Here is a 223,672-nt window from a genome sequence, read left to right on the forward strand (position 1 = left end):
GTAAATAGCATAATTAGTTAAGTAAATATTATTATTCTTAAGTTTATAAAGAAAATAATAAAACGCTAAAATATAAATAATAATTTACTTTAATGCTTTATAAAAGACTTTGCTTTTTAAAATATAATAATATTTAAAAAGTTAATTATTATTTAAAACTTTAAGAAATTCCTTTAAGAAAAAGAAGTTAATATTAAAGGAAGCGTTAATAAGCAATATACTAACTTAAAAGTATTACTTATATATAATAAGTATTCTTTATAGTAGGAAAAGGAATTATATAAGGTGGCTAATATATATAAACTCTTTAGGTTTTATACTTAATGGTTTTAATTTTAAAAGCTAAAGATAATAAATACTTAAGAAATACCTATTATTTAAGAAATTTAAGAAATCTTAGTTATTAATATAATTCCGCTATTTATAGCTTTTACTTTTTTTTATTAAAACTTAAAGTAATTAATTTCCTTTATTAAAAATAATAAAGAATCTTAAAAATTATAACTTCCTTATTCTTAATTATTTATGAAATTAAGATAAAATACTATTTAATTAACTTCCTTATGGCAAGTATTATAATTATTATTATATAAAAAGAAAACCCTTAATTAATTAAATATAAGGGCTTTCCTAAGATATTAGGAAATATTATCTTAATAAAGATTAAGTTTATTAAAATACTTAAAAACTTTATAACTTAGGAAATAATTTATAAGCATTTCCCTTAAAAAGTTAATAAAGACTTTATACTTAGCGCTATTATTTATTGCAGCATTAAAACCTTTATAAGCATATAATTTATATTAAAACTTACCCCCTTAGGAAATAGTAAATAATCTTTTTAATGCTAATAATAATGTATAATTTAGCAAAATATAGAATAAAAATAAGAATTAAGGCAGTAAATTATATAATTTGCTAAATAATAAAATAAGGATCTTCCTTAATATTTATTAAATAGCAAATATTAAACTTAAATAATTTTATATAGTATTTCCCTTAATTCTTAAAGATTATATTAAGATTTATTATATTTATTATATTAATATAGGGTTCTTTATTTATAATATATACTTAAAGCTTAAAGCTTACTTTAATATAAAGATTAACTATTAATAATACTTTTATAATTAAACCTTAATTATATTTAATAAAATGCATATTAACTTAAAATCTTAATAAGCACCTTTAAAAGGTTCTTATTATAATATTTAATAAATTATAATTATATTAATAAGTACTTAGCGCATTTTATTAAGAGAATAACTTCTTATGAATAATAGTTATTCGCGTTTATATAGGCGTATTAAAACTATAGCATGTACTTTTTAATCCTAAGTATTTATATAAAGCGTTATTCTTAAGATTAAGATCTTTTTTTAAACTTAGTCTTTAATATAATGCTAATTAATATTATAATAAAGATAATTAAAGTATTAATAATAAGGAAAACAAAGCATACTATATTAACCGCTAATACTAAGATAATAAACCGTTAAGCTATAATAAATATAGCTAAGGAGGCTTTAGCTATAATAACTTTAATTAAGGTAACTTTAATTAAGGTAACTTTAGTAATAATAGCTTTTATCTTTAATATAATTCTTATTATAATAATTAATAAAACATTTTAAGAAATAAAAAGTATTATATTTATAATAAGATTAGTTATTAATTTTTAAACTACTTATTAATAAAGCGTTAGCAATGTTATAATTAATATCTTATATAAGCAAAGTATGCTAACTATAAGGCTATTAATATTAATTATATTGCATTCTTTATTAAGTATAAGGAACTTAATATAGAAATATCTTTAATAAGGAAGAGAATAATTATAAGGATAATATAGTATATTATTAAATTATTATAAATAATGCCTTTTTTTATAATTTCTTTTTAAAAAATATAATTATTAAGGAGAATAATGTTAATAAAGATAAAGAGGATATAATATTTATTTTTATTTCTTAATTTACCTTAACTAAGAGATATACCTATATTTAATTTTAGGGCATTATCCTTAATATAAGTGCTGCAATCTTTTCTATAGCAAAATATAAATAATACCTTGCTTTTTAATGCAAAAACCCTTTTATTTAATTTAATACCTTATAAATAAGAAAAGTATTTATTAAATTTAGTAAGGAATTATAGGCTTTATCTTTGGAAATAGTAATAATAAAGGCTATAATTAGTTTAATTACCTTTTATATTATTAGAAAATATACCTCTTTTTTGCTTTATATAAGCGATATGGATAAGCTATATATTTATTTGCAAAATATAATAAATAAACTAATTTAATAATAGTTAAATAGCTTTAAAAAGATATTTTTAATTATTTAAAAGTAGGGATATTTATGGTATTTTCTATATATCCTTACTATGTTCTTTATAAAAAAGGAATTACGTTAACTGCATTAATGTTTTAAATACTTATTAGTTAAACGTTTTAACTACTTATTAAAAAATGCTAAATATAATATAAAGGCAGAAATTTTAAAGATTATTATAAAGTTTTGCTATTATTATTAGCTTTATAGTTTTACTTTATAAAGATTTAAGTTTACTTTAAAAGATAATTATAACTTTAATTATAAGATTATTATTAATATTATATATTTTCTTAAAAATAAGCTTATTCTTTATATTATTAATTTAGTAATAATGTTTTAAGTAATTTAATTTCTTAAATTACTTTTAACTAAAGATATATAAAAGGCATTTCATAAGTATTAAATTAATACTTATCTTATCCCCCTTAACTAAATTCTTTATAATGCTAATATAAACTTTATATTTATTAAGTTTTAAAGGATAATATAAGTAATGGGAATTGCTTATAAATAAGTTTTAATAAAAGCTTATTAATTCATTAGCAAGGTTAAATATTATTATGCTTTTTTTTAATAAGCATTTAATATTTTATATGCTAAGTTAATTATTACTTATATAAAAAAGTTTATTCTTTAAATAATAATAAAAGCCGTTAATAATACTTATAGCCCTTAAGGCATTATACTTATATTACTTATCTTTAGGGTTTATTTATATCTTATAAAAAACTTAGCTTTAACTTTTTTAATATAAAAGCAAGCTAAAGTCATTAAAATAGCTATAAAGTTTTTAAAAAAAATAAATGCTAAATAATAAGTAAATATAGCTTTTAATACTTATAATAAACTTAATATTATAGAAATTCTTAGTTTATTATTATAAAGTAATGTAAGAATATAGTAAGAAAAGGATAAATAATAAGGCTTATATAAACTTCTTATTATTAATAATTACAACCTTACTTTAAATCTTTTAAATAACCTAACGGTTTTTTAATTTATAATAATATAATTATATTATTATAATAAGATAAAGAATGCCGTAATTTAAACTTTATAGCTAAATAATAGTTTACAATATATTATATACTTTAAGCTAAATCCTTTAAATATATACTTAAATCCTTTAAAATTAAAATAATAAGAATAACCTTTAAAAGCAAAAAACAAGCTAAAGATTCCTGTTAAGGCATTTTTAATATAAATATTTATTATTTAAGCATTTCTTAATTAAATATTTATTATTTAATGCAAGAAAGATAATTATAAACTTATATTAAAGCTTTAATAAAATAATATAATTACTATATTTAAAGATTTATTTAAGAAATTTAATTATAAGGAAGTATTAAACTTAATTAAACATAATGTCTTTAAGTTTATACTTTATAATAAAAAGATATATAGCAATATATAACTTTTTAAATTTTAAATAATATACAAGATTAAGAGTAAAATTAAGAAGCTTTATAAAAAGTTATGCCTTATAATAGCTAATTATAGTAATCATAGCAAGAAAGAGATTCTTACTTAATTCCTTATTATTTAGCGGTTAAGCTAACAACTTTTAATTATTTTAATACCATTCCTTTTTTAATAAGGAATGCATATTAAGCTTTAAGATATTACTTAAGCTTATTTATAATTAAAGTTAAAGCTTAAATATATAATACTTATAAGATTACCGCTAAAGATTTATAATAAATATCCTCTTAGCATTATTATGCATATTATTAAACCTTTATATAGCATTACTAAGTTTAATATATATTAATAAATAATGTATTATAAATATTATTATAAGAAACTAGGCATAATTATCTTTATTTATAACCTATGCTTCCTTATCTTAAATAATAATGTAAATAACTTTGGCATTATGGCTATATAAATAAATAATACTTTCTTTATTATTACTTTAGCATTCTTAATAATAAAGGAAGAAAAGATTAAAAAGGTGGATATTTAATGCAAGCTAAAGATAATACTTACTTTTAAAATAGTGCTTAACTTTAATGATATAAAGATTATTATTATAAAGAATGGTATTATTAATATATATTAAAAGAGCTAAAGTATAAAGATTGCCCTTATTTAAATTACCTTTCTTAATTAAGGATAATAATATATTAATTAATAAGCTTATAATGCCTATTTAGCTTTTATTTATTAATTAAAAGCTGCGTTTAACTTATTTATAGCTACTTAAATTATTAATTTAAGTAAAGAAAACTATGCTTAGCTTAATAAAAGGCTTTAATAGCAAGCTAATTATCTTAAATATAATATATAATATATGCTACTTAACTTAATTATAGCTAAACTATTTATCTTTATTAATAATTCTTTTGCTAATAATCAAGATCTTAGCTCTTAAATAGGCTTTATTATTACTCTTATTAATAAAACTTAAAGCAATAGCTTTATAAAATTAAATATTTATGATAACATTATTTATTAATCCTTTATTAAATGCAAGAAAGTTATTAAAAGCATTTTAGCTTTTAAGATTTATAGTATGGTTTATGGATTTAATATAAATATTATTTTAGCAATTACTTTATGTTAAATTATTACTTATCTTAGCATTAATATTATTCCTTTTATAATTTATATAAATTTATACTTTTTATATAAGTGCTTAGTTAAGCTTAGCATAATTAAAGAGAAATGCCTTATAATTAACTTAATAATACTTTAATAATTATATAAAAAACGCGAAATCTTTAAGATTTAATAAATTATTAGTAATTATAACTTAATAAATGCCTTTATAAAGGGTATGCTAAATAAAACTTTTAAATAGCTTATAAGTATTAATAAAATTATGATTAAGGTATAGGGATATATTAATTAAGGATAATTATTTACTTAAGCAAGAAGAAAAGGTATATTAAGGCTTAACGTATTGCTTATTATTAAGAAAGACATTTAAATAAAAGTTAATAAAAGTTAATAAGTTAAGTTAATTATAAATAAGGTTGTAAAAGAAAAGATTATTAAAGCAATTTAGTTTTTACTTTTATTTAGCAAAAATATATAAAATTAGCAAAAGTTTAAATCTTTCTTTTATTGGTTAATTGCAAATTACCTTAAGGAATAATATAATATAGCTTATGTTTAAAATTACTTCCCTTTTAAAGGCAAACCTTATAGCTAAGATTTTTATAATAATGCTTATGCATTAAGAGTTTAAGTAATAAGGGTTATTATTATTTTATAAGTACTTAAGTTGCTAGCTTATGTTTAATAAGCATCTTTAGTTAAATTTTGCAATTTAACACTTATATATTAATTTTATATATATTTTTATTTATTAATTTAATTAATATTAAATAATCTCTTAATACTTAATTTTTCTCTTTTATTTAAATACCTTATTTGCCAACCCCTTATAACTTATCCTACTTATCCTTCCTTTATAATTAATTAATCTTTATTTAATTATAAAGATTAAGCATAATTAAGCTTAAGCTAAATTAAATTAAGATATATTATAAGCTAAAGATTAAATAATAATATTATTAATTTAGGGGTTTAATTTAATTTTTATTTAACTTAGGCACTATAAGCAGTAAAAGCATAAGTTTATAAAATGCATTGTAAATAAAATATTTATATAGTAAAAGTAATGATTTGCGCTTTATTAATTAACGTAATTAAAATAATTTACTATGCATAACTATTAAAATAACCTTTATTTATTAATTATGCATTTTAATGAAATAATTAACCTTTAACCCTTTAATAACAATCCAGGCCCTTTTATATACTTGCCTTTTATAAGTACTTAATATAATTAAATAAATGCATATCTTTAATTAAATTAATTAATTAATAAATTTAAACTTAGCAATTTTAAGTTTAATTTAACTTCTTTTTCTTATATATTTTTTAAAGACATGCATTAACTACTTAATTAAAGATTACTAATATAGTTATAAACATGCCATAAAGGGATAGCAGCACTAGGCATAATAGGCATTATAGGCAATAGGTATTATAGGTAATTAGCACTAAAGCATTGGTAGGCAAGGGTTATATGCGGCAGTATGTAACCACCCCTAGATAGTTTATAGCCAAAGGGAGGTTTTACAGCTTATAGCTGCAACCCTCCTTCCTTTTATATAACCGATTTAAATACAACCAGTCTGCTATCAACCAACGTACGTTAACCCAACCAACATTATTATTAATATTCTTTATTATAATAAAAAGAAAAAGATTTTATAGGAATTTAATAATTAAAATAAATATTTATAATATAAAACTTTATAATTATTATGCAATAATTATTAATTTATTCTTTAATTATAAAAGAAGTTAATAAATTATAAATAAATTTAATAAAAGTTAGTTTTAATATTATTATTAATAAATAGCAATAAAAAATAATAATAATAATAAAGTTAATTATAAAATAATAATTATTAATAATATTAATAATTATAAGGTTATCTTTATATATAATGTAATATTAAGAAGGTTTTAATTAAAATATAAAAAGTTAAAGTTTATATTAAGGGTTTAAGTTTAAAAGGTATAAAGTTTTATAGCTAATAATAATAAGGTTAAAAGGAAAAGATGCTAATAATAAGTTGCTCTTTCTTTAATAAAAAAAGGCTACTTTAGGTTTTTTAATTAACTTATTTACTTATATATAAAGCTTATTATTATTAATAAGCTTTTATAATGTAATATTTAAAGTTAATTTTATTATTACATTAATAAAATTATCCTTTTTATTTATTTACCTTATTTTAACAATCTTTCTTATTTTATATAATTTTTATAATAATATAATATTTATTATAAAGCGTTTTTCTTTTATTATTTTTAATTTTATAAGGTATTTATATAAATTATATAAGTTTATATAAATAATTAAAGGTATATTTAATAATAAAAGTTATTTTATAACTATTTTAATTATTATAATTAAAGAGATTTTAATATTTACTTTATTTATTATATTATAAAGTTTACTTATTAATATGCTTTAAGTAATATATTTATACTTTATTAATAATTAATAAAGAATATTACTTATTATTATAAATCCCTTAATTTCCTTATAAGTTTTATTTATAAAGATAATAATATATTTAAGTTAAGATATTAAGTTTTAATTATATATAAATAATTTATTTATAAATATAAAAAGTTTTATTATTTTAAGATTTAAAGGCATATATTTAATTCCTTATATAATATTATTTATTTATTATAATAATTATATATTTAAGCTTTTATAATCTCTTATCTTTAAGTTTTGCATTTATATAGCTATTAAAAGATTATATAAAGCTTTTAATTAATAAATTAAAGCTATATATATTTTATAAGCTCTTTATTTAAGGTATTTTTAAGAAGCATCTTTAATTATTATATTAATAAAGGTAAGTTTATTAACTTATTCCTTTTATTAAGTAGTAATTAAGTTAATAATATTTATAATTATATAAGCCTTATTATAATTTATTAAGTTTTTAAGTATTAGCTTTTATTTTAATTTTCCTTATAATTTTATAGCTTTTATTTTAATTTCCTCTTTATTTTAAAATTTTAATATAAATAAAATTAATATATTATTTATTTATATACTTATTATTTTAAAGGGTTATATAAGCTTTATAATTATTAAGCAAGGATTATATATAAAGTAATTTATTTTAAGTTTTTATTAATAATGTTTTTAATATATATTAAATTAATAAATACTAAATTTTATTATGCTATATAAGAGTTAAATAATATAAATAATTATGCTTAAAAAGTATTTATTCTTTAATTTCTTTAATAGCTTTATAAGGATTATTTTATATAGTTTTAACTTTGCTTAAGAATAAGCTTAAATAATATTTTAAAGTATAAAAACTATATCTTTTGCTTAAATTAATAAAAAAGTAAGTATAAGAATTATTTATTAACTTATTCTTTAAATAATTAAGCTTTATATTAAAATTAATCCCTTTTTATTATTATTATAACCTTAAATAATAAATTAAGATTTCTTATATAATTTTATAATTTTACCTTTTACCTTTTATATTATATAAAATTTAAAAAAATAATATTTATTATATTATTTTGCTAACTATTTCTTAATTTAAAAGATATCTTTAATAATAAAGTTATTAATTTTTATTTTATTAAACTTTTTAAATAATAAGCTTAATATTATAATAATTTTATTTTATCTTAATTTAATTACTAAGTTATAATTTTTATTTTTTTTCTTTAAAATATATAATATAATAATATAATCTTTTATTTTTAATAATGATAGTTATATAATAGGTTATATTTAAAGTTTTATAGTTAAGTTTTTTACTTATAAGGATTATATTTCCTTATTATTATTTTAATAATATAGTTAAATAATTATTAATTTAAATATTATAATTCCATTTAGCATATTTAAGATTATATTATAACTATTTATAATAATAACTTTATATAAACCCTTTTATCCTTTTCTTTCTCTTTATATGCAAACTTTATATTATAATAAATATTTTATATTAAAAATAGGTTTAACTTTAATATTTAATGCATTTTATACTTATTATTTAGCTATAGTTTTTTATAATATCTTTATAACCTTTAAAATAGCTTTTGCTTACTTTTATATTAATAATAATAATAATAATTTATATAATACTTATAAGTAAGCATTAAAAATTAAAAGCATAGAAATTAATTTATTTAATTTAGCAATATTATTAATAGCTTTTATAATTATTTATAAAATAGCATTATTATTTATATTATTATATAATTTAATATATAGGATTTTATATATTTATTTAAGGGCTTAATAATATTTCTTAACTTTTTTAATAAATTAATATGCCTTTATAAGGATTTATTTGCATTTAATTCCCATTATCCATGCCTTTAAATGGAATTTTAAGGATATAAAGTTTATTTTTACATTATATTTAATAATATTTAATAATTCTTAATATATATTAATTTAAAGCATTTATAATATTTATTATGCAGTTTTTATAAGTATAAATTTTAAGAATTTCGCTCCTTAAAAAGCAATGGCTTAATTTATAATATAAAGAACTAAGCGTTTACTTAAGTATATTATATTAATTAAGATTTTATAGTTAAATTTATAATTATTATATAGCGTAAACTTAAAATGCCTAGGTATGGGTTTATTTATTTAATAATAATAATATATCTTTTTAATCTTTATTATTACTTATTTATTAATATTTAAATTACCAGCTTTTTTAAGTATTTAGTATAATTAATTTATTAATAAATATTTAAAGTAATAATAAAATCTCTTTATTTCTATTTTTAAAAGGAAATATATAATATTAATAATTTAATTTAAGAAAAACCATAAGTAATCCTATTTTTTAAGTATTAATATAATAATTGCATTATTAAAGAAAATTATTTTATTTATAATGTTATTATAATATATTTAAAGCTTATTTATATTTATTAAGTAAAGCAAGAATAGGGTTTATATTTAAATAATATAAAAATTAATATAATTAACTAAGATAAAAACTTTAATTATATTAAGTAAATTAATAATTATTATATTATTAAATTTAACTTTAGCTTTTTTTATAATAATTATATTAATTTAATACTTTAAGTTTTCTTATTATAATATAAAGAATTGCTTATATTTAGCTATAAATATTAATAATGCTTTTATATTTAACAAGATTCCTTAAAAATAAGTTTAATTATATTTATTCTTTAAAATAAATTAACTAGCTATAATAATTATTTTTATTTAAAAGATATTATTTCTTATAATTTAATATATAAATACTTTATTAGCTATGAAATTAATATTTATATAATAAACTTTCTTATTTAATTCTACCTTTATAATATAAATATTGCTATTATAATTATTATTTTAATCCTATTTATCTTTATATTTATAAAATTTATCTTTATTATTTATTTTATATCCCTTAAACTTACTTAAAAAAGTATTAAAGTTATTATTATAACCTTTATATTTATATTATATTAAGTAGCTTTTTCTTGCTAAACATTGCTTATTAATTAAATATTTAGTTAATTAATACCTTTTTTTTTTATAAATATAATATTTTTTCTTTTAAAGTTATCCTTCTTTTCCTTCTTTATAAGCATTATTACTTTAAGCTTTATAATTAATATTATAAGATCTTAGCTGCTTAAAGCTTAAATAACTTAAGTTTAATTAATTAAATTTTTAATTTCCTTAAAATATTTAAAATTATAATTATCATTCTCTTCTTAGCTTTTAATTATTATACTTATAATTAATATAATATTAATTTAAGACTTTATTTATAATATAAATTATAATTATGTAATTAAGTTATATTTTTATTATAAATCTTAAATTTAAAAATAATTCTTTATATAATTAAGTTAACTTAAAAAGAGCTATTTTTAGCTTAAGCATTTCTTTATAAGTTTTAATTATTATTATTTTTAAGTTATTTTTCTTAATATAATTTTAGCTTAATGCTTATTAATAAAGTTATAGCTTATTAAGCATTAAATATAAAACTTTATATAAAGTTTTATTTAAGTTTTATATATTCTTGTTTTTATAAATATTATTATTATTTAATTTATATAATAATGCTAATAATTAAGGTTTATATTAAAATATATTTTAATTTTAAGGTATATTATTATAAATATATTAATTTAATTTATAAAATAAAGGTAATAAGCTTTAACTTGATTTTTAAGCATTTAAGGAAAAATTATATAAAATTAACTTAGCTAAATTTTAATATAATAATAAATATTAAAAAATATCTTTATTTTATTATTTAGCAAATTATATAAGTTTTTAATATACTTATAAAAGTTATTAAAAGTTTTTATAAATTATATTAACTTTATTAAATTTAAGTATTTATTAAAAATATATTATAAGGAAAAAGTTTTATATAAGTTATACTTTTTATTTAATAAAGATATTTTTAAAATAACCTAAGATTATGTTAAATATAATATATATTTTTAATATAAGCTTTATTTTTATCTTTTTATTAATAATAATAAGCTTTGCTAATTATATTAGTTTTTAATAAATTGCATTATTAAGTTTAAGTTTTATAATTATATGCTTAAAGTTAATAGCAATAATAAAAATTATTTTAAGGATTGCCTTTTTAATAATTATTATTATTTAAAGCTTATTTATAGTTTTTATAAGGGCTATGCTTATAATTATTATTTTTAAAGTTATATATAATATTTATTTATGCTTAATTTTAAGGCTAATAAGGTATTATAAAGCTTATTATTAATTTATTTTAATCTTTTCTTTGCTTAAGTTATAATAATTAATTATAATGCTATAAGTTAATTATTATATTTTATATAAATATTTTATATTTAAAGGAAAACTTTTAAGCATTATTAGTAAGGATTTAGCAATACTTTAAATATTACCTATATTTATATTATATAGTTTTTATAATAAATAATGAAAAGGTTGTTATTATAAAGGTTTTATTATATATAGCTTATTAAAGTATTTGCTAAATAAATAATTAAGTATTTTATTAATGCTTTTTATATAGGGGTTATAAATTATAATTTTAAATTAATATATTTATAATAAGCTAAGTTAATTAAAGTTTAAGTAAGCATTTTATTAATTATATACTTTTTGTTACGGTTTGGGCTTTGCTTATTGTAATTAATTAGTGGGCTTTAGTCTTATAAGAATAGGCTTTAGCGCGGGTATAAACGGGGAGTAAACCTTCTCCTTTATACTTTAAATAAAAACCCTATTTAAATACCTTATGGCAAATAACCTAAGGCTAGCTTATAATATATATTTAAAGTCTTTTTGCATTATAGGCTTATAATACAACTATATAAAACCTGGTATAGCGAAACTTAAAAAGAATGATAATAGCTTATTAAGCCCTTCCCTATTTAAAGGAACTTTTATCTTAAGAATACTTAGTAACTTAGCTAGTAAAAATAAGGGCTAAATTTATAATAAATAGGAAGGTAATTAATATTAAAGGGGCTTAATTTCTTTATATATTTAATTAGCTAAGAACTTTTTATAATTAATTTTTACCTTATATTAATTTTATAAAAATATTTAAGAAATAGCTAAAAAGCTTTTTAAAGAAGGTTTGCTTTGCGCTTAGGGACCTTTTTAAGCAAAGGTATATTAAGCTTAGCTTGGTTGCATTATAGCAGCATTATAAGGAGGGAATGGTAAAATTTCTTACTTAATTTAATTAATTAGCTTATATAATAAAGGCTTAAAGTTAGCTAAATAAATATAAAATATTATTAATAATTAATGGCTTAACTTTTATAATAAAAGCTTAACTTAATTATAAGGAATAGCTAAATATATTTAAAGCTTTTTGCTTTGCCTTATAGTAATATAAGGGCGTTTTTAACGCTATAGCAAGAAAGAATAATACTTAACCCTAAAATGGCGAAGTAATGAATATTAATATTATAGCGGTTTTAATAAGTAAAGTTAAGTATTTTATATATAGTTAACTTAGTTATTATAAGTATAACTATCTTAATTACTATAAGAAAATAAGGGTATAGCTTTTATTAATTAAGGCTAGCAAGGAAAAGAAGTTTATTTAAAGGGGTATAAAATTTTTTTTAATAAGGTAGGGCTTAGAAGCGATATTAGCTTAGCGCTGGCTTAGGCTTAAAGTAGATTAGCTGCATATTAGCTAGTTTAGCGTTATGGAAACGCTTAAAACTTAGGAAATTCCTGCTAATAAAGCAAATTACTTATAATTAAGTGCTAATTAATTGCGAATTATATAATAAATCTATGGTTTTAAGGTTTTAGGTAAGGAAGCTTATATAAAAGGCTTATATTAAAGGATTATAAAAATGCTGTTAATTTAGCCATTAGCTTATGCTTAAATAATTATCTCTTATTAGCTTACTTTAGCTAATATATTGAATTATAAGAGCTAAGGCGTATTAATTATAAATAATGGGCTAGGCCTTTGGCATAATTAAGAGGCATTAAGATGTAATTAAATGGCTAAATAAAGAGTAATGTTTAATTTGCAATTAAATTATAGTATCCTTTATTTTTTTATTATATAGCTGCTCTTTAAGGCTTGCTATAAAAACTTAGAGAAGAAAGATATATTATGGTTTAGGCTTTGCTTATTATAATTAATTAGTGGGCTTTGGCCCTATAAGAATAGGCTCCGGCGCGGGTGTAGATGGGGAGTGAACCTTCTTCTCTGTACTTTAAATAGAAACTTTATTTGAACACCTTACGGCAAACGACCCAAGGCTAGCCCATAACACTTTTTAATAAAAGCTAATAGCTTTTTAGCATTATTAGCTATGCTTATAAATTTTTATAGCAAATATTATAAGGAATAAGATTAATAAAATAAAGAAATATTAATAAAATAGGTAATGTTTAAAAGTAAGTTAATAATAATAATTTAATAATAAGCAAGTTATAATTATTAAGAGGAAGAAGTTATTAATTCCTTTAGGCTTTAAAAGCTAGGGCTTTTTCTTATTATTAAATCCTTTTATATTAGCTAAAAGCGTAATGCATAACTTGCATTTACTTATAATATAGCATTACATTAATTCCAGCATTTATAATAATTGCAAGCTTTATTTATTAATAAAACAAAGCTTTATTAAGTTTTGCTAAGTTTTAAAAAAAAGTTAAAAATAAGTTTATTTTTAATAAAGTCTTATATATAATAAATATATATTTCCTAAATAGCGATAAATATATATATAAATATTATAAGAAATATTACTTAATTTATTTAATCTTTATAATATTTATTTAGGAAGTTTAATAATATAAAAAGGCTTAAAGAAGCAGTTATTACTATATAGCGCTTATTAATAAAGAGGATATAATTTTTAAGTTAAGGAAATCCTTATAAGGTTGCCTCTTTTATCTTATTAATTTATAATGCTTATAATTACTAATTAATATTAGTAGGTTTCTTATATATATAATAATTATATGGGAAGCAATTATGTATTGGTATTGTTCTGTTTAAGTTCTGAGAGGCTACGTGCTCCGGAGGGGATAACTAAAGTAGCCTTCTAAGTGCGAGGGTCGTACTTGCCAACAGTGCTAAACAAACACCAGGTCGTCGATGGTGTTCCTGCATATTCAATAATTTTCGACAAGCATGACTTCGATGCTACAAAACGATACTTGGATACAATCACAGATATGCGGTGTAGGTTTGGGAGATAATGAGCTGTGCTCGATGCAGCTAGCACAACTACGCTGACGGGAGCAGTCCAACCAGGTGATCTTGTTCAGCTGAGCTTGACGATCAGTCTTGATGGTACTGAGGGCACCATGTTCGTGAAAACCCCCCTTCCCATGGGTAATGCACTATATTCGTGTCGCTGTTGGGAACACACCAAGTGCTATGTACCTCCGGACGACTGACTGGATTACTGCACGCAAAGGACCGCACGGAACTTGAACAACGGCCAATCAAAGACCGCCACTCTGTCGAACAACAGCTTCACCTGTCGCTCATTTGCCGCATGGATGTTTGACGCTTGGTCGCAGGCAGACCTCACTGGCCTGGAGATGCAATTTGACAGCTGCGTGTACTCGCGGAACGGAGGCGCACCGATTGCAGGCATCAGCAGCTCCACTTTGGTTAATGAGAGCTGTACTGTTAAGAGAGAGGGAAATGACGGTCTCTTTATCAGCAATTGATGCTGAGGCTCAGCATCCCCTTGAAGAGACATCGGGGGCGAAGAAGTGATAATGTATTGTTAGTCGGCTCACTCTGAGGAAAGAGTTGTAATACATTTGATAACATGCATTATGACTCTCGGATATAAGTCGTATCACAGAGGCTAGGACACAGAATGCAATACAGCACATATAATGATTGAGTTGATACTCAATTATTAATCCCTCTCGTGCCAGCCCCTGCTACTTTACCTAGGTATTTAGTCACGCAGGGAGAGATCCCGCTTCCCCCAGAACAGGAAACAAGGAGAGAGAAAGTCAGGAACTCAATCGAGGAATCGAGAGGCTTAAAGAGAGTGTTCGAGACAAATCCTGTTGACAGCAAGGAGACACAGCCAACAAACAAATTACGGCGTAAACCCTGACATGGGCCCCAGGCAAGAAACAGTATCCCTCGGGGGCATTGCGTTGTTACCACCATCGCTGTTTTGACCACAACTAAGCCTGGAACAGTGATGCAAAAAGGATCGACGCCGGCATGATTCGAACATGCGCCTCCGAAGAGAATAGATGGCCAGAAGTACCGGGAGTATTTCTAGTCTATCGCATTAGACCACTCTGCCACGGCGCCTAGTGATGAAGAGTGGCTTACCGGGGAATTCAAGATTGTGTGCGCAGAAAGGCGGTGTGGATGGAGACCAATTTAGACTGGTTGTGGATGGGCAAATTGCTGTCATGCAGATGACTACACTGATTGGTTCAGTAGTGCATGAAATGGGGGTGGGTGGAGCTTACTTGGTTCCCGGCGGGGGGGGGGGGGGGGGGGGCGGCCAGCAGGTTAACGAGGCAATGGTGGATGTCGTGACTGCAGCTGTGAACGGCTTGTAACAAACCTACGAAACAGAAATATATCGTTGGGGGTTGGGGGAGGGGGGTCATGCAAAAGCTTCTGGTTACATGTCCAACAACAATGGCCGCATCTTTGGAGTTGTTTGCCAGCCCAACTTCAGTACACAACACATGCGCGCCCCGTCATGCTAGTACGAGGGCAGCCTCCATGTGAGAACCGGGTACTCGTTACAGAGAGACCAGTATCATTAGCGAGTTGAAATTGTAAAATTTTTTATGTGAGGTTTAAAGCTGATAGATGGAAAGCGATAGGAATTCCAGTGATAGTGTTTTGGGCATGATTGAAAAAGAGGCCTTTGGTGAGATTAAACTATTGTTCGCGGCCGGGACTCTCGAGACGAGAGGAAATGCTACCATCTACACCAATAACTAGCAGCGGTCTGTCTCGGAATTATTTTGTATTACTCAGAACTGAATTTGGGCCGTATTGAGTTCAAATGGTTATACACGTATTGAATGCATCACTCACTGAGCGGAGAGCCGAAGTTCCGAGATTGTAAACTTTATACGAAAGCTTCCAACCCTCATGTAACACGCATGATAACCCTGACAAGCCGGATTGGTCTCCTGTCCAATTAACTTGGGATTACCCTTGACGAAGCCTAATACTGTCGGTAACTTTCGTCAGCTGTATGACAGCATCCAACAGATTTGGTTCCCGATGGAGCATGAAATCTCATAATTCGGAATTAAAACGCCCCGATGTCGAAGTCGGGGAGACTACCATATATCCGAGGTATCAAGTATAAAGTTAAGAGCAGCTGCATCCTAATCTCAAGCTACAGCATGATCTCACCAAGTCCGTGGCAAGTCACATCCGCTGCTCACCATGGAGCCCCATTCGCCGTCAGATGTCGTCACCGTCGACGTCTTGCTTCGACGATTGGCGAAGACTGTCCCAGAGAAGGTGATGATCTCCTACCCAGAACACGAGCTCGATTTCATAGACTACACAGCCAAGGACTTGGATCGCCTGACGAGGAGTGCAATAAGCACGTACCCGAAGTCTCTCAGAGAGTCTGCACAGAATGCAAAGCCCGGCGAAGCGCCCGCAGTCGCCATCGTCGGAGTCTCCAGCCTCGAATACTACATCCATCTCTTTGCGCTCAGTCGGATGGGCCTGACAACTGTGGTCTTGTCACCACGGCTGTCCGACGAAGCTTTAGCACACCTCATCCGGCTTCAACGTTGTATGGCAGTGTTCGCATCTGGCCCTTCCATGCGAGCCATAGGGAGAGTGCAAGCTACCAGTGAAGACCCGCTGGAATTCGATCTCCTTCCCATGGCACAAATGGCGGACCTCGAAGCTATTTCACGTCGTGGAGCCCCCATCGACCTCCCCGCGGTTGAATACAAGGACGAAGCCGACACGCCCTTGTTCGTTATCCACAGCGGAGGCACAACAGGCCTGCCAAAGCCTGTCGTCCGCCGCGTGGGTCAGGTGCTCAGGCATATGGGAAGACACATTTCCGAGACCGTTCCAGATATACTGGCGACGCTTCCCGTTTTCCATAGTTTCGGCTTCGGCCACTTCATTGCCACACTCTGGGGGACGTTCAGGATGAGCCTTCTCAACGCCTCCCGCCCTATGACCGCGTCAGTCATCCTGAAAGCACTAGACATCACGAGTTGCAAGGCTCTCGCGACGGTACCGCACCTGCTCAAGTTCATCAATGAGACTCCAGGGGGTGCAGAGAGGCTTGCTCAGCTGCAGCGCGTCTCCGCAGCGGGCGCAGCCACGCCCGAGGTGCTGGGAAACGAGTTGGTTGAGAAGGGTGTGAACCTGATCTCTCCATACGGGCAATCAGAGAGCGGTCCTCTGATGGCTAATTGCCCGGGGAGGGACTGGATCTGGCTTGCGGCCACGCCGATTGCAGAGCCCTATCTGAAATTCGAACCATACGGAGAAGATGATCAAGGTCTGCTGCACCTGATTGTGCTCCCTGGATTGCCGAGCTTGGTGGCGTCCAACAGACCTGATGGATCGTACGCAACCAAGGATCTCTTTGTGCGCCACCCTACAGATCCCAAGAAGTGGAAGTTTTCCCACAGAGCCGACGACATAATCGTGCTGGTGAATGGCCTGAAAGCGGATCCACATCTACTAGAGGAAGCCGTGGAGAAGAACCGCTACGTGGATACCGCAATGGCCTTTGGTGCAGGGCGGGACTCCCTCGGCTTGATAGTGGTTCCGTCGGCCAGCTCAGCAGGGTTGTCCGAGGAAGAGCTGTCTGCTCGCATTGCTCCTGACCTCGAACTGGGCAACTCCAGAGTCTCTGCCTATGCGCGAGTCTCCCTCGATTCCGTCATCTTCAGGGAAGCCGGCAGTGGAGTCCCGAGAACGGCCAAGGACACCTTGATACGCTCGAGATTTCTCGAACTGTGCAAAGAGGACATCGACGCCCATTACGCCGCAAGGGAGGCGCAAAGCAACGCACAGATATCTGTCGCAGATGACGAGGTCGAGGGCATCGTGCGCGAAGTCGTGAGCTCGGTGATGTCAGCTGGAGACGTCGAACTGGGCCCCGACACCGACTTCTTCGGCCTGGGCATGGACTCGTTGCAGGCCTCGTACGTGCGCTCGCGGCTACTCAGGCGTGTGAACGTTGGCGGACGTCCCCTGCCGACCAATGTCGTCTTTGAGAATCCCACCGTGGGCCAGCTCACCGAATACCTACTCGCGGTGAGAAACGGACAAGATTCTAAAGATGCTAAGGATTCTGAAAAATCCATCGCGCATGAACTTGTGCAGAAATACACCCATTTCCACCGCTTCGAAGATCGAACCATTCAGGCTGGCTCTGGGCGCGTTGTTGTAAGTTGCCACAATTGGAAGTTTTCTCTGTGGCATCAATGCTGAAACCTCTAGCTGCTCACCGGGGCGACCGGTGTCATTGGCCGCCATGTGGTCCATCGTCTCATGTCATGGCCCAACGTGGATCGAGTCTACTGCCTTGTCCGAGCGGACTCGGATGAGGCGGCAGGCTTGCGCATCACTGAGTCCCTTGGCGCGGCTCGTCTGGAATTGGCAGATGTCGAAACAAGATTGAAAATTGTCGCCCTTGCCTCTGACCTGGGAAAGCCTCGTCTCGGTCTCAACGACCAACAGTACGAAGCATTGCGCACCTCGGTCACAGACATCATTCATGGTGCATGGGCTGTGAACTTCAACCTGTCGTTGTCATCATTCGAGGACCCATGCATTGCCTCGGTCTCGCACCTGTTGGACCTGGCGATTTGCTCCCCCCTGTGTCCGAAGCCAAGGTTCTCATTCATCTCCAGCATGGCCACTGTCTTCTTCGCTGCGGCCCAAGATGGAGTCAAGGAGGTCAGGTACGGACGAGAAGCCGCAGTCCAAATGGGTTACGGACAGTCGAAATGGGTCGCAGAAGAGATCTGCTCCGCAGCGGCCAAGTATGCTGAGCAGAAGGGCGTGGATTTCCCAGTCCAGATACTCCGCGTGGGCCAGGTTGTCGGTGATACGAAACACGGCATATGGAACCCCAAAGAGGCAATTCCATTGACCGTACAGACCGCCTTGAGCACCGGCGCGCTTCCCGTCAGGGATGGAGGCGACGAGAATTTCTGGCTGCCGGTTGACATAGCTGCGGCTGCCATCGTCGAGCTTGCCTTCCGCAGTCGATCCGACGACGAGGGTGGAGAAGCCCGAGTGTTCCATGTTTCGAACACGACTCCGGTACGCTGGGCCGCGGACTTCCTACCTGCCCTAGCCAGCAGCAATCTCTATTTCGAGGCCGTCCCACCGCAGGAGTGGTTGCAACGACTGGAAAGCGCAGTCCCAGACCATCGACTGCTTCAGTTCTTCAAGAGGACGTACGCTGCCGCTCGTGACGAACAGGCGCCCAAACGTGCAGAAGGCGCAGTGGATATGTCTGAAGCCCGGAAGTATTCTAGCGCTTTGAGGAATGTTACGAAAATTGACGAGGAGCTGGTTGGCAAATTCTTGAATTACTGGCTAGGGCTGGAGGCGTGGAAGTCCATCCAGAAAACCCCAGACACCGGTCAAGCCAGTGCACTGCTGGGAGGACGGAAAGATAGTGGGGTTGGCATGGGCAAGATTTAGTTATTCACTTCAATGCTGAGAAGGAGGAGGAAGTTGTATGTCTCACTGCTGCAGATATCGGAAGAGCTCTATTAGAGTTTCGTTACAGTTTTATCATACAAAGTGGTGCGACTTGTCTTCACCTGAGGACCGACCTGTTCCAGACCCCGAACAAATATGGTACAGAGTATTAATACGCAACAAAGTGTAGCGAAGGCAGGAAGTCATGTCCACCCGTCGCGGGGTCGTTCACAGACCGAAATGTCCACTCAAGCAAAAGCCAATCATCCTCAAACGGCAACTGAGTAATTACCTTCTAGGTCCAGCAAATCACCTCCAATCAGGTGACTACAGCAATATCAGCCGTCGCGAGCCAGGCAAGTGTACTCATACCAGCACCTGATTACTTCTCGGCCTTCAACTCTGATAAAACCAAGGGCATGGCCTCAGGCAATGATTGGTTTTCTTTTCCTCTGGTCGCAGTAGTTCTCTCCGGGGTCTCCCGGCCATCTCTGTCTTCCATGCAGCTCGGCTCTTGACGAGCGTCCTGCTGCTCGAAAATGAGGCTGTCCTTGGTAGGGCCAACTCCGTCGCCGATATGATTCTGGTGCTCGGAAGACCGGTCCCGCTTGCTCTCCCGCATCTTCGCCTGGATGCTAGCTCTGAGCGGCTCCCGGATGCTCTGCATCATCCATTCGACTCCCCCGCAGCCGTTGGTGCTCCCCGGTGTCTTATCATCCCCGACGTATCTGTGGATCTCATCCGCTGCGATCCAAAGCTTGTCAGAGTGTCCGGCGAGAAGGTGGAGTGCTACGATTCCAAAGCCGGGAGGCATGTCCTCGCCGTCGAGCAACTCGCGATGTGTGGACCGCAATTCCATTTCTAGCTTCAAGAGGACGCTTGTACACTCAATGTTGAGGCAGATGTATGGGAACGAAATCAGGAGCACTTCCTGGTCAAGTCCCAAGCTGAGGTCAGCAAGCAGCTGGGCGACCGACTTGGGCCTTCCGGCGCCGGGGCGAGATGTCTTTGAGTGTGCGGTCCTGCTGTACTTGTCCGTCCCACCACCCTTGTAGGCTGCCGCACGCTCCGTGATGGCTTGCAGATCTTCCTCGTTCAGTTCGTACCGGTCACCAGCTCTGCAGAACCTGTCTTCAAACATCAACGAGACCGGGCCAAGTTTCCGCAAGACCTTGCCTTGGCTGTTCTTACGGGACTTGAGCTGTTCTTCGGCCAATTTTCGACCCCGTCTCCCCTTTCGGTCCCGACAATCCGGCGCAGTGTAAGCTAATGACATTGCTCCGACTGCAAACAAGAACGCCTTGCCGAAGCCGTTCTCCGTTTCCTTCCCTGGTGGTTTTCCTGACATGAAGAGGTTGGGGCCCTGCAGTTCTGTCATGCAGTGTTCCAAGTCAAACCAGCTACCCTTGATGAGGTTGTGGCTGGAACAGGCATTATGGAAATGCGCCATCTTCATTATGGATCGAGTACAAGTCTCGACAGCAATCCCGTATTCTTGCATCATCAACCGCGCCGTGTGCAGTAGGATACCGCAGAGGATGGGATGCTGGCTCATCAGGTAGCACTTGTTCAGGTTTGGGTAGCCAGTGTGCCCCATCTCCTGCATCTCCTCGTCCAGTCGCTCGGGGAGCAAGCATGTGAGCACAGTGTATCCCTGTTGGGCTGCCTTCACAGGATCGTCGATCTTACCGCCGACATCTTGTCTTGATTTCACGCCCAAAGCAGTCGTGTAAAGATCTTCGGCCTTCTGAAAAAGCCCGAGTCCGCCGCCGAGGAAATATTTCAGAGCCTGAAGCGGCCGTGACTTGGTGCTTTCTCCAAGCATCTCCTTTACTTCCCAGAATATCTGGACACCGAATACGGCCCAGAGCTTGATGTCGACGTCTTCGTTCACTATAGAGCCCGGAGTCAGCTCTCAAAGAACCAAAGAAGGCGCTTCATTTGAGTCAACGGTAAACAAATCCAGCCACGCGCGAGCTGTGCTTGACCACATTATTGACACAAGGCTGGAATTTGGAAGTTCAATGCCAAATCTTTTTCCCAGGGCGAGACTTACTGATGCGAAAGCCTCGAGAAACTTCGTCGAGGAAAGGAAATACGGGACCGACGCCGTAGTTGCCCACGAAGGAGAGTTCATACAGCCACTGAATATCCTTGCCGCGGCAAGTCCGCACTTGTTCGAGCAATTTGGCGTCATCCGGGCGCGCGCCGTGACCCAAACGCACTGGCTCATGACCAGGAGGTCTCGTGTATGCTGGATTTGTCTTGGTAAAGAACTCCATGCAGTACAATTGCACCAGTGTGTAAGCCCATCGAAAGCTCTGAGAGTCAGAAAGCCATTCTTCCATTTTTTGGTCATCCACTTTGGCGGCGCCGCGTGCATCGAAGTCCGGAGGGTGGCTTGCTTGGCTGTCGGTGTCTGTTCCTAGGAGCGGTGCGTAGATGTTTGTTCCGCGAGTCTTGCCGTTGATGTCCTTGACCCAGGTGCCCAAAGAGTACCAGTAAACTGGCAGTCGAGTCTCCTTGGCGTCGAGACTCTTGGTATAGGACTCGATGACGGGTCTAGCTTGGTTCTCAAGAGAACGGACAAGGTCGATGGCAGTGTTGGTGGTAATCGCGGCAGCTGCCAGGTCGACAGTCCCATTTCTCCAGCCGGCCCATTGTTCCAACACCGCCCGTCTTATCGACATCATGTCATCTCGCAGAGACCCAAGTGCAAGCCAGGCTTCGTCACGAGAGGCTTCAGGGTAAGCTGCAAACACCTGAGAAGAAGCTACATTTGTTGCTCGATGGTCAGCAATTTACCATACCAGAGCCTTGATCAGACCAGATGTCAAGGACTCTGAACGTTCTAGTACTTACCAAGAGAAGTTCTCCAGGCATCAGCCTTCTCCACATCATCGGCTTCAATCGCAGGGCTTGATTCGCCAGCATCGCCATTCGAGCAAGGGGAGCCCTCGGGAGTCTTCATCCTCAGCTCAGCAAAAATGTTGGCCGCGTTTATGGCGTTGACATTGCCAGAGATCTCACCAAGTACTTTCTTGCTGGGTGTCTTGGGTTGGGCCCCGCTCTGAGTGGTCGCCATTTGTGCCGTGTACTTTGGGAGCAAGATGGAGCGTACACGCCCTAGCACATTGATTGGGTGAATGTGACCGTCCTGCTGGCCCTTGGCAAGGAAAGTCCTCACGTCCTCGCCGTTTATGTGCCGAAAACAGTCCTCGCGATCGCTAATGATTTTGTCGATGACCGTGACAATCCATTTGGGAATCCTTCCGTGCACACTGTGTGACTTGGCAATGATTTCGGCCAGGGGGATGTAACTGCTCAGTGCGAGCTTGGGGGTTCTCTGGCGCGTCGACTCGTCGATCATGGGACCAGCAGCGCGCTGCTTGGCTAACTTGCGATCTTTGCCCTTGAGCCGGGTCGATTTGGCGTCTGCGGAAGATGCGTTTCCTGGCCTGGTGAGGGTAGTTGGGGCACCACAAAGGTTCCCTGTGACGGCAAGGAAGGTGGCGAGGTCATCTTGATTCGTCTTATACCGACCATATTTGGTCGACAGGATCGTGGGCAACATGGCCGGGCATATCAACGCGAGACAGTGTTGTTGCGAAACGGAGCCTGGAATTATGGCTCAAGGATGTAAGGGTTAATCTGTCGGTGGAGAAAGTGATTGGATGTGACAGACTGCAGTAACAAACAGTGCAAGATCGTGTAGAAGCGAATGGGAAAAGTAAATGATGATCGGGAGGCTAATAACATCAACGCGTTGCGTGTTGCATGTGGCTCCAGAGATTGGCACATAAATCCAACACGGATGGAATAGGGAGAGCAAAGGCTAGGGTGGATTTGGTGGAAATGACGGATGCCCCGAGGCGTGTCGCTGTCTTGTTTTGATGTCAAATGGCGCGCGTCTGGATGCACCAAAAGCGTGTCCTAGGAGTGCAGTCTGATTCTTATCACGCAAGATGAAGAGATGCACCAGCCTACTTCTTCAGATCAAACGTCACCGCAATTTTCCAGATTCCTCAATCTATTCTAGCTAGCGTTACTCCGTATTATTCTCCTCACAGCACTGAGGGGAGGTTTCAAGGAAACTGTGCTGGCACAAAAATGCTACTCAATTTCGAAGCATTGGCAAGGTTGTCATCCAACATCGACCTCTCCGATCTGTTATACCCAAAGCCACAGGCCAACAACTTCTGGAATTAAAAAACTGCCAGGGAGCTCTCAGCTTCAGACCGAAAATCACCGTTTCAGCCGCACAATGGCCATTATTCACCGTCTTGATGCATCAGTCTAGACCGGCCCCGCGTTTCCCTCCTCGATGTCGGCAAGATCGTCCCTGTACTCCTCGTTGAGAGGCGTATATTCAGCCGCCAGTGACTGGAACGGGCTCCGATTCGTGGTGATAATGTGTAAAGCCTCGGCGGCTGCGAAGTAGAAATGTATGCCCCTACATACACTCGAGGTTAACAAAGAGAGCTAGAGGAGACGGCAATAGATCAGGGAGACGAACAAGTTCACCATGAGGAATACCGAGCCATACGTGCCCAGAATAATCAACTCTTCATCCGAAGGCCTGCCCAGGAACACCCAGGTCGGAATCAGGAAAGCAAAATACCAAACAGCAAGGGTTGTATCAGCATAGAAAATGTTTTCTGGCGACAATGCCTGGATTGGTGACCCGAGAGCTGCCACGCGGTCACGATGGAGAAGCAAGGCGCCCAACACGGCCGAGACCGCGAGCGGTAATATTCCAAGGGCCGGAAATGCCCAGCTGCTGCTAACTCCGTGGATGAGAAGGATTAAGAAAGCCGGTACAAACGACAGTATCGTGATACGGCGCAAGAAAACGGTCGAGCTCATGGTGCTGTCGTTCGGATAGGTGGGCATCTTGCTGAAGGCTGAAGAATTATAATTGTTTGATGTCTATGATAAACCTCGATTCTCTGTCACGAAAGTTTCGAGACAGCACAACATTTTAAACGTCTTGGAGTCGAGCGGGAAATGTAATTGTTAATCAAGCTTGGTAGAAGATCGAGCATTGTTTGGATCGGCAGTTGCCTTGTGTAAGTCTGCCTGGAGGATCCGTGACACAGGCTACAGCCACATCGGGATCAGCGAGTTCGTCCCGGTGCTGGAGCACGGGAATCCTTCGTGGCATAGCGGCTGAGTATGGGGGCTTGGCATAGTAAGCACTCAGCCTGCCATGTCTGCATCGGGACGCGCATCCTTGATGGACCCACGTGTGGGGTTTGCGTATTGGGTTCTTAGGGTCGAGAAGCAAACATACCAGTATTTGACACGACCATCTTGAAACAAGAGGAGGCTGAGGTTCGATACTTGTTTGTCTCACTGTTCTGGGAAGGATCACGGCGCCACGATCGGGACAGTATTACAGGAGGCAGATTTGAGACCCCTGTTCCACTCTGACTACGCATTTCACACAGTAAGCAACCAGACAAATAAGACACGTTCAGCTCATAGTACGGGATGAGTATCGATCGTCGGCGGTTGGTCATATTTCACGCAAGCCTTGAACTTGCGCAATAGTAAATATCTCAACGTTGTTTGTTTTCACCTTGGCAGACATGATACGGTAGCAGTTTGTCAGGAGATGATGGGGCTAAAACAAGACCGAGCAGCATGGTCTCAGAGAACGTGGAAGACATTGGTCCTGCGTGGTGTTTCAACCGGCTCTTAGGCACCCTAGCATAATTCCGTACGAACCACTCACCACTCACCACGTGGCCGGTCCAAACGTCTGCCCCTCGTCAACTGTCTTGAGGATAGCAGTGTATTCCGCGTCCTAAAGCAAGATGAATCAGGATAAGGTCTTCATGGGATATAGTGAGAGGAGCTGTGACATACCATCGTGTTATAGACACCAACGTTGCCCCACCACTGGGGGATTGTTGCTCCAGGGAAAGTCTGCAGCAGGCCATGTTAGTTATGAACTTGATATCGCAAGTCGAGTCGACCGACGCCTGGGAGTTGGTGCTTACAATGGCAAAGAAGATGACAATTGTTGAGATGATAAGCCCAGCGTCAAGAGCAGCTGCAGTGACATAGTTGTACTGGCGCCACCAGCCGTGGAATCGTTTCTTGATGAAGTGGTTGAAAATCAACGCGACGATTCCCCAGGTCGAGAAAGACAACGGCGTCGCCGGCGGCAACCAGCCCATCGCTCCTAGCATGACTGGCGCATGGAGGGTGCGGCCGATCCAACTCAGACGGCCGCCATATTTGACAAGGGCGTAGAGAATGCAGGGAAGGATCCCTCCGATCACCCAAAAGACGTTGAAATACTGGTATATGGATCCAGTCCCAAACATCCTGTAAGGGCCGATGACTCCCCAGACGATCGATGATGAGAAGAAGGCACGACCGTTTGGGCAGGAGAATTTGGCTGGTTGGTCACTAGCGAGACGAGTCAGTATGGGGACCCGGGAGTATTATCAGCAAGAGTGGTCCCCTGCCTTGGAGGCAACTCACATATCGCAGACACCTTCGATATTCCCGAGTGTCCAGTTCATGACAGCAATCTGCACAAACGTAGCCCAGGCAGTCGCTACCACTTGACACCAGAAGGTTATCCTGGGCGGGATCTTCATGTAGTGTCCCAGCTTCAAGTCACCGGCGTATGTCTGAGCCTGACCGAGTACGATAGTACTGTAAACCTTGAAGATCATCACGCCAATAGGCTGGCCTGGTATCATAAACCCGGCCAAGAATGGAGACAGAACATTTAGAGCCAGCGCGAGATTCGAAATAGCCAAAATTGTTGTAGACGGGATCATGAAGACGATAGCAAGGATAATGGCCACGAAGAACGCCCACCAGGGCAGCTGAGAGTCGTATCCCAAGGCGGTGGCGAGACCGAGGCCCATCGAGATGGCAAACAGCGCGAGATACCACCAATCAGGGGCGTCCTGGTATTTCTTCATTAGCTTCATGTGGATGTCCGGTTCTTGATTCCTCGCTGCCTTGAGCCGGTACAAGATTTCCTTTCCGTGGAACAGACCGCAGTGCACCAGTGCCGCCGTCAGGGCAGCAAAGGATAAACCATAATTCAGGGCGAACGTGGGTGGGAGGAAGAGTGGTGAGTATTCCTGATACTTCTTCAGGTCGAAAGTGAAGTTGTCTCCCAATATCCTGCTCACGCTGTATTTACTCTGTGTGTTGTCGTAGGTCTGGGATGTGTTGATCGGCAAGTACTGGCTGTAGATAGCACCAGAATACGTGATGCCGATCGTTGCGAGAATGACGAACACGAAGAGCCCCGTGAGCTCAGATATGGCGGTATGCACTGGAGCAAGCAGAGGGTCGCCTAAATATGCGGTAACATATGTCCAGTCGAAGGTGATTGGGATCAAAGAGAGGCCAGTATAGCCACCGAATAATTGGTTAACGACGACATTGTCGGGCTTAACCCAGGTGATGAAGGCAAAGACCGAGAGTCCCTGCCACAACACGGCCGGAATCCACTTGCAAGCCTCCAGTCAGCAACTTCCAAAGGGATTGGGTGGACCAGAGTCTGGGTCTTGGGTCATTGCTTACGTAGTAGCAGAACATGGCGATAAGGACATAGAAAAAGTATCTATAGCGGCTGATGGTCCAACCGTTGCTTTCGGATCCGTCACTTTTGCTCTTGTCGTGCAATGCAAAGAAAAGAGATGTGCTACTGAACTGGTTGGGCCCTGTCTTACTGTCAGAATTGGTGGCGAAGGGTTGCCAGCTCATCAATTAAGACGTAGTTGCGATTCTCAGGAGAAATTTCAGTCTTACATATCATCGCAGCCGGCCAGACGAGGAATCTCCTGGATAATCCTGCCAGACCAATGCCAATGAGCTGAGAGCTTAGTGTGAAAAGAAGCTGGAATCCCCATCCAAGATTGACATCGTAGAATGGCTTGCCCTGAAGTGCCAGCAGAGCATCGGTGCTGTAAGCGTAGCCAATCGAGACGTTTGACATTAGCGTGACAACGACATGTTCCTTGATTGTGAACGGCCCAGTGTTGAAGGTCCACTTCACACCGAATGTGTTGAAGACTCTGGTGGGCACAACCTTCGCCCAGAAACAGCCAAGGGGGTAAGCCAGCAGCTGGACGACCAGGGCCGGAAAGTTGATCGCTGGGCTCCTCATGCTCAAGAACATGTTCAGGCCGCTTCCAATACTGACGAAGAAGAGGCCTAGCACCCAGGCTCGGACTGTGTTAGCGACTCCTCCGGAATCCGTGGGCCGCACCGCTGCTCGGACCTCGTCGTACGGAGAGTCCTCAGTGAAAAGGGCGTCGGCCTCAATGATTTCTCCTGCGTCGCCATCGTGTAGCGCCTTGTTGATGAAGTCGAGTTTCTCCTGCGGCAGGTTTGGGTCGAATTGATGTGCGTGCTTGATCTTCTCGAGATCGGATGTTGCTTGGCTCACGTCGACCGCAGTGGACAAGGCGCCTTCCTTCTCTGGGACAGGAGAGCCAGTTGATTTTGTCGACTCAATGTCAGCCATTCTCACAACTTGAATTGCGACTCGAAATCAGAATTGATAAAGGCCAATGCCAAAGCTAGAAGGTTGTAGACAAAGGACGTCTAGGAACGCTCATATTACCAGCTCGGTGAGATGGGCAGTATAACTTTTGCAGAGGGTTGACGGGAGGTGCTGTTTGTCTTTGGGGCCAGCCGGCGGTTTGTTTGCTTCGATGCGACGTAACATTGTACCCCAACAGATACCTTCTCCTCTTCAAGTTATGACCCGATCTGGCCATGTTGGAGTTGGTAACCGGCGACTTATCTGGATTATACCTCCCATTTCCGGCCATGCCACCCATGGCAAGATAAGGCCACGAGGCACGACTCCACTTTCGGATCGGCAACAGTTGTGCTAAGTTCTTAAGAGCTCCAATGGGCAGACTGCGTTTAAAGGGTGCAATTCTGACCCTCAGCAGATATCAAAACGTAGAGAATCAGAACAAATCAATTATGAACCCCAAAACCCTGGAGCTACACGGCTGTGTTCTTGTGAGAAAGGTCCTGGCTGGTCTACAGTGGGTCGAATCCAACAGTGCGGACCCAGAGCCCTGTGATGCTGGCTTGGCGAATCCGGGGTAATACGCACTACCTTTTCCCGGGTCATGTCTTGGAATGAACAAGTATTGGGGGCTGGATAAGAAGAATTGGCAACGAGTCACTTATTCCATCAGCCACGTCCCCAGGCAAATTCCCTTCACAGGTCCAGCATTCTTGACGCATTACGCGATGGTGTAGGTCGGCTGGAGGCGGCTAATTATTCCAGAGTGACATCCCGGATCCCGGGACAATCGGAGCCGAGTACCAGCAGAGTGAGACCTCGCTTCCCCGAGCCATGACTTTGGAGGCTATACACACTACTTGTCTGATTATGGCAGACTCGTCAGTGCTTACAAGTAAGGCCGTCCCTCTGCCCAGTAGAAAAGGGTTCCACCAGGCGCACAGCAGACTGACCACGTTCCAGTCAGCCGATACTGTTAGCAACACCGCTTTGCCAAGTTCAATGTGATGCACTTAGGCGTCCCCCAAGCCCGAGTTGCTCAGAGCTTCACCCTGGGCAGTCTGTTTCAGTCATTGAATCATCGGGCGGACCCGACCTGGCTTGAGTTTTAGACGCCCTGGATATCCATTGGAACAAGTTCTAAGGGGACTCCTTTCTTTTCTACCAAGTGCCTTCGGTTTTTGTTCCTCACGAATGCAGTCTCCAGAGGAGACTGCTCAAGTGGGTCACGACACGCGGTCACACGAAAGCATCAGTTTGAACGTCACGGCAGTTACTTTTATTCGGCTCCTTGCGCCTCGGCCGGCCCAGAAATACCACGCTAGAAATGATCGATCAATTATCGCCTGGACCTTGACCCACTTGTGCATACTATGAGCAGACCGATCGAGAATTCGTGGAAAGTTTCACCCTGAAATTATCACCCCTCTGTACTGCCTGCAAGTCCTGATTCGCATGCGCTCAGGTGGGTATTTCTCGAAAACTGGACAGGCCTTCGCAAAGCACTCTTACCGGCGTAGACTGCACAGTTCCGTGTGGTAGGAGATCATCATGGCGCCGGATCCAGCAACGATCAAATGGGATTTTGGCCCCCAATAATGCTGTGGCGTAATTCCTGGGTGGCCACACTTCCAAGTATTCACGACGGATTTAGCTGCGCCTTTCTGCAGCATTGCGGCGCTGACCATGTGCGTGACTAGCCCTATTGAGGACCCCGGTCTCGCGACAGGCTGATTGATTGGGTATCAATGAGCAAAAGCAGGCATTTCCATCCTTCAAGATGACTCTCCAAAACATAAAGTCATCGGCACTTCCGTAGGGTCCTTGCGAATTCAGCTCTCATATGCATTTGAGGCGCTCTCCCCAGCAAGCCATAAGGCCAACTGGTCTTTTGAGCCATTGCATCGTCAACCTCAAGAATGTCACTTTGTCTTTGCAAAAGCTCGCTGAAAGATGGCCAAGGGGGAGAAGGGTTCGCATTTCATCCTCTGTATTTCTTCCTTTCCTGCCCGCTTCATCCAACCTCTAGTGAGCGGCTCCAGCAATCCGATATTCGTGGAATAGATTTCGCACCACCTCTTATTCGAGTCTGGTCACTAGATGACTACTTTGACGATGCGATTGATGATACCGACCACGAGCTCTCAGAGCCGCCTTTCGCATCGGATGCAAGCTCAAGCCCCGAGCAGTACGGAAGTCAACCAAAGACACCGGAACCTCTCCTGACCCATCCGGTGAAAGTGGAGGAAACGCCGGTTGATGTTGGATTTGTGAAGGAACGAGAGAGCAATAGCCCAGAAACAGGCTTAACTGAAAAAGCGTCTCATCCGTACTATGCGATGGGTTCACATCCAACAACAGCAACTGACCAGCGGATCATCCCGGATCAGGACGACTGGGAACGATACAAGAGCGTAATTGAGGATCTTTACATGCGACAAAACCTTAACTTGGCCCAGGTCCGGAACGTGATGGAAAGCAATTATGGAATCAGAGCAACGTAAGTCAATGCGGGAAATTCTCCTTTCATTTCTACGTCTAAAACAGAATGCTATGCTAGATCCAAAATGTATAAATACCGCTTCAAGAAATGGAACTGGGCGAAGTACAGTTCAAAAGGACACAGAGCAGCTATCGAGGCTGGCCAGGTTGTCATCCAGCGCGCTGGAAAGTCACGAACCAAGCCTTCCGAGCTCGACAACTTTAGACTGCAAGCTGCGAGAGAGTTACGGAGGGCGCGTCGGCAAGAGCGTGCCCTCGTCTACCCGCTACTGCACCAAAACGACCAGGCGCGTGATTTCAACACGATCCTCCTGATGACAAAGCAGTTCATCGTGGGCGAGACTGAAACGAGCATCGTCTACACTCCGAGCCACCCGACTCTGGACACCACCAGGCGCTTTTCCAGTGGCAGCGGGAGGGATATGTATCAGACGTTTGTGAGCGCTCTGGCAGCCTTCAGCCTTGACGACTTCATGCTTGGCGGCAGGCTGCTGCGCCGGGCCTTCCGCGCGCTCGACAGCGAGATAGGCCATCTCGGACTCATCCGATCCGTCGAGTATTGTTTCAGTATCCCCTACCTCTTCGTATCGTACGGGCGCAACGACCTGGCCACGCTGCTGCTCAAGTACATGGCGCCAAGGCTGCAGATGATCCCGAAGAGGCACCCGCTGGCGATTATCTGTGGGCCCCTGCTGAGCGTCATCCAGACCTCGAGGGAGCCCAGCCGGGACTCCCTGGATCGTGTGCTGCAGCTCGGCGCCGACACATTTGCCGAGGCGCACTCAGACGACCCCCGCGCCGTGCTTTACTTTCGGGCCAGGTTCTGCGCCATCGACGCCCAGCCCGCCGAGGATATATTCGTGGACTACCAGGGCCTCGTGGCGGAGTACGCGGCGCGGTTCGGCGGGATGCACCCCGGGACGCTCAGCACCGAGCGGGAGATGTTGGATTTCGGGGCAAGATACAGGATTAAGCCGGCAGTGACAAAGGAGCTGTGCGAGCTCGCGATCTCCAAAATCGAGGACTACTATGCAGAACGCAATCTAGCTACCCAGAGGTGGAGCCATTCCCACCAGAAGCTCTGGATGGACCTCGAGTGTCTGCTGACCGAGGTCGTTGCGACGGGTGGCGACCTCCCGCAGGCTATCAAGATGTCTCGTGATATATACGACTTTGTGGCCAACACGAGCGGCTGCTTGCCCTCGAATAGATGGTATGCAATTAATTCTTTCCAAATATGGCTCGAGATGATGCTGTATTCCATTGGGCAGGTGGAGGTCGGCGACGAAATGAAAAGTAGTCGCCTGAGTTCGGAGCAGTATCTTGTGCTAGACAAGGAATCTATCGACGAAGAGGAAGATTTCTTGAATAGTCATAATTGAGCCTACTAAGCAGTAGAAGCCACTGGGGCGGTCTAAATGTGTTTAACTGGAAACCGAATCGTAGTTGTGCCGTGGCTGGGCTTGTGTGATAGTCTCAGAACGCCCTGCATGTCATGATAAAACTCAGCCCAGCTCTTCTTGACCCGCTTGACCCTGAACACCCTACTTCTTGAAATGAATGCAATCTTGAAAAGAGCTGGCAAACAGTCGATTTCAAGCGGCCACTGTGGGGGCCTGGTTGGATATGAACTGTGTCATATCGTCAGCGCGCTGAGCCTCTCAAATTGCCACGAGAAATTAAAAGATGGATGGTGTTTACCTTGGAGAAGACCTCGGCCTGTTTGATCCCCATAGCTTCCGACATGCCCATCAACCGGCCGCAAAGCCACTTCTTCTGCCTCGGCGTCACGAACTCGCTCAGCCCAGTGCAGAGCAGCGGGTACAAGGCTGTCACGCCGCTATATGCCTTGGGACTGGTTGGTGCGCCGCACGGGAAAAATGGAGTGGTCGTGCGGTCACCCTGCCAGGTGACAAAGTACGGCACGCTGGCGATCACGTTGGTGACCTCCTCGTAGCCGATGCGCATGGCATCGGTATAGTCGTCGGTCTTGGTGTGGTCGGATGGCGCGCATATCCACCGCACACAGCGGACGATGATCCCGGCGAGCAGAATCCTCGAGGCATTGGTGTTGAGGTGCTTCCCTGCCACCCAGACGTTGGGAAACGTATACAAGGGCCCGGGGAAGGTGGCGGCCTTGTCGAGCCTGTCGTCGGAGACCTCCTTGGCCCACCCTGAGACAAACTTTGGCCAGGTCGGGTGGCAGTTCTCAAGCCAGCGGCCGAGCTCGGTTACTATCTCCCGGGCTCGGCGGAGGAGGTCCAGGGCCTTGTCGATCTTCCCCGCCGTCTTAGGACCGGGCGTGAGGAGAGCGTCGGCTTCCGCCCGGATGAGCGTTGTCTTCATGTTGAGGATGAGATGTGGCCGGACTTGTCGGAGACGACATGTTGGCCCCACCACTCCACGTCGCTAACCGAAGGGTTGGAGACGAAGCCAAACATATTTTGTCGAATCTGTTCACAGGATTAGGTCTCCGACATTCACACAATTATTCGCGAAACTCGTGGTTTTTATGAACCGCCAAGAGCTGAGCGCTGGTACTACAATACATACCGACATTGACCGCACGAGTTGAAACATTTCAAGTCCCTCCGGGGTTGACTCCGTAATAACATCTTTTCCGCGAAGGCGGATGAGCGCTTTTGCACCGTCCAGGTGATTTGACCACCCGGCCATACTCTCGTTGTCACTCGCCAAACCCTTGGTCGCTGTCAGTACATATTATACATGCCGTGTATGTTGAGTAGCAATCCTACCTCATAAAAAGACATCAGAATCGCCGTGGCCAGCGTCGTATCATCCGTGGCGCGTTTCTTGTCTTGTAGTACTTCCTTGAGCTGCACCAGAGCTGTGCTATAGTAGATTTGAGATTTTGGTAGCAGGTGTCTCGAATTCGGCCTTCCGGCCAAAGCCGCCAGTGAGACGGCGGTGAATGCCATCGGGAAAGGTGTTTCCTTGATTCCAGGTGCTTGCAGGATCTTAAGCACGAAGCTGAACAGGCCGGGGTTCTGGCCGGTCGAGAGAGTCAGGACAAAATTCGACAGGAAAAAACACGTGGCTTGCTCGTCGAGTGGCGTTTGCAGTCCCGGACAGACCGGGGCGACGCTTGTCCCCACAGCATTGAAGCTGTCACTGCATCCCCAACTTGAAGTCGTGCCGTCGAAGGAGCGGCTGAAGTCCCAGGACCCAAGAGCCTCGGCAACTCGTTTGATGGGGATCGAGTAGCCTGCTGCCGGCAACGACCATGCCGAGTTGAAGTCGAACGAATTATCCTGGGTCGGCGACGAGTAAGTAAAGTCGAATACTCCGAAGCCGTTACTGAAAGTCGGGGACCTGGAGGACCTGTTTATGCTGGCCACCTGTGAGGACGGCGAGGACCAGGCTGACTGGGTGAGCGTTTCCCACGAGCCGTCGGAGGCGTGCGGCGATCCTCTGCCCCGTGCGAAGCTGCCGCTCGCGGAATGCGTCGACTTGGTCGGGGACTCATCCGACGACGTCTCTCTGTCATCCTGCCGGCTTGTCCTCCTCTGCGCTGCAGCCGCCTTTGCCTTCCTGATGGTCGACTGGGTCTCATCACGCAGGTTGATCTCGAAGGGGTCTCTGTACCCAGGGCACTGCCGTTTGGATTTCCTGCACTTGATGCAGTGTGGCCTTGTCTCGTCACACTTAATTCTGCGGGCCCGGCAAAGCTTGCAGGCCCTGCTCGGATGTCCGGTGTTCACCATGGTGGCCGGAAGTTGGGAAAGAGGGACTCGTAGGAGCGGCTGGACGACAGACGTCGCAAACGCTGTAGGTCAGGTAGGATATATCGGGCAGACCTGCGATCACGAGTCCGATTGAAACTAGATCCTCGCAACCAGCTCCGCGGGCTCGGTTTCTACCTCGTTGAGGATCCTCGGCCCAGAACTGTCTATCGCAAGGCCAATCGGCGCTGCGCGGTGGTGCCAACGTGTCAGACTAAATTTAGGGCGCTGAGCTAGAACGCATGAAACTTCCAGAGAGCTTACGCCAGGCTGATCGGTTTTTTTTTTTTTTTTTTTTTTTGGCACGTCGTGGCAAAGCGCGTACAAGGGCGAAGGGAAAAGACGATTGCAGTAGGTGATGGTGTTCTTCGTGACAGGCCCCGCCAAGCAAAGTGCTCCCTAGTTCCGCCCTGCTCTCGCTCTGGCCGATGCGCTTTGGGTTCCAGGATGGCGGTGGTTCGGGTGGTGGGAAAGTTGTAACCCCAACATCGGTTGAAACAGTCTCAGAGATCCCTCCGCCGCATGTCCTCTCTTGCGTCCGCACCCTTTTGCCTGTGATTCGTCCTGTGTCGTTTCTAGCCGTTGGGAGTCCACCCTAGAAACACGACAGGGTCTGGCAGTTGCGACTAATGAGACCCAGCATTGAATTGCAGACCTGTCAATAAGTCAGCTGGCATGTCTAAGCGGCGGCCAACACGGACGGGGTCCTGAGCCCTGAGCAGAAAACTTCCGCCGATGGCGTTCCCCTACCCGCGCGTAGTGCATCATGCCCAGTCGTCGCCGTTGCAGAATTAAGTTCCATCCAGGAGGCTGCAGAATAGGTCTGCTTTCTACTAGTGCATAGCAAAAGTGTAACACGTTGAATCGTGGAGTGCGAGGCGCAATGAGGCGTCTTCCGAGCCTCTTCCGAACTTCTAATGAGCACTTAAAGGCCTATCCGAGGCAACTCGTGTCAATGACTGCGGCTCTGACGAAGATAATAACCATCTAATAGCTTTCCGTGTCCGCAAGGTCAGGCTTCAAGAGGTTAGCCATCGTCCGTTCTCCGCGGGCTTCGAAGGGCGTAGAATCGGACTGATCTTGATATCGGCCGATCCCGCGCGCCTCTGCCGTAGTTAAAGCGGCCTTGCGAGCTTCTGGAGCGCAAGAAAGGATGACGTTGATGTGCATTGCATTGGCGAGATCCGAGATCGCATTTTGACAACCTGTCGTGACGGCTTGACATGATGCCAGGCTCGAGCTACTTGTGTGCCCGGCGTCAAAGCAACGGCAGGCTGCGTCTAAGAGGCAGAAAATGAGTGGGGGACGTCGGAGCGTTGCCATCTCTGCGATATGGGCGTGTACGGCCAAAGTCTTGTGTGGGCAGGGCTTCTCGCGTGAGATGACCGAAAAGGGGAAAAGTCTTGCGAGAGTGCGCCCACTTCCAAGGCTGGGGCCGTTTGGAGTGAGAGCCGGCCGGACGGAAAACAACCTTGCGCTAACCGTTGCCCGCCCCCAGGGCTGTTGTACTCGCTGGGGCTAAGCTGTTTCGCGCAATTTTCATGCGACTCGTTGGGTTTTACCGTGTGGACGGGAGGAGCCCCGGATGGCTAAGGGACGAGCGAAACATGTTTCTCTGGAGCTTGCAGGCCGCAGCAATAGTGGTCAGCGCAAGCGCTTGTAGACCAACTATCGTCCATCTCGACAGCCAGACATGACGGAGCAGATCGATAAGGTTTGCACTATGATTCTGGGCACCGCCCTTCCTCAGTCCTGACACACGAGGGACACGGAATAGTCGACTGACACAACCCAATTCCGAGTTTGTATGCATTTGTATGCCATGCCATCGGGATTGATATGAGGGCAGCCAAATCCGACGGCCCTTGCTGGCCCGCCATCCAACTCCACCGTTGAGCAGGTGTGGGCTGGGCAAGTCAAGGTAGAACTCCACCGGCGGGCAAGGTGGTGGAAAGTTGGGGTGAATAGCTACGAATTTTACTCCACAAATTTAGGCTTATGTGCCGCGGTATGATCATGATGACCAAGGAAGGCAGGCGGATAAACCGTAAGCCGGCCTGTTGTGGCATTGTGTGGCCACGCTCGGTCAGGACGCGTGGACGGACTTGCGGATTCCTTTGCAATCCCGCAGGATTTGTTGCGACGATAACGTCACATACACGATTCGTATAAATATTCATCGAGTTGGGTGGATGAGATTGGTGGCAGCCGGGAGGCCCCCTCTTTAATAGCGTAGGCTTCGACGGGTGTCCGCCCAAGGCTCACACCGGAGCACTGAGTTACAGGGTCGTCTCCTCGGACTCCTCCACCACCCCACCGGTCGATTGAAACAGGAATGCAGTCACTACATGTTCCGTCTTATCTTCACAGCCCATGGCAACTGGAGTATGCTCGAGAATTCCTTGTCTCGTCCATGTGCCTTCCCTTCTCAGACGTAGGCCCGTCTAATCTATTGATGTGGCTGGACCAGTTGACAGCCGTCGAGAATTTTGGATGGTATGAGTGAGTCAAAGACTTCCTTTCTTGGCAACTTGATTCCGGGAGAGCCGTCTCAGCCTCGCGTCTGTCCTGTCCACCGTAGGCAATGTTGTATGCAAGTGGTCTTGCCTGCGGTGTCCTTTGTAGGTATCATGCCGCATGTAGTCCGCATGTAGGAAAGCATGCGCAAAACTCGAACATAACTGTCCCAGAGGCACTTGGGATGACCTCAGAACCTCCCGTGGATCCGGGAACGTGGAAATATGGTCCTTTGATCTTGGTTAATTGAATACTATAACCCATGCCGAGTATTGCAGCCGCTCCAAAGTTGCAGGAGTTTGTTCCAGAGACTTGATATCTACCGTCACCCGGCTCGGGCTTTCTCACCAGCATCTATCGGCCCATGGAATATTGATCGACGTTAGGATTTGGCTCTTTAATATGAGGCTGGTAACTCTATACCGCGTTATAGCCACAGTGTGCGTCCTGGTGGCGGATCACGGTGTGCGAGGTGACGACGACGACGACGACGACAAGACAGTCACAGTCACGACAACAAGAGCACAGACTCTTAACACCACTTCAGTACGTGTTGAAGCGACGCCTGTTGCCGTTCCGAATATCCCCCCAGCCGCACCGCCACCAGCGATACCAACACCAACACCGTCCACCGGGCCGTCCACTCAACAGAGCACACCCGACTCCAACGATGGCAACTCCACAATGCAGGCGGCTGGTCCGCCAGCGGCGGCCGAGAATCCAGCATCCGGGGGGAGACATGACCCCGGCAATGAACACAGGCGCATCGGCTTCAGAGCCGGGTAACAACTCAGCCCAGCCCGGCTCACCATCCGCGGCGGCCCAGATGGAAGCGCCCAGTGCCAATCAGGCCCCGAGCCGAGCCCCAAATGTCGCGGCAGTGCAGGCTCAGGGCATGAAAATGGAGATAGATCCAGCGGCTGGAGACCTGCTTGGCGGCAACCCGCCCAACAAGAGTGTCGACTTGCCCGTCACGGTCTTCTTCCTACTTCTCTTCCTCCTAGGGGCATTCACACACATCTCAATCTACAGGGCAAACGCGAAACGCGGGCACAAGTTCTTGCTGTCGGATCTCATGTTCGACTTCTGTATGATTCGATCAGTCACATGTATATTCCGGATTGCATGGGTCTTCAGTCAGCTCCGAGGAATCGTTCTAGCGGCTCAGATATTCTTCAATGGAGGGTAAGCTTTTATCCATTACTACCGAACTCTATAAGATTTGGTTTGCTAACTGTCAACCAAACAGAGCGGCTGTCATCTTTGTGGTGAACATATTTTTCGCCCAGCGCATTGTCCGCTCGATGCATCCCGGCGTCGGCTGGTCTGTCCCCTTCAGCCTGGGCACAGTAATCCTTGCCATTTCCGTCCCGCCAGTTATCATCCTGCAGATCACGTCAATCAGTGTGTTCTTCCTCTCCACGGACAACCCGGACCGCGCCGACGCTGCCGTGGCCCTCCTGAAGACCGGCTCATCATGGAACATCTGGCTTGTCTCCTTCCCCTTCCTGGTCACCTTCTTAGCATGCTCCATCCCGGGACCGAAGCCAGAAAAATTCGGAAGTGGCAACCTGAGGGTTAAGACATCGCTGGCCATGCTCGGCGCCGCGCTGCTGGCCACGGGCGCGACCGTGCGGACATATGCCACCTTCAACCCACGCCCTCCAAACAGCGGCGACGTGCTGTACAGCAAGCCGGTCTTCTACATCACGCAGTTCTCGTTTGAGATAATCGTCGTCGCGCTGTACGCGTTTGCCCGGATCGACCTGCTCTTCCACGTCCCCAACGGGTCGTCACAGCCGGGCGACTACTCGGCGAACAGGGCCGCCGACACAGAGAAGGCCGTGGTGCTGTCCCGCGGCCTGATCCGCGACAAGATAGAGGAGACCGGCCTCCACCACCAGATCCTCAAGCCTTTGTACACCTCATCATTCATGCAGACCGGCGCGGAGCCCGTCTTCGCCGTGTTCTACCCGTCAGCCACTGACGCTGCGTCGCTGGTGGGGATGGCGCAGGACATGGCGAACGAGGGCAAGCTGCCCCCGAGGCCGGCGGACAGGGTCAGCCGGCGGCAGTCTGTCGAGGAAGTGTTCAGGTCCACGTCGAGCGCGTCGAGACGGCCTCTGCAGGGTAACTTTGGGCTTCCGGCTCAGCCTCGACCGCCCCGGCCCCCGAGGACGACACAGTCAATGTACCGCACATCTGACGACACGAGCGATTCTCCAACGCCTCCTGCGTATCAAAATTGAACCGTCGGAACTCGGTAATAAACAGGCTGGGGATGCTTCATTGTCCATACTTGTAATATCACAATCACGACAGACCGGTTCTGGTGTTTTGTGCGTTGAGGTTGATCCTTGTAACAATACTGGTGGAGCATAAGCCGCGAGGTCTCTGGAATTCAGCGGCATCTACAGTGCCTGATTATTTAGAATGTACAATCTAGGTATTGATATGTATATCTGTGTATAGTCTATAGTAACTTTCCTCCTCTCATTTACGGATATACACTCGTGATTGGCATAATCTGTGGCATCTACACGCAAGTGAGGACCAGAAGAAGTAGTTGTCCATCCACTCGTCCCGGAGGAGATGGCTTCCACGTCGATACCTAGGTATTGACCTTGTTCGGCGATATGAGCACCCAGAATCACCGAAATTCCGTCTTAAATCCTGAAACGACGTCTTCGTGGCTCAGTTGGTTAGAGCGTTGGTCTCATACTCTGTATGATTCTCTAGAGTACTAGAGAAAGATCCAATCCAAAGGTCGTGAGTTCGAGTCTCACCGAGGACACTACATTTTGCTGTCTCATCGTGGCGATGGCGGCGTTCGGCTGCACCGGATGCACGGGCCACCGGGTCCGCACCCATATTTTGCCCCGAGACCGTCCACCCTCTGTTTTGCTGCAATAATAGACTTTGATTTCATCTGGTGATTGACAATGTTGCTAACTTTTGTGTTTGATGTACCGGTAACTTCATAGTGAAGTGTGATGCAGCCAAGCTTGGCATGGGCCGGCCATGGGGCCGGCGCCTCATGAACACCCTGGTGTGCCCTACCATGACCTGTGGCGTGCAACAGGTCTGCGCTTAACTGGCGGGGAGACTAAGCAATGCCTCATTTATGATGCGAGATTGTGCTGACCTACGCATCTACTCACATGGCAGAATCCAATCAACATGACTTGCTACAGCTTCTTGTTTCCTTATATGGACACGAAAGCTAACGAGTACGTATCATGCGCTCTTTTGGAATACACATACAACCAATGTCCCGGAGATACAGTCTAAAACATGGCTGATCTGGAGCAGCTATCAGCCCCCCCAAACCCTTCAGAACTTTGTAAACATTCTCGCACGCAATGCTCAGCTGCTCACACCCAGAAATCGACCGCGAGACAATCTTAACTCGTTTGAATTCCCAACACCTCCTGCTGCATCCCACTGCCCCTCGCACCCAGCTCACCTCCAGTCATCCTCGTCATACTGGTCCCTCCAGAAGCCCCGGAAGTGCTTCTTAAGTCCCAGGTCCGAGATCTCCTTCACCTCCTTAGACGTGAGCTCGAACGCGGGCAGCTTGCCCACGTATTCCTTGAGCCTATCCTCCCGCGAGCTTGTCGTGATGGCCACGACGCCCTGGTCCAGCGTCCACCGCAGGGCCACATCACCCTCGGTGACGTTGTACTTCTCCGCCAGCCTGGCATACGCGCCATCAACAGGGCCGGGAGCCGCCTTCGTGATAGCAGTGAGCCCGGCGTACCCGCTGACGGCGATGCCCTTCTCGCGGTGGTAGTCGAGCAGCTTCGTCTTGCCGCCGTCGGTGATGTGCTGCAGGTACGGGTGGAACTCGATCTGGTTGATGGCCGGCTTGACCGTCGCCGTCTCCAGCACCGCGTCGAGGTCCTCCTGGATGTAGTTGGATACACCAATCGATTTGGCGCGCCCCGATGCCTGGATCGCCTCCACCTCGGCCCACTTGGCCTGGAGGACTTTGGCGTCGCCGCCTGCAAAGAAGGGCGAGTGGATCAGGTACAGGTCGACGTAGTCCAGGCCCAGCTTCTTGAGCGACGCGGAGAAGTTCTCCTCGATCGGCTTGTCCGCCTTGACGGTCGCCTTGGTGGTGACGAAGAGCTTCTCGCGGGCGATCCCGGATGACTTGATCGCGGCGCCGAGTTCCTCCTCGTTGTTGTAAGCTGGCTCATATAATTAGTTTCTCCGTCTGAAAATGACAGCGGTGTGGGGTGCAGCTTGCCCTCGGCCCCGTCCAGGTGTGTGAAGCCAGCTGACAGCGCCTTCAATGTCACGTCAACAATGCCCTGGTCGAAGTCATCGCCGTTCTTATAATTCTTGGTGCCCAGGCCGTAGGCGATCTATTGTCCGTTGCATTAGTACATGACATGGTCTTGCTGGAGAGCTATGAGCAATGTACCGTGGGAATCTCGTGCCCGTCGTTGAGCTTCAGGCTGGGCAACTTGTGGGCTGAAGATTCTTCATCGTCCTGAAGAGGCCGCTGCAGACCGTCCAGGTTCTGACTGGTCTGTTCCCAGATCGATGCAGCAGCAGCACAGAGTGCTGGGAAAGCCAGCAGGGACAGACGAGGCATTGTCTGAGGCCCGAAGAGCTGCGTACAGATAAATCAAGGCGCCTTGTGCTTCTGGTGGCGAGACTTGGATGACTTCGGCTTATGTTGAGATTTGGGTGCAATTCTGGATTTGTTTATCGAACACCTGCCGAATTATTGATTCTGCTCACGAGCATCATGTCCTAGAAAGATTCTCACGATCTGAAATTGACATCCCTCGGTTTCGTGGTCTGCGGGGCTGGTGACGTGATCGATCTCTGTGGCCGCCCGCATGGTTCAGCGCCCGGGGTTTGTAACCTTCCGTGCTTGTCGGAGAGGATGGCACAACGAACCTTAGAAGTGGGAGCTTGCCCGCTATCATCATGCCTTCACACCAAAGAAGCAGTCGATCCTATAGAAACATGGCTCAATGGGTACCAAACTCCTGATGCCGTCAACTCGGCACCTCCTTTGGCCTCTGTTCTATTTATCGCAGTGGGTACTACCAAGAAAGTCTATGGTCAATTTTTACAGGGGAATAGGACCCTCCCTTGGAACATTGAAGTGGCCCAGGGACCTCGACTTAGCGCCGCCAGGGCCGCCTGTACGACGGAACCCCTCCCCAAGGTTATTTGACATCGCCAGTGCGGCTAGTTTGATCTCCTCCACATCATCAACCCTCAATGCGTGGTGTCAGGCCATAAAACCTCCTCACATTCTCCCTGTTCTTCAATCCATCGCTGAATCTTCTCAACGGGCCATCCACTGGTCATGCGCTCTTTGTCGTCCTGTGGTCTTTTCACCGGCCTGCCTAGCTGGAAGCTCGTTTTCATGCCGCAGCATTCGTTCGCGTGAGTCCATTGGAAGCAATCTACGTGTTCGTCGCATGCCCTGGCGCAGTCGTCGGGACTTAGATGGGCCAGCTTTTGTAACTCGGACTTGTTCTCCTCATTGGTCGATCTGCTGATCCGCCAGTCCTCCCATCGGTGGCCTGAATCCAAGTCGATGTAGTACCAGCCGTCGGAATAGTTGTCCCAGTCCTCGCGCACCGGTATTAGCTTCGGCTCAAAGTACTCGTGGTAGACTTCCTTGAGCAGCAAGGGCTCTTGGGTCTCGGTGTATCGTTTGCGCTCGAACTCCCAAAATTCCGAGACCTCCTCGCTGCTCATATGGTGCATCGTCCCAACGGCGTGGCACCACTGCCTGTTCCCGAAAGGAAACATGGATGGTTTCTCGCCATTGGTTATAGGCCACTGCTCGGAAGATGTCAGTCATAAGAAGCCTGTCAGACAACATCGCATCACAGTAAATTAGGCCACAGCGGGAGCTGAGCTCTCGTCACTTACAAGGCTCTCCACCGTGATACCGATGGTGTCGTTGAGAGAAACCGCCAACATGTAGTCCCCGCAGCACACGTCCCTGACCTTCTGGTCGTATTTGTTCGCGACCCCAGGGTTCTGCCCTACAAATTCCATCATTGCTGCAGTAGAGAGCACATACCCACTGCCGCCATGGGCGAAAGGGTACCCTCCGATTATGGTTGGGCTGCCTAAGTAGCGCGGCTTGGAGGGATCGAGCTTGCGAAGCACCTGGACAAGGTTGGGCCAGCAAACATACGTGTCGGCATCGACGAAGAAGTACCAGTCGTACCCAGGTCGTAGCCTGTGGGCCTTTTCGGCCATGTGAATGTTCTTGTACTTGTCCAGATTCCAACCCGCGTCTTGGGCCCCTTCTAGAGTCTTGGAACACATGTCCTGGTCAATAACACAGTCCCTCTGTTGGCGGTAGAGATCGAAGTCGGAATTGTCGTCCTTGACGGTGTTGAGAACCGTCTCGAGGGTGTCACGGACATGATATCCGGCAATGTGCTGGTCCAGATCAGAGAAGAGGAGGAAATCAGGGAGACATCGGAGGATGGTGATCAACTGAGTGGGCAGTTTGTCGAACGCCTCGGTGGCGCCAGTCTTCATGACCAGAAGGATGCCAGAGGTGTCTGGGAAGCCGTCGCAAATGGGATCGTGATCAGGGCGCAGTGACTGCAGTCCTTGACTGGTGGTTGGTATCGCTACTGGGGTTGGACCGACGCTGGCGCTCTCGGGCGACGCTGTGGCTGTCCCGTTCGAGTTGACATCAACATGTGGGCTGAACTCGCCCGTGTGGTAATGGCCACCTTCACGCTCCCATTGAGGGAGGCGCTTGGCCGTGATGAGGAGAACGACTATGGAGATAAAGCTCAAGAATATGAGGTTGAGAGTCCTATTGAATATCATGGTGAATGGCGGCTGCGATGCGATGGGACGCGACGCGCCAACGAGATATGGCTCGAACCCTTCAGCAGAGGAGGTTCAGGATTCTGGATCCTGAGGTCGCATCTCAGCGACGATCACCTGCACATAGGTTGGCTAGGATTTGGTGTTGACGAGCTGATCAGTGGCAAAAAGACAGAGGAGAAGTGACAGGAGTGACGGGCAGACTGGCCAGGTGGGAAGGGGAGAAGGGGGAGCAACGCGTCGGAGATGGTCAGAGGGATTGACGAAAGCCGTGCTATGACAGACGGCTTGGCTAGCCCCCCGCCTAGATATCTACCCAGGAACGCCGGGCACCTGGCCCAGGTCTTTTAGTATGGCAATCTGTCAGGTTTGCCTGGCATATGGAAGGCGCGTGTCGGGAAAATAGCCCAAGTGCCTCCGTGTCGGAATTAATTGCGGCGTGGCGCGTGGCCACAGTAGGACAGGACAGGACGTGAGGCAAGACACTCGAATATGCCCATGTCCGTGTGTGCATCAAAGTGGCTGAGACCTTAAAAAAGGCCCGGTTCGACCACAATCAGAGTCCTGGGATGGAGAGATGCTGAGGTGGCAGGAACCAGCAAGGTAGGAGGTGGCCGGGGCAATCAACACTGGGTTTGATTACTGGCAGGTGCTCGTGAACCGACACCTGCCACTTTCCATTGCCAGTTTTACCAGCCGATGACCTGCAGCTCATGCATCTTATATGATTTACTAGGCTCCCTGGTTTATTTCTGACAGATCTAGTTTGGCTGTCAAGCAGGTCAAGTAGTCAGCCTCTTGCAAGCCAGACACCGGTTCCTCCCTTGGCTGGATGGCGATCGCCAGCCAAGGGCACAAGGGTGAGACACAGTAAGGGATCACCCAGGCATGCTCGCTACAAGCCTGATGTACCCTCCCCCGTATCTAGTCACCACGTTCCCATCATGTCTTTGCTATCTTGTACCTTGCCTCGCTTGCCAGGGCATCCAGTCCGACTGTGGTGCTCGTTCGCCTCGAATGCCCCCACTCTTCGACAAACTATCGCCAATGCTGTTCCATATCCGTCTTTCCGACTGAATAAATGCCTTAGACATATTAGCAATTGAATGAGAACAAGAGTGGTGTGCGGCAGAGACCAACCAGACTCAACAAGGCAGAGCCATCCCGGCTTTCGCAAGCCGTGGCCCCAGAACTTCCATGAAGACCTTCACTGGGCAGGGCTTTCCACTTGCATCGAGTCGTTTCTACTCACATGTGTGGCAGCACAAGTCTGTTGCGAAAAAAAAAAAAAAAAATCAAAGACTATAAAAGATTAAAGAATTGATCATTCTTCGCTTGTTACAAGAAGATAGTACTAACAGGCTGCGGTTCATCTCCAACATTCTCCCAACGTCAGATCAAGTCCAATATGTGATATGCTGCACTAAGTTCCTTTCTCGAATCTGAGACCGGAATCTCCAATCTCCATGGTATCTGTTCTGTCGTGCCTTGTTCTTTGCCGCTGGCGTGAGCAAGAAAATATTTGCTGCCGGATCTACTTTGCCTTTGAAGCTGTGACAACTTCTACGGTAGGCTCCTCCACGCAATCCTTCCATAACTCCGGATCCTCTTGAATGATTTCTGTCTTCTCAATGGGCACAACTGTGACGTCAACCAGCCCGAACTTCTTGTACATCTGCAGAGACCCAGAGTAAAGAACCTCGAGCGATGTTCCTCCGAACTTGACCGGTGGATCGGTTGCCCACAATGTCACCCAGTACTTTAGTCCTCCAGGAATCTCCTCGAGTCCGGTATAAGAAACCCCGTACTTTTTCCCTTTGAGGGACCCCTTCGGGTTGACGGCATGGACGCAGATAAACTGGCCTCCGGGCTTCAAATGAGCCACCGCAGTCGTAAACATCTTCTCCAAGGTCTCGATGTCCTTGGCATGGTCGAACACCCAATTGGCTTGCACGATGTCATAAGACTCCCTTAGACCCAGATTGGTCAAGTTCTGCGACACATCCGCCTCGAACCACCGGATGCGCTCGCCAAGCCCCTTCTTCGCGGCCTCCTTCTCGCCAACATGGAGCATCTCGGCGGAGATGTCGACCACGTCCACCGAGGCCGCGCCTCGCTCAACGGCCTGCCGGGCCCTGAGGCCAGTCCCACCGCCGAGATCAAGGACGGTGAGACCGGTTGGGTCGCCGAGCGCGGTCAGGTAGAGCTCGGACTCGAGGCGGCCGATCGGCGTGGTGACTGTGAAGGCCTCATCTGCGAACATTTATCATGTCAGAAGGGACTCAGCGCGATGGCATTGCCTCCATGACTTGCCAAAGGCATTATATCAGGGATGCAGCTGTACGTACAATCCGAAGCTACTGTCCTATACTCCTCTACAACATTTGGTCTGGCCATCTTGAGCAAATTGAGTTGAAAAGCGCAGTGCTCGAGTTTCTCGGATTCAAATTGAAATGATATGAACAAGTTCACGACGCGATTTTCTCATCTCAGCAATGATGCGGGGTTGCCTCGACCTCATATACCCGTGTTCGATTAAGTTTGAGAATGCTGACTGCATGTTCAACACCAAGATGATTGGGACGACTATCTTGGTTGTAACGTTTCACACGCGCTTGCTGTTGGCCCCCACAGGTCTGAGCTCTCGGGTTGGTTCATTGTGCCATCAATCGACCAAGAAGACTAGGACATAATACGAACGCTGGTATCACGTGTGCAGCTTGGTATAACATTGCCATTCGGGATTCGGAATTATCACTGCTCAGACTGTCCCATCGAACGTATTCAATAATGGAGAATGGAACTTTTTATGATCTACTGTCTCAGAGCTATTCCTCATCGGCTCATTGATCTGCTGGGAATTTGTCCCAAGCAGGTCATCCACGGCAGCACAGGTTTGGGTGGTGAGGTGTTCGGTACCTTTCATGTATCACAGTATAGAACAGTAATAGTATAGTGAGGACTTGTGGTCCTGTGTCGATTCGTTGAACCTCAACCATGCTGTGGAGAAGCGGCGTTGATACATATGCATGTAACTTCATCCCCTCGATTTTGTGTAACAATCGCAATCTTAGTCTCACGAGCTGATTTATAATCTCGATTGGACCTTGATATTCATTGGCTCGATCCAGGATTGCAATTTGGGAGCACTCCTTCGAGTATTTTGGTCAAGGCGCCATCATGCCGGATACCGGAGTGTGAGAGTGCTCGTCGTCAAGGTACGACCACGCGAATATAGACTGGTCCCCCGTCCTCTGCATGATTGCTTTTTGCAGAAGCGAAAACGCTTTGGTGTCTCCACCAAATACTGACATCAAACAACTCCATAAGGCGGTAAGCCGCATCCTCCAGCCGCGTGGTCTGGCAGGAAGCGGCTCAATACACCTGCACAACACAGTGCTCGCCCCCGAGACACCCTTGTAACATCTTCTCCCTGATACGAGTGACACGAGACACAACTATCCGCAGCGAGTTCTTTGTACCGATCTCCGACCAGTCTGAGACAAGAAAAACGACCTCGGATGCTACCAAGAGCTCTTGCATAAACGTCATGTCCAGCACAAGTTTTGGTTGCAATACGGCATTGTGCAATATCGAGAGGAAGCAGCCCCAGGGAAGGCCTAACGGTAATGAAACGGGCGAAGCAGGCCTAGTGGCCTGGTTGATAGACCACAAACATACGTTGTATTATCAACTAATGAAACCCAACAAATAGGAAACAGGAAATAAGAATTAGGGAATACGGAACACGAAGCACAAAATAGGAAACAGCAAAAGCCTTTCAGTTCTCCATTATCAGTGTGTTTTAATCCAATCAATCAATTAAAGGACTCGGAGTACTTTCACACGTTTGGTTTCTGATATTTGTCAAACCTTGTTAGAGACTGTCCAAACCCTGGATAGACCCTCCGTATTCGTATTTGTACAGTGCCTACCGGAATGATCTTCCGGGGCAACGGGTTTGATAACCTGCTGGTCGTTTTGGTCGAGCCCACATGGATGGCCCTCAAACCCGGTCAACACCACGGAGTTAGTGGTAAGGAAGTTCCGACACATAGGGGTTGTTCACATGCTCCTGGGCCATGCAAACTCACAAAGGACCCAGAGTCGTACCAGATCGATTTAATCCCGTGGTATTAAAATAAGAAGTCTTCTACCATGACTTCTGTCGATGATTCATCGCACGACGCGGACTTAGTTCAAGCCCTCACTCCGTAGTAGATAGTAAAGATAAACAGCTGGATGTGCCGAGTGAAATGCTGGATGGGCCAAGTACGGCGGCGTTACAACTGCGAAATGCCAATTCTTGGTTTTTGGGCGTCGAACAGGCAGTGACAAATCCGGGTAGCATTGTATATAAAATAATAATCGCATCCTTCTGCCGTAACAGGAATGCCAAGTTTGCTCACCGGGAGGAAATAACGAAGACAACCTACGACATCAAGCCGAGGAGGCTGGGCAGTCTCGCCAGTCAGAGCAAGTAAGCCGCTCATGGGATGCGTGGCTCCATGGAGACGGGGTTGGCGACGCAGGATCAGGGGAAGAGGTGTGGAGTGCACACCCCGCGACGCTCGAGCCGGAGAGAAAGAGGGGTCCGCCCCATGCGTTCATCACGAAGGAAAAAGGCGCCGGAGAAGATGGTGCAAGATTAAGATTAAGCTTAATACCTGTTGTGGGCCGATGCTAGCACCTTGGCTGACCGGGTCTTCTTCGCCGCCCCTGTGCCAGCAAACATGGAGGCAGAGGGACCCCATCCGGCTCAAGTCATGTCTTGACCAACATTGGGTTTCGATTTGGGATGTAATTGCGAACACTAACTTCTTCTGAGGAAATTCCCGTCATACCATACTCGGGGGTACACGGCTGCATACCTCTAATCCCGACCCCCCAGGGCACATGCTCAGTCGGAGGCAACTTCGTCGCCTCTTTTCCTTTTGACAAACGTAGAATCTTCGAAAAATGCAAACCATGATCAGGAATCCAGACTTGTGTTCCCCAGTCCAATCGGAGATTTCTTGGGGGGGGGGGAGGTAAAAAGCAAGAAAGGCGAGTAAAAGTACAATACTGGCTTGGCGTGTGAATCCATCTCTTGGCTTTGGCACCGCAGTGTGCTAACGTCTTGCAAAATGTACTTCCGAGGACGTTGAACATACGTCTCCCTCTCTTTCTCTCTCTGGAACGTCGCTGTTGTCATCGCTGTCGCGGGCACCGTCGTGCGGTCGCGATTGGGTGTGTATCGTAATCTCAGTCGTCTTCGTGGGATAAGCGTTCGGCGCAGGCGCGACATGATTGATCTCTCCTTTCCCAATGCGAATCTCATACTCGGGCTCATCAGCTACTGTGAAGTGCCTCGAGCGCTCGCCGTTGAACGTCTCCAGCGCGACGCCGTTCCCGTACCCGCGCCTTTGGCTGCGCGTGTAGACGCTGCTGTTCGAGGTGCCGCGCGTGAGGTTGACGAGTTGGTTGAGGATGCTGAACTCGAGCTTGAGCTTGATGCTGTACACCAGCGGCTTCCAGGCTGTCTGGATCTCGAAGAGGTTGGTGAACTCGAGGGCCAGGATTGACACGTCGAGCAAGACGACCAGGACATTTACCCAGATCAGGTGGTTCATGATCTTCCGGGTGCGCGTGTCGCCGATGCTTTTCTCGAGGCGAAGACGTTTTGTTGTTTCCCAGACGTAGACGGAAGAAATTATGAGTTCTTGCACAAAGAAGACGCTGAGTTGGACTTTTTCAAAGATAACGTAGGGGTTGCGGAACGGCTCCGGATTTGCAGAATTAACTCCATAAACCAGGATGATGATGGGGAGATGGAGCCAAGTTGCGTTGGCGATGATCATGTACAGCACCAGTCGCAGGCGCTTCTGGTGACGCATAACGATATGCAAACGGGAGTATAAAACAACCGACTGGCCCGTGACCATGGAGCACCAGCCGATCAGAATGATCGTGGCATAAATAAGCGCCTCCGTTGTTAATGATAGGTGCATCAAGAGGTATCCCGTGCCATTGAATGCGATGCCCCACGTCGCGATGAGGATGCTCCAAAAGTATAAACCCGAGCGCGTTTTGAACGAAGTGAAGATTGAGACAGTGAGCTCAAGAACGTTATAGAAAGCGATACTAATGAAGACGCAGATGACGATTGCGACAACGATCCTGTCGGGGTCGGGGCCGATCTGTGCCATGGTTGCTGGCTGTCTATGACAAGACGATGGGATGGCGCAACGTGTCTAGCAGGACGCAGGTTGACCAGAGATAGAGGCGGTAGATTTGGAAAACCAAAAGTGGCGAAGAATCGATCTTTGAAGAGGAGCTGGCATTCAAATGTCTTCGTTCAGTCCGTGTGGTCGTTCAGGTTGCGTTTCATGGCGTCCCTACCGACACATCCTGAAGCCGCAGGACTTACAGGAGATACGAAGCCGCAGTCCCGGGACCTCCGTCACTACCATGTCGCGAAGTAACATCTTGGCATATACCCTCGCTTTATGAATGCCGTGGCCAGTATTAAGTGCATCAAACCCGGAAGACGGACAAGTTGCCAGAAGCAGCCAAATCTGCGAGTGCCAAGGGGAAGTCGCCGGCATAGGAACACAACCTCACAGTAGCCAAGATCCGGACTGTAGTTTCTCGATAAGCCTCATTAGTATTCTATCTCTTCCTCCTTAAGCCGCATTGATCGATGGTTCATCCCATTAATTTTAACATGCCGACCGCCGCGGCTTTATAATTTCAATGCAGCAAGGATTCGGGACCCGGCGGATCTTGGCTGTGGCATACAAAGCCCTCCGCACCCAACTTTTCTAGAATTTTGCCTTCGCCTCGTCCCATCAAACACACTCCTAGAAATTCCAAAATGTCGTTCGCTCTAACTTTGCTATCTGCGGGGTGTCTTATGCCCTTCGGAATTAGCCGTGCTGCCGGGGTGCCTCCTGCCAAAGTGCCTGCTGCAGCTCAGCTCGTTGACTGGAGGAGCTTCAATGTCCTTGCGACCGTGCCCCCTCCAGCGGAGGCGGACGATTCGACGGTATGTCACTCCCATTCCCATGTGACTGGCTGTTGCTTGCTCATATGTAGATATTTCTTTGGCCTGGTGTGACTCTAGAATCCCTCCAAGCCAGGCCCTTCCACATCTACGACAACGAGTTCTACGATGTCATTGGACGGGATCCTTCCCTGACACTCATTGCTACTTCCGATACTGACCCTATCTTCCACGAGGCTGTTGTGTGGCACCCTCCTAAAGACGAGGTTTTTTCGTCCAGAATGCTGGTGCTCCTGCAGCAGGCACTGGTTTGAACAAGTCCTCCATCATCCAGAAGATCTCACTTGCAGAGGCCGAGGCTGTACGCAAGGGTGAAAGGGACAACGCGACCGTTACGGTAGTGCCTTCTCATCCCCAGGTCATCAACCCCAACGGTATGTCACTTCATCTTATACTTGGAAACATCAGCTCACGGCCTACTAGGTGGCACGAATTACAAGGGAAACATTGTCTTTGCTGGAGAGGGTCAGGGTGACGACATCACCTCCACGATGTTTCTCATGAACCCCGAGGCTCCATTTAACACCACAGGTGAGTTCGGCTAATCTAGAGAATTGTCCTTGTAGCTCACATGCATGCTTCAAGTCCTCTTCAACAACTATTTCGGTCGCCAATTCAACTCGCTAAACGACGTGGTCATCAACCCCCGGAATGGGGAACTGTATTTCACCGATACCCTATACGGCTTCCTGCAGGACTTTCGCCCTCCTCCCGGCCTGCGCAACCAAGTCTACCGCTACAACTTCGAGACCGGGGCCATCGCAGTCGTCGCTGATGACTTCACTCTACCCAATGGTGAGACTGGTGCTCACTCGCTCCCTGTGGAACTGGCTGACAACTGAGGTCTCACCTTCTCACCCGATGGCAAGAAGGCCTACGTCACCGACACCGGCATTGCTCTAGGATTCTATGGCCGCAACCTCTCGTCTCCCGCCTCTGTCTACTCTTTCGACGTGAACGAAGACGGCACTTGGGAGAACCGCAAGACTTTCGCCTACACTGCTTCTTTCATCCCCGATGGTACCTTCTCTGCCCATTCTTGCTCTTCACAAGCTAACTCTTCATAGGTGTTCACACTGACTCTGCTGGCCGCGTCTACTCTGGTTGTGGCGACGGCGTTCATGTCTGGAACCCCTCCGGCAAGCTTATCGGCAAGATTTACACCGGCGCTGTTGCTGCCAATTTTCAGTTCGCTGGAAATGGCCGGATGATCATTACTGGGCAGACAAAGCTGTTTTACGTTACTCTCGCTGCTTCCGGCGTGGGGATACAGTAGCTGCAGGATACATCACTGCCTTGTTGGAATATTCCAGGCTAGGAGCTGATCATAAACACGGGACATCTTGAATTCTACGGGATGCATACTTTGCTTTAGAATTTATTTAATAGAGGGCTCCCGCCCGCTCACAGCCATGGTTAGCCTAATAGACAAAGCATTCTTCACCACGAATCCAAGATTTCTCGAGTAAGCTTGGCTTCTCGTGTCGATTGACCAACCACCGGCGGAACATTAATCAATGAGTTCGTCTTCTCACACGCGTTTGTGCTACATGCGATCCACAAGCCGCTGCCCAGTCCAACGTTCTGCAAGATTCTTTCTAATCTACCGCCTTTACGCCCTCGGTACTCGGAGGGATAAAAACGAAAGCACATCTAGGTAATTTAAATATGATGTGCTAGCAAGCAGGATCATGGAAGCCCATTCATCCCACTCGAACTTCGTCCAGGACAGAGATGCTCGCCCATGTAAATCACACCACCTTCGCTCTGACATTGCTGGTGCTCTTAGGGAACGCCCCGAAAGTCGTAGTAGAAGGCGACGTCGCGCTCATACAGTGTATCATGCAGCTCCATATCGAAGCCAGCCGACGGAGCAAACAGGCGTCCCAGGGTCAGGTAAATCTCCATGTTTGCCACGTCCACCCCGATGCAAGAGCGTGGCCCGCGCCCGAAGTTGTTGACGTACTTGCGCAACCGCCTCCGGTCATCCTGGTCAAGCCAACGCTCCGGCTCGAATGCTTGAGGATTGGGAAATATGTCCGGGTTGAGGTAGATGTCATACAAGGAAATAGAGACGTGAACGCCCCTTGGGATGACAGTGTCTCCGTACCTCATGTCGTTGTTAGGGTCGTATCTGGGCAGACGACTCGATACGGGGTGATTCAGTCGAAACGCCTCCAGAATAACGCCAGTCAGATACGGGAGTTCGCGCAGCTCCTGAAAGCTGGGAAGCCTTCCGAGCCTCTTCTCACACTCTGCCAGTTCTCCCCTGAGCCGAGCGAGCTTTTCCGGGTATTTCAGCAACATGAATGTCGCGAAGGTCATGAAAACACCTTCTGTCTCGATGCCCGCGTTGATGATGAGCCAGACCTCATCTATCACACGCCTCATCGTCTTCTCATCTGGAGGCAGGTTCGAGTTCAGAACATGCTGAACTGCATTTGTAAATGCAGCTGGCGATTCTTCCCCCGTCATCTTGTCGTCACGTATGCCGGCCTTCTTTTCGCCCGCGGTTGCAGTTGCTGCGAAGTAGTCGTCTGTGATGGCCTGCATAATCATCTACTCGCAGGGCACACGATCAATTCAAGATTCTAGCCGCGACACAAGTCGGATTCAGGATTTGAGGGCCGTGAATACTTACGTTCCTAAAATGCAGAATGCGTATGGTGCCAGGACTTGCAGACTCCACACCTTTGGCCCAGCGTGCGGGTGCCCGCAATACCTCGAAAAGCCAATGACCTACTTGGCGTGTGATCATGTTCATACGCCCGAAGGGCCGTCCGACCATGAACATTTCATTCTCGAAGTCACCGACGTCCACGAAGCCAAAGTCACGGCCTAGACTTGTGGTACACGTCACATCGATGGCTAGGCAGCGAAATGCATCTCCTACTGTAATGGTTCAAAATTGTCATAATTTAGCAACTGGAACTGACTGTTTGATGGTAATAGAGTGGGGGGGGGGGGGGGGGGGGGGTGAGGGCTATCTTACAAGTCACAACAGCGTCGGTACCCTTGAAGCCTCTGAATCTACTAATCAACTTGTGCACCAACTCCTCGTATACCTTTTCACGAGACATGACGATAGGAGTCGCGAAAACAGGCAGCAACGCTTCGCGACGCATGCGATGGAGCTCGTGGGGACTATCCCAAGCAACGAGAACAAGAGTCAGCCATTGTTGGGAATGAGCGAAGGCTCTTGCTGCCCTGTTTGCTTACCCAGCCTGTAAGACAGTGCCTGGTGGGCCTTGAGACCGGTAGAACCAAGCCGGCTTGGACGCTTTCGCCTTCATCTTGTATGCTTCGCTCCATTCCGGGTCCCTGATGTGTACTTCCCATGGATTAATACGCACGATGGGTCCTGATACGTTGATTAGTGTGCTTCTCCCCATCACAAGGCCATGCGCCTGGAGCTTGTGCTTACCCAGAGCATCATGAATGCGGTTTATCTCAACCCAGTATCGACCGCCACCTTCTTTGAAAATGTCGAAATAGGCCTCATAGGCAAAGGTGAGGGCAGCGAGAGTCGGGCCTGGAAAGCGAGCAATCGGACTTAGGAACAAGCGATAGACGGCAGCACCAACTACAAAAATGGTGGCCGACAGAAGCACCGCACTTGACCAAGAGAGGCCCGACAGTGAACTGATGATCTGTCTGAAATCCATATCTCTTGTCATGCCGGGGCTTCTGGCTGCTCTCGATCTCTCTTCCTACTTCATCTTGCTTACCATGAAAAGCTGGTTGAAGAGAGGGGCCTTGTGTAATAAAACAGGCCAGTGATGAGGCCCAGAATAAGCTACCCACATATCTTTTTTTTGGGTCTTACCACTTACCTTTACTCGGCTGTCTAGCTGTTGATTCCTTTACATACTGATAACCCATGACCTGTCCAGCGAGTCGTGCTGCAAATAATGGCCCCCTCATGACCTGCTTGGCGGCTCTATCACGGCGGACGAAACGGGCGCATAAAAGCACAGAAATAGTCTCCTTGTGGAATTAACGCACCCCGCCGGAGGAAGAATGCACTGAGGGTCTCCTATCCCGGGCTCAAAGTTGAGGCCGAGAACAAGGAATTGGGAGACTTTGGCTGCGGATCACAATGAGAAAGAAGACTCATGTTGTTACACCGCCATGAAAAAAGAGTCAGTTTCTGATCTGGTTTCAAATACGGATGCCATCAAGGGATAAGTTGGACAAAGTTTAAATCTGTTCTTAAGCTTTTGGGCCAGGGGCTACAAGTGGAGCGGGCCGGCGACCACGATTAATACTCGTTTATACTCTCATATGCAATCAATCGTTCCATTTTAGCGCTAACAACCTGCATTTAACACCTTACACCTTTTTTATATGCACTTTTCAATTTAGCTTTAATTAATTTAAAACATATGCCATTCTTTTAGAATGGTTTTGTATCCCGTCCGAGGAATAAGCTTTAATAATCATCTCCCATTAAAAAATATTACTTTTTTCTTATAGAAAACTAACTATATGAGAATATTCTTTAAGTTTTTCTCTATATAATGGTTCTGGTTGCATAATTTAAAACCTTAATTTGTTAGAGAAATAAATAGAAATATAAAGGTTAAATGTTAAGAATTAAGATAGCTTTTTATATAAACTCTTAACAATGCTTAAATCTTTAAATTTAATGCTTTTAATTGGCTTTTTTTCCCCGTATGCAGGGTAAGCTAAGATAATGATAAGCGATAAGCGATAAGCGATAAGCAATAAGCAATAAGTAATAAGTAATAAGTGATAAGCGATAAGCGATAAGCAATAAGTGATAAGCGATAAGCGATAAGCGATAAGCGATAAGCGATAAGCGATAAGCGATAAGTGATAAGTGATAAGCGATAAGCGATAAGCGATAAGTAATAAGTAATAAGGAAAAAAGGGAGGGAAATAAAGGGAGGGAGAAAGGGAAATAAATAAAGAAATAAATAAATAAAGAAATAAATAAAGAAATAAATAAGAAAGTAAATAAATAAATAAATAAAGAAAGAAAGAAAGAAAGAAAGAAATAAAGAAATAAAGAAATAAAGAAATAAAGAAATAAAGAAATAAAGAAATAAAGAAATAAAGAAATAAAGAAATAAATAAAGAAATAAAGAAATAAAGAAAGAAATAAAGAAAGAAATAAAGAAAGAAATAAATAAAGAAATAAATAAAGAAAAAGAAAAGAAAGAAAGAGAAGAAAGAAAGAAAAAGAAAGAAAGAAATAAAAGAAAGAAAAAAGAAATAAAAGAAATAAAAGAAATAAAAGAAATAAAAGAAATAAAATAAATAAAATAAATAAAAATAAAAAAAAATAAATAAAATAAATAAAATAAATAAAATAAAAAATAAATAAAATAAATAAAATAAATAAAAAATAAATAAAATAAATAAAATAAATAAAATAAATAAAATAAATAAAATAAATAAAATAAATAAAATAAATAAAATAAATAAAATAAATAAAATAAATAAAATAAATAAAATAAATAAAATAAATAAAATAAATAAAATAAATAAAATAAATAAAATAAATAAAATAAATAAAATAAATAAAATAAATAAAATAAATAAAATAAATAAAATAAATAAAATAAATAAAATAAATAAAATAAATAAATAAAAAATAAATAAAATAAATAAAATAAATAAAATAAATAAAATAAATAAAAAAAAAATAAAAAGAAATAAAAGAAATAAAATAAATAAAATAAATAAAATAAATAAAAGAAATAAAAGAAATAAAAGAAATAAAAGAAATAAAAGAAATAAAAGAAATAAAAGAAATAAAAGAAATAAAAGAAATAAAAGAAATAAAAGAAATAAAAGAAATAAAAGAAATAAAAGAAATAAAAGAAATAAAAGAAATAAAAGAAATAAAAGAAATAAAAGAAATAAAAGAAATAAAAGAAATAAAAGAAATAAAAGAATTAAAAGAATTAAAAGAATTAAAAGAATTAAAAGAATTAAAAGAATTAAAAGAATTAAAAGAATTAAAAGAATTAAAAGAATTAAAAGAATTAAAAGAATTAAAAGAATTAAAAGAATTAAAAGAATTAAGAAATTAAATAAATTAAAATAAAAAAAGAAATACTTTAATTTATAATATCTTTTTAAATAAAGAAATAAAAATATATAAAAGTAAATAAGATTAATAAGATTTAAATTTAAAACTTTAAATATTAATATTATTAATATTTAAATTTTATTATTAAATTATAATTCTTATAACTTAATATATTTTATTTTATAAATTAACTTAATTTTTATTATAAAAATAAAGCTTATAATAAATAAAATAAATAAAAGCAATATAATAATATATATAATATATATATATATAAAATATAATATATAATATTTATAAAATATAATATATAATATTTATAAAATATATATAATATATTATATAAATATCTTTATATAAATATTTTTATATAAATATGTTTATATAAAGTTTTATTTAAAAAAGGTTTAAATTATTATAATTAAAAACCTTTTTTATATATTTTTATAAAAATATAATAAAATATTATATATATATATATATTATATTACTTACTTTATAAAATAATAAATTTAATATTTAAATTTAATTTTTAAATAAAAGTAAATAATTTAATAATTAAATTATTAAATAATTAAATAATTAAATAATAAATAATTAAATAATTAAATAATTAATTATTAAATAATTAAATAATTAATAATTAAATAATTAAATAATTAAATAATTAAATAATTAAATAATTAAATAATTAAATAATTAAATAATTAAATAATTAAATAATTAAATAATTAAATAATTAAATAATTAAATAATTAAATAATTAAATAATAATAAATAATTAAATAATTAAATAATTAAATAATTAAATAATTAAATAATTAATTAAATAATTAAATAATTAAATAATTAAATAATTAAATAATAATAAATAATTAAATAATTAAATAATTAAATAATTAAATAATTAAATAATTAAATAATTAAATAATTAAATAATTAAATAATTAAATAATTAAATAATTAAATAATTAAATAATTAAATAATTAAATAATTAAATAATTAAATAATTAAAATAATTAAATAATTAAATAATTAAATAATTAAATAATTAAATAATTAAATAAAAATAATTAAATAATTAAATAATTAAATAATTAAATAATTAAATAATTAAATAATTAAATAATTTTTAAAAAACTTTTAATTAATAAAAGATTTAATATTTAATTTCTTTTTTATACTTTTATATATATATAAAACTTTATAATTAAGTAAATATATTTTTATATTAAAAAGATAAAATAATTATAATTAATATTTAATATTATTAATTTAGCTTTTATATAATTAATAATAAATAAATAAAGTATATAATTAATTTAGCTATAATATAAAAGTTAAATTATAATAAAGTTATAACCTTTCCTTATTTAATTATAAGTTAATTATAATAATCCATATATAAAATATATAATTATTAATTAATAACTAGCTAGCATTAATTAATAGTTATTATTAATAAAATTAATTTAAACTTTATATCTTTAAATTTATATATTACTTATAATATACTTATTATATAAGCATGCTATATATAATACTTATATATATTATTTTTATATTAATAATCTTTTATATATATATATATATATATTTTAAAATTATGCTTTTCCTTTAAATTATTATTTAATTAATTAAATTACTTAATTAATATAAATATTTTATTTTTTAAGGGGTTATAAAGAGCTAAGTACTTTATAATTATTACTTTAAAAGTTTAAGTATAAGTATTTAAGTATAAATATTTAAATATAAGTATATTTAAATGCTTTAAATACTTAAATTGCTTAAATTATTTAATTATTAATACTTTAAAGCTTTAAAGTATTTAAATATTATTTTTTAATTAATTAATTATTACTTTAATAGCTTTTTTCTTTTTATTATTAAGTTAATTAAAGTATTTAAGAAATAAATTAAGTTTAAGTTAATAATTATTATTATTATTATATTTCTTAATAAAGAAAAGGTTATTATTATTATAAGGCTTATATTAAAAGCATTATTAATTAATAAAAAGATTATAATTAATAAAAATAAAAAAGTATTAACTTTTTAATAATTAGCTTTATAATAATTAACTTTATTTTAATTAATTTAAGCTTTTTTTTCCTTAAAAAGCTTTTATTAATATTTATATATTTTTAATTATAAGTAAAAAGTTATTATTATAAACTTTTTTTAAGATTATTAAAGCAATTCTTAATTATTTAATTAAGCTAAAATAATTAATACCTTTATTATTAATATATAATTATATTTTATATATACTTTATAATAATAAAATATTTATTTAAGCTTATAAAAAAGCTTTTAATTAATCTTTTAAAAGTATTTCTTTATTTATTTATAAAACTTATATTAAAATTTATTAAAAAGATCTTTATTATAATTTAAATAATTTTTAAAGCTTTTAATTATATTAATAACCTTTTCTTTATTAAAGAAAGGGGTTATTATTAATATAAATGTTATTATTATTAAGTAAATTTTATAATAATTAATTATAAAATAAAAGGAAAGAAAAGAATATTTTTATATTATATTTATAAATTAATAATTAGCTTTTAAATTATTTACTTATAAGTAATAATGCTTAAATATTATTATTACTTAATAAATTAACTTTTATTAGTTTTAAGGTAATTTATACTTAAAATCTTATTAAAAGGTATTAATAAATAAGGCATTAAAAAAAGAAAAAGTTATACTTATTAATTAAATATTAATTATTATTAAAAGGTAAATATTTTAAAGGTTTAATTAAGTTATTTATATAATTAAACTTATAATAAATCTTAATTATTCCTTTTAATAATTTTAAGCTAATTAAGTAAATAAAATAATTATATTAATTACTTACTTTTATTAATACTCTTTAAAGTATTTAATTAAATATATTAATTAAGTATAAAATTAATTAAAAGAAATATTATTTATTAATACTTTAAAATATTTAAAATGCTTTATATATTATTAAGTACTTAAAGGGTTTTTAAAGGGTTATAAGCCTTAAGAATATTATATAAATACCTTAAAGGGTATTAATTATAAATAAAGGCTTTTTAAAGATATTAATTAAAAGCTTTTTATAATAATTATAAGTAAAGATATTAATAATTAAAAATATTTTATAAAGGGTTTTTAAAGATATTATAAGAAGAGCTAAAAGTATAAAAATAATATAATTAAAAGTTAAGCATTTATTATAAATTAATTAATTTTACTTAAAAACTAAGTATTTATTATAAATTAAATAAAATTAAATAAAGCTTATTATTAATTTAGCTAATAATTAAAAGTATTATAAAAAGGCTTTTAATAATTAAAAAAAGTTATAATTATTTAAGAGTATATTAAGAAAGGCTTTTTAATTAAAACTTATTATAAATATTATTATTAATAATATATATTAATAAATATAATTAAAAATTAAATATTATTATTATTATAAATTAATTTTTAATGCTTAATTAAGCTTTTTAACAGCTTATAATATTATTATTAATATAAAGTCCTTTAATAAAATTATTATAAGTAAATAAGTTTTTAAAAAATAAAATATGTTTTTTTAATATTTAATTATTTATACTTATTAAATAAATATAAATTAATATTAATTTAACTTTAATATAATTAATAATAAAGAAATAAAGTATATAATTAATTTAATTATAATATAAAGGTTAAGTTATAATAAAGCTATAACCTTTTTTTATTTAATTATAAGCTAATTATAATAATTTATATATAAAGTATATAATTATTAATTAATAATTAATTAATATTAATTAATAATTATTATTAATAAAATTAATTTAAACTTTATACCTTTAAATTTATATATTACTTATAATATATTTATTATATAAGTATGCTATATATAATGCTTATATATATTATTTTTATAAATATAATAACTTAAAATTAATTATTTAATTTAATATTTAAAAAAATAATTTTATTTAATAATATTATAATAATAAATTTTAAATTTTTTTAATTAATATTAAAAATATTAATATTATACAAAAAAAGAAAAGAAAATAATTTTAAAAAAATAATTTTATAAATTATATATTTTTAAACTTTTATTTAAAGATTTAATATATTAAAAATATTATTAATATTAAGAATTATAAATAAGTTTTTTAGCTTTATATTTAATTATTATATAATTTATATAATATTTATATATATTTATATAATTATTTTTAATAATAAAAAAAGAAAACTTTTAATAATAAAAAATATATTTATAAGAAAATATATATATATAAATATTTTTAATAATTAAAATATATAATAAATATATATAATTATATTATTAATTAAATATTTATATTAAAGAAATATATATATTTATATAATTACTTTAAATAATAAAAAAAGAATATAAATTTAATTATTTTTAATAATAAAAAATATATATATATAATAAATTTTTAATAATTAAAACATATTAATATAAATATTTATTATATTTTTTTTTAATAATTATATAAAATATAAATTAATAATATTATAATATAATTAAAATATAATAATCTTTATTAAATAAATTTAAATTTATTTATTAAGTTTCTTTATAATAAAGTTTAAAAATTATTTTAATATATTATTAAATATATATTTATTATATATTAAAATTATATATTATATTTAAATATAAAATTTAATTAATAATTACTTTTTAACTTATATTATAAAAAAATAAATAAAAAATATTATATAAATAAATTTAATTATATTATATATTAAATATATTAATATAAAGTTAATTTCTTTATATTTATATTTAAAGTTTATAATAACTTTTTAAACTTTTTTATATAAATAAAAATCTTAATAAAAGTTTTTTATAAATAATTAATAATAATAAATATTTATTTATTAAGTTATTTAAAAATAAAGTTTAATATTTTATTTTATTATAACTTACTTATATATATATATATATTATATATATATAATATAAATATTATTATAATATTTATTTTAAGCTTTATTTTAAAATTAATTAAAACTTATATTTTTTAATTTCTTTATATAAAAATATAATTAATATATTTTTATTATTATTTTTTCTTTTTTTTTCTTTTTTATAATTATTTATTATTAATTTTATTATTTAATTTTTAAATAATAAATAATTAATATATAATAAAATAAAATTAAAAAATAAATAAAAAGTTAATTTCTTTTTAATTAAATTTAATTTTCTTTTAATTATTTATTTTTTTTATAAATTAAAAAATACTTTTTTATTATTATAAATCTTAATAATTAATACTTTAATATAATAAAATTTATATTAAAAGCTTTATAATTATAAATAAAATATAAATAGCTTTTAATTTAATATTTCTTTTTATTAATAAAATTTATAATTTCTTTATTAAAGCTATTAATTAATAAATATATTTTTTAATAAAGCTTTTTTATTTTTATTTAATAAAATATTTTATAAAATAAATTCTTTTTTCTTTTTTTAAAAATATATAAAATAAATAAATTCTTTTTTATTTTTTTAAATTAACTTTAATTTATTTAAAAAATTTTTATAATTTTATTTAATAAAATTAAAATTAATATTATTATTTATTAAAAAAAAGTAATAATAATTATTTTTTTTATTTTTTTTTTATAAATATTATTTTTATTTATTTAAAATTATTCTAATTTTTAATAAAAATATTAATATATTAAAATTAAAATAAAGAAAAAAATAAAATAAAAATTTTATAAAAAGAAATTTTATTATTATTAAATATAAAGAAATATTTAAAAATAAATATAAAAAAGCTATTTATAAAAAGAAAATAATATAAAATTTATAAAGATTTATAAAATATTTTTAAGTTAAGGTTTTTTTTTATTTAACTTTAAAATAAATACTTAAGCTTTTTTAATAATAAAACTCTTTAATTATTAAATATAATATATATATATATATTTTTTATTTTTAAAAGTATTTATTATATATATAATTTTATTTTTAAAAGTAATTTTATATAATATAATTCATTAAGTAATAGCTAATATTAAATAATAATTAATCTTTTTTTATATATAAAACAATTTATATATATTTTTTTATATTTTAATAATATCTTTAAATTAAACTTAATTAAGATATAAATTTAATTTTATATTTATAATTTTAAAATTAAATTAAGTATTTATTTTTAAGCTTATCTTTAAATTTCTTTTAAAAATATTTTTATATAAAGAAATATTATTAAATAATAATATAGCTTTTAATATTTATTAATATATCTTTTTTAATATATTTCTTATAAAAAGATATTTAATTAATTATTATTTAATATTAATTATTACTTAATATTAAAATAATATTAAAGCTAATTATATAAAAATATATTAATAAATAAAAATAATTAATTTTACTATAAAATATTATATAATATTTCTTTATATAATACTTATTTACTTTCTTATTTTATAATTTAAATAAAATAATAAAAATAAAACTTAATTAAATAAATATATATATATATATAAATATAGCTATATAATAAAGGCTATTTAATATTAATTAATAATTATTTAATATAATTATAAATTAATAAAAATTAAAAAAATAAATACTTTATATAAATCTTTAAAGGCTTTATTTAATAAAATTTAAATAATAAAGATAATTAAATTTATATACTTATATTAAAAGCTTAAAAATCCTTTTTTTAAGCTATAATATAATAAAAAATAAAAAATTATTTAAAAAATAAAGTTTATTTTATTTATATAAATTAAATTTATATTATTTAATAAAAATTAAAAAATAATTATAAATAAAAGTATATATAATTAAAATAAATAAAGTATATATTATTATATAATAATTAATAATTAATATAAAATAATATAAAGATTTTATAAAATATTATTTAATGCAAACACTTTTAAAATATTTATTAAATAATAATAAATTATAATTATATATAAAGAAATAATATAAAGAAATATAATTTTAATAGCTAAATAATAATAATTTATTAATTTTAAGTTTTAAAATAAAAAAGAAATTAATTTTATAATATTATTATTATTTATATAATTTATAATATATTTTATATAAATAATAATTAAAATAATTTAACTTTAATTTTAAAATAATATATTATTAATATTATTAATATTAAACTTTAGTAAATAAATTATATATTAATTAAAATAAATTTTATATTTTTTTAAAAATAAATTATTAAATATAATTAAAATTAAAGGAATATTAATTATGGAAATAAAAATTAATAAATAAATACTTTTAATTTTAAAGTATGTATAAATAATACTTATATAACTTACTTTTTAATAATTATAATAATAATTTTTAAATCCTTATATATAAATAAAATAATAAAATATATAATAATTATAAGTTAAAAAAATAATTAAAAAACCTTAAAAATATTATTAAAACTTAATATAAGAAAATATATAATAATTTTAAGTATAAATAATTAATTTTATTTTTATATAACAAATATTATAAAAAATAAAATATATATAAAAAGTAAATAGCTTTTTATAATAATTAAATATTATGCTTATAATATATTTAATTTATATAAATAATTTATAATAAATTAATTAACTTATAATTAATTTTAAGCTTTTAAAAAAAGTAAAAAAAGGATTAAAATTATATAAAGAAATTATATAATTTATTTTATAATAAGGTATAAATATTTATTAATTATTATTAAAGGTTAGAAATTATAAAAAATTAATATTATATTATATTTTTAAATATTTTCTTAAGTTATATAAAAAACTTTTATTTATATTATATTAACTTAAATAAATATTAAAAAGAATAACTTATTAAATATATATTTTAATATTAATATTAATTATAATTAATATTAAGTAAATTAAATAATAATTTTATTTATATAAATTAAAAAAAAATTTAAATAAAATATTATTAAAAACCTTAAAAATACTTTTAAATAAATTATAACTTATATAATATATATTAAAAGAAAAATATTAAAGAAAAATTACCTTTTATATAATTATTTCTTAAGCTTATTAAGCTATATTAAAGTTAAAATATACTTTAATAAATTAAAAATTAATTTATAAAGTATTATTTATAACTCTTTATATAATAATTTAAATTATTATAAAAAGAAATTTAACTTATTAATTCTTTATATATAATAAAATAAATATTAACTTTATAAATAAATAATACATATTAAATTTAAATAATTATTAAAAAAAATATATTTATTTTAAGTTTTATTAAATATTATATAATTATCTTTATTTTAATAAAAAAAATTTTATATAATAAAAATTTATATAGTTTATATTATTTATAAGTTAAACCTTTAAATAATTATTTATATAATTTATATAATATAATATATTAAAAAAAGCTTTAAAATATAAAAATAATAAATATATTTATAATTAAAAAGCTTTAAATTATAATATATATTATAAAAACCCTTATATAAAAATATTATAAAATAAAGATATAATAAAAGTTAAGTTTAAATTAAGTAAGGTAATTTCCTTTATAAAAATAATAAAAATACTTAATTAACTTAAGGAAATTACTTATTATATTTTAAAAATATTAGTATTATTTTTCTTTTTATTATATAATATTAATAAACTTAAAATATATTTTAATAATATAATAAATATAATTATATAAAATAAAATAAAAATCTTTATTATATAAAAATAAGAATATATATTTTTTAATTTAAGCTATATAAAAGATAAGATTTTCTTTATAAAATTAAAGCTTAGGAAATTATATAAATACTTTAATTATCTTTAAATAAAAAATGTTTATAAGCTTTTTAAAAATATTAAATATAATAATATAAAAGAATTAATTTTAAAAAAAATTTAAATATTTTATTATTATTATTAATTATATACTTTTATTTTAAAGAAATTTAAACTTTTAATTAAAAATAATAATTAATATTATATAATTAAATAAAAAGAATACTTTATATATAATTAACTTAAATATTAATTTTTAAGTAATTATATTTTTAACTTTTTTATTTATAAAAAATACTTAACATATATTATATAAGTATTAAATTTATATATATATTAATTCCTTTTATTATATTATATATAATTTAAATATAAACTTTATATTTAAGAAATTTAAAAATAATATAAAAATTATAAGCATTTTATATAAAGTAATATTTATTAAAGCTTATTAAGCTATTAATAAGATTAAATAATTATATAAATTCTTAAAAAAATATATAATATTTTTAAAATAAAAATTAAATATTATATAAATAATAAAATTATTTTTTAAATAATTATTAAGGCTTTAAATAATATAATTAAGTTAAATAATTTTATACTTACCCTTTTAATATTTAATATATACCCTTAAGTTTTATATAACTTATTATTATTATTAAAAATTATATAAAAAGTATTAATAATTTAAAAAATAATAAAAATATTTTATATAATTAAAATAAAAATAAAAGTTAATTATATATTAAATATAAGAAAGAAATTAAATATTAAAGCTATATTATCTTTATTTCTTTAAAGTAAAGTCCTTATATAAAAAGTAAATAAAAAATAAAAAAGATTATATAAAGTTAAGGCTATTAAAAGCTATATAATAATAATTAAAATAATAAATAAATTAATTTAATTTAATTTAAGGTAACTTATATTAAATTATATCTTTATATAATAAATTTAATATTATATAATAACTTAAATACCTTTATATTTAAAGCTATATAAAAGCAAAAAATACTGAAAAAATAAATTAAATTAAAAAAAGCTATTATATAAGTATTATTTAAAAAATATAAATAATTAAAAAAGGTAGTTATATAAATATATATAATTTAATAATTAAATTAAAAAAATAATAATATAATTATAATTTTTAAAAAATTATTTAAAAATTTTAATATCCTTAAATTTAATATATTTATAATTAAAAATATATTTAAATATATATTATATAATAAAAATCTTTATAAGTATTTTTTTATATCTTTAAAATAAAAATAATATAAAAGATAAAGAATAAATTAATAAAATTAATTAAAAAATTTAAGATAATAATTTAAAGTTTTAATAATAAGGAAAAGTATATAATATTAATATAAGCTTTAATAATTTAAAAAATAAGCTAATAAATTTTATTTATATTAAGATTAATATATATTTATTATTTTAAATATTATATAAAATTATAAAATATTATTTAAGCTTATATTTAAGTAAAAAATAAGCTTACTTATATAATTATTATATACTTATTATTAAAGCTTAAAGATAAGTTTTCTTTAAGTATAATTTTAATTATATATAAGCTATTATATAAACTTATAAAATTAAAGTTATATTAATATAAAATATATTATATATATTATATAAAAATATTAAAGATAAAGATATTAATATATAATTTATACTTTTTATATATAATAAGTAAATTATATAATTTTAAAATTATAAAAGTTAAAATAATTAATTAAGAAAAAAAGAAAATTATAAGAGCTAAATAAAAAAATTAAATAATTAAAAAAATTAAATAAAGAAAAGCTATAATTAAATATTATATAATTAATTAATTAATTAATTATATATATTATAAAAAAGGGATTATATAATATAAAGAAAAATATTAAATAAAAAGGAAAAGAAAATATTATATAATAAAAAAGAAAAAGAAAAGAAAAGAAAGTAAAATAAAAAAAGGAATAATTTAAATATTAGCATTAAAAGTTATTATATATAACTTCCTTTTTAAATAGCTAATTAATTATAAAAGCTAATAATTTATTAAAAATAGCTTTTTTTTATTTTTTCTTTATATTTATATAATTAAGTTTATAATTAAAAAGAATAATAAAAAAATTAAATAAAATAATATAATAAAATTTTAAATATATAATATTAATTATTATTTAAAAAGTATTAATTAAATAATTAATTTTATTTATATTATATAAATAAAAAGTAATAATATAATTTATAAAAATAAAAAAATACTTTTCTTTAATAAATAAAAGAAAATATATAAATAATATAATTTATTTAATATTATTAAGATATTATATAATTAAAAAATAAAAAACCTTTAATATTAAAATAATATTAAAAGTAATTATATATAAAATATATATTAATAAGTAAAAAAATAATTAATTTTTTTAAAAAATATTATATAATACTTTCTTATATAATACTTATTTACTTTTTTATTTTATAATTTAAATAAAATAATAAAAATAAAACTTAATTAAATAAATATATATATATATATATATAAATATAATTATATAATAAAATTTATTTAATACTTAATAAATTAAATTGTTTAAATATTATTATTAAAAATAATTATATATATATTTTTTATTATTAAATAAATATTTAAGCTTTTTTATAATAAAACTTTTTTAATATTAAAAGTAATTATATATATATTTTTTATTATTAAAAATAATTAATATATATATATAATATAATTAAAAGCTATTAAAATTTATTTAAAAAACCCTTTTTTAATATTAATTATATTTTAATTTTTTATTTTAATATTACTTTAATTTATTTATTTAAATAATAAGTATATTAAAATTTAATAATATATTATATATCTTTTATTAAAAAAGATAAAGTTTTTTTAATTATTTAAGTAATTAATAAATTTAAAAAAATAATATAAAATCTTAAAATATTCTTTAAATAATAAAAATTTCTTATATCTTAAAATAAACTTTATATTATAAAATAAAATAATACTTATTTTATTAAAAATTATATATTAATAAATATAAACTTAATTAAATTAAAAAATAAATATATATTTAATAAATTATTAAGTAAAATATTTAAGAATTTTCTTTATAAATTTTTAATATAAAAGATATAGCTAATTTATTATTAATATTATATAATATTAAACTTATTAATAAATATTAAATTTAATATTTTATAAATATATAATTAATTTTAAAAATTAAATTTAATTATTTTTATAATTATTAAAAAGCTTTTTATAAAGATTTAAAAATTATTAAAATTTAATTTTAATTTCTTTATAATATAAAAGCTAAATATAAAATTATTAATAATAATTTATAAAACTTTAATAAAATTAACTTTATAATAAATATAATAATTATATTAATATATATAAAAAGGTTAATATAATTTATTATTAAGTAATTTATATTAATAAATACTTTAATTTTATAATATTTATTAACTTATATTAATCTTAGCATTTACTTAATATATTTAATTTAATAAAAGTTAATATTAATTAATATTAATTATTTTTAATTCTTTATTTTTAATTAATTTTATTAATTTAAAAAAGTTAATATAAGTATAATATAATTAATAATTATTAAGGTTTTAATAAAAGGGCTTTTTTTTAATATTAATTATATCTTAATTTTTTATATTAATCTTACTTTAATTCTTTTACTTTAATATTTAATATATTAAAAATTAATAAATATAGTATATATTCTTTATTAAAAAAAGATAAAGGCTTTTTAATTATTTAAATTATTAAAAGATTTAAAAATAATTATATAAAACCCCTTAATATAGCTTAAAATATATAAATTTTTAATATCTTTAAAATTACTTTACTTTATAAAATAAAATAATAATAATATTATAAAGATATATATATTAATTAATATAAATTTAATTAAATTAAAAAGTAAATGCTTATTTAATATATTATTAAATAAAATGCTTAAAAATTCTTACTATATTTTTTTAATATAAAAAATATAATTAACTTATTATTAATATTATAAAATGCTAAATTTATTAATAAATATTAAGCTTAATATTTTATAAATTAATAATTTAGCCTTAAAATTAAGTTTAATTATCTTTATAATTATTAAAAAGCCCTTTATAAAGATTTAAAAGTTATTAAAAATTAATTTAAGCTATTTTATAATATAATAATTAAATATTAAATTATTAATAATAATCTTTATAATTTTAATAAAATTAACTTTATAATAAATATAATTATCTTAATAATAATTATTATATATATTAATAAATATAAAAAAGCTAAATTAATTTAATTTAAGAATTAAAAATAAGTAATAATTATTAAATATATTAATATAAATAAGTTATAAATTCTTTTATTTATAATTATTTAAGGCGCTTATTTTTAATAAATAAATAAATAATAAAATTAATTTAAAATAAATTTAATATTTTAATAAATATATTAAGTTAAAGAAAAATGCTAATTATTAAATATTAATTATAAATAGCTATAAAAGCTATATATTAATTAAATTTAATTAATATTATAAGAATAATAAAATTATTATTATTAATATATTATTATATTTATTTTATTTACTTTAATTATTAAATATTATATTATATTTATTTTTAAAGTATATATATAATAATAAAATTAATCTTTTTATTTAAGTTTTTATTAATTATATTATTAAGTTTAAGTTTATTTTTATATTTAAAGTAGTTTATAATAAAACTTTTATAATAAAAAATATTAAATTTATATTTAAAAAACTTAAAATTTCTTTTTTAAACCTTATTTTTATAATTTTTAAGCTTAATATATACCTATAAACTTTAATATAATTCTTTTTTATTTCTTTTTAAAAATAAGAATTTTAAATATTATTAAATACGTAATATGTTGGCTGGGTTATGTATTGCAATATAACGTTTAATTAATATAATGATTAATTATTATTAACTATAAAAGGAAAGAAGGTAAAAGGCTTAACTATGCTAGCTATTTTATATATAGCATTAAAGTTATTGCTTATTAAGCATTTTAATAAGCTAAAGCTATTTAACCTTAAACAATCCTTTATATAAATAATACCCATTATTCCTATATTAATAATCTTTATTTTATAAGTATATATTACTTTTAAAAAGTATAAAAAAAAGGAAGATATTAAATTAAATTAAACTTAAGGTTAAGAGGCATTTAATTAATTATATATATAAATTAAATTATAAATATGCTATTATTTTACTATGCTATATTATTATAAAAAATAAGTATATATAAAGGCTTAAGGTATTATTAAAAAGTTAAAAATTAATTAATTTATTAAAATATATAATTAATAAAAAGAGATTAATTAAGTATATATATATATTAAAATATTTTAATTATATAAAGTTAAAAAGCTTAAAAAATTATAATTATTATATAAATATTTTATTTATAATGCATTTTATAAACTTATGCTTTTATTACTTATAATGCTTAAATTAAATAAGAATTAAATTAAATTCTTAAATTATTAATATAATTATTTAAATTTTAAATAATTAAAATTTCTTAATTTAGCTTAACTTAAGCTTTGCTATATTTAATATTGCTTATTAAATAAAGAAATTAAAAAGTATAATTAAAGAATAAATTATTAAAATAAAAGTTAAATAAATAAAGTTAATAAGTTATAAAGATTAATAAATAAAGTATTTAAATAAAGAAAAAGTAAAGTATAAAATAAAAATTATTAATTAAATTAATAAATAATAATATTTTTAATTTTAATATATAAATATTAAATTATAAAATTTAATTAAAAACGCTTATTAAATATAAGCTAATAACTTAAATACTTATAAAATAATAATAACCCTTATTACTTAAACCTTTAATATATAAGCATTATTATAAAAATCTTAAATATAAGGTTTGCCCTTAAAAAGAATATAATTTAAAGTTAGTTAATTATATTGCATTATAAGGTAATTTATAAGTAATTAATAAATATAAACTAAATTTTTATACTTTTATTATATATTACCTTTAATTAAAAAAGTTATTTTATTATTTTTTATTAAAAACCTTTAATAATCTTTTTATCTTTATAATTATATAATATATATACTTAAGTTAATTATATTAATATTAATATAATAACCTTATAATATATAATATAATAATAATATTTAAAATTATATTAATGTAATTTATTAATAAGTTATTAAATTATACTTTAATAATTTAAGTTTAAGTTTTAATATATTATAATTTTCCTAACTTTTTATTATATTTAAATAATTACTTTATCTTTTTAGCTATAATTTATATAATTTTATATTTTAATTATAATATTATTTATATTTATAAAGTATTAAAAAGTATTATTAAAGGTACTTTTTATAAAGGCATTAGCTAAATTGCAATTTTTAATAATTTAATAAATTTTAAAAATTTTATGCTTTTTATATAATTATTAAAAAGCTATAATATTAATTATAAAGCGCTTTTTTTTATTATATTAAGCTTAATTAAGCACTTATATAAAAAGTATAAATTAATATATATTATAAAAGGAATTATTATAATGCTTAAATATATAATAATTTAATATAAAGTAACCGCTAGCATTATAGCTATATTAAAGCTATTAATTATATTATAAAGTTTTAAAATTAAAATGCTTTAAGTTACTTTTTAATATTTAATTAAAGATTAATAAATAATATTACCTTTAATATTTTATTTAAAAGCTTATTAAGTTTATATTTTATTTATAAATATAATAATAACGCTAATTTATAAGCTAAGGTTTTTATTATTAATAAATAAGTTATTAATAAAAATTATTAATTTAACTTAAAATAAATTTAAAGGTATATATTAAAATTTAAATTTTAAGTTATTAACTTATTATTATAGCTAATATTTTAACTTATTATAATTCTTATAAAAAGGCTTTTAAATTTAAGTTACTATTAATAAGTTAAACGCTACCTTAAGTTAATAAATAAAAATAAAGTATGCTTTTTATATATATTGCTTTATATATTATTAAGTATAATTATTAGCTTTATTATTAATAAATATAATCTTTTTACTTTAGCCCTTTTAATAAAGATATAAAGTATTTTTATTAAAAATATTTATAATTATATTATTAAAAATAAGTAACTTATTAAGAGTAAATATCTTTTTTAGCTTATATTAAATATTTACTTTTTTAATCTTTTATTCTTTTAGTTTTAAAAATATTAAAGTATTAAGGAATAATATATTATTAATTTATATAGCAATAATAATAAATATATCCTTTTCTTAATTTATAATTAAAAAATATAAGTTATATATTAAAATAATTATGCTTAAATCATTATAATAAAATTTATAATAAGTTATTTATTAATATATATTAAATTTAATAATATTATATAGTAATTTAATAACTTATATAATAATTTTAAAAGGGTATTTATTTTAAATCTTAAGGAATAAATAATATAAAATAAATTGCTTAAGCTTAAACTTTAATTAAAAATATATTTAAATAATATTTTAAAGCTTTAATTAAAAGCTTTATATTAAAAAAAATAAAGCTAAAATAATTAAAAGCTTTTAATTAACTCTTTAAATAATTAAAATTTATATAAAAATATTATGCTTTTACTTATTATTATATTTAATAATAATAAGCTATAATTTCTTATATAGCTTTTTAATTTTACTTTTAATTTTTATAAATAATATATAACTTAAAAAGCTAAATACCTTTATGCATTTTAAAATTAAAGTATTTAAAGTAAAAAATATTATTATTAATTAACTTTATAATTTCCTTATAATTAAACTTTTTAAATAAGTTACTTAAAGTATTAATTATATTATTATATTAAAGCTAAAAAAAAAAAATTATAATTCTTAACTTTTCGTTAAGTAAAATATATTTCTTTTAACTTATTCTTTAATCCCTTAAATTATTTATATTATTAAAATTATAATAATTTTAATATTATTAAAACTAAATTTAGTTTAAATTAAATAAGCTTATTAAAAGCATTATTTAAGTTAAAAATTAATTAAATATTATTTTTATTATTTTTATTTTAATAATATAGCTAAATTAATATTAATTAAAAAATTATTAAGTTATTTAAAGAATTTAATATAAAATTATATTTATTAATATTAAGCAATTTATATAATTTTTACTAATTATACTTTTCTTGCTATATTTATATATTACTTTATAATAAAAAACTTAATATTTTTATAATATTTAAGTTATTATAAGTATTTAAAGCTATATTAACTTATTATTTAATATAAACTTTATATAGCTTTTTTATAACTTTTTAAATAGTTATTATTTTCTTAAAAGTTAAGGGAATTAATATAAAGTTTTTTATAAGTTTTAAATATATGCTAAAAATAAAAAATATTAAAATAATGCTATTAAAGCTAATTATATTATTTATTACTTTAATAGCTATTTATAAAATAGCTTTCTTAATATAAGTTTTTAAAAGTTTAATATAAAAAATATTAAAAGCTTATTAAAATAAAATATAATACCTTTTAACCTTATTAATAAATTAATATACCTTTATTAATATTTATTTATAAGTAATGCTTATAATTTATATAATGCTTTAAAATTTTATTAAAATAAAATTAATTTTAATATTATAAATAATATAATTTAAAGGTTTTAAATAAGTATTTATTTAATATTATTAAATAGCTTTTTATATATTCTTTATAAAAAGAGAAATTAAAAAATATTTAATTTAAAAAAAAGTTGCTAAATTAATAATTTATAAAATAAATAAAGTAAGTAAATATATAATATTTATAATAATCTTATAATTAAAATTAATATTATTTTAAAAGTTAAACTTAAAATATTATAATATTATAAAATAAAGTTAATAATAATAATAAAACTTAAAAATTACTTTTAAAATAAAAAAATTAATATTATTATAATTAGCATTAATAAAAAGGTATAAAAAATAATTAATTAAAAAGTATTTAAACTTATAATAAAGTTATTAAAGCTTTATTTTTATTAAGAATATTATTAATATATAATTACTTCTTATATTAAGGAAAATTTATTAATATCTTTATTTTTAAATAATTAAGAAGATTTTCTTTAAATATTTATCTTTTTATTAAATTACTTTATTAATAATATTTTAAAGAAAAAAAGAGTTTTTATTTATATTTTAAATATAAAATAAAAAGAAAATAAGCTTATTTATAATATAAAATATTAATAATTTTATTAAAGTATTAACTTATATTATATTAAATAACTTAATAAATAAACTTAAGTTAAATTATATTTATGCTTTATTAACTTATATAATATTTAAATATATAAAAAATACTTAATATTATAAAGCTTAAAATTATTTATATTTAATTATTAAAAATATTGCTATACTTATATTTAATATAATGCCTTAATATTGCTAATAAAAATATTAATCTTAAATAATAAATATCTTTATTATTAAATAATCTTTAAATTTAAAGTAAAGATTAAAGCTATTTATATTATTAAAAAAGTTATAAAAAAAAGCTTAATTTATTAAAAGAATATAATAAATACACTCCTTTTTATTATTATTAATAACTAAAGTTATTATAATGCTAATAACTTTAAAATTAAAATCTTTAAAGCTAATAAAAAATATATTAAATTTATTATTATTAACTTATTATTTAATATCCTTATATATATAAATATATATAGCTTTAATATATTATTAATTTTTAAATAAGTAATTTATTAATTAATATTCCTTTTTATAATATATAAAATACTTTTTCTTTTTATATTATATATTATTATTATTATTTTTATTAAGTTAATATTTATTATTATAATTATCTTTATAAAGTTTTTTATTATAATTATTACCTTTAAATTAATAAGGTTAACTTAAGCAAAAGTTTAATTAAAAGCCATTATCCTTAAAAAAAGTTAAAAATACCTTAAATATTAATTATTATTATTATATTACTTATTAAAATAATATTGCTTTTTAATATTTATAATAATTAAATTACTATTATTTTAATTATTATAATTATTAATATAATTTTATTTATAAGCTTATTAATTATTTTTTATAATTATATATTATAATATAAAGTTTTAAGCTTTTAATATCTTAATATATTATTATAAAATAAAATAAAGTTATTTAATATTTATTAATGCTATTAAAATAATATAATAAAACTTAAAAATGCCTTATATTATTTATAATATTATATTTTATAAAAAGCTATTCTTATAAATAATATATTTAAGTGCTTTATAATAAAGCTATATTTTATTAATAAATATTTAAAGAATATTTATATAATTCTTATTTAAATTCCTTTATTAAAAAATAAAAAAAGTTAAAATATTTTAATTTATAAAATAATTATAATAATTATTATTTATATTAAAGCAATTCTTAAATTTCTTATATATTTAAGTAAATAAGTTTTCTTAATTAATAACTTAAATATAATATATCTTTATTAATCCCTTAAGTATATATAAAAAAGCTACTTTAAATTATTAAGGTTATATTTATAAGTTATTATAAGCCTTATAAAAAAGAAAGATCTTATTATTAAGAATATTATATAATATTTTAATAAATATTTTATTTTTATAATAATATTTATTTAAATTAATTATTATATTTAAGTTAAATAAAAAGTTTTTTATCTTTATTAAAAGTAAAAAGGTATAATAATTATATATTATATAAAAGTTATTAACTAAAGAAAGATTATTACCTTTTCTTAATAAATTAAAAAATCTTAAAGGGCTATTATTATCTTTATTATTATTATTAAGTAAGTTAAGTAATTTAAATAATTTAAAATTAAGAAAATTATTATTATTAAGTAATTCCTTAGCTTTTATTAAGATATAATTAAAATTAAAAATAATATAAATATTTAAATTATAGCTTTAAATTTAATTAATTTTAAATATAATATAATATTCTTACTTTTAATTTATTAGCTATTTAAAATAATTTAATGCTTTAAGAATATATATTAATCCTCTTAAGGTATTTACTTTATAAGTATAAATATTCTTAATTTAAAAAGTTTTCTTAATAATATATAATAAGTCTTTATTAACTTATATAAATATTAACTTAATTTAATTATAAAAGTTTTTAATAAATACTTTATATGCTTTATTACTTAATATATATATTATAGCTTAAATTTAACCTTAAATATAAATATTTAAGTATTATTTACTATTAAGAAATCCTAAGGGATTTATTTATATTAAAGAATTAAATATCTTAATAATGCTTTTAAATATAAAAGTATAATCCATTATAATTAATATTAAGAAACCATTTTAATTAATAATATTGCTTATTATATTTATTATATTATTAATATTTCTTATTATTTTAATAAAATAATAATAAAAATGTATTTAATTTAAAAAAGGAAGTAATGAAAAGGGGAAATAAGTAATATTAAGGGAAAATAAAGAAGTTAAGGGTTACTTTTATAACTTAGCCATTAAGAAGCAAATTAATTCTTTTCTTTATATTTATTTATATAATAAAATATAAATAAATATATTATTAATAAAAATAAATATTAATTTAATTCTTTTAATTATAGCTATTAAATTTAAAAGTTATTATTAAGGTTATTTAAGGCATAATAAATATATATATATTAAAGGTAAAAAAGTTCATTATAATTTCTTATTATAATAACTACCTCTTTATATATTAAATATTATTATTATTATAAATTATGCTATATAAATTCGCAATATTAATAATGTTAATTAATATAACTAAAAAGTTATTTCTTTAAGCCTTATTAATTTATAATTACCCTTATAATCATTAATTAATATTAATTAAGTTATATATTATAATATAATATTTAATTAATATAGTAGTTAATCGTTATTAACTATAAAAAGAAGAAAGGCAAAAGGCTTAACTATGCTAGCTATTTTATATATAATGCCAGGACTGCTGCCTATCGGGCATCCTAACGGGCCAAAGCTGCCTAACCCTAAACAGTCCTCCATACAAACAACACCCATTATTCCCACAATTATAGGGTTATTAATAAAGCATAATTATAATTATTTTAAAAGAGTTTTATAGCTACCCCTTTATTTATAACTTAAAAGTTACTTTTACCCTTTTACCCTTTGCCCCCTTGGCGCCCTTAGCGCCCTTGCTCGCCCTCGTTGCCCTTGCCGCCCTTAGCACCCTTGCCCGCCCTTACCGCCCTTGCCGCCCTCGCCACCCTTGGCGCCCTCGCCGCCCTAGGCGCCCTCGCCGCTCTGGGCGCCCTAGGGCCCTCTGGGCGCTCTGGGGCCCTCTGGGCGCTCTGGGGGCTTTGGGCGCTTTGGGGGCTCTGGGGGCTTTGGGCGCTTTGGGGGCTCTGGGGGCCCTGGGGGCTTTGGGCGCTTTGGGGGCTTTGGGGGCTCTGGGCGCTCTGGGGGCTCTGGGGGCTTTGGGGGCTCTAGGCGCTCTAAGGGCTCTAGGGGCTTTAAAGGCTCTAGGCTTTTTAGGCTTATATTTTTAAAGTATTGCTTAAATTAAAAAATAGCTACTTTAACTTTTTATATATAAGGTAAACTGAAAAAAATACCTAGTTTTATTAATATAATACTAAGAAAAGGAAGTACTGGGTGGGCCAACGCTGGAAGCTAGGTGGGCGTACGCTAACTCGGGGAAACAGGGTCTCGGTGTAACAGCACACTTACACACAGCAACGATCCACAACACGCTGAATCCACCTCCATAATGACAACTAAAACATCCACCAGGGTTTACACCAGCAGCTCTTGGAGTAATTGTTTACGGTACTGACTTACCAGTCTCCTTTACGGACATTTGGAATCACCGAGAATCCTATGTCCCGTTCAGTGAATCGAGTCGCCCGGTCCTAGAATCAAGTTGCTTCTTGGCTACGAGCTTCACTTGCGCTCCCAGGCTACGAATCTGGACATGCCGATTTTGAGTTGGCTGGCTCAGATGTTTAGTCTCTCATCCTAACATGCAAAATTATTCTTTGTCCACTGTAGACCTTTAGTCCCAAGCAACACTTTCGTGGGAAACATCGCTGCCCGTTCACGATGACCGTCGTCGGTTCTCTCCCGACCGCCCAGTCCGCACTCAAGGTGGTCGGGTCTAATGACCTCGTGGTAACCAAGGACACTGCCCTACCCGTATTGGCCCGGTCCGAGTTGCTCGTGCGAGTGGCCTGCGTCTCTATCAACCAGGTCGACGGCAAATCAGCGGACATGTCACCCACTCCCGGGGGAACCAGCGGCACCGACTTTTCCGGCGTCGTGGTTGCCCTGGGCGCCGACGTCGACACTGGAAAATGGCGCATAGGCGACCGGGTGATGGGTGGGATCTTTGGCAACAACCCTCTTCGTCATGACAACGGTGCCTTTGCCGAGTACGCGGCAGTTCCAGACCGTCTGGTCTGGCACATACCCGCCAGTATGGACTTTGCCACAGCCGCCTCGCTGCCGGCGGCCCTGGCAACCGTTGGGCTGTCCTTTTTCCAATACCTCCAGATCCCCATGCCAGACCCGACAGGACCCCTGCAGCTCGAGATGGGGAAGGGGACAAACCCAACCTACGTGCTGGTCTACGGCGGTGGCACTGCGACAGGAGCCATGGCTATCCAAGTTCTGAGGCTGCTTGGCCTGACTCCCATCACCACTTGTTCAGAAGCATCGGCGGCACGGTCGATCGAGCTGGGAGCCTCCGCCACCTTTGACTACCGCTCTCCCAACTGCGGGACCGAGGTGCTCGACCACACGTCGGGCTCCCTGGCGCTTGCGCTGGACTGCATATCCAGCTCAGACTCGATGGCTGCCTGCTACAAGGCGCTGGGCCCCGCAGGCGGCCGCTACGTAGCCCTCGACCCGTTCCCCCTGCGCGGGCACACCAGGCGCAGCGTCGAGCCCGACTGGATCTGCGGCTACACGCAGTTTGGCCACGACGTGGCCTGGGCGCCGCCGTTCGACCTGGACGCGCGCCTCGACGACCGCGCGACCGCCGAGGCCTGGTACGTCCTCGCCCAGCGCCTGCTTGACGAGGGCATGGTCGTGCCGCAGCCGCTGGAGCTGCGCCGTGGGGGGTTGGCTGCCGTCGGCGAGGGGATGCATCAGGTGCGCAAGGGGCAGATAAAGGGGAAGAAGCTGGTCTATTCCATTGCTGAGCAGCTGTGTGTGGCTTGACCGATGGAAGAGGTTGTTTTTGTAATTGCTTTTGGTTTTTATCTGACATCACCACATTAATCACAAACAAAATTCCAAATTGAGCAAGCCATTCATAGTCCAACGAGAAGCTAATCCTTCTTGTCTCATCTGTTCTCTCCATTTCTGGTTGACATACCCCTTGGCGAAGCGGTAGGAAGATGGCCGTTGCAGTAAGACAAGTAGAATTACAGCTTGCGTAAGATTGCTTTAAGAAGTCAGAGAAAGGTATAGATGGTCGACGTTACATACAGGCTTGCACAAGGATGAATGGCAACGACGTTCCTGTAGAATAGAAATACATGAAAGTGTGTTTAATTAAGCTATCTAATATGATCAGGTGTTGCCTTGCACATGCTATGACAGTCAGATGAGTTTCATGTCTCCCCCATGTATGGAGAGATCATGGGCATCCCACTCTCCAACAAGGCCTCAATATACGCAGTGATCAAAGGGTCCAAGCCCTGCTGCCCAGCACGAACCAGCCATTCCTCCATGTCGACCTCGTCAAATGTCCCACCGTAGACCCTCTCCAAGTGCGCCCGAAACTCGCCCATGGGCGACTTGACACCACCAGAATGGTGCCGGGAACGGATTCCCGCCCGCCGCGGGTCCGGCGCACCCTGTGGCAACGCCAGCTCCAGAGCCGCAGCCGTTATCTGGCCGACGATGACGTCGAGCGGACCAAAGTCGAGATAGCCCTCCGCGCGCTTCAGCCGAGGCGCGCAGCGCATGGCCAGGGAGTATCGCAGGATGCCGTTCATGGCGTCCGAGTTGGGGGCCTGCTCGCTGACCAGCGTGCAGGGCCGGTGCACGGCGACGCTGAGCGACGAAGCAGTCCCCTGCAGGTCGGCGACCAGGTTCTCCAGGAAGACCTCGCCGGCCCACTTGCTCGCGGTGTAGCCGTCCTTGCCGCTCTTGGCCGGCGGGGACGCCTTCAGGGAGCCCGGCCTGGGCGCCGGGTTGCCCGACAGGAGCACGGCGCGGCTGCTGGAGAGGAAGAGGATCGGGACGGACCGCGGCAGCGCCAGGGACGCCAGGGTGTGCAGGGATTCGAGGTTGGGCGCGCGCAGGGAGTCGAAGTGGTTGAGGCAGTGGCCGTTGGCGCCGGCGTGCAACACCACGTGGATGGTCTGCTGGAGCTTCTTGCGCTCTGCGGGCGTGAGCCCCAGCATTGGCGAGAGCAAGCTGCCCGTGTAGCAAGAGATCTTGGTGTTCTGTGGGAGCGTAGCCTGGTCGTCGCCCGGTACGGCGATGCAGTGTACCTTGCTCACGGCTGCGGATTGCAATAGGGAGTCCAGAAGATGTCCGCCCAGGAAAGAAGTCGCCCCGGTCAGCAGGACCTCGATGCCCTCACCCTCCATTCGGATCAACTTGTTATCAGTCTCGAACAGATTCTGCGTCTGAAGTTGCTGTATCTGATCCCGCAGCCAGGCTGGCACAGCCGTCTCGGCCGCCCAGTCTATCTCGTCTTTGTCCTGCCCGGTGGAACCGGAGGCACGGTCAAAGACGCAGTGGGTCATGGCGCGCAGTGTGGTAGCCTCGTACAGCTGTTTCGTACTCACTGCCACCCCTGTGGTTTCCTTGATGGCCTTTTGGAGCTTCATGAGCAACAGCGAATTGCCGCCACACAGGAAGAAGTCAGACGATGGCCCGAGACGCCTGTCACCAATCGCGGGTAGCACGCGCTCCCAGAGGAGGCGCAGCTCGCCTTCGCGTACAGTCATCTTCTCGGTGCTCTTGGACACACTGTCTTTTGCTTCTGTTAATGGCAGAGCTGCGATGGCCTTGCGATCTAGCTTGCCGTTGGACGTCGTTGGCATTGTGCCTAAAATGTAGATGGAAGCTGGGACGAAAGCCTGCGGCAGCCTCACGCGGGCAAGCATTCGAGCGAGGTCGGACTCATCGAAAGGAGCATCAGGGTCTGAAAGTGTGGCGTGGGCTGCTAGCACATGGCTGCGAAGGGTGACTACTGCGGACGCGAGTGTTCCTTCCGAAGCCTGTAGCAGAGCCGATTCGACTTCTTGCAATTCTATGCGCTGTCCTCTCAGCTTGATCTGCGTGTCTCCATCCAAGCGTCCCAGACACAGCAAGGTGCCATCCGAGAGGAGGCGTCCTTTGTCGCCCGTCCGGTACATGACCCGGCGTCTGTTGGAGCCATCGGCCATGACATCCGACACGAACTTGGCCCTTGTTTGGTCAGGCTGGTCGAGATAGCCCAGGGCGACACCTGAACCGCCGATGCAAATCTCTCCGGTATACCCGACTGGCTGTGGGTGACCGCTGGCATCGACTATGCAGACGGAGTAGTTGGGCAGCGCCTTCCCAACTGCGTACTGGGCCCAAGTGCCATATGAGAGACACGAAGCGGCCTCGGCCCCCAACGGAATGGGCTGGAATGTGGCCGCCGCCGTGATCTCGGTCGGGCCGTAGCAGTTGGTGAGGCTCAAGCTGGGCAGTCCCAGGCGATGCAAGTCAGTCTTGAGCTGACGAGGGACCTGTTCGCCGCCCGAGAAGGCAAAACGCCAGGCGTGATTCCTCTGCAACACGTCGCCTGCCGAGTTGACCCAGGCCAGGTACTCGGTCGGCGTCGCGATGGTGAACGACACGCCCTCGCGCTGCATCAGCTTCGCCAGCTCGACCGGGTCGCGCCTGATGTCGCCCTGTGCGATGACGAGGTGGCCACCGTTGGCGAGCGCCGAGAACACCTGGATGAGGGACATGTCAAAGCCCAGAGAGCTTTGCTGCAGGACACACTCCTGCTTCAGGCCCATTTGGCGCGTTTTGAGTGCGACATGGTTGACAAAGTTGGCCTGTGTCAGGACGATTCCCTTAGGAGTGCCTGTCGAGCCGCTGGTGAATAGCAGAATGGCTGGTGCGTCTGGCTCAGCTGCAACTGGGACCGGCGATATGGTTTGATCTTCATCATAGGTACCTATCTGAAGTGCGAGGACTCCGGGAAACAATCGGAGCAGCTCCTGCACGCGCTTCTCTGTTCGCGCATGGCAGAGCAGGATTGCAGGCCGACACTCCCGTATCATGTCTGCATGGCGTGAAGCAGGAAGACTGGTGTCCAGAGGGACGTAAACTTTTCCCAGATGGAGGGTAGCGAGCAAAGACACGACGCCATCTATTGAAGGCTCGCACAGGACAGCAACTCGATCCCCGGAGACTCCCGCACATTCAATTCTCTGGGCCACCTGGTTGACCCTAGCCGCGAGCTGGTCGTACGAGAGTCTACCCCACGCGTCTGTGATGGCTGTTTGAGTCGGATATAAAAGCGAGATATCCTGTACGCGATGGGATAGAGTTGCTGGCCAGCCAAACTCTATCTCGGGACCCTTGCCCAACTGCAAAGCGTGACTCACTTGGGCAGCGTCGTGCAGCATAAGGTCAGCCACTGCCACCTGAGGATCACCGGCGACAGTTTCCAGCAGGCCAAGGTACGTGTCCAATAATGTGCGACATGCGTCCTGGCTATACAATTCCGCCAGGCAGAACATCTGGACTAGGCACCCAGTCTGGGTCTCGATGAAACCAAGGCTGACGTCGTAGGGGTTCTCTGCCTCCTTCGCCTCCTTTGTAGATAGCTGCATACGGCACTCGTCGCCAAGCGGCAGATTCCACATGTCCATACCACCCACCGCTGCGCGGTAGTTGATAGCGGCCTGAAACAGCGGGTTTGTCCCCGAGGCGCGTGGGGTCTTCGTCTGGTCGAGAATGCGATCGAACGGCACAGTACCGTGCGCAAAGACCCCCATCGCCTTCCGCGACGCCCCGAGGGCGACATCCGCAAAGGTGGCTTTTCTCGGGACGCTGTGCCTCAGGGGGAGCATGTTGACGAAGCAGCCCACGGTCTGCGTGAACCGCTCGTCTCGCCGGTTGGCATCGACGACGCCAACACAGACGTCCTCGATGTTGGCCAGCCGAGCTAACAGGACCTGCAGGAGGGCGAGGTGCAGATGGAAGGGACTTATTCGCAACTGCTTGCAGATCTTCTTCTGCGCCGCGAGCTGGGCCGGACTCAGCTCACGATCCAAATAGTGGCTTCCGCCCTCTTGCTGCTCTGGATTGGTCAATGTTGAACGGTCAAGCCCACGAGCCATGGGTAGAAGCGGAAGTGTGTCAGGCAGGGTGCCAAACTCAGCACGCCAGAAGGCGAGGTCCTGATCCAGCACACCGGTGCTTTCCTCGGCCAGCTGGTGGATGGAGTAGTCCACGTACGAGACTCCATCCACCTTGTCGAGTGGCTGCAGCCGGTACGCTCTGTCCACGTCGCGGAGGAATAGTGCCAAGCTCCAGCCATCCATGAGGATGTGGTGGTAGCCGAGGACGATATCATTCTCGGTGGCAGACCGGCCCAACACAGCTATCGCCATCGTCTGTCCTCTCTCGAGGTCCCACACACGGGTCGTGAACCGTGAAAGTGTCTCCCGGAGAGCGGTATCGTCGGCGTCATCGGTGTGTGTCAGCTCGAACGCAGACGTGGCCATGACGCCCTGCATGGGGTGCCCGTCCTCAAGCCGGGAGAAGAAGCAGGTGCGCAGGCACTCGTGATGGTTGACGACCAGCTGCAGCGCACGTCGTAGCCGAGCCATGCTGACGTGACCTTGCACGCGGTAGTGAAAGGCTGTGTTGTATGCTGCGGGATCTTCGAGATGTTTGGAGACGAACCAGATACGTGATTGCGCGGCAGACATTGGTGCTTCGCGGATTATGACTGGCTCGGCCACTTCCTCATCCTTCCCGTTCTCGTCCATGCTGTCAAAATTGTTGCCATTGCGGCCAGATTTCTCCGAGCTAAGGTCTTCATTGCTCACAGAGCCAGACACTGGTGTGATAGCAGACTCTGGAGTCCTAGAGCCCGATATGGGAGTGACTGCAGACGATGGTGTGACCACAGACAATGGCGTCGAAGACATGGATCTGTCTCCGAGTCTGCTGTGCTTTGCAGTAAAATAGCTACCATTCGGGGGCGACGAACTTGGTGGAGTAGGAGCAGCCTCCAAGGCAGGTGATGCTGCACTTCGAGCTGCGGGAGCAACAGGAGCGACAGGAGCGACAACCGCAGGAACAGGAACAGAGGCAACAGAAGTATTAGCAGGGTTAACAGTCGCGTTCGTGTTCTTGACTTCCTTCACTTCCTTCTCACGTGCTGTCTCGTTCACCTTGGCTTTGATGCGGTCAGCTAGGATCTTCTTGGTTGCCTGGACACATATCTGCAGCACGGTATCGCCGCCCAGGATCTTCACCACTGGCAGCTCGGTATCGAGGTCTTTGAGGAACCATGTCCGAATCTCGACGGCAACGAGAGAATCTATGCCCAGGTCTATCACGGGCCGCTCGAGGTCCTCCTGTACTGAGCCAGCCGGCAATTGCAGTATGGTCTCGAGCTTGGCCCCGAAAGCCGCTGCCACAACTGCCACTGCCTGCTCCTCGGACTCGGACTCGTTGACTTGTTCTCGAACGTTGCTGCCAGAGACACGGCCCGGAAGCTGCTGCTGCGATGCAGAAAGCGTGCTGTATGGTGCCAGCGACATGAGTTGTGGGTTTGAAACCCACAAGGCTTTGCTCTTCTGGTTGGGCTGCATGGGCTCGGTCGGTGGCTCAAGACCCATGGTGATATCGTGACTGCCTAGACTTGCTTCAGCCTCAGAGGACCGAGGCTTGCCCGCCCGCACGGCCTGAGCAAAGGCATCTTGTACGTCTGTCTCGGACAGCGGGATGAAGCGCATGCTGCGGAAATGGTCTTCTAGCAGGCGGTATCTGTCGGAGCGGGTGACATAGCCGGTGTCAGCCACCCATCCAATATGAATGACTGAGGTGGCCAGGCCGCGTGAGCGGCGCCGCTCTACGATGGCGGCCATGAACAAATTGGCGGCGTGATAGTTGGCTTGACCAACATTACCGACGGTGCTGGCTGTTGAAGACGTGAGGATGAAGAAGTCAAGCGGTGACTGGCTCGCGTCACTGAAGATGTCGTCGAGAATCTCGGTGCCGATGACCTTGGGATCCAGGGTGCCGTTGAGTTGTTGGGCGTTCATGTCGAGGACCATCTTGTCGTGGAGGACCATTGAGAAGTTGCACACACCTGAAATAGGCGGCATGGTCTGGCGGACCTTGTCTACTACCTCGAATACCTGGTCCTGCCGTGTAGCATCCATAGCCATCATTTTAACAGACGCTCCGGCGCGATGGGCTTCCTTTTGAAGACCAGCATCGACCTTAGGATTCCGGCTGGTGATGACAATGTGCCTGGCACCTTGACGTATCATCCATTGGCAGATAGAAAGCCCCAGACCCCCAGATCCGCCAACTATGAGATAGGTGCGGTCTGGTCTGAGCAATCCAAGTGGATCAAGAGGCTGCACAGTCAGGGGAAGCGCTTCCCGCTGGCGCCAGTCTGTTATGTACCGTTGGTGAGCGAGGGTGGAAGAGTCTGCTCCGGCCAGATCAGCTGCTGCTATGACATTGCACTGAGGCTCATCGATGTCCTTGAGGATTTCAGCCTCAAGCAAAATCGACAGAGAAGTATCGCTCTTCAGGGCGTTCTGCAGAAGCTCGGCATCCAATCTCCACACCTCACAGGTGGGTGGTAGACAAGCCTTTAGCTGCTCGCCCCCATGTGTGTCATGTCCAGGCTCTGAACAGTCGACGAATAGGTCGATGTTCCGAGGCATGACATGCCTGGCCGTTCGTCTCGACATGTTTGCGTGAATCTGGATCCAGCTTTCAGGGACGTCGCGCCCGGCCCTAGATGAGACACAGTAGACGCGTTGTCCAACCTGGGCCAATTCTGCTCCAACCTGTTCCGCCATTTCCAGCTCTGGATCAAGTAACAGCACAGAGCCGGCCTTGTTTGCATGTGCTCGAGTGATCAGAGCATGTTGCAGAAGGTTGTTGGCTATAGCTTCCAAGGCTGCTGGTGTACACAGGGCTGAATCAACAGCGACCACATCCTTGGGCTCTAATAGCAGTCTCGAGGCATTTGTGTGGCAAATGGAAACAACCGAATGGCCCTGCTGTTGTTGACCACAAAGCAAGTAGAGTTCTTGGCCGTGCTGACGTGGAATCTGGATGGAGTATTGGACCTGAACTTGTACGTGATCTCCTTCATCCAGTGTGAGTAGTTCATGTTCGGCAGCCTGCAACACCATCCTGGAGGACCCATTTGCGACGACAGCATGGACAGCGATATTGGTTGCGTCAGTGGCTTTGACGATCGGCCGTGTCTTGGCATTGTACCGTTCATCCAAGGCTGTATCTGGCATGACACGGGGGATCCTGACCATGCCGCCGGCCAGAATCTCAGACTCGGGCTCGATGGCCCACAGCAGATCCGACTTCTCCTCTGCTTCGAGCACGTCCATGTGTCTCAGACGCAACAAGGCCTCAACACAGTGCCGGGCGTCCAGAGCAGGTCTCTCACCGGCCCCAAGCCCAAGCACCTGCAGCTTGAGGTGTGGTAATTCCACAGGAGCCACGCGAGATATTCCGCGGATCATGCTGGCTCGCGGGGTATACGATGCGCCTGCACTGGTCACCCACAGCATGTTCCTGGCCGACATCAGTAGTTGCTGCAGCTTATTCAGCCGGCCCTCCTTCATGGGCAGCTTTGCGAATAGAGGCTCATCGATGTCGTGGAGGCACAAGACGTCCATTGCTGGAGTCAGGTGGGAATCTTTCAGCCCATCAACGCTCGGTACGATCCGCATCTGCGGCCGCCATGTGCGAGGAATGAGCTCCTCGATTTCGTCTATCACCTTACTGCAGCCAAGGCGGCGGCCTCCAATTACCAACAAGGGCGTCGCAGGAGCTGGGAGCTCGGACGCAAACGTTAGAGGCTGAAGAAGGCGCAGCAAGTTTTCGTCGACGGCTCGGCTCACGACGCACGAGGTGACGTGCTTGCTCTCGTCTTCATTGTCGTAGAAGACAGTATCGGCACCAGAGAAGCCCGAACGGCGCAGTAGCCTATGCCACTCCCCTGGCGAGACCGTCGGGCCAAGTCGCTCGTCGTCGCTTTGCCACCACCCAGGTAGACCACCGAACAGGAAGCCGCTGACCATACTTTGAACTCCGGTGTTGTCTGAAAGCACGAGATAGCCCCCCGGTCGTAATAGGGCTCGGGCATTCTGTAGGGTGCTCTCTAAGTCATGAGTGGCAGATAGCACGTTGGACGCGATGACGATGTCGTATGAGTTCAGACTGAACCCCTGATCATGCAAGTCTGCCTCAATGTCCAGTGTCTTGTATATTAACCTCTCAAACCCTGCAAGCCTGTCGGCTGCGTCGGGGAAAACACTCGACGAGGCGTCCGTGTACGTGTAAGAATCGTACAAATTGTCGATGGCATTGAGGATGCTCCATGCCGTGTTACCTGTGCCAGCACCGATCTCCACCATGGCGCAGCGTGGAAATTTGAAAGTGATCTGTTGAAGCAGTTGGCCGATAGCATGGTCGGTAACTACCGACGCTGACGGCGAGTACTGCTTCAGCAGGTCGTCCTGGCTGACGGTTTCCAGCAGCTGCTTCTGGCCCCGAATAACTTGGGCCAGGTCGGCGCCGATGGTGTGCACCAGCTTCAACTCGACGGAATCAGGGTCAGGATGCTCGTGGACCAGCCTCTTCAGGACATGTTGCGTGTCGTCCGCGAGCCACTCAGTGCTCAGGAGCGGCGACTCGCCCTCGCTCACTGCCCCGAGGTGATCCTCAAAGGCGTCCAACATTTTTCGATGGTGTGGCTGCAGTGATCTGCGCTCATCCGCCTTCACATCTTGCACAACCCTTTGCATGTAGAAGAGAGCGAGACGCTCGGTTGTCACATTGGCTTGCAACGCACGAGCGTCCAGTAGGGGGTCGCGCGGCGGGAGCACCAGGCCCATGGACGCGTCGTGGCCATGCACCGTTTTCAAAAAGACGCGTTTGTCCAGAGAGGCGTTCTGGCCACCAGCCGATCTCGTAGATAGACCCTCAACCTGGACAAAGGCTTGACCTGACTGGGCATCGTACACGTTCACGTCGCCATCCAGCGCAGCTCCCGTGGCCGAGACAACCCAAGCGTCAAAGGTGCATGTCGTGTCGTCGGTGCCATGCAGGACAGTCACGCCTGGGTCGATTATAACTCGGTCTATGTGCGAAGGCAACAGCGCCGACTTCAGCTGCTGGCTCGACGGGTGTGTGTGTGCAACAAACAGGGATTGGAAGGCGACGTCCAGGACGGCCGGGTGCAAGACATACTGGGCGCTCAGCGACTTGGCCGGCCAAACGCCCGTGGCTGCAGCATAGCCGAGACAGCGGTAGCTTTCCGTGATTGCCTGGAAATTCTCTGTGTAGTTCAAGCCGATGCCACGGAACATGTCGTAGACAGGCTCGCTCTCAACGTGGACGACGTTGTCTGGGACTGGTTCTCGAGGTGGGAGGACCGGGCCACAAGCCTGACCAAGCTCGATGGCCAGCCTGCCGCTGCATGTGTGTATCATTGCCCCTGTGAACTCATTCTGGCAGACATAATACGAGAATTGTGCTCGTATCACGCCATGGGCTTTGCTCTGGCCTGTTTCATGGAGCACCTGGACTGTAAATAAAGTCTCCACGCCGTGCTTGTTGTCAGGCACCACAACCGGCCGAAGGATATTGACGTCCTCTACCGAGAGCTGTCGAATCGGCCGTCCATTCACACCTGCAGTGGCTGCGGCAAGTGACTGGGCCGCCTGGGCCGCAATGGAGACGTAGGCGGCTCCTGGCAGCAACACTTCCTGGAGCACTTCGTGGCCGCGCAGCCATGGCATCTCACTCAGCCTGAGGACATTACGCCATCTCAGCTCGCGCTCGTTATCGTCCGGGACACGGCGTCCCAGCAGCTCGTGGCCGGTATCACGGCTGGTGCGGTATCGCATGGACGTGCGCGATTCCCGCCAGTAAACTTGGTCATGGTCCCAAGCATAGGTGGGCAAGCCTTTGGGTATCTTGGGCGCTGGCGGGGACGATTCGAAGAAGCTATTACGGTAGCCTGCGAAGTTGACATAGGAAGGCCCTAGCTGGGACCAAACCTGCCCGATGGCAGCTTGGAAGGCCTCGACATCACTGGTGTTGCGTTTGAGAAGGCCGGTGTATCGCGGGACTGCACCGTATGCCGCCTTGAGCGTTTGTTCAGTCGGGCCTTTCAACGCTGGATGTGGCCCGATCTCGATAGCGACGTCAAATGGACCTCCGTGCCAGATGGAAGATTCGATAGCCTGCGAGAACTTGACTGTCTGAACCATATTCGCAACCCAATAGGAGCCCCTGAGAGAGCCCAAGTCCCCACCCGGCTTGAGTAGACGTGTGTCGCCACGCACACTCGAGTTCCACACACAACGATCTGGTTTAGGTGGCGTGACTTGGATATCACATGCCAGGAGAGATTGCAGATACTGGTCTGCACAGGCATTCATGTGGTGGGAGTGATATGCCGTGTCGACCTGAAGCTGGCGCGCAAATGTGTTTGCTAGGTCGAGCTGCTTCTTGGCCTCAACAACGGCGTCCAAATCACCGGACAGAGTGGTGCTCTGCGGGCCGTTGCTGGCGGCCACTGCGAGGCGTCCGTTGAATGCAGGCTGGCGACAGAATTGCGACGCTGCTTCCATCGACAGCCCAACAGCTATCATGCCACCCTTCTGCCCGCTCTCTCCCTGGGAGAGATGCGCCCGCGAAGACGGCCCGTACGCGGTGGGTGGATCGCCGCGTCTGGAGCACCCAGCTCAAATCTTGAAGGTCCAAGTCGGCATGGTTTTGCAGATGGACCAGGTGCGCCTGCACGGTTCGCAGCAGTGATGGACCCGAGCTGGCCGAGAAGAGCAGTGGACCCACGACACCGCCGGGGACATCTACATCGGTCCCAGGAGGTGACCAGCTCTCAATGATTGCGTGGGCATTGGTGCCACCGAAACCAAAACTGTTGACGCTGGCTCGCATGGGGCTACCTGCTGGCGGCTGAGGCCATGGAAGCCGAGATGTTGGGATCTGGAGGGCTCCGGGTCCATAGTACTCAGAAATCTTTGGGTTCAATTCGTTAAAGTGCATATTGGGGGGTATTGTCCGATGCTTTAAGCTGAGGAGGACCTTGATTACGCCTGTTCAGATGGTCAGATTCGGACAGTAAACATCACCAAGATGAGAGAACAAGAGACAACGAACCTGCTAGGCCGGCGCAACCTTCCAAGTGGCCGATTATTGTCTTGACGGAACCGACATGGATGGTCTGGGGATCGGCCTTGGCTTCACCGGTTTCACCGTCGCGGTAGAAGGCCTCGTAGACAGCGCGCGCCTCCACCGGATCGCCAGCCTGGGTTCCTGTGCCATGGCACTCGAAATACTGCGGCGGATCCCGCATCGGGTCCAGGCCTGCGCGACGGTATGTCTGTCGTATCAGTGCCGCTTGCGCCGGCGCAAACGGCATTGTGATGCCAGGGCTCTGTCCATCAGAGTTCACCCCGGTCGCGCGAATGACCCCCTCGATTGGGTCACCGTCTCGAAGAGCTCGGCTGAGTGGCTTGAGCAGCAGCGCAGCGATCCCTTCACCGCGCGCATACCCGTTCGCGGTCTTGTCCCACATACGACTCTGCGAGTCGGGCGACAGCATATGCAGCTTTGACTCAGCGATATAGGGAGTAGGCTCAAGGATAAGGTTGGTGCCGCCAACAATGGCCGTATCACTGTCGCCGTTGCGGAGGCCCTGAACGGCGTGGTGGAGGGCTACCAGCGAGCTGGAGCAGGCCGTATCGATGGTCACAGAAGGACCCTTGAGGTCGAAGACGTAGGAGACACGGTTCGAGAGGATGCTGTTGGCAGAGCCTGTAGCGTTATACTTTGGTAAAGTCTCGGTGTCGCGGGCCTGGATGACCGAGTAGTCATTCGTCATGACCCCGACATGTACCGAGGTCGAAGACCCTCTCAGTTTCTCGAGTGGTACACCAGCCGTCTCACACGCCTCGTATGTCACCTCGAGCAGCAGCCGTTGTTGAGGGTCCATGCCGGCCGCCTCTACCGGGCTGATGGCGAAAAAGCCCGCATCGAAGACACGGTTGTCCTCCTCCAGAAGATACGACTTTGGTTTTACGTCTGTCGAACCATGTGTCTCTCCGTCCGGGTGATAGAAACGCTCTAGGTTGAAGCGTTTTGGGTCGAAATGCCTTACAACATCACGAGGCTCCCGTAGCAACTCCCAGAGCTTGGATGTGGAGCTGGAACCCCCTGGGAACCTGCAAGCCGACCCAATAATCGCGATTGGCTCTTCTGCGGCTCGATAAGTTGACGACATGGTGGCTGCTGGTCTTGGGCAAAAAAGGCAGGATCGATAGTACCCCAGGAAAGATTTATTAATGAGGAAGATAGAGAAGCATAAATTTCAATCATTGACACGATTTCTTGATGTGTTAGAAAAGAGTGTCATAGAGGAGCAGAAAGGTCTCGATGTGCCCTTTGCTTCGCTTGCCTGGATTGTGCGGGGCAGCTGGTACCGGATACCTTGACATTGGCCCTTTTATAACTATCAACCTCTGAGGATAACCAGTATCACGCGCTCGGGCGCTCAGGAAACCAATGTTGTGAACTTGAGCGCCGGCCCTTTCTGACTGTCAACTGCTGTCGTACCCCCATAGCATCTGTATCTCCACAAATACAGCACAAGTGCCATCCAAGGCCTCGTGAGAAGCATTCGGTAAAAGCTGCATGTAATTACAATGCACCACAACCGATCAACCGACTAGGGTCGGACAACGCCGTAGACAACCGTCGCACACGCATCTTCATGTGGAGAGTACGCAAGTGATCCCACCTGGTCGGCTGCTTGGCCCTAATGCCCGACAATAGACCTTGAGGTGGACAAGGTGACTCAGTAACGTCTCAAGGGGCCCCGCCCCTATAGAATAAGCTTCGAACCCCCCGGTGATAAAGCGGCTCCTGAAGTCCATTGTGGCCCTCGCCGGACTGCTAATACGCGGTGCAGCTGTGGGTACTGGAGTAGTATGGAGCAGCGGTACCAACTTGAGCCCATATATATATCAAAACCTTAAAAGTCTACCCCGTGCGATGCCAACAAGCACTGCGGGCCGGCCGTGTGAGTCGGTATGTGGGCCTCAGCCGAGTCATTTGAGTCTGACTAGGGCTGAACTGCTTGGCAATCAACTCGTATGCGTGGTGACTCGCGAGACGGTGTCTCAAGTGCAAGAACATGGTAGAAATGGTTGAGGTATCAGTTGCCCAGTCTACCATCGAACGGTTAACTTTTGCAGTAGAATTTCGGAAGATCTTCCCAGCGGTCGAGGGATGCCTCCTTGGGAACTCGCAGGGGCCATACCAAGTCACTGTACTTGGACCTAGATCTACTTCAGACGCAACTACTGCAGGCACGAAAGTATGCCTGCCTTTGCCAGCTCCACGAGGTTAACTATTCACTGGAACAATTCAGCTTTGTGACTCCCTATCTCTACCTACACGTCTACAAGAAACAATGAATGAAACGCAGCCAGTCATCAAGACTGCGGGTCCAGCCTGGGCTGCCGTTGAAGCTCTCATGCGCGGCAAGCTGTCTCAGGCCGGTGTAAGCCCAGTGATCTTCAGCTTTTCGGCGTTTCTCAGCTTGTTCATTGCATACTTTGTTAGCATCGCCATCTACCGAATTTTCTTTCACCCCCTCCGCAAATACCCAGGGCCACTGCTCGCCAAGTTAACCAGCTTGGTTTGGACATATCACTTCACAAAGGGAGACATCATCAGATGGAACGACGAGCTGCACCAAAAATACGGTGTGACAGTCCGTTCCGGGCCAAATCGCCTCAGCTTCATCACCCCGCGGGCCTGGAAGGACATCTATGGACACAAGCACGGGCAGTACAAGCCCAACGTGAAGAACCTGGAGCGGTTTGTCGGAAAGCTGACGAGCAATGTCCATCCAATGGCTACGGAGCCAACCATGGCCGGACATGCGGCTCAGAAGAAGCAATTCAACCACGCATTCAGCGACCGGGCTTTGACTGAGCAGGAAGGCCTGATAGGAAAGTACATCGACCAGCTCATACAGCTCGTAAAGAGGGAGATCGCCAACGAACCTACCGGGAAGTCAGAGGTAGACGTTGCCAAGCTGTACAACTTCACCACTTTCGATGTCATGGGCGACCTGACTTTTGGGGAAGGCCTTGGTCAGCTCGAGACTGGCGTCGAGTCTTCGTGGGTACAGGCAGTATTCGTCACATTCAAGTTTATGAGTACGTCAAAATCTCAGGTGACCCCCAGCACCGAACGCTAACTTTTGGCTATCCCCGCAGCTGTCAGGTCTGTCATGAAGGCATATCCCCTGGGTGGATTCTTGAACTCCGTCTTCGCGCCCAAAGGCGTCATGGAGGATTGCGCTAGACACATCCAGAATTCAAACGCCCTTGTGACCAAGCGGTTGGAAAAGGGCAACAACGGGCGGCCAGACATCTTCGGTTTCATCCTCAGGCAGCCGGGGGAGAAGATGTCGCGTCCACTGATGAATGCAAACGCGGGAATGTTCATGATGTCTGGCACTGAGACGACCGCTACTGCTCTGACCAGCATGACTTGGTGCCTCCTAAACAATCCTGAGAAATTGAAGAAGGTGGTCCAGGAGATCAGGGCTGTTCCCGAGGAATCCGGCTTGACCAGCAGCGCCCTGAAGAATATGAAGTACATGAACGCTGTCATTGAGGAAGGCATGAGAAGTAAGCATCCTTTGTTGGAAGTCTTGAACGTGCTTGTAGGTCCTGACCATCACATAGTGTACCCGAGCGGCCAGGTTGGCTTGGGCAGCCAGCGTGAGATTGCGCCCGGCGGCAATTGGGTGTGCGGAGAGTGGTTGCCCGAGAAGGTTTGTGCTCCATCTCAGACTGTCCACACGTATGCTGAGACTTGACTACAGACCCAGGTGACTGTCCCCAGTTGGACCGCCTTCAACCCGCCACTGCACTGGAAAGACCCTCTGAAGTTTGTTCCGGAGCGATGGCTCCCCGAGGAGGTCGAGTACTCCGAGTACCACAAATACGATGACCACGCCGCTTGGCTGCCATTTGGAACGGGTCCGAGGGCGTGTATTGGACAGAATGTGGCGCTGCACGAGATGCGAAGTATTTTGGCGAGGTTCTTGTACAACTTTGACTTGGAGTTGTCTCCCGAAACCATGGATTGGCACGAAAAGAAGGTCAAGGGCATATGGGCAAAGCCCTCTCTAAAGGTTCGTGCTACCCTCGCGAAGTAGGTACTGTTACAAAGTAGTTTGGTGGCATTCAGATGCTCTCATAGGACAAGCTTTTAAGGAGGGCACGAGGGAACTTCACTGAGTAAAGGAATGTGGTGGTGATAGATGATTCCTTTCGTATCGGAACATTGAACAGTACCGGGGAAATTGGGGAACACCAGTGGTTGGGCATGAAACATGATCAGATTTTGATGTCCTGCGGAATGTAACACCAGTAATCTCCAGAAAATAAAGGCCTCTCATGAATTCTCATTTATGACTTGATTTAATCCTATTAAAAGCTCGTGTGCGACCTGCAATAAGGCTCTTCTAGTTCTCGAGGCTAGAGGAAGGAGGTGCCTCACATGCGACTCAGAAATTGAACACATGAGAACAATGGATGTTCATCGCGGAAGGAAATAATTTACCGACGACCCATCTCGTGACCTACTGCCCAGATCGGATCCTTCTATCAACAGATTTTACGTATTTCATTCAGAAGTCAACAATTTATCCAGATTATGACTGGTTTGCTATTATTACGGAACTCTGTTCTGAAATACCCTTCCCTACAGCTCAGGGTGCGCCTCAAAGTAGCTCCGCAAGGAAGTAGGCTTCACGTTCGGAAAGCGTTTCGCGTCCACTGGCTCGTGGTCCCATGATCCTTTGAGCAGGTGCTCAGCATAGCCCAGACCAATATACTTCTCATGATCGATTGGATCTATTGTCGCCCTTGCCTTGGTGAGCATGGAGACAACATCGTCCAAGGTCCCTGCGCACTTCACATGCGCCTTGACTTTGCCGCCGCGTGCCTTCTCATACTCCTCGGCGAGCTGCGCCGGCGTGAACCGGAAGCTTTCGACGCGTATAAACCCTCCCTGCTCGGCCGTTGGGCTCGCAACCGCCTCGATCGTGTAGGCAGCGAGGTCGTCGGCCGTGGTGCAGATCCATTCCTTCTTGCCGTCTCCGAAGTACGACATGGTTTTCGTCTCTCGGTTCCAAATCTGATCGCGGCGGCCCGAGAAAAGCCACTCGGCTATAACCCCCGTGAACATGTAGAGTGGCTTAATGCGCGAACTGATGCGGACTTGAGCGGCGAAGGCGATGAACGGGTCATAAGACTCATGCTGTCCCAGATATCCCAGAGTCCAATCAGCATTCCACGAAGCGGCATGGTAGATCTATGTATACTCGTCAGATAATCAGGCTGTTCTTCAATAGTTGTTGCGACACGTGCCACATAATTATCAGGTTTACCAGCACTTGCCTTGACTCCGGCACGCTCGGCAGCTCTCAACAGCAACAGCTGCCCCTCAAGCACGACCTCAGGCGAGAACCCGTAGGCACAGACAATTGCGTCCACACCAGCAACGGCTTTATCGAGGGCCGGTATGTCGTAGATGCCCGAAGAGGTGACGAAACCCTCGAGCTTTTCGCGGATCGATGCGGGCACCTTGGCGGGATCACGCCCCATTCCCCTGACACGATGGCCCTTGGAAATGGCATACTCAGCGCAAGGCTGGCCCACCATTCCGGTGATTCCGGTAATTAAGATCAACATGGCGATGGACGGGAAAGGTGAGGATTGTGGGAAAGTCACTTATGCTTGATAGAGACTTGAACTAGAATGACACCTGGCTGTACTTTTAAGTGCTTGGTGATGGGCTTGGCGACATCACTCGACGTGCCTGATTATCAATACCCATACGGTACTATGGTATACGTCCGATGCTGATTGACAATCTTCGTGCCGGCTCCGGCCCGCGAAGACGCGAGACGGGCACGTAGGTACCACAATTACCGGCCCAAACAAAACACACCACGTGATGAAGCCAGCGCCCCAAAGAATCATTTTCTTAGACGATACAACTCAAAGCCCCGCCCACTGCGTGTGGTCCAATAGACCGTCAGCTATCGTGCGGAGACTTGTCATCGAGCCGTCTCGGACAGATTCGGACGTTCAACTGAGTGTTCGGCCGTGCGGAGAACGACACCCATCAGCTGATAGCTCCGCAAATATAGTCATACTCCTCGGAGACACGAGTGGCCAAGGTGTGCCTCTTGCTAGGTGGGTTCAGCGTCAAACATGATATCACGTTCAAGTCCACCTTTGCCCACTAGGGTCGAGCTAACCGCCCTCTGTGCTGGAGCTGATGGTAGGCCCAATTTTTTTGGGCATGGACGCTCGGGATCAGTCTCACATATCAAGAGAGAAAAAACATATTGGATGAGGGTTCTACCATCCATAGCCCGGCCGAGGACAATTCACATCAGATTCGTACATACTCTCAGATGTATTGGACGACGTAGTTACAGCCTCAAGTCTCCTGGACGCCAAGACCAGATTGAAGGGCACCCAACAACAGGGGGCCTCGCCCAGGCTTGCTAGACTCTGAGATAAGCCAGAAGAAGGCGGTCGTTCATCATAACAAAGAGAGCAAACGTTTCGCATCTGCAATCAACTCTGATATATTAAGCTCCCAAATGAGACACACCCCCGATTGTGTCCCATTTACGGTGCCACCTTGGATGAATGTCAGAGTGACTGGTGATGGGAGTCTCTAGTGAGGATTGAGATGCTGTTTGTTGATAGAGTGATCCGGACAGTTTCCAATGACCACTGATGATGTGGGCGATCTGGCTTTCTGTTTCATTTGAATTTGTCCCCTCACTACATATATGAGAACCTATCTTGAAGAAGTAACTTAACATTGAAGAATTCAACACTAGTCTTTAGTAATGCTTATAATACCAAGAAAGGGATTTTTGATTTTGATTTATACAGGTAGACAGTTGTAGCAAATTTGGGGGTGATGAAAATAGTTGTGAGAGGCATGAACATGTCATTGGATGAGAAAATGTCTCGATTAGGTTTGAAGATGCAAGTGGGTAAAATAAGAGCGTTGAAATCGAGCTAGTGAGCACACTCACTGAAGAGTGTCTAGACTTAACATCGAATGGCCTGCGACGACAACCTGGTTTAAGGCACCTGGTAATGACATTACTTCGGGAAAATAAAAAGTCGATAGCGGGTGGCACGGGCCAAATGTAACTCTAGATTAAAGTCAACATGTGGCACCCTTGCGACCAGTAGTAGCTTTGATATTCTCACTACACCTATCTGGGAAGGTGAACCGGGACTCCCTAGTCACCTACGTCCTTTCATATCGTCCGTGGCGATCTGCCATGAGCCCTGGAGCAAAAGAAGCTGCATCAAAGTGCAGAAAATGGCAGAGGCATTGTCAATTCAACAGTCTGAGACCTCAGCCGACAACAAAGGTTGGCCGAGTACAACACATGGCGAATACATACTTGAAGATTTTGCTTTCAGCTCCGGCGAAACGATCCCGCAATTGCGATTGCACTACCAAACCATCGGCACCCTAAAGACCTCAGAAGATGGCAAGACCACCAACGCCGTGCTCATAATGCACGGAACTGGCGGGTCCAGCGATCAATTCCTCAACGCCCAGTTCGCCGGGGAGCTCTTCAACCTGGGGCAGCCGCTCGACACGCAGAAGTACTTCATCATCCTCCGCGACGGCATCGGCCACGGGCGCTCCAGCAGGCCGAGCAGTGGCGGGCTGGGGGCGCGGTTTCCGAAATACCGATACGGCGACATGGTCCGCGCCGATTACCGCCTGCTGACGGAGCACCTCGGCGTCGCGCACCTGCGGCTGGCCATGGGCACTTCGATGGGTGGGATGCAGAGCTGGCTGTGGGGCGAGGCGTACCCGGGCTTCATGGACGCCCTGATGCCTCTCGCGTCGCTGCCCGTCCAGATCTCAGGCCGCAACCGCATGTGGCGCAAGATGGCTATGGACGCGATCAGGGCCGACCCCGCGTGGAAGGGAGGGGCATACGCGTCCGGCGAGCAGCCGCGCGCAGGGCTCACTACGGCCCTGGACATCTTGACGCTGATGTCGTCGAGCCCGCTGCAGTACCAGGCGGAGGCGCCCACGCGGGACGCGGCGGACTCGTTCCTCGACGGCAAGATCCGGTCCGGCCTCCGGTCGACGGACGCGAATGATCTGTTGTTTGCGCTGGACTCGTCGTTTGATTACGACCCTAGGCCTGACTTACACAAGATCACGGCGCCGCTGATCGCGGTCAACACAGCGGACGACCAGATCAATCCGCCTGAGCTGGGAATTCTGGAGAGGGAAGCACGGGCTGGGCTGAGAGACGGCCTGGGCAAGGTTGTCGTGTTGCCCATCACGGAGGAGACGAGGGGTCATGGATCGCATACAGCGGCTAAACTATGGAAGCATCTCCTTGAAGAACTATTGCTCAAGACTGAGAAGAGCTGACGTCGGGAAAAGGACTTTTGCAATTCTGATAGATCCATTGCGACGTAATTCTTTTGTGGACAGTTGGGTGTTGAATATTTAGAAACGGAAAGAGATTAATGTGCCGGGAGTTGTTGCAAGGATTCAACACCGAAGTATACCCATCTGCCAAGAAGGCAAATCGATGCTGTCAATGTCCTTGAGAAAATCGTGCCTGTTTCAAAACCTTGAGTGGCGCAGCCGCTTGGCCAGATATACAACGGCCGGTGCTAAGCTTTATTCAGACAGAAAACACATGTCTGCACGCGTGAAAAGGCCCACCTTTGGACAGGTTGACGGCCCTCAGTCCCGACTGGGCTCTCGGGCCCCCCTTACCAGGACTGCCAAATTTGAGGTTGATTCCCCGGCATTTGCTTTTTTACCCTCCTTCATGATAAGCACGCCAGTGCGGTGAGCGAAGAAGGAATGGCTGCGTACCAACCGCGGTCCCTGCTTTGGAAGGACGGATTTATTGGTCGAGCCGCACGTTGATACAATCTAAACTCGACATTTCTCCCGATAGGCATCAATGGCATAACCTAGCAGACGCGTAGGCCGCTCGTAATCACGACTTGCTGAGTACAACCCTGGCACTTGGATATCACCACACGATGACCAATACAGGCCCAAGACACTGGAAGGACGGCTCACCTAATTTATCGGTAACGACGGACAGCGAAGCCAAGGGCGCTGGCCAAGGCGCGATCAGACATTTCACAAAGCGCCTCACAGCGGAGCTACACACACTTGTTTTGTTTGGAGACGTACTCATTGTATTGACTCTCGACCACACTATGAATACAAGGCGAATACTGCTCTACAACAGAGGGACTGACCACTCCAACGCCATCTTGAGACCAAGCCCGAGGATGCCGCGGGTAGTGTCAGTATCCCCTTAGCTGTAGAACAACGCCCGAGAAATATTATACAAGAAATGTAAAAAAGGTCCAGTCAGAAAGACGGTGGAAAGCATGGTCTAGGTAACCCCTGGTATCAATCCGTCACTCCTCTATAGCAAAAAAAACGAGCCACAGTGAACCTCCCACTACTTCCCTAGGGGAAGCAGCAGTAGAAACCGTGAAGGCAGCTTAGGCCCTGACGTCACGGGCGTGGCGGCGCTTCTTGCAAGCAGCCTTGGTGGCGGCAGGGGCAGCGCTGGTGGTGGTAGCGGCAGCGGGCGTCTCAGCGGCGACCGGGGCGGCGGAGGAGGAAGCAGCCGCAGTGGGGGTAGCGGCAGCGGCGCTGGGAGCGACCGCGGAGGAGGCAGAGCCGGAGGAGGAGCCACCCTGGGAGGCACCAGAGGAGCTGAAGCCCAGAGCGGGACCAGGGATGGGGTACTCGGAGAAGTCCTGGTAGATGTTGAAGGCAATACCCTCCTCATCGGCGGTGTACAGGGCGGTACCCTTGGTTCCCTCAGGGAAGGAGCCGCTGCCACCAGTGACCTGGATGTTGACACACTGGGGGTAGTTCTGGGCACCGTTGGCCTGGTTGGCAGAGTGCAGGGCGATGATCTCGTGACGGAGAACGTAGTTACCCGCGGGGGTGCCCTCGGGGATGGTGATCTCCCAGGCGAGGTTGTTCTCGAGGATCTCGTCAGAAGCCCACTTGCCGGGGTTGGAGCCGGAGATGATACCAGCCTCCTGGATCTTGACGAAAGACAGAGTGGTCTTGTCGACGGAGGTGGGGTCGTCGGCGGGGGCGAGGTAGTCAACGACGGGGCCGTGGTGAGAGTCGGGCCAGGTGTTCCAGACGGCCTTGACGGTCTGGCCAGCGGCAACGGTGGCGTTGTTCAGGGCACCGTTGGTGGCATCACGGTGGCAGATGATGTCGGGGTCAGCGTAGGCATCAGGGGCGACGAAGCCGTTGTCAGAGGCGGAGGTGCTCCAGGCAATGAACTCGTTTCCGGTCTTGGTGCCCTGGCCGGTAGCCCACTGCTCGTCGAAGCCCTTGTAGGTGACTCCGCCGATCTCCCACGAGGAGACGTATCCGTGGGCGGAGACGAGGCTGGCGCCAGCGGCCAGAGCAAGAGCGAGGGGGGACTTGGCAGGCATTTTGAGTGGCGGGTTTGGTTTGGACTGAAGGGACCTGAACAAATCGATGTACAGAGTGGTGCGATGTGATGAATAACCGGCTGGCGGAATGAATGAATCTACTGCAGTCAATACAGCGACGAGCGAAAGAATGAAGCCCGAAGGGGTGTCTTCGAAAGAATGAATGTGGTGAGTTGATGACGAGAGAGTCTGGAGAGAAGGCAAGAAAGTCAGACCTCTTCTCGGCCGACGACGTGCCCTTCTTATGATGATCGCGGACGACGGGACCCCCGTCTGCCCATGTTCACGCCGGGGTCGATTCATGGGCCTTGATTGCCTCGTAGTAGCCTCGCTGCCTCGCTGCCTCCCCGCTGCAGTCGCACGCTGCATGGAAAGGGGAGGGGGGCTGCAATCGTGGACCCAGGCGAGGCCCCAGAAATTACCGATATGGTGTAAACAAGATGAACAGGACCAGGCTCGGCCGTCTTGGCAACAAGGTTGCCGACAAGGTTGAGGCTCTTGATGGAGTCGCACACGCTGACAGGGCTGTTCCCACCTATCGCTTATTCGTTTGACGGCAAGGCGGGACCCAGTCCTCCCAAGCTTGCAGAACATCGGTCCAGGGGGCGGCTCCAGCCAGACGCTCGTCGACCTTTGGGCGTTGTTTCATTTCCACGAGACTCGTGGTTGGCCGACCTAGGCAGCCCAGGCTGGCTGCTTGCGATGTCACCTTGAGGCTGCAGCTCTGGTCGCGCCGCACTTACCGCTCAGGGGCAAGCCGAGGGGCGTGGCAGACGACGTCGTCAGTGCCCCTGAATCCTTGACCGGAAAAAAACCCTCAAATTGGGATTGGGAGTTGTTTGGTCTGCTGAAGGGATTTTTGGGAAATTTCCGTATGGCCCCTCCTTATGTTTCAAGCAGAAAGCCTTGGCGCCTCGGTAGGCCTTTTGCAGGAACTCGTGCCCGTGGCCTAGCAGTCCACCTGTGCACAACGCGGCATCGCGTGCTAGAGGCATGGATCTGGTGCGAGCTAGCCAGTCATTAGCATGCGATGTGAACATTGAGGTTTATACTGCGGGAAGTGATGCACAAAACGATCGACTTTACCCGCGTGGCCGGGGTTCCATCATCGCGCCAAGTCCCAAGATCGACAGGATCTCCAGAGCTTGGCCGCCGGTCGTGGGCAATAGAGTTCAGAGGCTCAGCACTGACCATACTGTAATGTTCGATCTCTGTATTCCTTGACAAGCTTGGCTCACCGTAATGGCGCTATAATGAACAGCGCGCGAGCGAGGGCGGTTGAGACGATGGAACATTCCTTCCACGATGTTCACACCTGCTCACCTGCATCCGTCAAGTTTCATGGACCTGCACCGATCCCGAAAGAAAGCTCGGCCAGCCGCAATGTAGACAACCGAGATGAGAATGTCGAGTAACCGCTTAGGGCGGTCTTGGCGTTGACACCAACACCCGCCCCCTTTGGCGCCCACTCCACCAGATCCCTCGCCGTGCCGAAGCTGTGCACTGACGGCTTGAGAACACGGTGAGCCGATCTCTGGTCCAATGGATTTCTCACAAATTCTGGGTCTGAGATGAAAGATCTAGATTGTGGGTTACAAGGTCGATCAATTGACGGCCAGCCCGAGTAGGTCCCCAGCCATTTCTCACGACTGGTCGGGAGACCGCTGTCAACAACCACAACGGTGGCCGGCCAGGCCTTCCTCTCACAACAAGTTCCTTATCGAACGATGTCAATCTGCCCAAACGTCGCAGCAGAGGAATGCCGAAAATCACGCGGTGATGATGAATCCCGGTTTGACCTCGGTTGGTTGTCTTGTCGCTAAATCGTTGTATTTGAATTTTGAAATGTCTGTTGTTCTTTTATGTACTGTATAGATCCCGGATTGATTCCGGCTTCGCATCCTTGTATTTCGTTCAGGCTGTGCTCTTGGATGCTTCGGCGATCCAATGGTCCTTCTCCCTCTTCAACTCCCTCTTCACATACCAGATGGTAGCCAACGCCCAGACCCCAGCCCATCCGAAGGGGACCGACCAGCCGATGGCATAGGCTGCATCTTCGCTGACCGTGAAGATGAGGATGGTGCAAACAACCGCCATCGCTTGAGCGCCAACGGCCCAGAATACAGCCGCCGCAGCATGGTGCGGAAAATGTGGCTGGCTTCATATCTCCTGTTGAGAGCCTCTCGAAAGTCCGTTCCTCCAGACCCGTCCACGGCACAGATATCCTCGATCAGGGTGTACACACATGGTCGCAGCTGGGCGCCTTTGGGAATGGATGACAGGCGGAAGGGGGCTGGGACACGGAATACACGGAGAATATCGACGATGAGCATCTCGGTGCCAAAGGTGTAGAGCATGGTAGTCAAAGGCATGGCGACTAGTCGGATTGGCGGCCACTCCTGGACAGTGCCTCTGTTGAAAAGAACGTGGGTCAGCTTGGTGCAAACGCATGTAACAGGCGAGCAAGAACGCGGTAGGACTCACACTATCAACTCGACCATGATGATCAGCCAAGCCAGGGTGTAGTTCCAGTGGAACGCATCGAGATACCATCTATGGGCCCCGATGACCCGGCAAACACTGTCCTTCTTCCACAGCCTCCAGAACCGTACGAAGTACTCAAGGATACTAGCACCGCCTATGGCAGCGGTGACAACGGTATAGACTGTGTTGGCGGACATAGTCGGCTTTTCGCCCTCTCTTACACTCCCTGGGCCGACGCCGTACCACAACCCATAGTACAAGGCGATGGGCATGACGACGGAGTCGAAGATGATGAATAACCAGAAAATGAAGATGGCCCAGTAACGCGTGTGCAGGGTGTAGTTGAGCGGCGGTGGCCTAGGCTCGAGCAGCCGGGGCGCCGCGCCGGATGTGGCCGAGGCATCCGAGGACGGTTCGTGGCCCTCGACGGCTTCGACAACGTGCTCGGCATCGAGGCGGGCCTGTTGGGATGACTTCCGCCGTGCGATAGATATGCTGGGTCTTGCATAGGGTCCATCGAAGCGTCTGTCGAATTCAACGCTGGATCGTACTGCTCGCTGGCGCGAAGAGTTGGCATTGGTAGGGGCGTGGGTCGGCGGCGGCGACTGGGGCGACCGGGGCTGGTCATTGAGGGCCGGTAGACTGTGTGATCTCTCGTCTTTGGTTTGAATGGGTTCGTCGAGCTTCCTGCCGACATCCAGAGAGTGTCGTCCGAGTGGGCCCGGTTTCTGGTCCGAGTGCAGGCCGGTCCTTGGCTTCTCGTCAACGGCCTCGTCGTCTGCGGGCGGAATGCCCTCTCCCTTCTCCCTTCCTGCCGGGTCACGCTTGTCGTCCATGATGTTGCAATCGCGTGGGCAATTGCGGACGATGAGAGAAAGACTCAGTGTAAAGTTGAAAATGGGGATTATCACTTCATCAACATGTCTAGATGGGGCAGACGGTGTTTACTTTTGGGCCCAAGTGAAGTGCAGCACGTAATATGCGCAGGTAGGGTTTGTCTGCCAAAGTATGGGCCAGAGGTAGCATGCGCACACAGGGATCGTAGGTGAAGTGACGTGTGTATGGGACAAGCCAAGAGCTAGATCATCATCGAAGGGGCTATCAATAGCACTGCGAGCAGACAGAATGGAGCGGAGTCGATGATCCGGCCGTTCCTGCTCTGCTGTTGTGGTTCTGGCCGCGTGCTCGGGGAGCCGGGTCGTAGTTCTTCTGGTTTCGACGGGTTTGGGTTTGTGATATCATACCGTAGGGGCCGTGAGAGAGTGATGTCATAACGCTGGCGTGGACCCACCCGCCCCTTCCCGCAAACCGACCTCATACTGCTCTGCAGCCGCACGTCGTGCGACAATGCGAAACGTGGACACGGGCTCAGCATTGGGGAATTAGGAGGAATTAGAAGGAATTGGCCGGCAATGTATTGGACGGAGTCGAGTTGATACGGCATTGAATCGAAGCAATGGGAAGCAACGGTGCGCAGGCAAGAACAAGCAACTAGCCCACTGCTAAGCTGCCAATGTTCCTGCCAACCTTAATCCGCAGCCAGGCCAAGCAGCGCAAAGACAGCCGAAGCTATCCTGGGCAGCAATCAAGAGCAACACCAATGCAAGTACGGCCTAGGGTGCGGAAGCTTGGTGGTGTACCAGTCCCAAGGGTAACACCACGCGCGCACACAAGCGCGCACACACGCACGCATGCAGGCAGACTAATCTCAGGTCCCCAAGAGGGAGAAGTGCTGCTGGTGGTGGCCATCAAGGATTGAAATTTGCGCGCGCTCGGCGGCTGCCGCTCGACTACTGCGCCTAGGCACATAATACCAAGGGTACGTACCCTACCGCCCAGTGTCTAGAGCTTGCCGAGGAGTCTGATCTGCCCAGGCCAGGCCCCCCAAGGCTGGCCAGTGCTTACGAACGGGCATCTCGATTCCCTGCCCTTGGTCAACTCGCCGCCTGTCTCAACCCGGAAGGCCCTGTTCCAAAGCCCAACCGCCAAAATGCCAACTATCGATCCATCTTGACACCAGCGCTCACCGGCCGACCAGCTCTTGACCTAAAGTGGCTTGAGTCAATGGACTCTGCTAGCTCACTAGCAGGGCGAATGCTCTCAGCCCCTGAGGATCCGTCACAAGATCCCAGCCAAGGTTGCACCGTCGAGCTTCAGCCAACGGCAATGGTGCCGCAGCGAGTCCACTGTCAACACGCCGCGCCGCGCCGCTGTCCAGCTCTCGTTTGTCGTGGCGTTGGCTATCAGCCCTCATGACCACTAATTGATGCTGTCTCTCTCTCTCTCTTTGTGTGTGTGTGTGTGTGTGCCGTCGATCCCTCGACCCGGCCACCAATTGGCACCGTTTTGATTCCCCAATGCTGCCCTGATGCACGTCCCGGTGTCTGATGCACTACGGCTGGGCAACCCTAATGCAACCCCCCAAACCTGGACCTGTTGCTTGTCACTACGAAACAGGCAACTGCAATAATACGGAGTGTGGTACTTCTGTGCCAATATAATACTGCAGGGCCCGCCAATGCCACACTTGGAATTGCTGTTATGAGCATCAAACCAATTGACACCTGTCAGCCAACTCCATGTCAAGTCAATCGGCCCCAAGTGCCTTCAGACGTCCTGTTCTCCCGAGACCATCGTTCATCATGAATCCGAGACATGACCAAAGTTTCCAATATAAACCAAAGCGGATATTCATATGCTGTGATGGGACGTGGGTCAATTCTCTGGGCCCAAAGGACGAGCCTCCATCTAACGTGTGAGTTCACACATGTGTGGAATGTCATCAAACCTTTGCTCCCAAGGGCTGCTCATAAGGCCTATGCGAAGAATCTCGTCGTCCCAGCATGGCGCGGCCTGCCAATTCCTAGAAAACGCAGTGCTTCGGAGACGAGACCTTCTGGGGCCGTGCCCAACCCAACTGTCACATAGATATCTCGAAGGACTGCTAACACGAACGCTGCCTAGGACGAAACTCTCACGAAGCCTTAAGCGATTTTGTACAGATGGGGCCAGTCAGATCATTATGTACTCACCAGGTGTAGGAACCGGACCTTCCAAGCTTGACATGCTCACCGGTGGTGCATTTGGCGAAGGACTAGACCAAGTGAGCTCCAATGACCGAGAATAGCTTGCAGATAATCGGATGCATGTGATCTGACCAAGGCCAGGACATTCGCGAATGTTACAACTTCGCCTGCGCCAACTACATCGATGGAGACTCGATCATCCTAGTTGGATTCTCAAGAGGGGCTTTCACTGCTCGCTCAGTAGCAGACTTGATTGCCTCGGTCGGATTGCTGACTACGGAGGGAATGGACCAGTTCTTTCCGATATTCAGGGATTACGAGAACATAGGCGATGAGAAACGATGCGCAAGCGAGTTCCTGTTTCAAGACCTAATCCCTTACCAAGGTGAGAAGGGCAAGGCCAAGATCCTCTGGGAGAATCAACGCAAGGAGCAATACAAGCAATGGCTAAAATCAGTGAGTTGTGATTGTGCAACACATTGCGCCGCATCTCCAGGCTAACCCATGCGCAGAAATCGTGGACACGCGATACATATCAGGATAGCTCAACCGAAATCAGAATTAAAGCCGTTGCAGTCTGGGACACTGTTGGTTCACTAGGAATTCCGCCTGTGCCCATATTTGGCATCCGGGGCTCGGCCGACCAGTGGAAGTTCACGAGCACACACGTTTCCAGCAAGGTCGAGAATGCGTTTCAGGCCTTGTCACTGGATGAACCCAGGGCGGCCTTCCGTCCTGCCCTATGGGAGCGACTCGAAGACAACAAGGTGACCAACTTGAAGCAGGTGTGGTTCCCAGGAAACCACGGTGACGTCGGAGGTGGCTGGTACGACCAGCAGATGGCAAATATCTCTCTCGCTTGTAAGCTTTGCAAGTGCCTCAAGTGGCCACGAGGAAGGCAGGCTGACAGTTACCCACAGGGATTTGCGACCAGCTAAGCACTCTCGGCGTCGAGTTCAGCGCCCGTCGCCTCACAAGAACTTTCGTCGACGGCCTGCGCTACAATGCGGCTCACCCCTACCCTTATGTACCCCCACCATCATTCCTGATACCCAACTTCGTCTGGAAACCCCTCCTCCGACACGGACACCCACGCCCCAAGCCCTGGGCCTCCTCGCCAGCTCTCTGCCCGCCGCCAGCCAAGGACCAAACCATAGACACAGAAAACTGCACAGGCAAAGACCATCACCCAGACGGCAGCCCGCAGCGCCTATGGGAAGTTGGGCCGCCCCGCTCATGGGCGCTGGGGCAGACCCGCCACCCGGAGAGCCGGCTGCAGCTCGCGACGGGTACGATCGTCCGGCACCCGGGCTGCTTCACGCGAGCGGACCCGGACACCAACCACGACACGGACGAGCCCCTTGTTAATACGGACGAGCGCATCCATAGCTGCGTACGCGTGCGGCTCGTGTGCGGGGGAATGGGCATGGACGACCACGGCGTGTGGTCGTGCCCGTCGCTGCTGCGCGACGATAGCAACCGGGGCAGGCCGGTGTGGAGGCTCGAAAAGGCGGATGCCGCCGAGGTGGAGCGGGCGACTGGGCCGCAGGGGGCGTGGTGGGAGGAGGAGCTCGAGAGGACGGGGATGGGGTACGATGAGAACTGGCTTTACAGGTTTCAGAAGGGCGATGGGCACTGGCGGTGGGTGTTTGAGTCAGACGCCGTGGCTAAGAACGCGGCCGACTCTGCGGTGAACCCCCCTGTGAGGGTGCTTCCTGAGGAGCCTGTGACGGGCTACTGGGAGAGGCACCTGTTGGCTTTGACGAGGGGCCAGACGGACGTCTGGAGGTGGGCGGAGGTGAACTCGACTGAGTGGTCCGCGGCGGGCAACGGGATCGAGTCGGTTCAAAAACAGTAACTTGATTCGACTAGTTTCTGACGAAGTTGGGCCATGAAAATCTTCCCACATGCTAGGAAGGGTAATGTTTGGTAGACAGATGGAAGATGCCAATGGAACTTGTCTACTCGCCCAGGAGGACACAGAAGCCAGCGGCGTATCGAGGCTCACTTTGCGCTACCTTATGCCATGAGAAAATGAATCATCAATTCGCGTTGTGCTTAGTATTCAGTTTCGGGAAAAGAGATTTCTCCTGGTGCCGAATATCCTGGACTCAATGCTGCGATTTGTTGGGAGGATGAGTAGGTGGCGCACCAGTCCGCCACCAGCCAGCCGCCAACGCAATCAGTCTGCTGCTGTTCTCTGCATACCTGCAAACGAAACTTTTGTCCCAGATTTCCCAAGTTCACTCAAGAATTTGTATTCAACTCTGTGGCTTGGATTACAGATATCAGTCACATAGAAAACCATTGGGTCGCAGTGCGTGCAGGATCCAGTCGAGTGTGCGTTGTCACTTCTGGGCCAGGACAAATGTGATAATGGAATGAGTACTCCATGGTGAATAAGCAAGTTACGGCAAATGACATGAGACTTTACAATGACCTTCTCTATACAACAGGTTCCTAATCTTTCCTGTCACCTCTCCTAGCCTGTTTTGAGAACTTGAACCGCAGATTGAGGTCGTTTTCATGTCTAGATGATCCAGGGTACGTCAAGTAATAAGGCACCTTACTGAATGCACCACCGAGCAAGATTATTGACAAAATAAATCAGGACTCTGTAGCAGCCAGATTCATAGAGCAGGTGCCTCATCTTTCTATCACCCTTATTATTTCTTGCCACTTCCGTTCCGTGGGCTCTACAATCTCTTTTATCCCGGAAGTGACCGCGTCTTCCTGGCCTTTTTCTACTTCAAGAGAACATTTCCTGTACTCTAGACGCCCAACTTCGTGTTGCGACCTGATTTAGATTTACAACTCATCATGCGCGTCGTACTGCGACATGCACTCTCCGGGATTAGCAGCGCACCATTCGTCACAATAGGACCCTTCAAGCCTCACCCACATCCAAAACGCCGCGCCTCTCGCAGCAGCAAACGTGGGATCATCCGGAATGATGAGCTCCACCTCCGGTTGCCGTTCAGTGCCTTGTTGCCGGCGTATGTCACCCGTCTGCTCACCACCACTGGTGACGCGGACGTCTGGAATGCTCTTGACGACCTCTTGCAGGACATCTGTAAAGTCCGGCTCAGTGGCTGCCTCCCCGGCAACGAGCACGAGGAAAGGAAGGTCAGAGTGTACAGAATGACGCCTTGCGTGCTCGGCAACTTGTTCTAGAAGACGTTCGCGAACTGAGTCCCAGAAGTCTTGGGGGGGCTCCGACTCCTTTAACTTGTCCAGTCCATATCTGGGGTCGATGGTGCTGAGGTGATTGTCCCACGAATCGGAATAGAAGCAACGCGCAATCTGAAAAGACGTATGGAGAGATTGATTCGTGAAGCTGTTCAGCATATAAGCATGCGTATATAACACAACACATGCCCACTTCAAACTTGACGTACCTAATGAGAAAGGCGACTGCCCCTTGCTCGCTAAGACCTGATCCGACACCACACCAGCGGTCCACACACAGCCGGCGCTTATTCGCTGCGAGGAGGCTGTTGGTCTCGCCCAGGTATATGGGATGACTGTCCTCCCATGACACAGGCTCGATACCTACTAGCACGAGGACGTCATTGATGATGCTATTGGAAGCCACTTGACCGTCCCATGCGGCCATCCACGGCGCTGTGACGGCGGCCGAATCAATGGCACGGCCGTCGAGGGCAGCTTCAGACTCGGCTTTCAAGGCGGCAGCCACTCTGACCAAAACTGCGGCATCCTTGCTTGGTGGCATCCGGAGAGTCCGCATCAAAAGCCTCCATAAGCTCTGAAGGCGGCCAGGTCGATCCTGCGGAGCGGGCTGCCGGACCATTCGTTCCATAAGCGCTGTGTACTCGTCGCCCGCAGGGACCTTTGCCAGGTTGATGACGGTCCCATTTGAGAAGTGGGCGACGGATGTTCTACCAGGCGGTTGTTTCCGTTCATCAGCATGTTTTCTTTGCTGCGCACAAGGACAAACAAGACAAGATAAGGCGACCGAAACATGGCGTCCAACGTTCGAGGAACGGAGAGCGGACGAACCAAACTTACGCGTATGCCTGGCCGAGATGGAATCCTATTGCAACAGGGACGGCTTCCTGCGTCGTAGCATCACGATGGCGGCTCTCGGCGCCGACGCGGCACAGCGCAGACGGCAACAAGGCAAGGCCTAGGAGGCAGAGAAAGATGGTCGTCAGTCTTGGTCGATACGCTGTCTTGTAGCGACAACGGTCTGTGGTGTGGCAGGGCATGTCGGTCGCTCCCAGTCTGTGAATATAATGCTCCTGGCAAGCGTAAGGTATCCTCGCTGGCTACCTTATATCCATGGACCCAAATGCCTTATGTAGTGGCTGAAGTGAAAGGCGGTAATCAGGGTCCATGTGATAAAGCTGTAAGAGTGAGGTGATGTGATGGTTAACTGATTCTAGGCTCCACAGGTGTTACTGAGTTGTGATGGTGTAAGGTGAGTGTGGCAGGTGCAGCGGCGCGTCGGCCAGCTTGAGACCAAGTTGGGCCTTGCTAAATCGGGGAATCAGTGTAACACTTGAATGCAGGGGGGGGGGGGCTCGGCATGGCACTGAAGCAGCGAATGAGGTGCCTTAGTCGCTAATATCAACGTAAATGCCCCCACGCATTTAAGAGCGAGTTAGAAAGCCGAGTAAATAACTTTGAGGTACTGTGACACAACAGGGTATGCAAAAAGGGACGTGTGTTTCACCGAACTTGGTCTAGTTAAGCTCAAGGTAAGATATGTTAATTCATCCCGACAATATCCTAGCAGGATTCACGGCACAGCTCTTCTCGGCATTAAACATCTCCAACAGGGTCACCTATTGGAACTTCAGGTAGCTACAAATAAGTGACATCCCAGGTCTCGTACTCCCCCTATCCTAGAGAATCACTCACAAGTAAGTACCTTTTAGTCTTTCTAGAGTAGCAGCTCTACTCCCTTAGCAACATCATTAAAAACAGCTTTTACTAATCCAAGACAGAGGCTCCCAATTCAACTTACTCCCTAGCTGACACTTGCACTAAGAAATGGCCAGCTAGGGCGAAGGGATGAGCGTAAGTAAGAGGCTGGTTAGCCATGCCTGGGTTCCCAGAGATCCAACCTAGTACCCTTAATGTTCCCCAAAATTAAGAAGATATTTTGTAATTTGGGATAACAAGTTGGACGGAGGTGCTGTTCCTAGATAGTCACAGCGAGAGATTCTTGGGGACGGGGAGTACAAGATCTGGGACTTCAGGATGTCAGCAAATAGGCGCCGGGGGGCATATTGCACCCAACAAGGCAACATTGTTACTGTAAACATATTCTTAAACCAGGTAAGATCTGCAGTGATCCAATAGTACTATGTCTGACTCAGACAAGTTTCACGACCCTACGAGGAGGAACAGGAACCTGGATAACGAGGTCTGAATTGTTTTTTTACTATCGCGAACGCGGCGCAGCAGATGCCTACTTTTGTCTCCTTCAGGAACACACCGAGGCTTTTTACGGAACCGCAACGATGCTTCCCAGTCAGAGCAATCTAAGGCGGATTTGACTGTGTCCATCAGCAACAGGGGCTAGGTACCTTGGATCAGTAGTAAGTCAAACGCAATGATACAAAGTATTTAAGATGCCCTTTGGATTGGGAGAGCTTTATGTTAGTCTCGATTGCTTATGGTAGTTAGACTGAGTATCCCGTAGAAGATGCTCCTCCGACTGGCCCAACTCGCCTCCCTCGCCCTTATTACCGTCAACCCAGCTACGGCGGGCGGACCCGGCAACTCAGTCTTCTTCTCGGGTGAGCCTCCCTGCCCAAGCCTCTGTGATGATGCCGGACCAGATCCCGCCAACTGGACTGTTTATCACTCTGTTGATCGGCTGGACTACTGCGACGCGCCGCTTGTGCTCTCCTTTGCCATTTTTAACCTCCTCGACGATCCGGAGACTGGAAAGAGCATTGGGGCATGCGCTCTGACCGCCTCCTCTACGGGAACTGAGTCCTCCCCCCGCGAGCACGAGTCTGAGAAGCGCGACGCTCGGCCAGGAGGGTTTCAGTTTCGAGATACCTGGCGAGCAATCGTCCGCCGCCAGTCTGACAACTCCAGCAAGAGTGAACCACTCGAACAGGAGCAGCCTATCCAGGCTGCCTGGAAGAATTATGGGACCAAGTCTGCCAGCAGCGTGGACATCGTGTCTCAGGCTGAGCAGCTCAAGTCGTTCCTCGACTCGCCCAAGATCAAGTCTTCTGCCCAGGAACCGACGCTGTACTTCCTATACAACTCCGATACGCCCGCCACCCTCGGTGTTTACGCTGGCTCGGGAGTTCCAACGTCACCCCTATTGGAGGCGTTTAACGACGTGATCAAGTCCCGAGACTACCCAGGTTACGTTCTGGTGCAAGGCTGCGGATTAGCAGCGCCGAATGTTGGAGTTGTGGCCGCTTCGGGATCAGATAGTCTTATTGCTGCACAGCGTGCTGTGAGACAATGGGCGAACTCGACGTGCGTTTCGATGGATGGATTCGAGTCGGACACTCTATCGACCCGCGTGAAGACGGTCAATATCGGTTCCGTGGATTCTACTAAAGAATCCAGGGATACTCGTACCACTTTCAATCAGCTTCACCGACGTGCCGACTGCCGCACAGAGAAGGTGAAATCAGGCGATCTCTGTGCTGACCTCGCCTCCCGCTGCGGTATATCCGTCAGCAATCTGCTCAAGTTCAACCCGAAAAAGGACTTTTGCACGACCCTCAAGGTCCCTCAGCTCGTCTGCTGCTCCCAGGGTGATTTTCCAGTGCCGAAGCCTGGTTCCAACGGCAACTGTGCCACCTACAAGATCGGCTCCGGCGACAGCTGCTGGGCCATCACCGACAAGTACTCGGGGCTCATCACGACCGACGACCTGGAGAAATACAACAAGAAGACGTGGGGCTGGGGTGGCTGTGGTAACTTGCAGCTTAATACCCGCATCTGCATCAGTTCTGGAAACCCGCCGTTGCCGGAGCCAGTGAAAGATGCTGCTTGCGGACCGGTCAAGCCGGGCACGACCATGCCGGGGCCGGGGACCGATCTGGCGAGTCTGAATCCTTGTCCCCTGAACTCCTGTTGCTCCGTATACGGCTTCTGCGGCACCACCGAGGAGTTCTGTCGCCCTGTTCCGAAGGGACAGGCGCCGGGAGCTCCGCAGCCGCCCGGGGGCCCTAACTGCATCTCGAACTGTGGCATGGATATCGTCAACAACAAGGAGCCGCCCAAAGAGTTCGTCAAGGTCGGCTACTTTGAAGGGTACGGCGTATCGCGCCCGTGCAACCGGGTCAGTATACGCACCGTCGACATGTCCAAGTACACGCACATCCACTTTGCATTTGCCACTGTCACCAAGGACAGCTACCAAGTCGACATGGGCCCTACTATCAACCAGTTCTCCGAATTCAAGAAGATCAAAGGCACTAAGAAAATCCTGTCCTTTGGAGGCTGGGCTTTCTCTACTGAGTATGTGATCGATCTCCTTGTTTTGCACCATAGGTGTTCTCTTGTCTCACAATTATACACTATCGTAGGCCAGGGACCTACCAGATCTTCCGCGCCGGAGTTCGAAGTGCGAATCGAGATAAGATGGCCCAGAACATCGCCAAGTTCATCCAAGACAACAGTCTCGACGGAGTAGACATCGACTGGGAATATCCAGCGGCACCTGACTTGCCCGACATTCCTCGCGGAGACCCGGCTGAAGGCGACGACTATCTCAAGTTCCTTGCTAAACTGAGAGATCTTTTGTCAAAGGACAAGTACTCGATCTCCTTCGCCGCGCCGGCCTCCTTCTGGTACCTCAAGGGGTTCCCCATCAATAAGATCATGAAGGTTGTCGACTATGTCATCTACATGACATACGACCTACACGGCCAGGTAATTCTATCACGAATACCCTGTAGTCTAGAGTATATCCCTGGGCGTAACTGATGACCGTGTTAGTGGGACTACGACAACCGATGGGCAACCCCTGGATGCCCGTCTGGAAACTGTCTTCGGTCGCATGTCAACATGACGGAGACGATGAATGCTCTCGCCATGATCACCAAAGCCGGAGCGCCGTCGAACAAGGTCGTCGTCGGCGTCACCAGCTACGGGCGCTCCTTCAAGATGACAAAGCCTGGCTGCACGGGGCCCATGTGCAACTTTGTCGGTCCCGGGTCCGGGGCGGCCAAGGGACGATGCACAGGCACCGCAGGCTACATCGCCAACTCGGAGATCCGCGAGATCATTGCTACGAACCCCAGTGCCAAGGTCTTCACCGACAGGAGTGAGAGTACGATCCTGGTCTACAACGAGACAGAGTGGGTGGCGTACATGAGCGACGAGGAGAAGAAGAGGCGCACCAAGAAGTTCAAGGATCTCAACTTCATGGGGACGACGGACTGGGCTATCACGTTGGATACGGAGGGCTTGGTCGAGCCGCCCAAAAGCGAGATTGGGGGTGATGATGACTTCATCTGGCCCGAAGCTGCCGTCGACCCTAAAATTCATTCCTCGTGCACGAAGCCCCACAAGGCCAAGATCTTGGAGGCTTGGAACGAGGCGGGTGAGATCACCAAGACTGGGTGGGAGTGGACGCGATGGAACAAGTACCAAAACGCGCTGGATACGTACATTGGTAAAAAGTCAGGGCAGGTCCCGTTGCTCGGTGTCGACCACATCTGGGGTGAGGATCTCTCCGAGTCTCTTACTACTTGTTGTCCAGTCGCTCACACTGATATCAGGTAACCTCAAGAACCACTATCATGCACACAACGGTGGTGGCCAGCGGGGCATCTACGCGTACTTCTACTGTGACGCAGAGAAAATGCCGAAGAAGGTACAGGATACGTTCCGTAGGAAGCCGTGCATGTATTCCCCTAGAAAGAAGGCTGGCACAGCAGCCAAGACGTGGCGCTTCCCGGGGAACTTGTGGTCCGAGTACTACGTCCTGCTATGTCCATGGTGGCTGGGCGATATCCCAGACGCCCCCGCGTTCGAGAGCCTCCACGCGATAAAGGAGGAAGCGGACGGGTTCCCGACCCTGCAGAAGCAGATCGACAGGTGGGGGAAGGTGGTGCGTGCGGCGACCATCTACCACGAAACGGCGCACTGGCAGGATATTTCGTGGCCGCATTGCGATGGCAACGAGATGTATAAGCCGGAGGATATCGTCTCCAAGTCCAAGAACGGCGGTGACAGCGGCTATGAATTCAATCTCCGGAACGCCCACTCGTGGACCCTCGCCGCCCTGGCCATGTGGATCATGCAGCAGTTCAACCTAAAAGAACCCCCTATGCCGTCCAAGCCCATCCCCTCGAAGCCACCGACGGACTGGTCGATCAACCCCGATGATCCCGATAGCTTGGATAAGGAAATCTGGGTCAACCCCGTCGACGAGGACTGGTTCGACCCCGCGCGCGTCGACCCCGATGAATTCTCGCGCCTGAGCCAAGTCGGCCAAGGCGGAAGCAGCGTGAGCGACTGCGTCGAGAACAGCGAGTTCCAATCCGAGGAACAGTGCAAGCCCCTATGTAGGCTCGGCAACAACAGCAAGTGCAGCAAGAGCGGCGATCGCTGGAGGTGTACGGGCTGTCGTAAGGCGCCTACGGAGTGTAAGGAAGGTCTCCACAACGACTGGGATGATTGCTATGAGAATTGTAAGAATGGGCTTTGCGGGCAGAACGCGGGGGAACATGGTATTCGCTGTGGGTTTTGTCCTTAGAAGCTTGCCCTCATATGCGCAAGCCCACACAGAAAGCAAAGCGCCTTTTCCTTAGGTCAGTGGCACTTCATGTCTTTTTATTCGAGAATAGAGTTGGAAAACTCACAAGCTGGAATTGACCTAGTTCGCTTCATGATTTGCGCACATCATCGGACGTAACCATGAAGGCGGCCCATTTCACACAATTTGAAGCGAGCGTAAAAGCCGATCCAAAATTCTCGAGCCCAAGAAAAATCCGAATTTGCTCCCCTTTGAACTCAAACACTGGCCCATGGTCTCCTCGCTCAACTTTCTCATGACTCCTGAGGGCTCCGAGCCAAGTGCAACTTCAGAACTTCGAAGACTGGACACACATGCGTGTTGCTTGTGCTTTGCAGATAAACTCTTGGATTGATTTCCATAGATAACTGGTTTCAGGATCGCGACTGTGGCTGGTGGTGTACCTTGAGAAGGAAGTTAGCTTGCTAGGTATGCTCGAGTGCGGATGAGATGCTCAATCACAAAGGACGGCCTGATTCGCCCTGGCTGAGATGGGTTTGCACCATCAGAATGTGAAGTCCCACTGTCAATATCGCAGGGTTCAATATTGTGAGGATTCTTGGAGCGTTAAAGTCTGGGTGAGTGAGTAAGAGATAACTTCTTCCTCGTATCAACAGCAAGTTGATGGCTGCAACGAAAATGAGTAAAGTCGTCTGAAGGACGAGTGGTTCCAAAAATTGAAAATTGACCGCCACGAGTATCTTGGTCGCCATGATCCGAAAACAGAGGGACGGCTGAGCCGCCCTTGGCTGAAGTGCCAGGCATTTGTTCTCACAGGACCAGCTGTTTCTCGCCAGCAGCCCAGTGTCTTCCCCCACGGACCCTTGAAGCAGGGAGAAACCCAACATGGCACGGCTTTGCAGGGCTCAGGACAGGTACGCAGGCTGTGAGGAATCACCCTCTCGCCAGTGTAAGCGCGTAGCAAGTCCAGGGGAGCTGTGATCGATCGCGAGCTCCTGATCAACAGGCTCCGAGCCAAGCGCCAGGCCCCAGCTACCGACCCGATGAGCACCGCGTGCTGCCGTGTTGAACGGCAGTCGCTGCTGTGGCGTGTGGGAGTTGGACCCTCCGCCACGGATGCCCCGCAAATGGCCGCAGAGGTGAAGTATGGCTTTGTGAAAAGTGAGGCCCAAACTCGCATGCGTCGCCAAATCGGCGTGTCACACCAAGAAAAACTCCCCAGCAGCCTTGTGGATGGTGCGGCAGTGTTCTGATGGTCCCAATCGGACGCGCCCCACCGGGCACGCCCGACTTCAAGCGTGGACGCGTTAAGAAGTGATGATATCGTCTTTGCAAGCAGTGAGCCTCAATCAGAGCACCTCAAAGGGGTGGTCGGTCATGACCAGACCCACCACGAAAGGAGTGGATCTGGTCGCGCCCTCGATATGGAAGGGGAAGAAACAAGCAAACAGTCAAGCTCCCCGAAAGTGAACGCCAGATAGGTAGTGGGCAGCCCCCCCCCCCAGTCCAGACAGCTTAGCTCTCGTCCAATCGTATCATCTCCCCTCCAGGTGGTCAAGGAAAGGGTGACTGAGTTGGGTCCTGGGCCCTTCCTCCTGCCGACGCCGCATCCCTTTTCGACGGACTCACCTCTCGACGGACTCCTTTCCACGATAGCCAGCAAGTGAAAATCCAAAGTAAATTAATGGCGCAGAGCTAAAATGAATGCAGGCCACAAGCAATTAAGTGACTGGCGATACTGTTTGTCCTTGACGCAAAGTGCGGTCACAAGCAATTGAGTGACTGACCATACCGTTTGCCTTTGAAGCGATGTGAGTATTTAAAGCAAGTGAAGAGACTCTTTGGTGAACCTGAACTAGCAAAACGTTCAACTTTCTTGGCGCTAGCGAGAAGTGAATAGCTTCAATTCTGCCAGCACTAGTATAAATACGTCCTTAGGCCTTCCTCGCATCTCAAATCTGATTCTATCTTTCAACCGACCAACCTTCCGTCTGCTTTCTACAGACTCAGATCGGCACCTCTAGTCCTGTTGTCTCAACAACACACAACTCAACCTTCCCCTCTTCGTCATCTAATTAAAAAACTACCCACTACATCAACAACGACGACAATGTCTTACCGTGGCATTTCAAACCTTCCCAAGCTTCCCCAGGAGGACATCTGGGTCCCGAAGAAGCTTTCCTCTTCTCGTTCGGCTCCTAGTGGGATGGAGGACCAGGCAATGGCCATTAGCACGCCTTCCGACGAGAAGACGACCACCCCGGCAACCAACGGCCTTGCGAGCTCCCGTTGGGCTGCTGTCCCCGCCGAACCGAGCCAGGTTGGCAACAAGAAGGCTGCCAAGGCCGACCAGGAGAACAAGAACAAGAAGAACCACCAGATGAAGCCTCGGAACTCGACCCTCAACCAACCTCGCCCAGACAACAAGACCCGCGGGACTCCTGCCATTACGACGCCGGCGACCGCGCGCCGAATCATCGGTCCCCTCTCGGCAGAGGAGAAGGAGGTCAAGATGGAGAATCCTTTCTTCGACCCGACCAAGCACAAGGGCCTCGGCAGCTCTCGCTGGGCGAACGAGTGATAGAATCCGGGGTGTGAAAGGCGGTGGCAATACTCTTTTAGCCGGAGGCATCCTAGACTGAACACAGATCAACGGGTGGAGAGACAATAGACAACCGGGTACTCAATAAGAATGTACTGGTGACCAAGAATTAGATATCCCTACCGTGAATGCTTGATGTGGAGCAAAACCATCCATATAGTTGGAGCTCATCAGAACTCCTTCTCCTAGTATTTGCAAGGCAGACTACACTCCCGTTGGACGATCTAAATGTTCACCTAGAGAAAGGTACGAGTCCCTTCGGATGGCCTCTATTGAGAGTAGAGACCAACTGAAACTTGGCATGCCATTGTTTTAATTTGTTCTCCTGAGTAAATGGCCAGCCCTGGATATCCTTCTTATCTGATACTGAGAGAAGGCATGTCCAAGTATTCGCTTACATATGGAAATTGTGGTGCCTAGATGAAGGAGTTAATCAGAAGCTCACTTTTTGAGAGGCGATCCCTAAGTCCAGGTGAGGATGTCTTGGTGCTCTACACTCGTGTTATGGAAATTTTGAGCTTTATAGAATGACAGCGTCTCGAAGAAGCACTTGGAAGCAGATTCCAACATTCTAGAAGAGCGACGTGGGTATTCAAGGCAAGTGAAGAGACTCTCTAGTGAATGTGGTCTAGCTGATAGTTTCAAAAACCCTGGGTGCCGGCGAGAAGTGAATAGCTTCACCTCTGCCAGGACCAGCTTAAATATCCCCCTAAATAGATCTTGCCCCCGTCCCAATTCTGGTTCTGTCCCTCAACCGAGCAACCTTCCATCTGCTCTCTACAAACTGAGATCGTCCTCTAGTTCTGTGGTCACAATACCTCACTTTTCCCCTCTTCGTCATCTATCTATAAGCTACCCACCATTAACCACAACCTCAGAATGTCTGCTCATGGCGACATTTCGGCCTATGCCAACCTCTCTCAGGACACCCGGGCTTCGAAGGGACTCGCCGCTTCTCGCTGGGCTACTGGTACCATCGACGATCAGAAGCCGAATCATCGCTTGGTGACCGTCAAGGCGGCAACCGACAACGCATCCATGACGACGACCAACAGCCTCGCAAACTCTCGTTGGGCTCCTGGTGCCATTGATGACCAGGAGATGGCGAACCAGCAGATGAACAACATTCAGGCGTCAACCTACAAGGCGCCCAAGCCGACGACCAACGGTCTTGTCAACTCACGATGGGCCGCAGACGCAGCCGAGCCGTATCAGTCTCGCAACTACAACAAGGATACCAAGGCCCAGCAGAAGAAATACACGAACTCGATGCTCAAGAAGCCTTTCCGAGACTATCACGACCACAAGACTACTCCCACTACCAACATGACAAACGCCATGCCTCGTCGCATCATCGGCCCTCTCTCAGAGGAGGAGAAGACGGTGAAGATGGAGAACCCCTTCTTCAACCCGGAGAAGCACAAGGGTCTCTCAAGCTCTCGCTGGGCGGACTAGTAAGATCATACATAAGCACCAGGAGGTGATTCCCAGCTGACATTCCGCTTCCAGGCTAGAGAGAGAGAGAGGAAGGCACAGGGACAGTGAAGGATGGCGGACCACAGTAATACTGGTGGGACAGACCCTCGACATAATCACAGATCGAGGGGTCGACAGCACAAGTAGCTTTATAATGAGAATGTGCCGGCGACCAACAGTTGCCTGTCCCAATCGTGAACATCCTGTATGTGAGAAGAGCTGTCCTGATAGTAAGACATGGTCAGGAAACCTCACAAGTATATGCAAGGCAGGCCCAGCTAGACTACCTGGAGAAAGCCACGAGTCTTGCGGAGTGCCACTTGTACGGGTTGAAAATTGTTCCCAACTGAGATGCGACGTGTCCTTGTCTGGACTTGACCTACTAAGTAGTTGACTAGTCCTGGACATCCCTCGCGCGTGATGTTTGAGAAAGAGACATGTTGGAGTATTTGGTTCAGATATTGACGTCGGGCGTGCTTGGACAAATGGGTCTACAAGATTTTATCACATCATTGTCCACAGATCCGGCTAGGGATGTCGTCATGCGCGCTAGAATGACTGTGAAAATCTACCGTCCGGAGCAGAATGCCTCCTTGCAAAGTACTACGTAGCGTAGCGCAGCACTCTGGAATAGAAGTAAAATATATTTTATCTACCGCCCACCAATGGGCAATTCTATTCTAAAGTCTATATTTCCAAGCTCGCCCGACTCTTACCCATGCTCCGCCTTATCTCAGCATCCTCGTCCTGCTTCTTCACGTTGTCCCACCCAGGAAGCTTGACGGCGTGATCCAACGCGACGGGCAGGCCCCTGTGCCTCCCACGGATCATCATCGCGATCATGACGAGCTTCGACCCAGTGTACCAGCCTCCGGAGAAACTGTACGAGTGGTCCGGCAGCCCTATCGACAAGCCGATGTTTGTATACCCGGACACAATCTCAAACATGAAGTTGAACACGCTGTAAGAGCGTGGGTCCGCGATCGAGTGGGACGTCTCGATGAGGGTAATAAGGAACAGCGAGAAAGCGATGGCCCAGATGTCGTGCGACAGCTGGCCGCGGAGGTGCTGCGACACGAGGCTCACGTGGCCCTCGGGCGTCGAGGTGGAGGCCGCCCCGGCCGCCCCGGGCTTCTCGTCGAAGTTGATCTCCTCGGAGCGCTTGAGCCGCGGCCTGGTCGTCACGCCCACGCCCTGGAAGTTGTTCATCCGGTTCTGGATCTGCTTGCCCACGAAGGAGGTGCCCCGCCTGCCGACGGCGGCCAGCTTCTTGACGGACTTGGTGGACATGCGGGATTTTGCTTGTGATACGCCCGACGCAGACACGGCTGTCCGCTCCGGGCCAAGGGCAACGCCAAACGTGGGTGGGGATAGGAGGGGTCCAGAGGTTGGTAGGAGCTCATCTGTCGACTCGTTGATTGTCGAGTCACCGTCCTCGCTCTTTTCGGGTTCGGTGGTGTAAATTCCCAGCGACCGTTCTTCGTACACCTGGATAATGTTAGTGAGAGGTGCTCACGGTTTGTAGGAGGTGGGTGGCCGGAGACCACAAATACAGTTCAGACAAAAGGAAGAAGTCCGGCAGGAACAAGGGAGCTAAAAAGAGATGCCACTTACATTTGAATTACGCATAACAATAATCTCTGGATAGGCAGAGATGTACATCACGATGACCCACAACACCAGAACGTCGAAATAGAGACTCGATACCGGAACAACAGCGAAACCTCCCGAGGGAATGGCTAAAGGCATAAAAGTTAGCGAAAGTGTCTCCACGAGGCAATTCATTTGCGTTTGGAGCGGGATCCAGCGGCGTGTGGTAACTTACTCAGTGCCTGAAAGACAGCCAGCCCTACTCGTTTCGCAACTGGGTATGCCTCGATGGCAGAGTTGCCGATGCTGAGAACCAGCAATAAAACCCAGTCCATGACCGCGATAGTGGAGAACATGGTGACGAAGACAAAGTTGGCCTTGGCAGGGAACATCATCATGTACAGACGACGCGGGTACTTCAGAATGAAATCGAAGGCTTCCTTCCAGACAGTATAGTCCTCGTCATCAACCGACATCTTCAACACGATGCTGCAGAAGTAGACGGTCGCCCTGAGGAACGCAGGGAACGCAGCATTTCCAGCAAGAGACAGGATTGTCACGATGGTCAAGACGAAGGCATCGTTGTCAAAGGCAGCCACGCCTGCGTCGAGTAGTGTCATTCCGGCATTGTTGAACGAAGAGATGGCCAGGAAGATTCCGGCCCACCACGAGTTCTGGGTATTGACGGCCGTGATGCTTTGGCTGTGCACATAGAGCCATGCGCCGAGCGCGATGGCCCCGAGGAGCTGCCAGAGGACGAAGTAGACGCAGACAATGGTGAAGAGAATCTTCAAGGCCCGATACTCGACGCCCCCCAAGTACTCGCGCTGTTCCTCCGTGAGGTCGAAGAACTGGCCGTTCCTACCGACAGACTTCTTGTTCTCGTGGATAAAGGTCCTGAAGTCAAAGCCCTCTGACATGGACTGGCGACCGTCGTCACGACTTAAGGGCCTCCGCCTGGTGGTGGTGTTTGACTTGGGCGAGAGCGGCTCGGCGGAGCTGGTGGAGACGTCGAGCTTCTGGCCTTCCTGGATGGGACCCAGCATGCCGGATCCTGGTGCAGCATCATGACTCTCGTTACGGGAATGGTCCAGGTTTTTATCGCGGGATTTAAAACCGGACAGATGGAACGCGTCTGCCTCGGCGCGCCGCTCGTGTCTGCCTTTCTTGGCCTTCCGTTTGGAAGCTTTGAATGATGACATGACGGGCAGACCAATCATTGCGCCAGCCATACCGACAATGGCGCCCGTCTTCTTCATCCTCCTGTTCCGCTCGGCCTCCACAATGTCCTCAAATCGCTTCTCAAAGACGCGGGCGCGGAGCCAGATTGTAAAGATGGAGACAAATACGGGACTTCCCAAGACCATCATCAAGGCAATTATGACCTGCTGGGCGGTTGAGAGCTGGCTGATGTCGACTGTATTGAGGCCGGACGTGGTGAAGGCAGACAAGACGAGGAAAAGGCTGTCGACGAAGCTGACGCTATGGGTCGGGTTTGACAGGCCGTAGAAGATGCCGGCAAAGATGAGCCCCACAAAGATGAAGTAGGCGTAGTGCATGGTGATGAAGTTGACCGGAGGCAGGTAAGGCCGTACGGCGGCCCATGAATCAACCATGCGGTCCGCCGTGGCGGGGTGGTCGGCCTTGAACTTCTCCCATGGTTGCCATGCCATCGCTGCCGGTGCTCAGCCCAGCGGTGGTGAGAATGAGCGAAGCGGGCAAGGGGGCGGGCACGGGCAGATTCTTGCCCCAGGGTCGGTCGGTTGGTCAGTCTAACCGCCTGTTTGTCTGCCTGTCTTTGAGGTAGATGGACGGAGGAAACAAAGGATTAACCTTGGAGGAGGAGAGAAGCTTGGACAGGAGGTCAGATCATCATATTGCCAATGCCCAGAGGCAACCAACGCCCTGAGGGTGAGTCGTGCAGTCGACAACTGAGGTAGCGATATGCTCGCCCCTGATCGACTCGCTTCGGCATCTCAAGGGCTAGAAATCTAAGCAGGGCTCGCCAGGGCGCGCTGAGGGTGGATTGGAATCGAATCCGGTTGGCAGTCTGCAGGGACGGCCTGTCCCGGGCCCACATGTTCTAATGACAGCTCATTACCCGTCGACAGGGGCATGGGCCGTATTGGACCTCAGGGCATCCCGCCGTTTCAGCCCCCATCGCCCTCAATCGGTCCCCGGGCCCACGGGAGCCAACGGGCGCCGAAGCTAAAGTTATGGGCCTCTCAATTCAACATCAAATAACATTGCCTCTCGCGTATCGACGACGTGGCCGGGCCCACGGTGGCCTCATCGACGCCGGCGCCACACCAGACTTTGGATCGTAATCTTTCAAAAGCTTCGTCGCGTCCTCTTCCACCCATCAGGTGCTCACTGCCCAGGCACCGCTAATACTTAAGCCTGTGCCAGCACCACCAGCCAAGTCCGCCGTCCTCACCGCCAAAACTCATCTGGTCACTCAATGCATCAAAGCACCACCGCAAACCTGAAGTAGCATGACCAGCTTTTCGAAATTTATAGCGTCTTGATTGTGTGGACCCCAGGAACGCAGCTTGGCGACCTCGAGCCCTCGTTCAACAGCGCGATAAATCCCTCAGTGGAGCCAGGTCCAGTCATCACCACACCCACGAGCAGCATCAATTGCCCCAAGGACAACGACTCTAGACCTAGCCCATATGCTCCGTTGCATTCTCTAACACCTGCAAGTACAGAATTGCTGAGCATGTCTTTGTTCGTTGAAGGGAGAGAGCCCAATCTGTCCCTGGCTTTGCGCAACCGATGAACACCATCGAGACAATAATCACCGACAATTGCGAGAACCTGACCACCCTCAGACACCAAAATTTCTATCAATTTTTTATTTGCACCTCTACATACATTTCGACTTTTCTTATGAAACATTTCAGCAGATTTGTGGCACAGTTGCCGACGACTCATTGGCCGGTATCGGTGTCCGAAGCCGAGTATTCCTTGAATTGTGCCCAAATTCTTAGGAAGTCCCAGCAACTCAAGTGATGAGTGTGAATCAGCCTGGTACGTGTATCTCCAGGACTTCGGAGCTTGTGCGAGGCTGGAAGGATCGCACCAGCCCGTAAAACAGAGTCGACATCCACGAAAGCAGCAAATACCAACCACACGTTTCAAAACCCGAGAGATGTTGGATACCAAGGACCACAATTACTGGTCATCCCACTCGATAGCTTTCCACGTCTATGCGCTTTCCGAAGTTGCGGTATTCTTTCCTACACCAGCTCCAAATGCAGCTTGATGACCGGAAGGAAACTTGTTTGTTCGTGTTAGATGGTGTGAAGAGGAAATACCCACACATCACTTGGATCATCATCAAGCCAGTGCTTAGATGCTTCAGCACCAAATCTACTATCACATCAAACTTTCCGTCTTCCCATTTCATGGCACATTCTTCATCACGGTCGTTGCACCTTAACTTACACTGCATGCAAACCTGTAGGCTGTCATATCCACAGGCAGAGGATTGGAAGCCTGGAGTGGAACGGATGCCAGGCAACCAATGTGTACCACATCTTGGAGCATGGTGGCGATATGTGACTATCACTGTCCATGCCTTGTCATATGCTGGTCTGGAATAGTTGCTTTTAAACTGCCCTACTACTCAACTTTTCTTGTCTTCATGGTTTCAAGCATGTGATCTCAGTTACTACACTTCAAATTTGGCCAATCCCTGGTGACTTTGCCTGGTCGTTCAGCCTTTGAGTTGTGGGGCAAATCAGCCCTCGCAGGCAGCAGCCTGCAGCTATCCATAGTGTTTCACGACGATCCAACCTCGTTGGACCTAGTGCTGATGCTGCACCCATGTCTTAGCTTTTCTTGACGTGAATGCCGTAAACCTATGGATGTGCAGCTGTTGCCTTGCCAGCATGCTTGACGAGTTGGATGCTGCAAGCTGCAGTCAAAGGATCACTGAGGCCAACTCAGAAACGAGGCAGGTGTGCTAAAATGTGGCTCGCTGCAAATATAAATACCAGGTGAAGGAGGGGCGTTGGGGAGCTTGACATCTGGGGAGACTTAGCAGCCGGCTTTCGGGTTGCACCTTCCCTCGACTCGGGCCTGAAAGAGCAACCCTCGACTTGTGACTTTCAACTTGTCACTCAAACTTCATTCTCCTGCCATAGTCAGCCTTGATTTCGCAACCATGGCAGACACGAAGCCGAAAGTTGCTGTTTACTACAGCAAGGATGGGTCTCCCAGTATGCTCAGCCTCGAGAAACTGTCCGCATTGATGAAAACGACCGACGTCAACGAGGAGGTCGAGGAGAGCTCAGAAGGCGAGGACAGTGCCGTCGACACGCCTGAGGAATATGAAAAGGATAAGGACAAGGAGACGACAAACGCTCCAGTGGGATCGGTCAGCGAGGTCAAGAACATCTACAAGTCGTCGAAAGACAAAGACGGCGTCTGGACCTGGGTCAACAAGTACCCCGAGGACGTCGCGGAGCCGGCAGAGAACGCCGTGACGGACACTTATGCGGTGCTCGTGCGCAACGTCAAGAGCCAGGACGGTCGCAAGAAGCTCGAGGCCCACTCCATCGTCGTGCAGAGCCCCTGGCTGCAGAAGGCCCTCGGCGACGTCGTCTTGAAGGATTATCCTGGCGTAGCATGCGAGCTGAAGCGATTGACTTTTGAGGCCCCCTTCAAGCCGTTCATCCACCGCTGGTTTGAGCTTCTGGAGTACATGAAGCGCCCTGACCTGGACACAACAACCAAGGAGCATCTTGTCGTTCTTCACGACATCCTCCAATATGAGATCGGTGACAGCATCAAGGCTTATGAGGACTACGTTCTCAACGGCGTCATCACTTTTGAGCATCTCTGGTGAGTCATTCTGGTCATTCGCCAGAATCCATCTTACTAACTGACAACGCAGGATGATCTTCCAGCCCGGCTCCGTCATCCTCGCCGCCCACAAGGGACCTCTCTCCGCTTTCGAGCTGGGCGAAGCGCAGTACATGGAGAACAAGTGCGGCAAGTTCATGGGCCTCTTTTGCGACTGCGTCGATTACAGCGGAAAGGAGTTCGGTCGTGTGACGGAGCGGATCGATGTCCCTGAGTTCATCGGTGCCAAGAAGATCACTGGCTTGAATGCCTTCCCTCTGACTTTCCACGAAGACGAGAGAGCGGTTGCGGCAAGTCTGATAGAGAGGGGTAAGCTCTTTGAAAAGCTAGCCGGTCACCATTACAAAGCGTAAGTAATTGCACGTTCGGTGAGACGGTTTATGAAACTCATGCTGACCCGATATCTTATTTGGCAGATACGATGGCACCGCGATCACCTGGGATCAGCAAGGAAACGAAGTCCCGATCCAGCTCAGTGGCCGCATCGTCGTAGACATCCATTCTTTCAACCGCAGCAACATGTGGCGCCGACGTCGGCTAAGGGATTGGAAGGCCAAGGACCTGGAGCGTCTGCACGAGCATCGACGGAAGCACGGCCTTTCTGAGCATGGTCAACTCAGACTTACACCATACTACCAGATGCTCGCACGGTCCCGGACCCGTGGATATTCCCTTAAGCGCAAAGAGTGGCTCGAGTTCTACGTCGAGCAGGTCGACGAGATCACGTGGAACCGAGATGCATTCGAGAAGCTCGTTCTTCCAGCTGATCAGAAGGAGCTGATCATGGCCTTCTCGGAGTCGCAGCTGGACGGGGGAGACACTTTCGATGATGTTATCTCCGGCAAGGGCCGAGGCATAATATGCCTGCTATCCGGCCCGCCAGGTGTGGGCAAGACGCTAACAGCAGAGGCAGTAGCAGAGAACCTTCGCGTGCCGCTGCACACGCTCAGCTCGGGCGACCTGGGCTCGAAGCCTTGGGAAGTTGAGCAGGGCTTGTCGCAGATCCTCGAGCTGGTCGCGCGGTGGAACGCCATCCTGCTGCTGGACGAGTGCGATGTGTTCCTCGAGGCGCGGTCGACGCACGACCTCGAGCGCAACAAGGTCGTCTCCATCTTCCTGCGCACGCTCGAGTACTACGAGGGCATCCTGTTCATGACCACCAACCGCGTGGACAACATCGACCAGGCGTTCCAGTCCCGCATCCACGTCTCGCTCGAGTACCCAGATCTCACAGCCGAGTCGCGGGCTCACATCTGGCGCAACTTCCTCTCTGCCGCCAAGCAGAAGCCCGAGATCACGGATCAGGATGTGGAGGAGCTAGCCAAGCTGGAGCTCAACGGACGGCAGATCAAGAACATACTCAAGACGGCTCAGCTTTTGGCGAGACGGAAGAAGAGTGTGCTCAAGCGCAGCTTCATCGAGACGGTCTTGGGGATTGAGAAGCGCCGCCCCGTTGCCAATGGCACTGCCGACTGGATTGGAAAGGCGGGTGTCAAGACTCTGGGAAATTAGAATCAGCCCTGCAAGTGGCCTGACATGGTTGTGAAATCCGCTCGTAGATTATGCCCGTACATAGCTCCACAACCTTGAATTCAACTTTGCACAGGATGGTACAGTTAAGTGATCTGGCCGCGTGCTGTATATCCCTTCGCTGTGCTGTACTGATACCACAGTGCCTCGTTCCCCAATATTCACAAAGGCTCAACGGAATCATCTGCACAAGTGCTTGTGCTATCTTCAACTTGGGAGGAACAAGTCGACCTGGACGTTTCGTCTCAAAGGGTTGAAATTCGCCGTCCCGGCCCAACACACGTCCCCTTGGGTCAGGATGAACACAATGATTCTTTCAAGATTGTCGGATGCAGACGGGAAGATAACACATGACACATCCATAACAATACCATAGTGGCCTCAGAGCCATGCCATCTCAAAATTGGGGTTGCTTCAAAACTGGATGTAATATCTATTTAATCCCTTGTCCACCCCCGACGCAGGAGATCCATCAGTCTCCTAGCATCTGTCGCCCGCCAACCTAGTTCCCAGGCCATGCTTCAGGACAGACAAACGTCTCCCCAGAGGCATCACCGAACAAGGCCTCGTCGTCAAAGTAGGCCTGGTTGTAAGGCACATCGACGCACTTGCCTCCTCCATTGGGGCCGACGTGTGCGCAGTGAACCTGGCAAAACAGGTCAGTAGCACGCTCATGCCAAGATGCGTTTTCCTTTTCTTTGTTCTGCTTGAGGCTTGGCAGAGAAAATCTATCCGACTTACATCAGGTCGAAGCGGAGTGAGTCGGACGTGCAGGGCTCTGCACCAGACGTTGTCGCCCCACAGGTTATCAAACGTGCCCATGGGCTTCTGGGTCAGACCGGTGACGCACTCGTCGGCAGAGTCCCACTGCTTGTTGGCTCCGGTGCACTGTCGGAGGAATGCGTCAGCCCTCTGCGTTGTCTCCCGGTAAGGCACTGTGGAACGAGACCCATCGTTTGACGATGGCAGCGGGCAGGGGGCGACTCACCGTGGCCTGGGTAGCCTGACAAAGCTGGGCGCGGACCAAAGCCTCGTCGACCGGGAAGTGCGCGACATCGTGGGTCGTGTTCCACCACTGCTGCAGGGTCGGGATCCAGGCGTCGAACTTGAGCACGGCGCCGTCGTCGTCGAACTGCCAGAACGCGACCTGCTTGATGGTCGAGACCCGCTTCTGGTACGTCGCCGGGGCCGAGGCGTTCACGCCCATCGTCTTGCCGTACACCACCGACGCCGCGACCTCGGGGCACTCGGACACGAAGTGGATGACGGTGGCGTTGGTCCAGGTGGCGTAGGTCGGGGGTGCCGGGTCGGGGGTCAGGGCGAAGAAGTACTCTTCCGTGTCATTGACTGGGATTTGTTTGTTAGACTTTCAACCGATACACATGGCATACGTTAGTACTTAGAATGGACGTACTACCACTGAAGTTGCCGATAGGGGTGATTCGGCCGACGACATCTTCTGCGAAGAGGCCAGCAGGTATAGCATCTACACCATTCTGCAGGAAGACCAGGTTGCTTGGATAAGTGGTGAGGTTGTAGATCTTGTTGATGGTGTCGAGGTTTCGCTGCTGGAAAGCAGATGCATTTCGAGGCAGCTGGTAGGGAGCCAAGCCCGTGGCTGCTGAGAGCAGGAGGAAAAGAGAGATGAGTTTGGTGATCATTGTTGATGTATGATTGTCCTTTAGTAAGGTCGTCAGTCAGGGAAAAATCGTGCTCAATAGTGGGGGTGTTGGTTGTGATGTTGGAGAAAAGGTAGGTTGGAATCTGGGAGATCAAATCTCGTTAATTGATGCTAGAAGAGGAGAGATACGGGGCCGACCTGCACAGTGAATACATTGGGGATTGAAGAACCAATGGGTATGATGAGATTGTTACTCAAGTCACAGCCACCTTCACTGGTATACAAGCACATCGCAAAAAGCAAACAGCGCAGAAAAGCAGAGTAACTTGAAATCCCTCCGTCAGTAGCGGCTTATTACACATTAAATCCGGCTCCCGACTTTTACAGAGCGCAAAGCTCACGACACTTCTGACCATATAGAAAGTGTATATCGGTAGATCGATTGGATATGACTCCTGGCCCAGAACTCGCTCTCTCCCAAGGTTGGCTGGCCTTCTTCTCGAACTGTGACCACTCAACTGGAACCTGTCAGCGGTCCCGGAGATATCTGACAGATACAAACACCTGCAAGCCGGGAGGCCTTTCATTACACATTGACCGCTCTTATTCACTTATATCGGCCGTATACTTGGAAAGGCTCAGTGAATCATGGGTCCCCTGGGTACACATACGGGACATGCGATTGTCCCAGCAGCATCGAAGCAATTGCACTCCATCTAGTCCTCACCTGCAGCGCCAATGATCATTGCATTTCTATAACGGCACCCAGGACTGTCAAGGTCAGGAATGACACGCCTACGCCTGCTTCAAGTCAAGCGTGAGTGCACAGGTAATTCGTGCCTAGATTTCTTGGAGTACACTGAGTGTGCAAGTGTCTAGGCGCATTCCCGCTGCGATGAGAAACGACCTCGCGCTTGTATATAATCCAAGTGGAGATCGTGACGTGCGACTGGGTGAGCATTTCACATAAATGCGACACTCTCAGAAGTATGTTGAAGAGTCACCACTGGACTGAAGCCCCATTAACATATTGGCCTCGACATCTCAGGCTGATTTTCGACACTAGATTATTCGGCGAAGCTGATTTCTGATGCCGTCCGCGAGAATGCTAGAGCTTGATCTTTTAAGCATTTACATTAATCAGTCGAGGTTCTATTTTTGACAGCCGACGGCTATTCCTGGCCTCCCCTGTCCCTGGCCGAAGTGGTGTGGCACAACACGATGCGTGCCCGCTTTTACGGCCTCCTCCACTGTTCTTTCACGGCTCACCTGCGAGACTAGCAGGGGTCAGGAAAGGGGCTCACCTAGCGGCCCATGGACAGCTTGGCGACTCAGTTAAGCATGGGACGACGGTCTTGGGCCGCACCGGCTCCGGGCAGTTGGACGCAACGCAACGCTGCATCCAAACTGTGCTCGTACGAAACTATACGAAGAGCCCAGCTCAGCCTTCCCTCTGGTTTCCCTCCGCCGGCGAGGACGCAATGATTGGCGACTTGAGGAGTGGTTGTGCAGGGTGGGTTGCAGAGCATAACTGTCAGAAGAAGCTTTTGATTAAGGTTACTAACAAAGAAGAGAAGATCGACCTCGGCCCGGCATAACCGACAAATCTGGTAAAGACTCTTCTCGAGCGAGAAGGTGAGCAGGCCCACTGCTTGACACTCACCTCGTATTCCAGGCCGGATGCTACCTGCCGCTATCTGTTGATGTCAGTGTGAGAATACCAGACTTCCAACAAGACATGCAAGTGGGGGATTCATTCTACTACATAAATGAGATGGGTCCTGTCAGTCCGAGGGCCTCTTTTTGTGCAGCCCACCACGCACTCGCTTGTTCCCTTGGTAGTCGTCACTCGTTTTAATCGACTCGTCCAAGATGAAGACCGGGCTGATGGTCATGTCGGTTGGCGCGGCAGTCGCCCAGACTGTGCCGACCGTACACATTCCTCTCAACCTCCGGTTCGGGGCCAACCACAAGACCTCAACCGATGTGTTCATCCCCTCGCTCAACACCACACTTGAGGTGGTCTACGACCAGGGCAGCGAGAACTTCTTCGTGTTTGGGCCTGACTCCATTGCAAACTGGGGCCTGACCTGCCTTAGCTGCCAAGGGCCTTGCAACGCCTCGGTCCCAGCCGGTGACTACTTGGACTACCCACATTCATCCACAGCGTCGGAGCCGGTGCCATTCAGCTCCTTCTACGCGTATGGTGGTTTTGACAAGATCTACGTTGGCAATGTTGCCGTCAACGAGACTTTCGATTTCGTCAACAACGCCGGACAGTCCACAAAGAGCCCCGATACCACAGTGGCGATTGTGAACTACCTGCAACAACGCATCGGCAGCACCGGCACCTGCAGCCCTGTGCCCATCTATGATCTCGGCATCCTGGGCGTCTCGCCCTACTACCACAGCAACAACGAGACGGGGCGCAACACGACTGGTCCATCCTTCCGCCAGGACCTGCTTGAAAGTGGACGTATTAACGCGCCCGTCCAGTCGCTGTGGTTCGACGAGGCCCCGGCCGACGTGCGTGGCACCTACACCGGAGGCGGCCTGCAGGGCGGCATCGACACCTCCAAGTACACGGGCGAGCTGGTCAAGGTCCCCAACGCCTGGGAGCAGGGCCGCGTCGGCTACTACGTGCCCACCCCCAAGCTGTCGTCCAACGGCATCCCCATCACCACGGGCAGCGTCGGCGGGGAGGTGACGTCCTGCCTCGTCGACTCGGGCACGCACAGCGACGACCTCCCCATCGCCGACGAGGCCGCCTTCTTCAACGCGACCGGCATCCGCCGCAGCCCCGCTGGCCACGTCTCGTGGCCGGGCGCCTGCGACTCCATCCCCGCCGACGAGACCATCGACCTGACCTTTGCCGGCGTCAACGAGGGCGAGTCCGTCACCGTCAAGGTGCCGATCCGCTCCTACGTGAGGGTCGGCCTCGAGAGCGACGAGGACGCGGGATACTGCACCCTCAGCCTCGAGCCCAGCGGCTGCATTCTCGGCTCGCCGTTCGCTACCGCTGCGTTCTTCGCGGCTGATGATGAGCGTGGCGAGATTGCCTTTGCTCAGGGTGCAGTGTCCAAGGCCGGCAGTGCTGTTGATGAGGCGAGCGTCATCGCTAGAATTCCGTAAATAGCTCAAGACAAGATTCATTCTGTATATATGAAGCAAAGATGAACATTTCTCCACGGTCTCTTCAACCCCAACCATTCAGCTACCCTACCTACATTCATGTGACAATTTGTACTGTACATCCACGCTCTGTGAAGTTTCATGTGCAACGCAGATGTCCATGTCAACAGGTGAAACGAATCCTGGATGTGACTCGGTGATTTGCCGGAAGTCAGCAATTGAAACGTTGCCATCGATCCCTCACAGATTGGTAGCAAGAGATTGCGGTATTAATGTCTTTGTTCAATTGTTGAATGCCACCTCTGGCTTTCTTTCACTTTGTTTTATTGTCAGGCAACTCAAAAGTTCCGCGATACATTTATGTCGCGGTAATCCAAGGCACGTACACAATTGCGATAGTTAATAAATACAATGGTCCTTTGTCACAGCCGGACTGATACCACTGATTTTAGACATGCTCCGTAATTGTGGATTGGATTGTGAATTGTTGTAAAAATGTATCTACTAAGTCACCCGGCACAAGCACAGTAATTATATAAACATGTAGAGATCATCATCCCGGAAATCCAAAGTTGTCAATACCATCACAACCTTTTTTTTAGCCCAGAAACGCCATCTACACACCGATCTTAAGCTACTTCAAATCAGAGGCAAAGCTTCACTTCTAGGCAAATTTTCACCAAAACCACCATTTCAATCGGAAACACGGAGTCTTGAATAGACCATGAATCCATCGCAACTCGCATTTCTGTTGGGCATCGCCACTGTGGCCACGGGCCATGGGGTCATGATTGAGCCCCACCCGTATAACCTCGAGACGGCGCCTCTACTGCAGGTGTCACCGCTTAGTGCTACGCTTCCCTTCCCTTGTCAGGGACGTTCGGAACACGTTGAGAAGAGGACAACTCTGACTGCCGGCACGACCCAGGCTGTCAAGTTCAGGATAGCTGCCGTCCACGGCGGTGGAAGTTGCCAGTTCAGCGTCACTTATGACTATCCGCCGCCGGCCGACCCTACCAAGTGGAAAACCATCTATACTATCATCGGGGACTGCCCTGCCAAGGCGGCCGGCAACCTGCCGACGGTCGAGAAGGACAAAGACGGGAGGGAGAACGGGCCGCAGTGCGGCAACGACAGTGGCAGCGAGTGCGTGCGGTCATTCGATATCCCTATCCCAGCCGGCATTCAGAACTCCGAGAACGCAACTTTTGCGTTCACCTGGTTCAACAAGATCGGCAACAGGGAAATGTACATGAATTGTGCTCCCGTAAGTATTGTCGGCGGAACCGACGACAAGGAGTTCATGGACTCGCTGCCCCCAGTGTTTCAAGCGAACATCCCAGGGACCTGTACAACAGGCGAGAGCGGACAGCTGCTGAACATCCCCAACCCCGGCAGATTCGGCAAAGTCAACGCGGAGCCCAGTCCCAGCGGCAACGGCCAGTGCCCAAAGGCGGATCCCCCATCCTTTGTTGAGAGCCCACAGGGCAGCGGGAACACGGCCAGTCTGGGTGTCACTCCCACCAGCGTCCCGGCCACGAGCGTCCCGCAGTCTTCTTCGAGCTCGTTCATGACCGTGACAACCTCTGCGCGGGCCGTCACCAGCGGGCAGCCCAAGTACGGTAGCAGCGCTATGCCTTCAACTGGCACTGCGACATCTGAGGCGGCCCCTGCTGAGACCAGCCAGCCTTCATGGGCACATGGTATGAAAGCCTGTCCAGCGGCCGACGGAAGCATATTCTGTTACGAAGACAACACTTTTGGGTTATGCACAGAAGGCTGGGCGGATCCGATGCCCTTGAATGAAAATCAGGTCTGCTCGAATGGCGAAATCCGATACAAGTTTATCTCCAGCTCCAGCGTCTAATCACATCCAGCATACTCTTGAGGGGCGAGGTGAGTAAGATGAGAAAGGTGAGTTGGGCAGCAAGTATGCTTTTTCTTATTTTTTCAAAAGCTATATGGAAGGCCCGAGCGGCTACCAGCGTAGCTTGGAAATGCGTCATGGAGTCAGCAAAGCCCCCGGTGGGCTGTAAAGATTCACAATGTCAAGATTGTTTCGGGTTGTAATACCACGTGTGGTTCTGAATGCAATGCTCTGTATGTATTCCTGTTTTTAAATGAAATACTTTTGCTAGGCGATAGTATTCGCATGTGCTCCAAAGAACATATCCACAGTCTCATCACAGTCCTCCATTCTCTTGCTCCCGTCTCTCGGAACCGGCCGTGATGTCTTGTGGCGTCCAAAATAATCCCTCATCACGGCACTAGACTTCAGTGAAAGAGCGGAATGCAGCTCTAAATGATCTCAACACAGACTAAAAAGCAAAGTAGTATTTTGCAAACAAAGCCATCGCCACTCACAGTGGTCTCGTATTTCTTTTTAACCATGTGATGGAAAAAGACTTGGCTTAAGAATGGAAATTGGTGAGATGGATGAGGAGCTTGACAAATAACCGACCAACTGAACCTTGTGTCTCGATAGTGGGCTCCCTTGCCAAGTACGCGAGGGATTGGGCGTTGTTCAGGCTACAATTGTCTTATAGGGCATCAGCATACTGCTCACGAGGAGTGATTATGGCGTCCAATGAGTATGGACAGTCTGGAAGGCTACCGCCACGTCGGGTCCTTGGCGTCAACTGCGCCAGGGTCTGGTTCCTTGCCCCGGCTTACATCCCAGACATCAATCCGGCCAGAACTTCAGCCTCACTGAACGCCCTTGCTTCCACGTCGCGGTGGGGACGCCAACAAGAAGCGAGGCTTGTTGTACCAGAAGCGGCCGAGAGCAGTCAACACCTAGCGAGTCTACAGATATATAAGAATATTCTCCAAGCCGAAGCCGATGCTTGTGTAGAGAGAGAGATAGACACAAATTCAACAAGTTCATCTTCACCCATTCATTTCGCACCTCCAAACTATATGCAAAATGTATGAGACAATGAGGCTCATAGGCACTGCCATTTACATGGCTGTGGCCGTGACAGCTCACGGCCATGTCACCAACATTGTTGTCAATGGTGTATTCTACCGCAATTTCCTCCCAGACACGGACCCCTACAACCCAAATCCACCCAAGGTCATGGGCTGGACGGCTGGGAATACCGACAATGGCTACGTGGCACCCGACGCCTTCCAGTCTCCCGATATCATATGTCATAGATCGGCCACTCCAGGCAAGGCTCATGCTGCGGTACGAGCGGGTGACTCGATCTCGATCCAGTGGGATACATGGCCTGAGTCTCATCATGGCCCTGTCATCGACTACTTGGCTAATTGCAACGGGCCTTGCGAAACGGTGGACAAGACGTCGCTTAAGTTCTTTAAGATCGATGGCTTTGGGCTGGTATCAGGCTCTGACCCTGGCTACTGGGCCGACGACGCGCTCATCGCCAACGGCCTGTCCTGGCTGGTCAAGATCCCAGAGGACATCGCCCCGGGAAACTATGTTCTCCGCCACGAGATCATCGCCTTGCACGGAGCGAACCAGGCCAACGGGGCTCAGGCATACCCGCAGTGCTTCAACCTCGAGATCTCCGGAACGGGCACTTCTCAGCCTTCAGGTGTCTACGGCACTGACTTATATAGGGCCAATGACCCGGGCATACTATTCAATCTTTACACCAAGTTCACGACATACCCTGTTCCAGGTCCAACCCTAATTCCTGGTGCGGTGAGCTCCGTGGCACAGAGCAAGTCGAGTGCCACTGCCACGTCCACTGCCACGACACCGGGTCAGACAGTAGTGTCACCTACAACCTCCAGGACCTCAACCTTGTCACCGACTACAGTTCTGCCCACGACCTCAGCTGGCAATGCCTTGCCAACGTCCACGTCTCCTACAAGTCCGGCCTCCACAACAATGACGACAGTGACAACGGCGACTGCACCAGCCACCACAAACCCTCCTGCGACGGTGGGCCAAACACAGTGGTGAGTCTCCCATTCCCACGCTGAAAACCACGAAGTGGAATCGTATGCTGACTCGCCATCAATAAAGGGGTCAATGTGGCGGGTCCAACTACGCCGGCCCAACATCGTGCTATGGATCTAATTATTGTTCGACCGCCAACCCTTACTACGCCCAGTGCGTCCCGGGTCCGGTCGCGGATGGTGACGGGCAGACTCTCTACGGCCAGTGTGGGGGTCAGAACTGGAGCGGGAAGACTTCGTGCCAGCCGCCTGCTACGTGCTCTGTTTTCCACCGGTACTATGCGCAGTGTCTATACTAGGTCCATGTTTATGCCAGCCGGGGAGGTCTGGAGTCATATATGAGTAGCGCTCTACAGGCCACAATGTCTTGCATTTCGTTGCTTTCTACATCTCGTTACGTGTTCACTTGCATCTGGTGACATGTTCTTAACCGAGACTTCCAAAGATACCGTTTCCCTGTGTCATGACTGATGGATGCTCAACGTGGTTTAAATTAACACGCGGGTATCTACGCCCCTTAGATGCAAGTCGAGAATAATGCAAATAGGTACAAGAAAACAATATCGCACGCCGGGCGACTAACGAATCGGGCATCTCAAACAGCCCGAGCAGCTCGGCCACCTCTAAGCCGGAAAGCACGTCAACATGTCCCCGATCTTGTCCACAATGGCCTGCTGCACATCCGCCGCCGCAGTGGTCTTGTCGCTGCAGTCCCCAACGCTGACGCTGACATAGCACCCGCCCGAGGAGTGCACGACCTCCGTCTCCTGCGGGAGCTTGTCCCGCCCGCACAGCTGCACGTCGTCGGACGAGATGAGCGGCGTGCTGGGGTTGATGCGCGTCAGCACCCACTGGTACGCGGCCGGGTCGGCGCACTCCCCGACGGGCGCGGCCATGTTGACGTTGAGGTACGTGTCGTTGGGCAGGTACGGCGCGCCCGACTCGACGATGCGCGAGGTCAGGTTGAGCGCCAGCTCCGCGAAGACGGCGCTGCTCTCGGGCGCCGGGTCCGCGTTCCAGGCCGCGTTGCCGCCCAGGAGCCCCAGGCTCGAGTTGCTCAGCCCGCTGAAGGCGATGGCGGGGACGCCCGCCTCGTGTGCCGCGTAGCAGGCGGAGCCGATGGTGCCGGAGAAGGGCACCTGCGCCCACAGGTTGGAGCCCACGTTGGGTCCGGTGACGGCCAGCTCGGCCTCCTGGCCGTCGCCCCACACGCCCGGGCCGATGGTGCTGAGGCCGAGGCGCATCGACGTCGCCGGGAACGAGTTGACCCAGTTGAGCGTCGGGTCTGTCGCGTTGCTGGCGAAGGTAGCGTTGGTCCCCGCTGCGCAGCTGTCGTATTCGCAGGCGTCGGTGCGAGGCTTTGGGTCTTCGTCGCTGGAGCCTATGAGATGGTGGGTCAGCATCGTAGTGCGATGGGGCCAAGTCGACAGTCCAATATAAAAGGGGTCAAAATTACCTTTACCGGACATGTTCTCAGCCGGCGCCGAGACAACGGCTTCGTGACCAGCGTTGATGAGCATATCGTGGAACTGGCGAATATTCAGTTCGGCCCAGCCGTCGTCATTGGACTGAATAATCCGGATGCCATGGCTGCCTCCAACCGCAAGGGCGAGCAGCGCCGACTGCTTGACAAATGACCGGACACCCATCGTGGGCTTGGAAAAAAAGAGTACCGAAGAAAATAGGCTGAGAAACGAAAAACCGCAAGGGAGTGGAAGTCTGATCTTTGTGTGAACTGAACGAGGAAGGACGAGGTCGCCAACTCTCTCACGATCCGGCGGCACCCTCAGGTATAAAGAAGGCACGGTGATGATGATTTCCCACGGAACCGAGCGCTCCCCTCGCATTCAATATCCGAGGGCTCCCATGATCTTCAACCCCCCCCCCCAAGAGCACAGCCATGCGCCGACCCCTGACCATGAAGCACGCGGAGGCCCACTGGCTTGTTTCGACCGTCCCAAACCAGCCTCCAGCCAATGGCACGCTCATGCACGTGTCAGCATCGCTGCTTGGTGCCCACATAGGGGTGGGTTGACGGCTCATGTTTAATGGTAGAGACGTAAATCTCCGCCGGCTTGATCCTGGATAATCTGGACTCACCGTCCAATGGCACGCCGGTGAGGCTCAAGTCGCTCACTTTGCCAAGTCGGATCCTGCCGTAGATCCTATATGCACTTGCAACTACAGCACCCTTTTCAGCTGTGCATCGTTGCCCGCAGTTGTCTATTTGAGGAGTGGCGGACCAGTCCCGTGCCTTACCAGTGGTTTATTTATGGCTTTGTTGCCAAGGGTAGACAAGGTGCACAATGCAACGCTCAACTCAACTGCAATATTGTGTGTGCCGGAGCTCCGGCACCAGTGCACCCTTCCACCGCAGTTCAGATCAAATGACGAGCTCAAGTCTTGTGACCAATCATTCGTTTCTGTATCGCACGCGCGACTGTACAAATAGTCCTACATGTACGTGCAATTCGAGCCTGACGCTCCTGGGCGCCAATCAAGGCGCCGACCCAGTCGCCCTGGGATCATTCCGTTACGCCTGGCATGGTCCTTTTATCACCAACGCCACCCCAGATGCTCTAAGAAGCACCCACCGCAAACGCCAAAATAGCCAGTTGTCCATCAAAACTCCGTGAACCAATGCCTGAACCGTTGTCTCCCTGCCCCAGTCTTGCCGAAACCATCGGGGACCATAAACCACAGCCGCATGTCTCGCGCCTGGGTTCAGTTGCAACCGCTTTACTTTCATGCAGCCCTCGCTTGAAACATTCACCTTCACCGAAACCGCCTGAACGCTAAGGGTTCATGGCTGATGGAGATTCTCCGAGCCCATGCAGCTTACCGTCAATAGCGCTTTGGCTCGCCCTCCTAAGGTCCAACATCATCTTCTCGACAAAGGCCTTGTTGTCGGCTGCCATTTCGGGGAACTCGCGCACTGCGACACCATTGGCAGCAAGTTCCGAAGGTGTTGTGGCCTGTGTCGATCCAGACGAGGCCCTGCGTTCGTCCTGCAGGCTCGTGTCTGGAGTCTCAGTAGGAGTCTGTAGTCTTGGAAGCTGATTCACGCTAGAGCGTGGAGTATGGCCTCGACTCCGAGGCAGACGAAATGGTGACGCCTGAGGGTCGGAGATGCGTCGCAACTGCTGCTTCAACTGCTGCGCAGGCGATTCGTTGGTCTCAGGATCCACGTCCATTGGGACTGTTGTACTTGTCGCCGGGGCAGCCTGCACAGTTGGTTGCGGCGATGTGTTCAGAAATGTCGGCTGTTGCGAGGGGATCCCAGCTGGTGATATGGGAGGCATCGATGCCTTTGAGGCTTGCGCATCCATCGAGCTGGCCCCTCCCTGGCGGCCCATGCTGTTGGAACAACTATTAGGCGAGCCCGCTACATTTCCCTTGCCCGGTCTGGCCTGCATTAGAATTCATCTGCGATGACGAGGCGTACTGCGGTCTCATTGCAGGATGGAGTGGAGTGGAGGGGACGGACGGTGTGCGTTGGTGACCCCGAGAGGGGACCGGTGGCGGCGACATGGCCGACGCAAATGACGAGGTGGGAGAGGCCGCGCCGGACTGTGACCTGGCGCGTGGGCCGCTAAAAGGCGACGACCGTGAAGAACCGGTCGAGTTGGAGTAACGATGGGATGGTGGCCGGGTGAGACCCTGAAGGCCTCCACCCAGATTGAAGCTCAATCGGCGGTTGTTGAATGGCGCTGAGTCCGGTTTCTTCATCAGGTGCTTCCGGAGATCGCCCTCATACCCGTTGGTGAAGCCACCCCAGAGAGCGTATGGGGTCCTGTACCTAGAAGGTTCCCTTCAAAACTTGGCGTTAGTGTCTCATATCGTAACGCTGGTATGAACTCTTCTTACCTGTTGTGGTAGGCCTGGAAGAAAGAAAACTTTTGCCAGGCATGCTGAGGAACAGGGGTTGGGACATGCTGTAGAGGTGGTCGTGATGCATGGCCCTGCGCCTGAGGTGGTTGTTGCATAGACGCCGTGTGCTGCTGCATTGGGAAGTTTGGTGGTTGACCAAGAGCAGCAGGGATAGCCGGGACACTCTGCTGCCTCGAAGACGGAGGTGCCTGGAAATGTATGGCCTGTGGCCGAGGGCTGTTGTTGGCTTGGCCCTGGGACAACCAGGCCGGGTTGATAGACTGAGGCTGTTGGTGTTGCGGGAGTTGCTGGGGTTGGCGCGGTGGTGGCACGGGCGTAAATTGGGCGCTGCCATGACGCTGGACCTGAGGCTGCGGACTGCTCGCCGGTATTGGCGCAAATTGATTCGTAGAGTACAGCCCAGTCGAGAATCGAGGATCCGTACCAAACGACAGCGGCGGAACCCCGGCTGCTCCTGAAGTATTACTTGGCGCAAATTTTTGTGTGGTGAAAGGAGCACCGACTGAAGCATCGACCGGCTTCCTCGGTTTGTAGACGTATGGCTTCTCGGGTTTCGTAGACATTGGGCCCCTCGCCTGCGATGGGTGGGTGGCACCATACGGCGGCTGATGCTGGGGCCTGGGTGGTGGCGGTGGTTTGGGGATGCTATCAAGGAAGTTGCATTTCGGATTGTGCTGAGGTTTCCGAGGGTCTTCTGTGTACTGAGCCTTTGCCTCGGTTGATGTCTTGCCCAAATAGTGCCAGACCTGATTCTCCTTGGAGAGGTCGATCTTTGTCTGGGCTTTGTTCTTGCACTCGGACGCTTCGCATGTGTGGAACTCTGACCAGACAAAGTCCTTGCCCGGTGCAGGACCTTCGACGAAAATATCACCTGCCCTCGGAGGTTCGTCCGCGGATCGCTTCGCATTGATTTCCTCCTTGGCCTTTCTGGATGTTGGCATTGGCAAGGCGTTGGCTGAGGCCTTGGGAAGCTTGAAATCTTCAGGGTCGGGTAGAAGCAGCCACTTCCATTCGACTTCGATCCGGGCACTGCGCACGGTTAGTATGCCTCTCGCGTTTTTAGGATGTTTGCTGGTATCATACCCGTTCGGAATGACGTCCAAAAGGAGAGTCTGCTCATCTGAGCGGTTCTCAACCACAATGCCCGCAAAAATCTCCTTCTTGTAATATTGCATCTGTACGATCTCGTTCTTCTTGATGCCCTTGGCGGCTTCCCTGATGCGGTTGTTTTCCTCCAGTGCATCGCCGTCCAGGCGTCTGTCCCGTTTTGTCCTGTGGAACCGGCAACTGAACTCGAAGGCTTCCTCCTTGTACTCAGTGCCGTCCTTGTCGAAGACTGGGACGTCACCCTGCTCAACAAATACGCCAGCAGCAGCAGCGCAAGTGGCATGGTACGAGCGTGGGCACTTCTTTTGCGAACACTGGAAGCAAGCGCCGCGCTTCGACCGACAGTAGAGGCATTTGAGCTCGAGGCGGGCCTTTTCGATGTTCTCGACATTAAAGACAGTCTCGTTGCCGTCGACTGTCTCAATGTAAGTCTCTGGAAGATACAACGCACAAAGGCGGTGTGCCTTTCGGCCGTCGTTGGTTTGCAGGATCTCGGCCCCAGGAATATCGTTTGGACACAGGCAACAAGGTGGCTCGACGTGGGCCTTGACCCGCAGACGAAGCTTCTTGGCTTTCTCTTTCTTGTCCTTGCTGATCTTCGCTTGCTTCCTTTTACGAGCAGGGGCTTTGGTGCGAACGGCGTGGCTGCCAGGAGGCGAGGGAAGACCTGCCATTTCTTCGTCCTCGTCATCATCTTCATCCGAATCTTCCTCATCTTCCTCCTCGGTCCAGTATTCTGGTGTGGGCTCTCCGCGGAGCTTTCTCTCAATCTCGTACACGTCGACCCACACGCTGTCCTGGGCCTGTGCACATTCGCATTTCTTGGCTATCTTGCCCATGGGCAACCAGGAATCCAGAGCGAAATTGACGGCCTCGGCACAGTTGTAGCCCAGGTTGTAGCCAGAATGGTAGCCGTATGGATAAGTAACAACAAACTCTCCGGGGTACGACAGACATTTGTTGACCTTGATATTGTAGTGCTGCAGGAGATGCGAAGGTGAGATGAGGAAAGCCTTGTGACGCAGGAATTGGTCACAAGCCTTTGCCTCCGTAGGCCAGATACTCTTCATGGCTGCCTCGAACCGTCGAGCGTCAGCCTGCGAGATGCTGTACCACTGCTTTGGGGCACCAAAATGCAGGTAGTTGATGCTGTACAGATCAACATCTTCCAAGTGCCAGGCAAATGTGGCCTTCCACATTCCGAGGTAGAGGTAGGCTGTGTTGACACCGGGAACCTTTGTACCCAAAACATCCAAGAGATTGGGCAGCTTGTTCAGATTCCACATTTCGGTATCTTCATGAAACAGCGTGCCCATGAGATCAGCGCCGTACAATGGTGTTGCGTATGTCAGGGTCTTCCAGTAGGTCCGCTCCAGCTCCTCGCACCGCTCGGGAGTGTAGTCGGAGATGTCCATCTTGTAATCAAAGTCCTTGAATGCCTCCTCATCAATCATGGCGGATCCCTCGCGTTTGCTGAATTTCCGACGAGCTGACGTCGATTGAACCTTGGGCTTTGCCTGGCGACTGAACCCCATGCGTCGAGGGGTTTCTTCGTCACATTCATCGTCTTCAACCTTGACACCAGGGTCTTGCTCGATAGAATCTACCACAGCATCGCCCTTCTTCTCGTCATCTGCAGGCCTTGGGGACTCGGGCGTCATCGGCCGGTCTTCCACATCGGTGTCGTCCTGTGCGGTGGGTTTCTTGCCCTTGCCTCGGGCGCCTCCTCGGCCTCGACCTCGCCGTCCGCGACCACCACCAGTACGCCGGGCGGGGCTGGAAGTGGCAGGTGTGCTCGACTTGGTTGTCGCAGCTGAAGCTCGAGACCGGGTCGCGGGTTTTGGTTTGTCGGCATTGGCGCGGCGTTCACCACGCCTTGCAGGTGGCTGGTGCTCGCTCTGGTCGCAAAGCTGCCTCCACTGAGGCAAGTTGTAGGACCGCTGGTGGAGGATATTGACCTGGCGGTAGGTACCGTTGGAGCCCATGATGTCCTGCTTGATCGGCTCTCTTACCCGGACCGGCTTCACAAGCTCGCTGAGATCTGGGAGCGAGTCCTTCCACTCTTCCGGAGGTACAATCTTTATGATGCCGGATTTCATACCGTAGGAATCAACAGCTCTCATCTGTAGCAAGGTGGTGTTAGCATGCGCCGTGGTGTTCAGCACAAGGGGCGGTTCGGGGAGGGGGCGCGACGCACGAATTTCTTGAAGTCCTTGAACTGGTCCATGTTGGGCTTGAAGACAGGCACAGTACCAGACCAATGATCGGGGAAGACCTCGCCAATGTCCTCGTCATCCTGTTCTGGAGTTGGGACTTGCTCAGGCTGGGCGGGCTCCGAGCCAGCACCGGAGGCTGGTGCATCGTCGGGGCCGGGCCTTGGAGCGGTCTGCCGCGGTGTCGCAGTTATGGCTGGTGGCGAGTCGGCGTCGGCAATTGCCTCGTCGAGGTCGCTCAATTCGGAATCGGTGGCGTCGACATTGTTGGAGTCCGGGGGCGAGTGCAGGCCGATGGGCTTGGGGGACTTTGTGTCGGCGGGGGGGTTGACGACGGCGATGGTGGACTCGTCACGGTCGTGGAGGTTTGAATTGTGGATGCCAGGCGCCGCAGCGCCGGTCGCTTCGGTCGACATGGTGGATTTGTGACCTACATGCGATCGGCCCCGGCCAAGGGCGGGAAAGGCGACTCGACTCGTAATGTCGTCAATCAGGCGTTGTCCGCTCGGTCGCAGGCGAAGGGGAAAGTCGAGGTTCGGAGGTCTGAGAGGGGCGGGAAATGTCGTGGCGGCAGGGTCGAGTTTGACGCGGCGACGTCGAGATTGACTTCGATTTGGTAGGGGAAAGGGCTGTGAGTGCGAGTGGTGAGGTTTGCGGTGCGACAGCAGCTCAAGTGTCGGCAAGCGCAGATGCGAGTGCAAGCGCAAGTAGCCAGGCAGGCAGATGGGTAGGTAGTGCGAGCGCCCAGTGTCCAATGTGAATGGTAGACTACCCCCCCCCCCTCTGTCTGGTGGCCTAACTACTTCCCGATGAGCCAGCTAGCAGAGCACGGCACCGCAAAAGCACACAGGTAAATGCAATGCAGGGCAAGGCACGGCAAGGGCAGGACAGGGCAGGCAGGATGATCAGCCGTCGTCGGCCTTGGACTGGGGAGATCAAAATCGATTAGATAAAAGTGGAGGCCGGCCGACCGGGCTGCAGATGATGTCCTCACTAACAAGTTTAGATGGGGGCTCGCACGGAGGATGGTTAGGGACTCCGACGGGGGAACTTGAAAATGCGGCTTTTGATCAGGGCCCAGGCACGCTGCGGAGGCCGGTACCTTGGTATACTCACAGAATCTGCGGTGTGGCGCGGTACCTGGGTGGTGCTCGGAGTGCTGCAGAAATATGGGTCGATATCGATTGATTCCGCCTGAATCTGGGCTGATAGTGCAATGTTAGCGCCCTCTTAGCTCGACGGTGCTTGGAGACTTTTGGGAAGGCTCGATGCACTCTGGGGCAGGATCTCACTCTCCGTTTCGTATGCACCGTCTGACCATGCGCCTATCCCCTCCACGCTCACAGTGTGGCGTCCGTGGCCCTGCAACAGTTACCTACCGTCCAGCATTCCACAAGCAGTCGCCTCCGTCACGGTCCACAGCTGATTTATTCCAGGCTACCGGCTAACAACCAAACAACAATGACTCGTTTTTTTCCATAGTCATGTGATCATGATCTCTGAGGGAACTTCCTGGCGTTGACCAGTCTCTGCGCTGGCTGTGCTCGTTCACAACTGCTGAGTCCACCGTCTGTTGCTGCATCAGAAGAGAGGGGAAGGACGTCCGGGAATCCCAAAAATACACTAGTCCTATTATGGCCATCGTGGTGGACCGGCCGCTACGTCACAGAATTCCACATGTAAGGGCCCCCTCTCCCAGTCGATCCCTTCCTCGGGCGAGGCCAGAGCCTCTAGTCTATCAGTGTTGCGCTCCGACAAGCCATTCTCAAAGATGAACGGCCTTCGGAGGACTCACGAGGCCATTCAAACGCTCCAAATCTTGCTTCTAGTCCTCATGTTCTGAGTCCCCTAGCTACCTAGGCAGAATACATGCGGGTACACATCATGTTTCAGTCTCAGGCTAGGGTTGTTGCTGGTCTCATAATTAGGCAGGACATTTCACCCATTCTTGCTTATCTTGCCAAGCACTCAACCTACGCTTCCGACTCTCACTGATAAGCCCAATTTAAGGACTTACATCTGAATGATCTTCCATTATAAAGACCAGACTGGCCGGTGCTTGCACGCCTTCACTCGTACGGACGGCATAACAGTCCATGAAGCACCTAGTGCCACTGGTGTATAGCCATCTCTTCCCAGACCCCGATAAGCGCCTCCGGCACCTTTTTTACGACATCTGTCGAGGCATGCTGCTACGGTCCGCCAGCTCCACAGATGAAGGTATTATCAGTGACGTACGTTAGTAGGCTCAGAAATCCGTGTGTATTTCTACATAGCAGGACTTTATAAATACAACCTTGGCATCCGGCCTGCACGTGGCCTTTGATTATGCTTGCAGGTCACGACGTCACGGCGTCACCCGCGGACGGCCTTGCGGTAAACAAGAGACATCTCACGACAGCCCCATAAGATTAAAAACAAAATCTCAGGTATTTCTAATGTTCAAGAATGAATTAGAGCCCACGAAACAATGCCGCCGGGCTCCAACGAGGAAAAGCATTCCAACACGTAAGGGGGCTGAGGCCATGAGAAGCAGAACATTGTAGGGAAAGCCAGAAACCAAGCAGCGGTGAACTTGAACATAAGACCATGCGTGTTCGAATTCCTACTGATCATGAAGTACGTGAAGAGATGCCTAACAAATTTGCCCACCTTTCCCCAGGTCAAAAGAAACCGATGTATACCCACTTCGTGCGTCTACGTACTTACAAGTGTGCGCTAGAAACTCAATCCAGCCCAGTGAGTAAGTTTGAAACGGGTGATACTCCCTATACCATCGCTAAATACCCGAATCCTCTTGATCAATCGGATGCTTCGCATTATACTCATTCCAATTCTGGCACACACGCTCGGTCTCCGCAAGGGCAGACGGCCCACCCAAAGCGTCAACGATATCGTTCTGACGCTCGAGGATCTGCATGCCGAGTCCTAGTTGGCGAGGTCATCAGCATGTAGTTCATAGCGCGCTCACACAAATGGCGGGGATAGATTAATCCAACGAGCTCGAGCAGGACTTACCAGCACTGGCGTGCCATGCGATGTGACAGTGCATCAGCCAGGCGCCCGGGTTGTCGGGCTTGAAGGCGATAGCGATATACCCGTTCGCCGGCAACAGCACGACGTCCCGCCTGGGTGGGTTTGTAAAATTGAACGTGGAGAAGCTCGCGGCTGGGTCGAACGTCGTGTTGCTCTGGGCCAGGAGCACGATGTCCATGCCGTGCCAATGGAGAGGGTGTGCGACTTGGTAACGTGTTCATATCAGAAATTGTCCCTTGGTTTGGTTGGGGCCATCATTTTGGTCGAGACGAGGGCTCACTTACTTGGAATGATGCTAGTGTTCACCGGCAGAGGGATGGTAGTGTCGTTCGAGGATTCGATAACCATAAAGATGTAGCCGGAGTCGAAATCATCTGGTAGCAAGCATTTTATCAGTCAGGTTAATCCCCAGTATTTCCTTAAACGAGGGGACTTGGACTGACCTTGGACGATGTGGAAGTTCGGATTCTGTTCATATGTCTCATTATCCAGGTTCAGAATAGTCGGGTTGCCAAACTCAAGCCATAGGAAGTCAGGCGTCAGCATCCAGTGCCGATAGCCACCTGTCTCGTTCGAGCTGAAATCGTTCTGATGGGCCACCGCAAACCTGCTCTCGCTGAGTTCATTCGCCGGGTGGTGGTCGATGACCCAGGGAATGATGGGCTGGAGTTTCTCGTAAGGCTCGTCGGCACAGTCACGGCTGTAATCCCAGGGTTCGCTAGTGGGGAGGTTGTCGTCCGGCCCCGAGGAGGTGTTGTAGCGGATGATACCGGTCCTCACGTCGAAGGGGGAGCACGTATCGTTGAATATTCCAACACAGGGAAGAGACGCGTTAAAGCCATTGCATCCCGTAGCAGGGTGTGTCCTAATCCAGTAGTCTCCGGGCTCCTGGTCGGCCTCAACAACGACCACGTAGCGCTGGCCTATTCCAATGCTCAATGCGGTCGTCTGGTATGGCGCGATGGGCACCAAGTCCGTTTCGATAACGGTCATAGTATGGTTGTCAATCGTGAAAATGAAATGTGTGCCCGCTGAGCCGTTGATTAGCCTCAAGACGTGCTTCTTCTTGGGCGCAAATGTTGTCTCGAAATATGTCCCGGTCCCAGTTGACGGGTTATGGCCGTGGCCGTTGACGACAACAGAATCGCCCCGGGCGAAAGAACGAGGGTCGGGATCGACCTCCTGTCGGAAGCGCACAAAGGATGAATCGTGTACATAGTCCTGTATGAGCAGTGGGCCGAGGTCTATTTCCCAGTTGCTGCTGGAAGGACCGTGGATGACTAGTGGTCCCGCGAGGCCGTCCGGATACTGTTTGAGTTTAGCCAGGGAAACCACAGCTTATTACCCAGGCACGAGAGACATTACCTGCAATGAGTAGTGGGAGTGATACCAGGTGTGGCCATACTGAGTCGCCCGGAACTTATAAGTAAACACATCTCCCTTAGCAATAGGGCACTGTGTAACGCCATTGACTCCGTCCATATGATTTGTGTTCAACTGGCGGATTCCGTGCCAGTGGACAGTCGTGCCATTCTTGTCATAATTATTTCGCACATGTATCACCAGCTCGTCGCCCCAGCATGCCTCAATCAGCGGGCCAGGAAATGTTTTGTTAAAGACCTTCCCGCTGGTCTTCTCAAACCCATCAGCGAACAGGGTCACATCCCCGTCGACCTCGAGGAAGTACTCCCGAGTGATGCCTGCTGGTACGGCGTCGGGATTCTCGTCTATAAGATGTGTAAGAAGGAGGAGTCGAGAACGCAGTACATGGTCACTCACAATTAGTGTTAATGTCAATTTGCGAATACAATGAGAACCCATCCCCTGATTGAGTGTCCTGTAGCCAGCAGTCTCGCGTCTCCGCAGTGTTGCAGTTCTTCCACCTGCTAGGGTACACACACTTGAAATCAGGAGACGCGAGCTCAGGTTGGATGATAGTGTCGCCAGCCGACGGGATGATGGGATGCTGCGCAGTGTCTTCGGACCCCAAGAGAGGCTGTTGGAGAAGGTCCTCGAAAGGGTTGAAGGGCGCCAGGGCAGCAAGCCTGACGAGCTGCTCCAGGCACGATTTGAGGAAGCCCATGGTGACAAAAACGAGCTGGCGATCTTGGCTTCTCGCACAAGCTTTTCCCAAGACGGGTGAGACGCCAAGGTTGGGCGACGGCGACGGTCCTCGTCCCAGTGGCGCATCTTACTTATACCTCCCAAGAGCCACCTTGGCTTTGTTCTCCCCCCCCCCCCGGGGGGGCATTAGTGTGCAAGCGGTATGGCTTGCCAGGATGGCACGTGGAGCTCTATCTAGGTAGGCCATCATGGAAATGGGTATAAGTATCGTGATCGGCCCTTCGCAGTCTCACCTCAGATCATGTGGCTGAACACTAGAAGCTGGGTCCTTTGTCGTGACTTCACATGCATCCAGACCGGTTGGTTCGGATGGGTGTGGGACGACGCAGGGATAGCATCGGTCCGGTGAGATTCGTTAGTGCTGCCATACGAGCATGCTCCTGGGGAGCTGAACACAGTCAGGCAAAGATGACACAGCCCTACCCGCACGCGTTCCCAAGAATCCGGGTTCGGTAACAGTATCTGAGACATACCGCCCAATGGCAAATGGGAAGAGAAATGCAACGTACGATCTTGCCCACTTGCATTCCAGTTGTGGTTGTGCAACATTGACGGGTGTCGGGATAGAAGAAGACATTTGAATTAAAATAAAGCCGTATGTCCCTGCACAGGGCTATGCAGTACCCAGGTGGCTCACATGCTCTGCTGTTGCCAAGTGTTTGGACCGCCTGCAAACCGACTTGGGAACCACGAAGCATTCGACGACATACGTAGGCAGACTTCCAACTATTAATCTGACCATCGTCATTGTGAGCGACGGCGCAAAACGCTTGTGCGTTCAAGTCATGATCGCGGGGGATGATGATGGAGGGCGGACAGCGCACCAATGCAGCCAACCTCCCAAGCTGACAGAGCATGGAAGAGGAGTCGAGTTATTCTTGGGACCATTACACACCACACCAGCCATGCGGCTGGAAATATGTGTAAAGCAGGTTATAATGGCGGTCTTGCTTATCCTCACACGCAATAATTCCTGATCCGCATCCGAAATGGTCCGCTACCCGACACCGGTAAGGCAGCGGGATCGAGGCTGAGATGACGTGCAACAGAAGTGGCTGCACAGCATTCAATAGATACATGAGAGACTGCACTTCCAAAATAACACTGCGGCTCGTTACAGGCCAATGAACGTGGAAACCTTTGCGTCAAAGGTCTGTGGTACCAACCGGGCCATGCCCCCCCCCCGGAGCACGGCGGCGGAAGGTAGGCAAGAGAGGACAATTCGCGAAAGTCAACGCAATTCTAGAGTCGAGGTTCGATTCTAGATAGACCACACAACAGGATGATCGATGCTAAAAGATTCTTAGACTTCGTGACCATTTGAAAGCGGAACAACTAGGTTGAAAAAGATGGGCGAATCGGAGGCCCAAATACTGTAAGACGGCGAAGAACGGCCAACGTATCAGCCCTAGATGCTCAGCTGGCCGGCTGACGAGTTTACGAAACGAGGAACATCCTGGACGAGTAGAATGCTTTAGGACCGAATGAACCGAGGTTGTGACCCTTCATGACGTCTTCTTGTTAGCTGGCTTCTTGTCATCATCAACGGCCAACCTGTGGTGGATGAGTTGTGCTGCACGGCTGCCTGAATATAGTCGTCGATTAACAAAGACTCTGTATCACCCGTGGCCTAAGATAAGGGAACAGATGCGCCTCCACCATACCTGATGCTCAATGTCCCTCCGTCTCGTTCCATTACTGTTGACAGGTTCCAAAATTGTGCTGCTCGCCAACATCATACCAATTGCCTAACAAGGATTATGCCACAATCATGCAGAGGTATTCATTCAATATCCCTAGCTACAAGGAGACATAACAATGGCATTCAATGGTGTGGATGTTCAAAAGTCAAGGCCGCCCAGTCGCTGATCTGGGAACGTTCTCATAACGGATACAGAGCTCCAGTTGTCGAGCCCCGCGGGACGTCCGTAGCCCAATATCAGGTCGCAGTGGCAGGCCTGTTGCGGAGCAGCGCGGAAAAGGTAATGACGGGCTCAGCCAGAAGCACGTGCAGTCAGCATGGGAACTGATCGCCTTCTGGGATCGTCTCGTGACTGCCAAGTATGAGTCGAGAAGGCGCATGTCCCGACGTCTGAGGTCGCACGTAAACTCGCGCGTCTCATGAGCGACTTGGCGCTCTTTATTGAGCTTGGAGAGTTGGCAGAAGGCAGAAGCTTGATGGTAATGTCCGGGGTGCCCGAGCTAGATGCCTCGTTTCCGGTCGAAGAGAAGTGACTGAGAGGTGTGGCGTATCTTTCTACCGTGGAGCCGGTTGACTCCTTCGCTCGTGTCGTGTCTGGGTAGCGAATTTGAAGAGCAGGGGTCTCCGGTGATCGAATCTGCACGAAGCTGGCCTTTTCCTCAACAAAACTGCCGGTGTCACTTGCTTGAGAAAGTTCAGGTTCTGAGCACCCATCATGCTGGAGCATGACGGTAGCCATTTGTTCAGCCAAGCTTAGTTTGGGTTGTGAGGTGGCGGAGTTGTCAGGAGTTGATCGTGTCTTTGTGTCCATGATTCCCTTCATCTCATGGATCTCGGATTCCAGGGCACGAAGCTCTCGGTACCCACCCGCTGTTGGCAGAATCTCAAGCTCTGGATACTCCAGGTCGCCAGCAATCTGAATGCTGCTCCTTCGCTCTCCACGAATCGACCTGTCTCTGGATGGTGTCCGTGGACGACCAGGAATGAGCTTGTTCAGATGTGACTTGAAAGTATGAGAGAACTTGTCTGAGAAGGTGCGGGCAATACCTTTTTGACATGGCGGGCCATCTTCTATTCTGTCCGTAGCCCAAGCGATATTTCCTGACGCTGAAATGTTTCTCACGGCAAAGTCCCTCGGCTTGACCTTGTCGTTGACCCCAGCAGCTGCATTACGCTCGTCGCGGTTGAATGAAGGGAACTTTGCCCAAGATGCAGGTGGCATGTTCATCGTCTTGTAGCGGGAAAAGGATGCAGAAGCGCGTTCTTCTCCCTTTTGTTGGATTTCACGCTCTTGGGTTTCGATTTGGTAAGCCCATTCTTCCAGGATAGTCGTAGATCTTCTGAGCGACTCCTTGACAGCCGCTTCGCCGCCATGTTCTGGATGTGCTTTGCAGAGTGGAGAATGCATATCAGACCTAGATGAGCTGAGACTTCCGGCTCCTGAAGGTTGTGGGGCTTTAGGTACTACGGCATGGTCGCTGACCGCTGGAGACAAGCAACTGGCAGGTAAGTTGGATGATGTACTGCCTCTCGGTGATCTGAATTCTGATTCTGCCCTCACTGCTCGCTTCCACAACTCAGCCGTATCATCGCCTTCCCTCGAAGACGAGAAGCCGCGGAGCCGCCGAGATCTCACGCTACCGGTTGCAAGCACATGACTTGTGTCACTGGCCTTCGTCCCGCTCTTGCCGTGGACAACATCAGGCACCTGAAGATGCCCGCAATCCAAGCCGGTCTGCAAAGAAGCCTTGTTATGCAGAGCGGACGTGCGTAAGGTGCGTGTGCCGGCAAGAGCATGTCTAGAACTGTTGCCGTCCAACGTCTCAATTATTGCGACTTTTCCTCTCTTAGGTGCGTTCAAATGGAGCTTTGATAGCAGAGACAACCTGTTGTTTGAACTTGGATCACTATCGTGGTCGAAGATCTCCCGAAATTTACTCTCTACGGGATTGAAGGATCCCTTCCTGAGATGAGAGTTTCGGAATCGCTCTTCCACGTTTTGAAGAACAGCCTCTCTTCGTAGGAAGCTCGAGGTTTCAGAGCCAGCCTCGATGGTCGCTCGTCGGGAATCAAGGTTTGCGAAACACGTGGGTGAGCCTCCCAAAGGAGGAGCAATTGGGCTGTTTGGCTCGTCGGTATCTTGACTCCTGCCCGCCAGACCAGTCCCTGTTGATGGAATTCAGTATATACCTCGCACGCGGTGGAAAGAGAGCACCCACATTTGAAGGATGGAAGCCTCAGTCCAGTGATACCCCTGCGATGAGGATGCGGCGGTATGGCTTCACCCGGGTCGGTTTGAGCGTCGTCGACCGCCGGTGGCGTTACCGACCGCCGTTGAAGGTTTGGCTCAGGGCTGACCAATCTGGGACCCGAAGGCCGCGCGGAGCAGATGGCATACAGAGGGTGAGATTGGCCTTCGTCCTCCTGCGTCGAGTCCCGGCTTTCGTGGACAGGACGCATTGCAGTTTCTAACGACTGTCTTGTCGTATCGGCACTGTCATGTGAGTCCGACGGCGAGCCAGTGAGACTCAGAGGTTGATTCGTATCAGCATTACGAAGCCGGCCTGGCTTGGTTGGCGTCTCAGTGAGCTGATTCTCGGGCTCATCTTGAGGGCTTGTCGTGTACATGCAATTGTGCTCCTCGGATCCGATCTCACTTTGGGGCTGGGATGTGGTAGAGGCGCGAAACGGCATACTCTGAGTGCGAAGCCACAAACCAACTGGCGATTCGTCTCGAATCAAGGACTTTGAGGCCGGTATTCGACTGTAAAGAGAAGAGTCGAGCGAGGGCTGGCGCGAATGAGGTATCAGCTTGGTATTCGAGTCGCGAACGCCCAAAGGCGAGGACTTGCTCCTTGGACGCGGGAGGGAAACGTCGTCCTTGAGATCTGCCGTGGAACGAGTGGCGGGAGTGTTGGCAAGGGGCCGGAAGAGCGTAAGTCTCTTGTCAGGGGTGAAGAGATCGGCCAGCTTGTCCGCACTCAGTGAGAGCCGCCAAGACGCAAGTGACGAGGCGTCATGGAACACTGAGCTTCGGACTGGGAGGAGAATCGGGGAGTTGGGTATTTCAGGTAGGGAACTGCGCTCGCGAATACCAACGTGACATTCAATGTGAGAGGCCCTCGAGTCGGCTTCCATCCAGTCAGGCTCACTGGCCACAAGGCTTGTCGGACGGTGATTCTCATTTTCGAATGACCTGCATGTTGTCGATACCCTTCTGGATGATAATTTTGACGCAGGACGCCCTTCCACCTCGCCCGTCTCCACCACACGAGCCGCATTGATCGGGGTCAGCTCCTTTGATTTGTGACTTTCATCCACAGTGAATTCGATGGTGTCCCGGGGACCGTTGCCTGGAAGAGCGGCCGGGCCAGGCCCATGCCGCTGAGGGGTGGATAAACGGCTGGGAACATTGTCGACCTCGCTCTGGAGCTCCTCCTGGATCCTCTTTCTCATGAGCCGCTTCACCTCTGCCCTGTGGGCGATCTGTTCCTCGGTCTCACTCTGCCGCTGGAGGGAGTCCTGTGACAGATGGCGACGGATGCGTGACTTGACGGCCTGCAATGTGCTGGTGCTTCTGTTTCTGCTTTCGTGAGCGGGGTCCTCATCGACATTGTCGTCGTCAGACTCGTCGACCACGAGTTCACCCAGATGTACTGAGGCGTCTGTGGCGGCTCCAGGCAGGGGGTTGGTCAAAGATGACCTGGCGAGCGTGGAGCCCGGCGAAATGGCAGAGGGGTGCAAGGCCGGGGCCGGGAGCTTAGCAGGCGGAGGAGGGACGGGCAGGCCAGCGTCATCTTCAGCCTGGGGCCGCTTCCGTGACCGAAGCTTGCCACAACAACAGAGAATGGCCATTTCTGACCGCCAGAGCTGGGACCGGAGCAATGATGCTTGTGGAGTTGGAGTCAATCTGAAGACAACCCGGATAGGAGCCGGCCAGCAGAGGCACAATGCGATGAATTCGGCCCAAGCAAGGGGCAAAAGAGTGTCGAGCCCGATGCACCAGGGCCAAGGGACGTGGGACTGTTTACACTGAGACAGCAGAGAGTGAAGCTCGTTGAGCAGGCCATAGGTAGTGGGAGACGAGCCTCCCCCCGGTCTGAGGGAAGGCACAAGCCCGAGAAGAGGCAGGCAGAAACAGCTGCGCGCTTTCCAGCACTTGTGGAAGGCACAACCCCAGCACACGTATTCACCCACCTTCTCGAGCCATTGTGGAATGCCTCGCCGTTTCCCACGGCATCTTCATCGCCGCTCTGGACCATGGATTCATGCGTCTGAAGCCATCACCAGCGCGGCATCCACGCGCCATCCGAAGGCGAACTGAGGTGGAATTGTCCCGGCCATATTGTTCCTTTGCCAGCAAGAGGTACTGGCCGCACCTGCCACGCCACTGGCATCAGGTCCAAAAAAGGAAAATGAACAAGCGGCTGGTGGTCAGGAGATGGTGGGCTCGGTATCGTGAGTTCCCTTCATTTCAGGCGGTCCTTGATCTTAGCGGCAGCCCGTATATACGGGTAACCCCCCATACCATTCTCTGAGCGCGGAGCGCGATCCAATCTCTGAGCGAAGCGGAGCGTCACTCCCCACGACCATTTTCTCCCCGCTTACGTACATATCGCGCCTGGAAGCTTCGTTGTAGGTGGACTCTAGTTTGCATCTTTGACGCTGCAATTGCAGTCGACATGCACCCGCTTGGCTGTCTCGATCGAGAAGTGACTGCTAACTGTCGATGCTGGAAGCTGGAAGCACACACCACCGTGCGAAAATGTGACAGTCGTCAATTTCCACTATCCTTCATCAAGCTGGCTCTTGGTCATCTTGATCGCGGCAGTCGACGCGTCAGGCCGTACACTCCACGACTTGCTTCCTCGTAGCTGTTCAGATCGGATTTATGTCCAAATACGCTTGCATACGCGTACTGTACATGCATAGACTGTCGAAAAGCACTGATAATTCGCAGCGCCAGATCTGGTGGTTGTGGTGACCAAGTGCTTGAGTCTCGGAAACCGACCTAATCGCCGAGCCTTGGCATTCCTTGGACGCTATTTGGTTCTGGGATCGCTAGCAATGCTCGCACTGACAGCACACGCAGCATTGTAGCCACAATTTTAGCAAGTTGAGAATTGAATGCTTCTCGAAACATTTCCTTGAAACGACAGTAGTCCCGGCCAAAAAGACCGACCGGCTGTGTCATCGCAGCCCCAACGCGTCAGCCAAAGGGCGTGCACAATCGACGATCCAAACGATGACGGCAGGCCACAGTTCAAGTCTGGTAGCGCAGGGCGGCCTTGGCCTCCAGCACCCAAGTACTTAATGACCAGCTCGCAGCTCCGAGTGGTCCGAGCAGAGCGTGGGCTGGCTCCGCTCCAAACTGCTCGCACCGATGCCACAGCCTTCCAGAGAGGGCGTGGTCCATCCCGACTTTTCTCCCAAATCTCAGTCGAGGCCAGAGCCTAGACGATGACATCTTTCCTGCTGGTGGCCAGACTGCAAAGCCCCAGCCTGTGTGATAAGCCTATCACGTCCTCGCGCATCAATCCTCTGCGCACTCTGAAGGCCCGCTCAATCGGTGGATGAGGCCCGCTTGCCTGATTCCAGGCACTGTCTCGGGGCGCCGGATGGGTGGCTAGAGCCACCGTGCGAGCACTAAGCCTTGACTGCGTCGTACCACTGCCCGCCTGAGTTGAACCTTGGGCCATCTCGGTTTCCGCGTAAACACCTCTCGGCTCGCCGACACGCCCGACCAGCCCACACCCAACAATGTCCGAGTCTGCCAGAGCTGACTCCGAGGCTGCCCACGGAGACGATCACTCAACACCCAGCTCTCCCGGCGGCGACGGGGACCACTCCGAGGACAAGAACGGCGACCAGCCGCCGCGCAAGAGACAGCGAGTCCGTCTCTCCTGCCTGGAATGTCGCCGGAGGAAGTTGTCGTGTGACCGCGGCTACCCGTGCGAGAGATGTCTCAAGTCAGGCACGCCCGACCGCTGCACCTACGAGACCCGGCCAGGTGTCGCGCCGCCCCCAAAGCCCGCCGGCCTCCAGCTCTCTCAGTATGATGGCCGCCTGTCCTTGTCCAACGACAACCTCGTCCGCAAGGACAGCGCCCGGGACTTTGACCGCATACGGCGGCTGGAGATCGAGGTCTCCCAGCTCAAGAACCTGCTGTCGAAGCAGCTGAGCAATGATGGCAGCCTCACCGTCGACGCCAACTCCCAGGCCGCTACGAGGCCCGATCCAGATCTGGTGCCGGAGCACAAGCTCCCCGAGTTCATGCAGTATGGCCACGACGCCGGCGACGAGATGCGCTTCTTCCGAGGCAAGGAGTTCCGGACTCGGTACTTTGGACCCCACAACGCCTCCATGGCCTTCAGCCAGTTGACGGGACTGTCGCCGTTCATGAAGGAGACGGCCGAAGAATGGCTCAAGCCGCTGCATGTGGCTGCCCGGACCAAGGACCGGGACCAGAGGAAGGTGGCACGAGAGGCCAAGTTCAAGGCCGCCGACCTCGAGCTCGAACAGCTCTTGCCGTCCAAGATGGAGACGGACATGCTCACCTCGCTATACCTAGACCAGTTCGAGCAACTCCACCGTGTCGTCCACATCCCCAGCTTCAGGCGCCAGTACGAAAGGTTCTGGATACCCACCGAGGTACGACCCGCGGCGCATACCGCCCTCGTCCTCGCCATGATGGCCGTTTCAGCCTGTATGCACAGCAACTCTTCGTCACCGCCCAAGTTCACCGGGATGGTGTCGTGCGCTCATCAGACAGCCGAAAAATGGATCTGGGCATGTGAAGAATGGCACAGGAAGCAGAGCCATAAGCACCGCCGCCTCATTCACTACCAGATAGCGCTCCTCTTGTACCTTGCGAAGAGGGTCAACAATGTGAAGAAGAAGCGCTTCTGGACAAATTCTGGCATCCTGACACGTGAGGGCATATCTTTGGGCTTGCATCGCGACCCCGACGCGATGATCGGTGCGAGCCGAAACATCTCTGTCTTCAATCAAGAGATGCGAAGGAGGCTGTGGGCAACAATACAGGAGTTTGACTTTCAGGCTTCGTTCGACCATGGTTTACCTACCATCGTCAGTTCGCTTCATCTAGACGTCAAACCGCCCAGGAACATCAACGACGACGAGTTCGACGTGGACGTGACTGAGCTGCCACCGTCTAGGCCGGTCTCCGAATACACTGGCTCGTCCTTCCAGCACCTATGCCGGCAGAGCCTGCCCCTTCGGCTAGAGCTGAGCAAGCTTTTGTCAGGCCCGCCCGACGATCTCGACTACGAGCAAGTAATTCGCTACACGAATGAGATAACACAGGAGATCGACGCGCTTCCGTCGTGGGATACATCGGCCAGCATGGACGAACAGGAGTCACCGAAACCACTCCTTGCATATACACTCCTCCACGTGCAGTTGCGACAGTACATCATGCCGCTGCATCAGCCATTCCTGCGGATGCGCAAGGTCAACTCGAAGTACCAGTTCTCGGAAGTCATGTTCTACAATGCGGCACGGGATATGGTCCTCTTGCACGACAAGCTGACCGAGTTTGGCGTGCGCACACTGAATTTCTTGCGCGAAGACGCGCTCACCCTTGCTCTGAACTTGACGAGCGTCACGATGCTTCAGTCTCGCGGGAGCACAAACATGATTATGGTCAACAGCCCACATACTCTCAAGCTGCTAGACCAGTGCCTCCAGATGAAAGAGGACAGAATACTACGGTGTGGGAACAACGAGCCCTGGGGTTACAGCATCATGTGCGCGGCCTACGGACTGCTGGAGACGCACCTGGGGATCAAGGACAGCCAGACGGCCAAGAGCTCGAGCGCGGAGAGGTTCATCAACCTGCACTACCGCCTGCTTGCAGGCCAGGAGCCGCCGGTGCTGGGACCCCAGCAGCAGCAGCAGATCGCCGCCGCCCAGGCGCAACACTCCCAGCAGGGCGGCGGGTCCAACCTGCAGGTGCGGGCAGAAGGGCCGAGCCTGCTAGAGAGGGCCAAGACCATCACGCCCTACCTGCATCCGGGGGTGTCTGCTGCCGCTGCTTCTGCCTCTTCTGGGGCCGGAGGAGGAGGAGGAGGTGGAGGGGTGGCAGTCAGTGGAGGGGGAGACGTGGCCGGGCTGCCGAGCACACCTTGGTGGCTGGCCGCGGCGGATCCCACCGTAAGTCTACCTCCCGATGGGCCCGGGTCTTTGGCCGGGCCTTCTCCGGAACGTCGTAGTAACCGCGACCCCTCACAAATGCAGATGCAGCCCCAAGCGCCGCTCAACCCCGAGTTCAACATGGAGATGCTTGGCTTCAACTTGAATGAGCTGTGGGCGGTGGATACTTGGGACGCATATTAGATGAGACAGCTGTTCTGTCATGTACTACGTCAAGCGCTTGAGCTTCTGACGACGAACTAATGGGTGGATATAAGGCAGTGGGAGAAGGCAAAACAGGGTTATCGAGTATATAAGTTGAGCACATTGTCCAGATACCCTCCTCTCTACAGTATTTGGTCTGGCTCAGTCGGCCTGTGGGCGGCATGAGCAATCTCCAGAGCAAATTTATGAATATTCTACAATCTTAAAAGCATGTATCATTCTGCCTAGTAGCGTAACAATGCAGCCGAATCTAGAAGGGTGTCGCAGAGTGTTCGAAGGCAAAGCCTTGAACAAGGAATTGTGATAGTCACAGGACGCGGAGCCTTCCGAACGAACGAGGGCCGTGGTCTGCAAGGTCGATGCAGGGGAGAGGCCAGCAGCCGTGGGGATCCGCCTGGGCAATCCGGGGTACTGCATAGTGGTGGGTCGACCCGAAGTGGGACCGTTGGCCAAGGCAAGCAGCATGGGATCAGCATTGCGGCGCATTGAGAGACCAATTGACAATTGTGCAGTTGAAGCTCTCTCGCTTGACTCTGTAGGGAATGTAATCGAATCGTCATTGTAAGGGAGCCTACAATGCTACCGTCTCCAAGCTCGCGACGCCGGACCCTGCAGGCGGGGCACGGATGAAACACGAAACAGCACAGCGCACTGCTGGCCAGAGAGCATCTCGAACGGCCACCTTGGCGCCCTGCGTCACCAAAGATGCCATAACAGCACGCCGCGACGATGCCATCCGCGTACAGATTACTCGCAGGCCTCGCAGGCCTGGCGCCAGCGCTGGCACTGGGCACAGGCCAGAAATTCAAGATTGTCGACGGCGGACGGTCCTTCGACCGCTTCATCACAATATGGCTCGAGAACCAGGTGCGCCTTTCCTTGCCTCGCATCCTCTGCCTCTTACTCCAGCCCGCGCAAAGATGGGTGCGTTACTGACAGCCCGAGCAACGCCAGGACTTTGACAAGGTCGTCAAGGACGCCCATTTCGCCGACCTGAAGAGGGAGGGCATCTCGCTCACCAAATTCTATGCCCAGACCCACCCCTCGCAACCCAACTACATCGCAGCCATTGGTGGCGACTACTTCGGCATGAACCACGATGACCACGTTCGCATACCGGAGAACGTCTCGAGTGTGGTGGATTTATTAGACACAAAAGAGATTTCCTGGGGAGGTTACTTTGAAGACCTCCCTGGGCCTGGATACATGGGCCTTGCGAGCGAGGGAAGCACGGGGAACGGAACATGGGATTACGTTAGGAAACACAAGTACGTTTCCACAAATGCGCTTCGACGGCCTCCGTGTCGCTGAAGGTAGCCGATAGACTGACCTCTCGACCTCTAGCCCCTTCGTATCCTATGACAACATCGCCAACAACGGGACCCGCCTCTGGTCCGTCGGCTCGTTCGACGACTTCAAGCGAGACCTGGCAACCAACCAGGTGCCGCAGTTCGTCTTCATGTCGCCCAACATGATGAACGACGGGCACAACACCACTCTTGAATACGCGACGTCATGGGCACACCACTTCATCGAGCCGCTCCTGGCCGACGGCGTCTTCAAGGAGCGCACCCTCATCATGCTCACTTACGACGAGAGCGAATCATACGAGATTCCCAACAAGATCGGGTCCCTGCTCCTCGGCAATGCTGTCCCTGGCGCCTTGAAGGGCTCTGAGGACGACACCTACTACACACACTATTCTATACTAGCAACACTGCAGAACAACTGGGAGCTACCCTGCCTAGGGCGATACGACGTTGGCGCCAACGTCTTCCAGCACGTCGCCACCTCCACGGGCTACCAGAACCCCGGCGACCCGGACAACTTCGCGGGTATCAACAACAGCGTATCATACCCTGGCGCCTTCCACACCGACCCCACGAAGCGCAAGCCTATACCGCCGCCGAACCTGAAGCTTGTGGGTGCCGGTGGGCTGCCGGTGCTTGAGCAGGTGTATAATAAGTGGCGGTTCCACGAGGACGACTTAAGCCCTTACGATGGTTCTGGTGAGGCCTTTGATGGGGCGACGTACTTGCCTGAGTATTTTGCACAGGAGCCGAATATGGTCCTGCCTACGTGATATATATATGTGGACCAAAATAAAATTTACATTCTGTTCTAGGATCTAGGAAGCTTCGACATTGTGCAGGAATGTGCATGTAGGCAAGCAACTGAGCGCATCAAGCCATCAGCAACATGAAGCCCGACGTGAAAGCAACAACCACCGTCGAAACAACGAGTGCAACAGACGCCAGCTGCGGGTTCCTAGAGTTCGCTGAAGCAGCCGAGGACGGAGACGAAGTGGAAGACGACGTCGGCGAAGATGTACCAGTAGCCCCAGCGGTTTCCGTAGCATCATGGACCAGATACAGCATCTCTACAGCTGAAACGCCAATATAGTCCTCTACAGGGGTCTCAAGCGTCATGGTCTCGGTTGTGATAGTGCCGGTCCCCGTGACTGTGAATGCCGACCCGGTTAAGGTGGTGCCCCAAATGCTGAGAGTTGTGTTGACAAAATCACCGCCGGCATCCCCAGCCACGATCCTCCTGCAGTACTCCGGGGGGACGCTATAGGTTGGCACAAGAGAAGTGCATCTCCCCAAAGGGTCGGCAGTGAATGAGCTAAGCCCCCGAGTCTCGTCAGTAAAGGAGCACCTGGAGAGAATGAAGACGTAAGACCGAGACGCACCTTGGGCAACACAATACAGCCGCGTCACCATCGTCCATCCCAGCCAGAACGACATTCGGGCCCACATTCTGGACGTAGGAGAGGTCCTCATCGTCGAGCGGCGAAGGGCTAGCAAACCCTACGCCGGAGCTCGTGATGGAGCCTCCCTCGGTCTTGGTCGCAACGCCGACGGTGTCCCAGCCAGACGGGCAGGCCAGGCCCGGGGAATAGTACCCGAGCGTGTAACCCGTCTGCACCACGTCGGTGCCTATCGAACTGTAGTCCTCGTCGAGCTTTGCGCCTGACGGCAGGCAGCTTCCAATTGTTGGGTAGGGTTGGTCGCATGAGATGCCCACGGGCACGACTGAAGTGGCATTGGTGTCTGAAAAAGTCCATCGCTGTCCGACTTGGACGTAGGAATAATCTGTCGAACAGGACGGTGGCGCCGTGTAGGTCGTTGTCAAAGGACCCTGGCCGTTGTCAGTGTGCAGGACGCCGAACGTCTGTGCCAATTCAGCTTACAATGTTGGTCACAGTCCATCCGGACACGAGAGTCGAATGCATGATTTGAGCGAGTTGTGAAAATGAAGCTTGGGTTTGAAATTGAGAGCACACGTCAACAAAGGCAGAGAGTTGTGCCACAAATTGTGAGGTGAAGCGGAAAGGATCACTAGATGGGCGGTCGAGGGAAAAGAAAATACACAATTGTGGAGGCCAATGAGCGCTTAGCTGCTCCTTCGAAGCAAATTGTAGTTGAAAGCGGGCTAGCATATGCAGTCAGACATCCGCCTGGGCAATTCAACCTTATTCCAGGCAGATACGGCCCTATTCGGTTAGTACGAGGTATTCCTTCTCGAAGCGATCCTGAATGACAGGCAGGATTCCCCTGGCCCCTGCGTTCTGCCTCTCTTTCTTTGATGTTGCCGATCCTTAGCCAAGCACACAATGGTCGTCCTGCCCAGCCTCTAGGCTCACTGTAAGCGCATCAGCTGCCACGTAGCAATGGACGCGTAGCGCGCCACCAGCGTCAGGCCCACCGAGAGAAAAGCTGAGATGATAATCAATCCCAACCTATATGCAAGCATTAGACTCAACTTGGAGGAAAGGCCATCAGGTGACCTCAATTACTATAATGGTGAATTTCATGGATTCTTAGTAGGAAGAACAAGCGTTATGAGAGGCAATCAAATGAAGAACATCACCTACCTATCAGCCTTAACTCGTGATAGCTCTGATCTAGTCACGCTCGGACACAAATGTCACGATATACTGGATATACTGGCAAGCTGATGGCTCCGGCCCAACGTAATTCATAAGATGAAAGCTCATGAAAGTACCCGTCCCGTATTGGTCCCTGAGGATATGGTCCCATTTTGATGCCCTATTTCGGAGAGCTCATGTGCATCGTTACAATTATGCGGGATGCAGGTGGTTAGCATATGGCCTCTAATCCGAGAACGGAAGCAATGTATCGATTGTTATCTGGCACCTTCGACCGGTTGCTGGAAGGGACTCCAAATATCGGTGCGTGGCTAAGCTGAAACATCATTCCGGTAGGAAAACCACACGGGATCGGGCATTCTACCCGTAACAAGCTTGTGCTCTATCATTTTTAAGATCATGTATGCCTCGCAGACTTCCTGCAAGCTGCAATAACAAAAAAAAAACAGCTTTTAAGAGAATGACAAGGACGGAAAGCCTTTGAGCAAGTTGTCCACGTCGACTCGTCCATGGCTGCTTGCGTTGAAATTGCTACAATGAGGAGGACGCCGATATCAAACCCGGAATATAGCCTTTGACACTCAACGGGGTTGATGGGTCTGCACTTGATTTGGATCCGTGATACAACCACTTGGCAATAATACCCCTGAGCGGAAAGGTATCCTCAATCTTGAGACAGTCTGAGTACGACAAGGGTTCGCTGAAGTCATACCATGATCCAACTTGCGTCCCCACCATAGTTTCCACCGTACGGTGGATTACGTTGAGATTCTGGAACGCAAGCACTGGCTCAGTGGCCCTCGAGCTTCTCCTAGCTTCGTAAGACGACAAACGTGGCAATGCAAGGCTCAAAAGCAGGTAGCCACCACTGGAACAACACAAGATGTCTGAAGATCAATTCTCAACTTGCAACGTTTCCGACCCGAGGGAGTCCAACATCTGATATCTTGTATGTACGAAGCAGCGCCGAAGTTGCAAAACTTCTCTTCGTTACAAAATTCAAATTGATACAGTGCAATGAAAGCTTCCATGCTCATGGGAACTTGTTTTCATCCCCAAGATGCCTTGATAAGATGACCGCGGGAAATAGCTGGCTGCGAATGTTTCGTATATGGTTCGAGAAGGGATCTTTGCTTCTCTGAGGCAACTAGTCAATTCCACTCAAACGATGTCGAGGATTGCACTGAAAATTCTCCGGAAAAGACTATGCGGCACATCACAATGTTGAACGAGGGCTTGATACCGCACGTTGTCCATTTAGTGCGCCAACACCAGCGTCCTCCTGCCCAAACAAACCAAATCATGTTCTGAATGTACAGACCGGACCGCCGAGGCCTATGTGATCTCAATCGATCCATTTGGTGTCCTATCTTTAAGCGTAGCTGGGAGTGACCCGAGCTTGCGAGGGGCGCTCCCGGCTGCGGTTGAGTTCATAGTACGTCTATGATCCTCGAATACCCTAGTCCAGACTCGGCTGCTGGTCGATTTGTCATGGCTTCTTGAGTATCCTAAGGAGGAGTCTAGCCTCGTACCACCATGAAGTGACTGGCCTGTCCGAGCACTTCGGTGTCCGGCGATCTGGGAGAGGGCGGATTCCGGGCTGCTCGCGGGCGCTGGGCTTTCTAAGAACACATGTACGCCGTTTAATCCAATTCATGGTAGCGTACGACGCAGTCACTGAGCCCCAAGTGACGCGGCGTTCCCGTCACGTAGTGCAAGTCCGGTTGCGTTGGAGGTGATGTGGCAAGGAAACGTGCTCGGAAAATCAACGGATGCACGAAATGTGGGGAGCCGAAGCAAGCATAGGTCGACTTTAATGCATGCATATAGGCTTTGCACGACGATACGGCCGCCCATTGGTAGTCCTGAGACAGTGCACACATGTGTGCTACATTGAATGTGGGATCATGGACCGGCGGGATCGACGCATAGATTCCGGTGCACCCCTTATCTGCGTTCTCCTAGATCCAGATCTCTTTGGGCGGGCCTGGGCCATTATAACGGATGTTTTCCTGCAGTAATACTCGGCAATACTGGCATGCCGCCCATAGGGTTTGCCGGAATGAGGTCATGCTAGGCCCACAGAGGTGCCTCAACGGTCTGTGCTACATACGCGCTGTGCTGCACGAAACAGGTGGATCTTATCGTATGACTGTCACAACATGATCATAGTCTTTCCAAATATGGTCATACAAGCTTCCAGCCCGGTCGACTGATGGTCCAACAAAACGCCGGGTCGGACGGTTTCGTTCTCGAAAGGACCGCCGCGATGGTTTCAACCACAGCCCCTTCGGCTTGCAGAAGCCACTCCGCAACTGAATTGATATCAAGTACATATACTGCTCTCTTCCTGGCCATTACAGCATGATCTTTTCTAGCAGAAACAACACTCATCGATCACACATCAAAGACAACCAAAACCAACAAATCTGTCCACCTCGTCTACACAATTTTCAAGGCTCTACAAAGAACAAAAACATCGCAGAAATGAATTCCCAAGTCTGGCAGCCAACTCGTCGCGTTGTGGTTCAGACCGCTCGCTCTGCCCCTTCCATCTCCCGGGGTGCATCATCCGCAACGTCAAACCAGTCATTCTACCAATACGCATCACACGGGCTCCGCAAGCTTGCCAGGCAACGGCAGGAAGTCCGAGCTCCTGCGGATTGGATGAGCCTGATCCGAAATGCTGGACGTGGTCTCCCGATGTAGGTATTTGGTCTCTACTCCAAATCTGGACTGTTACACATGGTTTGCTGCAGATGCGCTGACACTTAAACAAAGATACGTTCCAGCGACGGCGGCTGCGATATTCTGGCCAGTTGCTGTCATGAAGTACGCGGAGTCGAGAAACAAATGAGGACTCGGAGATTGAGCGATTCATTCAGTGCCGGTTGATGGACTGGTGACATGGAAACGCTACCGAAATCCCGCCCAAATTGAAGACCGGAACAATGGATCTCTCAAGGAGGGACTTGAACATGGCCCTGACTCGGAACAAAGTGCCCGGTTGCTCCTATCGGTGAACCCAGGGGCCCCAGAGTTTGGCGAGTTGCGGAACGGTCTTTCTCTCATGTTGATTTCTGGACACATCGTTGAAGTTGGTCTTCATACCATTTCCTTGATGATTTGCCTTTGGGGCTGGACCCGAACAGGCCACGGAAATTGAGGAACTCCGAAATTTGCCATTCCAGGATAGAAGCTGCTCGGAATGGTTCAATATGGACAATCAGACACGGCACCTGCAGCTGCAAACACGATCATGGCGTGTCGTTAGCCAAAAGAGGCGACTCAGACAGCATCGTGAATACCTAGGTAGTCCAATGGTAGATGACTCGAGCAAAGGCGTGCATGACAGAGACTTCCGGGTTGATTCTTCGCAATGAGACCACAATGTGCTTCTAGTCGCCTATCGGGACTGCAGCTCGCCGCTGTCGCCGTCGACAGGTCGTAGATGGTACCTCACCTCGTGGTGGCCGGCCGCGTCGCTGTGTCCTTAGCCGGGCAGTCGGGCCGGCAGAAGAGTCACTGTTGGAGACCGGCGTGTCACGATGGCAAGTGAGATATAAAGCACAGCTTTACATAAAACAAGCCCGGTTTAGGAACGAAATGAACATGGGTATATGTCACGAGAAAAATGCGACTATTATGGGGCTGAATTGGGTATATAAATGGGGCCCAGAGAGCCCCCCTCTGTACGTACTTTCTGAGAAATTTAGAGCCTTCTTTTCCCTCGTTTTTTTCGTGTGACAGTATATTCTCCTAAAGTGTAGCCCTAAACTACCTGATGCTCTCTCTCAACTGCTCTACATGGTTTCTAAATAGCTGGGTTTCTACTCTTGCCTCTGCCTCTTCCTTGCCCTGTCTGTCTCATCCTCTGCCCCATCCGCTACCACCTCCTCATCTTTCATCGTCCTCATCATTATCTACATCTTGGCTACCATCGTCCGCTTCGCCGTTATCTATATCCTCATTCCGCATTTCATCTACATCCATCACATTGCTAGGGTCCTCCTCCTCAGCATCATCATTAGCGCCGAGTATGAAATTATACCCATCCTTCCGGTCATCCAAAGGCACCGTTAACGCCGTCCGCGTCTGCATACGGTGGAAGGTGACAACGTCAACTGGGTTCCCGTCATCGAGCAGCACGTAGTTGTGTGTGGTACAGGTCTGGCCATTCCGATTAATCCGGGCAAACAACTGTGACTCTTCTCCGCGACTCCTCAGGGGGTGAGGTAGCGATACAGTAGTTGCAGCGTATCAGGTTAAGTCCGGACCCTATGAAACTGATCGTGCTGATGAGTGCAATTGGATCGTCTTCCTGGCTGTCTTCCATGTGGACCTTGTTGGTTTTCCGTGAGAATGGCGCCATCAGCTTGCTCCGTAACACCGCGGACATGCCGGCTCCGACAAATGTAAAGTTGTGATTACGATATTTCTTAAAGAGAAACGTGATGAGTATGAAGCCCTGCCAGGCGTGTGGCACACAAATAACAGCCTTTTTCCTCAGTGGCGCGGCGTTTTTCGGCAGGGATTCATGACGCTCCCTATCTTGTAGCATCTCGTCAATTATCTCGCAGATCCTGGCGACCTTAGGCTGGAGCAATCCCGAACCAGGTCGCTGGCAGAATGCGTTTGGCACCATGTCCCAATATTCTGAACTCCTGACTGCATCGCGCTGTGTTGTAACAGCACTGCTAAAGATGTCTTGGACCTCATCAGAACGAAACTTTCTTGTTGGGGCTGTCCTTGCGTTTAAGTACTTCTGTGGCCATGCCCGGTATAAACCCTATCAGGCTTGTATCAATCTGAAAGGTGTTCTGTGCCGCACCGAGAGATGCATCTAGAACGAACATATAGTCTGCAAACTTTGGCTTTGGCCCTCTAGTGTTCTCTGGTTCCCTTCTCCAGGACCGCATTATCCCTCGCCACCGGAGCCTTAGGTATTCTTTATAGTTATTAGCAACCTGCTTCTGTACATTACCCATAGGTGTATTGAATCTGTGGATTCGTGGCTTTCTGTTATAGGTTGTTGAGTACGCAGGGAGAGGGTAGCCAAGGTAGTCGCCTGTGCTGCCGCGCTGGAGTAGAGGCAGGACATCTGTGTACCTGTGGCAGGCCTCGTCGTAACGTCTGAGCAGGTTGTGGGCCTCTCTTTTGTCGTCGTCAGTCAATTGACGCCCCTCCTTAGCAAGGTTGATGTTGTCGTCAATGCGGACCTCCTTAGCCAGATCTATAAAGTCCTTACTATGAAGATCTAGATCGTGTTTGTATCGAGCAAGAGTGTCTTCGCCATACCATTCCCCCATCTTTTTGTGTATAGCCAGGTCTTCAGCCAGGTTGAAGTCTTCAGGGCCATTAGAGATGGGAGTGCCTGACATGGCAACAACATGGACTGGCTTCTCGGCTAGTGTCATCAGCCCTTTGATGACCACCATGGCGTTGTGATCCAGTGACTTTGTTTCGTGCATTTCGTCCCAGACAATGATACTAGGTTGATGATAGAGCTGTTGCACCTCCCCTTTCCCAAGCGCTAAGGCGGTGTCTGTTAGGCAATTTGTGTTTGCAACCACAAATATGTTACCAAGGCCACCGTCATTCTGTGGTTCAGTAAGAAGAAATTTCTTAATCTTCACTTTTTTCTGATTTTGATCCTGCTTGTTGAATACATTAAAAGGTTTGTTGTTGTGTGGCAGACGGGCTGTAGTGCTAAGAAATTGCTTGATCTCGTCGGTCCATTGTTGTACAATACCATTTGGGACAATGGCCAACATATATCCTGGAGCAAAAGAGTGAAGGTCGACATTACGCAATGGCGAATTTTTGATACATTGGCATATAAACCCATACTTGGACAATGTGTCTGCGGTACACTTTTCGTTGATCTTGAAAAGAGGATGTTCCTCTTCGTGGATGTGAAGGGGTGGGTCTTCACTTGATGAGAGGTTCTTTCGTTCGTTCTCGATGGCAATTGCGTTTGAGAGTATCATGGTGACCCTAACCATGAGTTCCACAGCCTCATAGGTCTTACCTAGGCCAGGCATATCGGCTAGGTAATGCAAGATCCTCTTACTATCCCCCAACACCCATCCTGTGGGGTATGTCTGGTGTGGGTCAAGTCTTATTCGGGAGTATGGCGGCTGATATGCATGTTCTGGCACTCTTACATCACGTCTGTTTGTCTCAATCCCGGCAATCTGTGCATATAGGTTATGAAAGCGCTCGTCGTGACCGCTCCTCCGTCGGTTGAGCCCTTCGCCAAATACCTGCTCAACCCGATCTTCAAACTCGGGCTCTTCGAGGGGCACCACAAGTTGCGGCAACACGGTGTTTGGGGCCTCCTGAGGGGGGCTGTCCCGCTGGGGTGTGCGGAGCAGGGCGTCCTGATGACTGTCTTCCCTATGCGGCGGCTGAGGCTCCGGCGGCCGCTGTCGAAACCGTTGGGGTGGTGGGGACGGTGGTCGAGCATCGCGCCCGGCAATGTCGCGGGGGAGACTGGGTACGTTGGGATCATCAGCCGGGTGCCTGTGCCCGGAGGAAAGATTGGACTCGCTGACAGGCCTACCCTCGGGAGAACCTTTTGGTTTTGCCAGAAAACGAAGAAGAGGCGGATAAGTCATTGACGGGTCGTCTCCTGCGTATGGAACAGGAATGCCCCCAAGGTATGTGATGGCCAAGAGGAGCCTGCGAAACGACTGGGCGTCAGGAATCTCAACAGACCCGGCGCCAGCATACGCCTCAAACCAGAGGCCGTACGGTGCAAGCCCCCTGGGCCCCGTGAGCTGGGTCTCAAGCTTGTTGAAGTCATACTGGAGCACTGGGCTCTGGGCAGCCGCCTCTGGGCCCTTCTTGACGATCTCCAGGACATCAAAGGCCTTTGGTACCACCTCATCCTGTGAATAAACACTGATGTATAGCTGATCCAGCCTGGCCTTTACAACTGACTTTGCAAGGCATCGACAGTATGCCCATTCGGGGCCTGCAGCTCCATGGTATGCCCGATCCATACTGCAATATAAAGTGTGTAGGGGAAACCAGACTGCAGGGTGCGTGTATCCTCGTGTGGTGTGGGGTGCTTGAATTGCCGCTATTTGCTGCTACTTGGGGGGTCTGCAGAGGGGCTTAAGTACTGCCTAAATTGGATGCCTCAGGGATCCACAGGTGTTCATCAATTAAAGCGTCAATTATGAGACCACATAATATGTATTTTGAAGCCTATTGTCTCCATACAAGCAAATAGCATTTGAAGCAGACTAATGGGGGACAGCCAAGCACTTATCAATCCAGTAGTTCGTAATTACAGCTGGGGCTGCTTGAGGAGTAGTATCCTGAGCGGGAGCAAAGGCGGCCGTGTCTTTGAATAAAGGTGGCTGCAAACGTCTCCTTGGCTGCAAACATCTTCTATGCTCCGTCCGTTCAACACCCCCCCCCCGGAAAATGCCACAGTCACCTTACTACCAAATAGATATTACATCCCTGTCGCAAGAACTAAGGCCCCAATTACTAAAAGCAGCTTGATCTGCAGTGCTTAAAATGTACAGATAATGAGCCAGATACGCATAATTCAGTAGACATTCCTGGCCTGGTCTCCTCCATTTACCATTCTCATCCCACTATGCTCACATAGTTCCCTAGTGCACGACAACTACTGGGCTGTTCAGTGGTTGTATACACAAGTTGAGCCAGTGCAGCAGCGGTGCGAATGTTGACTCACGGTGCTACCAACACTTTGTCATAATTCAAGCATCCGCCACAGATAGAGCGAATCAGATGGAATCGTTGTCTTCCATTGCAGGACCATGAGGACCACCTCTGTGGGAAATTCCACGAGTGCTCTCTTGCCCCTTGTTGATACTGACCAGTCCGCGGGCGAGATGGGCACGAACATCAATGTCGGAGTTCAAGGGCCCAGAAAGGGCTGTGCCAGCCAGAGTGGCAAAAAAGAAGTGCGAACCTCATTGTACGGCCGAATGCACAAGATTGTAACGATTGTAAGAGAGCAGATGTTTTGTGCGCTGCAGGGAAAGGACAGCCATCCTACAGGTACTGCTGGATTCGGCGGGTTGACCTGGTATATATATTCTGCATAGCGTCTAAAACACGCACATAGCAAGTATTACCATGGGAAACTAGCAGATACGAGCAGCGCATGGGTGTGGCACAAGATTCCTTGAAGTGAGTGACCTTCAACACCTCTGACTGAATGAGGAAAGTGGCCCGGGCCACCCACAAATGATGGCTGCAGGTTAGGGGTACAGTCATTGCTGCTTAAACAGATTCCACAACGTCAGACTAGAATTCTCCAAGTAGTATGGTTAATCAGATATGCTTGTCTGCGAATCACCGCGGGTTGGGGACATTATGCGATATGGCGGCCTGGAATGAGGTGTCACGGCCGCATATCACGAAGACTGTTATCGAGCTTTTTTGCACTGGATACCAATCTCTCAAAAGCTGATCGGTCATGGGCCGAGGGGATCTATGGAGGGACGCTGGCATATTGGCCATCATTAAAGATGGTTCATTTTGGCGCTGGCCCGTGACGCTCCGGGGTGGTCACAAGCCCCTGGTCAGACGAGTTGCAGCACCCGCCCCTCCATCTCGCACTACGAACGGTTCGCCGAGCCTGAGGAGCAAACCAGAGAAGAATTTGCATGAATCATTGCGGTGCTCCAACACACTTCTCTGCGGGATAATTGCTTGAATTATATTAATACACGGGAGAGAAATGAGTGGACATTGGGGTGCTGGGTCAAGGACTCGGAGTTGAGATATACCCAGAACGGTCACGTCGATCATTGCTTCACATGTTAAGCACTTGGTGCATATCCAAAATTCACAGTAAGCTGGATAGAAAATTGCTAGATCTGAGCTCTTCTGTGTTGATCAGCTGCCAAATGCGTTGCGACGAAAGGGATGAGGGTAGCAATTCGATTGGAGCACGCCCTCGATGAACACATTTTCGGGGTTGGGTGTGTACGGAAATCTCGGTTAAAGCAGCCATTGCAGCTGTAACCTCCGTCAATGAGAACGGCCGATGCTCCCCAAGCGAATGTTCGTTCTTCCCAGGAAGTGGAAGAAAGACGGGGCCGGGGGTAGCGCACAGCAGCTCTGCTCGAAGTATGATGTTCCATCCGTCTTTGTACAAGTTCTCTATGAGTCCGGGTGCCAATGATGCTCAAGTGCTCCCGGAAAGACCGGAAATAGAAGAGGAGGAAAGTCTACGGCCTGAAGTCTGAACATGGGCCTGCTACAGGATCTGTTAGCAAACTTTGGTGACGGCCCAGGTCTGGTGCGATAGTCTACATTGTATGTGTGGTATTACGATGTTGTGTGCGGCCTACTCGAGTTGCCCATAGATTTTGAGCAAGAATTTGTGATCGTTGTCGCTGCACCCTTTTTGATGGGGGCGTCAGTAGGGACAGCAAAGAGATAGGCAGGAACATTTCCAAACTATCACAGCCCTCTTGTAGAAACTCACACATTTACAATTCACTGAGCCAGCATTAATTGTGAGAATCTTATTCTTGTGTATGATGACGTCTAGCGATCGACGACATTCGTCGCTGAACTGTGGTGGACCGTCATTGAACTTGATGCCCTACCTCGTGTCCACTCACTAGGTAAGTCACAGGATACGGCACTTGAATAGCTCTGGTGAAGCAATTTCGGACTCATTTTAGACATTTTCGCTCTTCTGTCTTTCCTTTTTGGCGTGCCTGTGCCGTACTCAAGTGTCTTCACTCAGCTTGAATCCACATGGGGTTGACACATGTCCTGGGACTCGAGAGGAATCACAGTCAATTCTCAAGTCACAGCCGGAACTCTTTGAAACCAGGCAACCTTATGGAGGCAAAATCACGCCTCTGCAATACGGGTCACATGTTATGTCCGGCAATTTTGGTCGCAGCATCGGCACGTTTGCTGTCATTGAACATGATGTTAATTGCAATATGAGTACATAGGTTTGATCGTAGGCCCCTCCTCAACCTGGGTGATCTGTTTGGGAAGTCCGTACAGTCGAAATCCCCAAGGTGAATGGTCGTTTTGAGCTCCGGATGTAACAAGCGTGAGCCACAACTTCAGACCAAAAGTTTCTGTCTCTGCTCAACCCTTCGGGTTACCGTTGAAAGCAACAAAATTGACGGTGTCATCTTTATTCTCGGGATCAGTCATTACCGGGCTTGCTGTCTTCACCATGTAGTCGCACAAAGTCTTTGGGTCCTTGTGCCCGGAGGAGAGGAGGCAGGCGGCAAGGCCGGCAATATGGGGAGCGGCCATCGAAGTACCATTCCCCAAAGCCTGAAAGTCAACGTGTCAGCATTGGAGATTAAAAACACACTTCTTCGTATAATTACGACTATGACCTCGGGGTGAATGGCCTACCCAAGCAGTTGTGCTGGTATTGAAAGCAGAAAGAACGTCGACTCCCGGTGCCATGATGTCTACCACAGAACCGTGATTGGAGAATTCAGCCATGCGATTGTTATTGTCCGTAGCGCCTACGGTACAGAGACTCGGCTCAGATGCGGGAGAAACGCGGCTCGCGTTTCTGTTACCGTTGCCAGCAGCGACGACGACGAAGACACCCGCGTTGAGGAGGAGATCCTTGGCCAAATCATTGGCGGCTTGAGAAAATCCACCTCTGAAAGACATGTTGGCAACGGTTCCGTTTGGGCAGTGCCGCGTCTGGCTGTCATTTGCAACAAATGCCATTCCTTTCAAGACATTGGAAAGGATGGCGTTGCTGCTTCTGACCTGGTTGCTTCTGACCTCACTGCTTGGGGGCGCAGGGTCATGCAGCACCTTGACAGAGTATAGCCTAACTTTCTTGGCCACACCGTAGGTTGCTCCACCGACTGATATTGTATTAGCATAGGTTGGCAATTGTTACGCACTGAGCGCGCCTTTCTTGGTTTTGCAAACTTACTGGTGCCGGCAACATGGGTCCCATGTGAACCATCATCTTCGCCGCCTGCGAAATTCGCCAGAAACTCGGCACGACCCCTGAACTCCTGTGAATCAAAAATTAGATCCCGTGGATGTAAAGAATACGATAAACACTTACTTCGTGATCGATACGAATGCCCGTATCAAGGACATAAGCACACACGCCTTCGCCGGCAGAAGCTTCATAGACGTATGTGGTGTTGTCTGTGAAGCTCCTAGGGCCCTTGTGGGAGATTCGTCCAAGGCCCCAGGGGGCTCCATGTTGTGATACGTAGTTGCAAGCAGGAAGTAACACATCCCTTTCGACATAGTCGACCTTCGCTGTGGTGTCAGAATTGTTCATATCCCGAGACAAGACTGATGCAAAACGTGTCAATGAACTTACACCTGGATGCGCGCGTACAGACTCAAGAGAAGCATCGTCGAGCTTTCCGGCAAGGCCCTTGAACGAAGTGACATTGTAGAAGTAGTCGACTCCATCCATGAGGCTCTCAACCTCGCTTGCTGTGTCTGTGTTGATATCGTTCTTCAACTTCACAACAAACTTGCCCGGAATAGGCGTGACACTGGGATCTCGGTCCTCGTAGAGAGGTGCCAACGCCGCGGCAGGGCAATTGCCGCCGCAATGGTGAGGAATCTGTTGAAATTCATGGTGGAGGTAAAGTGTTCTGAGTGAGCGAAGTTGACGCTTTCCAGGTAGTCGGACAGGCAGTGATAGAAGATTCTGCAAAAGTTGATGTTGGATATCGTTGGTGTGTTTGTTTTTTGTTTGTTTCCAAACTTCGTGTTGACTCCGGAGGGAGCCTGCCGAGTCTCAAATGGTCCTGGCGTGCTGGAGAGAAAGTGTCTTCCTACTCGGCCTGCGGTGCATCGACCGGTTCATGACCTCGAGGGAAAGAGCTTGGCAGATAGACGGAGAGCTGTGCTAGTGTAGGCCGTGCCCTTCGACCCAATTCTCAACTGCTCGGGGAGGAACGAGCCAGAAACCCCAGGGAAACGCGCAAGCATGCGTCAGTTCAATTGCTTCTCATCCGTAATGGTCATGCAAGGCTTCCTTCCCTTTTTGAAGTAGCTAGGGTCCAGGCCCTCGGTCGAGTCAAGGAACTGTGAAGTCAAGATGTTGGCTGCTAATCACATCGATGCGATGTTTGCCCATGTGATCTTGAAGTAGAGCAATGCAAGAGTTAAACAATTAATTCTAATGATTTTATCAATTGGTTTGTAGCCACCTTTGCTCTTTCCTTGGCCGGAGTGCTCATGCCCCAAAGGTGTCCGCAGAGCAAAGTCCTCGCTGTCCCAACCTTCTCAATCAGTACTTGCTTTCAGCGATCATTCTATGCTACTGCTGAGATTTGAGACGGCTTCAGGTCAACCGTCACTGGTGCACATTCGACGTTCCTGCTCGAGTAAATCTGGCCCAGAGTCCAGTTTGTGTTTTGCCAGGTAGTGTCAGTGCAGTCCAGCGTCAGGTTGACCTGCCCAGAGGCAGAAAACGTGATACTGGATCCACAACATGTCAGCTAGGAGATACTTAGGTGCCGCCGGGAAGGAGAGCATCGGGAAAACTTACGGGTACTGAGGGTCTTGATCGCGACAAACCCACTTTTGGTCGATGACCAGTTCACCAGAGGGTCGGCTGAATGTGAACTTAGCCGGTGCTGGTCCCGGCTGGCCCACTTGTCCATCGAAGGTGCAGTTGTACTGCATGGTGCCGTAGAAGAAATCCGAGAGCTGGCTGCTTGCTGCGTTGCATGAAGCCAGGAGATCCGGCACTGCAGGGTTCGACAGGTTGAAGTTCACATAGCCCCATGAGTTCTGGTGTGCAGGGGTAGTGAAGATGTATGAAGCGTGGTAGTCGAAGTCTTGTACTGTCCATTCGAAGTCGCCGAACGAGGTCTCTGAGCAGCCGGCCGAGTAGTCTCGGATGGCGTTTTCGAGGGGTGTGCAAGCAACACACGCGGCGTAGGCCACGAAAGAGGAGATAAGTCGATACATTATGTCAATCTGCGTGAGAGGGTGGCGAGTAGTGTTTCTGGACGATATGATCAGGTAGTGTGTATTGTAGTAAACTTGAATACTCAATCTTGGGAACTTAGGCCGGTGTGATCATGTCTCGATATGCACAAACTGAACAGACTTTGACAAGAGGATGCGCTTAAATATATTGGCGTCCCTCTCCGCAGCCATCGTGACTCCTACACAAATGAAGAGTGAGCTGTTTGATCTCGTAATGGACGACTGAAGGTGCCTGCATGCGGAAAAGCCCTAGAAGCTGATCTGCCCCCGCCGTGAGTGGCCGGCAGGGTGACGTCGGCCGGTGATCGCTGATGCCAAGGCCTCGTATTCCCTGGCCGCTTCCCAATATTCAACGTCACTTGCGGGATCCCGCTCCCATCCTTTCGGGCTCGTAGCTGCCGACAACGCTTTATGGACATGTCTTAGATTTTTGACTCGTGTCGAATCGCACCTGGCGCTTCTTTCATCGTCGTACGGCCCATGGACCACGCTTGCATAAGTCGCATCACCAACCAACCTGATGGTGTTGTCAAAAACCAGTCGAGTCGCACGGGACCAATGATTCCTGACCGCTAATCTAGTGTACCGCTATCTGTGCCGCCTTCTTCTACGGCGGCCATAGGCACTCTGTCGCTCTGGTACCTGCTGTGTACGGAGGAACCAGGGGCGTTGGTCACACAGATGATCCTCGTAATGGTGTCCCCGAGTTCCGCTGGACCTGCTCTCCGGGTGTCACAAAATGCAGCTGTGGCGAAGCTTTCGCAGTGCCTCTAGCTGACAGCGGCTTAAGTATTGACAATACATTCCTCAAATGTTTCGGCATATCATGGAACGTTGTATTCACTTGATGCCAATTCTTGCCATCGTCCATTTCTCGCCATCGTCCATGTGACGTGCACCCGTGGGAATGGTTCAGGTCGTGATTTCACAGATGGTGATCAATTTCATGCGTGCACCCAACAAATCCCTCGTTGAATATTATCCGGAGCTCATGGACGCCTAATATCGGCGGGAAAGCCATCTATTGTGTCTCATAAAATGTTAGCTGAGAATTGTTGGTTACATAATTCCTAAGGCTCAACTTGAAGTCGCTCCACGATATCGCCGCCGTGAGGCTCCAATCACCACGTCGCCAGGAGAGGGCCACTAACATATTCAATTGCCCCGTCCATATAGGATATTCTTCCAATCGAAGGACCCGAGACAGTCCTCCACCGTGGCCAATTCGTCACCAGTGACGCCGAGGTCGTGCGGATACAAAGTCTTGCCTTCTTGCCCAGCATCAACAAATGCGTCGTCCAGTAACTCATAGTACTGGAACATAGCAGCCTTTTGTGTGGCTACAGACCCCCAGATAGCCTCACTCTCCTGCAGCGATATGTTTGCATACGCCACCTGCGTCTCGTTTCCGAGCTGCTCTTTGACGACTCTATCGAGTGCCTCCACGTCCTGACTCATTGTTGTTCTGTGCGCTTCGCCTACGACCCATCTGTCGTAGCTCCTCTCTCCGCTGCGAAGAATAGCACGAACAAGAATACCAACGTTCTTGCGCTCGTCTCCAATGCTTGAAAATGAGGCATCGGGACGAAGGGGTAGCTTCACAACGAATTTCTTGGCAGATGTCTTGCATCACGTCAGTGAGTGTAGTCAAGGTACCGAACCAGAACTTACCTCGTAAATAGGTACGTATCCTGGATTCTTCAAATTAGATCCATACATTCCGACAGCCAACATCGTAGTCTTCTTGGCGAGCTCCGGCTCGTTGCGGATGAATTGAGCCGCGGCAACTTTGGACTGGAAGTGGTGGATGTGCAATTTGCCATCAGTCCTCTTCCAGCCATCTGGCAGGGTGGACCACACCAGGTGCTTCAGAGTCGTGACATGTGCGAGTGCGTGGGCCATCCTCAAGGCAGTCTTGGACTCTGCCTCCTCCGCGGCTGCAGCTCCCTGGGAGACAAAGACGTCTGGAGGAAAGGCAGTATTTGCGAAGACTGCTTCCGCACCTTCCAGTGCTGCTCGAATGCTGGCCTCTGATCCTATGTCGACCTCGACCACTTCAACCCCGGTTCTCGAGAGCTCCCTGGCTGCATCACTCGATTTGTTAGAGGTGAGCCCGCGAATGTGGTACGCAGGACTGTGGGAGGACTGCAAGGCCGACACCACGCTGCGACCCTGGGTACCAGTTGCTCCGAAGACGGCCAGTACGGGCATTTCTGGGAGAGCCATCGACATCGACATTTAATCTTGTGGAAGTAAGTGGACCTTTGAAAGCTTTGCGACCAAGAGACAAGCACTCAGTCAGGGAGCAACGAGAGCGAAATTCGCACTTCGTTCTCGCAGACTATACATACTTCTGAGCTTCATCTATAATCAACGTCATATATGATGAAAGACTGTATTGTTTATTAATAGCCAGATCGGCTTACCTGATCAGCAGCATAGAGGTCCCACAGAGGGGCCGACTGTAGAACCGCAATACATGAGGCTGATTCGCAGACAGCTGACCCAATTTTGATATGTGTGCTCTGTGTGGGCTTCTTCGTCTCGCTGACCAACACTATCAGTTGGTTGATCTTGTGGTTTGCTAAGTTGGTTGGTAATTATTTATTCGACATTATACAGTTGGTTCCCATTTGGGTCTAGTATTTCTTTCCAATCCCAGAGGCGGGTCAATTTGCTGAAGTGGTCTAATGCAGGGTATGAAAGTTTTCCCTCATTTGTTTGTCATCACCAAATTAGTCAGTATTGTCACTCCATGGCGGCTGACCTCGGGCGCCACGCTCTCCAACGTTTTTCGCGGAGGTCAGGTCCCAGCGAACCAGAAGGGCTTAGATAACCACCGCATACCTAGCTACATTACAAGCTTGAGTTGTAGAGCGCAGTCGGCAGGGCATGTCGTCCTGGACGCAGAGGCTTGTTTTGAAGTGTCTGGGTATAACCTGCAAATAGATATCGAGATACACACAGTAGTAGTGGCTGTAACAGATCAGAGTGCCACCCCAAAACCTCATCCATACCGGATTCGGGTTAGCATGATCCTTTCCTCTTTCCAGCACAGACACAAATCCTGTGGCTGTGCTTTATGCTTTGGAGTATTTGCCTCCCACAAACCAAACTCGACACTCTGCATGGTGTTGCCATATACCTCTTACACACATGGTTTGTATCCTTTTCCTGCGGCTCATGTGCGTGCCAGGGTAATTACGACGCGAGTACATGACATGTCCAATCTGCGAATGTAAATCTTGATGTTTCTGTACCGTCTGCTCGCTGCGGTGGTACCGAATGCACGAACGGCAGAGGTAAATCCCCGAACAAGGGTCTTTTGAGCTTAAAAAAAACCCTGGTGTTTTGACCTGAATTTGTGACACAGTCCACCCTCGGCAGCCGGAACTGCACGTAGCCAAGGATATGGGGGCCACTTTCCCAGTTGCCATTATCTGCCGGCATCAAGGTTAGCAGGGCGCTGGAGTCGATCATCTGGGTATGCTGCAACTGCTATAGCAGGGTTCGCTGAGGAGGTTTTCAAGCCTTTTCCCCGGCATCTGCATGTGGGCAGATTGTCTTTGGTGGTTTGTGATGATTGGTGTATGAATAAGGATGCATGGGAACTCCAACACCATTCAAAACGTCGACAAACTGCTCGTAGTACCTGGGGCACGATTCTGGTTTCCGTTGGGTGGGCGCTTTACTTCTTCGAGAAAAAGCATAGAAGATCTCCCAACATCGAACACAGCAAGATTGGGCAAAGTCACGAACATCAAATGATTAATGCTAGAGTCTAAGAGGGAATGAAAACCTTGGCCCGTTTAGGCCACCAGTTCGAAATCAGCTGAGCTGAGGATGTCGCCGTTGGTTCAGCACGGCTGTTCTCATCTGAAGTCGTCCCCAATCACATCTCACCTGCCCGGCGGCAAAAATTCCCCAAGATTGGGGTGTGGAGGCGTGTGTGAGACCCACCCCCGGCTGTGCACACTGGCACAGCTGCTCGGACACTACACATCCGTGCCAGTGGCTAGTGCTTGGTTTCGTTTGGACTGAAAATTCCACGTTTGGCCCGATGCTTTAGGCCAACGCTTACCCCATGCAAAGTCGGCCTGCCCAGCAGACCCATGCCTGCACACAAGTGCCTGGCGTTTGAGAGTCGAAACGCCGCTGTGCCAGCTGCTGCCAACAATCCAGCAGCCTCCAATCACCACCTTCCCCCCCTGAGTCGGCTTGCGAACAATCCCAACACGGCAGATCTCCCATGGGATAGATTGGGTTCCAAAGAGGCCGAACACATATGTCAGTTGACGGGAGTTTAAAGGTTGCATGGCAATGCTAGCAAGGGGGGCCACAGACGGGGGGGGGGTCAGGAGAAGCGAGCACATCAGCCCAAGTGTGCCAGTGCCAACCCCCCGCCCGCCGAGGATGTTTCACCACCAGGGTCGTCGACAGCAAGCACAGATGCCTTCTGAATCCGGGCCGGCCTGGCTTTTCATATGTTTCTTTCTGCCGCTAGACAAGCCCTTAATGTACTCGGTCCCCAGCAAACCGTGTTTCCCCGGGCCCGCTTCTCTTCTAAGCCTCCGAGCGCTCGCATCACCGGACACGATGCTTCGATTGTGGTGACGGGTTTAATTACGGTATCGAGGATCGATCAGCGTCAGCCGATATTTTATTTTCTGGAGCTCGCCACAGCGGTCGCGACTCATGTCGGCCTGGAGTATGGGAGTCCTTCGACGGCCCCAGGGCAGCTTCATGCCCGCACAACGTCGACAAGAAGGAAACAAGGAGGGACGTGATGAGGATGGAAACGGGGGTGGCGGCGGCGGGGGAGGAGGAGGCGATGGGAAAGGAAATAATGGTGGTGGAGGCAACGGCGGAGATGGGCAGCGAGGCGGAGGTGAAGGCCAGTCAAGACCCGACGGCCCTGATCGACAAGGCCCTCCACAGGACGGCGGCCCAGATCGACAGTCTTCCAACGGCGGTGGAGGAGGGGGACAGGGCCCCGAGGGAGGCAACGGTCAGGGAGAGGGACGAGGTCAAGGCCAAGGCCAAGGCCAAGGTCAAGGACGGCCGCCATCCGCACAAGGTGGCCAAGGTCCCGATGCTGATCGACAACGAGACCAGGTCAACGGACCACCGAACGGAGGGCAGCCGGGAGGTCAACAAGACCCAAACCGGAACCAAGGCGGCGGTGGGAACCAAGGGCAAGGCCAAGGCCAGGGGCAGAATAATCAGAACGGGAACCAGAATCAAGGCGACCGAGGACAAGGCCAACAGAATCAGGGCCAGAAAGGGCAGGGCCAACAAAACCAAGGTTCGAACCAAGGCCAGAACAACAACAACAACAACCAGGGGCAGAACAACAACAATCAAGGCCAGAATAACAATAACAACAACCAAGGCCAGAACAACAACAACCAAGGTCAGAATAAGGATGGGAATCGAGGTCAAGGCCAGCAGAACCAGAACCAGGGACAGCAAAACCAGGGCGGCAATAGGGGACAAGGACAGACGCAAAACCAGGGGCAGTTTCCGGACAACAACAACAACAACAACAATAACAATAATAATAATGGCAACAACAACCAGTCCAAGTCAGAAGAGTCTACGTCGACGACCCAGGAGCAGACTTCGACTGCCGAGCAGACCACGACGTCCACCCCCGAGGCCCAGCCGACAGAACAACCTCCTCCTCCTCCCCCTCCCGCCCCGGAAGCGCCGCCCCTGCCGCCACCACCGCCGCCTCCAGAACAAACTACGACCTCTACGACTTTGACGACGACCTCTTCGACCTCGAGCACACCTGCAGCATCGACCAGCACGACGCAGCAGCAACAACAACCGGCGGCTTCTTCACCCAGTACCTCAATAGTACCTCTGGCTGCCCAAACCCAGGTCTCACTCTCACCACAAACCACTCCTCCACCTGTGCCACTGCCCGTCGTCGTGCCGACCCCGGCTGGCGGGTCCCCGATTGCTGAGCTGGCTCCCCCACCGTCTCTGGCATCAGTACCTATACAATCTGCGGTAGCCAACAATAATGATACCTCCTCACCTGGACCTGTCATGTCATCTGGAAAGATGGCAGGGATAGCTGGTAAGTTCAGTAATGACTCTGGATATCTGAGCAGTTGGCTGACTTGACTTGATAGTTGGGAGCGTTTCTGCTGTAGCAATTATTGGCACTTTAATTCTGATCCTGTTCCGTCTCAGGAGGAGAGGGTATCTGCGATCTTTCAAGCGGCCATTCAAGAGCGCCCGAAGTGGGCTCACGGGACGCGCCAGGAGGCTTCCAAGCCGCACGTCTACCCCTGAGCCAGAAATGAGCGAGACGCGCATGTCCGCTGCCGCACCCCCAGCAGACAGACTGAGCAGGGCCCGGTCGCCGTCTGCATGGGATTACGACGACGATGATGACAGATCAGCCTCCCCTTCGATCCTCGAGAGGCCGCTGCCAGTCATCCAAAAGTCCTTGAAGGGCCTGGTCGGCCGCGGCGGAGCAAAGCCAAGGACCGCGGAACGAGACTTGGACGGCTTCTTCGTCGGGAGCACGCTGTCCCCGGTACCCGAAGCTCGGTCGGTCATGTCACAGACCACCGACGCAACCCTCGTAGTACCGCCCTCGCCCGTGCTGCAAGGCACCGAGTCGCGCGAGCCCCTGGCGCAACAGCCCGAGCCTGCAGCTTCCGTCAACTGCCCGGTGCAAAAGCTGCAGAACAAGCTCCGCCTGCACAACTCCACCGACCCGCGCCCATGTACGAAACACCCCGGCCACCAGGCAGCAGACCGAGGCAGCGTCTCATCCGTGTCGTCATGCACGACGTGCGGCGGCTCGTCGCCCAGGGAAAGCCGCTTCTCTTTTGCCTTCCTCCTGCAGCCACCCCTGGACTTGTTCAAATCCAAGGGAGGCTCTTCGGATGATGACAGCAGGAAGTCAGGCTGGTCGTTGTGGTTCAGGACCGAGGATAGCAAGAGGGACAAGCCGGAACCAAGTAATATGCAAGAGAAGAAATGAGAGGCTCGCTGGCGTGTCCATGGAAACAGTGTCTGATTGTAAAGTACCAATGACATATAGTTGTGGAGCCGACACATTCAAATCATCGAAGTCGTTGTTAAGCGGCTTGGATTCAAATTCAACAGAGCCTCACCTGCGAACAATTTGTTGTGAATCAGCGCCTTAGAAGACCAGTGTACCACTTGCGTAATACCTCTGCCCAATTACACGCAGAAACACTTTCCTTGGGAATACGAAGATTCGTCCCTACAAAAACGGAGGGTACACCGGTACATCACTTGCGCCACAGCTGAAGCCCATCACCTAGGCCTAATTCGCACACCTATTACACCACACACCTAACACCTTACACACCCAATTTATTGTACCTAATTTACACACTTGATTCATATACCTTTTGTGTAAATTGGGTGTGGGTGTTCTGTGTGCGAATTCTCACGCGGTTTAGTGCTGGCGATGTGCCCTCCGTTTTTGCAGGTGCAAATCTCTTATTTTTCTCCTTGGGGGGTTTTACCTGCTCCTTCACAGGCCTGGAACGGTAAACAGGGCTTGTGCACGAGACCTTGAGCTCCATGGGACTAGGCCTGGGCTGGCTTCCCAACCTGGTAGGGTGAGTATATGACAATCCCGGCCGATACCACGGGGTCACCGTCGCTTTATTGACAACAAGGAAGCCCCAGCTGGGTGGAAGATTGGTGTTTCCGAACGCGATAAGAACGCGATGGAAGACGCGCTCCATTATTCCTGGTATGCCCGGGGACATGGAGTCAGCGTACGCCCACCCAGCTTCTACAGTACGCCCACCTAGCTTCTAGCGTTGGCCCACCCAGTATAAGGAAATTAGCTGTATGCGCTATAAAACATTAGTACTGCGGGGTTCCCAATAAGCTAGGGTAGCTATTTTTTAATTTAAGCAATACTTTAAAAATATAAGCCTAAAAACCCCAGAGCGCCCAGGAGCCCCCAGAGCCCCCAGAGCCCCTAGAGCGCCCAGAGCCCCCAGAGCGCCCAGAGGGCCGCAGAGCGCCCAGAGGGCCGCAGAGCGCTAAGAGGCTGCAGAGGGCGCTAGAGGGTGCAGAGCCCCAAGAGGCCGCAGAGGGCGCTAGAGGCCGCAGAGGGCGCCAGAGGGCTGCAGAGGGCTGCAGAGGGTGCAGAGGGTGCAGAGGGTGCAGAGGGTGCAGAGGGTGCAGAGGGTGCAAAGGGTGCAGAGGGCAGAAGTAAACTTTAAGTTGCGAATAAAGGGTTAGCTATAAGACCCCTTTAGGATAGCTATAAGACCCCTTTAGGATAGCTATAAGACCCCTTTAAAATAGCTATAGCTTTGCTAACTTAGGAACCCCGCAATACTTGCATTTTAGTGCGGATGCAGCTAATTTCCTTGTACTGGGTGGGCCAACGCTGGAAGCTGGGTGGGCGTACTGTAGAAGCTGGGTGGGCGTACGCTGACTCGGGGACATGCTGCATTCAGGCCGGCACAGCTTGCTCCGGCGGAAGTTGACGTAGGATTTATACTTTCTTCACGGCGAATACAGCTCGGCATATCGAGACGGACCATTCACGCAATGTCAAAGCCGGAACAGGTGAAGCCGACCAGGAGCTGCTCTAAGGTAGAAGAAACGTTCACAGTCACGTAAGGTTAGCGAATGAGAAGCAAGGTGATCGTGAGAAACGTACACTGGCTACGACAGTGCATGCAGTGGGCTGGTGGCACCTGAGCAAACACTTCAAGGATGGATCAAAGAGTTTTCAGCCCATTTGGCCACTCTGACGGTGAGCGGATAATTATTCTCGTTTCCCGCGTGAATTTTCGTAGGCTGGCTGAGGGCACTGTAGTCTGTGGGAGACTCCCACGCGAATTTGATGCGAATGTTGAAACAACAGTCAGTTTGAAACCCCTATTCATAGCATTCACGAAGCCAGGGTAGTGCTTGGCAAATATGGCAAGTAAGGCCAGGCACGATGTCGTGCTCAGCGGCCACTCAGAATGAGAATCATGAAGACAGTGAACAGTGGGATGTCATTGTCGCCACAGGTGTTTCTAAACGGAAGCCGCTATCGGTCTCGCTCGGCTGCAAGGACAGACTTTCCAGCTCTAGGCGTCTCGGCCAGAGAACCATGGTTATAATGGCGTGCTAGTCAAATAGCGGACGGAGAGCTATAGACCAGGCGATATTGTTTAAGACTGCAGAAGAGTGTGCAGTGGGAGGCACTCCGTGGTCTTCCACTTGTATGAAACTTACACCGTTATCGAAGACTTTTGAGCAGGATTGAGAAAAAGTTTCGCAGACTTTTCCTCCAAAGTCAACCGCGTCTCGCTGCTCCCTGTTGGCACACAAGCAGAAGAAGACAGGGGATGGGGGTATGGCTGGACATGATTTGTGCTAACCGGGTTACCTAGAGATCTGGGGACTTCTTTTTGTTGATTTTTGTGTTGGGGGAGAGTGGAATATACCCGCCATTAGCACAGCTCCATGTCCGAATGGTAACAGCTCTAAGAGGTACGGAATGTTTGTAGGCGACGCGAGGGAATGAGGATCTTGGATTAGCTGCAAATGTGTCCGCACATCTGTCAAGTCACGGATGGAGTGGCGGAGAGGGTAGCTGTTGCCATGGGCCATCGGGCAAGTCGAATTCACATTGACAAGAGGCAGGATGGTTCGATTGACTTTGGTTTTGTTCCGCGTCATCATAGCTAAGACACTAACTGACATTAAGCCCTTGCCCTCGTTACTCATAAATTCATGCATCGGATCCTATTTACAATAAATGACTAGATCCGGAGCGAAGCGATATTCTCCTTGATAAAGGCATAGGTGTCACTCCTGAAATCATCAGCCAGGTAGTTTTGCGACAAGGCGTAAAACTGGACGAGCTGGTTCCCGTTCCCGGTGTCTTTCCACTGCGGCCAGTTCGGGTAACTCCCGTAACCGACGTTGGGGTCGAGGTTGTACAAGAAGTTGTAGTAGTATGTCCGTATACTCCTCGCAGCGTAGTTGTCGTAGATCCCGAAGAACACCTGCAGCAGGTCGCTCCCGTGGAATGTGCCCAGGAAAGGAGTTCCGTAGTTGTAGCTTGCCAGGTAGCTCCATGATGGCACGCTCGGGTTGGCGGCGTTTGTATTCTCGAGGAAGCCCCGGCGAGAGAGTGTGAAGACCAGATCACCGAGCAACGCGGATATCCGCTTGAATTGAGGGTACACCTCATTGAGTATTCCGGTCCTGAACGGCGATCCTTGAGTGATGTCCTGAGGATATGTCTCGAGCAGGGCAGTCAATTGCGCAGTCGAGGCACTCTTGAAGTAATAAGTCGCCAGGTACTCCAACAGGTCCTGAGTCGTCGTCAAATTCGAGGTGAAGAGGGTGAATATCGTGCCCTCGTCCTCTTGGTCACCGTTGATCATGGGCACTGCGGCGTATCGACCTTGAGCCGCCAGCACGTCAGGGCTGTCAGGGAGCACAGTGCCATCCGGCCTTGGGAGGTATGACAGAGCCACGGATTGGTATCCAAGGAAGCCTGGGACCGAATTGGCGGCGTCCAGGAACTTTTCGTACGGAAGAGCCCGGAGACACGCCAGTGTGTCGCTCGCTCCAGAGCAGCCTCCCTCGCTCACAACGGTGTCATAGATGACCTGTCCCTTTGGGCAGTCCACAGGGTCCGCAGGTACGATGCTGCCAGAGTCCATGATGGCACCCCGGAACAATGGCTTGCCGTTGTAGGTGTTATCCCCTCCGTATAGAGCCATCTGGTCAAAGACACTGATAGCCCCTGCGGACTCGCCCCAGAGTGTCACCTTGGTCGGGTCGCCTCCAAACGCCTCGATGTTGTCAGCTACCCACTCCAGAGCCAATCTCTGGTCAAGAAGACCCAGGTTGGAAGAGCCATCGGCCAGGATCTCCTTGCCGGGCATAAAGCCGAATCCAGCAACGCGATAGTTGACCGCTACAAAAATGTAGGGCTGATCTTGGCTGATGGCTTGGTCAAGCAGGTCTGTTCCGTCGTACATGGCAGCCCATCCAAGCTGTCTTTTGGTCAGTATTTCGGCAACAAAATTCATGTGTGGGTGTTTGCCTTACCTCGAACGCGCCCCCAAAGATCCAGTACAGAACCGGCAATTTCGCACCGGCCTCCACACCTGCCGGGCGGATGACGCTGACCGTCAGGCAGTCCTCGCTCTGGTTTGTTGCAGCCTGGATGATGGGCAGGGTGACAAGATCACCAAGGATCTGGAGGAACAGGCTCTGGTTCTCGCCAGTCGACACAAGCATCTGTGGGCAGGCCGCTGCTGGGTTGATTGCATCATACGCATCGCCAAGGTTGGTTGACAACTTCTTGGGGGGCTTGAGTCGTAGGGACCCAGTGGGTGGGTCCGCAAACGGGATACCTGCAAACTTTTCAACCTTGCCGCTCGCCAGCCCAACAACGGTGTTGGACGGGGAGAGGACGACAGTCGGCGAGACTGCTCGTCCGTCGACCACGGGAGAAGAGCCCTGGCGAGCTGGCAGGGCCAGGACGCAGGCCGCCAGAGAGGCCCAAGCCGAGATGGAGAGTGCCTTCATGTTGCTCTGGGTTGACCGACTGAAGGAATTGCAAGAAGCTACCAGTCGAGGATGCTGGAGTCAGGCCGGCGCGCGAGACAAGTTCACCACGGCGAGACTGGCAGTGCTTCAGCCGAGAGCCATCGTGGGAAACAGAGAGGCCTAGCCGCCCATTTTATCTGCAAGATTGCTGATCGGATTGGTTCCCCCCCGACGCCGAGGCGTCTCTCCACATCTGCGGACGGTGATCATGCATAGCCGTGTGAAATGTACACCGTCTCTGCATGGGAATGCAATAGATTCCCGATTCGAGGTGCCCAAAAAAAGACCAGCTGACTGTCAAAGTGAATGGGCGTATCGACAATACGGGCGTAGTCTCCGGGTGCCACGCCGGACCGTTGCCCCTTTCGGGCAGGCTATCTGCCACGCTGCTTAGATCTCTGCAACGCTGCGCCGGGGAATGCGGGGATCCCAATTCAATACCCCGTGGGGTAGCAGAAGAGTACATGGGCCGCACAAGCTTTGAGTCCGGCGTGCCGGCACGAAGTTGCTCTGTAATTTCCCACAACGGCATATGCAGCAGGGGCTCGCCGGCAGTCGATATGTCCATGTCCTCATCAGAATTGTTGCGGAACAGGCAAGGTAAAAGACAGCACGTTGCACCCATAGGAAAAGGGCTCACCGAGGGTGTTTTGGTTGAATTTGGACGCCTGAAGGACTCGGGCGGATGGATTAGACTCGACCCTACCACGCGTTTCCCGTCCGCTCCGGCCAGCCCACACAGCCTGACAGCTCGTCAACGGCGCCCGGATACGACAGTCGATCAAGTGTGTGTGCCTGGAGCGGTCAAGGAAAGACGGACATGTGAAGATCTCTCATCCAAAGTCTCTGCAAATCACGACTAGACCTCGGCAGTGGAGAGGTTCATCCAACCTGACGTGCCACACCTTCTTGATAGTTCGGGCTGCCGGGCAGATCATGCAGGCCACAGCCCCACATACGTTGGAGTCCTGGCGCCTAGCAGACAAGATGGGGGGTAAGCAAGCTTCCAAGCTTCCTCCGCTGGCAAATGGGGGCCGGATGAGCTTGCCGACAGGCACAGCTAAGCGGGACGGGCGGGTTTGTCGAATCATGACCGCCGCCTCAAATCAACATCATTGCAAGCCATCCCCCGGGGCGGCTGGGTTAACCCTGAGAGGGCTGGAGAACGTGAGGAGACGAGTTCTCGAGAACCTGCGGGGACGGTGAGTCTGGATGGGGCTTGTTCAACGTGATCCCCACCTTGGGCCTCGAATTAGTCTATTAGACTTCGGTGACAGTCTTGCGCGAAGGCTTGTTAGTGTTGCTCGACACCGGTTTTAGCATCCCGTGTCTGGGTTCAGGTCAGATATTCCCCTGGCTGCCCTGGTTCCTGCGCGTAGTGCTGCATGGGTGCGCGGGCATGCGGCTGGGAGTGCACAACACCTCCAAGGTCAGCGACGATGCGGGGAAGTGGCTTAAATGCGGCGGCCAATACTTCCTGTTCCAGCGTCGACACGTCAGCTGACTGGCTGTGTTTACCGAGCGCGTCCGTGAAAAGACATAGTCTATTTGAATCATTCACAAGACAGGTTTGCAGATCATCTGAGTAGCGAATCTCGTCCACAACCTTGCGAGTCGTATTCGTATGTTCCGAGCAGCTCCAACTTGCGTCCGAAACACCAAGCTGCTCGCCGGGACTAGCAGGTCACGGTATGACACCCTCTCAGAGGGATGTAGTATTGTCGATGCGACGGAGGTAGAAAATGGCATGTGACAGTGAACATATTTGGTATTCAAATTCGAAAATGTGCGGGAGATTCGTAGCTTCGGGTGCATCCTCCGATCCGCGTTGAGCGAGTGCACTTCTCGTCACAAACTTCGCCTAGGCGAGACCAATGCGCTCAGAGTACTTTCCACACTCTGAGCATGAAATGAAACAAGGCGATCGAGCGGCTGGAAACTCCATTCTGAACCGCGTAAAATGTGCATATTGTCGCAGGCCTCTTGGGAGATAGCTGACACAGAATACGTACTCCTCTTTGCCAGCAATGAGAACGCATGTTTGGAAGCACGCTTCAACGCTTCCGCCGGCAAACACACACTACACGTTCGGACATTATGTGCCAGTATATTGCATCTGTAGTATGACATATTCAAAAGCATTAGCTCCAAGGTATCAGAGCATCGGGAATGGCACTACATGTGGCACAACGTCCGAGTGGCACGCCGCACGCAATATATTCTGCTTAGCTGATGAGGAGGTTCTGACACGAACACGAAGGATAAAATGTTATCCCACAGGAAGGTGCACCAGACGAGCCTTGGAAGTTATCCCAGAGTCGACTACCCCAGAGACCATTATCCCAGAGACCATTATCCTAGAGACCATTATCGCAAAGGCGACTACCCCAGAGGCGACTGACCCAGGGATAAGTATCCTAGAGACGACTACCCCAGACATAATGATCCTAGAGATCATTACTCCAGATGAGATTATCCTACAGGACAATATCCCACAGGAGACAGTTCCACAGAGGCTAATACACCTGCGCCAGAGGTCATCCCATAAGAGGCTAACCCAGACGATTCTCCCCACTAGAAGCTATCTCACAAGAGGGTGTTGCTCCAGCAGGTCATCCCACCGAGGATCGGTCGGCTCTGAAAGTAGCACTTCGCAATATATGAGGGGTCTGGCAGCAAAACTTTTAACGAGCTGACACCACCATAACATGTGACTTCGGCCGACGTGGTAATGTGACACACAATGTGCCAATCTTGCTCCTTCGCTCATGAGAACAGGTCTCTTTGTACGTATGCAGTGTTGTCTGGGGCAACAGATCATGTTTCATTCGCCTTTAGGAAAGCTAGTCCGTAATCAGACCGGATTCAGACGCTTCCCAGAAAGGCTCAGCGCAGAGTGCCGGTAAATATGATCAAAACAATCTCAGCAATGACCTCAGCCTGCTCATGTGTCTTGAAAATTCGCATATTCTCTCTGTCTATTATACTAAGTATGTAGTCTGTGTGTATCCACTGTAAACCTGCCAGACCTGTCGTTGCGCTGGGTATCGAGCTGTGAAAGCCTTCCTTCCATACGTGAGGCCCGTGAAGGCCGAAGTATTCCTCAAGTACGTCTCCACACCGAAAGAGACGTGCCTGCAGATGGTCACATGCCAGAGCAGCCGTGTCAGAACCCCTCTTCTTGATATGTGTCTTGTGTTTGTCGTTGCCGCGGCTGTGTTCGCTTCCTAAATCAAAGCTGGTCCTGAACGTGCTTATGATCGAGCTTTGGGGAGTCGCTGCTTGCCCATTCCTTGCAAAGCCGAAATGTCTTGAGCAGCCGGAATGCTGCTTGCCTCTGCTCCGCCTGGGGAATAGGCCGTCAGTATGAAGTTCTCCTGTGTTCGTACTTCCAGGATTTTTCTTGTCTCACCTGCTGCTCCCTCTCCAGCTCCAGCTCCTCCCTCTCCAGCTCCCGCACCACCTTCTCCAGCTCCAGCGCCTCCTTCGCCAGCGCCAGCACCACCTTCCGCACCTCCAGCACCGCCTTCGCCGCCGGCAGCACCGCCTTCGCCGCCGGCAGCACCGCCCTCGGCGGCTCCTCCCTCGGCTTCTCCGCCAAACGATATCTCTCCATCACCGACCACCAAGGCAGGAGAGTAAGCGCCAAGGTTGATATTAAGGGGTGCGCCTTGGGTCAGCCACGCAAGTGCGCCCAGGTAGAGGAGGATGCTGCGAGTATACATCTTGTGGGGTTTGGCTGACGAAAATGTGGGTATATGTGGGCTTATTATAATGTAGGAAGACGCGGTAATGAGCGGTTCCAGACCAGCTTGTAGACTTGAAGAAGAGAAGAGAATGACAGGATAGAGGTTGAGGATAATTGAAGCAAGTTGGGACGAGGGAACACTGGGGATCTTTATCAAGGACCCATCCGTTGAAACATCGCGGGCCAGTTCAAGGATGTGTTGCCTCAAGTGGGCTCGCTCGTGCTCCCACGGGGCTCCAAGGCCGGGGTGGCTGCGTGGGAGCGGTGCTAAGGGTGTCCAAATCGAGGTCCGTGAAGACAGTCCGGTGAATCAGTCAGTGTTTGACACCCTTACGAAAAAAAGTCTTGGAAAGAGGCAAGAAACAGGAACGCCTGGGCTCCGAGACCAGATGGTGCCGAAAAGTTCTGGGGAAGGACTCTGCTCAGACAGCTTGGCGGACCTTGGCTGCAGTCAACTTGGCGATCCAGCGCCCCGGGTGTCTGACCGACCTCCGGAGAGCCGACGGAATGGGGCCATGTCAAGCATTGCTATATGGCCTTTGCTACCAACCCAGCCGAGTCATTCCTTGTAATGGTGGTAGCGACGATGCCAAGAGCAGTTTTGCCAGCCTTTATGCTGACTCAAGTCCAGACGCCCAATTCGCCTCCCAACCAAGGTCAAAGCATCAATCAATCACGGTGCTGCAAAGCGCCGCGCCTCCTTAAACAAGACACCCGCGCCCGACACTGAAGCATGCCTAGTATCCTGCAAAAGAAACTAGAGCTGTATACGCGCCCATTGTAATCTGTTCCCGTCACCTAGGCCAAAGCATGTTCATCACCCGAGAGTCTGGATCTTGAAAGATCAGCTTCGTCTGAACTACTGGGCCCAAAAATATCTCAAGAGCGGGCCAAGAGTCCTCACGTTTGGGCTAGCCGGCAGGGATCAGCGGACCTGGCACTGTCCGAGACACGACTCCCGGGCGTCGAGCCTCACAAATCTCGACGCCCACAATTTTTTTGCTTAATCGCGGCCAAGCTTTCGCATAAAGCTAGGCTGCACCTCTGGAGGATAACCAAGAGTTTCGCCTATGATCTTGTCACTTCCAGAGTCGTCCGGGAGATCTCGCCAAGTCATGACAGTCGCTTCTGGCCGTGTGGAGGCATTAACAAGCCTTGGCCGCCGCGTCCCACAGACAGTGGCGAATCGGGGCGACTCAGCTGCAACCTGAGCTCAGGCCGTTGTTAGTCTCTACCTTTTCCGCGCCCAAAAAGTTTGTTGCGTTCAAGAACAGTTCTGTTCATGCGTTGTGGTGAACTAGCACGTTGCTTGTCTAGTACTTTAAACGTTAGCTTGACAGGAAGCCTAAATTTAGAGCCTTAGTGAGTAACACCGTGCATGTCAGAAAACACAGGGCAAGCCTGCGACATGAACCAGGAGCCAAGGCCTGGTGATTTGGCCAGAAGACTTGGTCAAAACGATTATATTTACTCTCGTCTCACGATGAACAATGGACTTGTTAGTTGCAGGTGCAAGCGTGGTTCTCAGCCCTGTGAGGGTTCTGGACCACGGACGCTCTCATGCTTTCCTCGACAACGCGAAATCCTCAATCATCGTTGTGAGCCAACGTGCGAGGACTGGCCCAGGGTCGGATGAGCGGAATTACTGATTGCTCTATTCTTATTCACGGGCCAGTTGATTCCGTAGGCTTTGGCGCGTATAGCTAGCTACTCACGGCCAGATCTCGGAGAGCGTTCGTCGACTGCTCGCATGCGATTCCGGGTGCTCACTGTCTAGATCGCAGGGATCCAGAAGACTGGGGGAAAGCTTGATCGTTCTGTGGGATCAACTCTTACAAGTCGACAAACTGGGATAACTAGGTAAGCACGTGTGGAAATTCCAGCTATGGGTTGGATTCAGTGGACATTGGCGCTGTTCTGAAAGTGCCTGGAGACTCTTGTATGTACTCTCATAGTGTTTGAATTGTAGATTATTGTCGCTTCCTGCCTCGATGTTGAATCTTGACAGTGTAAGCTTAAAAGAGCCGTCCTGCTTTGTGAAGGCTTTGGATCCATAGTTGCTCGTGGCTATGTATATATGATATTCTTGCGGGCTGGAATGTTTTCTGACTTCTCTCGAGACAAATATCTTACAAAATGGAGCCCGAGGATGATGCGTCTATGCCATTTACTATTCATGTTGGTTATGGTGCTTAAAACACCTCCTATTGCATCTGATATCTCAAGCTCGAGGTTGCCACATGTGAAGGCTAGACTTGGAAGTAGAGACAAAGTGCTTGTTCCTAAATGACAGCTGCTGGCATTCCTTTCATACAAAGTACCCCGAATAGCCTGTACAGAGGGCTACAGTGCAACAGTGTACTCCGTCTCGCGGAACGCCGTGTGCACAAAAGGCAGTCTCGAACTACCAGGAAGGAGTAACCGCTTATTGATTCACAATGGCCCATACCTCACATTCATAGAGTATGTCGCTTTTCGCCAGACTCGCGACTCCCACGACGGTGTCTGGAGGTCGGTGACCGTCAGCAGTCTTGTCCATGAATTCCATCCACAATCCCCCCCAACCGCGATCGACCACGTCCAGACGATCAACTTCTGCATTGCCAGTCTCCTTGACGATGTAGTGCTTGACCTGGTTGAAGCCCGTTGGTCAATACCTGCCTGCAGGTCAAGTGGGACGAAGACGAGAACAGGGGGACAGACGCTCTTACTTGAACAATGTCGCGAGGGGTGGCACCGGCAGCAGCAAGGGCCTGGCGAATATTCTCGTACGCAATAGGGGCTTGTTCTTGGACTGTGCGTGGGTTATCCGATCTTGCGGGGTCGCACCCGGTCATCCCAGCAAGCGTGATGAGTCGGGATGACGGGAGGAGAGGGGTCACCGCGACTTGACTGTACGTCGGAGGCGGCGCCCACACCCCTTCCGGGTTGAAGGTGCGCGGCTTTGTCGAGTCGACGTTGCTCGTCATGTCGATGATACTTGGGTTTGCCTCTGGTCACTTGCTGATTCGTCCTGGAGATCTCTGTCGGTGGGGTCGAATCTCAGGTGGATGCCCACTTTTTATGAACGGCTTGCGCCAAGCTTACGAATCGGGCTCGATTACGCAACCTGCACATTGCACCAAGAAACCCCAGGTTTGCAATAGTGTTGGGCGGCCCTTTGATCCGGTCTATGCTTGCAAATACGAGCGAACTCGCGTATCTCCCGGGGATTTTTTTTTTTTTTTTTTCTAATTCGCTGTAGACGATGACTTTGCATGTAGGGAGCCGTGAGACGTCTGTAACATCAATGTCTGTCTACCCAGATGTATTGTCACGGCCACATACACGTATTTTGCCACCGACGAAACAGTGCCACGCTTTCTTGTCAGTCCTTGTCTTCCAAGTAGATAGAAATGGCAAATCAAAATACGGAGTTCATCCGACTTGAAGATCGCCCTCGGCCGGGCAATTTTGGATCTGCCCGTCGTGGGGAGGGCCGCGTGGCAATACGGTTCAAGCATCAACTCGCTGGAACCCTTCCGGGTTCGATAAGGGGCAGGCTCAACTGATCCAATAGTGAAATTGCCGTGGTCCCTGGATTTTGTGCCAAATATTGAACTTCCCACGTCCATGGGTCCTCCCAACGCCGCAATTCTGGGCCCGAAGTATCGCGTCCTGTGGGTCCAGCCGTGTTCATCCATTGTAACAACACAGCCCCCTTGCGTACAACGTCAAAGTCATCCTAGCATGCTGGCCTACTTGGCATCTGCTATCCCAGAGTGAGCCCAGGTAATGAACGTGGATTTGTTGTACTTGAGTAGTGGACATTTGATGGCCTACTAGTATTGAGACCTCACTGACCACATCGTACAGAACGTGACGGCCGATCACTTACTTGCATACGCTCTGTTGGGAGAGTGCTCTTCGTAAGCTCTCCGGACAGCGGCACACCAAGCACAGGCACACACCAAGGCAGGGTTTCGGTGCTGACGAAATTCGTGCCGGATTGTGGGCGGATAGGAGAACATCCACCTTCAAGTCAGTAATAGCACGTTGCAAAGCCCGCATCGTCTTGTTGGCCTGCAAGATGTCTTGCAGCGAGAGCATACCACAATATAAGGACAGATCCACACTGTCATGCCTTGCATTCAATCTTTGGGTAGACTGCAACCGCCTGCACTCTCGTTGCCCGAATTGGCAAATACATTCATTTTTCGTATTTTTTTTCTCAGCTGCATTCACTCGCTATGTTTCTGTCATTCACTCACGTTGCCCTTTCTGGGCTTCTTGCGGTCTCTTCGTGTGCCCACGCACACCTCATACCTCGGCAAGACACTGAGACGTGTACCTCACTCAACCAAAGAAAGTCATGGTACATACATTGCACTCCAATTTTTAGCAGAATGATTCGTCTGACTTCTCTTCCAGGACTGCCCTGACCAACGAAGAAAAGCAAGCCTATATCGAGGCTGAACTGTGCCTTATTAGCTTGCCCCCAAAGACTGGCACAATTGAGGGTGCCATCACGCGATGGGATGAGCTTCACTACTCGCATATAGTCCAGACAAATGTGGTCCACGACACCGGGTCTTTTCTGCCATGGCACCGACTGTACATGCGAGCACACGAGATTCTCTTGCAGACCGAGTGCAACTACACGGGTGCGCAGCCATACTGGGACGAGTTGTCAACCACCGAGGCCATCGCTGCCGGAATTGCTTTCAATGAGTCCGCATTGTTTGATCCTGATACCGGATTTGGTGGCACTGGCACCGGTGATGACCTTTGTGTGACAGATGGTCCGTTTGCCAATCTGACCCTGCACATGAACCGCACGAGCAACTACGCCGATTACTGCCTCAGCCGAGATTTTAGTCCGACATCCATCCAGAATGGCAATAGCACATATGTCGATGCATGCTTCGCATCTTCCAATTACTCTGAAGCCTGGCAATGCTACAAGTCCAAGCCCCACATCGCTGGCCATGCAGCCATAGGCGGAACGGTGAGTGTCTCTTGCTCCCAGTTTATTCGCTATGTCATGCTTTAGGGTCTAATGAACTTTTACAGATGCTGGATGGATCGGGGAGCCCTGGAGATCCACTGTTCTTCCTGCACCATACCAACCCTGATCGACTCTGGTGGGAATGGCAGCAAGTCAACCTTGCAGCTCGATCGACAGATATGACTGGCCGCAATGTGCCTCTGGCAAACTTTCTTCTGACGAATGAGGTTCCGTATCCCAGCGCCGCCGTCCTGGACTATGATGGAGACCCGGGCAACACGACAACTCTGAATCACACACTTTGGATGGTTGGGATCATCCCGAACGCTACGATTGCAGATGTGATGGACTTTGGTGGAGATCTCATTTGCGCTGAGTATGTTTGAGGACATGAGATTGAGACTCATTTGACGAGGATTGTACACGCAAAAAGTTTGCCGAGTGGAATGGCTTAGCGGAAGTGATCCCATAAATTAATTGGACCTTTTCATGTAATATGTGCTACGCAAATCATCCCACAGACCTGGTTTTATGGACTGTTTTCATAGAAAGTCATCTGGGTAGAGACCAGATTACAAGGAAGGAAATCAACACCCATGGACTTCATAATCAGTAGCCTATACTGAGTATCATATTCATATTGGTATCACAGCATACAACCGGTTATCCCACAGCAGGTTATACTACAGCTGGTAACTTTTGGCTCATCATCCCACAGCCGGTTATCTTATGGCCTGCTATCCCAAGACTGATGTTGCCTTGGCCTGGTGACCTGCAGTAGCTTGTACCACAGTCAATTTTCCGATATCCCACAGTCGATTTTCCTGCTGTTAATTACCCAACAGCCGATTATTCCACAGCCAACTACCCCACATCCCACAGTCACATATCCCAGTGTGAATTATCCCATAGTCAATACCCCACAGCTACTATCCCACGGTCACTTATCCCATATCCCATAGTCCATTGTCCTACACTTAATTATCCTATAGTTAATTATCCCATAGTTAATTATCCCATAGTTAATTATCCCATAGTTAATTATCCCACTGTCGATTATCTCTCTGTCGATTATCTCTCTGTCGATTATCCCTCTGTCGATTATCCCTCTGTCGAGTATCCCTCTGTCGATCATCCTATGTCCCCTAGCCGACTATCCCTCTGTCGACTGTCCTGCTGTTGAGTACCCTGCACTCGAGTGTCTAACCGTCGATTATTTCACGAAGAGTACCTGATGCAACGATTGCGGAGGTGATGGACCTCGGCGGGGATCTCATATACGCTAAGTATGTCTGAGGTTCTGAGATCGATCTTTCTCAATAAGAGGAGTGCACAACGAACTTCCCGAAATGAACAACCTTATTTTGCTTAATATAACTTGCAACTGGCAATTCCACGGCCATACATTCCACAGCATGTTGATCACTGCAATAGTTCCTCATTAGTTGATCCTTACAGTTGTCCTTATCATTTTGAATCATCTATAATTTGTGCAGGGCGGGTGGGAAATAGGAAAGTTCACCAAGTACGTTAGGCTGGAGGGACGGTAGACAGACAAAACTTTTTTTTAAGATGCCGAGCTCAGAATTGATCATTTTCCGCTAGATTCAACCGATTTTACTCAAATACTGAGGATAAGAAGGTTGAATCGATGGTTGTTAGTTTTAAAGGCGAGTTCCACAGCAAAACGGCGAGTGGGCAAGTCGCAGTTCTAGGCGCAAACGCTCCCGCGAATTAAGAAAACAAAGTCATCGTATTATAATGCGTCTGTTCAGGGAAAAGAACGCATGGGTTGTTTATTGTTTAGAAATGGGAGCTGTCTGGTCCTATTTATATCTTGCCCTATTTATGTCTGGCCGTCTCGGCCCGAAGCGAAGTGGGTGGGGTGCTGGGCGCCGCAGCCACTACTTCAGCAGGTGGTGTGCAAAGGGGAGAACAACAATGCCGACAGCACCTTGAATGAGGTAAGGTAGGTAAAACAGGTTATCAGGGTCCCAGGATGGCAGTGGATGAATATTGGGGCAAGGTCTGGGTCATAAGAGGCTAGTCATCTAGCATAGTGTTGTCAGCCAGACGAGGAATATGATCAGAGTAAGCTGAGCTTTAATCTGCCATCTAGAGACTTAGGCTACTAGATATTCTGCTCTTATGGACCAGTTTAAACGTTCATATAATAAGCGTGATGCTATTTTGGTGGATTTGAAACACGGGAACCACGTAAGACTTTATAAAATGAGTCTCATATAAGACCATCTGGATAGTATTAGCACCAGTGGACATCGTGTCCACACTGGCACAGAAGAATGAGGAACGAGAACAGAGCATGTTTTAAATGATTCACAGCCTGCGAAAGAGAGGTAAGCTTTCATGCCGGTTGATACGACAATATCTGTAGTCCCAGGCACTCGTGTAAGAGTGGCATGCAGGATCGCTGGTTGATGGCTTGCTATCTCCTGAGCGGAGGCTTCACCGTTCAATGATCGATCTGAGATTTATATCTGTTCGTTCCATAGCTGGTAACCTAACAGCTGCTGCAGACCAGCTGGCCGCAGGAGAAAGTACGAGTTGAAGCTCTCATCGAGCAAGCCGATCAGATGACCCCACAGCGGTTTGCCATTTTGTGATCAGCCCAGTTCTCAGACGGTAAATATATATGATCAGGTTGATTCAGAAGCTCTTAAAGATAATCATGGAGCACTATGAATCAATACTTCCAAAGCCTGCTTAAGGGAGCAAAAGTTGGAGCTGAGGGTCCGCTCAAGCTTGAATTCACACGATTTATAAACTACCTTTTCTCAAGGATTTTACACGAACAGCTAGCTCAGGATTCATATAATGCCTAACGAACTCCAGGTATTATCAAGTATATCTCTAAAGTTAATCTTTATCTTTTTATCATTATCTTAAGTTATTAATATACTTTTAATAATAATTTTATTATAAAACTTATTTATAACATTTATTAAATAATTAAAGCTTATAACTATAATAATATAAGCTTATAAATTATTAATTATTCTTTTTATAATTTTAAAACAATTTAGTTTAAAATAATTTTTACTTTATTAATATTTTTTAAATTTTTTTAAAAAAAGAATTTAAATTAATTTTGTAAATTTAAAAGAAATAACAATAAAAGTAAGAGAATATAATAAGTTAAGTTATATAAAAAGAACTTAAAAAATTATAAACATAAAAGGATTAACGTGGTTTACCATTAAGTAATGCATATTATTAAGTGGCATACTTTTGCAATATCTGCCAACTTTTGCTATTTATAGCACCCACTTAATGCAAAGAAATTAATTAAATTTGGTATTAATTAATGCTAACTGCTTTTAATTATTTATTTTTAATTAATTTTGTTAATTTAAAGTAATTCGCGTGGATATAATATAAGTTTAAAATAAGCAACTTTTTAAAAAAAACTTGCATTTTATATTAAATAATGCTAATTATATTATTAAAAATGCAATTTATTATAAACCATTAAAATAAATATATTTGCATTAATTAATGCTAATTAAGCTAAATTTATTAAAGTATAATTAAAATTTAATTAATTAAATCCTTTTTTATTTTTCTTATAAGTTTTTATATTATGCTTAATCTTATTATAATTATTATATTATTATTTAATTAATTTATTATAAATTAATTCTTTAGCATTATTATTTATTTTATTAACTAGCTGCTTTCCTTTTTATTTATTTTTAAATAAAGGCTTAAGATTCCTTAATTATAAGTGCTTTTTTAAGTTATATTTAACTTTTTTTAGCCCTTTTATGCTTAATAAATGCTATATTAATATCCTTAAATATATAAACTTAATCCTTTAAAATTATAATTTTATATGCTATTACTTATACACCCTTTGCCATATAATTAATATAAAAAAGCTGCCTTAATAAGTGGAAATCCTGCCCTTAATAAAACTTAATTATTAAATAATTTATTAAGTATTTAATAATATTTAAAACTCTTACTTTTAAGGAAAAATAAAAAGGGATTATATTAAAGTTTATAAGCAAATATTAAGCTTAAAAATCATAAATTTAAGGTTTTAAAGAAAAATCCTAGCTTTTTTAAATATAAACTTAATATTCTTTATTATAAAAGTTTTATTACAAGCTACCTTAAATATATAAAAGAGCTTAAACTTAATAATATAATTAATTAAGGTTGTTATGGGCTAACCCTGGGTTATTTGCTATAAGGTGCCTAAATAAGGTTTATATTTAAAGTACAAAGGAAGAAATCTGCTTTCCGTTTATACCCACGCCAAAGCCTATTCTTATAGGGCTAAAGCCTGCTAATTAATTATAATGGGCAAAGCTTAAACTATAATATATCCTCTTTTTCTAAGTCTTTATAATGGGCTTTAAAGGGTAGCTATATAATAAAAAATAAAGGATATTATATTTTAATTATAAATTAAATATTATTTTTTGCTTAGCTATTTAATTATACCTTAATGCTTTTTAAATATATTAAAGGCTTAGCTTATTTTCTATAATTAATATGCCTTTAACCCTTATAATTTAATATATTAATTAAAGCAAGTTAATAAGAAATGATTATTTAAGTATAAATTAACGGCTAAATTAATGGTATTTTTATAATCCTTTAATTTAAGCCTTTTATATAAGCTTCTTTATTTAAAATCTTAAAATTATAAATTTATTATATAATTTATAATTAATTAGTGTTTAATTATAAGTAATTTACTTTATTAATAAGAAATTCTTAAATTTTAAGTATTTTATAATATTAAATTAATTAATATATAATTAGCTTACTTTAAGCTTAAGTTAGCATTAAGTTAATAAGTTTTAAGCTTTATTTTATAAAAAACATTTTACGCCCCCTTAAATAAACTCCTTTTTTTACTAGCCTTAATTAATAAAAGCTATATCTTTATTTTTTTATAATAATTAAGATAATTATACTTATAATAATTAAATTAATTATATATAAAATACTTAACTTTATTTATTAAAATTATTATAATATTAATATTTATTATTTTATCATTTTAAAATTAAATATTATCTTTCCTTATTATAATATTAAAAATACTCTTATATTGCTATAAAATAAAGCAAAAGGCCTTAAATATATTTAATTATTTTTTATAATTAAGTTAAGCTTTTATTATAAAGATTAAGTTATTAGCTATTAATAATATTTTATATTTATTTAATTAACTTTAAGTTTTTATTATATAAGTTAATTAATTAAATTAAGTAAGAAATTTTGCTTTTTCTTTTTATAATATTATTATAATATAATTAAGCTAAGCTTAATATATTTTTATTTAAAAAAGTTTTTAAATGCAAAGTAAACTTTCTTTAAAAAGCTTTTTAGCTGCTCTTTAAATATCTTTATAAAATTAATATAAGGTAAAAATTAATTATAAAAAGTTCTTAGTTAATTAAATATATAAAAGAATTAAATCCTTTTAATGCTAATTATTTCTTTATTTATTATAAATTTAGCCCTTATCTTTATTAGTTAAGTTACTAAATATATTTAAAATAAAACTTTTTTAAAATAGGAAAGAGCTTAATAAATTGCTATTATGTTTTTTAAGTCTTATTATATTAAGTTTTATATAATTATATTATAAGTTTATAATATAAAAGGATTTTAAATATATATTATAAGCTAACCTTAGGTTATTTATTATAAGGTGCTTAAATAAAGTTTATATTTAAAATATAAAGAAAGAGATTTACTTTCCATTTATACCCATGTTAAAGCTTATTTATATAAGGCTAAAGCCCGCTAATTAATTACAATAAGCAAAGCTTAAATCGTAATAAAGGCATAAATAAAAAGATTAATTTTATTATTATATATATATTTTAAAAGTAAATATAATATAGTATTTAATAATTAAAATAAGTAAAATAAATATAATAATATATTTATAATAATAATCTTATTATTTTTATAATATTAATTAAACTTAATTAATATATAACTTTTAAAATTATTTATAATTATTATAAGCTGGCTTAAGGTTATTTGCAAAAGGTGCTTAAATAAGGTTTATATTTAAAGTATAAAGAAAGAAGTTTGCTCTTCATTTATACTTATATTAAAGCTTATCTTTATAAGGCTAAAGCCCATTAATTAATTATAATAAGCAAAGCTTAAATTATAATATATCCTCTTTTTTTAAATTCTTATAATAAGCTTAAAAGGGTAGCTATTTAATTAAAAATAAAGGATATTATAGTTTAATTATAAATTAAATATTATTCTTTACTTAACCCTTTAATTATATCTTAACGCCTTTTAAATATATTTAAGGCTTAGCTTATTTTCTATAATTAATATACCTTTAGCCCTTATAATTTAATATATTAAGCAATAAAAGTAATTATTTAAGTATAAGCTAGCTGTTAAGCTAGCGGCATTCTTATAATCCTTTAATATAAATTATTTATATACGCTTTCTTATGTAAAGCTTTAAAACTATGGATTTATTATATAATTTATAGTTAATTAATAATTAATTATAGGTAATTTACTTTATTAGCGGAAAGCTCTTAAATTTTAAGCATTTCGCAGGGCTAAACTAGCTAGTATGCAGCTAGCCTGCTTTAAGCCTAGGCCGGCATTAAGTTAGCAATATTTTAAGCCTTATCTTATAAAAATTTTTTATGCCCTTTTAAATAAACTCCTTTTCTTTATTAATTTTAATTAATAAAAGCTATATCCTTATTTTTTTATAATAATTAAGATAATTATACTTATAATAATTAACTTAATTATATATAAAATATTTAACTTTGCTTATTAAAATTATTATAATATTAATATTTATTGCTTTATTATTTTAAGGTTAAGTATTATCCTTTTTTATTATAATATTAAAAATATTTTTATATTGCTATAAAGTAAAGCAAAAGGCCTTAAATATTCTTAATTATTTTTTTTTAATTAAGTTAAGCTTTTATTATAAAGATTAAGTTATTAGCTATTAATAATATTTTATATTTATTTAATTAATTTTAAGCCTTTATTATATAAGTTAATTAATTAAATTAAATAAGAAATTTTATTATTTCTTCCTTATAATGTTATTATAATATAATTAAGTTAAATTTAGCATATCTTTATTTAAAAAAGTTTTTAAATATAAAATAAACTTTTTTAAGAAGTTTTTTAATTATTTTTTAAATATTTTTATAAAATTAATATAAGGTAAAAATTAATTATAAAAAGTTTTTAATTAATTAAATATATAAAAGAATTAAGCCCTTTTAATATTAATTATTTTTTTATTTATTATAAACTTAGCTCTTATTTTTATTAACTAAATTATTAAGCGTTTTTAAGATAAGAGTTTTTTAAGATAAGAAAGGGCTTAGCAAGCTATTATTATTCTTTTTAAGTTTTATTATATTAAGTTTTATTTAATTATATTATAAATTTATAATATAAAAGGACTTTAAATATATATTATAAGTTAGCTTAAAGTTATTTATATAAGGTGCTTAAATAAAGTTTATATTTAAAGTATAAAGGAAAAGGTTTGCTTTTTATTTATATTTATGTTAAAGCTTATTTTTATAAGGCTAAAGCTCATTAATTAATTATAATAAGCAAAGCCTAAACCATAATAATAATTAATATTTAATAATTAACATTTCTATTTAATTTAAAGTATTTATTAAAGTATTAAATTTATTTTAAATTAATTTAATTATTTATTTATTTATTAAAAGTAAGCTTAATAACTTAATTATTAAAACATTTAACTTTATTACTTAGCTAATAAAGTAATAAGCGCCTTAAATAATTATAAATAATAAAATTTATAACTTACTTATATTAATATATTTAATAATAATTATTTATTTTTAATTGTTAAGTTAAATTAATTTAACCTTTTTATATTTATTAATATATTTAATAATTATTAATATAGCTATTATGTTTATTATAAAGCTAATCTTATTAAGGTTATAAAGATTATTATTAATAATATAATATTTAATTATTATATTATAAAAAAGCTTAAATTAATTTTTAATAATTTTTAAATCTTTATAAAGAGTTTTTTAATAATGATAAGGATAATTAAATTTAATTAAATTAAGTTATATATTTATAAAGCATTAAATTTAATACTTATTAATAGGTTTAACATTATATAATGCTAATAAAAAATTAATTATATCTTTTATATTAAAAAGTTATAAAGGAAATTTTTAAATCTTTTACTTAATAATATATTAAATAAGCATTTGCTTTTTAATTTAATTAAGTTTATATTAATTAATATATATATATTTATAAAAGTATTATTAGTTTATTTTATAATATAATATAGTTTTAAAAATATTAAAAATTTATATAGCTTAATATAAGTTAAGGGGTTTAATATAATCTTTTTTAAAATTCTTAATTACTTAAATAATTAAATAAATTTTATTTTCTTAAAAGGTTTTAATATAATAAATATTAATGTTTAATGCATTAAATATTTAAATAGGTAAATTAATAAAAAATTAATATAAAAAGCATTAACGCAATTCTTATTAAAAAATAATTCCTTTTATTAACATTATAACTATTTATATTACTTTAAATTAATTAAATTAAATAAAAATAAAGAATTAAATATAATTAGCATTAATTAATGTTAAATTTAATTAATTTCTTTATATTAAGTAGGTATTATAAATAGTAAAAGTTAATAAATATTGCAAAAATGCGCCACTTAATAATATGCGCCACTTAATAATAAACTACGTTATAAATTAAAGCTTTTACTTAATAAGCTAATTAAATAACCTTTGTAATAATTTATTATTTTATAATTAAGTTAATTATGTTAATTAAAAAGCTTTTAAAGATAATTATAAAATGTTATAAATTAATAATTTTAAGGCTTACTTAAAAGAATAAAAGTTAAAGCTAAGGCTTTAATTAAGCTTTCATTTACACGCTTTATAAGCTATAATTTCACAAGGATTTTACATAAACAGCCCGGGTAGCTAGGAAATTAAGTCATGAAACTTATTTAAATATAAAATGGAGGCCTATATAAATCTTAACGGTTTAATAATGGTTTAATATTAACTTTAAGGCGTGCTTACAAGGCTTTTCTAGATAAGAAGTATTGCCACTTACATTTGTTTTAATTTATATAACTAAAGTTATAATCTATAATGAGAACCGTACTTCCCTTAACAACATATATGCTCAGTGCAGCCCCCTAAATTTATAAATCATCAGCTGGCTATAATGCAGCGGACCTAGTAAACTACACATAACTTTATTAATATTTCAAAGACTTATTTAATGATGACAAGGTAGCGTACACAATGGAACTACCACAGAGTCTGCTGTCATAGGCCATCGTTGGCACATGGGAAGATGCTCACTGGGAACTTAAAGGCTACTGTTAATGCGTTGATACATAGTGGCAATTTTAGTTCCGCTGCCGTAGTAAACAGGTCTTTGCCTTATTCTGAGAGTTAACAGTTCAGTGTTGCTATTTGGAATTCTCTTTGGTTAGAAATGAATACTTAATATCCTTGAATTTGAGGAAGATTAGCTGAGTAACGTCCCCGGCCCAGCTTTCGACATACCCCTGATTCCGACCGCCCCACACCCGCATACGTGCATAAACGCATCTGTACCCACCCCATATAAACTCCTTAATATCTTTATAAGGAATTTTTTCCTGGTTACCAAACTTTTCTTAAATATTATTCTCCTTATTATAAAGTAATACTTTAAAAATGATATTCTTAATGCCCTTAATATTATAAGCAATAAAATATTAAGTTAGCAAGCCTTTAAAATATAATATATTCTTTATATTATATTATATAATTATTTTAACGGTATTTAAAGCTATTGTATTATTATTAACCCTTAAAGGCTTTTTTTTTAATTATTAAAAAGCTTAATTAACTTTATTTATAGTTAATTAAAATAACCTAGGGTTAATATTAATATAATTTAAAATAAGAGCTTTAAGAGCTTATATAGCTTGTTTAAATAAAGATTACGCTCTCCTTTAAAGGAATTAGCTAAGGGCTTTCTTTTTTTATTACCTTATTCTTTAAAGCTAAAAAAATTAATATATTAAGGCTATTTATCTTTAATTAATTATAAAAAATAATATTAAAATTTAATTTAATTTCCTTTAATTGTTAATTATTAAGTTTATTTAACTAGCGTATTATTAAAATGCTAATAAAAAAGGGTTAATTAAAGGTTGCTTAAAAATGCCCTTATTTTTAGCTTTATTTATAAAAGGACTTTAATTTAAGAGCATAAACCTTCTTTATAAAATATATATTTATTATAAGTAAATTGCTTAAGTCTCTTATTATTTTTAAGGGATTAAGTATATAATAATAATGGTTTTTAATTACCCTTATTAATTATAAGGGCTGGTAATTTATTATTATAAAAAAGGGGTGAATAAAAGAGAAAATAGCTATTAAATAGCTAAAAAGGGTTTTTATTCCTTAAATTACCCTTATAAATTATTTTAAGTAATAACGTTTAATAATAAATAAGCATTATATATATATAATTATTAACTTTATATAAAAGTGCTTTTTATATTAAATATATATAATTTTTTTACCTATATATACTTTGCATATACTTTAACCTCTTAATATAGCGATATTTTCTTTATTAAAAATAGCATTTTAAAAGTATTTACATTAACTAAGGTAATATAACTTATTAATAATAGCAAAGAAAACGTTTTTTTATTGCTATTATAAGGTATAAAAGAAAGTACTTATAAAAATAAATATATTATTAAAATAAAAAAAAATAGGTCTTTAGTTAATATTTGAGCATAAGGTACTTAAAAATCATTATATTCTTAAAAATCGCTAAATTAAGCATGAATTATTAAAATATAATATAATAAAAATCTTTATTAAGCAATTCTTTATATTAAAAACTCTTTTATAGCAATTAAAACCTATTTTTAAAACTTTTAAGCAATCTTAAAAGGTATAACATTTAATAACCCATTATACTTATAAGAAATATATAAGCCTTATATTATAAATACTTTTTAAAAAGCTTTTTAAAGTATATAATAATAATAAAACTTAGTTAATAATAACCTTATAAAAAGATTAATAACTAAAAGCTTAAATTAAAGCTAGCTAAAGGATATAAAAAAAAAGGTTTAAATTAACTTAAATGCGGCTTTCACTAATATTAAGGCTATTTATTATGCCTAAATTAACGTAGGGAGGGTATTGGAAGAAGGCGATGCTTCTGGAGAATTGAAAATACCAATAGAAGAGGGATTATGCATTATTATGGTGGGTAATTAACGTTAAAGAGAAGGCGTGTATGGGTGCCGAGGGTGGTTGGAATCAGGGGTATGTCGGAATCTGGGCTGGGGACGTTATTCTTATTTAGCATAACAGGTCAAGACATGACTATGCTCTGGCCGCAACTAACACTTACAACCTGGCATTCAAGTGTGAATGAGACTGTAGGTTAGGTGAAACTATCTCCTAGACACCAACATCAAACAACTAGAGTTTGCAGCAGCACTCATCCACAGGACTAGCACAGCAGGATGGCCCTGGGAGCATTGCCATATTCTGTTCTTTGTTATGTGATGAGAACACAGGGCTGGGCAAAACGAATGGTATTGACGGGGCTTAGTTTCATCATATTTGTCTAGCATCCCCGTCTTCTCCAATCTGCGAAAGTACCTGCTTGGACGACCTTGAATAAGCCACCTTGTAGACTAAATACGAGAAGAACGAAAGAGTGAACGAGTAACTTCAGATTGTCTCGTAAAAGGCTGAGAACAATATACTCACAGACAAATTCAACAGGTCATGTGGATTCATCTACGAGATAGAAAGAAGACTGTTTCCGCACAACGTAGCTTCACGAAAGGGAGATGCCTGCGCTTTAGAGTTGGCCATATGTTAAGCTGTTTGTGTTCTTTACTACGTCCAACCATCCATGGGAGATGAAGCAGACAATGCGTATGTGGGCCCTTATATACAAGACACAGACACGGCTGAAGTGGGTTCGATTGGAAAGGCTTCAAAAGCACAGGGCAGGAATGATGGAGAGCGGACCCAATGGGCATTGGGGCAACAATGTTTTCGTTGGGACTGCTCTTGCTCGTGGTGATGCTAGAAATGTCTGGGGTGGCCCTCCATTACATGACGTCTTCAATCAATTTTGAGGGTGGAGATCCCACGGGTGCTTCTGATATTTTTTTCCCCCTCCTGGTAAGGAGGGCGGCACTACTTCCAGTCTCTGATACCGATTAACATGGTGCCGCGTTGACATGATGCCGTTGAGTGTGATAAGTGGGCGTATTTTGTGAGATGAATTCTTTACATCCTCTGATTCAGGGCTCACCATTTCTCAATATAGTTGTTGAGAACATGTCTTGCAAACCTGCTGCGCGAGTCATGTGGTAGCTTACTAAGAACAAGATATGTGGGAATATAATTAAGAAAAATCGGCCCATGTCATAGCAGCCCGGCTAGCTCAATGTAAGAATTCACCATTCCGTTTTAAGAGAAAAAGGCTGAGAGATGAAAAAAGGGTCAGAGCGTCCGACTTTTACGACCAAAAGATTTAAATCGGAAGGCTGAGGGTTCGAGTCCCTCGTCGGGCGATTGGCCGTTGTTACTTTTTTTCTTTTTCTTTTTCTCTCTTCTTACTCCCCTTTCTCCTCCATTACATGATCTACTCTTAACTTCAAGAGCTACACATGAGTACATTAGTCGCAATATTCCAGCGGTTAAACTACTCACCATTTCATACATAAGTAGGTTGTGCTGTTTTAATCTTAGTTGCTAAATATATCCTATAAAAGCTTATTAAGGGTGAATCTGGCAAATTGGGTTGATTGCTTGTAATAATGGCTCGACTTTAACTGGAATATAAATGAGTTAGTAAATAAGACTTTTAAACGGCTTGAATATCTTTTTTGGGTCATTGGTGACTGACTTATTGGTATGGAGAATGTGTATGACTTTGGCAGGATGCTGCATGTAATTATCAGGCTCAAGCTTTATCCTGTTCTTGGGCTGTAATGAGTGTGGTCACCAGCAGCAGATTCAGATCTTTTTCGCAACTTGGTCTCGCGGTTCATCCACAGCCAGGCCGCTGTGAACTTATGAAACCTGCTAGCTGCTGCATGGGCATTGAAGATGCGTTATGAGCAACGTGGGTAAAGCCAACGAAAATTCTGCAAGGAACTGAGACAGCTGTCAATCCCGCGACAGAGTCATTGTCTGCCTATTGCGGCTTTCAGCGCAGGGCTGACTTGTGAACGGGTTTCGCTTAGACAGAGGACGACTTAGAATGTGACGAACAGCAGGAAGGAGCGCAGCTTCAAGGCCGGAATTGGTACAGTGAATCTCTATCAAGAAATACAGGTAGCTGAGTAAAAATAATGATTGCTATTGACAGGAATTCAGGGCCAGGTCAGATGCCATGTCTGGATCTGGGCTGTCTGTTAAGCACGTCGTGCGGCACAGACGGTTGGCAGCAAAGAGTCTTTGCAAATATCATTTGTGGCAGAAGCTGATTGTGACCAGTGAGCCTAACTCCGGATGACAAGAGATTTTGCATCTTTGGGGAACTAGGTCAATTTACTTGTTCATGAAGAGCATGTGCGGGGCAAGACTAGACAAGTATCACATGCCCTTCCTTAATACCAATTACATTGTGAGGTATGTGAAATTAGTTCTGAATGTCATTCCTAAGTTTCTTATTGATGTGGCTGTGCGAGCAACGGAGTGGGACACGAGGTAACAGCAATGCTTCGAGCACAAGTCTTGAACATGAACCAGCAGCTGTAATGAGCTGAGCCATGCTGGGACCACTTCAGACCATAGGCAAAGTTCAGTCACTGGTATCCTCCTCTCTCCAGGGTAGAGGAGATATACACGAATCTCGTGCGTCTACTCAGAGTATCCATGATTAAGGTACCTGCTGCACAGTCGCTTCACACAGGTATCTGGAGGAGTTTTCAGAGGTGGCATTATTGACACAAGGAAATTTCTGGGTTCTTTCAATTTTCTTTAGAATGTTATGGCTTCAGTGCGCCTGAATTTGCCCTTGAACAAGTTCTGTGCCAACTGTCAGTCTATGCTTATGCTGCTTAAAAGAATACAAAACTTGCTTGAACATCGCGGCAGATACCAAGCTATACCGTGTCATCTTCTTCCATGGATGCCCTTGTGACTAAATTAATAGTACATGCCAATTAGTGTGCATTTTATCTCAAACGTCTGGATGCATACTGCTTAAGAAGCATATGTGAACAGATTAAAAACGAGACCACTTATATCAAACCCCAGGCGCCTTTTAAGCAAGGCTGTGCGTTACACACAACCAAACTGCATGGATGGTCACATACTGACACTGTGTTTATATGTATCTGCATCCAGGTGTCTTCGGCTCTTGGGAGTAAATGCATTTGAGAACTAAGAGGCTATGTTACGGAGGCCATGTCATGGTGGCTGAACTTTCCTCTAAATATATGGGTAGTGATATTATGGAATCTCCAGCCTACAAATATAATCATGTCCCAAATTTGGATTGGTCCTCTCCTAGAATGACGGATATGCCCTGATGTGGGAAACGATTAGAACTCCATCGGCTGACCCGAAGATCAAGTAGAATTGGATCTTCCATGGAAATCAAATCTCCGTAGTAGTATTGCTACGACTCCAAAATAGCACTTCCTCAATGCATAATAACCATAACTTTCATAGTAAGCAGTTTCTTCTAATTGGATGAGCCGTTGCAAGTTTGCTTCCTCCATTTGTCATCACAGTTTCTGTGTAAGGGGCTACTTCAAGGGTCGGATCCCTCCAAGCTACGCGAATTAGCTATTGAAACGCACAGTTAAATAGTAACGAGACACGAGTCGTACATGGCACGCAGTCCCATATGGGCCACAAGCGAACCTAACATGCCAGATATATTTCCCTCGCTGTCTAGTACTAGTGGTTTGCTATTTGAACGTTTTAAAATTTGCAAGGACTTTCGATCTGAAACAGGGAGATCGAACTCTCGAAGATATGTGAACATGTCGATTGCTTTTGAGCTGGAGATGATGAGATCCACATATGGCTGTCTTCTTAGTTGAAGCTCCTATCAGATCTTTCTTCATGAAAGTCGTTTGCATATAACGCTATCTCTGCTAGTATTGTAAACCCTGCACTCGGGATGGAGTGAGCGGTGCCAGAATGTTCTCCGAATGTATTTACAAGGCATCATCCGGTGAGAGCTTTCTCCCTGGCTGTGCAGACAAATGCAACCTGTTTTCCATACATTTGCATGCACCAGAATTGTAGATATCAGAATGTTCTGCTCGTACTGGGAATTCTTCTTCAATATCAGATCAGGATGATCAGCCACGTGTACGATCTGCATGATAATGCCAGAAATGTTGGCATAGCCTGAGGTGTTGAGAAGAACACCAGGAGCGACATAGGTCTTGAGCTCACGCTGGCCGTTCGTCAGGATGCTGTTGGCGAAGCTATTCTGTGCCTCGCTGAAGAACTGGCCATGAACGTAAATGTATTTCACTGACTCATCTATTGAATTGGTGTGATTCTTCTTGGAGCGCCTAAGCATCATGCGGTTGGTCATTAGTCCGAGCCCTCAGAACAGCTTCGGCGCCAGGGCCCATCTTGCCGCCTCGCTGAATCGGATTCAGATGTTCCTGGTTGAAAACGGACACGTTCTGAATATTTGAAATGCTACCTCTGACCAATTTGATAGTCTCAAACAATGAGCCAGACCGCAGTCTACCCGCGAGGGGCGAAGAGGAGATCCTTGATCGGATTCAGAAGCACCATCCTGACGTCAAATATGACTCCAAGACCAGCTTCACGAAGATCGTGAAAGAGGACGCGGATTCCGACAAGGAGAATGCGGAATAGGCTTCGGCCACTTGTTGTTAGAGGGGGTTTGGGCTTCGGCCACTTGTTGTTGTTGTTGGAGGAGGTTGGGCTTCGGCCACTTGTTGTCGGTATTGGGTGTAGATAGGGCTTCGGCCACTTGTTGTCGGTATTGTGTGTAGATAGGGCTTCGGCCACTTGTTGTTGGAGGAGGAGGTTGGGCTTCGGCCCCTTGTTTAAGATGTGGTATGATGAGCGGCCCGATGGCCTACGTCTATCACTTCGAGAACAAGGTGTGCTATGAAGCTTGATCAATCCAGAACTCGCAGTAATCAAAACCATTCCTCAGCGTTCTTCTACTTCCTATCCACTCAGAAGAAAACGCCAATGCTACACAAATGTTCCACCAGCGCTTGATCGCTAGTCTTGCTACCAACTTCTTCGACATATATCATACTACTTCGCAGATCCCAAGGTCTTAAGGATCCTTGAGCTCAAGCCTTGTCTTCTTCTGTTACATTTGAACTGTAAAGATCCAATCCTTACCCAGGTATACAAATGTCCAGAAATTGCTGATATTCAACCACATTGACAGTATGTATCGTTTCTTGGACTGCCAGAGTCAATCCGCTTTTCTGAAAAATGAAGAGGTAAGCCTGGGGCTGTGAACTTGTCAAAGCTGTCGCCACTTGAGTTAAACATTTAGAGTAGAGAGTACCAGGGAAAGTACCTGGGAAATTTTGACTTGGCCTCTGGGCCTGTGCTAAATGGCGACGAAATCATAAAGTGGTTCATTCGCAACCCACTGCGTCCACGTGAAAAGAAACAAATCTCCCAAGGTGTTGGGGCGAGAGCGATGTTTCTTTCACTTCCGGTCGCCTACAATTCAGATGTCACTGACATGGAGGTTTCTACTGACCAAGTGGAGTTGCCCTTTAATGGAAAATCTCCAAACAGCCTGTTTTTACGCCATTTGAAGTGCTGAACTGGCCAGGAATGCCGATATCAGAGTAGATCAAGGCTTGTTTATAATAATGCTCTATCCAGAAAAGCATTAGGTATTCTGCCACACAATATATGCAGACATGCAAAAAGCATGTAGACTGCTGAGACCACAGCAGCTCATTTCTCTGATCGTATCTCACGTTGATGAGCACCACCTGCTCGTTATTGATTAGGGAGACCATCCTCAACAATACACTTGGCCAGGTTCGGTTCCATGGCATTGTCTCTTGAGATCAAATTCATTTCTCAGATTTCCAATTGTCACTCTCATTCGCCGTCTAAACGTCTCATGCTTTGTCTGCATTCAGTGCTCTTCGCTTTGCTTGCCATCGTTAGGTCTCGTGAATATAATCTGCCGTCACACAGACTTCTGCATGTCTTCCTCTGAAATCCTGTGCTAAATACACTCCGCGCCCTTGCGCCAGCAACTAACACCGTCCTCGTCTCGAGCTACATTAGAAGCTTGATTCATCCAGCTCTCGACCATGTTTACATACCTCAGATAAGTGACATTATATCGGCCCTCGTAATTGGCGATGTATTTTGTGCACACTATCTGGCAGTCTGCGCGGACGTTACCATGGAAGTGGCAGTACGAAATAGTCCAATTCCATAGCTACTCATGGCGGACCGAGCACGATAATATGCAGATTGCCCATTGCTTGATGGGGCCTTTCTGACGACGTACCTTCTTTGTCGCATAGGACTACCAAATGATGTATTTGAGGATCCTGAATGCTCGTGGAAGCCACCCTCAGCATACGTATCTTCAGGAGACGAAAATGCATTTTACGGAGGAACAGTAAAGAAAATAAGTTGAATCTGCATATGTTTCACACTTCAGATCCTTTTCCGCCGTCCTCACTCGCGTCCTTGAAGACCTGCTGTAACCCCTCGAGGCCTGCCACAGGCCTGTTCATAATTGCAGAGAGCATGTTTTCCTATTATATTGTCTGCAACAGGTTTGAGTTTGAGATATAGCTTGATGTCTGCGTGCCCTCAGCTACGAACTCCTATCGTATCCTCTCTGGGCTGCGAGATGCTTCTGGGAATTACTGATACTAATATAGACCTTCTTAGATATACATTCTTCCTGCAAAATTCATTCCAAATAGACCGTCTCCTAGTCCTTCTGAGTATATACTCACTTCGAAAAAGGAAGTCAAACAGGCTGTTCTTTATGTTATCATAGTCATGGATAATTTCTCATCTTCTTTCGTTGTTACATGAATCTATCTGGGTTTGACCAATCTCATTGGCAGAAATAGGGTGAACGGAAAGGACCATAGTTTAGTAAACTCGACGAGTAGAACCGGGGCCAATCTCGGACACCCGCCTTTCCATGCCAGCTATGACATCTGGCAATACTCGGTATTGCAAGGATCTCATGTATGCTGCTGTACAATTAGTTTGTATATAACGTCGTAGTGGTCTTGAAATGGAAATTGGTGCGAGACGGAACTGATGAAATCGGTTTCGGGAACCAGACTCGTGAATGAACTCGGTGTCTAGTCTATTATCGATGCACAGATCAAACCACTTACTGTGATTTCAATCTTAGATGCGAATTGGGGAATACCGTTGCCAAACTAGCTACATCAGACACAAAAGTGAGAGACTGCACCAATCTTTGTGCGCGGAGAGAGGCCAGCTGAGTTTCAATGGGGTATACCGGATGCTGACTGTGGCCACGGCGTAGGTGAAGGCGCGCAATGTTGCCTTTCCACCTATGAACGGAAACGACTTTCATAAACAGTGCTGTGTTGGTTTCTGCAAAATATGAAATTATTCATGCACCAGTGGAGCTCGTCAAGGTCTTGAAAGGTCTGTGGGAGAATCACATGTGGAGAATGGAGGAGAGTCCTCTCCGTCCGCGGGAGTACAACTCTTCACCGTAAGCGCCTGGCTTCCGGGCTGTCACGGCTTGATAGTGTGGTTCCCCACGCCTGCGGGACAGGTCACAAATAAGAGACTTGGAACGTCTGAAACCCCGAACTATGCGCCGTCTCAGTTGCGGTTGGTGCACTCCACCTATCATCTGAACGCGCTCACAACGTGATTTATTCCGTTGCCCTCGTACACATGGTGTCTTCGAAGATTCTCGTGGAGCACATCCACTGGTTCTTAAGAGGCAACGAGGCATCTCCGGCCAAGACGGACTTCTTGTAGGTGTGCGACTGTGTGCCAACTTCCGAGCCCGATTCAACACTGACGGCGGTCCTGCAGGTGGATTTGTTCCCAGGTACACGCTGGGGTATGCTTGCGAGGTCAATAAATCTTAACACGTATCTGAGGTCAAGGAGTAGCGTGAAAGGGACACACTCAAAGTCTTTCATGGAATAATGGCCTCCACCGATCGATGCAACACGTCAGGGTGCCTGACACGTGTGTTCATGGAACGTGGATAGCATCTGCTACCTACAAAAAGGCTCATATTTTACCCCTCTACACTATAAAAAGACATTTCCCACATCATTTGACGTGTTTTAAGATTCCGGAGCTGACTGAAAGTGCGTCAAACATCGATAGAAAGCACAGACGTGGTTATAGAACATACCCTCTTCAACTTCCTCAGATCCGGTACGTACAAATACAGGAAAACACCGTCCGATATTGGTGAAGAGGCTAAGAAATGCGTGTCTGTTGGATCTAGGAGGTCCAAATTCAAGACAGATTTGCCCCCGATAGTTTATTATACAGCTATCGTTGGATAGCCTCGAGCCTATCAGTATGACCTCCCTCCGACTGGGCCGCGTCTTGCGTCGTCTGTCTGATCTTCACAGACGGAAGCTAGAAACTAAGCTTGAACACCTGCCTCTTGTCACATGCATGAACATACAGGACTTTAAATCGAGGGCTTATTATTTCACCAGGCACTCGTGAGCATCCACCAAATTAAGAACTCGAGATTGTGAATGAGAGGGTTGAAATTCCGGTGCATTCGAGGGAGGGCAAGCGTCGGTTGCACGGTCCCTAAGTCTTCGCCAGCCCATGCTATCGAATCTGCGCCATCAGGTGCAACAAATTGCACCAGTCTAAAACAGTGGGCCCCGAGTTCACAGCTCATAATTATACGTAAGCATCAGACAGAGAGTATGTTATAAGGTCTCAGGCCTGGTACCAACATATACTGGGATATAATATGCCCGTTATTAGGGAGGTCGCACGCCTACCTGACAGGGTAGTTGGGATTATTGCGCGGACGTCGCGGATGAGACAGGAGGTGATTATATCAGTACTCGCCTTCTCAGCGCGTGATTCCCACTGAAACCCGAGAGCGCAGACATACAGCGTGTGTAAACATGAGGAACGGAGTCAATTGCTGGTCTGGATTCGCGAAGTCTTCTCGTGACAGTGCAGCTCCTAGAGTTCATGGAAACCGTGACTAAGGTGGCCCAGGAGCATTACAAGCCCACAGACTAGCCCTTCCAATCTTGACCGGTGTCGAAACCCTTTGTTATGAGATTGAGCTTCGGATGTGGACTGCCTGTCCCATGGCAGGCATACAGCGACTCTTTCTCTTGGAACTTCATCCGAATTGGAACCTCGTTCGGTTGCTTCCATGGTGGTGTTGACCCGAGATCTACTTATGTGTCACGACGCAGCCCCTGGGGGAGACTCGAGGCGGAGGTTGTGCAAAGTATTGAGCTTTTGTTGTCTCCTACATACCTCATACCCATGATTTCCACGATACAGACCCAGGCTTCCAAAATTAGGGGAGGAACAGAAGCACCAGCTTAACTTCCGGCGCCTCCTTACGGAGCTCCTTGTCCCGTGTTCGAGAGAATTCATTGAAACGGCCTGCGGTCAACTTCTGCCCTAGTACGACTGTGACACTAGCGATGATTTGTTTCTCTCCGGTAGAAAACCTTCACTCTGTAACGTACCCTCACCGGATTCCGACCACCCCTGATTCCGACCGCCCCACACCCGCGTACGCGCATGCATGCGTTAGGGACCCACCCCATATATACTCCTTAATATCTTTATAAGGAATTTTTCTTTAATTACCAAACTTCTTCTTCTTATTAATTTGATTATAATAAAGCTATATTTAAAAGCTAAGTTGCTTAAAATAATTACTATAATTAAAAATAATATATTAATTTAAAAAGCTTTTAAGGAATAATATATTTCTTAAATTATATTATATAACTACCTTATTAATATATAAAGTTATTATAATATTATTCACCCTTAAAAGCTTTTTTTAATATTAAGAAGAATTAATTAACTTTATATATAGTTAATTAAAGCACTTTAAGGTTAGCATTATAAATAGGTATATAAGTAAAGAACCCTATTAACTGCAGGCATTTACTAAGGCTTTAAGCCCTAAACCCCTTAGGTATAAAACCCCTGCCTTATAATTTTTATAAAACTTCTTCCTTATATAAAAGGTAGCGCTATCTTAATTTAAATTAATATATTAAGGATAGCTACCTTATTTTTATATTCTTTCTTATAATATAATTTAAATTACTTATGTTTACTTTAAACTTAAATGTTTTTATTTAAAAAGATATAAATCATCTCCTTAAAAATTAATAATTTAAAAAGCATAAAGCTATTTAATATAATAAAATAAATAAATAAATAAATAAATAAATAAATAAATAAATAAATAAATAAATAAATAAATAAATAAATAAATAAATAAATAAATAAATAAATAAATAAATAAATAAATAAATAAATAAATAAATAAATAAATAAATAAATAAATAAATAAATAAATAAATAAATAAATAAATAAATAAATAAATAAATAAATAAATAAATAAATAAATAAATAAATAAATAAATAAATAAATAAATAAATAAATAAATAAATAAATAAATAAATAAATAAATAAATAAATAATAATAAATTATCATTATAATAATAAAAGATAATAATGCAAGGCTTAACAAGGAGCGCTTAATATACGCTTAAGATAAGGCCTTTTTTATATTTTAAAAGGCCACCCTAGCTTATAAGACAGTTAATAACTTAATGCATAACACCCTGCTTTTAATTACATAATAATAGCTTTTTAATTATAGCATATTAAGTTTAAATAGGATAATAGCTAATATAAGTATTATGCTTAATAAGGGTAAGAATTATGAGATTTAATAATAAATAACTTATAATTAATTAATAAAATAATTACCTTTAAAAGCATTTAAAAATATTAATATGCTATTATATTATATAATATTATAAATAATTTTATAAAAAAGCTTAATTACCTTATTATGCATTATGCTAAGATAAAGAATAAACTTAAATATCCTTATTATCCCTTAACCGTTAAGGGAAAGAAGGTTTAGCTATAGTTTAATGAAACGTTAAATTAAGCTGCTTTTAATAATTTATATAAGAAAGATCCCAACGTACTTTTTGCTAAGTTTAAGGTATATCTTTTGGGAATATATATTTTCACAATTTAACTCGCAGATATCCATATTATAATCAAGCAATTAAACGTTAATATAAACATATTATACTAATAAGTTAATTAACTAAGCAACAAGCTTACTAACAAGGATGCTGCAATTTTTAATAAGGTGCAGTTCATTATCTTTAAGAGAGATGCAACCATTAAGCAAAGGGCATAAAACCCCTGCCTTGCAATTTCCATAAGACTTCTTCCTTATATAAAAGGTAGCGCCATTTTAATTTAAATTAATATATTAAGGATAGCTGCCTTATCTTTATATTTCCTTTCGTGATAAGCATTAACTTACTTTAAAATAAAGACCCTTATAAGTTAAATAACCTTTTCCTTCCTTAATAACCCTTTCCTTAAAAGATAATAATTTACCTTCTTCCTTACTTATTATCCTTAGCTTAAAAGTTATTAAAATTAATATATTAAAGCTAAAACATTAAGAGCATTATTAAAAGCTAATATTAAGCCTTAATTTAATTTCTTTAAATTATTTATTATAAAAGTAATTAAGCTAAATAATTATTAAAATATTAATAAAAAAAGGCTAATAAAAGTATATTTTAAGAAAGCCTTTATTTTTAATTATATAAATAATAACTTTATTTATTAAAAAGATTATAATTTAAAAATATAAACTTTATTTATAAAGTATATGTTTATTATAAATAAAACTTTATTACTTTTTATTATATTTAAAGAATTAAGTATATAATAATAATAATTTTTAATTATTTTTAAAGATTATAATAATTAATAATTTATAATAATAAAAAAGAGGTAAATAAAAGAAAAAATTATTATTAAATAATTTAAAAGGGTATTTATTTTTTAATTAACCCTTATAAATCCTTTTAATTAATATTAATTTATAATTAATAAGCATTATATATATATAATTATTAATATTATATAAAAATGCTTTTTAAATTAAATATATATAGTTTTTTTACTTATATATACTTTTTATATACTTTAACCCCTTAATATAATTATTTTTTATTATAAAAGAAAATATAAAAATAAGGCAGCTATCCTTAATATATTAATTTAAATTAAGATGGCGCCATCTTTTATATAAGGAAGAAGTTTTATGGAAATCATAAGGCAAGGGTTTTATGCTTAAGGGGTATAGGGCCTAGACCCTTAGTAAATGCCTGCAGTTAATGGGGTCCTTCACCCATACACCCACTTACATTAATGTGACGGTACGGCTCCGTAGCACTTATGTACTGCTGGGTATATTTCCAAGGGATTGGAAATTACTGGTCTTTTAGCCGAGCGGTTTATTTGCTAGCAGTAGTAAATTCGTGATATTTTTTACTTATTTAAAATAATATTTAAAAAATTTTTATTAACTTAAACTTTTTAATAATAATAATAATAATAATAATAAATAATAATAATAATAATAATAATAATAATAATAATAATAATAATAATAATAATAATAATAATAATAATAATATAATAATAATAATAATAATAATAATAATAATAATATAATAATAATAATAATAATAATAATAATAATAATAATAATAAATATAATAATAATAATATATATAATAATAATAATAATAATAAAGAAAAGGTTTTATTATTATTATTATAAAGCTTATATAAAGGTATTTATAAGGATAAATATATATTTTAAGTAAAAAATATTAAGTTTTTTATTGGTTTGGCTTCCGTATGGTTGGTAATAGACAAATAAAGTGTGTAATTAATTTGGCTATGGTGTGGAGGGTAGGTTGCAGCGAAGCTACAGCCTTCCCCCGTTTAGCTATAGGCTAGCTATGGTGGTCCATGCGCAGAACATATAACCGCCAGCTGGCAGCCAGCTAGCACCGGCTGGTAGCTGCTATCGATAAAATTAGTTTAGACCGTATATCTCCAAATCTATGCATTGCATATGCGCACCCATTGCATGGGCATACCACGCCCATACATACTATTCCCATACTGGCAGTCTTTTATATATATATATGCATACGCTTTAAAATCATGCTTTCCCTTTAAATCGTTGCTTAGCTAATTAAATCGCTTGGTTAATGTAAATATCTTATCCTTCAGGGGGCTATAGTGGGTTAAGTGCCCTGTGGCCGTTGCTTTAGTGGGTTAAGTGCGAGTATTTAAGTGCAAGTATTTAAGTGCGAGTGTGCTTAAACGTTTTAAGTGCTTAAATCACTTAATTAAATCGTTTAATTGCTAATATTCTAGAACTCTAAAGTGTTTAAATGCCGTGCTTTAATTAATTAATTATTACTTTAGCAGCTTCTTTCTATTTACCATTAAGTTAGCTAAGGTGCCTAAGGGATGAATTAAGCCTAAGCTGGTGGTAGCTATTACTATTATATCTCTTAGTAAGGAGGAAGTTATTATTATTACGGAAGAGGCTATTGCTACGGGGCCTATATTAAGGGCATCGCCGGCTAAGGAAGAGGTTGTAATTAATAAAGAGGAGGAGGTATTGGCTTTCTAACGGTCGGCTTCATAATGGTCGGCTTCATTTCAATTAGCTTAGGCTTCTTTTCCTTAAAAAGCTCCTGTTAATGTTTATATGCTTTTAATTATAAATGGAAAGTTATCGTTATAAACTCCTCTTAAGGCTATTTAAGCATATTTAGCTAATTGCCTTTATTATTAATTAATAAAGCGATTAATACCTTAGCCATTAATATGTAATTATATCTTATATAAACTTTATAATAGCAAAGCATTTATTTAAGCTTATAAAAAAGCCATTAATTAATCCTTTAAAAGCATTCCTTTATTTATTTATTAAACTTATATTAAAAGTTTTTAAAAAGATCTTAATTATAAGCTAAGTACCTTTTATAATTATTTAATATATTAATAACCTTCTTTTTATTAAAAGAAGGGGCTATTATTAATATAAAGGTTATTACCATTAAGCAAATCTTATGATAATTAATTATAAGGCAAAAAGAAAAGGAAGAATATTTTTACGCTATGCTTATGGATTAATAATTAGCTCTTAAACCATTTACCCATAAGTAATAATGCTTAAATGCTATTATTGCTTAGTAAACTAACCTTTATTAGCTTTAGGGTAATTTATACTTAAGATCTTATTAAAGGGCGTTAATAAAAAGGGTATTAAAAAGAGGGAAGGTTATGCTTATTAATTAAATATTAATTATTATTAAAAGGTAAATATCTTAAAGGTTTAATTAAGTTATTTATATAGTTAAATCTATAGTAAATCTTAATTATTTCTCCTAACGGTTTTAAGCTAATTAAGTAAATAAAATAATTATATTAATTACTTATTTTTACCAACCAATACTTTAAAGTATTTAATTAGGCGTGCTAATTAAGTGCGCAAATTGCTTAAAAGAAACGTTGTTTATTGGTACTTTAAAGTTTTGGTTTTATTAAGTGCTTAGGGGGTCTTTAGAGGGTCATAGGCCCTGGGGATGTTGTGCAAGTGCCCTAAGGGCGTTGATTGCAAACGAGGGCTTCTTAAGGGTGCTAAGCGAGGGCTTCTTAAGGGTATTAAGCAAGGGCTTCTTAAGGGTATTAAGTAAGGGCTTTTTAAGGGTGCTAAGCAAGGGCTTCTTAAGGGTGCTAAGCAAGGGCTTCTTAATAGTATCGCGAGGAGGGCTTTTTAACGTGCTAATTGCGGGTAAAGGCGTTAGCAATTAAGGGTATTGCAAGGAAGGCTAAGGGTGCAAGGGTAATATAACTAAAAGTTAGGCATTTACCATAAATTAATTAATCTTACTTAAAAG

The 223,672-nt window shown here is 44.7% G+C and overlaps 48 protein-coding genes and 3 non-coding genes across 51 annotated transcripts; 22 read left to right on the plus strand and 29 right to left on the minus strand.

Annotated features, from left to right (window-relative positions):
* Window positions 1-14,565: 14,565 nt before the first annotated feature.
* On the plus strand, window positions 14,566-15,069 carry INS49_011452 (uncharacterized protein; the record flags this gene model as incomplete). Its single annotated transcript, XM_043172169.1, has 3 exons — window positions 14,566-14,572; window positions 14,636-14,699; window positions 14,811-15,069. The coding sequence occupies 3 exons, from the start codon at window positions 14,566-14,568 to the stop codon at window positions 15,067-15,069; spliced, it is 330 nt and encodes a 109-aa protein (XP_043023914.1).
* Window positions 15,070-15,576: 507 nt separating this feature from the next.
* Window positions 15,577-15,679, minus strand: INS49_011453. The gene has a single exon. It is a non-coding gene; the product is annotated as a tRNA-Ser (tRNA).
* Window positions 15,680-16,786: 1,107 nt separating this feature from the next.
* INS49_011454 (uncharacterized protein) lies at window positions 16,787-20,041 on the plus strand (the record flags this gene model as incomplete). The annotated part of the gene is made up of 2 exons (XM_043172170.1): window positions 16,787-18,772; window positions 18,827-20,041. The coding sequence occupies 2 exons, from the start codon at window positions 16,787-16,789 to the stop codon at window positions 20,039-20,041; spliced, it is 3,201 nt and encodes a 1,066-aa protein (XP_043023915.1).
* Window positions 20,042-20,423: 382 nt separating this feature from the next.
* INS49_011455 (uncharacterized protein) lies at window positions 20,424-23,615 on the minus strand (the record flags this gene model as incomplete). Its single annotated transcript, XM_043172171.1, has 3 exons — window positions 20,424-21,934; window positions 22,098-22,814; window positions 22,904-23,615. The coding sequence occupies 3 exons, from the start codon at window positions 23,613-23,615 to the stop codon at window positions 20,424-20,426; spliced, it is 2,940 nt and encodes a 979-aa protein (XP_043023916.1).
* Window positions 23,616-24,337: 722 nt separating this feature from the next.
* INS49_011456 (uncharacterized protein) lies at window positions 24,338-24,934 on the minus strand (the record flags this gene model as incomplete). The annotated part of the gene is made up of 2 exons (XM_043172172.1): window positions 24,338-24,494; window positions 24,558-24,934. 2 exons carry the CDS (start codon window positions 24,932-24,934, stop codon window positions 24,338-24,340), a joined length of 534 nt encoding a protein of 177 aa, XP_043023917.1.
* Window positions 24,935-25,781: 847 nt separating this feature from the next.
* INS49_011457 (uncharacterized protein) lies at window positions 25,782-28,547 on the minus strand (the record flags this gene model as incomplete). Its single annotated transcript, XM_043172173.1, has 6 exons — window positions 25,782-25,850; window positions 25,913-25,972; window positions 26,047-26,461; window positions 26,537-27,528; window positions 27,602-27,741; window positions 27,830-28,547. The coding sequence occupies 6 exons, from the start codon at window positions 28,545-28,547 to the stop codon at window positions 25,782-25,784; spliced, it is 2,394 nt and encodes a 797-aa protein (XP_043023918.1).
* A 2,357-nt stretch (window positions 28,548-30,904) lies between these two features.
* On the plus strand, window positions 30,905-32,360 carry INS49_011458 (uncharacterized protein; the record flags this gene model as incomplete). Its single annotated transcript, XM_043172174.1, has 3 exons — window positions 30,905-31,065; window positions 31,126-32,280; window positions 32,339-32,360. 3 exons carry the CDS (start codon window positions 30,905-30,907, stop codon window positions 32,358-32,360), a joined length of 1,338 nt encoding a protein of 445 aa, XP_043023919.1.
* A 302-nt stretch (window positions 32,361-32,662) lies between these two features.
* Window positions 32,663-33,413, minus strand: INS49_011459 (uncharacterized protein; the record flags this gene model as incomplete). The annotated part of the gene is made up of 2 exons (XM_043172175.1): window positions 32,663-32,698; window positions 32,769-33,413. The coding sequence occupies 2 exons, from the start codon at window positions 33,411-33,413 to the stop codon at window positions 32,663-32,665; spliced, it is 681 nt and encodes a 226-aa protein (XP_043023920.1).
* Window positions 33,414-33,753: 340 nt separating this feature from the next.
* Window positions 33,754-34,792, minus strand: INS49_011460 (uncharacterized protein; the record flags this gene model as incomplete). Its single annotated transcript, XM_043172176.1, has 2 exons — window positions 33,754-33,756; window positions 33,824-34,792. 2 exons carry the CDS (start codon window positions 34,790-34,792, stop codon window positions 33,754-33,756), a joined length of 972 nt encoding a protein of 323 aa, XP_043023921.1.
* A 3,205-nt stretch (window positions 34,793-37,997) lies between these two features.
* On the plus strand, window positions 37,998-39,576 carry INS49_011461 (uncharacterized protein; the record flags this gene model as incomplete). Its single annotated transcript, XM_043172177.1, has 3 exons — window positions 37,998-38,436; window positions 38,488-38,512; window positions 38,577-39,576. The coding sequence occupies 3 exons, from the start codon at window positions 37,998-38,000 to the stop codon at window positions 39,574-39,576; spliced, it is 1,464 nt and encodes a 487-aa protein (XP_043023922.1).
* A 434-nt stretch (window positions 39,577-40,010) lies between these two features.
* Window positions 40,011-40,121, plus strand: INS49_011462. The gene has a single exon. It is a non-coding gene; the product is annotated as a tRNA-Met (tRNA).
* Window positions 40,122-40,789: 668 nt separating this feature from the next.
* INS49_011463 (uncharacterized protein) lies at window positions 40,790-44,158 on the minus strand (the record flags this gene model as incomplete). The annotated part of the gene is made up of 3 exons (XM_043172178.1): window positions 40,790-41,520; window positions 42,604-43,141; window positions 43,235-44,158. 3 exons carry the CDS (start codon window positions 44,156-44,158, stop codon window positions 40,790-40,792), a joined length of 2,193 nt encoding a protein of 730 aa, XP_043023923.1.
* Window positions 44,159-45,692: 1,534 nt separating this feature from the next.
* On the minus strand, window positions 45,693-46,555 carry INS49_011464 (uncharacterized protein; the record flags this gene model as incomplete). Its single annotated transcript, XM_043172179.1, has 2 exons — window positions 45,693-46,411; window positions 46,507-46,555. The coding sequence occupies 2 exons, from the start codon at window positions 46,553-46,555 to the stop codon at window positions 45,693-45,695; spliced, it is 768 nt and encodes a 255-aa protein (XP_043023924.1).
* Window positions 46,556-49,269: 2,714 nt separating this feature from the next.
* Window positions 49,270-50,346, minus strand: INS49_011465 (uncharacterized protein; the record flags this gene model as incomplete). Its single annotated transcript, XM_043172180.1, has 1 exon — window positions 49,270-50,346. One exon carries the CDS (start codon window positions 50,344-50,346, stop codon window positions 49,270-49,272), a length of 1,077 nt encoding a protein of 358 aa, XP_043023925.1.
* Window positions 50,347-51,014: 668 nt separating this feature from the next.
* On the plus strand, window positions 51,015-52,479 carry INS49_011466 (uncharacterized protein; the record flags this gene model as incomplete). Its single annotated transcript, XM_043172181.1, has 7 exons — window positions 51,015-51,185; window positions 51,236-51,409; window positions 51,463-51,577; window positions 51,627-51,734; window positions 51,789-51,998; window positions 52,047-52,223; window positions 52,271-52,479. The coding sequence occupies 7 exons, from the start codon at window positions 51,015-51,017 to the stop codon at window positions 52,477-52,479; spliced, it is 1,164 nt and encodes a 387-aa protein (XP_043023926.1).
* A 509-nt stretch (window positions 52,480-52,988) lies between these two features.
* On the minus strand, window positions 52,989-55,085 carry INS49_011467 (uncharacterized protein; the record flags this gene model as incomplete). Its single annotated transcript, XM_043172182.1, has 6 exons — window positions 52,989-53,762; window positions 53,845-54,095; window positions 54,196-54,347; window positions 54,423-54,564; window positions 54,628-54,735; window positions 55,037-55,085. The coding sequence occupies 6 exons, from the start codon at window positions 55,083-55,085 to the stop codon at window positions 52,989-52,991; spliced, it is 1,476 nt and encodes a 491-aa protein (XP_043023927.1).
* A 24,139-nt stretch (window positions 55,086-79,224) lies between these two features.
* Window positions 79,225-80,343, plus strand: INS49_011468 (uncharacterized protein; the record flags this gene model as incomplete). The annotated part of the gene is made up of 1 exon (XM_043172183.1): window positions 79,225-80,343. One exon carries the CDS (start codon window positions 79,225-79,227, stop codon window positions 80,341-80,343), a length of 1,119 nt encoding a protein of 372 aa, XP_043023928.1.
* A 395-nt stretch (window positions 80,344-80,738) lies between these two features.
* INS49_011469 (uncharacterized protein) lies at window positions 80,739-92,659 on the minus strand (the record flags this gene model as incomplete). Its single annotated transcript, XM_043172184.1, has 4 exons — window positions 80,739-83,651; window positions 83,730-90,956; window positions 91,066-91,472; window positions 91,537-92,659. 4 exons carry the CDS (start codon window positions 92,657-92,659, stop codon window positions 80,739-80,741), a joined length of 11,670 nt encoding a protein of 3,889 aa, XP_043023929.1.
* A 1,191-nt stretch (window positions 92,660-93,850) lies between these two features.
* INS49_011470 (uncharacterized protein) lies at window positions 93,851-95,614 on the plus strand (the record flags this gene model as incomplete). Its single annotated transcript, XM_043172185.1, has 4 exons — window positions 93,851-94,604; window positions 94,665-95,081; window positions 95,139-95,227; window positions 95,279-95,614. 4 exons carry the CDS (start codon window positions 93,851-93,853, stop codon window positions 95,612-95,614), a joined length of 1,596 nt encoding a protein of 531 aa, XP_043023930.1.
* A 548-nt stretch (window positions 95,615-96,162) lies between these two features.
* On the minus strand, window positions 96,163-97,154 carry INS49_011471 (uncharacterized protein; the record flags this gene model as incomplete). Its single annotated transcript, XM_043172186.1, has 2 exons — window positions 96,163-96,774; window positions 96,834-97,154. 2 exons carry the CDS (start codon window positions 97,152-97,154, stop codon window positions 96,163-96,165), a joined length of 933 nt encoding a protein of 310 aa, XP_043023931.1.
* A 1,666-nt stretch (window positions 97,155-98,820) lies between these two features.
* INS49_011472 (uncharacterized protein) lies at window positions 98,821-99,903 on the plus strand (the record flags this gene model as incomplete). The annotated part of the gene is made up of 1 exon (XM_043172187.1): window positions 98,821-99,903. One exon carries the CDS (start codon window positions 98,821-98,823, stop codon window positions 99,901-99,903), a length of 1,083 nt encoding a protein of 360 aa, XP_043023932.1.
* Window positions 99,904-101,009: 1,106 nt separating this feature from the next.
* Window positions 101,010-101,972, minus strand: INS49_011473 (uncharacterized protein; the record flags this gene model as incomplete). Its single annotated transcript, XM_043172188.1, has 1 exon — window positions 101,010-101,972. One exon carries the CDS (start codon window positions 101,970-101,972, stop codon window positions 101,010-101,012), a length of 963 nt encoding a protein of 320 aa, XP_043023933.1.
* A 1,914-nt stretch (window positions 101,973-103,886) lies between these two features.
* Window positions 103,887-105,292, minus strand: INS49_011474 (uncharacterized protein; the record flags this gene model as incomplete). The annotated part of the gene is made up of 3 exons (XM_043172189.1): window positions 103,887-104,031; window positions 104,097-104,384; window positions 104,457-105,292. 3 exons carry the CDS (start codon window positions 105,290-105,292, stop codon window positions 103,887-103,889), a joined length of 1,269 nt encoding a protein of 422 aa, XP_043023934.1.
* Window positions 105,293-107,478: 2,186 nt separating this feature from the next.
* INS49_011475 (uncharacterized protein) lies at window positions 107,479-109,340 on the plus strand (the record flags this gene model as incomplete). The annotated part of the gene is made up of 4 exons (XM_043172190.1): window positions 107,479-107,559; window positions 107,624-107,938; window positions 107,995-108,343; window positions 108,403-109,340. 4 exons carry the CDS (start codon window positions 107,479-107,481, stop codon window positions 109,338-109,340), a joined length of 1,683 nt encoding a protein of 560 aa, XP_043023935.1.
* Window positions 109,341-110,290: 950 nt separating this feature from the next.
* Window positions 110,291-111,711, minus strand: INS49_011476 (uncharacterized protein; the record flags this gene model as incomplete). The annotated part of the gene is made up of 3 exons (XM_043172191.1): window positions 110,291-110,819; window positions 110,881-111,381; window positions 111,512-111,711. 3 exons carry the CDS (start codon window positions 111,709-111,711, stop codon window positions 110,291-110,293), a joined length of 1,230 nt encoding a protein of 409 aa, XP_043023936.1.
* Window positions 111,712-113,156: 1,445 nt separating this feature from the next.
* On the plus strand, window positions 113,157-117,085 carry INS49_011477 (uncharacterized protein; the record flags this gene model as incomplete). Its single annotated transcript, XM_043172192.1, has 5 exons — window positions 113,157-114,946; window positions 115,015-115,360; window positions 115,427-116,153; window positions 116,212-117,000; window positions 117,069-117,085. The coding sequence occupies 5 exons, from the start codon at window positions 113,157-113,159 to the stop codon at window positions 117,083-117,085; spliced, it is 3,669 nt and encodes a 1,222-aa protein (XP_043023937.1).
* A 2,216-nt stretch (window positions 117,086-119,301) lies between these two features.
* On the plus strand, window positions 119,302-119,772 carry INS49_011478 (uncharacterized protein; the record flags this gene model as incomplete). Its single annotated transcript, XM_043172193.1, has 1 exon — window positions 119,302-119,772. The coding sequence occupies one exon, from the start codon at window positions 119,302-119,304 to the stop codon at window positions 119,770-119,772; it is 471 nt and encodes a 156-aa protein (XP_043023938.1).
* A 900-nt stretch (window positions 119,773-120,672) lies between these two features.
* Window positions 120,673-121,248, plus strand: INS49_011479 (uncharacterized protein; the record flags this gene model as incomplete). The annotated part of the gene is made up of 1 exon (XM_043172194.1): window positions 120,673-121,248. The coding sequence occupies one exon, from the start codon at window positions 120,673-120,675 to the stop codon at window positions 121,246-121,248; it is 576 nt and encodes a 191-aa protein (XP_043023939.1).
* Window positions 121,249-121,956: 708 nt separating this feature from the next.
* Window positions 121,957-124,532, minus strand: INS49_011480 (uncharacterized protein; the record flags this gene model as incomplete). Its single annotated transcript, XM_043172195.1, has 3 exons — window positions 121,957-122,757; window positions 122,884-123,008; window positions 123,095-124,532. 3 exons carry the CDS (start codon window positions 124,530-124,532, stop codon window positions 121,957-121,959), a joined length of 2,364 nt encoding a protein of 787 aa, XP_043023940.1.
* Window positions 124,533-127,030: 2,498 nt separating this feature from the next.
* INS49_011481 (uncharacterized protein) lies at window positions 127,031-129,243 on the plus strand (the record flags this gene model as incomplete). The annotated part of the gene is made up of 3 exons (XM_043172196.1): window positions 127,031-127,710; window positions 127,763-128,080; window positions 128,148-129,243. 3 exons carry the CDS (start codon window positions 127,031-127,033, stop codon window positions 129,241-129,243), a joined length of 2,094 nt encoding a protein of 697 aa, XP_043023941.1.
* A 520-nt stretch (window positions 129,244-129,763) lies between these two features.
* Window positions 129,764-130,922, minus strand: INS49_011482 (uncharacterized protein; the record flags this gene model as incomplete). Its single annotated transcript, XM_043172197.1, has 4 exons — window positions 129,764-129,907; window positions 130,003-130,149; window positions 130,250-130,608; window positions 130,676-130,922. The coding sequence occupies 4 exons, from the start codon at window positions 130,920-130,922 to the stop codon at window positions 129,764-129,766; spliced, it is 897 nt and encodes a 298-aa protein (XP_043023942.1).
* Window positions 130,923-132,754: 1,832 nt separating this feature from the next.
* On the plus strand, window positions 132,755-134,014 carry INS49_011483 (uncharacterized protein; the record flags this gene model as incomplete). Its single annotated transcript, XM_043172198.1, has 1 exon — window positions 132,755-134,014. The coding sequence occupies one exon, from the start codon at window positions 132,755-132,757 to the stop codon at window positions 134,012-134,014; it is 1,260 nt and encodes a 419-aa protein (XP_043023943.1).
* Window positions 134,015-134,738: 724 nt separating this feature from the next.
* INS49_011484 (uncharacterized protein) lies at window positions 134,739-135,881 on the plus strand (the record flags this gene model as incomplete). The annotated part of the gene is made up of 1 exon (XM_043172199.1): window positions 134,739-135,881. The coding sequence occupies one exon, from the start codon at window positions 134,739-134,741 to the stop codon at window positions 135,879-135,881; it is 1,143 nt and encodes a 380-aa protein (XP_043023944.1).
* A 1,071-nt stretch (window positions 135,882-136,952) lies between these two features.
* On the plus strand, window positions 136,953-138,065 carry INS49_011485 (uncharacterized protein; the record flags this gene model as incomplete). Its single annotated transcript, XM_043172200.1, has 3 exons — window positions 136,953-137,684; window positions 137,777-137,944; window positions 138,012-138,065. The coding sequence occupies 3 exons, from the start codon at window positions 136,953-136,955 to the stop codon at window positions 138,063-138,065; spliced, it is 954 nt and encodes a 317-aa protein (XP_043023945.1).
* A 502-nt stretch (window positions 138,066-138,567) lies between these two features.
* Window positions 138,568-139,593, minus strand: INS49_011486 (uncharacterized protein; the record flags this gene model as incomplete). The annotated part of the gene is made up of 2 exons (XM_043172201.1): window positions 138,568-139,325; window positions 139,401-139,593. The coding sequence occupies 2 exons, from the start codon at window positions 139,591-139,593 to the stop codon at window positions 138,568-138,570; spliced, it is 951 nt and encodes a 316-aa protein (XP_043023946.1).
* Window positions 139,594-140,739: 1,146 nt separating this feature from the next.
* Window positions 140,740-145,571, minus strand: INS49_011487 (uncharacterized protein; the record flags this gene model as incomplete). Its single annotated transcript, XM_043172202.1, has 5 exons — window positions 140,740-141,301; window positions 141,432-141,755; window positions 141,812-142,864; window positions 142,919-145,065; window positions 145,140-145,571. 5 exons carry the CDS (start codon window positions 145,569-145,571, stop codon window positions 140,740-140,742), a joined length of 4,518 nt encoding a protein of 1,505 aa, XP_043023947.1.
* A 2,363-nt stretch (window positions 145,572-147,934) lies between these two features.
* INS49_011488 (uncharacterized protein) lies at window positions 147,935-150,274 on the minus strand (the record flags this gene model as incomplete). Its single annotated transcript, XM_043172203.1, has 6 exons — window positions 147,935-148,083; window positions 148,174-148,395; window positions 148,476-148,565; window positions 148,635-149,499; window positions 149,557-149,918; window positions 149,971-150,274. 6 exons carry the CDS (start codon window positions 150,272-150,274, stop codon window positions 147,935-147,937), a joined length of 1,992 nt encoding a protein of 663 aa, XP_043023948.1.
* Window positions 150,275-154,545: 4,271 nt separating this feature from the next.
* INS49_011489 (uncharacterized protein) lies at window positions 154,546-155,872 on the minus strand (the record flags this gene model as incomplete). Its single annotated transcript, XM_043172204.1, has 2 exons — window positions 154,546-154,585; window positions 154,644-155,872. 2 exons carry the CDS (start codon window positions 155,870-155,872, stop codon window positions 154,546-154,548), a joined length of 1,269 nt encoding a protein of 422 aa, XP_043023949.1.
* A 1,905-nt stretch (window positions 155,873-157,777) lies between these two features.
* Window positions 157,778-160,375, plus strand: INS49_011490 (uncharacterized protein; the record flags this gene model as incomplete). Its single annotated transcript, XM_043172205.1, has 1 exon — window positions 157,778-160,375. One exon carries the CDS (start codon window positions 157,778-157,780, stop codon window positions 160,373-160,375), a length of 2,598 nt encoding a protein of 865 aa, XP_043023950.1.
* Window positions 160,376-161,125: 750 nt separating this feature from the next.
* Window positions 161,126-162,479, plus strand: INS49_011491 (uncharacterized protein; the record flags this gene model as incomplete). Its single annotated transcript, XM_043172206.1, has 3 exons — window positions 161,126-161,263; window positions 161,351-161,664; window positions 161,741-162,479. 3 exons carry the CDS (start codon window positions 161,126-161,128, stop codon window positions 162,477-162,479), a joined length of 1,191 nt encoding a protein of 396 aa, XP_043023951.1.
* Window positions 162,480-162,579: 100 nt separating this feature from the next.
* On the minus strand, window positions 162,580-163,631 carry INS49_011492 (uncharacterized protein; the record flags this gene model as incomplete). Its single annotated transcript, XM_043172207.1, has 3 exons — window positions 162,580-163,021; window positions 163,089-163,537; window positions 163,590-163,631. 3 exons carry the CDS (start codon window positions 163,629-163,631, stop codon window positions 162,580-162,582), a joined length of 933 nt encoding a protein of 310 aa, XP_043023952.1.
* A 4,554-nt stretch (window positions 163,632-168,185) lies between these two features.
* Window positions 168,186-171,295, minus strand: INS49_011493 (uncharacterized protein; the record flags this gene model as incomplete). Its single annotated transcript, XM_043172208.1, has 4 exons — window positions 168,186-168,458; window positions 168,487-168,995; window positions 169,273-169,888; window positions 170,456-171,295. The coding sequence occupies 4 exons, from the start codon at window positions 171,293-171,295 to the stop codon at window positions 168,186-168,188; spliced, it is 2,238 nt and encodes a 745-aa protein (XP_043023953.1).
* Window positions 171,296-174,395: 3,100 nt separating this feature from the next.
* On the minus strand, window positions 174,396-177,233 carry INS49_011494 (uncharacterized protein; the record flags this gene model as incomplete). Its single annotated transcript, XM_043172209.1, has 6 exons — window positions 174,396-174,590; window positions 174,675-175,147; window positions 175,219-175,303; window positions 175,642-175,875; window positions 176,582-176,738; window positions 176,809-177,233. The coding sequence occupies 6 exons, from the start codon at window positions 177,231-177,233 to the stop codon at window positions 174,396-174,398; spliced, it is 1,569 nt and encodes a 522-aa protein (XP_043023954.1).
* A 1,176-nt stretch (window positions 177,234-178,409) lies between these two features.
* Window positions 178,410-179,486, minus strand: INS49_011495 (uncharacterized protein; the record flags this gene model as incomplete). Its single annotated transcript, XM_043172210.1, has 3 exons — window positions 178,410-178,877; window positions 178,926-179,338; window positions 179,435-179,486. The coding sequence occupies 3 exons, from the start codon at window positions 179,484-179,486 to the stop codon at window positions 178,410-178,412; spliced, it is 933 nt and encodes a 310-aa protein (XP_043023955.1).
* Window positions 179,487-182,040: 2,554 nt separating this feature from the next.
* INS49_011496 (uncharacterized protein) lies at window positions 182,041-184,260 on the plus strand (the record flags this gene model as incomplete). Its single annotated transcript, XM_043172211.1, has 3 exons — window positions 182,041-182,559; window positions 182,652-183,342; window positions 183,398-184,260. The coding sequence occupies 3 exons, from the start codon at window positions 182,041-182,043 to the stop codon at window positions 184,258-184,260; spliced, it is 2,073 nt and encodes a 690-aa protein (XP_043023956.1).
* A 2,770-nt stretch (window positions 184,261-187,030) lies between these two features.
* On the minus strand, window positions 187,031-188,816 carry INS49_011497 (uncharacterized protein; the record flags this gene model as incomplete). Its single annotated transcript, XM_043172212.1, has 2 exons — window positions 187,031-188,278; window positions 188,334-188,816. 2 exons carry the CDS (start codon window positions 188,814-188,816, stop codon window positions 187,031-187,033), a joined length of 1,731 nt encoding a protein of 576 aa, XP_043023957.1.
* Window positions 188,817-192,069: 3,253 nt separating this feature from the next.
* INS49_011498 (uncharacterized protein) lies at window positions 192,070-192,453 on the minus strand (the record flags this gene model as incomplete). The annotated part of the gene is made up of 2 exons (XM_043172213.1): window positions 192,070-192,183; window positions 192,250-192,453. 2 exons carry the CDS (start codon window positions 192,451-192,453, stop codon window positions 192,070-192,072), a joined length of 318 nt encoding a protein of 105 aa, XP_043023958.1.
* A 2,557-nt stretch (window positions 192,454-195,010) lies between these two features.
* INS49_011499 (uncharacterized protein) lies at window positions 195,011-195,554 on the minus strand (the record flags this gene model as incomplete). Its single annotated transcript, XM_043172214.1, has 3 exons — window positions 195,011-195,090; window positions 195,151-195,217; window positions 195,297-195,554. 3 exons carry the CDS (start codon window positions 195,552-195,554, stop codon window positions 195,011-195,013), a joined length of 405 nt encoding a protein of 134 aa, XP_043023959.1.
* Window positions 195,555-197,182: 1,628 nt separating this feature from the next.
* INS49_011500 (uncharacterized protein) lies at window positions 197,183-197,958 on the plus strand (the record flags this gene model as incomplete). The annotated part of the gene is made up of 2 exons (XM_043172215.1): window positions 197,183-197,572; window positions 197,638-197,958. The coding sequence occupies 2 exons, from the start codon at window positions 197,183-197,185 to the stop codon at window positions 197,956-197,958; spliced, it is 711 nt and encodes a 236-aa protein (XP_043023960.1).
* A 12,131-nt stretch (window positions 197,959-210,089) lies between these two features.
* Window positions 210,090-210,230, plus strand: INS49_011501. Its single transcript has one exon. It is a non-coding gene; the product is annotated as a tRNA-Lys (tRNA).
* A 2,532-nt stretch (window positions 210,231-212,762) lies between these two features.
* On the minus strand, window positions 212,763-213,208 carry INS49_011502 (uncharacterized protein; the record flags this gene model as incomplete). The annotated part of the gene is made up of 2 exons (XM_043172216.1): window positions 212,763-212,768; window positions 212,903-213,208. 2 exons carry the CDS (start codon window positions 213,206-213,208, stop codon window positions 212,763-212,765), a joined length of 312 nt encoding a protein of 103 aa, XP_043023961.1.
* Window positions 213,209-223,672: the final 10,464 nt, after the last annotated feature.

The sequence above is a fragment of the Diaporthe citri genome (genome assembly GCF_014595645.1).
Source record: "Diaporthe citri strain NFHF-8-4 chromosome Unknown scaffold_5, whole genome shotgun sequence".
In the NCBI taxonomy this organism is placed as follows: Eukaryota; Fungi; Ascomycota; class Sordariomycetes; order Diaporthales; family Diaporthaceae; genus Diaporthe; species Diaporthe citri.